We start from the raw sequence: 206055 nt of genomic DNA, 5'->3' as shown, positions 1-206055 counted from the left end.
AGTTTTGATGGACGGCCTTCTCTAGGCAGAGTCGCGGTTGTGCCATATTCTTTCCATTTTTTAATAATGGATTTAACGGTGCTCCAGGGGATGTTCAAAGTTTGGGATATTCTTTAATAACCCAACCCTGATTGGTGCTTCTCCAGAACTTTATCCCGGACTTGTTTTGATAGCTCCTTGGTCTTCATGATGGTGTTTGTTTAGATATGCTCTCTAACAAACTCTGGGGCCTTCCAGAAACAGGTGTTTAATCTGAGATCATGTGACACTTTAATTGCACACAGGTGGACTCCATTAAACTAATTATGTGACTTCTGAAGGCAATTGGTTGCACCAGAGCTTATTTAGGGGTGTCACAGCAAAGGGGGTGAATACTTATGCAATCAAGACTTTTCAGTTTTTTATTTGTAAATAATTTCGAAAAATATGTAGATTTTTTTTTTCCCCACTTCGACATTATGGACTATTTTGTGTAGATCAGTGACAAAAAATCCTAATTAAATCCATTTTAATTCCAGGTTGTAACACTACAAAATGTGGAAAAGTCCAAGGGGGGTGAATACTTGTGCAAGGCACTGTAGGACTATTTGTTAGCAGTTCTGATGAACTCCACACATGAACCTCAGATCTCATTGTTAACCCAGTGGAGGAACTGGAGTGTATTGCATCCAGCCCCCTGCTCCCCCCCCCCCCCCCCCAGGTGATACAGGTGAGAGAGAGAAGAGGATCCCTATCCATTCGTTTATCTTGCTTTTGCCCAGAGAAGTACTAAACAGCGTTCATTTGCAAATTTAAAAAACAATGAAACACAATTACGAAATGAAACCGAACAGCATTAAAAAAAAATAATATGGTGTTCCTTCTTTCTCTTGCACAAGGAAAAAAAGCTTAATGAGTGCTGTGCCTGCTAAAGGGTCAAGCGCTACTCATGGGCAGGAATCAACCAGGGGCACAAGAGAATGACCTCAAGCCCACACAGATCATGGCAAACAGAACAAAATGTGGGCAAAAAACAGCACTACTGCCCCTGCCTTCAATGGTAACAGCTCCAGACCCTCTGCCTTCTACACAAACAAGTCCTGTTGAGGGTATACCCTGCACCACCATCCCAGGCTCAGATGAAGACCCTGATCCCTCTGCAGGCATTACCCCTTCAGGGTTCCAACACCTGGGGCTCCTGATAAGCCTGGAAGCAACTTGGCTAAACAAAGACTAACGTCAGATCGATATCAGCTCTATGCTCCCTGGCAAGCCGCATCAAGCAAGAATCAAACAAATCTGGAAAAGCTTTCCAAACCCTACTTGCCCACGTTGCCTCTGTTATATCTCTGGTCCAAAACACTTACCTTCATATGAGACGCCTTCAATGATGCTTCTTGACAGGGTGAAAATACGAATGTAACCACAAGCAGCAGGAGGCAACATGGTGGGCTCAGTCACCCACGCTTTCACAGGGCATGCCATTGTAAGGAAATAACCACCACAAAACCCTCTACGCAGATGCCTCCCTGACATGCTGGGGGGGCACACACAAGACATCTCCAAATTACAAGGAAAATGGTTACTGCATCAAAGGGCACATCCCTTCAACTATCTGGAACTCCTGGCAGTCTCGCTGTGAAACACTTCAAAGTAACCTTCCACAGCCAGAACATCCTCATCATAACGGACACCACCACAGTAGTCAAGTACACAAACCACCAAGGAGGCACAAAATCTTAGCAGCTCTGCAAACTGGCAATGAAGACCTGGAAGTGGTGCACACAGCACAGAATCTCCCTGTGTGCAAGTTACTTACCGGGACCCTCAACCTCACGAATCTCCCTGTGTGCAAGTTACTTACCAGGACCCTCAACCACACGAATCTCCCTGTGTGCAAGTTACTTACCAGGACCCTCAACCACACGAATCTCCCTGTGTGCAAGTTACTTACCGGGACCCTCAACCACACGAATCTCCCTGTGTGCAAGTTACTTACCAGGACCCTCAACCTCACGAATCTCCCTGTGTGCAAGTTACTTACCGGGACCCTCAACCTCACGAATCTCCCTGTGTGCAAGTTACTTACCGGGACCCTCAACCTCACGAATCTCCCTGTGTGCAAGTTACTTACCGGGACCCTCAACCTCACGAATCTCCCTGTGTGCAAGTTACTTACCGGGACCCTCAACCTCACGAATCTCCCTGTGTGCAAGTTACTTACCGGGACCCTCAACCTCACGAATCTCCCTGTGTGCAAGTTACTTACCAGGACCCTCAACCTCACGAATCTCCCTGTGTGCAAGTTACTTACCGGGACCCTCAACCTCACGAATCTCCCTGTGTGCAAGTTACTTACCGGGACCCTCAACCTCACGAATCTCCCTGTGTGCAAGTTACTTACCGGGACCCTCAACCTCACGAATCTCCCTGTGTGCAAGTTACTTACCGGGACCCTCAACCACACGAATCTCCCTGTGTGCAAGTTACTTACCGGGACCCTCAACCTCACGAATCTCCCTGTGTGCAAGTTACTTACCGGGACCCTCAACCACACGAATCTCCCTGTGTGCAAGTTACTTACCGGGACCCTCAACCTCACGAATCTCCCTGTGTGCAAGTTACTTACCGGGACCCTCAACCTCACGAATCTCCCTGTGTGCAAGTTACTTACCGGGACCCTCAACCTCACGAATCTCCCTGTGTGCAAGTTACTTACCGGGACCCTCAACCTCACGAATCTCCCTGTGTGCAAGTTACTTACCGGGACCCTCAACCTCACGAATCTCCCTGTGTGCAAGTTACTTACCGGGACCCTCAACCTGTCAGATGTCTTCAAAAGACTGGGAACACCCAAAATAGACCTTTTCACCACAAAAGAAAACTCGCAGCTTCTTCAGTTCTGTTCAAGGAACCACCAGAAGGGGGTGTTAGCGATCAATGGGCTCTCAATCTCCTGGTCACACCTGCTGTACACATTTCACCCTTTTCCTTGATTACAGCTGTCCTGAAGAAAATAAAACAAGACCTAGTCTGTATGATCCTCTTGGCCCCCTACTGGCCAAACAGCTACTGGCTCCCCGAAATCATGAGTCTAGCCATCTCGGGACCAATCCACCTTCCTCCCCCAGAGACCTACCGTCCAAAAACAATGGCAAGCTACTCCACCACAACCAAGACTGCTTCCACTTAGCAGCCTGGACATTGAAGAACTTAGAGCACAGAGTTCTCTCAGACTCATAGAAGTACTAACTGCCTCAAAGAAAAGTCCACGCACTCATTCTACTCCAAGAAATGGGAAGAATTCAGCAGGTGGTGTCAAGACAATCACATGCACCCATTCTCAATATCCCTTCAAGATTACTTTCTATATCTTGGGACTCTATGATACGGGCCTAGCAACATCCCCTATAAAGGTTCACTCCTCAACCCTATCCAGCATCCTCCCTGGATTCGAGGGTCTCCCTGTGGGATCACTCCTCAGCCCTACCCAGCATCCTTCCTGGATTCGAGGGTCTCCCTGTGGGATCACTCCTCAGCCCTACCCAGCATCCTTCCTGGACGCGAGGGTCACCCTGCGGGATCACTCCTCAGCCCTATCCAGCATGCTCCCTGGATGCAAGGGTCTCCCTGCAGGATCACTCCTCCACCCTACCTAGCATCCTCCCTGGATTCGAGGGTCTCCCTGCGGGATCACAACCCATGGTAGCAGCAGTTCTGAAAGGCCTCCTGCACCAAGACCACCCTGTAGGCCACTGGTCCCGCATTGGAGAAGGCTAACAAAGCCTCTTTCGAACACCTAAGCTCCTGCTCCTTAAAACATCAATCCCTCAAACAGTATTTCTAGTGAGCATAGTTTTGATAAGGAGAGTAAGTGAACTTGAAGCACTAGTTATGAACTGTCCACACAATTCTCAAAGACAAGTTACTTACAGGCTAAGTTCCTGCTGAAAGTTGTCTCAGAATTCCACCTCTCTCCCCCTGCTTTCCAATAACAACACTACCAGTCCCCACTGTCATTTCTTTGGTATAGGGGTTCATCGGAACCGGTACGAATACCATCATTACCTGAGATGAACTCCACACCCATACATTACCTGAGATGAACTCCACACCCATACATTACCTGAGATGAACTCCACACCCATACATTACCTGAGATGAACTCCACACCCATACATTACCTGAGATGAACTCCACACCCATACATTACCTGAGATGAACTCCACACCCATACACTGTATTTCCCTCCCTCCTTCCCAGCTATCTTACTAACGTGAACGGGGACACTCTTCCCTGTCTCGCCTGTATCATCTGCAGGGAGGGAGGGACACGTGGACCCAGATAAGCAGAAGCTTTCATTTCCGGGAAGCTTGGGTTCTGTCTCCTGTGCTAGTAATGAGATTGGCGGTTCATGTCTGGAGTTCATGTTGAAGAAATCCAATTAAAATACAAAAAAAACACTAGTAAAATAAAATATATACAAAATATATATAGAATGAATGCCAGAAAACATCCACAGAAAAAGGATGGCTGTTTTTTAAAAATGTAGTACTAGAGGCGCAAAACAATTACATCCCAAAAGTAGACAAATCTAAATCTAAAACAAAATGGTTTAATAGATCAATAAAAAAAAATATTCAGTGAAAAAAGGCACTTTACAGTGCGTTTAAAAGGGACCAAAAACAAAGTACACAGAAAGAGTACTTGGAACTGCAAACGCAAGTCAAAAAGGAAGTTAGTAAGGCCAAGAGAGAGATAGAAATGAACATTGCTAAGAGTGCTAAAACCAATTCCAAAATATTTTTCCAATATTATAACAGCAAGAGAACATTCAAAGAGGAGGTTAAATGTCTAAGAGACACAAATGGCAAAATCATAGATGAAGAGAAAAAAAAGCAAATATATTAAATGATTACTTTTCACAGGTTTTTACAAAGGAGGACACGGACATGCCCCACATGTCGACCTGTTCCTATCCAATTTTAAATAACTTTAGCATAACCGAGGCAGAAGTGTTAAAGGGACTAGGAGCTCTTAAAATAAACAAATCCCCTGGGCCAGATGAGATCCTCCCAATAGTACTCAAAGAAAAGAAAGAAGTTATTTACAAACCGCTAACCAAGATCATGCAACAGTCTCTTGACACAGGGGTTGTACCGACAGACTGGAAAATAGCAAACATAATATCGATCCACAAAAAGGGAGACAAAACTGAACCAGGTAACTACAGACCAATAAGTCTGACTTATATTATATGGAAACTATAATAAGATCCAAAATGGAAAATTACCTATATGGTAACAGTATCCTGGGAGACAGTCAGCATGGTTTTAGGAAAGGGAGATCATGTCTAACTAACCTGCTTGATATTTTTGAGGATGCAACATTGACAAAGCATACAACATGGTTTATTTAGATTTCCAGAAAACTTTTCACAAAGTCCTGCATAAAAGATTAATTCTTAAACTGAACGCAGTGGGGATTCAAGGAAATGCATGCACATGGATTAGGGAGTGGTTAACGTAGAAAACAGAAAGTATTGATTAGAGGAGAAACCTCAAAATGGAACGAGGTAACCAGTGGTGTACCACAGGGATCAATATTTGGTCCTCTGCTATTCCTAATCTACATTAATGATTTAGATTCTGGTATAGTAAGCAAACTTGTTAACTTTGCAAACGACACAAAAATAGGAGGAGTGGCAAACACTGTTGCAGCAGCAAAGGTCATTCAAAATGAGCTAGACAGCATTCAGAACTGGGCAGACACATGGCAAATGACTTTTAATAGAGAAAAGTGTAAAGTATTGCATGCAGGAAATAAAAATGTGCATTATAAATATCATATGGGAGATACTGAAATTGAAGAAGGGAACTATGAAAAAGACCTAGGAGTTTATGTTGACTCAGAAATGTCTTCATCTAGACAATGTAGGGAAGCTATAAAAAAGGCCTACAAGATGCTCGGATATATTGTGAGAAGTGTTGAATTTAAATCAAGGGAAGTAATGTTAAAACTTTACAATGCATTAGTAAGACCTCACCTAGAATATTGTGTTCAGTTCTGGTCACCTCGTTACAAAAAGGATATTGCTGCTCTAGAAAGAGTGCAAAGAAGAGCAACCAGAATTATCCCGGGTTTAAAAGGCATGTCGTATGCAGACAGGCTAAAAGAATTGAATCTGTTCAGTCTTGAACAAAGAAGACTACGTGGTGATCTGATTCAAACATTCAAAATCCTAAAAGGTATAGACAATGTCGACACAGGGGACTTCTTTGACCTGAAAAAAGAAACAAGGACCAGGGGTCACAAATGGAGATTAGATAAAGGGGCATTCAGAACAGAAAATAGGAGGCACTTTTTTACACAGAGAATTGTGAGTGTCTGGAACCAACTCCCCAGTAATGTTGTTGAAGCTGACACCCTGGGATCCTTCAAGAAGTTGCTTGATGAGATTCTGGGATCAATAAGCTTCTAACAACCAAACGAGCAAAATGGTTACCTCGCTCCATTTTGAGGTTTCTCCTCTAATCAGTACTTTCTGTTTTCTACATGTTAACCACTCCCTAATCCATGTGCATGCATTTCCTTGAATCCTTACTGCGTTCAGTTTGAGGATTAATCTTTCATGCAGGACTTTGTCAAAAGGTTTCTGGAAATCTAATTAAACCATGTTGTATGCTTTGCAATTATCCATGGTCAATGTTGCATCCTCAAAAAAGTGAAGCAGGTTAGTTACACACAATCTCCCTTTCCTAAAACAATGCTGACTGTCTCCCAAGATACTGTTACCATATAGGTCATTTTCCATTTTGGATTTTATTATAGTTTCCATAAGTTTACATATAATAGAAGTCAGGCTTATTGGTCTGTAGTTACCTGGTTCGGTTTTGTCTCCCTTTTTGTGGATCGGTATTACGTTTGCAATTTTCCAGTCTGTCGGTACAACCCCTGTGTCAAGAGACTGTTGCATGAGCTTGGTTAGCAGTTTGTAAATAACTTCTTTTATTTCTTTGAGTACTACTGGGAGGCTCTCATCTGGCCCAGGGGATTTGTTTATTTTAAGAGCTCCTAGTCCCTTTAACACATCTGCCTCTGTTATGCTAAAATTATTTAAAACTGAATAGGAACAGGTCGACATGTGGGGCATGTTGTCCGTGTCCTCCTTTATAAAAACTTGTGAAAAGTAATCATTTAATATATTTGCTATTTTTTTTTATCTTCCTCTATAATTTTGCCATTTGTATCTCTTAGACATTTGACCTCCTCTTTGAATGTTCTTTTGCTGTTATAATATTGGAAAAACTTTTTGGAATTGGTTTTAGCCCCCTTAGCAATGCTCATTTCTATCTCTCTCGTGGCCTTTTTGACTTGCACTTGCAGTTTCAAGTATCTTTCGGTGTACTTTGTTCTTGGTCCCTTTTAAACGCTCTGTAAAGTGACTTTTTTCTCTGAATATTTTTTTTAATTGATATATTAAACCATTTTGGCAATTTTGTTTTAGATTTAGATTTGTCTACTTTTGGGATGTAATTGTTTTGCGCCTCTAGTACTACATTTTTAAAAAACAGCCATCCTTTTTTGTGGATGTTTTCTCTATTTTACTCCAATCTACTTCTCTTAGTCTCTGTTTCATACCTTCATAGTTTGCCTTTCTAAAATTGTAAACCTTAGCTTTAGTCATTATTTTTGGGGTTTTAAAAAATTGTGCGGGAATCAGGACATGTGTGTTCGTTGACTGCAGACATTTAAAATACGCGCCGGTCGGAGACGTGGCACGTAGGAAATCGGACACTGATTCGGTTCCTAATGCCTATTCAATGGCATGGTACAGAAAGGCGATTTTGATTTCCACACTGAAAAGAGATCGCTTAATCTGTGCGCATGCATGGAAATTATTCTTAAATTGATTCTCAAGTTAATTCTTAAGTCAGGGTTCTGCCTACTGAAAAATGGACCAGAACGCAGTGCCGGACAGCCGTTACCGGTCAAGTTCTGGTATATTTGATATTTTATTTAGGAAACATTTTTTATACTTACTTAACAAGTATGACAGTCTAAATATCTATTTAAAACAGTTTCATATGAGGAAAAGGCCACTTTATTATCATCATTATTATTACAAATCAAATTTATTTCTCTTTCATTTCAGCTGTTTCTCACGGTTCGGTCTACTTGTTTCTACCCGAGGTTGTTACAGGATCTCTTCACTAGAGGGCGCCAGATTACTAACGCATGTTCACGGAGTTCATTACTGTTAATAGAAGGCAAACTTTTAGAAGCTAAACATTCTGAAAGTCTTGATAACTGTATATTAAACATTTGTAGGGTAGTAAAATTCTTATAAGAGTTTACCGTTGTAAAACCACGGCAAAGTGTAATAAAGCATAGCGAAAGCATGTAAGGCATATGTAAGCATTGCAAAGCAAAGAGAGAAATGATGGTAAAGCACATATAAAAAACATGGCAAACCAGAGTAAACTATGGGAAAATCATGGGGGAAACTTTAAAATTACTGTGACAATTTACCATTATAACATTTTAGAACAATAATATTACTAATATTACATTAGTTCAAATTAGTTCAAACTTTTTACACTTACAACTTTAAAGTCTGTTTCAAAGCTCTTTTCAAAATGTCCGCTCTAGTGCACTGGGGTTTGAGAATCTGTCCTCTAAATCACTGCAGGGAGAGCGATTAATAAAAAAAACCATAACAAGTGCTCTGGCTTTTCTGTTTCGTACCACATCATTCATTTTTGTTTACGACTGCTAAGGGCGTCTGCTAAGAAAGAAAGAAAGAAATAATAATAATAATAATAATAAATAATAATAATAATTCTCACAGAGAAAGGGTGCCGGTTCCAATGGGATCCTGACTGCCAGGAGGCTTTCGACCAGCTGCGGGAGGTGCTGACCCGGTCTCCGGTCCGCGCTTTACCTGACCCAAAGAAGGTGAACGGGTGGTGGCCTACTTCAGCAAGACATTGGGCAAGGCGGAATGCAACTACAGCGTAACTCAACGAGAGCTGCTGGCGGTGGTGAAAGGCATCAAGCACTTCCGACCCTACCTATACAGGCAGCAGTTCCAACTACAGACCGACCACGCCCCGCTCCAGTGGCTCCTGTCCTTTAAAGAGCCAGAGGGACAGGTAGCCTGCTGGATAGAGGCCCTGCAATGGTTCGACTTCGGCATCCACCACCGGGCCGGCCACGCCAACGCTGATGCTCTCTCCCGTCACCCCTGCACAGAGACCCAGTGCCAGTACTGCTCCCGCCTGGAACAAAAGGAGCGACTACAAGAGTCCGAGGTGAGGGCAGCCAGCGACCTCAGCAGCAACCCAGCAGCATCCCTTGCCCCTTCAGCCCTCGGCCAGCAGCAGCACGATGACCTGGAGGTGGGCCCTGTCCTCCAGTGGAAGTTGGCAGCACAGCGACCCCGCAAGGAAGACCTGGCTCTCGCCCTCAGTCAAAGCACTCTATGGCCAATGGGACACACTGGAGACTAAGGAAGGAGTCCTCTACCGCCGCTGGCGAGATCTGGCCAAGGATCACCACCGCTGGCAGCTGGTGGTCCTGTGGAACCTCCACCCTAAAGTGCTGCAGGCCTTACATGGGCACTCCACCTTGCAACAATACCAGGTGGGGGCTCCCTTGGAATGGGTGGGGGTCGACATCCTGGTCCCTTTTCCCCAGACCAACTGGGGTAACCGCTTTGTCCTTGTGGCTATGGACTACTTCACGAAGTGGCCTAAGGCATACACGGTCCTCGACCAGAGCGCTACCGCCTGCTCCGACGCCCTGCCGGAGGGGAGGCGGCCCCCGACCAGAGCGCTACCGCCTGCTCCGACGCCCTGCCGGAGGGGACGCGGCCCCCGACCAGAGCGCTACCGCCTGCTCCGACGCCCTGCCGGAGGGGACGCGGCCCCCGACCAGAGCGCTACCGCCTGCTCCGACGCCCTGCCGGAGGGGACGCGGCCCCCGACCAGAGCGCTACCGCCTGCTCCGACGCCCTGCCGGAGGGGACGCGGCCCCCGACCAGAGCGCTACCGCCTGCTCCGACGCCCTGCCGGAGGGGACGCGGCCCCCGACCAGAGCGCTACCGCCTGCTCCGACGCCCTGCCGGAGGGGACGCGGTCCCCGACCAGAGCGCTACCGCCTGCTCCGACGCCCTGCCGGAGGGGACGCGGTCCCCGACCAGAGCGCTACCGCCTGCTCCGACGCCCTGCCGGAGGGGACGCGGCCCCCGACCAGAGCGCTACCGCCTGCTCCGACACCCTGCCGGAGGGGACGCGGCCCCCGACCAGAGCGCTACCGCCTGCTCCGACACCCTGCCGGAGGGGACGCGGTCCCCGACCAGAGCGCTACCGCCTGCTCCGACGCCCTGCCGGAGGGGAGGCGGCCCCCGACCAGAGCGCTACCGCCTGCTCCGACGCCCTGCCGGAGGGGATGTTCTGTCGGTTCAGGGCCCCCGAGGAACTGCACAGCGACCAAGGGAGGAACTTCAAGTCCCGGATCCTTTGCAAGGTCTTCAGTCAGAGAGAGGTCTCAACCCGAAGCTGTAGAGCACCTGGAAAGTGCCCTGCTGCGTCTTGGAGCGCCTGATGTAGGTGGTATACCGGGTGAGGTTCTGCACCCGGAACTGGACTGTGGTGCTCCACGGGGATCGCTTAGCCCGCTACTTGGGACATGACCGTGGGGATGCAAGCACCTCAACCAGCCCTACTTCTGACTCACCGGGCCCGGAGCTCAGCCACCTCGAAACCATCACTAACCCAACCACCGGCACTGAGCCTGCCACCAGGAGCCCACGTCCACAGTCAACACACCGGAGCCAACGCCATAAAAGACTGCTAACTCGCCTCAGCCTGTGGGTGGAGTACTACTCCCGGCCGGGATGGCTGAGAAGCGAGAGGGGGCAGTATAGCAAGCCGGAGGATCACACGTGCTACCGCTACCTGTCAGACTGTGTCCCCACAAACACAGCAACCTGCTGTGACAGAGCCGCCAGGACCCGGGCCAAACAGTCAAGGCTCAACTGGGATACTTTATGTAAAAAGATGTTTTAATATCTGCTTTTGACTTGTCCCGTACCACTGTACCTGTCCCGTGTGTCTGAGGTTAAATTGTCGCTGCCACTTAGGGCAAATGTATTCAACTCTTGTGCAGATGGATCCCTGATGTTTACCCTTTCACTGCTCTTTTGTAATTCCTACAGTGTGAAAGAAGTGTGTTGGGTGATCACTCCTATAGTGTGAGTGAAGTGTGTTGGGTGATCACTCCTATAGTGTGAATGAAGTGTGTTGAGGGATCACTCCTGTAGTGTGAGTGAAGTGTGTTGAGGGATCACTCCTGTAGTGTGAGTGAAGTGTGTTGAGGGATCACTCCTATAGTGTGAGTGAAGTGTGTTGAGGGATCACTCCTATGGTGTGAGTGAAGTGTGTTGAGGGATCACTTCTATAGTGTGAGTGAAGTGTGTTGGAGGCTCACTCCTATAGTGTGAGTGAAGTGTGTTGGGGGCTCACTCCTATAGGATGAGTGAAGTGTTCACTTCCCCTCGCTGTCCCCTTGCTGAATGCACACTCTCTTCCCCTCGCTGTCCCCTTGCTGAATGCACACTCTCTTCCCCTTGCTGAATGCACACTCACTTCCCCTCGCAGTCCCCTTGCTGAATGCACACTCACTTCCCCTCGCTGTCCCCTTGCTGAATGCACACTCACTTCCCCTCGCTGTCCCTTGCTGAATGCACACTCACTTCCCCTCGCTGTCCCCTTGCTGAATGCACACTCACTTCCCCTCGCAGTCCCCTTGCTGAATGCACACTCACTTCCCCTCGCTGTCCCCTTGCTGAATGCACACTCACTTCCCCTCGCTGTCCCTTGCTGAATGCACACTCACTTCCCCTCGCTGTCCCCTTGCTGAATGCACACTCACTTCCCCTCGCTGTCCCCTTGCTGAATGCACACTCACTTCCCCTCGCTGTCTCCTTGCTGAATGCACACTCACTTCCCCTCGCTGTCCCTTGCTGAATGCACACTCACTTCCCCTCGCTGTCCCTTGCTGAATGCACACTCACTTCCCCTCGCTGTCCCCTTGCTGAATGCACACTCACTTCCCCTCGCTGTCTCCTTGCTGAATGCACACTCACTTCCCCTCGCTGTCCCCTTGCTGAATGCACACTCACTTCCCCTCGCTGTCCCCTTGCTGAATGCACACTCACTTCCCCTCGCTGTCCCCTTGCTGAATGCACACTCTCTTCCCCTCGCTGTCCCCTTGCTGAATGCACACTCACTTCCCCTCGCTGTCCCTTGCTGAATGCACACTCACTTCCCCTCGCTGGGGATTATGAGCTGAAGTCACACTGATCCGTGTGGAAGCCGCGTTGCTCAGTGATAAGTATCCTGACCGACACATCTGTCAAACCAAGAGATATTATTGCGTTATTCATGTACCACAAGCCTGTTTCCTTTCCTGCATGAATATTCACTGAGAACAGCCTGGCATTGGATTAGCACACACAGGGAACAAAGTGAGTACTCATAGAAAAATTACAAATATACACATATATATTAGTAATACTGTATCACTACTAATAGGATACTATTGGTGGTAAGAGCTAGATGTTTCAAATGATGCCAGTACACACACACACAGTGCTGGTGTAGATTAGATAAGGCAGGAAGGGCAGATTGACGTCCCTGTCAGTATCAGTTAAATATTAAGCCACTCCCTGTGTTCAGTGTTAAGGTCATTCCCTGTGTTTAGTATTAAGCCCACAATCAGCAGTCCCAAACTTATCAAGCCTCTCTAAGAAGAACAACTGTTTTATTGTTTTGTTTTGTTTTTTCTTTAAACAAACCCTCTTAAAACTTGGATGCAACATGGTTAAATTAATTTGCATTTGGGTAAAAACTAAAACAGAAGAAATCATGATAATAAATTATAGAAAGCTTGATAAGAACCGTTAAATAATCAAAGTCCTATGACACTAAATTTCTTTAAATAAATTCTGTACCCGTATAGTGTGGTTTTAGTGTGTCAGCTGCCAGGGTCCCTGCACGGGTCAGTGTGTCAGCAGCCAGGATCCCTGTGCGGGTCAGTGTGTCAGCAGCCAGGGTCCCTGTGCGGGTCAGTGTGTCAGCAGCCAGGGTCCCTGTGTGGGTCAGTGTATCAGCAGCCAGGGTCCTGTGCGGGTCAGTGTGTCAGCAGCCAGGATCCCTGTGCGGGTCAGTGTGTCAGCAGCCAGGGTCCCTGTGTGGGTCAGTGTATCAGCAGCCAGGGTCCTGTGCGGGTCAGTGTGTCAGCAGCCAGGATCCCTGTGCGGGTCAGTGTGTCAGCAGCCAGGGTCCTGTGCGGGTCAGTGTGTCAGCAGCCAGGGTCCCTGTGTGGGTCAGTGTATCAGCAGCCAGGGTCCTGTGCGGGTCAGTGTGTCAGCAGCCAGGATCCCTGTGCGGGTCAGTGTGTCAGCAGCCAGGGTCCCTGTGTGGGTCAGTGTATCAGCAGCCAGGGTCCTGTGCGGGTCAGTGTGTCAGCAGCCAGGATCCCTGTGCGGGTCAGTGTGTCAGCAGCCAGGGTCCTGTGCGGGTCAGTGTGTCAGCAGCCAGGGTCCTGTGCGGGTCAGTGTGTCAGCAGCCAGGATCCCTGTGCGGGTCAGTGTGTCAGCAGCCAGGGTCCCTGTGCGGGTCAGTTTGACCCGTGCTGGATCCCTGCCCAGTGCATACACAGTAAACAGGAAGGAGATCACAATGGAGGGAAGAGTTGAAGTAGAGTTAGCAGGGACTCCCCGCCTTTGTCACATAAACAGTTCACTCATTCCTACAAGCAGAGCCTGCAAATCTAATTGCACGGATACAGGTGTTTGTGTGCTTAATGACACGATCGACTCATACCCCCTCTCAGCATTAATCAAAGAACAATATACAAATGGGTGTGGAAACACCTGCAATATGCAGCACACACTCGTGTGTTAATGTAATGGGCTGACCCTCACATGACTGATTATTCTTGTATTCCATCCTATAAAAGATGCATTGCCGTGTTTCAGTCAGTTTCAGTCACCACAGGTCGGCCGGTGGAGAGAGGGCTGGAAGTAGGAGCTCAGTTGGCAGGTGCTTCTGTGTTCAAGCCTGTGCAAGGTACCGATGTTTCACAAAAAACAGAACAAGCATTGCCTCTGCATTCCATTGTGGAGAATGCAACACCTTGTACACCTTGAAATCAGTTCTGGCCATGGTGGCCCTACACCCCATTGACACTGTTATGGCAGGTGTTTGCATTATTATTTTTAAATGGGATCACAAATTACATTTCTGCTGCTGTTTACAAATCAGATGACTTGCAAAAAAAAAATAACAAGTATGACGCGTGCTGCATCAAAACAGTCTTGCTATGAAGGGTTTGTGTTTAATTATTTTAGTTTAAACGCTACTAGCAAGTCAAAACTATTGCAACACCCTGAAGGCAATATGACTAGAACCTTGTTTCTTTTTTTTTTTTGTAGGAGATTAAACAAAGTTCCACAATACACGCAACACCAAAGTTACACCAGCGACCGGACTCTTCAAAAGCAAGCTTTATTTATTTATTTATTTATTCATTCATTTAAAAAATAGAGGGAGGCGTGTCGCCACAACCAGGCACCATGAGTGCGCATGTGCAGCTGCTGCCCACAAGGAAAGACTCTGAGCAGCCGAGACGCAGCGCTTCAAACGTTAGAGAGCTAAGCCAGCCGCAGCTGTATCAGAACTAAAAGGAACACGACATGCCCGTCACAGAGAAAGACCTGGCCAATGACGCGCCATGGAAGCGGATCCAGCAGAACACCTTCACCCGCTGGTTCAACGAGCACCTGAAGTGCGTGAACAAGCGGGTAGGTAACCTGCAGACTGACCTGGCCGACGGGCTCCGGCTCATCGCGCTCCTGGAGGTGCTGAGCCAGAAGAAGATGTACAGAAAGTACAACCAGAGACCCACCTTCCGGCAGATGCAGCTGGAGAACGTGTCGGTGGCGCTGGAGTTCCTGGACAAGGAGGGCATCAAGCTGGTGTCCATAGGTGAGTCACAGCGAACTGACCAGTGTGCCTGTCACGTGACCCGGCTCACAGGCTGATAGTACCAACGCCACAGCCGGGAAACTGGCTGCGTGGGGCTCATGCTATTCAATAACTTGTGTAAGATAGTATGCGTGGAATGGATTGTGTTATTAGGGTTGTAATGAAGGAACAGTAACACTGACGAGCACCTTTAAAGTGAGCAGGTGGTATGGCGGCCAGTGGTGGAGTGACGTCTTTCTTGTACACCTGTCTGTGTTTTGAAAGTGGCATTCGGCTGAACAGTACATAGTGCAATGAGCTACAGGTGGTTTACTTGGAAAACAATAGCGCAAGGAACATGAACTCGTTTTTCCTATTTATTTGTCCTCCGTTTACTGTCAAATTTTTGTATTCTTTGTCTGAACCATGATAATGTATCCCAGCACATTCCTGTGCTAATCGGTACTAAGCAGGGTAATCGTGTCCTGTTCTTGAGTAGACTTCACATTATTGGTGTTCGTGACCTTGACCGGGACACAGGGTGGGCGGTTCGGCTTTAGGTGAGATTAGGATCCTGAATGTGGTCGGCCCGCATTCCTGTGTGGTTATTCCGTTGTGTTCTGTAATCTTTGTAATGATTCACAGAGGCTTCCACCGTGTGGGAAAGTATGGGACTTACAGCAGAGTTGAGCCACCCGAGCCCTCCCTGAACCAGACTCGGCGTGTGTGCGTGTGTGTGCGCGCCGCCAGACCTGGGACTGCGAGGCACTGCGGCTCCATTCACAAACTCGCCGATACGTTAAACTCTGCGTTATATTACACAATCATGTGTTATTATTATTTTAATAATATGAAGCCCACTACATAAAGCATCAGTGTGTATGTTATGTAACTTTCTTCTAATGTAAATATTCTAGGCATTTGTGCAGCGGTGACATATATATATATATATTGTTTCGCGCTTACAGTGTTAATAACTTTCCAAACCAGACGCACTGACGTGTTCCTGGCATTCCGGCAGACTGAAAACCCGGAGTTGAAGTGTAGCGTGTTTCAGCCGCACTGTACGCGGTGCGCTGCAGTGTAATATTGCAGCTCTGTTCACAGCAATCAGTGTAGTGAATAGTCCGGTTGTGTTTTATTATTGTAATTATAATAATGTGTTATTATTTTTGCAATACCAATTTATTTGAACAGAACAGAAGACGGTTTTGTTTTTCAAAGCTATATGTATTTACACGAATGTTCCTTTCAGTGTGTTGTGGGAAACAGAATGCAGTTTAAATAAACAGTGTTTTATGTTCGAATGGCATTGCAGAGAGGATCTCCACATCAGACCGCACTCACTCGGTCGGTATCCGCACTAGTTTAAACAGATTGGCACATTGGGGAGCGAGTCCACAGTCTCGTTCTGCTGCTTCAGTACAGAATGCGTCATTCTTGTTGGTTTCGGGAGCTCGCGAGGTAAATCGAGCCCCCCCAACGAGTCGTCAAAACACAGTGAAACATTGCCATGGAAACACACTAACTATAATGCGGGAGGAACTGAAACTGGCAGCCAGGGTCTCGCTGCGTGAGATGTTTTTTTTTTTGTTTGTTTTAATGTCAGACACAGAAAGTCGCAACTTCTGACCCTCCAGTATCAATGAGAATGACCCCTGGGATACTTACACCTTGTGAAACTATTGATGGAATCACATTCCCTTTATTACATTTCTGTTAACTAAGATTTATATACAAGCTGTTGTTCATGACACAATTGATAACCTCCCACTGCTGCAGGTTTTGACAGAAGCATGCTTACTGGGCCCATGGTGTGGTGACTGAGTGGGCAGCATTTGTCCTTCAAGCTAGAATCTTTGGGGAATTATAATAAATTATATGTATGTATGTTTTAGCTAAAAGAACCAGCTGCCCAATGTTTCGATATGTTGTACATATCTTTCTCAAGGGACCATGTGTTTGAATCAAAACATTGGAGATAGATAGATAGATAGATAGATAGACGTATATATTAGCTAGATGGATAGATTATAGAATAACGTAGTGTGGTAAGGCTCCAGTGAGTTCATGCTGATATCATGTATGTAACATTGATTTCTGAGCGTGTTCTCTATGATTCTCTGCACTACTGTTGTTTCTGCTTGCATCATTATTTGCAATGCTTATGAACTCAAGGCTCTCAAACTCTCCCATTGAGGGTCCAGGACTCTCAACTAAAAATACTGAAGGTCCCAGAGGACGGTGGGGGAAGGGGCAGTGAAAATGTTGGGGGTCCCAATAAAGTACAAAGTCTTTTGTTGTGGTACACCTTTTATTTTTAAAGTTTTGACATGTTTTTAACAATAAAATAACAAACACTAAAAGCCACAAGCAGAACGTTTCTGTGTAAAAGAACAAAGAACAAAACGGCTTGGCAATAGAATCCACACAAGTACAGTTACAACCTGCTGTTCAGTGTTTCAATCTATGCATGCTCTACTCTCAGCTCCAGAAGACACCAAGCTCTAGAAAATGGGATGTGAAATCCTGCTGCTTTCTTAAAACTGCATAGGAGGCTGTGTGGTCCAGTGGTTAAAGAAAAGGGCTTGTAACCAGGAGGTCGCTGGTTCAAATCCCACCTCAGCCACTCATTGTGTGACCCTGAGCAAGTCACTTCACCTCCTTGTGCTCCGTCTTTCGGGGTGAGATGTAATTGTAAGTGACTCTGCAGCTGATGCATAGTTCACACACCCTTGTCTCTGTAAGTTTCCTTGGATAAAGGCGTCTGCTAAATAAACAAATAATAATAACAATATCAAACTGAAATGGAGGGGAGCTGTTAGGGATGTGCTTTTGGTAATTTTTCATGAATGTTTAAACCATATCTCCACACACACACATACACTCTTTATATTACATTCTGATACTGACAGCCCTGGTTAGTATTTTTTAAGCAAATAAACCCTAAATAAGCAAATAATGTTTTAACATCGCAAAGACTTAACTACAAAGTAAAAATAAGTAAATAAACAAACAGGTACACAAAGTATATATTGAAATGTTTCTATTTCTGGTTGTAATTGAAGTTGATAGTGGAGATATAATTTTATACATACATAGTATTGAACACATTTTTGGACAGTATAATGTTTTAAGAATAGTGTGTTTCTTAAAGGTTTTTTTTTTTATAAGTAACTTTGGCCAAAATTATATGGTTTAAAAAAATAAATAAATAAAAAAGAAAAGAGAGAAACATCACCCGTTAATGCAAAGTGGCTACAGGAAAGCGAAAGCGAGTTGTGCTTACAATTGAAAAAAATGTGGAACATTTTTGAATTGTAAAGAGCACTGTGACTGATATTAAAGTCTGCCTCAGAGATTTAAAAGTTTGTGGTCTTTGATAGCAGCGATGGGATTTTTGAGATCTATTGTTGGTCGAGACGAGTACTTGAGCATTACAATTTCCGAGTACTTGAATCAAATGTCTCCTCTAAATACTGTACTAGTGTACATAAACCTCCCAAACATTAACACAAGTCGTATTTTAAATGCCAAACTAACACACAATCATGTAATATATTAAGTGATTAATATAATGTTTGCCTTCTTGTGCAGTTAATTGGATATGGTCAAGTATTACTAAATAACGTAAAGTATTCAAATTCACGTATCCACACAACTTTACATTAAATTGTAAAAACAGATGCCTGGCCTACCTGTTTGAATTTTGTTTCAGGGGTCCTTTACTTTAGTGCAGTAGTTCCAACATACAAATAAAAACTGTACTAAACATAAACGGCTGTTCGGTCCAAAAGCTTACAGAACAATTTCAAGTTAAAAAAAGCCTTCCATCTATGGGAAGATTGGGGAATGGGATCCACGAGTCTGTGGTAATTGCAACTTTTTCTCCCTTTTGATAGTTCTGTATGAACAGCTGCAGCATGATTGTCTTTAAGTTTTTCAGACTCGCTGTTATTGTTTTATGGGTCGGCACAGTAGTGGGACAATCTTGCATCGATTTCAAAACTGCTGCATTCACGATTCACACGCACTGTCCTCATAGGGGATAACGTGATCATGACCTGTTTGGCCAAATCTATAGCAAATGTTACTATGGATGTTTGCTTTTTATTTGCCTTCAGTAGCTCCATCCACAATAATTCTGAATGTTTTCATTTCAAATTGTGAAGCATTAAACTTGTGTTTTTGTGGTAATGCAATTTTATTTGGCATAATTATTTACATACCACGGTTTTCTCATCCCTCAAAATACTTTCAAACGAGGCTTCCTTTGTTTAGAGATGCCATTTTAAATATAGAACAAACTCAGAAAAAACACTTGTCATTAACGTTATTACCCCGCCATGGAATTGATACCATACCACGCCTACTACAGGCATAAACACACACAGTGCACCAATGAAGCGCCAGATCGACCGAGAATAAAACCCGCCCCACTGTCAATCTTTCTGTTGCACCAATTAGAAAAGCTACTTGGAGGCAATTGCCAACCCCTTCCTTTTTATAATATCCGCCCTTACTGTGGCACTAGAGCAGTCGGATAGGTGACGGACTGCTGATGATAAATTACTAAAATTAATGCATACAAAAATATGGGTTTGGTGACATTTGTCACGTGACCGGTTATACGTTTAGCATATTATTAAACATTTAACCTCTTTTAGAGTTTATACGTTTAAACGTTTAAAATCCCCATCCCTAGGAGCTGTGTTTTTCATCATATTTAATACGATCAGCTGGTACTTGGGATATTTAAATGAGCATGTTTTCTTTCTGTTTCTCTCTATATAGCGCCACTCATTTGGAAAAAAACTATTGGTATCCAACATCAGAACAGCCATTAATTCTGCCAAGATGTAAAAAGCAAGCAGTAGACCCTTAAACTTCACAGTGTAACTACAATACAGTTAAATAGACAGTGGGAAATGAACCTACCCTGGCTACTACATGGCTACTTTAAAACACTACTTTAAAAGACGCATTGTGAAAGTGCCCCCCCAGATTTCTGCCAGGCAGTAGCTAAGCTACCGCGTTACAGGGGGAAAAAAAAGTGCTGAAAATATTTTTTTTGGTGGCCTCAATACGCTTCAATCAGTACAGCTTTCAATTAGTATACACATGAACCGCCTCTCACAACTGACCAATGACATACTTGCTGTCTGCCAAAGCTCACGTTTCAAATTTCTATTTATGATTGGGCTATTTACTGACATGAGAGGTTCAACCTTGAACTCTTCTGATTGGACAAAAATCCTGGCAATGCCACTGCTGCCAGGGTTCATTATTTACAAATAAAAATATATATTTGTATGTTTTTCGTAAGTGGGTAGAGATTAGGGAGTGGATTAGGGAGTGGTTACAATGTAGAAAACAGAAAGTACTGATTAGAGGAGAAACCTCAAAATGGAGCGAGGTGACCAGTGGAGTACCAAAGGGATCAGTATTAGGTCCTCTGCTATTCCTAATCTACATTAATGATTTAGATTCTGGTATAGTAAGCAAACTTGTTAAATTTGCAGACGACACAAAAATAGGAGCAGTGGCAAACACTGTTGCAGCAGCAAAGGTCATTCAAAATGATCTAGACAGCGTTCAGAACTGGGCAGACACATGGCAAATGACATTTAATAGAGAAAAAGTGTAAGGTACTGTACGCAGGCAATACAAATGTGCATTCTAAATATCATATGGGAGATACTGAAATTGAAGGAGGAATCTATGAAAAAGACCTAGGAGTTTATGTTGACTCAGAAATGTCTTCATCTAGACAATGGGAAGCTATAAAAAAGGCCAACAAGATGCTCGGATATATTGTGAAAAGTGTTGAATTTAAATCAAGGGAAGTAATGTTAAAACTTTACAATGCATTAGTAAGACCTCACCTAGAGTATTGTGTTCAGTTCTGGTCACCTTGTTACAAAAAGGATATTGCTGCTCTAGAAAGAGTACAAAGAAGAGCAACCAGAATTATCCCGGGTTTAAAAGGCATGTCAAATGCAGACAGGCTAAAAAATGTGAATGTATTCAGTCTTGAACAAAGAAGACTACGCGGTGATCTGATTCAAGCATTCACAATTCTAAAAGGTATTGACAATGTCGACCCAGGGGACTTTTTTCGACCTGAAAAAAGAAACAAGGACCAGGGGTCACAAATGGAGATTAGATAAAGGGGCATTCAGAACAGAAAATAGGAGGCACTTTTTTACACAGAGAATTGTGAGGGTCTTGAACCAACTCCCCAGTAATGTTGTTGAAGCCGACACCCTGGGATCCTTCAAGAAGCTGCTTGATGAGATTCTGGGATCAATAAGCTTCTAACAACCAAACGAGCAAGATGGGCTGAATGGCCTCCTCATGTTTGTAAACTTTTTTATGTTCTCAGTTCCTCCAGTTCTCTCTGCAGGCTCTTCAGGTGGCTGTGCTGGGTTGCAGGCTCTGGTTCAGTGTTGTGGGGAGGCTGCAGTCTGCAGGGTTGCAGGCTCTGGTTCAGTGTTGGGGGGAGGCTGCAGTCTGCAGGGTTGCAGGCTCTGGTTCAGTGTTGGGGGGAGGCTGCAGTCTGCAGGGTTGCAGGCTCTGGTTCAGTGTTGTGGGGAGGCTGCAGTCTGCAAGGTTGCAGGCTCTGGTTCAGTGTTGTGGGGAGGCTGCAGTCTGCAGGGTTGCAGGCTGTGGTTCAGTGTTGGGGGGCTGCAGTCTGCAGGGTTGCACGCTCTGGTTCAGTGCTGTGGGGAGGCTGCAGTCTGCAGGGTTGCAGGCTCTGGTTCAGTGTTTGGGGGAGGCTGCAGTCTGCAGGGTTGCAGGCTGTGGTTCAATGTTGAGGTGCAGCAGTCTGCAGGGTTGCAGGCTCTGGTTCAGTGTTGGGGGGAGGCTGCAGTCTGCAGGGTTGCAGGCTCTGGTTCAGTGTTGGGAGGGAGGCTGCAGTCTGCAGGGTTGCAGGCTGTGGTTCAGTGTTGGGGGGCTGCAGTCTGCAGGGTTGCACGCTCTGGTTCAGTGCTGTGGGGAGGCTGCAGTCTGCAGGGTTGCAGGCTCTGGTTCAGTGTTTGGGGGAGGCTGCAGTCTGCAGGGTTGCAGGCTGTGGTTCAATGTTGAGGTGCAGCAGTCTGCAGGGTTGCAGGCTCTGGTTCAGTGTTTGGGGGAGGCTGCAGTCTGCAGGGTTGCAGGCTGTGGTTCAATGTTGAGGTGCAGCAGTCTGCAGGGTTGCAGGCTCTGGTTCAGTGTTGGGGGGAGGCTGCAGTCTGCAGGGTTGCAGGCTCTGGTTCAGTGTTGGGAGGGAGGCTGCAGGGTTGCAGGCTCTGCTTCTTGTTTCTCCCTCTATGTCTGTTTCTCCCTCTATGTCTGTTCTTTCTGGAAGCTGAGTGCAAACCTGTCTAGGCTGTTCTCAGTGCCCTGCACCATGACTGTGCCGTTGTGGTACACAGTGTCAGTGAGCATGGTGCTGTCTGTGTCCTTGTCTTCAGACACTATGATCTGCCTGCCTTTGCTAATCCCCCTCTTCCTGATGCAGGGGTGGGTCTTGCACAGGGCAGTGGGGTGCTGCGTGTGGAACAGCAGGTTGCTCTTGACCCTGCTCTCCCCCAGCACAGTGCAGTCTGCAATCAGGGGCTCTGAGGATTCTCTCAGAAACATGTTTTTATATTGTCTCTTGGCCTGAGCAGCGCAAACTACTTCTGGGCATTTTATTTCACAGCCCTGCTCTGCACTGAGAGTGCTGCTGGTGGGAGGAGCTATGATTGATACATGTCTATTAGTGTGGCAGTTGCCGGATCTAGCCCAGCTGTCATTTCTTTTAAATTCTCCCTCTACATTTTCTGAAAATAAATTGCAGTAAATCTGAAGTTTGATGAGCCTTATTTATTTTAATTATAGTATTTTCTATCTTCTCTTCAGTTTAAATTTAGACAGGCTTACCTTGGCTGTCTCTGTCTTTCTTTATTTCCCAAACTTTCCTTTTCTTTCTCCTGTTCTCTCTTTCTTACCTTTTCTTTAAATCATTTTAATCCTAATGTTTTTCTTCTTGAAAAAATATCCTCCCTGTCTCCTCTAGCAGTTTAGACAACTTTATGCAAAATTTTAGATCACAAATCAAACATTTTTCTGTGTAAACATTTCAAATTACTATTTCTTTTTAGGAGCCCATCTCTCTGCTTGCTTCACAGAGTGCTCTCTCTGTCTCTCTCCCTCTCTGTCTCTCTTTCACTCACTTTTTTTTTAATAATGTCAGGGGTGTGCAGGTCAGGATTGAGATGCTGTCTCTCTCTCTCGGTCTCTCTGTCTCTGTCTCTCTCTCTCTCTCTCCATCTCTCTCTCTGTCTCTCTCTCTCTCTCACACTCTCTGCCCATGAGAAATGACAGCTGGGCTCTTCACACCACCTCTCCAGTTCACAGGGCTGTCCAGTATTTCTCATGCTGATAGGAACTCTCTCTCTGTCTCACAGTGAAGCTGCACTGCATGAGATTCACACCCCAGGTGCAGAGCACAGCCACACCAGCGCCTATTCACTCAGATCCTGCAGATCCATGTCTGTCTCTGAGTGAGTGTGTGTCTGTGGCTCTGTCTCTGTATGTCTCGAAGTGTCTGCCTGTGTCTCTGAGTGTGTTTGTGTGTGTGTGTGTGTGTGTTTGTGTGTGTGTCCGCCTGTGTCTCTGTCTCTGCGTCTCTGTCTGACTGTGTGTGCGCTCATGTACATTAAGTGCTGGTTCTCTGTGTGCTCATGTACAGTAAGTGCTGTTTCACTGTGTGTGTGTGTCATGTTGCTCTTTGGATAGCTGAGCTGTAATTATCTCAGGGAGTGGTTTCATTTACAACTTACTGCAGATTTCTTTCAGGAGTCGCATTTACTTTCAGCCTGCAATAAATTCAAGGAAATTCCAAATTATGAAGCAAACTTCAGCAAAGTTTTTCTGAACAACATTTACATTCAAATAAAACTAACAAAAAACTAGTTTGCTGTGTCGAGGAGCAGTTTAGCTGTCTTGAGCTGTTTCTTTCTTTCCTAATGTTAAAATTGTTCTGTTTGTTTGAACAAAGTGTTGTGTAAACTCTGCATACAGCTAATGGGGCCTGCTACCCCCCCCCCACAGTACCGACTGGAGAAAGGAGAGAAATACTCTCCTGTACAGCGAGAGGGCTTCTTTATTTATTTCACACCTCATTGATGCACTGCTTTCCTTTGCGAGGCAGTCATTTATAAATTCTGCTATATGAACGAATAGAAACATGGTCATTTTTGCCATTTAATAAGTTTCAAGCAGCATTTGTTTGAATACTTGGATATCTCTCTCGGCACAAATGCACGTCCACTTTATAAGGAGGGTCAGGTTGAGCTCCATCCCTGTGCCTGGATGCACTGGTAAGAGCAGAGCTGGAATGAAGGTGCGTTTACACAGTCCTGAGAGATTCCCTGCTCTACGAAGAGCAAACAGCAGCGATGGGGCCTGGGACTGTGCCGGCTCCCACACAGCACACGCTGCGCACAAAAGGGTTCACTCATTCCATTCACAGAATGTGAAGGAACACAACCGTCTACAGCCCAGGACAGTTTCATGGATGTTGAACTGAATTTTATTCATGAAAGAGAATTCTTCAGGTGCAGTGCTCCCAGACAGTTTTAAAAACATTTCTCACATACCACTATTTAGGGAGATTGTTACATTGCAAGCAACAAGTTTCAAAAGTTGATTTAGAGACAAAAATAAACGTTATTTGTTTACATTTTAGTTTTGATTCCCTTAAAACAGAGCTTGCATACAGGATGACATTTCTACCATGCAGGGTAGTGGCTGGTTTGTTCAGAGTGACCGCAATAAGCGGCAAGGTTGACAGGGAGAGCATGTGTGTCCTCAACTACCTCTGGTGATGTAAACAAACTGGCACGCCTACAACACGTGGTATCTGATGAGCTAGACTATAGGAATCCCAGGAGTGTGTGGCTGAAGTGGATTGCAGGGCCCCTCTCTGCTCGTTCACACAGGCAGGGACAGAGATGGTTGCCGGCACTGTGGGATCTTATCAGCTTTTTTACAAAACAAAAGTGAAACTCCTTGCAACAATACAACCATTGTGTTTCAAGTGAAACTTGATTTCCAATGGAGTCTGTCCTTGTAGAGATTACAAATTCTCCATCTGCCTCTCCCTCTGTCTCTCTCTCTCTCTCTCTCCCTCCCACACACCAATGAACAGCTACTGCAAGACCATAAATGTGTAATCTGGTGTGTCCAGCAGCTACCAACCTTGTAAATCATTCACTGGGGAGTGTGAGCCAAGCAGTACAGGGTGGAACAGGTCTCTCATCAGAGCAGTACAGCGTGGAACAGGTCTCTCATCAGAGCAGTACAGGGTGGAACAGGTCTCTCATCAGAGCAGTACAGAGTGGAACAGGTCTCTTATCAGAGCATTACAGAGTGGAACAGGTCTCTCATCACAGAGTGGAACAGGTCTCATCAGAGCAGTACAGGATGGAACAGTTCTCTCATCAGAGCAGTACAGGGTGGAACAGGTCTCTCATCAGAGCAGTACAGAGTGGAACAGGTCTCTCATCAGAGCAGTACAGGGTGGAACAGGTCTCTTATCAGAGCAGTACAGAGTGGAACAGGTCTCTCATCACAAAGTGGAACAGGTCTCTCATCAGAGCAGTACAGGGTGGAACAGGTCTCTTATCAGAGCAGTACAGAGTGGAACAGGTCTCATCAGAGCAGTACAGGGTGGAACAGGTCTCTTATCAGAGCAGTACAGGGTGGAACAGGTCTCTCATCAGAGCAGTACAGGGTGGAACAGGTCTCTCATCAGAGCAGTACTGGGTGGAACAGGTCCCATCACAGAGTGGAACAGGTCTCTCATCAGAGCAGTACAGAGTGGAACAGGTCTCTTATCAGAGCAGTACAGGGTGGAACAGGTCTCTCATCAGAGCAGTACAGGATGGAACAGGTCTCTCATCAGAGCAGTACAGGGTGGAACAGGTCTCTCATCAGAGCAGTACAGGGTGGAACAGGTCTCTTATCAGAGCAGTACAGGGTGGAATAGGTCTCTCATCAGAGCAGTACAGGGTGGAACAGGTCTCTCATCAGAGCAGTACAGGGTGGAACAGGTCTCTCATCAGAGCAGTACAGGGTGGAACAGGTCTCTCATCAGAGCAGTACAGGGTGGAACAGGTCTCATCACAGAGTGGAACAGGTCTCTCATCAGAGCAGTACAGGGTGGAACAGGTCTCTCATCAAAGAGTCGAACAGGTCTCTCATCAGAGCAGTACAGAATGGAACAGGTCTCTCATCAGAGCAGTACAGGGTGGAACAGGTCTCTCATCAGAGCAGTACAGAGTGGAACAGGTCTCTTATCAGAGCAGTACAGGGTGGAACAGGTCTCATCACAGAGTGGAACAGGTCTCTCATCAGAGCAGTACAGAGTGGAACAGGTCTCTCATCAGAGCAGTACAGGGTGGAACAGGTCTCTCATCAGAGCAGTACAGGGTGGAACAGGTCTCTCATCAGAGCAGTACAGGGTGGAACAGGTCTCATCACAGAGTGGAACAGGTCTCTCATCAGAGCAGTACAGGGTGGAACAGGTCTCTCATCACAGAGTGGAACAGGTCTCTCATCTGAGCAGTACAGAGTGGAACAGGTCTCTTATCAGAGCAGTACAGGGTGGAATAGGTCTCTCATCACAGAGTGGAACAGGTCTCTCATCAGAGCAGTACAGGGTGGACCAGGTCTCTCATCAGAGCAGTACTGGATGGAACAGTTCTCTCATCAGAGCAGTACACTGTGGAACAGGTCTCTCATCAGAGCAGTACAGGGTGGAACAGGTCTCTCATCAGAGCAGTACAGGGTGGAACAGGTCTCATCACAGAGTGGAACAGGTCTCTCATCAGAGCAGTACAGGGTGGAACAGGTCTCTCATCACAGAGTGGAACAGGTCTCTCATCTGAGCAGTACAGAGCGGAACAGGTCTCTTATCAGAGCAGTACAGGGTGGAATAGGTCTCTCATCACAGAGTGGAACAGGTCTCTCATCAGAGCAGTACAGGGTGGACCAGGTCTCTCATCAGAGCAGTACTGGATGGAACAGTTCTCTCATCAGAGCAGTACAGGGTGGAACAGGTCTCTCATCAGAGCAGTACAGGGTGGAACAGGTCTCATCACAGAGTGGAACAGGTCTCTCATCAGAGCAGTACAGGGTGGAACAGGTCTCTCATCAGAGCAGTACAGAGTGGAACAGGTCTCTCATCAGAGCAGTACAGGGTGGAACAGGTCTCTTATCAGAGCAGTACAGGGTGGAACAGGTCTCTCATCACAGAGTGGAACAGGTCTCATCAGAGCAGTACAGAGTGGAACAGTTCTCTCATCAGAGCAGTACAGGGTGGAACAGGTCTCTCATCACAGAGTGGAACAGGTCTCTCATCAGAGCAGTACAGAGTGGAACAGGTCTCTCATCAGAGCAGTACAGGGTGGAACAGGTCTCTCATCACAGAGTGGAACAGGTCTCTCATCAGAGCAGTACAGAGTGGAACAGGTCTCTCATCAGAGCAGTACAGAGTGGAACAGGTCTCTCATCAGAGCAGTACAGGGTGGAACAGGTCTCTCATCAGAGCAGTACAGGGTGGAACAGGTCTCTCACAGAGCAGTACAGAGTGGAACAGGTCTCTCATCAGAGCAGTACAGAATGGAACAGGTCTCTCATCAGAGCAGTACAGGGTGGAACAGTTCTTTCATCAGAGCAGTACAGAGTGGAACAGGTCTCTTATCAGAGCAGTACAGAGTGGAACAGGTCTCTCATCAGAGCAGTACAGAGTGGAACAGGTCTCTCATCAGAGCAGTACAGAGTGGAACAGGTCTCTCATCAGAGCAGTACACAGTGGAACAGGTCTCTCATCACAGAGTGGAACAGGTCTCTCATCAGAGCAGTACAGGGTGGAACAGGTCTCTCATCACAGAGTGGAACAGGTCTCTCATCACAGAGTGGAACAGGTCTCTCATCACAGAGTGGAACAGGTCTCTCATCAGAGCAGTACAGAGTGGAACAGGTCTCTCATCAGAGCAGTACAGAGTGGAACAGGTCTCTCATCAGAGCAGTACAGAGTGGAACAGGTCTCTCATCAGAGCAGTACAGGGTGGAACAGGTCTCTCATCAGAGCAGTACAGGGTGGAACAGGTCTCTCATCAGAGCAGTACAGGGTGGAACAGGTCTCTCATCACAGAGTGGAACAGGTCTCTCATCAGAGCAGTACAGAGTGGAACAGGTCTCTCATCACAGAGTGGAACAGGTCTCTCATCAGAGCAGTACAGGGTGGAACAGGTCTCTCATCACAGAGTGGAACAGGTCTCTCATCAGAGCAGTACAGAGTGGAACAGGTCTCTCATCAGAGCAGTACAGGGTGGAACAGGTCTCTCATCAGAGCAGTACAGCGTGGAACAGGTCTCTCATCGCAGAGTGGAACAGGTCTCTCATCAGAGCAGTGCAGGGTGGAACAGGTCTCTCATCGCAGAGTGGAACAGGTCTCTCATCAGAGCAGTGCAGGGTAGAACAGGTCTCTCATCACAGAGTGGAACAGGTCTCTCATCAGAGCAGTACAGAGTGGAACAGGTCTCTCATCAGAGCAGTACAGAGTGGAACAGGTCTCTTATCAGAGCAGTACAGGGTGGAACAGGTCTCTCATCACAGAGTGGAAAAGGTCTCTCATCAGAGCAGTACAGAGTGGAACAGGTCTCTCATCAGAGCAGTACAGAGTGGAACAGGTCTCTCATCAGAGCAGTACAGAGTGGAACAGGTCTCTCATCAGAGCAGTACAGGGTGGAACAGGTCTCTCATCACAGAGTGGAAAAGGTCTCTCATCAGAGCAGTACAGAGTGGAACAGGTCTCTCATCAGAGCAGTACAGAGTGGAACAGGTCTCTCACAGAGCAGTACAGAGTGGAACAGGTCTCTCATCAGAGCAGTACAGAGTGGAACAGGTCTCTCATCAGAGCAGTACAGGGTGGAACAGGTCTCTCATCAGAGCAGTACAGGGTGGAACAGGTCTCTCATCAGAGCATTACAGAGTGGAATAGGTCTCTCATCAGAGAGGAGTGCTTGTGGAAAGTGACAGTGTGTATTTCTGAAGGGAATGATTTCCCTGAGGTTTAATAGATCAGGTTATTAATGCAGCATGCTCTGTCCTGACACTGCTCCACACAGCTGTGCAGTATTGATTGCATCTCATACAGATATGAACACATTGCTACCGTACAATGTAACCCGCGTCGGCGCAAAGCTAATTCTCGGCCAGGTCCTGTGGGACACATTTTACAATGCACATGTCCAGGTGTACTAGAAATACACTGTGCAAGAATTTAGTGGCAATATTAAAACGTGTCTGATCGTCTCACATTTACTCAAAACTTTCAAGTGTTCTGCATCCTGGCCGTATACTAACTGCCAATTAGTTTAATGTCACTTCAGTTACTTTGGTAATAATGGCATTATCAACTGAAAACATTTACAGAATGGTTTTCTATACTGGTAAAAAGTCATGGATTTTAAACAATTTTATTCACAATAAATAAATCAATCCAGTCTTTCAGTTGAGAAGCCCCACACAATTAGACACACCAGGATTCAGGAAGATTGTTACATTAGTTGTAAAAGCACCAAATCCTAAACCTGTTTGTTTAGATTCGTTGAGCCAAAACGCAGCATATCCAGACTTGTTAACATTTCAAGCTTGTGGCTTTAATATTTGTAGAAGTAAAGGGTTGTGGAAGCAGTGCCACATTCAGGACGTGATTTAGGAGCCAGTCCTCCTCTCAGGTAGTGAAGTGTGCAGAACTCCTCGGCACTTCGCGTGTGGAGACTGGTGTCAGAATTGGTTCTAGCCTTCAATTGTGGGGCAAAAGTCTGAATTTCATCAAACTTTGCACAAGCATTTATTAGAAGATGTTCTTCCGTTTGCTGTGAGTCGAGGTTCTAGTGACTTTGTTTCCATGGGCTTTCCTGAGCTGTTAAAGGGTAGCCACTTGCTTGATTTTCCATGAAGTATCATTTTACTGTGTATACAAGTCCCACTGGCCTACCTGTTCATAGTGCAGTTGTATCCGCGTAGAGGAACACCTAAGAGAACACCCTTATGGTGAAACTGATTTTTCCTATTGGAAATGATCCAGCTAAAGGAACAGGAACTTCGCTTATAAGAACACCTTCTGGGGGTCCCCGAGTGGCTCATCCAGTTAAAGCGCTGCCGCTGGGAGTGCAGGATGAGTCACACAGCTTGGACGGCGCCGGTTCACGTCCAGGCTGTGCAAAGAGGCCGAACTTTGCTGGGGACTCCGAAGGGGGCGTCACATTGGCTCTGACACTCCCAGGGTGGGGGATGGGAAACCGGCAGGGATTGCTTCTCCTCATCGCGCAAAAGCAAACCCTACTGGCCAGACACCAAGCACATTCAGAGTGGATAAGAGGCAGGGCTGATCTCTGTTCTCCCGGATCGGTAGCCCACCCACCTCTGCTCCCGATTTCTCTGCGTAAAAGCGATTCTGGCTTTTGGCTTGTGAGATCCGAGCACGCTCAGACGCCCTAAGAACATCTGTGCTGTGTGGGGACCCGCTGTGGTGAGGAGAAAAGACATAACTGGACATTCCAAATTGGGGGAAAATAAGTAAAAAGAATAATTGGTCACTCTAAATTAAAAAAAAAAAAAAAAAGAACCCTTCTTGGCACTGCTAGTGATTTGTTCACAACGGATACATACTGTTTTGTAATCTGATCACTCGTCATCAAACTTAATAAATAAATAATTATAATAATTATAAATAATTATTATTATTTATTTCTTAGCAGACGCCCTTATCCAGGGCGACTTACAATTGTTACAAGATATCACATTATTTTTACATACAATTACATTATTTTCACATGTTATTTTTACATACCATTACCCATTTGTACAGTTGGGTTTTTACTGGAGCAATCTAGGTAAAGTACCTTGCGCAAGGGTACAGCAGCAGTGTCCTCCACCTGGGAATGAACCCACGACCCTCTGGTCCAGAGCCCTAAACACGACTCCACACTGCTGCCCAAACTTAAACTAAAATGGTTTATTCAGTCTTTTCAAATGTGACTTGTCATCGCGAGAGTGTCTTGAGGCACACCGATTGGTTTATTAAATCTTTCCAGAATCGCCGTCATATCATTGAATTGTTTTGTATTCTGATTTTCCACGAGTGCAGCTCATCGCTACAAAATGGCATGCAAACAAACGGCGAAACACGCTGCTGTTTCACTTGCTACACAAAGTTGGAAATTGTTCGAGCTGTCTGTCTGCCAGACCCCCCCCCCCCCATCCAGGGGTGCATATCCCTGCCCAGCCATATATTGGAGGTGCCTTTGTAGGTTTGTACGTAATATTGAGAACTGCTTCTACAATTGTGATGAAACTTGGTACCGACATTTTAGCTAATGACAGAATGTGTGCATGCAGTATGATCGTGATGGCTCTGCTCTTTTATACAGAGCTGTGAGGAGGGGGTGTGTACAGTACTGGTACACACTGAGGAGGGTGGATGGGGGCACAGCTCTTCTCTGCTCGCTGGGGAAGTTTCTACTTCCCTTTCTCTGACGGATACTCCCATATCCTTGAAGTAAACTGTGTAGTACATCACTACATCACTGTAATGACAGACTGTACCCCACCACAACCAAATGACCTTCCAAAACAAAGAAGTGCCTCTTCTGTGCAGGAGAATGTGCTTTCCTGATTTCAGCAGTCTGTAAATCGCTGCCATCTCAAATAACAAAGGAAAGATAACATGTCTTGTGGGTGTATAAAGGACTTTTGATACTGATGGAAGAGACGTAGTCATTTAAATGCATTTCAAGTCATGGTTTTAATTGGGACGTTTTCTATCAATCGATTAACCAGAGCATGTGAACGATGGATTCATCACAAAACAAGTCCCATATCCTATCAAATGATCATATTTGGTATGTAAATATACACAGTTTAATTGTACTTATCTAGAGAACCACTTATCCGGTTGTAAATTCTTTAACGTTATTGAAGTTTCAGAATAGGGAGGAAGCAGTTAGTCAGCCAGTCCCTCCATCTGTCCGTCTGCATGTCTTGCTTGGGTTGTGGATCTGGATCCAGAGCCTGCAGGTCATGCTGATCCACAGTCACACAATGACAGGAATGAGGTTAAGAAAGCTGACGAGGGGTTCGAAATGGTTTAAAAAGCATTAGTCAGCACTTTGAGCCTATACAGTATCTGCCCAGTCCAGGATGAGATGTCCAAACTGACAAGGTAAACCAGCTGAGTACGTACAACTCCCAACACTGCTGGGATAGCCGGCACATTCAGCACAGCCTCATGTTAAGAGAGTGCCAGCCTCCCTCACAATCAACTCCAGCACCCAGTGTATAGGGTTCCCAGCGTCCCTCACAATCAACTCCAGCACCCAGTGAATAAGGGTTCCCAGCCTCCCTCACAATCAACTCCAGCACCCAGTGTATAGGGTTCCCAGCGTCCCTCACAATCAACTCCAGCACCCAGTGAATAGGGTTCCCAGCCTCCCTCACAATCAACTCCAGCACCCAGTGTATAGGGTTCCCAGCCTCCCTCACAGCGGACTCCAGCACCCAGTGTATAGGGTTCCCAGCCTCCTTCACAATCAACTCCAGCACCCAGTGTATAGGATTCCCAGCCTCCCTCACAGTAAACCAGCACAATCGATTAACCAGAGCATGTGAACGATGGAATCATCACAAAACAAGTCCCATATCGTATCCAAAAGCAAATGTGGTTTGTGAACTGTTTGTAAAACATGTAAAGAATAAAAGTAAAGCTAACTTAATATTATTTTATTTGGATTTGAGTGCATGTTTATGTATTTGTGTAAGTTTCATTATAGGCTCCTAACATTTATTCATTTATTAGAGAAATAAACAAAAAATCTAGTTATCTGCAGTATGTGTTTATCCCGATCGTAACTTGTATACAGTGTGTGTTCGTAAAGTCAAAGCCTCCTTCTCCTGGCTTTAGAAGAGATGCACCATGCTTGTGTTACTGTGATATGCTTAAATAAAGTTGATGAAAGTAACTAGATTGCGTGCAGTTGTTTGATTTCAACTTATTATTCAAAGCGGAGACTAGTTGCTATAGTATTGTGGTTACTGTATTGTCGCTGACAGCAAACCTTATTCTCGATTATTTATGTATGTATTTATTTATGTATATTTATTTATGTATGTATTTATTTATGTATGTATTTATTTATGTATGTATTTATTTATGTATGTATTTATTTATGTATGTATTTATTTATTTTACTTTATTTGCTATACTAAATTGAAATAGATGGATAAAATAGATAGGAAGCATTTTTCATTTTTTTTTTAAATGAGTAGCGCTGTTGGAACGAGGGAGGATAAAAGGGAATTACTGGCACCAGTCGGTACAATGATACAAACATGAAGATTATAACATCTGCAAATCTATATGTGAAGGAAGTCATCACTGTTAAATATTTATTTCAAACTTGCGAACAGCTGCATCACTATTCCTCCACCACTGCTTACAAGTACCCCAGGGGTACCCTATTAAAACTCCCCTGATTTAAGCTATATAGAATGACCGTATAGTATATATGAAAATACATGTGTGTGAATAACTGATGTGTGAATGTGTATGTAACTATACTATTCAGATATTTACAGGCCTCCCACTTTAAAACACTGTAAAAGGTTTAGAAAGTAAGTGCTGGCTGCGAGTGAGGAGCGCGAGACCTCGAAGCTCAGCCACGTGTCTGATCAGACTCCTCTTCAGTGGGCATGCCAGAGGGTTCAGTCAGATTCTTTGTCAGATAGCAGGATTGAAGAAGGGAGTGCTGTAATTCCAGTAATACCCTCATTGCTGAGGGAGGTTTTGCCACTCTGATGTTATTGGGACAGCCCTCGCTGGTTTAAACTGACTGTATTTGGGTGCTTTGTAAAGTCTGTATTTGTGCTGAGTGTGTGTGTGTGTGGTGGATATGCTGAGGTTTAAGTAGCAAGGGTTTATCATGGCGTGTGTATGTGGAGGATGTAGTGGTTTGGGATCCTGTTTTACAGCAGTAAGTGTCAGTGGATTCCAGTTTAGTGCAGTGTAGTATAGTGTAGTGTCATCTCATTTATTATAGTAGTAAATGTGCCCTTCCCCTGGCCCTTGAGTCCCAGCAGTACCGCTTTCACTTTCCTGCAGTTTATATATCTGCAGTCTCACACTGGCAGGCAGGAAGCAGCAGTTTATATATCTGCAGTCTCACACTGGCAGGCAGGAAGCAGCAGTTTATATATCTGCAGTCTCACACTGGCAGGCAGGAAGCAGCAGTTTATATATCTGCAGTCTCACACTGGCAGGCAGGAAGCAGTAGTTTATATATCTGCAGTCTCACACTGGCAGGCAGGAAGCAGCAGTTTATATATCTGCAGTCTCACACTGGCAGGCAGGAAGCAGCAGTTTATATATCTGCAGTCTCACTCTGGCAGGCAGGAAGCAGCAGTTTCGAGAAACCTCGAAATGGAGTGATGTAACCAGTGGTGTACCACAGGGATCAGTATTAGGTCCTCTGCTATTCCTAATCTACATTAATGATTTAGACTCTGATATAGTAAGCAAACTCGTTAAATTTGCAGACGACGAGGAGTGGCAGACACTGTTGAAGCAGCAAAGGTCATTCAAAATGATCTAGACACAATTCAAAATTGGGCAGACACATGGCAAATGAAATTTAATAGAGAAAAGTGTAAAGTATTGCATGCGGGCAATAAAAATGTGCATTATAAATATCATATGGGAGATAGTGAAATTGAAGAAGGGAACTATGAAAAAGACCTAGGAGTTTATGTTGACTCAGAAATGTCTTCATCTAGACAATGTGGGGAAGCTATAAAAAAGGCTAACAAGATGCTTGGATATATTGTGAGAAGTGTTGAATTTAAATCAAGGGAAGTAATGTTAAAACTCTACAATGCATTAGTAAGACCTCACCTAGAATATTGTGTTCAGTTCTGGTCACCTCATTACAAAAAGGATATTGCTGCTCTAGAAAGAGTGCAAAGAAGAGCAACCAGAATTATCCCAGGTTTAAAAGGCATGTCGTATGCAGACAGGCTAAAAGAATTGAATCTATTCAGTCTTGAACAAAGAAGACTACGCGGCGATCTGATTCAAACATTCAAAATCCTAAAAGGTATAGACAATGTCAACCCGGGGGACTTCTTTGACTTGAAAAAAGAAAAAAGGACCAGGGGTCATAAATGGAGATTAGATAAAGGGGCATTCAGAACAGAAAATAGGAGGCATTTTTTTACACAGAGAATTGTGAGTGTCTGGAACCAACTCCCCAGTAATGTTGTTGAAGCTGACACCCTGGGATCCTTCAAGAAGCTGCTTGATGAGATTCTGGGATCAATAAGCTACTAACAACCAAACGAGCAAGATGGGCTGAATGGCCTCCTCTCGTTTGTAAACTTTCTTATGTTCTTATGTTCTTATATCTGCAGTCTCTCACACTGGTGCTCAGGTAGGAAGCAGTTGTGGAATGATTAGTGACGGATATTTGGCACCAATGCGGTTGTGTAACATGAAGAAAAAAAAAAAATTCCAAGGCCAGTCCAGGGAATGTGTTTCTTGTTGGCATAACAACCTTGGTAAATAAAACCTCAATCTCTGGAATCCCACGTAGGCCTTCAGTAACCTCTGGCCCACTGCCAAGGGACAGGCACTGTGCAGCGTCTGCACACTCGCTGGAGCAGGGCAAGGAGGACGCTGGAAAAAACCCTGCTTTAAAAAGAAAAGAACAGCACGCCCTCTTTCAGATCTGAATTACACTAAACAAAAATATATATACTGTGTGTGTGTGTGTGTGTGTGTGTGTGTGTGTGTGTGTGTGAATAGTTACACAGGAAATTATAACTCGCATATCACAAACCAACTGTTCACAGTGAAGTATTTGCTGAAATTGCAGTACCTCTTATCCAGTGTACAGATGTTATTGTGTGCATAGAACACCATGCTTGATTCCAATGTTTAAAAATCTAAACGGAACAAAAAACACACTGGTACCTTTTGTAAAATGAATCATCCTGTAGCCCTGCGTGCAGTGTGTGTGCCGGGTGTCTCTTACTGTTTTTAGAGCTGTCATTTTGCACAGTTTGAGCAGCCGCTTTGCTTCATGCTTCTTTCTCCCAAACTGCACCAGGTGATACTTATTATAGAAAAAGAGACACCCTACACATCACGGATTCACTCAGAATATACAGCAGGACTTCTACAAATTTCCTGTCAACTGTGAATGAACCAAATCTGTTAAATATCGAGGGGACGAGTCTGTGGAGCTAATTGCACACTTAACATTACTGTAGAGGTTCCAGTACAATATAAACCCCTGCCATGGCAGTAAGGGGATGGTTTCCTTCTTGGGGTCACCCCACCACCTTTGCTTTCTCAATATTTTGGCATGCCTGCAGTGGAGAGGTTCAGAGTGTGTGAGAGAGGATCCCAGGGTGTCAGCTTCAACTACATTACTGGGGAGTGCTCTCCATTCAACTTGCACAGCAGTGCCAGGCTGGAGCTCTGATTAGATAAGATAAAGCAACACATTGCAAACACTGCAGAGGCCCTGCTACAACACGAAGGAGATGCAGTAACTCACACAGGCCTGCTTATTGACTGATCCTCTGGGTCCCAGTCTCTTGATCAGACCTCAGTTTACCTGCCTCCCTTTGATAGCTCAGTTGGAGTACAGTTCATCTGCTAGTTGACAGCGGCTGGGCAGGGAGGATAGTGAATCCCGGAGTGTTTCCTCTCTCACACACTCTGAACCCCTCCTGGCAGACAGGCAGGCTGTCGTTCTGTCTGGAGTGTTTCCTCTCACACACTCTGAACATCTCCTGGCAGGCAGACAGGCAGGCTGTCATTCTGTCTGGAGTGTTTCCTCTCTCATACACTCTGAATCCCTCCTGGCAGGCAGGCAGACAGGCTGGCTGTCGTTCTGTCTGGAGTGTTTCCTCTCTCATACACTCTGAATCCCTCCTGGCAGGCAGGCAGACAGGCTGTCGTTCTGTCTGGTGTTTCCTCTCTCACACACTCTAATCCTCTCCTGGCAGGCTGGCAGGCTGTCGTTCTGTCTGGTGTTTGTTTCCTCTCTCACACACTCTAATCCTCTCCTGGCAGGCAGACAGGCTGTCGTTCTGTCTGGTGTTTGTTTCCTCTCTCACACACTCTAATCCTCTCCTGGCAGGCTGGCAGGCTGTCGTTCTGTCTGGTGTTTGTTTCCTCTCTCACACACTCTAATCCTCTCCTGGCAGGCTGGCAGGCTGTCGTTCTGTCTGGTGTTTGTTTCCTCTCTCACACACTCTGAACCTCTCCTGGCAGGCAGGCAGGCTGTCGTTCTGTCTGGTGTTTGTTTCCTCTCTCACACACTCTGAACCTCTCCTGGCAGGCAGGCAGGCTGTCGTTCTGTCTGGTGTTTGTTTCCTCTCTCACACACTCTGAACCTCTCCTGGCAGGCAGACAGGCTGTCGTTCTGTCTGGTGTTTGTTTCCTCTCTCACACACTCTGAACCTCTCCTGGCAGGCAGGCAGGCTGTCGTTCTGTCTGGTGTTTGTTTCCTCTCTCACACACTCTGAACCTCTCCTGGCAGGCAGGCAGGCTGTCGTTCTGTCTGGTGTTTCCTCTCTCACACACTCTGAACCTCTCCTGGCAGGCAGACAGGCTGTCGTTCTGTCTGGTGTTTGTTTCCTCTCTCACACACTCTGAACCTCTCCTGGCAGGCAGACAGGCTGTCGTTCTGTCTGGTGTTTGTTTCCTCTCTCACACACTCTGAACCTCTCCTGGCAGGCAGACAGGCTGTCGTTCTGTCTGGTGTTTGTTTCCTCTCTCACACACTCCGAACCTCTCCTGGCAGGCAGACAGGCTGTCGTTCTGTCTGGTGTTTCCTGTCTCACATACTCTGAACCTCTCCTGGCAGGCAGGCAGGCTGTTGTTCTTCAAGGACAGTTCTCACACTTTCATGTGGTTCAGATCCTGCCATCTGATTGATAAATAGTGACCAGCTTATTCAAAGACGCCACATCTTTCTGGCAAATATTCAGTATAACAGTTAAACTTACTCAGACCTTTATAAGCAACACTACAGGAGGCTGGCCTATTACGTCATGTCTCTTCCGTTGCCAAAAGAGATTTGCATTGGAATCGTGCTTGGTCATGTCGCTCTGTGGCAAAGTGGTTTGTAGTGCTCCGGTTTACAGGTGATTCAAGGTGCTCCAGACAAAGGAGAAACACAAAGTTCACAGGTCAGGTTCTTTAATTTCCTTGACGAGGTTAAATAATAAAGCTGGCTCTACCCAGCAATGGGTATTGCCAGCGACAAAACAAAGAGGTTGCAGTCCCGAAATAATAATTCCAACACAAAACACGTAATACAGTCACAAACAACACGTCTCCAGACTGTGTTGTCTGGTGCAGGTGTGGTGCTCTGAGTGCTGGTGCTCTTGTGCGTTCAGGTCTGGGCTGGCTTCTCGCTGCAGCTCCCGGCTTCGTATCAGCCGTCTGGCAAAACAAACACAACCGTTTTATCAATGGAACCACACTTCATTCAAGGTTCCGTCCTTGTCTCCTCCCATTAACCACAACAAAGGAAGCGATTACAGCGTCACGTCCCCCGAAAGTACCCTAAGCCCCGCCCCCTCCGATAGCTGGTTCAATCACGTCTCCTCCAATTCATGACTGAAACTTCGCTTACCGTACTAGGGCGATGACTCCAGGTACCGTAACGCCGCCTTCTTCCTGAATGGCCGGCTTCCGACTGTCCCCGGAATGAACTGCCCAACCATTCAGTATGAAGCCCGCAGTTCCTGTTGTACAGTACCCTCACCGGTCGAGAGGGAGATTTGTTGATTCGGATTCATTCGCTCTTCGTTACACGCTCATAATACATCATCCTGCTCCTGGGAAAGACAGTGGTTCAGTGGTTCGAGGTGGGTAATCGGAGGTGGGCTTGTTCAGACTTCCTCAAACTCATTTCAAAAGGATGATAAAGAGCAGCTCGGGTTACAGACACTCTCACTTTCAAAAGGCGGGCTCACAAGCCAGCAGGGCTACAGTCCAGTCGCTACTTACTAGTGTTTAAAGTGATTGAAGCTACAGAAAGGATTCTGTCAATCGGCCGGTCTGCTGTGCATGGCCAGTCTCAAACGTTTTGAAAGAAACGCATGTTTTAGTAAACGTGACTCTTTATTTTAAAACTTGACATCGGCTACTACACTAGGTTAAAGAAAACTGTTTGCAAGCCATGCTTTCAGATGTTGTTGCACTTATTTTAAAGAGTACATTTGACCCCGTGGTGACCTGGTATATGAAACAATAACAGACTACAGGAAACTAAACCAAGCTTTGCCGGAGTGCAGACCCAGATTGAACTTTTAAAAAGACCTGGGGCCGTATTCCTGAAGCTGTCTAAGACAAAAAATCTTCTTAACTTTTTTCTATTCTTGAAAAAAAATCTTGTATTTTCTTAAAGATGTTAACTTTAAGATAACTAAACACTTGTCTTAAAATTCGCTCTTGGCACATATGTAGGAGAAATACATATTAAATATTTTAATAGTTTAATGAAGAAATGTGTGTGTGTGTGTGTGTGTGTGTGTGTGGGTGATCATTGTAAATTAGAGCCAGGTGCAGGGTATTTAAAGAGAGCAGCCAGTCTGTTCTAGGCTGCTGAGTAGAAGGAGGCAGGAAGAGGTACTCTGCTTCCCAGCAGTCGTAAGGTAAAAGTGTGTTGTATTAAACCTGTGTGGTGTTGTTTATTGTGTAGTGGGGAAACAGCCTAGCTGTCCCACTGGTAGTCAGGGTGTTCCTGTGGTGTAGTTAGTGCTCGTACAGAGCTAGGTGTTTGTTTTGTATTTTGTTTACTTTGGTTTTTGTGACTATTAAAAAATTAGCGCAACAGCGCTGTTAAAAATCACGTTTTGTGTGTGGCTGGGTCATTTAAAGTGCTGGAAAAGAACCCGAAGGACTAAAACCCTTCACAATATATAATATATAATGTATTTTTTATAATAATGTGAATCTTATGAATTCCCCAATAGTATTTTTTCATATGGGTTTGTTGGTATTTTAAGATAACAAGTTAATATTGCTTCATAGACATTAGACGCCTGAATGTAAAAGTTTTCAGTCTTGAGTGACTGTTTTTTACCCTCAAGATGACTATAATCTGTTAGTCGTACAACAATCTAGTCACCGTTTTCGCAAGTCGTAGTCCTAAGGACAGATCAGTGAAGCAGGAGCACCCCCGAGCAGGAGCATCCCCAAGCAGAAGCACCCCCAAGCAGGAGCATGGTTTTTATTATTATTATTATTATTTATTTATTAGCAGAAGTCGTTATCCAGGGCGACTTAGTCGTAAACAAAAATACATTTCAAGAATCACAGTACAAGTAATAATACAATTAAGTGCAAGATAAATACAATGACTTTGGTTCTAGCAAGTACCATTAAGGGATTTGGGCCATTTTTTTAAACTGTGTTTCTGTTAAGTTGAGTCACAAGAACACGAACCACACAATCTCTTTCTAGTTAAAAGCCAGTCACAGACGATTATTGGTATGTTCATTTCATTGTTGCATTATTTCTGTTTAGACTTGGCCTAATGTATACAGGGTCAAAATAAATTGCTTGGTTAAAACGTTTCATTTGCATGTTGTATTTATTTGTTGTATTAATCTGATATGTAATACGTAGCTATCATGGTTTAAATAAATACACCAATATATACAATGTGGTGTATTTATTTATTGTATTAATCCGATGTGTAATACGTAGCTGTCCGGTCGGGACAGTCCTGATTTCCTAACAAATGTCCCGCGTCACGATGCATAGGAAGAAAGTCCCGATATTTATCCATAGAAAAGAATTCATTTATTCTGCACAGTAGAGTTAGTGAAACAGCTGACACATCTGCTGATCACTAACTTACCAGTAAACAAAGGCAAGAACGCTTCATTGTGTCTGTTTACTGTCATGCTGGTCGTGTGGTGTTGAGTTGAGGGGATACTCTATTATTATTATTATTATTATTATTATTATTATTATTATTATTATATGGTAGAGTATGACCCCTCCTATGTGTATGATGCCTATACTTCTTGGCTTCAGTTTGTCGAACAGCATGAATGGAGACCTGCTCCTGTCAAGCCTGATGCTTTCAGCAGCAGTTTAGAATGGGTCTGAATGGAAAAAGTGACTCTCAGGACACCTTATCGCCAAGTGTGTCCCAAAACGACAGTCACTCCTGATTTATATTCAAGACACTGGTGCTGGAGCCAAAAAACAACTCTGTGCATTGAGGCTTCAACCCTTGGCCTCTGTGGTGCAGGAGACTTGAGTGAGTGAAGGGGCTGGTCTGGTACCCCCCGGAGTGAGTAAACTGCGCTATTTAGAACTCCATGAGGTCACAGTGGTTCCCAGACTCCCAGTTCTGTCCGTGCTGGAACACAACAGAGAATATTAATGTGTCCTGGTTCTATACCAGGCATGTGACCTCCATTACTGAACAGCACAATGCGCATTTTCTTTTCTTCTTTTTTAATTGGCCTTTGTCGTGACCCACACAAATCTGTGACCTCCCAAGGGAAAACACCATTTCTGCTTTGGATGGAGTGAAGTAAACAGCTTGAAATAACCCTTCGTAAATAGTTTTCCGTGGAAGCCAAGGAATACAAAACAAAAGTTTGTTTCACTTGGATGAAGACAGAAGAAAAGCAAGCTTGCCAGAATTAGTTAGCAAAGCATGCTGAGACAAATCTACAGCGTATTCAGAGAGACACAGAGCTAGATTTTACAAGTGAAGCATTCACACTGTGCAGAGGTTGGCGTAGCTGGGATTGAAATGGTTCAGTCTTGCAACACCAGTGACATGCGATCAAGGCAAAGTGGCAGTGTGTGTAAAACGGCTGTATTTCTAGGGAATGAATTATCCAGGGATGAAACATTGAGAACCTACAAACCCTTTTTCCCAGGTCTTCACTGGCTGCAGTGCATTTTAAACAGAGTTAATTGGACTGGATGTAACAGCACATAAGAAAAGAAGCCCAGAATGTGAAGTGACAGAAGCTCCTGTCAGTAGCGGCTTTGCTTCACCTCACAATCCAGGGCATGGAGCCTTTAGTACTGGTACTGGATGAGCTGTTCAGAGACTATAACTTGATTAAGTGTAACATCGACACATGCAATTGCCTGAGCTATTGAAGACTATATTTTGGGGACGTCGCGTCCAAATTGGCTAAAACTCTGCATGACATATGATCTCATTGAATATGCTTGCCATAGTCATTTTACTGATTCCTACAATGTGCAGTTTATTTAATTTTGGAAATGCTAAAAGAAACATAATGATAAACATGTTGACTAGAATTCAATTGAAGACACTGAGAAAGATGTTTCTCATGACCTTTTAGGCTCTTTTAGTGTTTCTAAATGTAGCACTACTGCATGTGTGATAGTTACAGGTAATGGTTTATAACCTGGCCTGTACTGGTACGTGCATGGTCCCTTCTGAATCTGTTAAAGTGTGCTCACAAAAAGCAAAGAGTCTGGAGCTGCAAGCAAAGAGTCTGGAGCTGCTAGCCCCCCCGCCGCCCCCTCCCCTGCTCCTTGTGGTGATCACATCCCTGCCAGTCTTTCTCTTGGAGTGTCGAGAGCTGGGCTCTGTGCACCTAGCCGAGATCATTCTCTGGAGAACTGGGCTCTGTGCACCTAGCCGAGATCATTCTCTGGAGAGCTGGGCTCTGTGCACCTAGCTGAGATCATTCTCTGGAGAGCTGGGCTCTGTGCACCTAGCTGAGATCATTCTCTGGAGAGCTGGGCTCTGTGCACCTAGCTGAGATCATTCTCTGGAGAGCTGGGCTCTGTGCACCTAGCTGAGATCATTCTCTGGAGAGCTGGGCTCTGTGCACCTAGCTGAGATCATTCTCTGGAGAGCTGGGCTCTGTGCACCTAGCTGAGATCATTCTCTGGAGAGCTGGGCTCTGTGCACCTAGCTGAGATCATTCCTCGCAGTGAGGTCACCTTCCTGAGCTCAGCAGTGACAGGCTTCGGTAGAGAGGAGAGGCATGTGTGGGACCAGGCCACTGTCAACGTGACCCTCCAGCTCCTGGCTAGAGCAAGCTGTGAAACCAGGAGAGGGCTAGGGTTCAAAAAGGTGCTTTGCATAAATATCTAAAAATGGACAGTTTTCTGAGGAAGTGTTGGGAATAGGAGTAATGAAGGAGAATCGAGTGGCAGAAGTGCCGACAACAAGGACCGATCAGCAGGGAAAAACTAAAACCTGAAAAGCTTGCAGATGCTAAACGGCTTGCTCTGCTAGCTGACCGGCAGATATTTGTGATTGTTTAAATATTCTTAACACCAAGAGTTTACCCAAATGTAATATGAAAGGAGGCTAGGAATCTGATAAAAGATTGTGAAATTCAAGCCAGTTCTCGTGTTCGCCATGTAGATTCAGAGAGACAGACAGGGTCAGAGCCGGAGAGTCCACACTTTAGTAGAGTAGATCCCCTTTGTTTCCTTGAGCTGCAGCACAGTGTTCAGAGGATACTCATAACCTCCTGCTGCTGCAAGTAGTTATATGAGCATGCCTGCAGCTGACACCACCTACAAACAGGACAGCCAACAAGTCCTGGCATCTGATGATGTAGAATTCTAAACTATGCTTCGCATGTAGTAACTAGACACACAGGAGTCCTTTAGTAGTAGAACACTGAGCGTGTTTGTGGGACTCTGCAAAGACTCTGGTGTAGAAGCACGCAGAGCTCTGCGTGTCTCTTATTGATTAGAAGATACTGAAACTAAATACCCGAGGCCTCAGAGGCATTCTGTCTTTTTGCCATCTCATTACTACAGGAATTATTTGATGTCGTTAATGTGTGCCTCTTGCCTTGTGAAATGCAAGATAGACCTACAGAGCAGGCTGCTGATCTTGTGAAATGCAAGATAGACCTACAGAGCAGGCTGCTGATCTTGTGAAATGCACGATGGACCTACAGAGGAGGCTGCTGATCTTGTGAAATGCACGATGGACCTACAGAGGAGGCTGCTGATCTTGTGAAATGCACGATGGACCTACAGAGGAGGCTGCTGATCTTGTGAAATGCAAGATAGACCTACAGAGCAGGCTGCTGATCTTGTGAAATGCACGATGGACCTACAGAGGAGGCTGCTGATCTTGTGAAATGCACAATGGACCTACAGAGGAGGCTGCTGATCTTGTGAAATGCACGATGGACCTACAGAGGAGGCTGCTGATCTTGTGAAATGCACGATGGACCTGCAGAGGAGGCTGCTGAGCTTGTGAAATGCACGATGGACCTGCAGAGCAGGCTGCTGATCTTGTGAAATGCACGATGGACCTACAGAGGAGGCTGCTGGTCTTGTGAAATGCACAATGGACCTACAGAGGAGGCTGCTGATCTTGTGAAATGCACAATGGACCTACAGAGGAGGCTGCTGAGCTTGTGAAATGCACAATGGACCTACAGAGGAGGCTGCTGAGCTTGCTTTCTTCCGGGGTTCTGTAACTCAGACTCATGCTGGCAGACACCTTCCCACCTGCAGTTCAGTCTACATGATGCCTCATTACTGCAGCTGATTGAATATCGTTAGACAGAGCCGAGCGCGTCACTCCTGCAGGAAGGGGGAGAGGCGACACTGAGGTCTGTGTTGAACTGGTAGCTCTAATTGAGTATTACAGGTCTGCTGTGGGGGGATACAGTACTGTGTTACTGGCACACGTGGTGTTGTTTAAATCTCACTTAAATGTGTGTTCTACTAGCAATGCAATTATTCATTGATTTCAGTGAATCATTTTGTGATTTCCTGAATATTTTCATAATTTGAATTAGTTGTCTTACACTGACACAGTACACCTATAGGCAGACACTGCATTAGGAACAGGCTTGGACTAATATTTGAGTGCCCCCTTTTATAAAGCAGTGTGCACACAAGCTACTGAAGGTGTAGGGAGCAGCCTCCGGGAGATCTTAGTCACACTGGGAAGGGTGTAGGGAACAGCTTCCTGGAGATCTTAGTCACACTGGGAAGGGAATCATGCAAAGGGTGTAGGGTGTAGGGAACAGCCTCCTGGAGATCTTAGTCACAGTGGGAAGGGAATCATGCAAAGGGTTAGGGTGTAGGGAACAGCCTCCTGGAGATCTTAGTCACACTGGGAAGGGAATCATGCAAAGGGTGTAGGGTGTAGGGAACAGCTTCCTGGAGATCTTAGTCACACTGGGAAGGGAATCATGCAAAGGGTGTAGGGTGTAGGGAACAGCTTCCTGGAGATCTTAGTCACACTGGGAAGGGAATCATGCAAAGGCGGTTTCGTCCTGGCTCTTCTGTTTTCACTAGGGATGCACCAAATCCAGGATTCAGCCTGAATACCTTCTATTTGAACAGGGTTTGGATTCGGCCGAATACTTCGAATCCTATATCCGCCCAAACACACACCCAGTTTAATACATCCCTCCAGTGTGTGCAGTTCTTCTTTAAATAAAAGACATGAATCCGGAATTGAATGTAACTGTTGTATTTAATAACAAGAACACGTTTGATGAACTCTGTCGCAGCTCTCGACTCCCTAAATTACTGGTGCGCACGCACTAAACACGTCACGCAGCTGCTGAATGCAGACATACCCCCGTATGCAACAGCACAGTCACATCACACTTTTATTAAACCTGTAATATACAATAACGACAAACTGCTGTAGACTTTTGTGCTTTGTTGCTTTGTCTGTCAAATGTGTTCTAGAGATCATACTGAGATTAAAAAAAAATAATCGGTGCACACAAATACATATTTTTTGTAACTTTACAACTGTCAGATGTGCAAGACGTTGTTAAACAATATGCTTTAGTAAATTAAATGTTATTGCATTGTGCCAATACAAGTCAAACCATTTGGGAACTGCTGTGTTTTATGAAAATAATTTTTAAACTATTTCATAGCCTATTTGATATGTGTTACACACCCAGTGCATTTAAATCAACGTGAGTTTTATTTCTCGGGGAGATCATTCAGGTCACTCATCATGATAATTTTTTCCTCATAGCTCTCAGATAGGGTTGCCAACAGGCTCCAGAATCTCGGGACACTTTAAGGCACGTCAGGTTTCTTAACTCATCTCTTTAAACTGCAATGTATTCGACATGTAAGGTGAGTGTGAATTGCTTCAGCAGTTTAGTAAATGTATTTAAGTGTTTAATTGTGGTGACGATTCTATCCGGAGAGCCTCGTAACAACAATTAATCATATTGCTTGAATTTTTTTATACAGTAAACAATATCTATCAAAATAGCGCAACACCATTATTATAGATAACTTTGCACTCATCTGCACTCTTTTCATTTAACCTTGTGGCAGCAGGTAAAGTTTCGGTTTAATATTTCTTGCTTCACACAGTCCAGTATAGGTCTGATTGATGGAAACGATCCTTGCAGGCAGGTGTATGATTTTGGTAACAATTAAGTAAAACAATTCAATTAATTTAGCGACAGTTTGCACATTTCACACTCACTTTACTGAATGCATTGCAGTTTAGAGAGGTGAGTTACAAAACCAGACCTGCCTTAAAGTGTCCTGAGATTCTGGAGCCTGTTGGCAACCCTACTCTCAGATCAGGTGACACAGGTTGAAACGTCATTAAAGAAAATAGTGGGTTATGGCAAAGATGCAGCTCTCCTTTCTTGTAAAGGTAAAGTTAACGGTTCTGTATTTTGCTGTTGTGGGGGGAGGGGGGTAGTGGTAAATTGTGTAGTCAGTTTTTAATTCAATTCAGTGTTTCTTGACAGTTTTTGTAGATTTGGTATTCAGTTCGGTATTCGGCCAAATCTTTTGAGATGGATTCGGTATTCGGCTGAATCCCAAAAACTTGGATTCGGTTCATCCCTAGTTTTCACGCCACCTAATTCTTATTTCATTTGCTTGTCATAAACCCCATTACTGAAAAATAGCACTTGGAATTGAAGGTAAAACTGGAACTGTTTCCACAGATATATCAATTCCGGTTGTATGGGTGTCCTCATAGCTGGTTACAGCCATGCCCATAACTATAAAACACTCAGTAGAGCTGAATGTAGAAATCCTTCAAACTTACTAAATCCAATGACGCATGTTTCAACGAGAAGTCTTTCTCAATGGAAATTGCGACACTTCTTGACTAAGGGAACTAGTCCAAACTCATTGAGCTGTAAACAGTTATTTAACAGACTGGTTTTGACTGGGCACTGCAACCATTTGATCTGCACAAGAGTGAAAACACCACAACCACTCCTGTAAAAGTTTCCCACAGTAAAAGCACGGCAAAGTGTAATAAAGCACGCTAAAAGCATGGTAAAGCATAGGGAAGCATTGTAAAGCACAGAGAGGTCTGGTAAAGCATAGGGAAGCATTGTAAAGCACAGAGAGGTCTGGTAAAGCATAGGGAAGCATTGTAAAGCACAGAGAGGTCTGGTAAAGCATAGGGAAGCATTGTAAAGCACAGAGAGGTATGGTAAAGCATAGGGAAGCATTGTAAAGCACAGAGGTATGGTAAAGCATAGGCAAGCATTGTGAAGCACAGAGAGGTATGGTAAAGCACAGATAGGTCTGGTAAAGCATAAGGAAGCATTGTAAAGCACAGAGAGATATGGTAAAGCATAGGGAAGCATTGTAAAGCACAGAGAGGTCTGGTAAAGCACAGGGAAGCATTGTAAAGCACAGAGAGATATGGTAAAGCATAGGGAAGCATTGTAAAGCACAGAGAGGTCTGGTAAAGCACAGGGAAGCATTGTAAAGCACAGAGAGGTCTGGTAAAGCACAGGGAAGCATTGTAAAGCACAGAGAGGTCTGGTAAAGCAGGTTAATAAACTGGGTGAACTCTGGTACAGTAAATACATAGTATAACCATGGGGAAAAGCATGGGGGGAAAACTACAAAAAACACACTGTTTTTTGCTACAGATATAAGTAATGATCTAAGCAAAAATATAATTGGATAATTCTACAGAACTCACATAATAGTATATTAAGCAGACAAGAAATGAAATAGTGTATTCGTCTAAATAATGTCCAGCTTAGTGAATCGGCCGCATTGAGTCCTGTGTCCCTCTGCAAGAGCAGGGTGCAGACGCGTGTCCCTCTGCAAGAGCAGGGTGCAGACGCGTGTCCCTCTGCAAGAGCAGGGTGCAGACGCGTGTCCCTCTGCAAGAGCAGGGTGCAGACGCGTGTCCCTCTGCAAGAGCAGGGTGCAGACGCGTGTCCCTCTGCAAGAGCAGGGTGCAGACGCGTGTCCCTCTGCAAGAGCAGGGTGCAGTTGCTGCACTGGCGGGTTGCACAGTGAGCCCGGCCCACTGTCTCTCAAGCTGCACACACTCTGCTGGAAGGTTGCAGAAGCTCAAGGCTGTATTGCCTTGTGTCACACCTGGGAATCATCTGCCTTCACAGCTCTCTGCATTCCTCTTTTAATATGTTTGGATTAGGATGCCAGTGGACACTGGCCAGCTTCTGAGCAGGGTGCACTGGCACAGCATGAAGCAGGGCTAAGCCTGCCTGACGCTGCCTGTGTGTCCGCTGTCTGGCTGCTCCTTTCTCAAATGAGAGGTGACAGGGAGCCCTGGAGGCTGGGGGAGGAAAGCAGAATGGCTCCAGTGGTCAACGGGATGGTAATATCCCTCTTCCACACACACCAGCTTCAACATGTTGTGTTACAATAACACGGTTAGAGCAGAACCGTGCAGAGCTTGTACAGCAGCACTGACTTACAGGCACAGGGTGTCTGTGGCTTAAAGGAAAGACACTGAAGAAAAAGCTTTATGGTGAAAAAGAAAATTAGAAAAAGTCTCCCAAATTGCAGAGTGCTTGTTAGGGACCCTCTGTGCGGATCACATCTGTCTGTCTGCCACACTTTACATGGTGATCATGATAACGGCCTTGATTTTAAATCAAACTTTTATCATGCACTCCTAGCCTCTCCTGGACATTTCGGATTGCATTTGGCGCTAAACCCTCTTTATAATGAGGGCACTTTTTTCCGCAAAGCTGTTCCTATATTCTTATTATGCCCTTACCATGTTGTCAGCTGATCCTCTTTGTTGCTGTCTATGATTTGCTGAGTGGTTGTTGCAGTTTGTAGTCTAGCGCTGTGGTCAGCTGATTTTATATACATTTTACCACCATTTTCTCCATAATTTGAAATTCTAATGGACCACCTCACCACTGCAACCCACTTACCAACTGAATATCCAGGGGCAACCTCCATCCATGCTGTCCAGCCTGTCCAATCAGAACCGCTCGGCTGCTCCTCACTAAGCAGCAGCTGCAGCGTCTGTTCAACTTGAATTTGGAATGCTCCGTTACTCACCTGAATTCTCTGAACTCACACATCGACTGTGAGAGCAGTGTCTGACTTTAGCCTCGGATCCCAGTGAACCCAATGTATGAGAATGGCACAAAGGAGAAAGCACTAAACAATGGTGCGTGTGCCCTGTGTTTGTTAAGTACAAACCCTTCCATAAATCCCATCCGTGCAATGGAAGTGCTGCATCAACACTTCAGCACTTTCATTTCCATTATAACTTAGCTGCCACTTCCTTTAGCATTAGACATGGCCTGTCTTATTAAGTTATGGAAAGGGCTGTGTTCTGTATGCTGTGGGTTTGGATGCGTTTCTCGTGTTACTGGGCAGGAAAGTGCAGTCTCACACTTCAGTCTCTCAGAGCAGCTCTGTTCCCAGCACAGCTGCTGTTCACACGTTATCCTTCTTGTGCAAGTCTTGGGTATTTGTCAGACCTTAAAAGCAGTTCTTCTATTCATTCAATAGGAATTTCATCTGTAACTTCATCATAAATACTGGGGCTTGTGATTACAGCTATGTAACATCCAAGCAACAAAGCTGCCTTTTTCATCCAAGTGTAATAACTTCGATTTAGTTTGTGCTTTTTAAACAGTACTCACTGTGTTTTTCTTCTGGTAAAGTTGGAATCCTTTATCCTTTGTGTTCACAAACTCTAACCTGTTGCTGGTGAGACAGTTCAATAGTTTAATTGGTCTGGCCCTATTCACGGCTGCAAATTATTAGAGCAATGAAGCTGCATCTAATTGAATTCAGGTGCATTGTTAATTTATCATTAAGGGTAAGCAAACGGGCTGCCTGTCTTACACAGTTGGGCTAATCTCTTTAGACGTGTGTGTGTGTGTGTGTGATGCACCCTGGAGACTGTGCTGCTTCATTTGCAAGTCTTTAAACATTGATTGCACCTTGTGGCTGCCTGTGGTCGGAAACATTGCAGTAACTTTACTGAGGAAATGTTTGCCCAGTTTAAGTAATGGATTATGCGGCATCTTTATTGCATTGGTTTTAATTGTATTTATCATTTCAAACAAAGGGATGTTTTTATAACTGCAGAACAATTCATTTTATTGCATTACATCACAGGTCTTTGTCACTGTCTTAATAGCTTTCTCATTGGTGATCGCAAGTGGAAAATGGTATTATTCATGTGCACCAGGCAAAACATTCAATAAACTGGGCATCGCACTGCAGGGATGGAAATAAGACTTCTGTTGCATAGCAGTTTGATCCATTCCTGGTTTTACTATGAGTTTAATCACACACCTGAGCTTGTTATACAAACTGACATATCAAGCTTGTATTAAAACCTGGCATGGGTAGCACTGCTATGCAATAGGAGTCTTATTAACATCCCTGCACTGCATTTACAGTAAGAATGACTTCATCTTAAAGGGATTGCATCCATTTTCAAACCTTAAGTTTACAAACAAGAGGAGGCCATTCACATCCATTCACTATATTGGTCCTGAATGTAGTTTTTAAGATATTGAAAATATAAATTACAAATACATGTAGATCATGTTACTGTAGGGTGTGCTTCTTTTCAATTCGTTTTGAATGTGGGAACACCCCTATAGCGTCACGCCTTCAGGGTTTTCAATTCGTTTTGAATGTGGGAACCCCCCTATAGCGTCACGCCTTCAGGGTTTTCAATTCGTTTTGAATGTGGGAACCCCCCTATAGCGTCACGCCTTCAGGGTTTTCAATTCGTTTTCAATGTGGGAACACCCCTATAGCGTCACGCCTTCAGGGTTTTCAATTCGTTTTATGTGGCACTTACAAGGTAGTATGGGGCACCAGTGTCATCGAGACGCATTGGCACATTTCTGTATGGTTTAAGCATGTGTTGGACTAGTAATGGTCTGCTTGTAGTTTCTGACAAAGTACTCCATTAGTGTAATGATGGAGCTTTATTTCAGCACTGCTCACAGCAAGGCAAGATCAACAAGAACAACAATTGTACTTTAGGATCATCAGGGCCCTGCAATACAAGACTGGCTGGAAAAAGAACTGGTATTTTCTAAGAAAATCAATGACATGCTCTGATGCAAAATATTCTCTTTCACTCAACTTAAATATACCCCTGCTGCTTTAAATCACACATGTTATACAGAGCAGTGTGCAAAACTGTGGGACGACCCCAGAAAAAATGACCTTTGGAAGCTATAAACAAACTGGAATGTAAGCAAAGTCTGCATTCTAAAGAAGCTGAGTGCGCAGATAGCGGAACTACGGAAGAATGCAGCAACCATCCATCTATAATCACAATAGTTTAAATATTGTCTTTCAGTGATGATCCTTTTTATTTCATTTATTATCTTTTGATACTGATGCTATTTATAAATAAGTTAGTATTCCTCAGTTTAGTTGCATATTATTACTTTCTTTGCACACTGTAATGGGTAACTGGCCGACATATTACTACTGTATTATTATTATTATTATTATTTATTTATTTATTTATTTATTTATTTAGCTGCTGTCTTTATCCAAGGCAACCCATCTATTTATTTATTGATTTGGTATTTATTTATTTCGCTTCAGTCTCAAATAACTCAAGATATTTAAATACATAGACGATAATATCTGTAATGTTGGATTGCTACAACACACAGGGAATTAAGGCTCAGGCTATTTGAATGGAATGGAAAAAAACGAAACAAGATTTATACTGTATAGAGAGCAAGTACCTGAGGCTGCTTCTGAACACAATACATCTATACTGTAGGTGCAAAGGTATCTTGTCTTTCGTAATAATAAATCAAAAGCAGTATTTATAACAATTTGTGAATTTAAAGAAGACAATAGACTTCAAAAATACTATTCTCAATTTCTTCATTTTTTGGTGGACTCGGCCGACGGAACAATGTTGGACTCCAAAGTGGAGTATAAGGAGTTACAAGATTACAGCATTATAAAGACACAATCACAAAATGAGAGAGAGACGCAGAGTTACACAGAGTACAGCATTACAAAGACACAATCACAAAATGAGAGAGACACGCAGAGTTACACAGAGTACAGCATTACAAAGACACAATCACAAAATGAGAGAGAGAGACACGCAGAGTTACACAGAGTACAGCATTATAAAGACACAATCACAAAATGAGAGAGAGACGCAGAGTTACACAGAGTACAGCATTACAAAGACACAATCACAAAATGAGAGAGACACGCAGAGTTACACAGAGTACAGCATTACAAAGACACAATCACAAAATGAGAGAGACACGCAGAGTTACACAGAGTACAGCATTACAAAGACACAATCACAAAATGAGAGAGAGAGACACGCAGAGTTACACAGAGTACAGCATTACAAAGACAATCACAAAATGAGAGAGAGAGACACGCAGAGTTACACAGAGTACAGCATTACAAAGACAATCACAAAATGAGAGAGACACGCAGAGTTACACAGAGTACAGCATTACAAAGACACAATCACAAAATGAGAGAGACACGCAGAGTTACACAGAGTACAGCATTACAAAGACAATCACAAAATGAGAGAGACACGCAGAGTTACACAGAGTACAGTATTACAAAGACACAATCACAAAATAACAAATAAAACAAAAAAAGGTTTGGTGATTATCGTAAAATACTCGATTACGAAGTACAGACATTTTGAACACAAACGGAGTACAGACGTATCGTTTACTGATATGCAGGGAGTAGTTCATTAAAATGTTGTTATTTTGGATATAAATAATTTCTATTTAATGAGAGCTCAATAATACACATTTTATAAAATAATTTAAAGAACCACTGCAGAGTACATTACCATTTTTTTAATGCAATTATTGACACCATTTGACATGCGAAACCTGCATTGATGATCTGTATCTCCACCATGCAAGAAAGAAATAAACACACCAACCACGTATTTTAAAAGCCTATTTGGACGACAGTGGGAAATTGAGTGGAGACCCAGGGCAGAAGATAGGAGACTGTTTCACACAGAGGGTGGCGAAGGTACTGTATGGAATGGGTACGCAGTCATGATGTAGCTGCTGAGTCATTGGGATCCTTTAGGAGCCGACTAGACAAAGTTTTGAGATCAATCAGCTGCTGGAAGCGCACGAGCGTTAGTGGCCTGAAAGGACTCGAGCTTGTAACTTTTTTTCCTGTTTTAGATTGACAGTGAATTTCATATACGCTCCCGTGGTCAGCCCCTGTGGTGTCCTCTGTTAATTCAGGGTTCCAAAGATAGGTCACACATGTTCTGTAATATCTCTATACTGTGAATGGAAAGTTTGTTTTAATGATGGGGAGAAGGAAGCTTTCCTTCCCTGCTTCTCGTGTGAGTTGAGCTGAATGGATTAGCTGCTCCGACACTCTGCACTCAGACAGGGGGGAGGAGTGTGCCATGGACATCAGAGCAAGAGAGAGAGACTGACAGACACTCGGAGAGAGAGACTGTGAGACACTGCTTCACAGGAGTGTGCCATGGACATCAGAGCAAGAGAGAGACTGAGAGACACTGCTTCACAGGAGTGTGCCATGGACATCAGAGCAAGAGAGAGAGACTGACAGACACTCGGAGAGAGAGACTGAGAGACACTGCTTCACAGGAGTGTGCCATGGACATCAGAGCAAGAGAGAGACTGACAGACACTCGGAGAGAGAGACTGTGAGACACTGCTTCACAGGAGTGTGCCATGGACATCGGAGCAAGAGAGAGACTGAGAGACACTCGGAGAGAGAGAGACTGTGAGACACTGCTTCACAGGAGTGTGCCATGGACATCAGAGCAAGAGAGAGACTGAGAGACACTCGGAGAGAGAGAGACTGTGAGACACTGCTTCACAGGAGTGTGCCATGGACATCAGAGCAAGAGAGAGACTGAGAGACACTCGGAGAGAGAGACTGTGAGACACTCGGAGAGAGAGACTGAGAGACACTGCTTCACAGGAGTGTGCCATGGACATCAGAGCAAGAGAGAGACTGAGAGACACTCGGAGAGAGAGACTGAGAGACACTGCTTCACAGGAGTGTGCCATGGACATCAGAGCAAGAGAGAGAGACTGACAGACACTCGGAGAGAGAGACTGAGAGACACTGCTTCACAGGAGTGTGCCATGGACATCAGAGCAAGAGAGAGACTGACAGACACTCGGAGAGAGAGACTGTGAGACACTGCTTCACAGGAGTGTGCCATGGACATCAGAGCAAGAGAGAGAGACTGACAGACACTCGGAGAGAGAGACTGAGAGACACTGCTTCACAGGAGTGTGCCATGGACATCAGAGCAAGAGAGAGAGACTGAGAGACACTCGGAGAGAGAGACTGTGAGACACTGCTTCACAGGAGTGTGCCATGGACATCAGAGCAAGAGAGAGAGACTGACAGACACTCGGAGAGAGAGACTGAGAGACACTGCTTCACAGGAGTGTGCCATGGACATCAGAGCAAGAGAGAGAGACTGAGAGACACTCAGAGAGAGAGACTGAGAGACACTGCTTCACAGGAGTGTGCCATGGACATCAGAGCAAGAGAGAGACTGTGAGACACTCGGAGAGAGAGACTGTGAGACACTCGGAGAGAGAGACTGAGAGACACTGCTTCACAGGAGTGTGCCATGGACATCAGAGCAAGAGAGAGACTGACAGACACTCGGAGAGAGAGAGACTGTGAGACACTGCTTCACAGGAGTCTGCCATGGACATCAGAGCAAGAGAGAGACTGACAGACACTCGGAGAGAGAGACTGTGAGACCCTGCTTCACAGGAGTCTGCCATGGACATCAGAGCAAGAGAGAGAGACTGACAGACACTCGGAGAGAGAGACTGTGAGACACTGCTTCACAGGAGTGTGCCATGGACATCAGAGCAAGAGAGAGACTGACAGACACTCGGAGAGAGAGACTGAGAGACACTGCTTCACAGGAGTGTGCCATGGACATCAGAGCAAGAGAGAGAGACTGAGAGACACTCGGAGAGAGAGACTGAGAGACACTGCTTCACAGGAGTCTGCCATGGACATCAGAGCAAGAGAGAGACTGACAGACACTCGGAGAGAGAGACTGTGAGACCCTGCTTCACAGGAGTGTGCCATGGACATCAGAGCAAGAGAGAGACTGACAGACACTCGGAGAGAGAGACTGTGAGACACTGCTTCACAGGAGTGTGCCATGGACATCAGAGCAAGAGAGAGACTGACAGACACTCGGAGAGAGAGACTGTGAGACACTGCTTCACAGGAGTGTGCCATGGACATCAGAGCAAGAGAGAGACTGAGAGACACTCGGAGAGAGAGACTGAGAGACACTGCTTCACAGGAGTGTGCCATGGACATCAGAGCGAGAGAGAGACTGAGAGACACTCGGAGAGAGAAACTGAGAGACACTGCTTCACAGGAGTCTGCCATGGACATCATGTCATTACTGACAGTGCGCGAGAGTGAGGGAGACTGAGATTTAATGAATTGCAGTGCACAATGATGTGATCTTCCATGTTACACACACTCTTCTAGTTTCTCGCCTGCTCAATAGCCTATTGTGTGTGTTCTGTCTGACTCTTCATTGTCTGCTAAGATCATGATATACCATGCTTATTGTCCATTACTCTGTAAGAGAAGCATTGTGGGCTGACGTCCGTGCAACACCGATGTGCTTCCCCTCCTTGCATCTGAAGCTGTTTCTGCTGGAATAGTTAGTAAGCATGGGGCAACACATGGTCCAAGTTAAAAACAACCAAACACACACCAGCAGGTATTAAACAGGTAAGAAATTACCTATTAGCAAATGGATTTAGAAAGTACCCTTTAGCACCAAGTTCATCGGTTTCTGTTTTAGAAAGCCTTTAGTAAATGCATTTAGTATTTGCAAACTGTAATAATAAGGGTCATTTGACCCACGCTTCTTGAAGCGCTGGCTTGCGATGAACCTGTCGTAGCAGATGAGCCGGTCTGGCAAGCGTCTGGTGGAAAGTACCCTGAGGCTGATCCAGCCCGTCCTGATCACAGACTCCTCCTCGCTGTTCAGACAGCTGGGAATCCCGTTTATCAGCTCTTCTCACTTCTCAGTCATGCGTGAAATCCAGCCATGATGGTGTCTGTGCAGAACACTGACTTCAGTGCAGCGTTGAGCTGCTTGCATTTGGTTTGGTTTTGCTGTTCTGTGCTCAATCACTCCTGCTTCAGATTTCAGAAGTGCTGCTGATTTCAAACACACAATGCCATGGACTTGTTGTGATTTCCTAATTGTTATTGTCCCAGCATGCAAATCGAATGCTGCTGCTGCTGCTCCCGATGGCATGGGACCCAGAGCATGGCTTTGCATAATGACTCTAGAATTCAGGTCATGTTCTAGCATCATGAAACTGAGGAGCAGGACAGGTCTGAGAGAGCAGCCACAGAATTGAATTTAAACACAATCTTGGAACTGGAAGTCTAAAGGAATGAAGGGTTATGCTGTTTTATTTGGAAATGGGTAGTATACCAAGTATCTTAACTGTCTTCTGAATCTTGGTTGTTATTTGAAATACTAAAAGAAACAAATAATTTGATGACAAATGTTTCAACCAGTCTCTTTCAATGTGATTGAAGTTTCGTATTTCTTGGGCACCATTGAGTTATGAGAGCAATTCAACTTAAAACTCCATGAAGAGCAAGTAGGAAGTACAATAAATGGATAAGAACGATTTCAAATAAGAGCAATTACAAAAACCATGAATACAGATACCTTTAAGAGTAAAATCAATCACAAGATACAGAAAATATAATTATGATTGAGAGCAGTAGTGGATTACAGCAAAGTGTGGAGCAGTTCAGTGCAAGTACAAGCTGATGCAAGTACTGGTACAACTGGGTGCCATATAGTCCAGTATAGTCGAGAGGTGAGGTTTACAGATGCTGTCTGAACAGTTGTGTCTTGAGGAGGTGCCAGAAGGTGGTCAGGGACTGGCAGTCCTGATATCCATGGGTAGGTCGTTCCACCACTGAGGGGCAAGGGTGGTGAAGGAGCGGGCTCTGGAAGCGGGGGAGCGGAGGGGGGGGGGGGGGCAAGCGGCAATAGGGAGCAGAGTAGTGTGGATTAATTAGGAACATAAAAACATAAGAAAGTTTACAAACGAGAGGAGGCCATTCGGCCCATCTTGCTCGTTTGGTTGTTAGTAGCTTATTGATCCCAGAATCTCATCAAGCAGCTTCTTGAAGGATCCCAGGGTGTCAGCTTCAACAACATTATTGGGGAGTTGGTTCCAGACTCTTCTGTAAAAAAGTGCCTCCTATTTTCTGTTCTGAATACCCCTTCATATAATCTCCATTTGTGACCTTGTGGTCCTTGTTTCTAAAAAAAAGTTGAAAAAATCCCCTGGGTCAACATTGTCAATACCTTTTAGAATTTTGAATGCTTGAATCAGATCGCTGTGTAGTCTTCTTTGTTTAAGACTGAATAGATTCAATTATTTTAACCTGTCTGCATACGACATGCCTTTTAAACCCAGAATAATTCTGGTCGCTTTTCTTTGCTCTCTTTGTAGAGTTGCAATATCCTTTTTGGAGCGAGGTGACCAGAACTGAACACAATATTCTAGATGAGGTCTTACTAATGCATTGTAAAGTTTTAACATTAATTCCCTTGATTTAAATTCAACACTTTTCCTGTTCTGTGCTCAATTGAATGTCTTGGATTAGACAGCTCCTGGTCCAGGCCCTGGTACTCTCCCGCCTAGACTACTGCAACTCCCTCCTGGCTGGCCTCCCTGCGTCCGCCACCCATCCGCTCCAGCTCATCCAGAACTCTGCTGCCCGCCTGGTGTTCTCTCTGCCTCGCTTCGCCCACGCTACTCCACTACTCCGCTCACTCCACTGGCTCCCGATCACCGCTCGCATCCAGTTCAAGACTCTTGTACTAGCCTACAGATGCCTTGACCAGACTGCACCCAGCTACCTCCAGACCCTCATCTCACCCTACACCCCCGCTCGACCTCTCCGCTCCGCCTGCACTAGAAGACTGGCTCTACCTCCGCTACGCTCCCCTGCCTCCCGAGCCCGCTCCTTCTCCACCCTTGCTCCGCAGTGGTGGAACGACCTTCCTACAGATGTCAGGACTGCCCAGTCCCTGACCACATTCCGGCGCCTCCTTAAGACTCACCTCTTCAAACAGCACCTGTAGAACTCCTCTGTTGTATCCTGGGACACTATCACCCTTCATTTAATTATGCTTTATTTTGCTCTTATCTGCCCCCTATTTTACTACATTTAATCCTGTACTTCAGAATATTGTAGTCTGCCAAGTGTTTAACCTGTAGTATTTTGTACTTAATCATATCCTGATTTAACTATCACTATTTAATCATATCCTGATGTAACTTTCACTATTATCTGCTGTATTATTGAATTGTGGTTTGTCACACTTGAAAAAAATTATTGTATTTCTTGCTCTTATTGTATGACTTGTATTGTAACACTTGAATGTATTTGTATTTGCTTGCGATTGTAAGTCGCCCTGGATAAGGGCGTCTGCTAAGAAATAAATAATAATAATAATAATAATAAATAATAATAGAGGAACTGCTAATTTACTTATATTCTCCATTCTTGCTAATGGAATTTAAAAGTCAGCAATGTGTTTTCCTTGTGTTTCCAATGTTTCGTTTAGATTTAGAACTGTGATGTTGAATCTGCTGTATTATTCACATCCTGGCACCTACAGGCAGTGTTGTGTGATGCGCTGATGGGACGGATTCTTAGCCCTGCAGATGACATGAGGGCGATTTCTAGAACTGCAGATGACATGAGGGCGATTTCTAGAACTGCAGATGACATGAGGGTGATTTCTAGAACAGCAGATGACATGAGGGCGATTATAGAACTGCAGATGACATGAGGGCGATTATAGAAATGCAGATGACATGAGGGCGATTCTAGAACTGCAGATGACATGAGGGCGATTATAGAAATGCAGATGACATGAGGGCGATTCTAGAACTGCAGATGACATGAGGGCGATTATAGAAATGCAGATGAGATGAGGGCGATTCTAGAACTGCAGATGAGACGAGGGCGATTCTAGAACTGCAGATGAGATGAGGGCGATTATAAAACTGCTCGTGCAAACCAGACTCTTTTCAAAGTGTTTGTAGATGACTGTCTGTCAAAAACATGGTTTTCAACATGGCAATGATTTTTCAGTACAATAAATAGTACTGGTACGAACATGGCTTTTCAAATGTTCTTTGAAAGTGTAGATGAATATCTTATTTCATTTTTAAATAACTGAAAAACTAAATATATACTATACTGTAGAGGTTTGATTCCACGCAGCGCAGTGATTCCTCACTATGATACTGTAGAGGTTTGATTCCACACAGGGCAGTGATTCCTCACTATACTGTAGAGGTTTGATTCCACACAGGGCAGGGATTCCTCACTATACTGTAGAGGTTTGATACACACAGGGCAGTGATTCCTCACTATACTATACTGTAGAGGTTTGATTCCACACAGGGCAGGGATTCCTCACTATACTATACTGTAGAGATTTGATTCCACACAGGGCAGGGATTCCTCTCTATACTATACTGTAGAGGTTTGATACACACAGGGCAGTGATTCCTCACTATACTGTAGAGGTTTGATTCCACACAGGGCAGGGATTCCTCACTATACTCTACTGTCGAGGTTTGATTCCACACAGGGCAGGGATTCCTCACTATACTATACTATACTGTAGAGATTTGATTCCACACAGGGCAGGGATTCCTCACTATACTGTAGAGGTTTGATACACACAGGGCAGTGATTCCTCACTATACTATACTGTAGAGGTTTGATACACACAGGGCAGTGATTCCTCACTATACTGTAGAGGTTTGATACACACACAGGGCAGTGATTCCTCACTATACTGTAGAGGTTTGATTCCACACAGGGCAGGGATTCCTCACTATACTGTAGAGGTTTGATACACACAGGGCAGTGATTCCTCACTATACTGTAGAGGTTTGATACACACACAGGGCAGTGATTCCTCACTATACTGTAGAGGTTTGATTCCACACAGGGCAGGGATTCCTCACTATACTGTAGAGGTTTGATACACACAGGGCAGTGATTCCTCGCTAAACTGTAGAGGTTTGATACACACAGGGCAGTGATTCCTCGCTAAACTGTAGAGGTTTGATACACACAGGGCAGTGATTCCTCACTATACTATACTGTAGAGGTTTGATTCCACACAGGGCAGTGATTCCTCACTATACTGTAGAGGTTTGATTCCACACAGGGCAGGGATTCCTCACTATACTATACTGTAGAGGTTTGATACACACAGGGCAGTGATACCTCACTATACTGTAGAGGTTTGATTCCACACAGGGCAGTGATTCCTCACTATACTGTAGAGGTTTGATTCCACACAGGGCAGGGATTCCTCACTATACTATACTGTAGAGGTTTGATACACACAGGGCAGTGATACCTCACTGTACTGTAGAGGTTTGATTCCACACAGGGCAGGGATTCCTCACTATACTATACTATACTGTAGAGATTTGATTCCACACAGGGCAGGGATTCCTCACTATACTGTAGAGGTTTGATACACACAGGGCAGTGATTCCTCACTATACTATACTGTAGAGGTTTGATACACACAGGGCAGTGATTCCTCACTATACTGTAGAGGTTTGATACACACACAGGGCAGTGATTCCTCACTATACTGTAGAGGTTTGATTCCACACAGGGCAGGGATTCCTCACTATACTGTAGAGGTTTGATACACACAGGGCAGTGATTCCTCACTATACTGTAGAGGTTTGATTCCACACAGGGCAGTGATTCCTCACTATACTGTAGAGGTTTGATTCCACACAGGGCAGGGATTCCTAACTATACTGTAGAGGTTTGATACACACAGGGCAGTGATTCCTCACTATACTATACTGTAGAGGTTTGATTCCATACAGGGCAGGGATTCCTCACTATAATATACTGTAGAGGTTTGATTCCACACAGGGCAGTGATTCCTCACTATACTGTAGAGGTTTGATTCCACACAGGGCAGGGATTCCTCACTATACTATACTATACTGTAGAGATTTGATTCCACACAGGGCAGGGATTCCTCACTATACTGTAGAGGTTTGATACACACAGGGCAGTGATACCTCACTGTACTGTAGAGGTTTGATTCCACACAGGGCAGGGATTCCTCACTATACTATACTGTAGAGGTTTGATTCCACACAGGGCAGTGATACCTCACTGTACTGTAGAGGTTTGATTCCACACAGGGCAGGGATTCCTCACTATACTATACTATACTGTAGAGATTTGATTCCACACAGGGCAGGGATTCCTCACTATACTGTAGAGGTTTGATACACACAGGGCAGTGATTCCTCACTATACTATACTGTAGAGGTTTGATACACACAGGGCAGTGATTCCTCACTATACTGTAGAGGTTTGATTCCACACAGGGCAGTGATTCCTAACTATACTGTAGAGGTTTGATACACACAGGGCAGTGATTCCTCACTATACTATACTGTAGAGGTTTGATTCCACACAGGGCAGGGATTCCTCACTATACTGTAGAGGTTTGATACACACAGGGCAGTGATTCCTCACTATACTGTAGAGGTTTGATACACAGGGCAGTGATTCCTCACTATACTGTAGAGGTTTGATTCCACACAGGGCAGGGATTCCTCACTATACTGTAGAGGTTTGATACACACAGGGCAGTGATTCCTCACTATACTGTAGAGGTTTGATTCCACACAGGGCAGGGATTCCTCACTATACTGTGAGGTTTGATTCCACACAGGGCAGGGATTCCTCACTATACTGTAGAGGTTTGATACACACAGGGCAGTGATTCCTAACTATACTGTAGAGGTTTGATTCCACACAGGGCAGTGATTCCTCACTATACTGTAGAGGTTTGATTCCACACAGGGCAGGGATTCCTCACTATACTATACTGTAGAGATTTGATTCCACACAGGGCAGGGATTCCTCACTATACTATACTGTAGAGGTTTGATACACACAGGGCAGTGATTCCTCACTATACTATACTGTAGAGATTTGATTCCACACAGGGCAGTGATTCCTCACTATACTGTAGAGGTTTGATTCCACACAGGGCAGTGATTCCTCACTATACTGTAGAGGTTTGATTCCACACAGGGCAGTGATTCCTCACTATACTGTAGAGGTTTGATTCCACACAGGGCAGGGATTCCTCACTATACTGTAGAGGTTTGATTCCACACAGGGCAGGGATTCCTCACTATACTGTAGAGGTTTGATACACACAGGGCAGTGATTCCTCACTATACTATACTGTAGAGATTTGATTCCACACAGGGCAGTGATTCCTCACTATACTGTAGAGGTTTGATTCCACACAGGGCAGGGATTCCTCACTATACTGTAGAGGTTTGATACACACAGGGCAGTGATTCCTCACTATACTATACTGTAGAGGTTTGATTCCACACAGGGCAGTGATTCCTCACTATACTGTAGAGGTTTGATACACACAGGGCAGTGATTCCTCACTATACTGTAGAGGTTTGATTCCACACAGGGCAGTGATTCCTCACTATACTGTAGAGGTTTGATACACACAGGGCAGTGATTCCTCACTATACTATACTGTAGAGGTTTGATTCCACACAGGGCAGTGATTCCTCACTATACTGTAGAGGTTTGATTCCACACAGGGCAGGGATTCCTCACTATACTATACTGTAGAGGTTTGATACACACAGGGCAGTGATACCTCACTGTACTGTAGAGGTTTGATTCCACACAAGGCAGTGATTCCTCACTATACTGTAGAGGTTTGATACACACAGGGCAGTGATTCCTCACTATACTGTAGAGGTTTGATTCCACACAAGGCAGTGATTCCTCACTATACTGTAGAGGTTTGATACACACAGGGCAGTGATTCCTCACTATACTGTAGAGGTTTGATTCCACACAGGGCAGGGATTCCTCACTATACTGTAGAGGTTTGATTCCACACAGGGCAGGGATTCCTCACTATACTGTAGAGGTTTGATACAAACAGGGCAGTGATTCCTCACTATACTATACTGTAGAGATTTGATTCCACACAGGGCAGTGATTCCTCACTATACTGTAGAGGTTTGATTCCACACAGGGCAGTGATTCCTCACTATACTGTAGAGGTTTGATACACACAGGGCAGTGATTCCTCACTATACTATACTGTAGAGGTTTGATTCCACACAGGGCAGTGATTCCTCACTATACTGTAGAGGTTTGATTCCACACAGGGCAGGGATTCCTCACTATACTATACTGTAGAGGTTTGATACACACAGGGCAGTGATACCTCACTGTACTGTAGAGGTTTGATTCCACACAAGGCAGTGATTCCTCACTATACTGTAGAGGTTTGATACACACAGGGCAGTGATTCCTCACTATACTGTAGAGGTTTGATTCCACACAGGGCAGTGATTCCTCACTATACTATACTGTAGAGGTTTGATTCCACGCAGCGCAGTGATTCCTCACTATACTGTAGAGGTTTGATTCCACACAGGGCAGGGATTCCTCACTATACTATACTGTAGAGGTTTGATACACACAGGGCAGTGATACCTCACTGTACTGTAGAGGTCTGATTCCACACAAGGCAGTGATTCCTCACTATACTGTAGAGGTTTGATACACACAGGGCAGGGATTCCTCACTATACTGTAGAGGTTTGATTCCACACAGGGCAGGGATACCTCACTATACTATACTGTAGAGATTTGATTCCACACAGGGCAGGGATTCCTCACTATACTGTAGAGGTTTGATTCCACACAGGGCAGTGATTCCTCACTATACTGTAGAGGTTTGATTCCACCCAGGGCAGTGATACCTCACTGTACTGTAGAGGTTTGATTCCACACAGGGCAGGGATTCCTCACTATACTATACTGTAGAGGTTTGATTCCACACAGGGCAGTGATTCCTCACTATACTGTAGAGGTTTGATTCCACACAGGGCAGGGATTCCTCACTATACTATACTGTAGAGGTTTGATACACACAGGGCAGTGATACCTCACTGTTCTGTAGAGGTTTGATTCCACACAAGGCAGTGATTCCTCACTATACTGTAGAGGTTTGATTCCACACAGGGCAGTGATTCCTCACTATACTGTAGAGGTTTGATTCCACACAGGGCAGGGATTCCTCACTATACTATACTGTAGAGGTTTGATACACACACAGGGCAGTGATTCCTCACTATACTGTAGAGGTTTGATTCCACACAGGGCAGTGATTCCTCACTATACTATACTGTAGAGGTTTGATTCCACACAGGGCAGGGATTCCTCACTATACTGTAGAGGTTTGATTCCACACAGGGCAGTGATTCCTCACTATACTGTAGAGGTTTGATTCCACACAGGGCAGTGATTCCTCACTATACTATACTGTAGAGATTTGATTCCACACAGGGCAGGGATTCCTCACTATACTGTAGAGGTTTGATTCCACACAGGGCAGTGATTCCTCACTATACTGTAGAGGTTTGATTCCACCCAGGGCAGTGATACCTCACTGTACTGTAGAGGTTTGATTCCACACAGGGCAGGGATTCCTCACTATACTATACTGTAGAGGTTTGATTCCACACAGGGCAGTGATTCCTCACTATACTGTAGAGGTTTGATTCCACACAGGGCAGGGATTCCTCACTATACTGTAGAGGTTTGATTCCACACAGGGCAGGGATTCCTCACTATACTGTAGAGGTTTGATTCCACGCAGCGCAGTGATTCCTCACTATACTGTAGAGATTTGATTCCACACAGGGCAGGGATTCCTCACTATACTGTACACTGTGTTGCCTGTGCTAAGTGCCTCCCTGTCCTTCCCTATCCAGACTCCAAGGCCATCGTAGATGGGAACCTGAAGCTGATCCTGGGGTTGGTGTGGACGCTCATCCTGCACTACTCCATCTCCATGCCTGTGTGGGAGGATGATGGAGACGAGGATGCCAAGAAGCAGACGCCCAAGCAGCGCCTCCTAGGCTGGATCCAGAACAAGATCCCCTACCTGCCCATCACCAACTTCAGCAGAGACTGGCAAGACGGGCGCACGCTCGGGGCTCTGGTGGACAGCTGTGCACCAGGTGAGCGGCCACCAGGGGGCAGCAGCAGCAACACTGTTCACTGGGGTACAATACGATGCATGGCACAGTGTGCCAGGCTGATGCATGCGGGGGTCCAGATGAGCTGCGCTGAGAAATAAGATATGATTCTTTTATATGCTGGTATTGTTGAAAAGCAATGCTTGAATAAGGCAGCATAGGGGAGCATAGAAATCACACTGAGCATGTCTAGATATTCTGCCTTCTCGTGAAATAATGACTACAGGCTCTGGAAGAGTGTAGTAAACACACACTGAGCAATGTGATGTGGGTGGAAAGGGACATGCTTGTGTGACGCTAAGTCCTGCTTATATTGAAGCTGGAGAGAAAGTTCCTGTGATTAATAGGAGAGACTGGCTGACATGAACACTGTGCTTCGTAGGCTTTTGATACTTTGACACTGCACATTAAAGTGCAGTCCTGTGCCTTTACCCGTTAAGCTCCATGCTTACAAGGCTTCAGCTCTGTAAAATGTATTTGATCACCCACATTATTAATCATGAGTGACAAGTCAACAAGTCGCTGTTCAGGGCTTGTCACAATCCCTTATCCTGTGTGTAGATGTCAACACGTTTTTGTTTGCTAACAGTACAGCAGTTTATGAGTGCAATCATTGTTTTTGTGATTTATAATAGATTAAGTGTGTATATAATATGACAAAGCAGACAGAACCTCACCCAAACTGCATGACATCTCTTATAATAAGAGACCCCCTAACCACACATTACAGATCTTTTTTATGATCACATGCAAGAGTTCTGATATTAACCAAGTCAGTGTGTTATTTGATTGGAGTGTCTTTCCCTACCCTTCACCCAGTCAGTCTGGAACAGCATTGCTGGAAACACTCATCGCTGCCCCAGCTACTTCCAGGTCTGAGGCTGCTCCTTTCCAAGTTCCTATCCTCTTTGAAACTCACTCATCGTTGTATTAGGCTGCTAATCACCAGGGAATATCCAATGAGTGTGTGTCTCATTTCCAGGTCTGTGTCCTGACTGGGAGAATTGGGATGGAGCCAAACCAGTGGACAATGCGCGGGAGGCCATGCAGCAGGCAGACGACTGGCTGGGGATTCCACAGGTAAAGAGAGACAGTGGCACAGCCAGTGAGGGGCAGCAATGGGTCGTCTTTCTGTCTGTCTTTCTTTCTTTCTTATTATTTTGGTCCTTGTGCAGTGATGTCAAGAATTACAGTAATTCCATGACATCACCTGCTCATAGAAACAACACAATTACACTCCCTTCCTTATTGTAACACCCCCTGTAATGTGATCCAGACTGCTGTAGCTCATTCAGGCCTGCCTAGCGCCTCCGCATGGCAACCGTTTCGAATGGGCTGGCTGGGGCCAAGCATTTAGTGTTGAATCCTTGAATGAGTCTCGAGTGACCAGTCTTCATCAGCTCTTGATGAGTGGTGAGTTTGAAAAGAACACCCCTGTGTTCTTTTCACACTGTCTGCACTCTCACATTATTCACACTGTCTCCACTCTCACACTGTTCACACTGTACACAGGAAAGGCGGCCCTTAAGGGGCGGAGATAATATCACCCTCCAGGTCAAATGATCATGAAAGTGCAAGACAGCAAGGCCTGTATACAGGGATTTATTTTACCTCGTGCAGTTCATGATACCATGGTTTGAAATGAAGACGTGTTTCTTAAAACATAGATTTCTTTTGAGACCTATAAGGCATGGTGTGGAAAATGAATGGAAAGATTTTGTTAGCTGTAATTATTTTAAACTGCTAGTGTTGTGTTGGGCAGCACTCCGAGTCTGGGGAGAATGAACAGCTCACATGTCAAAGCACTGCTGCACTTGGAGAGGGAAGCTGCTGTCTGTTGCGTGTTGACAGGGCTCTGCAGTGCCACTAATTTGGTCGCATATGCAACTAAAAAATTGCTTGTGTGAACGTACATTTAAATTTAGACTACCAATCATTAAAGGTTGACTATAAAAAATAAATGTGTTTTTTTTTTTTTTTTCAGCTGAAAGTATTTAAACAAAACTCTCAGATGTAATCTTGCATAGCTCAGTCGTAATGTACTCTGGGAATGTAGTTTATTGGTGTCCACTGCCCACTGTTAAATCACACATTAACTACAAATCCCATACCCCACCAAATGCCTGTGATTTATCAATGCACTTGTTTGAAAACAAGATAAGGAAAATAACAAATTATTCATGTGATTGGAGAGGTTTTAAAAAAAAAAACAACGTGATGATGAACGGAATTCAGATATGTCTGCATCTCTACAAGAAATGAGCAACGCAGACCTGTCAGAAGAGGAGCGCGCAGGGATCTTAAAGGCTTGTAACATACAACCTGCTCACAGTCGACGGAGCACAAAAAGAACAGACAAGTTCAACCAACAGTGGTGAAAAGATTTGCCCTGGCTTAAGTTTGACAATGTTAAGAAATGCATGTTTTGTCAGGATGAAAGGGAGCTGATGGCAGGCAAGACTGCATTTTTAACAGGGAGCCAGAAGTTCAAACATAAAACTTTATTAAAAGGGTTGGATTAGCGGTTTGCTTTTCAATCAACCAAAAATTAAGTCCATTACTTTAAATAAAACTAGTGAAATAGATCTCTCTCTGTGTCTCTCTCTCTCTCTCTCTCTCTCTCTCTGTATAGTTGCACTGGCAGGTTTTTGTTTAGGTTTTTGCTTGCCTTGCTGTTTAGCAGGTTTTATATTTCAGTTTTCAGACTAAATGATCTAAATAGCCCCTGTTTCTGATGATCTGAATAAGCCCCTGTTTATAAAGCTCCTTCAAGGTCTGTCTGGGTATCTATTAAGATCTGAATTGTATTTTGAAACCCTTGTTGACAGTGAGTGCTTCACCTTATTCCTGTACACAACCTCCCCATTCACAGAGTCTGCAACATTATCAGCTTCTCTGATAGACCTTGGTGTGGCACACACTGTGCCCTTAGCAAACAGGTGGAGGTTGGGAATGGATTCCTTTTCACTTGCATCAGAGAGACACCGACACACACACACCTCAGGCATGATTAGCGAATGCAATATTTGCTCACGGGCTGGATTCCTATTTCAATGGCCTTCCTGCTTGGTGTGAGTAAACACTGCACTCTTCTGTTTCTGAGTTTGGACTCCATTTCCGTTACTCCACAGATAAACAGGCACTGCCGATTATGTCACAAGCTGCTTGATGACATACGGCTGTCTGCTTCATACAGGAGATGAATCGGATGCCATGGTTACTTCAGAATCATTTGTTGTGCAGTGATGCCTATGTTATAATCGAGTCATAACCAATCGGATGTTTTCTCAATCAGCATTCTCACGTCCGTTAAACAGACGTCATTACATAAGAATATAAGAAAGTTTACAAACGAGAGGAGGCCATTCGGCCCATCTTGCTTGTTTGGTTGTTAGTAGCTTATTGATCCCAGAATCTCCTCAAGCAGCTTCTTGAAGTATCCCAGGGTGTCAGCTTCAACAACATTACTGGGGAGTTGGTTCCAGACCCTCACAATTCTCTGTGTAAAAAAGTGCCTCCTATTTTCTGCTCTGAATGCCCCTTTATCTAATCTCCATTTGTGACCCCTGGTCCTTGTTTCTTTTCTCAGGTCAAGAAAGTCAGCTGGGTCGACATTGTCAAAACCTTTTAGAATTTTGAATGTTTGAATCAGATCACCGCGTAGTCTTCTTTGTTCAAGACTGAATAAATTCACATTTTTTAGCGTGTCTGCATACAACATGCCTTTTAAACCCAGAATAATTCTGGTCGCTCCATTTTGAGGTTTCTCTTGTAATCAGTACTTTCTGTTTTCTACATGTTAACCATGCCCTAATCCACATGCTTGCATTTCCTTGAATCCCTACTGCATTCAGTTTGAGAATTCATATTTTATGCAGTACTTTGTCAAAAACTTTCTGGAAATCTAAATAAAACCATGTCATATGCTTTGCAATTATCCATTGTCGATGTTGCATCCTCAAAAAAATCAAGCAGGTTAGTTAGACACAATCTCCCTTTCCTAAAACCACGCTGACTGTCTCCCAGGTTACTGTTACCATGTAGGTAATTTTCCATTTTGGATCTTATTATAGATCATATAATAGAAGTCAGGCTTATTGGTCTGTAATCAGTCTGCCGTGCTGCAGTGTAAACACTGAAAGCCTGCAGGTGGTTTAATAGACAGGTATGTTTGTAATATCACCTGGACTTGCTTTTCATGTCATGTATTTTCCAGAATGTGTGCAGAGTACCTGGATATTATGTAGCACACTGCTCTGAAGTCACATGAGAGGCAAGCACAGTTAATACACGTTTTAGAGAACTGTTATGGATGTTAGACTGCAGGTCTGCGTCTCGCTGGTGCGCGGTGAGCCGAGGACACCCTGGCCGACCTAACCCTCCCTCCCCCCGGGCGGCGCTCGGCCAATTGAGCGCCACCCCCTGGAAGCTCCCGTCCTCGGTCGGCAAAGGAATAGCCTGGACTCGAACTTGCGACGCCCAGACTATAGAGCGCATCCTGCACTCCACGTGGAGCGCCTTTGCTGGATGCGCCACTCGGGAGCCCCAGTTGTCTTTATTTCTACATCAGAAACAAAAATCAGTTTGGTTTTGGCAAGTGTATTTGCAGTGTGTTTCACTGTGCATCTGTTCTTTGCAGTGTGTTTCACTGTGCATCTGTTCTTTGCAGTGTGTTTCACTGTGCATCTGTTCTTTGCAGTGTGTTTCACTGTGCATCTGTTCTCTGCAGTGTGTTTCACTGTGCATCTGTTCTTTGCAGTGTGTTTCACTGTGCATCTGTTCTTTGCAGTGTGTTTCACTGTGCATCTGTTCTTTGCAGTGTGTTTCACTGTGCATCTGTTCTTTGCAGTGTGTTTCACTGTGCATCTCTTCTTTGCAGTGTGTTTCACTGTGCATCTCTTCTTCGCAGTGTGTTTCACTGTGCATCTCTTCGCAGTGTGTTTCACTGTGCATCTGTTCTTTGCAGTGTGTTTCACTGTGCATCTGTTCTTTGCAGTGTGTTTCACTGTGCATCTCTTCTTTGCAGTGTGTTTCACTGTGCATCTCTTCTTTGCAGTGTGTTTCCCTGTGCATCTCTTCTTTGCAGTGTGTTTCACTGTGCATCTGTTCTTTGCAGTGTGTTTCACTGTGCATCTGTTCTTTGCAGTGTGTTTCCCTGTGCATCTCTTCTTTGCAGTGTGTTTCCCTGTGCATCTCTTCTTTGCAGTGTGTTTCACTGTGCATCTCTTCTTTGCAGTGTGTTTCACTGTGCATCTCTTCTTTGCAGTGTGTTTCACTGTGCATCTGTTCTTTGCAGTGTTTCACTGTGCATCTGTTCTTCGCAGTGTGTTTCACTGTGCATCTGTTCTTCGCAGTGTGTTTCACTGTGCATTTCACTGTGCATCTGTTTTTTGCAGTGTGTTTCACTGTGCATCTGTTCTTCGCAGTGTGTTTCACTGTGCATCTGTTCTTCGCAGTGTGTTTCACTGTGCATCTGTTCTTCGCAGTGTGTTTCACTGTGCATCTGTTCTTCGCAGTGTGTTTCACTGTGCATCTGTTCTTTGCAGTGTGTTTCACTGTGCATCTGTTCTTCGCAGTGTGTTTCACTGTGCATCTGTTCTTTGCAGTGTGTTTCACTGTGCATCTGTTCTTCGCAGTGTGTTTCACTGTGTATCTATTCTGTATATCTATTCTAACTCTCTAAACTGCTGGATTGAGGTTAAATGTATTTGGGATTGGTTGTGGTAGCTCTGGTTATTAGTGGCTCACACTGCCACACTAGACCAAGATTATGGTTTGGATTTCATGAGATCATACACCACAAAGCCTATAATCGTCCTGAGCTGTTCTCAAATACTACACTCAATTAATGAAGGCTGCGCTGACAGTGTGTCTGTTAGGGGCTACACTCACAGTGTGTATCTGTGTGTGTCTGATAGAGGCTACACTCACAGTGTGTATCTGTGTGTGTCTGATAGAGGCTACACTCACAGTGTGTATCTGTGTGTGTCTGATAGAGGCTACACTCACAGTGTGTATCTGTGTGTGTGATAGAGGCTACACTCACAGTGTGTATGTATGTGTGTGATAGAGGCTACACTCACAGTGTATATCTGTGTGTGTGTGATAGAGGCTACACTCACAGTGTGTATCTGTGTGTGTGATAGAGGCTACACTCACAGTGTGTATCTGTGTGTGTGTGATAGAGGCTACACTCACAGTGTGTATCTGTGTGTGTCTGATAGAGGCTACACTCACAGTGTGTATCTGTGTGTGTGTGATAGAGGCTACACTCACAGTGTGTATCTGTGTGTGTGATAGAGGCTACACTCACAGTGTGTATCTGTGTGTGTCTGATAGAGGCTACACTCACAGTGTGTATCTGTGTGTGTCTGATAGACGCTACACTCACAGTTGTATGGGGATAGATAGCTAGATGCATATTCTAAGTATTAAGCAATTTAACAATTAGTATTCATGACAGTATATAGATCCTTTGTGATGTCATCCCTGATAATCCCATCAGATTTGCATGCTGTTGCAAACAGAAGGATATCAATTCCCCCTTGATGCAAGTTCTGGCCTGAGGCTGATACATAAGCAAGCTTAAAAATCACACTATTCACCTTGTTTAAACAGTAAAGAGTTATTTGTACAACATGACAAAACAAACAATAATACATTTGAGTAATTAGTCAAAGTCACTCTGTGAAAGGGTAGCGTGGTGGCCAAAGCTTGTTACCTGGCAACAAGGAGACAGTGAAACAGGAAGATACACGTTTATTATACACCAAACAAAAACAAAGAGACTCAGCACAGGCGCCAATATAGAGTGAAACAAAACAACACAGACACTTCAACATAATAACACTGGACACACTGTCAGTCTGCGCATTCCCCTTCACTGATCACTTCAACAGAATAACACTGGACACACTGCCAGTCTGCGCATTCCCCTTCACTGATCACTTCAACATAATAACACTGGACACACTGTCAGTCTGCGCATTCCCCTTCACTGATCACTTCAACAGAATAACACTGGACACACTGCCAGTCTGCGCATTCCCCTTCACTGATCACTTCAACATAATAACACTGGACACACTGTCAGTCTGCGCATTCCCCTTCACTGATCACTTCAACAGAATAACACTGGACACACTGCCAGTCTGTGCATTCCCCTTCACTGATCACTTCAACAGAATAACACTGGACACACTGTCAGTCTGCACATTCCCCTTCACTGATCACTTCAACAGAATAACACTGGACACACTGTCAGTCTATGCATTCCCCTTCACTGATCACTTCAACATAATAACACTGGACACACTGCCAGTCTGCGCATTCCCCTTCACTGATCACTTCAACATAATAACACTGGACACACTGTCAGTCTGCGCATTCCCCTTCACTGATCACTTCAACAGAATAACACTGGACACACTGTCAGTCTGCGCATTCCCCTTCACTGATCACTTCAACAGAATAACACTGGACACACTGTCAGTCTGCGCATTCCCCTTCACTGATCACTTCAACAGAATAACACTGGACACACTGTCAGTCTGCGCATTCCCCTTCACTGATCACTTCAACAGAATAACACTGGACACACTGTCAGTCTGCGCATTCCCCTTCACTGATCACTTCAACAGAATAACACTGGACACACTGTCAGTCTGCGCATTCCCCTTCACTGATCACTTCAACAGAATAACACTGGACACACTGTCAGTCTGCGCATTCCCCTTCACTGAACACTTCAACAGAATAACACTGGACACACTGTCAGTCTATGCATTCCCCTTCACTGATCACTTCAACATAATAACACTGGACACACTGTCAGTCTGCGCATTCCCCTTCACTGATCACTTCAACAGAATAACACTGGACACACTGTCAGTCTGCGCATTCCCCTTCACTGATCACTTCAACAGAATAACACTGGACACACTGTCAGTCTGCGCATTCCCCTTCACTGATCACTTCAACAGAATAACACTGGACACACTGTCAGTCTGCGCATTCCCCTTCACTGATCACTTCAACAGAATAACACTGGACACACTGTCAGTCTGCGCATTCCCCTTCACTGATCACTTCAACAGAATAACACTGGACACACTGTCAGTCTGCGCATTCCCCTTCACTGATCACTTCAACAGAATAACACTGGACACACTGTCAGTCTGCGCATTCCCCTTCACTGATCACTTCAACAGAATAACACTGGACACACTGTCAGTCTGCGCATTCCCCTTCACTGATCACTTCAACAGAATAACACACACACACTGTCAGTCTGCGCATTCCCCTTCACTGATCACTTCAACAGAATAACACTGGACACACTGCCAGTCTGCGCATTCCCCTTCACTGATCACTTCAACAGAATAACACTGGACACACTGTCAGTCTGCGCATTCCCCTTCACTGATCACTTCAACAGAATAATAATAATAATTTTTAAAGTGAGTTTTTGGAAAACACCACCTGGAAACTGCCATTAATTTGTGATGTAGACTCACTTTTCAGAAGATGTATTGTGCATGTGATTATATCCATATTTCCACCAAGAAAAGAAAGCAAAAAACACACAGTGGCAATAGCGATTGGCCACAGAGACGAGACTTAAAGAGTAAGTTGCGGGTTACGCGCTGTTTATTTATTTATATAACGCTTTTTATACAAAAGTATCGCAAAGCACTGTACAACAAACCACAATACATTTGTATAGCATGTCACACATACAACTGCCACAGTCAGACCATTTAAATAACAGATTTAAATGACAGTATACACATAATCATACAAAAGCAGCAATTTTAAAGTTACATTAAAACCCACTAAGATAAGAAAGCCATTTTATAAAAGTGAGTTTTTAGTCTTGACTTGAAAACTGTAACAGTCCCAGCTTCCCTGACAAACAAAGGCAGAGCATTCCATAATTTCGGAGCTCTACAAGAAGAAGCCCTACCTCCCGTGTTGCTTTTGTTGACCCCAGAATAACCAGCAGCCCTGCATCCTGTGATCTCAGAGTGCGGTTCGGAAGATACAGGCTTAGTAACTCCTAGGTGCTAATCCATTCAGGGCCTTGTAAGTTAACAGCACAATCTTAAAATCAATTCTGTACTGCACAGGGAGTCAATGTAAAGAGGCCAAAACAGGGGTAATATGTTCACTTTCCCTGGTTTTAGTCAGAATTCTAGCGGCAGTATTCTGAACAAGCTGCAAGTGGGATACCACATGTTTTAGGATACCAGAAAAAAGTGCATTACAATAATCAATTCTAGATAAAACAAAGGCATGCATTAGTCTCTCTGCATCAGATATTATTATTTGCTTATTTAGCAGACACCTTCAGCCAAGGCGACTTACACAGACTAGGGTGTGTGAACTGTGCATCAGCTGCAGAGTCACTTACAACAACGTCTCACCCGAAAGACGCAGCACAAGGAGGTTGACTTGCTCAGGGTCACACAGTGAGTCAGTGACTTGCTCAGGGTCACACAGTGAGTCAGTGAATGAGCTGGGATTTGAACCGGGGACCTCCTGGTTACAAGTCCTTTTCTTTAACCATCGGAGCACACAGCCTCCTATAATGGAAATAATTGGTCTAATAAAAGAAGTACCTTATTTCTAGAACAGCTTTTAAACTAACATTTATACAGTAAGGTATTTTTTATCTAATTACATGCAGGCATATATTTAAACTCTTATCTCTTTTTAGGTGCTCAAGAAGCATTAGCTTTCTGTAATGCTGCGTGAAGTTTCTGTTGGGTAGTAAGTATCCTCTCCGGTAAAGCAGTTAGACCGGGCTCCTCCGTGGAGCAGTTTGAAGATTGTGGTGCAACAATAACAGCTTGGAAGACATTTCTGAAAACACATTTTAGTGGCTAAAGCTCTTGTTATTATGTGTGGTACAAAGGAGGATAGAGGAAGTTTCTGATTGGCTAGTTCATATCAAAGTTGACACTTTCTGGACTAAAGATGTTAAGCACTGTCTTCTTTGTGTCTGTATGAATTTCAGAAAGATTTTTTATTTAATCTGTGCTTCTAACTTTGTAAGGAAATAAAACTGGCCCCTCACTCCTAGTTTATATCAGGTCTTACTTATATGTTCCTCTAAAATGTACCTTCTGGTATGAAGCGTGTCAGTGTTCGGTGCAGGCGGATCAGAGCTTCTGGTATGAAGCGTGTCAGTGTTCGGTGCAGGCGGATCAGAGCTTCTGGTATGAAGCGTGTCAGTGTTCGGTGCAGGCGGATCAGAGCTTCTGGTATGAAGCGTGTCAGTGTTCGGTGCAGGCGGATCAGAGCTTCTGGTATGAAGCGTGTCAGTGTTCGGTGCGGGCGGATCAGAGCTTCTGGTATGAAGCGTGTCAGTGTTCGGTGCGGGCGGATCAGAGCTTCTGGTATGAAGCGTGTCAGTGTTCGGTGCAGGCGGATCAGAGCTTCTGGTATGAAGCGTGTCAGTGTTCGGTGCAGGCGGATCAGAGCTTCTGGTATGAAGCGTGTCAGTGTTCGGTGCAGGCGGATCAGAGCTTCTGGTATGAAGCGTGTCAGTGTTCGGTGCAGGCGGATCAGAGCTTCTGGTATGAAGCGTGTCAGTGTTCGGTGCAGGCGGATCAGAGCTTTCATTTAGTTAGTTTTAGTTGTTCTTAAAGTTATCTTATTTATTACTGATTTGTTTGATTCACTGTATCTTTATTTTGTCTCAGTGTTTCCTTAATTTCTATGGACTCTTTATTACTTATTTTCTTTTAAAATACTTCAATTTTCCTAAATATATTTTCCCATTTACTGTGGTTCTATCCGCCCTTCTAGGACCTCTGAGGGAGTCTGGATCGTTATCAGCTTTACAAGAGGTCTTCTGTTGGTGGGAGACTAGTCAGGATGTCTTTGAATTTGTAGTCTTAAAGTCATGATCTAGATGACTTCTCTGTGTGTATTGTTAAAATAAGGTACTATGACCTCCACAGTGTGTCTCTGATGGATGCTGCCCTCACTCTGTGTCTCTGTGTGTCAGTGATGGATCCTGCCCTCACTCTGTGTCTCTGTGTGTCAGGTGATGTGTGTGTCAGTGATGGATGCTGCCCTCACTCTGTGTCTCTGTGTGTCAGGTGATGTGTGTGTCAGTGATGGATGCTGCCCTCACTCTGTGTCTCTGTGTGTCAGTGATGGATGCTGCCCTCACTCTGTGTCTCTGTGTGTCAGGTGATGTGTGTGTCAGTGATGGATGCTGCCCTCACTCTGTGTCTCTGTGTGTCAGGTGATGTGTGTGTCAGTGATGGATGCTGCCCTCACTCTGTGTCTCTGTGTGTCAGGTGATGGATGCTGCCCTCACTCTGTGTCTCTGTGTGTCAGGTGATGTGTGTGTCAGTGATGGATGCTGCCCTCACTCTGTGTCTCTGTGTGTCAGTGATGGATGCTGCCCTCACTCTGTGTCTCTGTGTGTCAGGTGATGTGTGTGTCAGTGATGGATGCTGCCCTCACTCTGTGTCTCTGTGTGTCAGTGATGGATGTTGCCCTCACTCTGTGTCTCTGTGTGTCAGTGATGGATGCTGCCCTCACTCTGTGTCTCTGTGTGTCAGGTGATGTGTGTGTCAGTGATGGATCCTGCCCTCACTCTGTGTCTCTGTGTGTCAGGTGATGTGTGTGTCAGTGATGGATGCTGCCCTCACTCTGTGTCTCTGTGTGTCAGTGATGGATGTTGCCCTCACTCTGTGTCTCTGTGTGTCAGTGATGGATGCTGCCCTCACTCTGTGTCTCTGTGTGTCAGTGATGGATGCTGCCCTCACTCTGTGTCTCTGTGTGTCAGGTGATGTGTGTGTCAGTGATGGATGCTGCCCTCACTCTGTGTCTCTGTGTTTCAGGTGATGTGTGTGTCAGTGATGGATGCTGCCCTCACTCTGTGTCTCTGTGTGTCAGGTGATGTGTGTGTCAGTGATGGATGCTGCCCTCACTCTGTGTCTCTGTGTGTCAGTGATGGATGCTGCCCTCACTCTGTGTCTCTGTGTGTCAGGTGATGTGTGTGTCAGTGATGGATCCTGCCCTCACTCTGTGTCTCTGTGTGTCAGGTGATGTGTGTGTCAGTGATGGATGCTGCCCTCACTCTGTGTCTCTGTGTGTCAGGTGATGTGTGTGTCAGTGATGGATCCTGCCCTCACTCTGTGTCTCTGTGTGTCAGTGATGGATGCTGCCCTCACTCTGTGTGTCAGGTGATGTGTGTGTCAGTGATGGATGCTGCCCTCACTCTGTGTCTCTGTGTGTCAGGTGATGTGTGTGTCAGTGATGGATGCTGTCCTCACTCTGTGTCTCTGTGTGTCAGGTGATGTGTGTGTCAGTGATTGATCCTGCCCTCACTCTGTGTCTCTGTGTTGCAGGTGATTACACCAGAGGAGATCATCGACCCCGATGTAGACGAGCACTCTGTCATGACTTACCTGTCACAGTTCCCCAAAGCCAAGCTGAAACCAGGAGCGCCCCTCAAACCCAAACTGAACCCCAAGAAAGCCAGAGCCTACGGGCCAGGTACGTCCATCTTTCTGGCATTGACATTAGCATTGGCATTGACACCTGATTACTTTCTATGTAGCAGCAATACATGTTTGATTCAATGTTTTAACACTGAGTATCACATATATATAAAAGCACCCCCAGCCATGTGGTGTAGAGACTGAAATGGGGCTTGTTTGCTGATGTCCATTGTCAGGGGCAAGGTTGTGCACCTAACTCACTGGGGGCTGAGAGTTCAGGAAGTGATGTGTGAGTGCTGTCTGCTCTCTCACTGTGAGGTGTGAGTACTGTGTCTGCTCTCTCACTGTGAGGTGTGTCTGCTCTGTCACTGAGGTGTGAGTGATGTGTCTGCTCTCTCACTGTGAGGTGTGTCTGCTCTCTCACTGTGAGGTGTGTCTGCTCTCTCACTGTGAGGTGTGAGTACTGTGTCTGCTCTCTCACTGTGAGGTGTGTCTGCTCTCTCACTGTGAGGCGTGAGTACTGTGTCTGCTCTCTCACTGTGAGGTGTGTCTGCTCTGTCACTGAGGTGTGAGTGATGTGTCTGCTCTCTCACTGTGAGGTGTGTCTGCTCTCTCACTGTGAGGTGTGTCTGCTCTGTCACTGTGAGGTGTGAGTGATGTGTCTGCTCTCTCACTGTGAGGTGTGTCTGCTCTCTCACTGTGAGGTGTGTCTGCTCTCTCACTGTGAGGTGTGTCTGCTCTCTCACTGTGAGGTGTGTCTGCTCTCTCACTGTGAGGTGTGAGTACTGTGTCTGCTCTCTCACTGTGAGGTGTGTCTGCTCTGTCACTGAGATGTGAGTGATGTGTCTGCTCTCTCACTGTGAGGTGTGTCTGCTCTCTCACTGTGAGGTGTGTCTGCTCTGTCACTGTGAGGCGTGAGTACTGTGTCTGCTCTCTCACTGTGAGGTGTGTCTGCTCTCTCACTGTGAGGTGTGAGTGATGTGTCTGCTCTCTCACTGTGAGGTGTTTCTGCTCTCTCACTGTGAGGTGTGTCTGCTCTGTCACTGTGAGGTGTGAGTACTGTGTCTGCTCTCTCACTGTGAGGTGTGTCTTCTCTGTCACTGTGAGGCGTGAGTACTGTGTCTGCTCTCTCACTGTGAGGTGTGTCTGCTCTCTCACTGTGAGGTGTGAGTGATGTGTCTGCTCTCTCACTGAGGTGTGTCTGCTCTCTCATGGTGAGGTGTGTCTGCTCTCTCACTGTGAGGTGTGTCTGCTCTCTCACTGTGAGGTGTGAGTGATGTGTCTGCTCTCTCACTGAGGTGTGTCTGCTCTCTCATGGTGAGGTGTGTCTGCTCTCTCACTGTGAGGTGTGTCTGCTCTCTCACTGTGAGGTGTGTCTGCTCTGTCACTGTGAGGCGTGAGTACTGTGTCTGCTCTCTCACTGTGAGGTGTGTCTGCTCTCTCACTGTGAGGTGTGAGTGATGTGTCTGCTCTCTCACTGTGAGGTGTTTCTGCTCTCTCACTGTGAGGTGTGTCTGCTCTGTCACTGTGAGGTGTGAGTACTGTGTCTGCTCTCTCACTGTGAGGTGTGTCTTCTCTGTCACTGTGAGGCGTGAGTACTGTGTCTGCTCTCTCACTGTGAGGTGTGTCTGCTCTCTCACTGTGAGGTGTGAGTGATGTGTCTGCTCTCTCACTGAGGTGTGTCTGCTCTCTCATGGTGAGGTGTGTCTGCTCTCTCACTGTGAGGTGTGTCTGCTCTCTCACTGTGAGGTGTGAGTGATGTGTCTGCTCTCTCACTGAGGTGTGTCTGCTCTCTCATGGTGAGGTGTGTCTGCTCTCTCACTGTGAGGTGTGTCTGCTCTCTCATGGTGAGGTGTGTCTGCTCTCTCACTGTGAGGTGTGTCTGCTCTCTCACTGTGAGATGTGTCTGCTCTCTCACTGTGAGGTGTGTCTGCTCTCTCACTGTGAGGTGTGAGTGATGTGTCTGCTCTCTCACTGTGAGTACTGTGTCTGCTCTCTCACTGTGAGATGTGTCTGCTCTCTCACTGTGAGGTGTGTCTGCTCTCTCACTGTGAGGTGTGAGTGATGTGTCTGCTCTCTCACTGTGAGGTGTGTCTGCTCTCTCACTGTGAGGTGTGTCTGCTCTGTCACTGTGAGGTGTGAGTACTGTGTCTGCTCTCTCACTGTGAGGTGTGTCTGCTCTGTCACTGTGAGGTGTGAGTACTGTGTCTGCTCTCTCACTGTGAGGTGTGTCTGCTCTCTCACTGTGAGGTGTGAGTGATGTGTCTGCTCTCTCACTGAGGTGTGTCTGCTCTCTCATGGTGAGGTGTGTCTGCTCTCTCACTGTGAGGTGTGTCTGCTCTCTCACTGTGAGGTGTGTCTGCTCTCTCACTGTGAGGTGTGTCTGCTCTCTCACTGTGAGGTGTGAGTACTGTGTCTGCTCTCTCACTGTGAGGTGTGTCTGCTCTCTCACTGTGAGGTGTGAGTACTGTGTCTGCTCTCTCACTGTGAGGTGTGTCTGCTCTCTCACTGTGAGGTGTGAGTACTGTGTCTGCTCTCTCACTGTGAGGTGTGTCTGCTCTCTCACTGTGAGGTGTGAGTACTGTGTCTGCTCTCTCACTGTGAGGTGTGTCTGCTCTCTCACTGTGAGGTGTGAGTGCTGTGTCTGCTCTCTCACTGTGAGGTGTGTCTGCTCTCCCACTGTGAGGTGTGTCTGCTCTCTCACTGTGAGGTGTGAGTACTGTGTCTGCTCTCCCACTGTGAGGTGTGTCTGCTCTCTCACTGTGAGGTGTGAGTACTGTGTCTGCTCTCTCACTGTGAGGTGTGTCTGCTCTGTCACTGTGAGGTGTGAGTGATGTGTCTGCTCTCTCACTGTGAGGTGTGTCTGCTCTGTCACTGTGAGGTGTGAGTGATGTGTCTGCTCTCTCACTGTGAGGTGTGTCTGCTCTGTCACTGTGAGGTGTGAGTGATGTGTCTGCTCTCTCACTGTGAGGTGTGTCTGCTCTCTCACTGTGAGGTGTGAGTGATGTGTCTGCTTTCTCACTGTGAGGTGTGTCTGCTCTCTCACTGTGAGGCGTGAGTGATGTGTCTGCTCTCTCACTGTGAGGTGTGTCTGCTCTCACACTGTGAGGTGTGTCTGCTCTCTCACTGTGAGATGTGTCTTCTCTCACACTGTGAGGTGTGTCTTCTCTCACTGTGAGGTTTGTCTGCTCTCTCACTGTGAGGTTTGTCTGCTCTCTCACTGTGAGGTGTGTCTGCTCTCTCACTGTGAGGTGTGAGTGATGTGTCTGCTCTCTCACTGTGAGGTGTGTCTGCTCTCTCACTGTGAGGTGTGTCTGCTCTGTCACTGTGAGGTGTGAGTACTGTGTCTGCTCTCTCACTGTGAGGTGTGTCTGCTCTCTCACTGTGAGGCGTGAGTACTGTGTCTGCTCTCTCACTGTGAGGTGTGTCTGCTCTGTCACTGAGGTGTGAGTGATGTGTCTGCTCTCTCACTGTGAGGTGTGTCTGCTCTCTCACTGTGAGGTGTGTCTGCTCTCTCACTGTGAGGTGTGAGTGATGTGTCTGCTCTCTCACTGTGAGGTGTGTCTGCTCTCTCACTGTGAGGTGTGTCTGCTCTCTCACTGTGAGGTGTGTCTGCTCTCTCACTGTGAGGTGTGAGTACTGTGTCTGCTCTCTCACTGTGAGGTGTGTCTGCTCTGTCACTGAGGTGTGAGTGATGTGTCTGCTCTCTCACTGTGAGGTGTGTCTGCTCTCTCACTGTGAGGTGTGTCTGCTCTGTCACTGTGAGGCGTGAGTACTGTGTCTGCTCTCTCACTGTGAGGTGTGTCTGCTCTCTCACTGTGAGGTGTGAGTGATGTGTCTGCTCTCTCACTGTGAGGTGTGTCTGCTCTCTCACTGTGAGGTGTGTCTGCTCTGTCACTGTGAGGTGTGAGTACTGTGTCTGCTCTCTCACTGTGAGGTGTGTCTGCTCTGTCACTGTGAGGCGTGAGTACTGTGTCTGCTCTCTCACTGTGAGGTGTGTCTGCTCTCTCACTGTGAGGTGTGAGTGATGTGTCTGCTCTCTCACTGAGGTGTGTCTGCTCTCTCATGGTGAGGTGTGTCTGCTCTCTCACTGTGAGGTGTGTCTGCTCTCTCACTGTGAGGTGTGAGTGATGTGTCTGCTCTCTCACTGAGGTGTGTCTGCTCTCTCATGGTGAGGTGTGTCTGCTCTCTCACTGTGAGTACTGTGTCTGCTCTCTCACTGTGAGGTGTGTCTGCTCTCTCACTGTGAGGTGTGAGTGATGTGTCTGCTCTCTCACTGTGAGGTGTGTCTGCTCTGTCACTGTGAGGTGTGAGTACTGTGTCTGCTCTCTCACTGTGAGGTGTGTCTGCTCTGTCACTGTGAGGTGTGAGTACTGTGTCTGCTCTCTCACTGTGAGGTGTGTCTGCTCTCTCACTGTGAGGTGTGAGTGATGTGTCTGCTCTCTCACTGAGGTGTGTCTGCTCTCTCATGGTGAGGTGTGTCTGCTCTCTCACTGTGAGGTGTGTCTGCTCTCTCACTGTGAGGTGTGTCTGCTCTCTCACTGTGAGGTGTGAGTGCTGTGTCTGCTCTCCCACTGTGAGGTGTGTCTGCTCTCTCACTGTGAGGTGTGAGTACTGTGTCTGCTCTCTCACTGTGAGGTGTGTCTGCTCTCTCACTGTGAGGTGTGAGTACTGTGTCTGCTCTCTCACTGTGAGGTGTGTCTGCTCTCTCACTGTGAGGTGTGAGTACTGTGTCTGCTCTCTCACTGTGAGGTGTGTCTGCTCTCTCACTGTGAGGTGTGAGTGCTGTGTCTGCTCTCTCACTGTGAGGTGTGTCTGCTCTCCCACTGTGAGGTGTGTCTGCTCTCTCACTGTGAGGTGTGAGTACTGTGTCTGCTCTCCCACTGTGAGGTGTGTCTGCTCTCTCACTGTGAGGTGTGAGTACTGTGTCTGCTCTCTCACTGTGAGGTGTGTCTGCTCTGTCACTGTGAGGTGTGAGTGATGTGTCTGCTCTCTCACTGTGAGGTGTGTCTGCTCTGTCACTGTGAGGTGTGAGTGATGTGTCTGCTCTCTCACTGTGAGGTGTGTCTGCTCTGTCACTGTGAGGTGTGAGTGATGTGTCTGCTCTCTCACTGTGAGGTGTGTCTGCTCTCTCACTGTGAGGTGTGAGTGATGTGTCTGCTTTCTCACTGTGAGGTGTGTCTGCTCTCTCACTGTGAGGCGTGAGTGATGTGTCTGCTCTCTCACTGTGAGGTGTGTCTGCTCTCACACTGTGAGGTGTGTCTGCTCTCACACTGTGAGGTGTGTCTTCTCTCACACTGTGAGGTGTGTCTTCTCTCACTGTGAGGTTTGTCTGCTCTCTCACTGTGAGGTTTGTCTGCTCTCTCACTGTGAGGTGTGTCTGCTCTCTCACTGTGAGGTGTGAGTGATGTGTCTGCTCTCTCACTGTGAGGTGTGTCTGCTCTCTCACTGAGGTGTGTCTGCTCTCTCACTGTGAGGTGTGTCTTCTCTCTCACTGTGAGGTGTGTCTGCTCTCTCACTGTGAGGTGTGAGTGATGTGTCTGCTCTCTCACTGAGGTGTGTCTGCTCTCTCACTGTGAGGTGTGAGTGATGTGTCTGCTCTCTCACTGTGAGGTGTGTCTGCTCTCTCACTGTGAGGTGTGTCTGCTCTCTCACTGTGAGGTGTGTCTGCTCTCTCACTGAGGTGTGTCTGCTCTCTCATGGTGAGGTGTGTCTGCTCTCTCACTGTGAGGTGTGTCTGCTCTCTCACGGTGAGGTGTGTCTGCTCTCTCACTGTGAGGTGTGTCTGCTCTCTCACTGTGAGGTGTGTCTGCTCTCTCACGGTGAGGTGTGTCTTCTCTCTCACTGTGAGGTGTGTCAGCTCTCTCACTGTGAGGTGTGTCAGCTCTCTCACTGTGAGGTGTGTCTGCTCTCTCATGGTGAGGTGTGTCTGCTCTCTCACGGTGAGGTGTGTCTGCTCTCTCACGGTGAGGTGTGTCTGCTCTCTCACGGTGAGGTGTGTCTGCTCTCTCACTGTGAGGTGTGTCTGCTCTCTCACTGTGAGGTGTGTCTGCTCTCTCACTGTGAGGTGTGTCTGCTCTCTCATGGTGAGGTGTGTCTTCTCTCTCACTGTGAGGTGTGTCTGCTCTCTCACGGTGAGGTGTGTCTGCTCTCTCACGGTGAGGTGTGTCTTCTCTCTCACTGTGAGGTGTGTCTGCTCTCTCACTGTGAGGTGTGAGTGATGTGTCTGCTCTCTCACTGAGGTGTGTCTGCTCTCTCATGGTGAGGTGTGTCTGCTCTCTCACTGAGGTGTGTCTGCTCTCTCATGGTGAGGTGTGTCTGCTCTCTCACGGTGAGGTGTGTCTGCTCTCTCACTGTGAGGTGTGTCTGCTCTCTCACTGTGAGGTGTGTCTGCTCTCTCACTGTGAGGTGTGTCTGCTCTGTCACTGTGAGGTGTGAGTGATGTGTCTGCTCTCTCACTGTGAGGTGTGTCTGCTCTCTCACTGTGAGGTGTGTCTGCTCTCTCACTGTGAGGTGTGTCTGCTCTCTCACTGTGAGGTGTGTCTGCTCTGTCACTGTGAGGTGTGAGTGATGTGTCTGCTCTCTCACTGTGAGGTGTGTCTGCTCTCTCACTGTGAGGTGTGTCTGCTCTCTCATGGTGAGGTGTGTCTGCTCTCTCACTGTGAGGTGTGTCTGCTCTCTCACTGTGAGGTGTGTCTGCTCTCTCACTGTGAGGTGTGTCTGCTCTGTCACTGTGAGGTGTGAGTGATGTGTCTGCTCTCTCACTGTGAGGTGTGTCTGCTCTCTCACTGTGAGGTGTGTCTGCTCTCTCACTGTGAGGTGTGTCTGCTCTCTCACGGTGAGGTGTGTCTGCTCTCTCACTGTGAGGTGTGTCTGCTCTCTCACGGTGAGGTGTGTCTGCTCTCTCACTGTGAGGTGTGTCTGCTCTCTCACGGTGAGGTGTGTCTTCTCTCTCACTGTGAGGTGTGTCTGCTCTCTCACTGTGAGGTGTATCTGCTCTCTCACTGTGAGGTGTGTCTGCTCTCTCACTGAGATGTGTCTGCTCTCTCACTGTGAGGTGTGTCTGCTCTCTCACGGTGAGGTGTGTCTGCTCTCTCACTGTGAGGTGTCTCTGCTCTCTCACTGTGAGGTGTGTCTGCTCTCTCACTGTGAGGTGTGTCTGCTCTCTCACGGTGAGGTGTGTCTGCTCTCTCACTGTGAGGTGTGTCTGCTCTCTCACGGTGAGGTGTGTCTTCTCTCTCACTGTGAGGTGTGTCTGCTCTCTCACTGTGAGGTGTATCTGCTCTCTCACTGTGAGGTGTGTCTGCTCTCTCACTGAGATGTGTCTGCTCTCTCACTGTGAGGTGTGTCTGCTCTCTCACTGTGAGGTGTGAGTGATGTGTCTGCTCTCTCACTGTGAGGTGTGTCTGCTCTCTCACGGTGAGGTGTGTCTGCTCTCTCACTGTGAGGCGTCTCTACTCTCTCACTGTGAGGTGTGTCTGCTCTCACTGTGAGGTGTGAGTGATGTGTCTGCTCTCTCACTGTGAGGTGTGTCTGCTCTGTCACTGTGAGGTGCGAGTGCTGTGTCTGCTCTCTCATTATGATGTGTGAGTGCTGTGTCTGCTCTCCAGGTATCGAGCCGAGTGGGAATACGGTGCTGCGCCCGGCAGTGTTCACCGTGGACACCGTCAGCGCCGGGCAGGGTGAGCTCACTGTGTACATCGAGGACCCGGCTGGCACCAGGGAGGAGGTGAGTGTCAGCGAGGGTCTGCACTAACCAGGGCTGCTTACTACACCTGCAAATTCTGTGCATGTTTAAATATTCATGTTCTTTTCATTCTCAGGGATGGAAATAAGACTCCTATTGCATAGCTATTTCACCCATTCCTAGTTTTAATACAAGCTTGATTTGCCACAGTGTATAGGTAACAAGCTCAGGTGCGTCTTATTAAAACCTTAATAAATGAGACACTGAACCCACTGGACAGCTCCGCGGAGGGTTCATTTCCATATAGGACACTGAACCCACAGGACAGCTCAGCGGAGGGTTCATTTCCATATAGGACACTGAACCCACAGGACAGCTCCGCTGAGGGTTAATTTCCATATAGGACACTGAACCTACAGGACAGCACTGTGGAGGGTTCATTTCCATATAGGACACTGAACCCACAGGACAGCTCCGCGGAGGGTTCATTTCCATATAGGACACTGAAACTACAGGACAGCTCTGCGGAGGGTTCATTTCCATATAGGACACTGAAACTACAGGACAGCTCTGTGGAGGGTTCATTTCCATATAGGACACTGAACCCACAGGACAGCTCCGCGGAGGGTTCATTTCCATATAGGACACTGAACCCACAGGACAGCTCCGCGGAGGGTTCATTTCCATATAGGACACTGAACCCACAGGACAGCTCCGCGGAGGGTTCATTTCCATATAGGACACTGAACCCACAGGACAGCTCTGCGGAGGGTTCATTTCCATATAGGACACTGAACCCACAGGACAGCTCCGCGGAGGGTTCATTTCCATATAGGACACTGAACCCACAGGACAGCTCCGCGGAGGGTTCATTTCCATATAGGACACTGAACCCACAGGACAGCTCTGCGGAGGGTTCATTTCCATATAGGACGCTGAAACTACAGGACAGCTCTGCGGAGGGTTCATTTCCATATAGGACGCTGAAACTTTTAGCTGTAGTAAGGTTGTCTGTTTGCAATGAAACAATCTGTTATGAATACAAATATTTAAGAAAAGTTAAGAAAAGCAATCCTATTTTGGTGTCAAGTTTTTCTTTCTTAGAAATGTTTCTTAGAAATGTTAAATATGAGAAAGAAAATTCCTTTTTTTACCCTTTCTTAAATATTTTTTTTTTTTTTTTTAATTTAGTCATTGCCAATGGTTTTTTACCCCGGTTTTCTCCCTAATTTGGAATGCCCAATTATTATTTGCATCCCAGTTCACCGCTGCCACCCCCTGGAGACTCGTGAAACGGAGGCTGAAACACGTAGTCTGCTTCTTTAACACCCTAGAACAGTCCCATGAATATCAAACTGCATTGTATTGATAAAGCCTACTGTGTAAATCACTCCTTTACACTGTACACACTCCTCTCTGACATGCTGTTCCTCTGCTCACCAGGTAAAACCTGTCCCAAACAACGACAAGAACAAGACCTATACTGTGACCTACATTCCACGAGTGAGCGGCATGCACAAGGTATGAGACCCCAGCAGCTCCTCTTCACTCCCTGTACATCCTGTGAGTGAACAGCATGCACAAGGTATGAGACCCCAGCAGCTCCTCTTCACTCCCTGTACATCCTGTGAGTGAACAGCATGCACAAGGTATGAGACCCCAGCAGCTCCTCTTCACTCCCTGTACATCCTGTGAGTGAGCGACATGCACAAGGTATGAGACCCCAGCAGCTCCTCTTCACTCCCTGTACATCCTGTGAGTGAACAGCATGCACAAGGTATGAGACCCCAGCAGCTCCTCTTCACTCCCTGTACATCCTGTGAGTGAACAGCATGCACAAGGTATGAGACCCCAGCAGCTCCTCTTCACTCCCTGTACATCCTGTGAGTGAGCAGCATGCACAAGGTATGAGACCCCAGCAGCTCCTCTTCACTCCCTGTACATCCTGTGAGTGAACAGCATGCACAAGGTATGAGACCCCAGCAGCTCCTCTTCACTCCCTGTACATCCTGTGAGTGAACAGCATGCACAAGGTATGAGACCCCAGCAGCTCCTCTTCACTCCCTGTACATCCTCTGAGTGAGCAGCATGCACAAGGTATGAGACCCCAGCAGCTCCTCTTCACTCCCTGTACATCCTCTGAGTGAGCAGCATGCACAAGGTATGAGACCCCAGCAGCTCCTCTTCACTCCCTGTACATCCTGTGAGTGAGCAGCATGCACAAGGTATGAGACCCCAGCAGCTCCTCTTCACTCCCTGTACATCCTGTGAGTGAGCAGCATGCACAAGGTATGAGACCCCAGCAGCTCCTCTTCACTCCCTGTACATCCTGTGAGTGAGCAGCATGCACAAGTTATGAGACCCCAGCAGCTCCTCTTCACTCCCTGTACATCCTGTGAGTGAGCAGCATGCACAAGGTATGAGACCCCAGCAGCTCCTCTTCACTCCCTGTACATCCTGTGAGTGAGCAGCATGCACAAGGTATGAGACCCCAGCAGCTCCTCTTCACTCCCTGTACATCCTGTGAGTGAGCAGCATGCACAAGGTATGAGACCCCAGCAGCTCCTCTTCACTCCCTGTACATCCTGTGAGTGAGCAGCATGCACAAGGTATGAGACCCCAGCAGCTCCTTTCTGTAATGAAGCCAGTATATAAAGGACTGTGCAGTGGTGATGGATCCCCCTGAAACAGTGAGTTTGTTACAGATTTCAATGGAAGAGTATTATTCTTCTACTGGCATGCAGCGTATTTTCCACCCCATCTAATATCACTTTGGTAAATGACAGCACAGCAATTGGAAAGTTTCCATGTAAATCGTACCAGTCTCAACATGTTCTAGCTAACACAATAGCACAGTGCAGTGTTTAGATGTGCAGTGTGCTGTACAGGGTAGGCACAGTGCAGTGTTTAGATGTGCAGTGTGCTGTACAGGGTAGGCACAGTGCAGTGTTTAGATGTGCAGTGTGTTATACAGGGTAGGCACAGTGCAGTGTTTAGATGTGCAGTTTGTTGTACAGGATAGGCACAGTGCAGTGTTTTAGATGTGCAGTGTGCTGTACAGGATAGGCACAGTGCAGTGTTTAGATGTGCAGTGTGCTGTACAGGGTAGGCACAGTGCAGTGTTTAGATGTGCAGTGTGTTATACAGGGTAGGCACAGTGCAGTGTTTAGATGTGCAGTGTGCTGTACAGGATAGGCACAGTGCAGTGTTTAGATGTGCAGTGTGCTGTACAGGATCAGCACAGCGCAGTGTTTAGATGTGCAGTGTGCTGTACAGGATAGGCACAGTGCAGTGTTTAGATGTGCAGTGTGCTGTACAGGGTAGGCACAGTGCAGTGTTTAGATGTGCAGTGTGTTATACAGGGTAGGCACAGTGCAGTGTTTAGATGTGCAGTGTGCTGTACAGGATCAGCACAGCGCAGTGTTTAGATGTGCAGTGTGCTATACAGGATAGTAAAGAAGCTGTATCTATGAACAGTATTGTAATGAATGTAATACCTAGCATATGGCACTGTACATGGTGCTGTAAAGAAGTCTCTCAAAAACCTAGTTGAAATGTCCGTAATTGAAGTCAATCCTTATTGTGTTAATGTGCCCCTGTGTTAATGTGCCCCTGTGTTAATGTGCCCCTGTGTTAATGTGCCCCTGTGTTAATATGCTCCTGTGTTAATGTGCCCCTGTGTTAATGTGCCCCTGTGTTAATGTGACCTGTGTGTGCAGGTGGTCGTGTTCTTTGCTGGGCAGCACATCTCTAAGAGTCCTTTTGAGGTGAATATTGAGAAGTCTCAGGGAGATGCCAGCAAGGTGACTGCAAAGGGACCCGGCCTGGAGTCGACTGGAAACATTGCAAACAAACCCACCTACTTCGACATCAGCACTGCAGGTCAGACAGCTCTCTGGTAGAGCCTCTCTCTCTCTCTGTCTCTCTCTCTCTATCTTTCTCTCTCTCTCTCTCTGTCTCTCATTTCCTGTGCTGTAGGTCACATGGTCTGATTGCAGTGAGATCATTGGCAGGAAACTGGCCAACACTGCTATCTTATTGTCCCCTGTACCCTGAGCCTAACCCTAACCCTGTCTTTCACCTTTTTTATGTGCACAGTTTCTACCAGCCTCCCCCCTCTCCCCTTCCAGACAGTGTACCCCCACCCACCTGATACTCATCTCTGGCTTGAACAAAGCCCTCTCCCGGCTCCGCCGCCGTTCTCTTCACAGCTCTCATTTTGTATTGTGTAGATGCAGCTAGATCATGAGATCCTCAGATTCTAGCAGGACAGGATCCCCCCAGGCTGAGTTGGGCCTGCAAGCTATACTCTCTCCAGTGCTGAGTGCAGTGTGTTTCTCTGGCAGGCGCTGGCGTGGGTGATGTTGCCGTGGTGATCGCAGACCCGCAGGGCAACAGGAACACGGTGGAGGTGATGATTGAAGACAAGGGGAGCAGTGTGTACCGCTGCACCTACAGGCCAGCCCAGCCCGGAGCACACACACTCGACATTGCCTTCGGAGGGGAGCCCATCCCCAAGAGCCCTTACAGGGTCAACATCGGGGAGGGTGAGACTTGTACATACATGCTTCAAGGTTTCAGCCATAACCATGCAGGTAAACTCTGACTGGCTTGAACTAAGCAAGCATTGGCAGTCACCATCGCAGAATCCATTTAATAACCAGGTTTTAGCTGCTCTAAACATTACTTCTGATTAATTATCTGAAGAAACGACCCTAAAAAATCCCTTTCACATGGTATGAGAACCTGGCAGGGGATAGTGGCTGTTTGTTTCAGTGACTCCAGTGTTTGGCTGGGCCTGGACACGCTTCCCAGTCTTATCTGTAATCCTCGCCTGTCTTCTGCATTGACACTCCAGTTGTGCAATTCTATGAGCATTGACAAGGCTTCACTGGCTCCCAGTATCATTTGAAATTGCTTTCAGAATTGCTTTCCATTCTGTGTGATCTCGACTGTAGCTCCTGTGTGCTGCCGCGGGTCTGTGGAAGCCCTGGTGTCTGGAGGGCTGGCTGGCCCTGTCTGTTTACAAGGCTCTGTTGAATGTTTAATAAAGCTGTGAAGCAGGATCCTTCCTGTTGGAGCTCTCGATACTAAACTAAGACTGTTTCTGCTTCTAATTTTCCTTTTCTTCTTGGCTCTTCCCCCTTCCCCTTCCCTCTTCCACCTCTCGCCCCCTTCCCTCTCCTGTCTCTCTTCTCCCTTCTCCGCCTCTCCCCTTTTCTTTTCTGCTTCCTAGGCCCCAGCCTGCCCCTCTCCTGCTCTGCTCTGCCACTGCTGCTTCTCCCAGCTGTGTGTCTGTGGACGGGGGCCCAGGCTGCGTATGGCTTGGTAGGAGGGAGGGCCGTTCAGAGGGTGCTGGGTACTCACCCCCCTGAACAGCGTCCTCAGCACTGCTGTGAACATGTAGGTGTGAGCCGAGGAGGCAATACGTGTGTGTGTGTGTGTGTGTGTGTGTGTGTGCGCGCGTGTGAGTGTAAGTGTGTGTGTGCGTCTGTCTCTCTGTCTGTGTGTTGAGTTTGTGTGTCTGTTTGTGTATGGGTTTTGGGGGGGGGGAGTTGGTTATAATTTTAGCAGCCAGCTAGTTAAAAAACATGACCAATGATAAAAATAGTAAGCAGATTCTCAGGGGAGGTAGAAGGGAACACTTCTGAAAATAAACTGTGTTGTTCTAAAGCCCTAGTTTTCCAGAGTTGTGTGTTTCAGAGGTTGCTGAAAGTTGTTACCGGGTGAGTCAAAGAGCAGAGTGGGGAAATGTGTAGTAATGGAAGGACTACAGTCCTTAAAAGCTGTTAATATGTTACATTACTAAAATGTAACCCTGTTTACACCAGCTTTCCTATACTGTAACAGAATGCACATATCGTTGACAGCCCAGCTTTGTACATTCCTCAGGAGCAGTATTTACTGTAGGGACATAACCCCCCCCTTAAACCTATTCCGTCAGTCAAATAGACACATAATTTCGACTACTTGCAACAGAGGAGGTTATAATCACCCCTGTTTTAACAATCTATGATATATAACTCATTCTTTTGTATGTGTCACCGTGGGTTTTGAACTTTTTAATCTTCATGTTATACTATTTGAAGTCTGAAAAGCTGGAAGCTGAGGGTGTGTATGTGTGTGTATGTGCGTGTGTGTGTGTGTATGTGCGTGTGCGTGTGCGAGCAGTGTGTTGTCAATCTGCAGCCTGGAACCCGCCGTCCTGACACGATTGACTGCCGAGCGTTCCGAGACTTGTAAAGATGGAATTCCTTCTCCGTGAGGCCGGTGTTTCCAGCACAGTCATTCTGCGCAGAAGCCAGCTGTGTTTACTGGGCTAGCATCTGTAAAAATGAGTTTTATTGGGGTTTATTTTACACGCTTCTAAAAGAACAGAGCGGCATTGTCTAATTAGAGTTCTATTGACAGTGAGGTCACCCCAGCCCCCAGTCCTGTGCGTGTGTTTCACTTCAGATGTAACTCAATTGTTTCGGCTCCTGTTGTAGAGCTCTTTAATGGTGATGAGGAAAGCAGATGTGAAAGGTTTTGCGACACAAGGGGGTTTTTAAGATTTGTTTTTGTATGATTCACCTCTGACCCATTCATTGTGATCAAATGGTATACCTTATTTTTCTCTTTTCACATCAATCAGTATTTATTTTTATATAGTGCCTTTGACGTCTTGTCGCCCAAAGTGCTTTTATATAGCTAAAAATATTGACAAATTAAAAGTAACAATAAACAATAAAAGTGAACAACAAAACAATGCGAGCAAGAAAGAGAATATATTTATCTATCTCCTCATGAAGATCTATCTGTCTCCTCATGAAGATCTATCTTCTCATGGAGATCTATCTATCTTCTCATGGAGATCTATCTATCTTCTCATGGAGATCTATCTATCTTCTCATGGAGATCTATCTATCTCCTCATGAAGATCTATCTGTCTTCTCATGGAGATCTATCTGTCTTCTCATGAAGATCTGTCTATCTCATCATGAAGATCTATCTATCTCTCTACCATTCAGATATACAGTGAACTCCCAAAGTATTTGGACAGTGACACATTTTTTGTTGTTTTGGCTCTGTATTCCAGCACTTTGGATTTGAAATGATATAATGACTATGGGGTTAAAGTGCAGACTGTCAGATTTAATTTGAGGGTATTTTCATCCGTATCGGATGAACCGTTTAGAAATTACAGCACGTTTTGTACATAGTCCCCCCATTTTGTGTGTGCAATAAAGTAGCCATGTTTAGTACTTGGTCGCATATCCTTTGCATGCAATGATTGCCTGAAGTCTGCAACCCATAGACATCACCAGACGCTGGCTGATGCTCTTCCCTGGTGATGCTCTGCCAGGCCTGTACTGCAGCCATCTGCAGTTCCTGCTGGTTTTGTGGGCCTTTTGCCTTCAGTCTTGTCTTCAGCATGTGAAATGCATGCTCAATTGGATTCAGATCGGCTGATTGACTTGGCCAGTCAAGAATGTTCCACTTTTTGGCCCTGAAAAACTCCTTGGTTGCTATGGCAGTGTGTTTGGGGTCATTGTCCTGCTGCATGATGAAGCGCCGTCCAATGAGTTTGGAGGCATTTGGTTGTATCTGAGCAGACAAGATGTTTCTGTACACTTCAAAATTCATCCTGCTGCTTCTGTCAGCAGTCACGTCATCAATGAAGACAAGTGAGCCAGTTCCAATTGCAACCATACATGCCCAAGCCATAACACTACCTCCACCATGTTTCACAGATGAGGTGGTATACTTTGGATCATGGGCAGTTCCTTTTTTTCTCCACACCTTTCCTCTTTCCATCACTCTGGTACAGGTTAATCTTCGTCTCATCTGTCCATAAGACTTTGTTCCAGAACTCTACAGGCTCTTTTAGGTACTTTTTAGCAAACTGTAACCTGGCCATTCTGTTCTTGAGGCTTACTAGTGGTTTGCATCTTGTGGTGTCCCCTCTGAAGTTCTGCTGGTGTACTCTTCTGCGTATGGTAGTCTTTGACACATCTATGCCTACCTCCTGGAGAGTGTTCCTGATCTGTTGGACTGTTGTTAGGGGGGTTTTCTTCACCATTGAAAGTACAAAACATGCTGTAATTTCAAAACGGTTCATCCGATATGATTGAAAATACCCTAAAATTAAAGCTGACAGTCTGCACTTTAACCCCATAGTCATTGCATTATTTCAAATCCAAAGTGCTGGAATACAGAGCCAAAACAACAAAAATGTGTCACTGTCCAAATACTTTTGGAGTTCACTGTATAAGCTAGACTATACAAATGTGTTTTTAATCTAGTTTTAAAAGCAGCAACAGTTGGTGCTTCCCTTACAGAGGTAGGCAGTTCATTCCACAGTTCAGGGCTTTATTGAAGCATTAAGGCACTCCAGGGGATGGGTTGACGTGATCTAACCGCACACTGAAGGTGTTACACAGTGTGAAGCGGAATTCCTTTAACCTGAAGTGTGCGCTTCTATCATGTCAACCCATCCCCTGGAGTGCCTTACTGTTGTAATAAAAACATTATACAATGATGAGATGTATTTACTTTTTAAATGAACACAGCAAATTAAAACAATCTTTCCAATAACAGCAAATATCAAAAAATAACAACAAATACAAGAAAATAGTGCCAGTGAAAAGTAAACCACATTGGTTTTAAAGTGTTTTATTTTACGAGTAACAAATCAGTGTTATTGATAAATATAATGATGTGTATTAAGTAAATAATTTCTGTATGTCAATTGCATTAACCCAATGTAGAGAGTGGTTAGGGCTCTGGACTCTTGACCGGAGGGTTGTGGGTTTAATCCCAGGTGGGGGACACTGCTGCTGTACCCTTGAGCAAGGTACTTTACCTAGATTGCTCCAGTAAAAACCCAACTGTATAAATGGGTAATTGTATGTAAAAAATAATGTAATTTTATGTAAAAATAATGTGATATCTTGTAACAATTGTAAGTCACCCTGGATAAGGGCATCTGCTAAGAAATAAATAATAATAATATATATTTACTATTTCATTAATGGACATACATGTTTAAACTTATTAAATGACATAAATACATGTGCAGTTTGAAAAGCCATGCTCTGAATGAAGTGTATTGATGGCTGTGCAGCAGAAGGGGGCGCTGCTGCAGGTGATGGCAGCGGTGTCAGTGTGAGGAGTTGCTCTTTGTGTCTTCACATTGTTCAGCTTCTCAGTGTTATTGTTTAGCTTCTCCAGCTCTGCTGTGTTACAGAGGGGACAGTGTGTTTTATTTTTTAATTGCTGCTACGAGTACTTGTTAGCGTTGTTAAGTGCTGCATCTTTCGCTAAGTTCACTCTTGTGCTGTACGGTGGTCATTCAAAAAGCAATTGATACAGCTTGCGTATTTATAAAGCTGAATATGCTGTACTGCTCTCATTTCTATTCCTTACCGAACCGGCATTCAGTTCCCTGAGGAGACTGTAAATGAAATGGAAGAGGTCTATCTTTTTCTTGAGCCAGTTTTGTTGAATATTGCAGCCCATTTAGAAGCTTTTTGTTTTTTCGTTTCGGTCAAGTTCCAGTTGATTTCAGATCTGGTTCCGTTATTCACTGTGCTGTTTTTCTTTTAAAGAAATGTTGAAGTACAGGCTCTCAATAGGATAGGTGCTCCTCCCTGTCGACAGGATCTCAGTAGGATAGGTGCTCCTCCCTGTCGACAGGCTCTCAATAGGATAGGTGCTCCTCTCTGTCGACAGGCTCTCAATAGGATAGGTGCTCCTCTGTCAACAGGCTCTCAGTAGGATAGGTACTCCTCCCTGTTGACAGGTTCTCAGTAGGATAGGTGCTCCTCTGTTGACAGGCTCTCAGTAGGATAGGTGCTCCTCCCTGTTGACAGGCTCTCAGTAGGATAGGTGCTCCTCTGTTGACAGGCTCTCAGTAGGATAGGTACTCCTCCCTGTTGACAGGCTCTCAGTAGGATAGGTACTCCTCCCTGTCGACAGGCTCTCAGTAGAATAGGTGCTCCTCTGTCGACAGGCTCTCAGTAGGATAGGTGCTCCTCTGTCGACAGGCTCTCAGTAGGATAGGTGCTCCTCTGTCGACAGGCTCTCAGTAGGATAGGTGCTCCTCTGTTGACAGGCTCTCAGTAGGATAGGTGCTCCTCCCTGTCGACAGGCTCTCAATAAGATAGGTGCTCCTCCCTGTTGACAGGCTCTCAGTAGGATAGGTGCTCCTCCCTGTCGACAGGCTCTCAGTAGGATAGGTGCTCCTCTGTTGACAGGCTCTCAGTAGGATAGGTGCTCCTCTGTCGACAGGCTCTCAGTAGGATAGGTGCTCCTCTGTTGACAGGCTCTCAGTAGGATAGGTGCTCCTCCCTGTCGACAGGCTCTCAGTAGGATAGGTGCTCCTCCCTGTCGACAGGCTCTCAGTAGGATAGGTGCTCCTCCCTGTCGACAGGCTCTCAGTAGGATAGGTGCTCCTCTGTCGACAGGCTCTCAGTAGGATAGGTGCTCCTCTGTCGACAGGCTCTCAATAGGATAGGTGCTCCTCCCTGTTGACAGGCTCTCAATAGGATAGGTGCTCCTCTGTCGACAGGCTCTCAGTAGGATAGGTACTCCTCCTTGTTGACAGGCTCTCAGTAGGATAGGTGCTCCTCTGTTGACAGGCTCTCAGTAGGATAGGTGCTCCTCCCTGTTGACAGGCTCTCAGTAGGATAGGTGCTCCTCTGTTGACAGGCTCTCAGTAGGATAGGTACTCCTCCCTGTTGACAGGCTCTCAGTAGGATAGGTGCTCCTCTGTTGACAGGCTCTCAGTAGGATAGGTGCTCCTCTGTCGACAGGCTCTCAGTAGGATAGGTGCTCCTCTGTTGACAGGCTCTCAGTAGGATAGGTGCTCCTCTGTTGACAGGCTCTCAGTAGGATAGGTGCTCCTCTGTTGACAGGCTCTCAATAGGATAGGTGCTCCTCCCTGTTGACAGGCTCTCAATAGGATAGGTGCTCCTCTGTCGACAGGCTCTCAGTAGGATAGGTACTCCTCCCTGTTGACAGGCTCTCAGTAGGATAGGTGCTCCTCTGTTGACAGGCTCTCAGTAGGATAGGTGCTCCTCCCTGTTGACAGGCTCTCAGTAGGATAGGTGCTCCTCTGTTGACAGGCTCTCAGTAGGATAGGTACTCCTCCCTGTTGACAGGCTCTCAGTAGGATAGGTGCTCCTCTGTTGACAGGCTCTCAGTAGGATAGGTGCTCCTCTGTCGACAGGCTCTCAGTAGGATAGGTGCTCCTCTGTTGACAGGCTCTCAGTAGGATAGGTGCTCCTCTGTTGACAGGCTCTCAGTAGGATAGGTGCTCCTCCCTGTCGACAGGCTCTCAGTAGGATAGGTGCTCCTCCCTGTCGACAGGCTCTCAATAGGATAGGTGCTCCTCTGTCGACAGGCTCTCAATAGGATAGGTGCTCCTCCCTGTCGACAGGCTCTCAGTAGGATAGGTGCTCCTCTGTCGACAGGCTCTCAGTAGGATAGGTGCTCCTCTGTCGACAGGCTCTCAATAGGATAGGTGCTCCTCTGTCGACAGGCTCTCAGTAGGATAGGTGCTCCTCTGTCGACAGGCTCTCAGTAGGATAGGTGCTCCTCCCTGTCGACAGGCTCTCAATAGGATAGATGCTCCTCCCTGTTGACAGGCTCTCAATAGGATAGGTGCTCAGTGATGGAGAGAGCACAGCTCAGTAATCCCTCCTTGTTTGTGTTCCAGCCTGCACCCCAAATGCATGCCGAGCCAGCGGACGCGGCCTGCAGCCCAAAGGAGTGAGGGTCCGCCAGGTTGCGGACTTCAGAGTGGACACCAAGAACGGCGGGAGTGGAGAGCTGAAGGTGGTGGTCAAGGGACCCAGTGAGTATTGAAGTGCTCCTCTTGTATCTGACTATTTATATTGTGGAGCTCTGGGGATATTCAGAGGCAATGCAGCCAGGGGCACTGCGATGGCAATGCAGCCAGAGGCACTGCAATGGCAATGCAGGGATCCAGCACTGACACCTACTTAGCTGTATTACCTGCCCTATAAATACGACAGGGAGAGCACAGTCATTTCCCTTATTGGACGCCTATGTTCTAACTGGTATACAAATTCTTTAGTCTGGTATTACACTTAATAAATTCATCATTATTAGTGTACTGTACTGTGTTTTGGTGCAGTTCCAAACATGTAAATGACATTGGAATGTATAATTACCCATACAATGTAGTATAGATATTCAGTGGCATGTTCAGTGCACCTCTGATATGAATAATGATTAGACAAATGCATCTTTTCATTGTGCTGCGTGGTTAATGTGCTTTTCAGATAGAGCAGGTAGTTTAGAATGGGGGTAGCTTTAACTAGGCTGCTTGTTGTATTGAAACAGGACACCAATCACAGTTCAACTGGAATATAGAAATGGGTGATAACTGATCGTATTTGAACTTACGGTCTTGAAATCCCCAAATGAGCCCCATGTCATATGCCATTATAAGGTTAATTATTTGACCCCTTTACCCCAGTAAAATTTCACTGCATGTATTTGCTTTGACTAGTTATATACAGCCCCTTTGCTTTGACTAGTTAGATACAGCCCCTCATTGATTGGAGTCCGTGTTTGCCCTGCTCTGACGCTGTGTGTGTCTCTTCTTTCCTGACAGAGGGGCTAGAGGAGCCGGTTAAGCAGAAGGACTTTGTGGATGGGGTCTACTCCTTCGAGTACTACCCCCACTCTCCGGGGAAGTACGTGGCAGCCATCACCTGGGGGGGGCAGCACATTCCCAAGAGGTGAGCCAGGTGGAGTGCACAGTGCAACATGCACTCTGTAAGGAGAGCTGAGCCAGGTGGAGTGCACAGTGCAACATGCACTCTGTCAGGAGAGCTGAACCAGGTGGAGTGCACAGTGCAACATGCACTCTGTCAGGAGAGCTGAACCAGGTGGAGTGCACAGTGCAACATGCACTCTGTCAGGAGAGCTGAACCAGGTGGAGTGCATGGTGCTGCTCCTGTGAGTTCTTCCCTCTTACTCTGCAGATGCACAGTAATGCTCTCTTCCCTTCTCAGCCCGTTTGAAGTTCAGGTGGACCGGGAGGCTGGTCCACAGAAGATCCGTGCCTGGGGTCCCGGGCTGGAGGGCGGCACTGTGGGCAGGCCGGCTGATTTTGTTGTGGAATCCGTGGGGACAGAAGTGGGAACATTAGGTAAGCGAGTCTGTGAGGAATCACCTCTGAGTAGAATTGTGTGTCTTGAAATCAGGAGAACCTCTGCACCTAAAGCCCCTTTCACACTGGCACTCCTACCCGGGTTCTGGCTACTCGGGTCACAATCCTGTGTAGTGTGAAACCACGTACCTGGGTCGACACGTTTGACCCGGGTCGAGCGAGACAAAATGCATGACGGTCGTTCGTAAGACGATGAAATAACGAACAACCACGCCTGCGTGAAGGTTCACTTCCACAAAGAACATTTCTGTTTATTCTGTTTAGCCAGATTTGTGTTGATTTGAGGCACACCATGAGCCAGGTTGCAGCAGGGATGAAGAAACATTTGCTCTAATCAACATTTGGCCAGACAGTTCAATCCAGAGAAGCTTGGATGGAAGCGTCTGTAACAAGCTGCTTCTGGGGCATTGATACATGTCTATCACCCAGCAGTGTGAAATCATGTAGCTCACCCACATGACAGCGGGTCCCAACCCGGGTAGAGCATGGCAGTGTGAAGGGGGATTAAGATTGGGTCAGCCTGGGTGCAGCTTTATAACAGTTTACCACAGTAATGGTCATTTAGCATTTTCCCCAGGCTTTTCCCAATGCTTTACCATGCTTTCACTATGCCTAATTACACTTTACCATGCTTTCACTATGCCTAATTACACTTTACCATGCTTTCACTATGTCTAATTACACTGTACCATGCTTTCACTATGCCCAATTACACTTTACCATGCTTTCACTATGCCCAATTACACTTTACCATGCTTTCACTATGCACAATTACACTTTACCATGCTTTCACTATGTCTAATTACACTTTACCATGCTTTCACTATGCCCAATTACACTTTACCATGCTTTCACTATGTCTAATTACACTTTACCATGCTTTCACTATGCCCAATTACACTTTACCATGCTTTCACTATGCCCAATTACACTTTACCATGCTTTCACTATGTCTAATTACACTTTACCATGCTTTCACTATCTAATTACACTTTACCATGCTTTCACTATGCCTAATTACACTTTACCATGCTTTCACTATGCCCAATTACACTTTACCATGCTTTCACTATGCCCAATTACACTTTACCATGCTTTCACTATGCCTAATTACACTTTACCATGCTTTCACTATGCCTAATTACACTTTACCATGCTTTCACTATCTAATTACACTTTACCATGCTTTCACTATGTCTAATTACACTTTACCATGCTTTCACTATGCCCAATTACACTTTACCATGCTTTCACTATGCCTAATTACACTTTACCATGCTTTCACTATGTCTAATTACACTTTACCATGCTTTCACTATGCCTAATTACACTTTACCATGCTTTCACTATGCCCAATTACACTTTACCATGCTTTCACTATGTCTAATTACACTTTACCATGCTTTCACTATGCCTAATTACACTTTACCATGCTTTCACTATGTCTAATTACACTTTACCATGCTTTCACTATGCCCAATTACACTTTACCATGCTTTCACTATGTCTAATTACACTTTACCATGCTTTCACTATGCCCAATTACACTTTACCATGCTTTCACTATGTCTAATTACACTTTACCATGCTTTCACTATGCCTAATTACACTTTACCATGCTTTCACTATGCCCAATTACACTTTACCATGCTTTCACTATGTCTAATTACACTTTACCATGCTTTCACTATCTAATTACACTTTACCATGCTTTCACTATGTCTAATTACACTTTACCATGCTTTCACTATCTAATTACACTTTACCATGCTTTCACTATGCCCAATTACACTTTACCATGCTTTCACTATGTCTAATTACACTTTACCATGCTTTCACTATGCCCAATTACACTTTACCATGCTTTCACTATGCCCAATTACACTTTACCATGCTTTCACTATGCCCAATTACACTTTACCATGCTTTCACTATGCACAATTACACTTTACCATGCTTTCACTATCTAATTACACTTTACCATGCTTTCACTATGTCTAATTACACTTTACCATGCTTTCACTATGTCTAATTACACTTTACCATGCTTTCACTATGCCTAATTACACTTTACCATGCTTTCACTATGCCCAATTACACTTTACCATGCTTTCACTATGCCCAATTACACTTTACCATGCTTTCACTATCTAATTACACTTTACCATGCTTTCACTATGTCTAATTACACTTTACCATGCTTTCACTATGTCTAATTACACTTTACCATGCTTTCACTATGCCTAATTACACTTTACCATGCTTTCACTATGTCTAATTACACTGTACCATGCTTTCACTATGCCCAATTACACTTTACCATGCTTTCACTATGCCCAATTACACTTTACCATGCTTTCACTATGCACAATTACACTTTACCATGCTTTCACTATGTCTAATTACACTTTACCATGCTTTCACTATGTCTAATTACACTTTACCATGCTTTCACTATGCCCAATTACACTTTACCATGCTTTCACTATGCCCAATTACACTTTACCATGCTTTCACTATGTCTAATTACACTTTACCATGCTTTCACTATCTAATTACACTTTACCATGCTTTCACTATGCCTAATTACACTTTACCATGCTTTCACTATGCCCAATTACACTTTACCATGCTTTCACTATGCCCAATTACACTTTACCATGCTTTCACTATGTCTAATTACACTTTACCATGCTTTCACTATGTCTAATTACACTTTACCATGCTTTCACTATCTAATTACACTTTACCATGCTTTCACTATGTCTAATTACACTTTACCATGCTTTCACTATGCCCAATTATACTTTACCATGCTTTCACTATGCCCAATTACACTTTACCATGCTTTCACTATGCCCAATTACACTTTACCATGCTTTCACTATGTCTAATTACACTTTACCATGCTTTCACTATGTCTAATTACACTTTACCATGCTTTCACTATGCCCAATTACACTTTACCATGCTTTCACTATGCCCAATTACACTTTACCATGCTTTCACTATGCCCAATTACACTTTACCATGCTTTCACTATGCCCAATTACACTTTACCATGCTTTTACTGTGGGATACTTTTATAAGGGCAGTGTTGTCATTTTATTTTATTATTTTATGAAGGTGTTTTGTTTGAGCTTTGAAGGATTATGGAGAAATCTAATTGGTTGATCTGTGTATGTTACTTTGAAAACAACCAATCATTAATGCTTTCTACATATAAAAAAACCCTGGAAAAGATCTTTAGTATGTGAGGAATAAGACCATTGCATAGCAGTTTGAGCCAACCCGGGTTTTAGTGGCAGCTAGTTTAGATGCACCTTTGCTCATGGTCTCTAAAGGTTTGAGATCATAGTGAAACCTGAATTGGCTCAAGCTGTTCTGCAGTGGGAGTCTCCTTTCCATACCTGCTGAGATTCTGAATTGCATGTTATTAAGGAATTGCTAAGATACAGCTCCCTGTGTCTCCGCGCCTCACACACTGTGCCCTGCTCTGATATACAGCTCCCTGTGTCTCCGCGCCTCACACACTGTGCCCTGCTCTGATATACAGCTCCCTGTGTCTCCGCGCCTCACACACTGTGCCCTGCTCTGATATACAGCTCCCTGTGTCTCAGTGCCTCACACACTGGGCTCTGCTCAGATATACAGCTCCCTGTGTCTCAGTGCCTCCCACACTGTGCCCTGCTCTGATATACAGCTCCCTGTGTCTCCGCGCCTCACACACTGTGCCCTGCTCTGAAATACAGCTCCCTGTGTCTCAGTGCCTCACACACTGGGCTCTGCTCAGATATACAGCTCCCTGTGTCTCAGTGCCTCCCACACTGTGCCCTGCTCTGATATACAGCTCCCTGTGTCTCAGTGCCTCCCACACTGTGCCCTGCTCTGATATACAGCTCCCTGTGTCTCAATGCCTCACACACTGTGCCCTGCTCTGATATACAGCTCCCTGTGTCTCAGTGCCTCACACACTGGGCTCTGCTCAGATATACAGCTCCCTGTGTCTCAGTGCCTCCCACACTGTGCCCTGCTCTGATATACAGCTCCCTGTGTCTCCGCGCCTCACACACTGTGCCCTGCTCTGATATACAGCTCCCTGTGTCTCAGTGCCTCACACACTGGGCTCTGCTCAGATATACAGCTCCCTGTGTCTCAGTGCCTCCCACACTGTGCCCTGCTCTGATATACAGCTCCCTGTGTCTCAGTGCCTCCCACACTGTGCCCTGCTCTGATATACAGCTCCCTGTGTCTCAGTGCCTCACACACTGTGCCCTGCTCTGATATACAGCTCCCTGTGTCTCAGTGCCTCCCACACTGTGCCCTGCTCTGATATACAGCTCCCTGTGTCTCAGTGCCTCCCACACTGTGCCCTGCTCTGATATACAGCTCCCTGTGTCTCAGTGCCTCACACACTGTGCCCTGCTCTGATATACAGCTCCCTGTGTCTCAATGCCTCACACACTGGGCTCTGCTCAGATATACAGCTCCCTGTGTCTCAGTGCCTCACACACTGGGCCCTGCTCAGATATACAGCTCCCTGTGTCTCAGTGCCTCAGTGCCTGCTGTCAGAACACCACAGTTAGTAAAGCAGTGCTCATCAATACATTATTACTGACTGGCTACCTTCAGCTGTAATTTGGTTCTATTCTCAATACACAGATCTGGTCAAAAGTTGCCTCACCCTGTAGAATGAACTCATTGTGCTTCATAGTCAAATGATTCCTGCTGAATAATGTTACGCTAACATACTGAATTACACACCGCTTGGTAGTTTCCAATATAATGTGTAACATTTCAAAATCTAACCTGAAATACTGTACTGCTATTATAGATTCCGGTAGACTTTTGCCATCTCATTTTGTAGTTTCTTTGATTACAGATGTTAAGTAAAAGATTTATGTCTCATCCTAAAATAATGGATTTTACTGTCAAAAAGCAAACAAGAGGTTTTGCAGGATGTATATAAATGTAAATTTAGCAGCATTATCCGTGTAGCAACACAATTGAAAACAAGCCTCATTCCAGCACTGAAATATTCAGGCTGTATGAACCATTACTAATGTGAAACTAAGCTGCAGTTTCTAGGTTAGGCACCAAACACGATACCAAAAGTTACCAATTTCCTAATTTCATTGAGAACACTAGACTAGCCGTGCATATTAATAACGACATTGCACATGCTTTCGTGAAAGTGCCCTGCTGAACCCCTAATGGAAATACAATTCTTGTTTTAGATCTGCATCTTATTTCAAACTCTGACTCCGTTACAAACAAATGACAGCTAATAAAATTACAACACAATGGCATCAGCAGAAATAGAACAATCCCAATTGCTCTCGAGATTCTGAATGTCATGGAGCGGCCCGCTGTGGTGTTTGTGACTTCGTGTGCTGTACCAGTTCCCTGTGGCCCCCCCGGTGTGTAACGTGTCCCTTGTGTGTGTGTGTGTGTGTGTGTGTGTGTGTGTGTGTGTGTGTGTGGCTCTTCAGGGTTCGCTATCGAGGGCCCGTCGCAGGCGAAGATCGAGTGTGATGATCAGAACGATGGCTCCTGCAATGTGAGCTACTGGCCCACGGAGGCGGGGGAGTATGCAGTGCACGTCACGTGTGACGACGAGGACATCGAGGACAGCCCCTTCATGGCACTCATCAAGCCTGCCAGCGCCACCTGCAGCCCAGACAAGGTAAGGGCAGCACCGGGTCCTGGGGTCTCAGTTTGGACTCCAGGGAATAGAGAAGGGAAGTAAACAAAATACATTCTTGCTAGATGGTAAATAAGAGAGAATGTGGGTACGGGGCTAGGCAAGGGTGGCCAAAGCTGGTCTTCAAACTTTGTTCTAAGTTGTTTTACTGAATCAGTTAACCCCATGTAGACCCTGAAGCAGTTCATTATCATCATAACCCCATTACCACCCCGCCTCTTGCCAATCCAGTTTTTGTTCTTGCTTGTTGCTTCAGTTAAACACACAGTAAGATCCAGCTGGGCTCCTCAGAGTCTTGGCTTCCCTGCTGACTCTCCGGCTCTTTGTCTTTGTGTCTCAGGTGAGCGCTTACGGTCCCGGCCTGGAGAAGAGTGGCTGCATTGTGAACCAGCCTGGGGAGTTCACTGTCGATGCCAAGGAGGCTGGAAAAGCAGCGCTGAAGATCTACGCACAGGTATGAGAAACATGCAGCTCTTAGTGAGCGTTCACTTTGAACATCATCAGCGGGGCCTGGATTCCAGTGTGACTGCTCGGCTCACAAGTGAAATACTGTGAATTCAACCAGCCCCCGCCACAATCTGGCATCCTGGTCAGTGTGTGCTTGTGAGAGGAATGGCAAGCAGGCAGAGCTCTTCAGAGCAGGACTGACGGGTTTGTTGTCATGTTGTCTCTCCAGGACTCGGAGGGGATCCCGGTTCCTGTCCAGGTGAAGAACAATGGAGACGGGACCTACGCCTGCTCGTACACGCCCACCAAAGCCATCAAACACACCCTGGCTGTGGCGTGGGGGGAGGGCAGCGTGCCTAACAGCCCCTTCAGGGTGAGCACACTGCTCTGCAATATCACTGGAGAACCATTAGCAGACGACAGCGACAGCCCCTGTCTGCATTGCCACTGAAGGCAGTAAGGGTAGCACACATACTGGTCTTGGGCTGTGTGGGAGGGTGGTGGGTGATTCACTGACACACAAGAGACAGAAGGTGTACTTGAAGCACCGCACAGGTGCCCAGTTTTATTGTGCCGGGTGTACTTTCTTTTTTCAGCCCGCAGAGGGCGCTGTTCACCGTGATCTGCTTGCCAACTATGGTAAAACAGAACCACGGACATACCGATGCGGTACAGACCAAGTGCGGGCGCACTTACAAGTGCTCAAACAATAATTCAAGAACCAAAGGCGAAAGTAAAAAGGAAAATAAAACACAGTAACAAAACTACAAAAGAAAAGGTGCTGCACTTCGGCAGCGTTACCCCAGCCATCGCTAGCCGCACGGCCCGGATCTCCGTCCTACTCTGGCCGTCTCCTCAGTCTACCCTCACACTACACAAGGGGTCTGCCCACGGATTCCCCACTACGGTTAAGTTTTCCTTTCTTTATCTTTTTTCTTTTCCTCGTTTTTCTTTTTGGTCCCGGTTCTCTCTCGGTCCCGGCTCCCGTACTTCCCAGTACGTCTTTTGTTTTTCTTTAAAAGGGCAGACCTGAGGAAACAGCAGAGTATTATTTTATAGGGCAAACAATCCCATTAAAGCCCGCCTACCAGCCACTCAGAGAGGGGGAAAGCGCACACACCCTCTTCCCCACCTCTCCGTGTCACCGCACTGACAGGCCGACCCCACGGGACTGCCGCCCCCTCCCTGCAGCATCAATTAAAAGGCACTGCATATCAACAGGACACTCAGTGCTGCATCTCCAACCCCGCCCCACCCCTTGTTCGCTGTATTTTTCACATACCTCTTCATAGTCGTGCATACTGATAAATCATCTCCTGATCACTCGTTTTATCACCAAACTCCTCAATAATGCTATCCAAGTCATTATTTTATTACTATAACATCTCAAAAAGCTCTGCAAATGTCCATTATATTCTTTGAGCGCTGGATGCAGAAGCAGCTATCTTTTTTGTTTATGGCCGTGTTATCTCTGTGGTGCCGGGGCTATGTGTGTTGCGCAAATATGTCCCTTTTTATTTTTTTCGGCTCCTATCGGTCTCACTCGGCCATTGAGTGGTTTTCTCGGCTTTTTCCGGAGAAAAAATGACTAGAGACCTGTGTTTTACGTCCAGAAAGGGAAAATTGTAATGTCGGACCTGGTCTGACATAGGACCGCAAAGGGTTAAACATGTTTGTTATGTGGTTATACATCAAGTAGCATTCCACCTAAAGTTGCTTTTGAAAAGCTAAGGATTCTTTGTTTTGAATATGAGTTTGTGTTTCAGTGAGCCAGACCTCTAGAAGCTGAAAGTAAAGGCCCTTGAGAATCCCTGTTTGTTCTCCATGCCCAGTGAGGCTGTGTTTGAGCAGGTCTGTGTGCTTTCAGGTGAGCGTTGGGAAGGGCAGCCACCCCCAGAGAGTGAAGGTGTTCGGGCCAGGAGTGGAGCGCTCGGGTCTGAAAGCCAACGAACCCACACACTTCACCGTGGACTGCACGGAGGCTGGGGAAGGTAAGAGGAGTGCTGTGTAATACAGCTTCCTGGAAACTGCGGGGGGGACCAGTCCCTGCTTGAAACACACTTCTTCTTCCTCAGGACTGTAACGCTGCTGCAGCACAGCCATCTGTGCTAACCCCATTGGTTGAACAGATTACAGCTGTGTGAGCAGCTATTGAACAAGAGATGAAACCAGTGAAGCTGCAGCCCTGCTATAATTGTAGCACATTTGTTTAGATGTCTTTGGAGGGGCTGTGGGCTCTGATAATCCTGTCCTTGAAAGTTGCCTGTTAGTTACACTGATAAGTTTATGATATTAGACTTAAGGCAAGCCTACTATTTGTAGGAGGCTTGGCGGTCCAGTGGTTAAAGAAAGGGACTTAATACAAGGATGTTCCCAGTTCAAATCTCGGCTCGGCTACTGGCTCACTGTGTGTGACCCTGAGCAAATTGCTTAACCTCCTTGTGCTCTGTCCTTCGGATGAGACGTAAAACTGAGCTCCTATTGGAAGTGACTCTGCAGCAGCAGTTGTTGATGCATAGTTCACCCCCACTTTTACTAATATCCTAATAACACACAGATGTTTGATCATTAGATAATCCAGGGCGTGAGTTGATGATCCAGCGTGTCAGTGTTAATGAGTTGATGATCCAGCGTGTCAGTGTTAATGAGTTGATGATCCAGCGTGTCAGTATTAATGAGTTGATGATCCAGCGTGTCAGTGTTAATGAGTTGATGATCCAGCGTGTCAGTATTAATGAGTTGATGATCCAGGGCGTGTCAGTATTAATGAGTTGATGATCCAGGGCGTGTCAGTATTAATGAGTTGATGATCCAGGGCGTGTCAGTATTAATGAGTTGATGATCCAGGGCGTGTCAGTATTAATGAGTTGATGATCCAGCATGTCAGTATTAATGAGTTGATGATCCAGCGTGTCAGTATTAATGAGTTGATGATCCAGGGCGTGTCAGTATTAATGAGTTGATGATCCAGGGCGTGTCAGTATTAATGAGTTGATGATCCAGCATGTCAGTATTAATGAGTTGATGATCCAGCGTGTCAGTATTAATGAGTTGATGATCCAGGGCGTGTCAGTATTAATGAGTTGATGATCCAGGGCGTGTCAGTATTAATGAGTTGATGATCCTCTGTAACATTTTCATGAAATAGCCCCTTGAGAAAAGCAAACAAACAAACTAAATAAACTGGCTCAGTAGAACTTTCCTTTCTTTTCTCACTTATTTCCGAAGCTGTTTTTGCTGGGATAGCGAGTCCGTCTGTTAAATAATGATCTGAGTTGAAACAGTAACAGCGATCATACAGAACATGAAATATTAAACATGTATCGATGAAACACTGTATTAGTAAATGCAGGTGACAGAACACCCCCTGTGGATTCTCTCCTGGGGTCCATAGCCAGGCTCCTGGGCTCTGCTGCTGTAAGTGTGTTTCTGTTGCCTCTGCTCCTCAGGAGATGTCAGCATTGGAATCAAGTGTGACGCTCATGTGATCAGTGAGAGCGAGGAGGACATTGACTTCGACATCATCCCCAACATGAACGACACCATCACTGTGAAGTACACCCCGCCCACGGCCGGGCGATACACCCTCAAAGTGCTCTTCACAGGCCAGGTCAGCCTCAGTGCCCTTGGGTTCTGCAGTGAGCCACTGGCATCCCTTTCAAAGAGTTTCCTGCAGCCTTTAATGAAGTCCTATTGTTTGAAGGAGAAAGAACAGTGTTTAGTGGAATCCAGATGGTTTAGAGATCTGCTTGTAAACATGCATGTTACTACGGATCCTACAAATCCACTGAAATGAGGGACTTCATCCCTGGCTCTCTGTCAGGATTCAAAACACCCACTTCCCTGCCACAGGTGCCAAGTATAGGGGCTTTCCCAGTCAAGCAGTGTATTGTTACTGTGCTCATAACCACACAGGAAGAGTCATGTTGGTAACAGTTTGGAGTAAAGCTAACACTTTATATTCTGTGCCATAGTTGCCGAGACTCGATCTCTTCTGTCTTTTTCTTCAGGAAATTCCCATCAGCCCGTTCCGAGTGAAGGTGGAGCCGTCCCACGATGCCAGCAAAGTGCGAGCCGAAGGTCCTGGGTTAAACAAGTCAGGTGAGACTGCCCTGTGTCTGCCCCCACTGCACCTGCTCTTACAGTAGGGTTTAAAGTGCGAGCCGAAGGTCCTGGCATAAAGAAGTCTGATGAGACTGCTCCCACTGCACCTGCTCCTTCAAGGTTATTGTTATCATGCTAAAAAGAATTTGCAGTAACTGATGCACCATGCAAAGGCTTGATCCGTTCTCTACACCCTTTGTAACTTCACATCACCTGCTTTCCGTGTCTCTGCATTTATCAATCTTTCCTCTTGAAGTGTGAATGTAGGGATCTAGACAAGTTTACCATAATGGGTGTGTTTCATATGGACAACGTGACCCCTGCAAAATGATGGCAATACATGCTGAATAAGATTCCCTGGTATTATTCTGTTAGGTTTGATTGAAGTCAGTTCTGAAATGGTTATACGGTTTCTGCACATGTTTCTTTATATTGTATTCTATGTCTTTGAAAACGCTGCACTGATGCCCATGTGTTAGAAATGAACCTACATTAAGATACATTTCAACAAGTGTCTTTTTCAATGAACAGTAAGATTTTCTGAGTCAGTGCACACTGAAAGAAATGTCCTGTTTCGTCGGAGCAGATTTGATTGAAGCTTTTGCTCTCAGCTTTTTCTTTGTGCTCTGTGGGTGAGCGGCAGGGAGCACAAGGCTCAGGTATGAATTTCTTAGCTGACAAGCGTTTCATCATGGAACTGGACACAAGCTGAAGCGTTTGTCTACCATCTTTATTTCCCGTGGGTTTTGATTGAGAGTTAAGTACAGCTGACTGCATGGACAGCTCTCTGTGTTTCCTGCAGGAGTGGAGAGTGAGAAGCCGACTCACTTCACTGTGTTCACCAAGGGGGCAGGGAAGGCTCCTCTGGATGTGCAGTTCAGCGCACCGCTGAAGGGAGAGGCGGTCCGGGACTTTGAGATCATCGACAACTACGACTACTCCCACACTGTCAAATATACCCCCGTGCAGCAGGTAAGCTCACACCAGAGCCTCTGTACCTGCACACTGACATCTTTAGATTCAGCACAACTACAGGGCTTCAATTGTGACGAGTAACTGTGGGCATTCATTAGCACAGGCTTGAAGAGCATAACAATCACTCATCATTCTAGATGGTCATTTTTGGTCTGCTAATGGACAGTCGTTACATGCTATTCAATATACTGTGAATGTATTTATTCTGTATGTCTGTCTAATAGTTGCTGTGCTGCTGTATATCTTCAGCACTTATTGAATACACTAATTGCTGAGATTCTAATTGGTGCTAAAAGGTATTGAGCGCACTATTTCTGTTCACAGGAGAAACCTTTTTAGGTTCACAACACTTTATAATGTGTGATTTTATATACTTGGGGGATTTCCATGTGATTTGCAGACATTTTCAGGATTATACATTCAAAACAATAAGTAAGTGCTGTGCCTGTGTGGAACAGCTTTGGCAGTACATGTAGTTAATTCAATAACACGTACAGCACAGGAGCGTGGTGGACAAGGATCTTGACAGCAGAATTTCACAGTGCTATCCTGACTTCAGCTCACCAGTGTGGTGAAAGCAGTGTGAGTGATGTGATGTGTTTCTCAGTGAAAGCAGTGTGAATGGTGTGATGTGTTTCTCAGTGAAAGCAGTGTGAATGGTGTGATGTGTTTCTCAGTGAAAGCAGTGTGAATGGTGTGATGTGTTTCTCAGTGAAAGCAGTGTGAGTGGTGTCATGTGTTTCTCAGTGAAAGCAGTGTGAGTGGTGTCATGTGTTTCTCAGTGAAAGCAGTGTGAGTGGTGTGATGTGTTTCTCAGTGAAAGCAGTGTGACTGTGTGATGTGTTTCTCAGTGAAAGCAGTGTTAGTGGTGTGATGTGTTTCTCATGCGCGAGGCTGCAGTGAACCCAGTTTCTCACGCCTGGTTCCTACTGCAGGGCAGTCTGGGAGTGGTGGTGATGTACGGGAGGGATCCCATTTCCAGGAGCCCGTTCAGTGTGGATGTGGCTGCACCGCTGGACCTGAGCAGAGTGGCAGTGAACAACCTGGAGAGTCGTGAGTACCTGCAGAGATTCACCTGGAGCTGAGAGAGTCCGCAGTCTTTTACATTTCTAAATGTAGCACTGTGGAGTGTTTACTAGACTTGGGGAATACTGCAACAGAACCCTCATTCTGCACTTGCTTCCACATGGGTCCTGTAATAACATTGGAGCGGCTGTCGAAGGCTGCTCTCATGGGAAGCTGTCTGCCTCTAACCTGGCCCTCTCTCGCTCACCCAGGTGTGGAGGTTGGCAAGGACCAGGAGTTTTCCGTGAGCACGAAGGGGGCAGGAGGGCAGGGCAGGCTGGAGGCTGTGATCACCAGCCCGGCGAACAAGGCCGTGCCCTGCGTGGTGGAGCCCCAGCATGGCAAAGACAGCAGCCTGATCAAGTACATCCCCAAGGAGGAGGGCTTCTACTCGCTGGACCTCAGCTACGACGGGAGCCCTATTCCTGGGAGCCCCTTCCTCGTGGAAGCCACTTTACCCCCAGACCCTTCCAAGGTAACCTGCTTCTTTACTAGGGGTGTAACGCTCTTGTAGTGTCATACTACGATACGTATCACGATGTGCATGTCAGGGTACGGTATCGTTTATCATGATGCATGCAATCGTCCTGATGGATACTTTTATGACAAATTAATATTTAATGATGGACACCTTGCTCCTGTACTGGCTTTGTATTGACCTGTAAATAAGCATTAGAGTAGAATCCCACCCTTACCCTCCAGTGAGCTTTCCAAATAATTATGCAAACTCTATTACTCCAAAAATTCACTTTTGAGACCCAAGCTTTTAAAAATAAGTTCCTCTATGTAGGATAACAGCTTCTCCCAGGTTGTTTTGTTGCTGTTCCCTTTGTTGTTCATCTCAAGCAGTGTGTCCCCGGTACAGGGGTGCTGTAATGCACTGTGCTGCAGTGTGTCCCCGGTACAGGGGTGCTGTAATGCACTGTGCTGCAGTGTGTCCCCGGTACAGGGGTGCTGTAATGCACTGTGCTGCAGTGTGTCCCCGGTACAGGGGTGCTGTAATGCATTGTGCTGCAGTGTGTCCCCGGTACAGGGGTGCTGTAATGCACTGTGCTGCAGTGTGTCCCCGGTACAGGGGTGCTGTAATCCATTGTGCTGCAGTGTGTCCCCGGTACAGGGGTGCTGTAATGCATTGTGCTGCAGTGTGTCCCCGGTACAGGGGTGCTGTAATGCACTGTGCTGCAGTGTGTCCCCGGTACAGGGGTGCTGTAATCCATTGTGCTGCAGTGTGTCCCCGGTACAGGGGTGCTGTAATGCATTGTGCTGCAGTGTGTCCCTGGTACAGGGGTGCTGTAATGCATTGTGCTGCAGTGTGTCCCCGGTACAGGGGTGCTGTAATGCACTGTGCTGCAGTGTGTCCCCGGTACAGGGGTGCTGTAATGCACTGCGCTGCAGTGTGTCCCTGGTACTGGGGTGCTGTAATGCACTGCGCTGTCTCCTCGCAGGCCCAGTAAAGCTGCTTCCTCTGCTTGCTTGTCCTCCAGGTTAAAGCCTACGGGCCCGGTCTGCAGGGGGGTTTGGTTGGGAGCCCGGCTGAGTTCATGATCGACACGAAGGGGGCTGGGACGGGGGGCCTGGGGCTGACCGTGGAGGGGCCCTGCGAGGCCAAGATCGAGTGCTCGGACAACGGGGACGGGACCTGCTCGGTGTCCTACCTGCCCACAGAGCAGGGGGAGTACCTCGTCAACATCCTGTTCCAGGAGGTGCACATCCCTGGCTCGCCCTTCAGTGCTGACGTGACTCTGCCCTTCGACCCGGCCAAGGTGGTGGCGTCGGGTCCGGGGCTGCAGCGGGGGAAGGTGGGAGAGGCGGGGCTGCTCAGTGTCGACTGTTCAAGGGCAGGGCCGGGGGAGCTGGCTCTTGAGGCAGTGTCGGACTCGGGGGCCAAGGCCGAGCCCCACATGGAGGACCACGGCGACGGGACGTACACAGCCACCTACACCCCGCTCCGCGCAGGCATGTACACGCTGCTGCTCCACTACGGGGGCCAGGCTGTGCCCACCTTCCCAGCCAGGGTGCAGGTGGATCCTGCTGTCGACACCAGCAAGGTCAAGGTGTACGGCCCCGGGGTGAAGGGAGAAGGTAGGACACGCTGCTTCGCTTTCTCAAGCATGTTTCAGGACTGTGCCAGGATCTTCCCCAGTATTATAAATCCATATGTGTGATTCATCCAGAACTATACAGTGTTAGAACATGTAGTATTAGCTACTAAAAGAACATGTGTACAATTATTTCCACTAGAAGAGTCTGTTTCAAGACATGAGTACAGTGCTTGCTCTTTATTTAGCTATCTTACACACCAGAAAGCAGAAAACAATGAATTGGTGAAGGACCCTATCCAGTGTATATGTTCACGTTACTGAAATTATGGTCTAACGGTGAATTCATCTCATTTGTGATTCATGAAATATCGAGTATTACTACATTGATGCTACTTCTGTTCATCTCCAGAATTGTACCTGCGTGTCACACTTACATTGTTATATAGCCTGGCATGGGGAGGTGTTTGTAGTGCATTGTTATATAGCCTGGCATGGGGAGGTGTTTGTAGTGCATTGTTATATAGCCTGGCATGGGGAGGTGTTTGTAGTGCATTGTTATATAGCCTGGCTTGGGGAGGTGTTTGTAGTGCATTGTTATATAGCCTGGCTTGTTATACCAGAGGGAAGATGTTCAACTTTAATGCAGCTTTTATATTGGGGTTATATTGGGGTTTATATTGCACATGCATGGCAGTGTTCTGTGTGCTGTGTGAAGCTGCAGGGTTTATATTGCACATGCATGGCAGTGTGATGTGTGAGGCTGCAGGGTTTATATTGCACATGCATGGCAGTGTGATGTGTGAGGCTGCAGGGTTTATATTGCACATGCATGGCAGTGTGATATGTGAGGCTGCAGGGTTTATATTGCACATGCATGGCGGTGTGCTGTGTGAGGCTGCAGGGTTTATATTGCACATGCATGGCGGTGTGATGTGTGAGGCTGCAGGGTTTATATTGCACATGCATGGCAGTGTGATGTGTGAGGCTGCAGGGTTTATATTGCACATGCATGGCAGTGTGATGTGTGAGACTGCAGGGTTTATATTGCACATGCATGGCGGTGTTCTGTGTGCTGTGTGAGGCTGCAGGGTTTATATTGCACATGCATGGTGGTGTGATGTGTGAGGCTGCAGGGTTTATATTGCACATGCATGGCAGTGTGATGTGTGAGGCTGCAGGGTTTATATTGCACATGCATGGCGGTGTTCTGTGTGCTGTGTGAGGCTGCAGGGTTTATATTCTGAACATTTCAATAGTGAACAGCAGCTTGCTTAGATAGAATTGAATCTTATGTTTTTATTTCCCAAAGTGATATTACGTGGGGTGGAGATCAGTTGTATAAGTGATAAGTGTGAGTGATATTAACTGGAGTGTGATCATTCGCACAGAGATCTAATCAGGAGCGTGTCCTCATTGACTCCCATTGTATTCCACCTTGGACACTTCAGTGTGGGGATAAGAAGCGGAGGGCGATTTTAACAAGAGTCATATTAAAGAGGTTTGACTGACAGTGATTCCTAAAAACAACATTATATTAAAGATGATACATAAAATAAATAATTTAATACAACATGCGTGGTTTGGAGAAACTAGCATTATTTGAATTAGAAAATACATTCTGTTGTTTTTTTACCAGACTAATATACTCTATACAATTGCAGAAATAAAGACTTGGTGCTGCATTTTTAGATATGTCGACAGCATTGTGTTGAAACTGGGTGTGATTGTTCATTAGCATAAGTTCTTGAGAGTAGCAGAACCCAGGTAATTGAGACTTACTTATTCATGCACTCTGGATGGCAAATGAAGGCTATATGTTAGCATCCACTTGCCCTAATTTGATAAAACCAATGAATATTTGTTACAGAAAGTCATTCAACATATTGTTGCTACGTCTGTCTGTCTGTCTGTCTGTAATACTTTTAACCTTTGTGTTCAGAAAATCCGTCATTAAAGTGTGATGACACCTGGTCCAAACTCTCTGTACCATTTACACATACTTGAGATCTATACGTGATTCTAAGCTGCTGTTAAAAGCTATTTCTTGGGAACAGTTTGTTAGAATTTCCTTGGACTTGGCACGGCCAAAGATAAAGAGTTCAGAGAGTAATTGTTCTCCTCTTGGAATCATTTTTCTCTCTTTCTTTGATTCAGGAGTTTTCCGGGAAGCCACCACGGATTTCACGGTGGATGCTCGCTCCCTGACGAAGGTGGGAGGGGATCACATTAAGACCCGCATCACAAACCCCTCGGGGGCGCAGACAGACTGCGTGATCAAAGACCAGACTGACGGGACCTACGCTGCGGAGTACACGCCATTCGAAAGCGGTGAGCAGCACAACCAATGGCCTCTTGTTCTGGATGTTCTGGATCCCTGCACACATGTGTTCTGACATGTTTCAGTCCTGCACCATTATTTACAAATGTTCAAATCAATCCAAGTCTTTCACAGGTTAGAGTCATAAGCTTTTATACAAACATCCATTAAAACCCCGGAATGTGCTGCAAGCTGTCACACACATAATAAGTTGGGGGGCAGCTCCCTGCTGCTTCAGGTGAGAGGCTCTTTCTAAGAAAGCTCTTGGATTGCATGTAACACAGCTGCAGCTTGTTGCAGTATTGTTTGTGGAGAGGGGGGCGCACCTGTCTGCAATGCAGAGTCTCTCGGGCTTCTCTGCCTTCCTTCTTTAACTCATCCCAGTTGTGTAATCACACTGCAGAGGAAGCTCCCGCTTCATTACCAACAGGGTCCGGTCAGGGAATCCATGCAGGACAGCCTGTGTTATTGATTGCTGTGTTAATGAAGCTCCTCTCTGTGATACAGTTCAGTGAATCCATGCAGGACAGCCTGTGTTATTGATCGCTGTGTTAATGAAGCTCCTCTCTGTGATACAGTTCAGTGAATCCATGCAGGACAGCCTGTGTTATTGATCGCTGTGTTAATGAAGCTCCTCTCTGTGATACAGTTCAGTGAAGCCATGCAGGACAGCCTGTGTTATTGATCGCTGTGGCTCCTCTCTGTGATACAGTTCAGTGAATCCATGCAGGACAGCATGTGTTATTGATCGCTGTGTTAACGAAGCTCCTCTCTGTGATACAGTTCCTTTTAACGTCTTCAGGACCGGAGAATTTGAAGTGACACAAAGGAGCATCTTTTTTTCCTGATGTTTTCAAAGGTTCCAGTTCCTATAAATCTGGTGTGTAAACTCTGCCGGTGCACTGTAATAGTAATTTTACAGACATGCTATTTATACTTCATTCATGCATTCTAGGCTGAAACGTTTGGGTTTGGCTGTAATCCAATATAAAGATTGTATAAATATGTGTGACCTCTCAGGTACTGTGCGCTTATTACACGAGTATGAGGACCCTCTCTATGTGCATGCACCGGTTCTATTTCAAATGTATAATCATAATAGTTTAGTAGCAAAATACAGCTACTATAAAACCATTGTATACCATACAACATTTTTTTAAACCACACGTTCCGGTTCAGGATCTGTGAATATGTGGAGGTTCGTATCTGTATGAAGTAGCATGTGAAGTGGTGTATAGAGAGATGTCCTTGTTGATGAACCCGATGGCACTCTCTTAGTGTTTCTCCCCTGGCGCGTGTTTTGCAGGTGTGCACGCTCTTGCCGTGATGTTTGATGACGTGCCAGTGCCAGGCAGCCCGTTCCAGGTTGGCGTGGCAGAGGGGTGTGACCCGCGGCGTGTGCAGGCTCACGGGCCAGGGCTGCAGGAGGCGCTGACCCACAAACCCAACAAATTCACCGTCGTCACAAGGTACCGCGTCACTGCCCAGCCTGCCCAGTCTGCTTTCCTTTTGAAATGCATCACATAGTATTTTGCCCCATTTCATTTTACAAGCATGTGAAATTCTACAAGACAAACATACCTGAAAGTAGATGATTTAGCATTTGGTACTGGAGTGGAGTTTTCAAACCCTGGACTTGTACAGCACCTTGCAGCCCATGCCAAGAGGCAGAGATCTCCTGGCAGACATTGAGTGGTCTGTTGGGACCGTGCAAAGACCTGCAAGTGATGTCTGAATAAGTTTACCAGTGTCAGTGTTTCTTTGCTGTTTCGGGGGTCGCAGAGCCTCCCCAGGGCAGACTGGAAGCCCACAGTGTTCCCAGTCCAGTCCCCGGCGCTCGGGGGCTGCATGCTTGTCTTGACAGGACCTTCACTCTCCACTCTCCGCAGGGGGGCTGGTATCGGGGGGCTGGGGATTACTGTGGAGGGCCCTTCTGAGTCTAAGATGTCCTGCAAAGACAACAAGGACGGCAGCTGCAGTGTGGAGTATACTCCCTACACCCCTGGCATGTACGATGTGAACATCACCTACGGAGGCCAGCATGTTCCAGGTAGGACCACACACATAGTGTTCCAGGAGATTCCCTTCCAGGAATCCAATAAACCAACAAGGCTCATTACAGCATTACCATGTTCCAGGTAGGACCACACACATAGTGTTCCAGGGGATTCCCATCCAGGAATCTAATAAACCAACAAGGCTCATAACAGCATTACCATGTTCCAGGTAGGACCACACACAGTGTAGTGTTCCAGGAGAATCACATTGTGAAATCTAACATCAAGGCTCTACAGCATTACTTATAGAAATGTCCTGTTCTATTTCTTGAGTGCTCTTTTGCTTTTCAGTCTTGGGTAGATCTAGAGCAGTGGTTCTCATGAATTTTAATGGGCCACATTTGCAGCCTTGAAACATGACCTGGGGTCGCAGTAGGTGCAAGTCAGTCTGTTTTGAGTGATGTGTAAACATCCTGGGCTCTCTTTTGCCTGTGCATGCCCGAGCGCCAGTACTTCCTCATGACAGACCATGCTGTACTCCACCCATCGAACCCAGACACATAGCTGAACGATCTCACAATTAGCAGTTGACTCAGCTAATGCAATGCTAAAGCCAGGCTTGATGTGATTGCAGCAATCAGACAGTTAGAAATGTCATCAGATATGTTGGTAATGCACCTAGCTACCGTGTCATTGCTCAATTTTTATCTAACAAAATGTCAGATGCTTCAATAAAAAACCTCTTTCAGGGCTCCCGAGTCGCGCATCCGGTAAAGGCACTCCGCGTGGAGTGCAGGATGCGCCCTATAGCCTGGACGTCGCCAGTTCGACATCTGACATTGCAAGCTTTTGCTCTGGGCGCACGAGAACCTCCACTCACTACTCTTCCCCCTCTCAAGGAGAGTTCCCAGCGCCTCAGAGTGGAGGCTTCACCCCGAGGTGGTGAGCCTCATTTGGGAGGTTCAGGAGAGCAGAGATGAACCTCTTTGCCTCCCAGGAATCAACCCACTGTCCCCTCTGGTTCTCCATAATAGGAGGTGGAGACCCGCTGACGATAGATGCCTTGGCACACCAGTGGCCGAGGCAACTATTATATACCTTCGCACCGCTCACCCTACTTCTGCTGTGTGGAGAAAATCAGGCAGGACCGGGCCAAGGTGCTCCGAGTAGCCCCTTATTGGCCCAGGAGACTCTGGTTTTCAACCCTTATGCAGCTCCTGAGCAGCCAGCCGTGGAGACTGCCCAAGCGCCGCGACCTGCTCAGCCAGGTGCGGGGGACCTTATGGCATCCCGACCCATCGAGCCTGCAGCTCTGGGTCTGGCCCCTGAACCGTTGCATTTCAGCTGTCTGGGACTTTCCAACAGGGTTACTGACAGCCTGCAGAATGCCAAAGCACCTTCCAGGCGTTCCCAGTACGACCCCACGACCTGTCCCATGGCAGCTGTACTGCAATTTTTGCAGGACCTGTTTGACGATGGGAAATCCCCCTCTACATTTAAAGATTTATCTGGCAGCTATTTTTCAGCTTGCCATGTCAAAAGTGCAATTTTTGAAAGGGGCTTGGTGGCTTCGGCCACCTATGAAGGACATTGTTCCTCGCTGGAGGCTAAACGTGGTGCTTAATGCACTCATGAAGCCTCCATTTGAGACCATGCTTTCATTTGAGCTTAAATATTTATTGCTCAAAGCGTCTTTTTGCTTGCTATCACCTCTGCAAAGCGGGTGAGTGAGATGCTGGCATTCTCCATTGCAAAAGCCTGCATCATTTTTACAGAGGTCACGGTCCATACCATAGAGGCCAGTGAATTCCCCTGAGCACGAGCATGCCCTTGTAATGTATTCTAATGCGTCTGAAACTGATATTCCTGAGGAAAGCACAGAGAGATGGAGCATGAGAAAGCGCTATGTAGCCAAGACATGGGGAATCTTAATGGCTAAATGTGTGGATCTGTTGTTTGGGGTTGAGTGCTGGCAAGCAGACAACATGAAACACTGACATGAAGTCTGGGATCAGCTGTTATCAAGTGGTGCTCAGATTACTTGACACACCGATTCACTGCTTTCAGTTGCTTATTACACTTCAAACTACTGTAATTGAACTGATTTTCATTTACAATGCCACTGCCCAATACTACTGGTAACAGAATATATTATTTCATCCATGAAGAAATACAAAGTATTGACGGCTACAACGCACACAGTGACGTATGTTAAGCTTATGTTTGTCTAATGCATAGAACTGGAATTCCAAATGCAATGAAGCTTACCTGGAAAACAAGGACAGGAGACCAAGCCCCTGTGGCTGTGTGTGTCTGTAAGTGTGTGGTTCCAGCTAACAGCCCCCCTCTCTCTGCTTCGCCCTGCAGGCAGCCCCTTCAAGGTCCCTGTGAAGGACGTGGTCGACCCCAGCAAAGTGAAGCTCAGCGGACCTGGCCTGGGCTCGGGGGTGAGAGCTCACATCCCTCAACACTTCACTGTGGACTGCAGCAAGGCAGGGTCTGCGCCCCTCAGTGTCTCTGTGCTCGCCCCTCGAGGTACGTGTGTGTGTGTGTGTGTGGAGGAAGAGCTGGGGTAGAGCTCCTTCAGTACTTCACCAAACCCCTCAGTGTCTCTGTGCTCGCCCCTCGAGGTACGTGTGTGTGTGTGTGTGTGTGGGGGGAGGGAGAGCTGGGGTAGAGCTCCTTCAGTACTTCACCAAACCCCTCAGTGTCTCTGTGCTCGCCCCTCGAGGTACGTGTGTGTGTGTGTGTGTGTGTGTGTGTGTGTGTGTGTGTGTGGGGAGGGAGAGCTGGGGTAGAGCTCCTTCAGTACTTCACCAAACCCCTCAGTGTCTCTGTGCTCTCCCTTGAGGTACGTGTGTGTGTGTGTGTGTGTGTGTGTATGGGGGGGGTGGGGGGGTAAGCTGGGATAGAGCTCCTTCCCCTCTACCACCCCTGCGCTGACTCGGGAGCGGCGAAGACGAGCATGCTTTTGTCCTCTGAAACGTGTGCTGTCAGCCGACCGCTTCTTTTCACTCTGCAGGCCCGCCATGTAGCCAACCAAGAGCTACAGCGTCGGAGGACAACGCAGCTCTGGGCAGCTCTGGTGGGCAGTGGAATAGCCTGGACTTGAACCGGCGACCTCCAGGCTATAGGACGCATCCTGCACTCCACGCGGAGCGCCTTTACCGGATGCGCCATTCAGGAGCTCCCTAAAATGTTAACAGATTTGAAGAATGGGATGATCTGTACAGTGTAACTAATCAGTCAGCAGCAGCAGCAGATGTGTTTATGTTCAGCATTAATGGCACAGCCAGCGTTATCATGGGGTGAGATTCAGGTAATCTGCTTGCTGTCTGTCACTTTCTCATTGCTGTCTGATTCATGCCCTGCCCTTAATCTGCTTCACAAATCCTGTGTTATGAATGAAGGCAATGTTTCTGTTTGTTTTTACACTTGAATCCTTCTTACAGTTTGATCACACCCCATAATACCAAACACACACCCACACACGCACACAGAGTACATGCTTCATAGACATCAGAATCTTCAAGGCATTCATTATGGAACAACTAACTGTAGGAGAAACTTGCATAGATACAGAGCAAAACCAAAATCCTGCCTTGTATGGTATTCAGTCCCATTACACCCACCCACCCCCATTATCCACCACATCTCATTGCCTGATGTCTTTAATGAGGTGCACTGCACTTCAGAAGTTTTATATTTTTTTCACATTTGACCAAAATTGACTTTGGGGTTCCAAATATTTCAGTGATGCCTGTGAGGCCTCCTAATCCCACACTAACACTGCCCCAGACCAGCCCCAGACCTGCCCCAGACCTGCCCCAGACCTGCCCCAGACCAGCCCCAGACCAGCCCTAGACCAGCCCCAGACCAGCCCCAGACCAGCCCCAGACCAGCCCCAGACCTGCCCCAGACCTGCCCCAGACCAGCCCCAGACCAGCCCCAGAGCAGGTGCTGCCGACACAGTAGCAGTGTTTTGTTTGGAGCAGCGCATGTTTCCTTCCTCTCGTGACAAGCCCTGTGAGATGGCAGTGTGATCGTGTCTGTGCCGCAGGGCTGATGATTGCTGTGTTTGTCTGCAGGAGTGGCAGAGCCGGTGGAGGTGGTTCACAATGGGGACGGGACACACACTGTGGCCTACACTCCCTCCCTGGAGGGCCCGTACACCGTGTCTGTCAAGTATGCTGATGAAGAGGTCGCCCGCAGGTAGGGATGGGTCGATACACACTCTGCTGGAAAACTAACCTGTGGAAGAAGTCAGACTGAACCACAGAATCCAGAACCATGTTGGACCGCAAGTTTTCTAACAAGGTCACAGTCAAAGAAATACTCCCTATTAGTGCACTGAACTTTTTTTTAGTTTTTCACTATATATTTTCCATCCACACAGTAGTCCTGCCTTATACAGACAGGCACATAACCCTGCACACTCACGCACACACTCTCACACTCCCAGAGCTGTGCGGAGCCTTCCTAACCTGCTTGTCCCTCTCTCGTCTCGCAGTCCTTTCAGAGTGAAGGTGCTCCCCACTCACGATGCTAGCAAGGTGAAGGCCAGTGGCCCTGGCCTGACCTCGGGACTCCCGGCCAGCCTGCCAGTGGAGTTCACCGTCGACGCCAGAGACGCTGGGGAGGGACAGCTGTCAGTGCAGATCACTGTGAGCCTGGGGCTGGGGCTAGGGCTGGGTGATGTCATCCACAACTAATGAACACGCAGTAGTGGTAAATGTAGAACTACAAAAAAAAACTTACAAATGCAATGATAGTTTAGAACTCTTTCTCAGAAAAAGATTTCTAGTTGAAATGTTTGTCACTGAATTTGTAAGGTTCTTTTTGCATTTTTCTATCCGTGTAATATCATGTCCTTTCGCATTCGGGTAGTGTAGAGGTTAACCATTAGCCTGCTGCATTGCTCCCAACAACCACATGCTCTGATCAGCAATTACAATGAAGTCTTGCACAAAAGAGAACTTTTATTTTCATTGTTTTGTTCCATTTCTCAGTAGCAGCAGTAATGTAATACACAGATCCTGGTCTCATATGAGTAGAAGTGCAGATATTTCTGTGCTGAGGTTAATCAGACACTTGGACACGCAGGACCAACTTTATTTAGATAAACAGCAGACCTGAAGTGCACATGCTGATCCACTGTGCGGGGAGATGCAGCTGCTGCAATGGAATCAACTGATTGACCCGGGATATGTGAATACAAATAGCAAAGCCATCGTGATTACTGCAGGAATACACACAGTACAACACAGTATCCAATACACACAGAACAACACGGGACCCAATACACACAGAACAACACGGGACCCAATACACACAGAACAACACAGGACCCAATACACACAGAACAACACAGGACCCAATACACACAGAACAACACGGGACCCAATACACACAGAACAACACGGGACCCAATACACACAGAACAACACGGGACCCAATAGACACAGTACAACACGGGACCCAATAGACACAGAACAACACGGGACCCAATAGACACAGAACAACACGGGACCCAATAGACACAGAACAACACGGGACCCAATAGACACAGAACAACACGGGACCCAATAGACACAGAACAACACGGGACCAAATAGACACAGAACAACACGGGACCCAATAGACACAGAACAACACGGGACCCAATAGACACAGTACAACACGGGACCCAATAGACACAGAACAACACGGGACCCAATAGACACAGAACAACACGGGACCCAATAGACACAGAACAACACGGGACCCAATAGACACAGAACAACACGGGACCCAATAGACACAGTACTACACGGGACCCAATAGACACAGAACAACACGGGACCCAATAGACACAGTACTACACGGCACCCAATAGACACAGAACAACACGGGACCCAATAGACACAGAACAACACAGGACCCCACCGTCGCTTTGGTAACCCTTTATGCTGTACAGTTTAAGGTCAGTGTTTGTATCTGTATGAAGATGCTCTAACAGACAATGCAATATCATCTTTCAAATAAACTTGCTTTTAAAATGTTGTGGTTTGCCAACGGTTACAGTTGTAATAGTATCAGTTTGTGTTTCCCCGGTAAAGATAGGAATTATAATGCACACCTGACCTAGAGTACAGTAGGCTTGCCAGTGGGGTTCACAGCAAGGCAGAAACAATGACCTTTCTTTCTTGCATTCAGAATCTGTCAGACAAATGATTCCTGTTGAGGTCTGTGTGTGTTTCGCTGTGGTCTAAGTTGAGATCTGTGTACGTGTTTCGCTGTGGTCTGAGTTGAGATCTGTGTACGTGTTTCGCTGTGGTCTGAGTTGAGGTCTGTGTGTGTTTCTCTGTGGTCTGAGTTGAGGTCTGTGTACGTGTTTCTCTGTGGTCTGAGTTGAGGTCTGTGTACGTGTTTCTCTGTGGTCTGAGTTGAGGTCTGTGTACGTGTTTCGCTGTGGTCTGAGTTGAGGTCTGTGTGTGTTTCTCTGTGATCTGAGTTGAGGTCTGTGTGCGTGTTTCGCTGTGGTCTGAGTTGAGGTCTGTGTGCGTGTTTTGCTGTGGTCTGAGTTGAGGTCTGTGTACGTGTTTCGCTGTGGTCTGAGTTGAGGTCTGTGTACGTGTTTCGCTGTGGTCTGAGTTGAGGTCTGTGTGTGTTTCTCTGTGGTCTGAGTTGAGGTCTGTGTGCGTGTTTCGCTGTGGTCTGAGTTGAGCTCTGTGCGTGTTTTTCTGTGGTCTGAGTTGAGCTCTGTGCGTGTTTCTCTGTGGTCTGTGTTGAGGTCTGTGTGTGTGTGTTTCGCTGTGGTCTGAGTTGAGGTTTGTGTGTGTCTCCTGGTCTAAAGGAAAGGTCTGTGTGTGTTTTTCAGGACCAGGAAGGCAAGCTGAAGAAGCCCAGTATCCATGACAACAATGACGGCATGTACAAGGTGTCCTACATCCCAGACAAGATCGGCCGCTACACCATCGTCATCAAGTACGGCGGAGATGAGATCCCTGCCTCCCCCTACCGCGTGCGCGCCACAGCCACCGGGGACGCCAGCAAGTGCACTGTGACAGGCAAGGAACCAGAGCGGAGCTACAGCCTCCATTCACTCTGTCTGCTGAGTGTGATCAACACTGTCCACAGCCTCCATTCACTCTGTCTGCTGAGTGTGATTAACACTGTCTACAGCCGCCATTCACTCTGTCTGCTGTGATTCACGCTGTCTTTGTGTCTCTTTGTGTTCACTGTCAGTCCTGCACTTGTTAAGAAAATGAATTCTCCAGCAGGGTGCAGACAGTTCACTGGTATCTGATAAAGATCTGTTTCATCTTCGCCCTCTCCAGGTGTTCATCAGGACACATCTGGGGTATTGGCTTCTATGAAGTGATATCTAAGTTCAAACTGTCGGAACATGCTTTTTTGTTTACATATACAGAAGGGTACAAACAGGTCATTGATTGATGACTCTTCAGATGAAGGTGTGCTGATCAGAACTAAATCAAAGGTGAGCCATCTTTGGCTTATTAGATGGCGGGTGTGTTCATCGTGTTTTTACCTGACTGAATATCCTGTCTGTTCCTCCGCAGTTCCGGGCGGGTGTGTTCATCATGTTTTTACCTGACTGAATATCCTGTCTGTTCCTCCGCAGTTCCGGGAGGGTGTGTTCATCATGTTTTTACCTGACTGAATATCCTGTCTGTTCCTCCGCAGGGCCGGGGCTCGGGCGGGTGTGTTCATCATGTTTTTACCTGACTGAATATCCTGTCTGTTCCTCCACAGGTCCGGGTGGGTGTGTTCATCGTGTTTTTCCCTGACTGAATATCCTGTCTGTTCCTCCGCAGGTCCGGGCGGGTGTGTTCGTCGTGTTTTTACCTGACTGAATATCCTGTCTGTTCCTCTGCAGGGCCGGGGCTCGGGCCAACCATCGGGATCGGAGAGGAAGTTGGCTTTGTCGTGAACACAAAGGGTGCTGGGAAGGGTAAGGTGTCCTGCACGGTGGTGACCCCTGATGGGTCGGAGGTCGAGGCTGACGTCATCGAGAACGAGGATGGGACCTTCGATATCTTCTACACCGCCCCCAAGCCCGGGGCCTACGTGCTGTACGTGCGCTATGGCGGGGAGAGCATTCCCAAGAGCCCCTTCAGAGTGACGGTAAGGGCTTCCTGTTTATTAATCCTATTGCCTGTGGCAGAGAGGAACCCAAAACCTGAACACAGTCCCGACTGCAGCGTTGTAAAGAAGGAGCACTACAATAACAATAAACCAAAAACAAAACTCACTGCACCAAATTATAATTCTATTGTACATTGTTAAAATGCAGCTGTAATGTCAAGGAGAGACTGAAATTAAAGTTTAACTATCACAGACCCCCCCCACACTGCATTTGATTAGAGCAGAGGCATTTCTGATTAATTGGAGCAGAGTCGTTACTGATTGATTAGAGCAGTCATTACTGACTGATTAGAGCAGAATAGTTACTCATTAATTAGAGCAGTCATTACTGATTGATTATAGAGTCATTACTGATTGATTAGAGTAGTAATTACTGATTGATTATAGATAGTCATTACTGATTGATTATAGATAGTCATTTCTGATTGATTAGAGCAGTCGTTACTGATTGATTAGAGCAGAGTCTGCACTGATTGCTTCACTCGTTCTCCTGGATTCCCCTGCAGTAGCAGCTGCTGTTGCCCGATGGCCTCTCCTTTCTTTGTGTGGTTTTGTAGTTTCAATCTAACAGCACATGAGTTTGGGTTTGTATCTGGCGTACAGCAGAGATGTACCACAGTGCACTCATACCTGCGTGATCATCCAGTGCAGTCATCTACAGGTCAGGAATGTGTATAAAAGCAAGTTTATCAGACTAGACCCAAGTGCAAGTTAAAAGTTCTGTAGGAGACTTGGGGGCTGTGATACAAGTTTGGAGGAGAGAAGGTGGAAATAATGACAGACATGAGCAGAGCCTGGGTGTCAATCTATGAATGAGGTTTAGGGGTGTTCTCACAGACAGGTGTGTGGTACAGTACACAGGGGGGTTCTCACAGACAGGTGTGTGGTACAGTACACGGGGGTTCTCACAGGTGTGTGGTACAGTACACAGGGGGGTTCTCAGACAGGTGTGTGGTACAGTACACAGGGGGGTTCTCACAGGTGTGTGGTACAGTACACAACAGCAGGCTGACCCACTGAACTTCTCAAGTGTGGAGAATGGAAGTGCACACATATTGTACATCATTAAACTACTTAGGGAATTTGGAGTCTGGTCATTTTGGGCTGAAAGACTACGTTTCAGTTTTCCTTTGTCACAATAACCCCTCTCTCGTTCCCCAGGCAAGCGATGAAGTTCCCCTGGTGGAGCAGCAGACAGTCCAGCAGCAGCAGGCAACCCCTCTAGCCAGCCCCCACGGCTTCCAGCCCTGGGTACACACTCCATATACTCTTCCCTCTCTCCCCTCCCTTTCTCCCAGCCCCCACGGCTTCCAGCCCTGGGTACACACTCCATATACTCTCCCCTCTCTCCCCTCCCTCTCTCCCAGCCCCCATGGCTTCCAGCCCTGGGTACACACTCCATATACTCTCCCCTCTCTTCCCTCCCTCTCTCCCAGCCCCCATGGCTTCTAGCCCTGGGTACACACTCCATATACTCTCCCCTCTCCCCCCTCCCACTCTCCTCTCCCTCTCTCCCAGCCCTGGGTACACACTCCGTATACTCTCCCCTCTCTCCCCTCCCTCTCTCCCAGCCCCCCTGTTTCCAGCTCTGGGTTCACACTCCGTATACTCTCCCCTTTTTCCTCTCCCTCTCTCTTTGTATTTCTGAGCCTGTCACAGTGATGCCAGCTCAGTCTAAAGCAGAGATTCCTGGATCCTCTTCACCTCCCTGTTTGTTTGTTTGTTTCTCTAAGTGCCTGAATGTTTTTTCGCTTCCTATTTCTTCCCTGTTTGTTTTCTAGTTCCAGGCTGACCTGAAAGCATGTTTGGGCAGTGGTGTGCTCCCCTGCCCCTGGGTCTTCACTCTTTAGTTTCAGGGCACTCTGATGCGCTCACTCTCCTGTCTTTTCCAGGTGGGCTGGCTAATCCTGTTTGTCTGCACTGTGATGTTCCTGTGCTGTTCTTGAGCTTCACTCCAGTCTTTCCCATTGCACTATTTGTTAAGCTGGCTGCTTGTTTTCCTATAAATCTGTACAGACCAGGTTAGTGTAAGGGTGGTTTGCATATGGAGTGACAAGGTGCTTCCAGGATCACTTTGTGAACTCCAATGCTCTTTCTGTATTTGAATTCACCTTTGATATGTTATGGCAGCTTTGCCAGTTAAATTATAAATGGCTTATTTTGGTGTCTCTTTATGTTATAAGGAATGTCATCTGGTGCAGTTTTTGGCGAGAGGACATTAAAGCAAAGCTGGGGCGCTCAAACTGTGCAAAATGATTAGTGTTCTTATAAGAGACACCCTGCACACAACGTATCAGCCTGAGGGAGGGAAGACTCCCATAGCAGTGGTGTACTAGGTTAGGATAGCATTGTAAAGCCCAGAGAGGCATGGTAAAGCATATTAAAAAAACAATGTAAATGTATTGTATAACCATAACTGTGCAAGTGCACTGTGGTAGACTGTTCTGTGTGCAAATGCACTGTAGTAAACTGTTGTAAGGGTTGAGTCAATTGAAAAGACCCCCCTCTCAGGTAATGAGGGAGGGAGGGCTCACTGTGCTCTGCAGTGGGGCTTGTTTCCTCGCTGGCCCCACTTCCTGTTCCTGTGTCAGTGTCATTTGAAATCCAATGACCTCCTGTGTTCCCAGGTGACGGATGGGTCGTACTCCTCGGTCAGTGGTATGAATGGGACGGGATTCCAGCCCTTCGACATGGTCATCCCCTTCGCCTTCAAGAAGGGAGAGGTCACAGGTGAGGACTAGGCATTGCTGTGGCTCCTTCCATCAGGCAGCACAGTGTGGCTCCTTCCATCAGGCAGCACAGTGTGGCTCCTTCCATCAGGCAGCACAGTGTGGCTCCTTCCATCAGGCAGCACAGTGTGGCTCCTTCCATCAGGCAGCACAGTGTGGCTCCTTCCATCACGCAGCACAGTGTGGATCCTTCCATCACGCAGCACAGTGTGGCTCCTTCCATCAGGCAGCACAGTGTGGCTCCTTCCATCAGGCAGCACAGTGTGGCTCCTTCCATCAGGCAGCACAGTGTGGCTCCTTCCATCAGGCAGCACAGTGTGGCTCCTTCCATCAGGCAGCACAGTGTGGCTCCTTCCATCAGGCAGCACAGTGTGGCTCCTTCATACAGGCAGCACAGTGTGGCTCCTTCCATCAGGCAGCACAGTGTGGCTCCTTCCGTCAGGCAGCACAGTGTGGCTCCTTCCATCAGGCAGCACAGTGTGGCTCCTTCCATCACACAGCACAGGGATGCCCAACAGCACGGACCTCCTTCCAATGCAGCATTGATCTCCTCTGAAATGTGCATATCAGTGCACTCATGAAAACCCTTCTCAGCTCCTCTAGCTTTCAGTTACACAAATAGTGTGCAAAGCAGACCATTTTTAATTTATGAAGAGAATTAAGATTATGAATTAAAAAAATAAATGTAAAAAAACGCTCATTCCGTTCAGTTTTCAGCCTTTATTGTTTTTGTTTTTGAATTGGGTTTTACAGTTCTGTAATTACTCTAGATATAACCATTCGTAAGTGAATTCGATCATTTTTCATTGAAACTATAGGACACATCTTTATATCTAAATGTCATATCTATTTGTGATTACACTTGGCTTTAGTTAGTTAGCACAAATTGATGAGTATCCCTCTCTTTTTCTCCCTCTCCCCTTCTCTCTCCCCTTCTCTCTCTCTCCCCTTCTCTCTCTCCCTCTCTCTCTCCCTCTCCCCCTCTCTCTCTCAGGTGAGGTTCACATGCCCTCTGGAAGGACCGCCAAGCCTGATATCAGTGACAACAAGGACGGCACGGTGACAGTGAAGTACTCCCCCACAGAGATGGGTCTGCACGAGATGCACATCAAATACAACGACAAGCACATCCCAGGTACAGCGCGTCTCCGAGCTCTGCTGCTCTGCCCTGTCCAGGGCACACGCTCTCTACATCATGCACAATGCATCTGGATAATGCTGCTGCTGCTGCTTGTTTATGTATGTGGTTTATAAAAACCCCACTACAGACTCCTGGTACCTGATCACTCCCTGTGCTGTAGCTGGCACACACAGTCTCTCTGCAGCTAGACCAGTGGAGAGACACCATTGGCCCACAACACCAGAAGTGACTAGGTACCAAGAAGCAGCGGTTCTGGAAAGGGTCAGAAGATACTCTGCACAAAGAGGGGGCAGAGATAAGGCTGCCAAATACCCCGTCCCTCTCACTGCCTGCAGGGGTCTTGTATCCATGCTTCAAGACAGCTGCATGTTTAGAACAGCAGAGCTGTGTGAAACAGAGGCGCGGTGCAGAGCTGTGTGAAACAGAGACGCGGTGCAGAGCTGTGTGAAACGGACGCGGTGCAGAGCTGTGTGAAACAGAGACGCGGTGCAGAGCTGTGTGAAACGGACGCGGTGCAGAGCTGTGTGAAACAGAGACGCGGTGCAGAGCTGTGTGAAACAGGGACGCGGTGTAGAGCTGTGTGAAACAGAGACGCGGTGCAGAGCTGTGTGAAACGGACGCGGTGCAGAGCTGTGTGAAACAGAGACGCGGTGCAGAGCTGTGTGAAACAGGGACGCGGTGCAGAGCTGTGTGAAACAGGGACGCGGTGCAGAGCTGTGTGAAACAGAGACGCGGTGCAGAGCTGTGTGAAACAGAGACGCGGTGCAGAGCTGTGTGAAACAGAGACGCGGTGCAGAGCTGTGTGAAACAGGGACGCGGTGCAGAGCTGTGTGAAACAGGGACGTGGTGCAGAGCTGTGTGAAACAGACGTGGTGCAGAGCTGTGTGAAACAGAGGCGCGGTGCAGAGCTGTGTGAAACAGAGACGTGGTGCAGAGCTGTGTGAAACGGACGTGGTGCAGAGCTGTGTGAAACAGAGACGCGGTGCAGAGCTGTGTGAAACAGAGGCGCGGTGCAGAGCTGTGTGAAACAGAGGCGCGGTGCAGAGCTGTGTGAAACAGAGGCGCGGTGCAGAGCTGTGTGAAACAGAGGCGCGGTGCAGAGCTGTGTGAAACAGAGGCGCGGTGCAGAGCTGTGTGAAACAGAGACGCGGTGCAGAGCTGTGTGAAACAGAGACGCGGTGCAGAGCTGTGTGAAACAGAGACGCGGTGCAGAGCTGTGTGAAACAGAGACGCGGTGCAGAGCTGTGTGAAACAGAGACGCGGTGCAGAGCTGTGTGAAACAGAGGCGCGGTGCAGAGCTGCTGCTGGTTTACACATTAACAGCAGGAAGGTTCTAAAGCTCAGTCTTGGCATAAGCACAAGACGGGCTCTGCTGCTGAGTATCTGTGTTGTGTGTTACACATTTCTCAAACGGAGTGCCTTGTTGATAACTCCAGCTTCGCTCCATTGTTAATAAATCCTTACTATGAGCGTTTTCTTGTGAGAGGGGAAGAGAACATTCCTGATCACGTAGGGATTCACAAAGACATCTCTTATTTATACGGCTTTCTATTTGTCACGTTCATGGGTTAGAGATTCCAGAATGACACACTTTAAGGTAATTCCGGTTGTCTGATCTGAAGGAGTGTCACGTGTACGGTCTTGGTCAAACCAGCTGGAGCGCTGGCTGCTTATTGCAGACTCATGACTGCTGCTGGGAATGCAAGCGCGACTCAGAGTCTCTTTAATGTTTTAAAGGGTATATAAGGACATTTTTATTTTATTGGGTTACATGTTCCCATGTATTGCCATAAATGTTTACGTAAGGTGTGTATTGTTTTTTTTTTAATTTATTTATTTTTACATTTTGACTACATTTTTAAACTTTTAAATTGCATTCAACTGCCTCCAAGATGGTTTCACACGGACCACTCAAACTACATTTCCCATCATCCTCCTGCTCACATGTGTAACTGAGATGGATTTACCAGTGAGCAGGAGGATGATGGGAAATGTAGTTTGAGTGGTCCATGCAGGTCCATGTGAAGCCATCTTGGAGGATGCAATTTAAAAAAAGTTTAAACAATATGTGTTGATACCAATTCCACCCGCTCCAGTGAAACTCTGTTCTATTTCTACTGTGGCAGCAGGATATAATAATGCTATTGGGTGTGCTCTCCCAGGGGGTTGCCTGTGCTAGTTAGATCCTATGTCGTTTCTGTTGTTTTCAGAGAGTCCGCTGCAGTTCTATGTGAACTATGCAAACAGCCCCAACGTCACAGCCTCCGGTCCGGGACTCATCTACGGGATCGTCAACAAACCAGCCACCTTCACCATCTTCACTGAGGACGCCGGGGAAGGTATGCGCCCTCGTGCCTGTGTCTCTGTGCTTTCATTTTATACAGTGGGAACATTTTCATAATTGAAACCTGTAATCCATAGCAGTATGGAAATCCTCCTTGCTGTAGCTGTCTGAATATAATCTAGGATATGAATATGAATGTTTGCTTCTTTACCAGGGGGTCTAGACCTGGCCATCGAGGGCCCCTCCAAATCAGAGATCAGCTGCACTGACAACAAGGATGGGACCTGCACTGTCACCTACCTGCCCACACTGCCGGGGCAGTACAGCATCCTGGTACGCTACAACGACGAGCACATCGTGGGTAGCCCCTTCAGCGCCAGGGTCACAGGTGAGACGCTGCCAGAGACCCGGGCTCACCAGCACCCGTTGTGCAGCAGGAGAGAGGTGTCTTGATGTTGTGGGAGAGCTACACACTGTAGCTGAAGTGATCATGGTAATTGAATGGCCATGTTGTGTTCAAGGGAGTCCACAATGTGAACAGTCTGGAGATACATCCAAGATGGTTCGGTTTGCATGCCCTGTCATTCCCCTGAAGGGTGCAGGAAGAGTAAGGGCCTGTTACTAATGTATAGAGTTTTACAGGTATCTGGAGAATCACTCATCCATGTGATTAGCCCTTAGCGGTCCATTTATTCAGCGTGTCAGGTCCAATTTATTTGCACACGCGCAGTTTATTTTAGATGCACTGTTTAAAAGTATTTTTTTTTCACAGTAAAACAGGTTTAAAAGGCACTGCATATCAACAGGACACTCAGTACTGCATCTCCAGCCCCGCCCCACCCCTTGTTCGCTGTATTTTTCACATACCTCTTAATAGTAGTGCATACCGATAAATCATCTCCTGATCACTCGTTTTATCACCAAACTCCTCAATAATGTGATCTAAGTCATTGTTTTATTACTATAACATCTAAAAAAAGCTCTGCAAATGTCTGTGATATTCTTTGAGCGCTGGATGCATAAGCAGCTAACTTGTTTGTTTAGGTCCGTGTGATATGCCTCTTTTTTTTTCGGCTTCTCTCGGCTCCTATCGATCTCACTCGGCCATTGAATGGTTTTCTCGGCTTTTTCGGGAGAAAAACGACTAGAGACCTGTTTTTTGCGTCTCTTTGATGTCAGACAGGGTCCGACATTGGGGTAAAAAAAAAAAGGAATATTCTTTAGCAAAACTTACTGAGAGTATCAGAATTGGGGAATAATTAGTGTCTGTCTGTTCATATATCACACTTAAAATTCCATGTGGATGTAGTCCATGGTGATGCTGACAGCTCTGTGACAGTGTGTGTTACTGACATGCTGCTCTCAGTGTGTCGTCTTTATGAAGCCACCTGGTGAGATTTATTATTATTATTATTATTATTATTATTATTATTATTATTATTATTATTTATTTCTTAGCAGACGCCCTTATCCAGGGCAATTTACATATCACATTATTTTTACATACAATTACATTATTTTTTACACATTATTTTTACATACAATTACCCATTTATACAGTTGAGTTTTTACTGGAGCAATCTAGGTAAAGTACCTTGCTCAAGGGTACAGCAGCAGTGTCCCCCACCAGGGATTGAACCCACGACCCTCTGTTCAAGAGTCCAGAGCCCTAACCACTTCTCCACACTGCTGCCCTATATGTCTCTCCATTCAGCCCCACTCTGTTTCTTTATAGAGGACAACAGCAACCGGCGGCGCTCACAGCTTAAACTGGGCAGTGCAGCAGACTTCTCTCTGGACATCAATGAGACTGACCTGAGTCTGCTGACCGCCAGCATCAAGGCCCCGTCGGGTCGGGATGAGCCCTGCCTGCTCAAGAGGCAGCCCAACAACCATATCGGTGAGCCGAATAGGCTGTTTAGCCCTTAATCTCCTGGCATTTGCAGTACATTGCAGTACTATATGTTCTATACAGTAATTCAAAGTAAAGGGCTTGTATTTATCTAGTTTAGGAGGTCTCTTGATTGGGGAAAGTCATTATTTCACAGTTGTAATTTGATTATCCAAATTAATTAATATCCTGCTCCCAATTGGATACTGGAGTTTTTACAGTATAATTAACTTCTTACCTGCTTATTATCCCATTCTGTGTTCTCTATCAATCTCTATTGCGGTTTCTCCTCAGATCATTATTGACCAGACTTTCTAACTATTCCAGCTGAATTCCATCATTCTTTAATGGTGAGACGGTCTGAAGCTGTGAAATTGCAGAGAGAGCTGCAGAGGGGACTGTCATTCTAGTAGCACACCCCTAGTGGTCGTATCTAAACCTCTTCACTTTAGACTCTCTCAGAAGTGGCTGACAGGGGGCCTTGCTGGAATACAGCAGTGTGTATGACCGGAGCAGAAACAGCAGTAGAGAATGAGATAGAAAACACAACAGGATATTAAACAGAGAGATGAAGTATTCCAAGCATGTGGATGGTCTAATGTTTAAGTACGTTCTTAATCACTTGCTCTCAATAAAACCCTACCCTTTTGATTCCTGTTGACATGTCTGCTAGTTGTTTTAATGAGCTCTCCTCCCCTGATTCCCGTTCTTCGCCTGGGTCAATTCTATTCTGTTCCTGGCTCATGCTACAGGAACTCCAGCAGAGTCATGGAAAAGCAAACAACCTACTTTATTTACTCATTTAAACACAAGAGATTTCTAGAGGAATACAGAGATGTGTATTTGAATTTAAAGAGAAGAGATTAGAATTCGCTCTGGAGAGGCTGGGGTGGGGGCTCTCAAACTGGGGGGCACAGAAAGGGTTCAGGGGGGTTGTGGAGAGAGGTGGTGTGAAATCTGATTCAGAATAATACATTTTCTATGCATTCCCCCTCCATGTAGATGTGTTTCTAGAATACATTGATTAGGGGGGTCCCAGTTAGTAATTCTGAGAAGCGCTGGTGCGGGTGTTGAGGGGTCCCGTCCTGTCTAAAGCGGTTGCTATTTGCTCGGCAGGGATTTCCTTCATCCCGAGGGAGGTAGGCGAGCACCTGGTCAGCATTAAGAAGAACGGCCGTCACATCCCCAGCAGCCCCCTCACCATCGTGGTGCTGCAGTCTGAGATCGCCGACGCCAGCAAGGTGAAGGTGTTTGGACCCGGGCTGCAGGAGGCACGCACCTTCGAGATGACAGACTTCATCGTGGACACTAGAGACGCAGGTACTTGAGCAGAGCTCCGGGACTGCACAGCCCAAACCAGGGATATGCTGCATGTACGGATCACCACACAACATAGTAAGCTCACACAACATAGCAAGTAACACTCAATAGCACTTCATTTACAAATACTAAAAGATAACAGAGTTCACTGAACTTACTGCATTTCTCTATTATCAAGTATTTTAAAATTTAACATCAACTAACAAGCTCTGTGCCTCTTATTTGCTTTTTATCCATCTATTCGGAGATATATTTCCCATGCTGGCATGGAACAATTATTGCTAAAAGTACCACATATACAACTATAGCTATGTGTGCAAGTGCTTGCAGCACACCTACAATTTTGATATGTCCTGATATGTACTGTATGGATTTTTCAATATTTAGTTGTTTCCCTGAAAGCGCTCCCCAGGTTGCAGGTTGTTCACAAAGCGCTCGCGACCTCTGGCTTTTAACCAAGTCATTGTGAATGCATTGGTGGTGCATGCTGTCTCAGGAATACACCCTTCTATTATTAGTGGGAGAAGTCTAGATGTTTCTATTGCTGTGCTGGTTGAGGTCTTTTCCAAGATCACCACAACAAGGTTGTCACATGTTGAAGCATAACAAAGTCACGAACAGGATGCTAACACCACCAAGGCTTTCAAACCTCTGTCACTGCTCCCCTGTGCTTGGTGAAGATCTTTCAGTACATGGTGAGGATTTCTGGAGTCGCGTGCCACTGCAACAGAGTGAATTGCCTCTGTCTGTGTGCCTAGGTGTTTCACTTCCTATAAACGTTGTGTCTGATCGCTGGTCCTTCTCTCTCCCTGCAGGCTTCGGGGGGCTGGCCCTGTCCATTGAGGGTCCCAGCAAGGTGGACATTCAGACAGAGGACGTGGAGGACGGGACATGCAAGGTGTCCTACTGTCCCACCGAGCCTGGAGTGTATCTGGTGTCCATCAGGTTTGCTGATGAGCACGTGCCAGGTGAGCACCCCCCCCCCCCCCCCCCCTCATTTACTGTGCTCTGTATTCAAGCACATGTTGTCTGTGGTTTGTTAGTGTTGCTCCTCCCTCTCCTGTAACGGTTGTCTTTCTCCTCGCAGGAAGTCCGTTCACGGTGAAAGTGACCGGGGAAGGCCGTTTGCGAGAGAGCATCAGTCGCCGGCAACGAGCCGCCTCCGTGGCAACCGTGGGGAGTGTCTGTGACCTCAACCTGAAGATCCCAGGTGAGGGTCCTGTGACTGACAGACTCACTGCATGATGTGTCTGTGATCCAAGTCTGCCTCCATTAGTAACCAGTTACCTGTCTACAGTGCATGGGTGCCTTTGTCACATTCTCCTTGTTTTCTATGAAATAGAGTCACATCTAGGAAGTCTCAACAGCCATGTTGGGTGTCAGTGCTCAGTTATTGGTTCCAAGTTAATTTTTGCTAATGTTGAGAAAGCAGTCTTAAGTGAGTTCTAACGCTCAAAGGTTGTTTCTGTGTAAGACGATTGAGCATGTGCTGGCCTTGTTACAGTAGAGCTGCTGATTGGGAAGAGTGCTCGTTAGTTTTAAGAGTGTATCTTTGATTAAACAGCATTATGGTAATGATAATTCATTTGTGAAATTTCCTATCAAAAGGCTTGTGGAATGTGCTCCTGTAGCAGTGGAAACACACTGTAGGGATTAGGATGAGTAGAATTGATTAGTTTGGGTCCTTGTTCCACTCATGCCCATTTATTTAGACATTCACTTGTCTGTGTCAGAGTTTGAATTCAAGGGGTTTGCCTTACCTTACCTGAGAACCTTACCTTACCTTACCTGAGAACCTTACCTTACCCAAGAGCCTTACCTGAGAACCTTACCTTACCTGAGAGCCTTACCTTACCCGAGAGCCTTACCTGAGAGCCTTACCTTACCTAAGAGCCTTACCTGAGAACCTTACCTTACCTTACCTGAGAACCTTACCTTACCCAAGAGCCTTACCTGAGAACCTTACCTTACCTGAGAGCCTTACCTTACCCGAGAGTCTTACCGGAGAGCCTTACCTGAGAAACTTACCTTACCTGAGTCTTACCTGAGAACCTTACCTTACCCTCGAGCCTTACCTTACCTGAGAGCCTTACCTGAGAACCTTACATAGCCTGAGAGCCTTACCTTACCTGAGTCTTACCTAAGAGCCTTATCTGAGAGCCTTGCCTTACCTGAGAGCCTTACCTGAGAACCTTACCTTACCTGAGAGCCTTACCTGAGAACCTTACCTGAGAGTCTTACCTTACTTTACCTGAGAGCCTTAACTACCTGAGAGCCTTACCTGAGACATGTTGTCTTTAGCTGCCCCTGTGATTAACTTTGATTCCCTGAAATGAGACAGCAATTGGATGAGAGAGAGCTTTTAGAATGTCCAGATGCTATATCTCTTATCACATGTGGATAATCAGACTTCTGGGGAATCAATGGGAATCGACAGGCATTACATGAGACTTGTACTGAAATAGATTTCACTTTGCCCATGAAGCGTGGTTCTTTAACAGAGACATCGATAAAGACTTCTTGTTCCTTTGTAGAGTTTGAGACATGCATAGCAAATAGCACTTCATTCAAGAGCAGATTTACTGCATTCATTAACTGGCTTACTTTGCTCAAAACCCTGCCTGCTGAAATTAGGCACGGTGACAGTTTCTCCCGATTTAAATGTGGATCAGCCTTATTCGATCAGTCTGTTATTCGTTGCGTGGGAAGCCTGCGGCTCCATTAGCCATTCCTCCCTGGTCTCCTAGTACATTAGACTGACTCGCTTCTTTGGAGTATATAGGAATTATTTTTCATAAATATTATCGTATAGTTATTACATGTAGATAAATATAAGAATATTTTGTGGACCATGTGGTTTCGTTTTGTTCCACCGGCACGTATATATGCTTTTTCTTACAGAGGTAAAATTCCGAGCAGTTGTAGGCGTTCCTGCTAGCAGCTCGATGCAGTTTTAGTCCTGCTTCTGCAGTGCTATTACAAAGGTTTTTTGAAGCAGGCTTTTTCTATTTTCATGCACAAATTTAGAATTAGCCAGTGGCTGACTCGCAGGTGGGCACCCCTGTTGATTCACCACATATAGTAACTGCGACTCGTCGCCCCCGATCCTTAGGGACTACTGTTACTGTGCAGGCTGCTGCTGGTCTTGTGTTCGCACTGACTATGCAGTTTAGCCAGTGGCTGACTTGCAAGTGGGCATCCCTGATAACTTGCCACTTGCAGTAACTGCGATTATCACCCCCAATCTCGCTTGTGAGTTCAAGGTTACTACTTCGGTACTGAGCGTCGGTACCGAGTGCATCGAGTCGGCGCCGAGAGTAGGTGCGGAGTGCCCTGTGTCGGTACCGAGTACGCATGTCGGTGTCGAGTGTCGGCACCGAGCACACCGTACAAGTGCCTAGTGTCAGTACCGAGCACCAGGTGCAGTGCGCAGGTATTAACATACAGCACAGTGTGTCAGTACCGAGCACCAGGTCCAATGTGCAGGTACCAACATACACTACAAATGCACATTATAATGTATTGCAGAGTATTGCATGGCATTGTTAACATGTCTGGATTCCATGCATGTAACACTTGTCAAGCCAAGCTGCCTGCAAAGGACGGTCACGTGGAGTGCATTTTATGCCTCGGCCCCGAGATTGCACAGAAGGCTTTGACAGACATCACTTTGTGTGATATCTGTGCCTTGTTCAAGAAATGTACTCTCAAGAACCGAGTAGCACGTCACTAGGGAACGATCCCTCATGCCTGCACAGCGCTCAGCATCGCTGCGCTCCACCAGTGAAGCTGGCCCCTCCTCTCATGCTCCTGTCCAGAGAGAAGGTAGGAGTCGAGCTCGGAAGAGCCCTATATCTCTCTCTACTCACCTTCCCCCCCTTTAAAGCAGAGGAGGAAGAAAGCCCACGATCACGTTCGGTAGGCAGGGAGCAGATCGACAAGATCTGGGAAGCGGTTTCAAGCCAGCAATTTCTGATGCGGACAACTGGGTCTTACCCATTTCCCGCCAGTAGAGGCCCCCATTGCTGCACTGGTTGCTGCCCGAACAAGCAATGCAGAGTGACTGAGGTCATTCTGAAGAAAGCCTACACAGCCAGTGCTTTCTCTGCTAGACTGGGTAGCTACAACAGCATCCTTGTAGCTTATCCAGCCCACCTTATCAGGGCCATTGCTGAGTCCCACAAGCCCTCGTCTCCCCAGTTAGACGAGTTGCACTTGATTTCAAGGAACCTGCTCAGGCTGTCCAAGCTTTGTGAACAAGCTATAGGCAGGAACCTGGCAGCGTTGGTGGCTGCACGCAGACAGCTTTGGCTCTCCCAGGCACAAGTGCTGGATGCTCCTGTCACCCCAGGTCACACATTTGGTCCGGCGGTAGGCGAAATGCTACAGCAGTCGCAGTGTGCAAGGGAGTCCACCAGTGAGTTGGTGCGCCTTCTGCTAAAGCGCCCACCTCCCCCGCGCAAGCCTGCAGCACACTGGCACCCGGGGCCACAGCTGCAGAAGAAACCAGTGCCACAGGCTGCTGCCTTTTCGGGTGGCCCCGTCCAGAGACAGTCTGCTACCGCTTTCCACGGGGGCAGGCGCGCTGCAGGCAGAGCACCAGCCCAAGGACATTGCTGCCACAAGCCCAGAGGTCCTTCTCCAGGAGACACCTGGACTGCTGGAGCCAGTTCACCACGGACCCCTGGGTCCTCAACACGGTACAAATTGGCTACTCTCCCCAATTCCAACACGGCCCCCCTGCATTACAGGGTGTGACAAGAACATCTGTCACAGACCCCCAAGCAGTCACTCAGGTGACAAAGGAGGTAGCAGTCTGCAGAAACAGGCCATTTGCATAGTAGACCCCTCCGACTGCAACAGGGGGTTCTATTCCATGTATTCTAGTGCCAAAACAGGATGGCGGCCTGTCACAAAGACGGCCGGAGTGGGTGGCGTCAGACCAGAAGCAGGAAATAAACAGACAGAGAGGTGTGGTTTGGTGAAGCTGAGCGAATGCTTTCGCTCAGCATTTAATAAACAGAACAGAAAATAAAAGGTTTGAACAGACAAAACACAGGGCACGGCACTTGAGGCCAAAATAAATAGACGAACAAAACGGACTAGACAGACAAACAAACACGGTGAGCAGATACTTTAACTATTCACTTGTATAATTCACAATTACCTCCGTCTCCAATCCCGTTCTCCACTCACCGAACACCCAACCCTGACTGAATGAAATGTGCATCTATATATATACTGTTGTGCTGGGATTCAATTACTAATTAATTATTCACTTGAATCCCAGCACGTGAATGAATTCTGTGCAACCCCGTGCTCACATATTACATTTAACCAGCACGTGAAGTGATTTGTGCCCTCCTCGTGCCTAAATACAAATCTACCTTTTTAAATCACACGTGAAACACAGACCCGTTTATATCCCGTGTACCAATCTATACACCAACATTAACACACGCACGCAACACATACAACACATAATATGCACACAGGGGCGGGGCACATTGCCACATATACCCCCCCCCCCTGTGCAAAGCACACATGGCCTCAACGGCCACCTCCCCCCTTAAAAATCCAGCAGTCCAGGACAAAGTGTCGGGCTGGGAAGGGAGGCTTCAGTGGGTCCATGGCTGACGTGCTGACAGCTCCCAGACTGACTCCTTCAGCCGGGGCAGTCCTGGCAGCGGAAAGGCTGCTTGGGGAATGGTCTCCTGACCTCCCCTCTTCTTCGTAGCCGGCAGCTCCCTCTTCCGGGGCTCCGGCCACAGTATCTTCTGCAGCACAAGTGCTGCCGTGGGAGCAGGTCTCCGGACCTCCCCCACGATCTCCGGCAGCGAAACTGCTGCAGTGGGAGCAGGTCTCCGGACCTCCCCCACGATCTCCGGCAGCGAAACTGCTGCAGTGGGAGCAGGTCTCCGGACCTCCCCCACGATCTCCGACAGCGAAACTGCTGCTGGGGTTGGTGGTCTCCAGACCTCCTCCCCCTTCTTCGTGGCCGACAGCTCCCCTTTCTGGGGCTCCGGCCACCGTACTCCCTGTGGTGGAGGTACGGGAAGCAGAGACAGCTCCTGCTGTTCTGCTTCTGGCAGTGGCGGAGGCAGAGGCAGCTCCTGCTCCTCTGCTCCTGGAAGTGGCAGAGGCAGCTCCTGCTCCTCTGCTCCTGGCGGTGGTGGTGGCGGAGGCAGAGGCAGCTCCTGCTCCTCTGCTCCTGGCGGTGGTGGAGGCAGAGGCCATGGGGCTGATGCTGGCCACTCAGAGGGAGGCTGTGGCGGTGCTGGCTCCCTCTGCTGTGGCGGCTGGGCTGGTGTGCGCCGTGCTCCCTTCAGCAGCATAAATAGAGGCTGCTGGGGGACACCAGCATCCTGCCCTTCTCCCCCCCAGAAAAATTCAGGGGGTTGAGCCTGTAATTCCTCCCCTTCTGGCTCTTGGGACGGCAGCGATGGCTCCTCCCCCTTTAGCTCTCGGGATGGCAGCAGCAGGTGAACCAACAGGCATGCTTCCTCTGCTGGTGTAGATGGGGACAACAGGCATTGTTCTTCTGCTGGTGGAGGTGGAACCAGCAGGTATTCTCCCTCTGCTGGCAGCTTCGGTCCTAGGGCTGTGGAAGCCCCGACTTCCCTCTCTTCGGGCTGTGGACGCACCGACTCCTCCATTTTGGGCTGTGGACGCACCGACTCCTCCCTTTTGGGCTGTGGACGCACCGACTCCTCCCTTTTGGGCTGTGGACGCACCGACTCCCCCCTCTTGGGCTGTGGACGTTCGGGCTCCCCCCACTCAGGCGTAGGACGTTCGGGCTCCTCCCACTCAGGCGTAGGACGTTCGGGCTCCTCCCACTCAGGCGTAGGACGTTCGGGCTCCTCCCACTCAGGCGTAGGACGTTTGGGCTCCTCCTGCTTGGGCTGTGAACGCTCAGGCTCCTCCCGCTTGGGCTGTAGATGCTCTGGCTCCTCCCATTCTTCCTCTGCTGGTGGAGACGGGGACAGCAGGCATTCTTCCTCTGCTGGTGGACCTGCTACCTGGGCTGCTGTTCCATTTATAACTGCCTCCAGGTAGCTGAGGACCAACTCCACACCTTCCTCCCAGGTGCTTAGAGTGTGTTCCCTTGCATACGCCTCCCATCGCTCGCTGTCCATCAACCGCAGGAACCGGACGGCTACTGGTATAGACTGGGCCTCCAGCCCAGCATTTTCCCGGATCCAGTCCCGCACTTTGATGGCGTCTTCTGCCATTTTTTTTTTCCTCTTTTTTTTTTAATCCAAAAATGCGGTTCCTGCTCTGGCCTGAGTCCTGGCGGCGCTGTAAATCCCACGCAGGACACCACGTGTCACAAAGACGGCCGGAGTGGGTGGCGTCAGACCAGAAGCAGGAAATAAACAGACAGAGAGGTGTGGTTTGGTGAAGCTGAGCGAATGCTTTCGCTCAGCATTTAATAAACAGAACAGAAAATAAAAGGTTTGAACAGACAAAACACAGGGCACGGCACTTGAGGCCAAAATAAATAGACGAACAAAACGGACTAGACAGACAAACAAACACGGTGAGCAGATACTTTAACTATTCACTTGTATAATTCACAATTACCTCCGTCTCCAATCCCGTTCTCCACTCACCGAACACCCAACCCTGACTGAATGAAATGTGCATCTATATATATACTGTTGTGCTGGGATTCAATTACTAATTAATTATTCACTTGAATCCCAGCACGTGAATGAATTCTGTGCAACCCCGTGCTCACATATTACATTTAACCAGCACGTGAAGTGATTTGTGCCCTCCTCGTGCCTAAATACAAATCTACCTTTTTAAATCACACGTGAAACACAGACCCGTTTATATCCCGTGTACCAATCTATACACCAACATTAACACACGCACGCAACACATACAACACATAATATGCACACAGGGGCGGGGCACATTGCCACACGGCCTCAGACCGATTCTCAATCTCAGACAGGTGAACCTGTACCTGAGTCGGAGACGGTTCAAGATGCTGACTACGCAGCGGCTGTTGCAGTCCATCAGGCCAGGCGATTGGTTCACCTTGGAGTACCTTAAGGATGCCTATTTCTACATCCCCATAAAACCAGCGCACAGAAAATACCTGAGGTTTGCTTTCCATGGCATAGCGTATCAGTTCTGTGTTCTACCGTTTGGCATCTCTCTGGCTCCACGCGTTTTCACAAAATCCATGGAAGCCATTCTGGCCCTTTTTGATACTCGGAGGCATCAGTCCTCAACTATCTGGACATCTGACTGATCTGCACAGGGTCTCCAGCACAAGCGCACAAGCACACATAACTCCTCACCAGCCACCTACATCAGTTTGGCTTGAAAGTGAACGATGCAAAGAGTCGACTAGTGCCTGCCTGGATAGTCTGGGGGTGCGCTTGGTCTCGGAGCTCATATTGGCCATCCTGTCGGAGGACAGAGTGGAGAGAGTTGTTTCAATTCGGCAGAGCACTTCCAGTAGTGGTTTTCCAGAGGTTTCTGAGTTTGATGGCAGCAGCTTCTGCTGTGGGCACAAGTGAACCTTCTATCACTCCATGCAGTCCACCTGCCGGGATTTACCAACTGTGCTGCGGACCTCCTCTCGAGGGTGGTCCTTAGTGGTGCAGAGTGGAGACTCCATCCTGAGGTAGTCAGCCTCCTGTGGGAGAGATTCAAGAGGGCATAGGTGGACCTGTTGCCTCTCGGGAGTTGACACACTGTCCTCTGTCGTTCTCCATAAATGGAGAAGGGGGACCTCTGGGGATAGACGCACTGGCACACCCATGGCCAGCACGTCTACTCTATGCGTTTCCACTGCTGGCGCTGCTGCCGCTGTGCTTGGAGAAGATCAGAGAAGACCGGGCCAGGGTGCCCCGAATAGCCCCGTTCTGACCCAGGAGAGTCTGGTTCTCCTCTCTGATGCAGCTCCTGAGCGGCCAATGCGTCACGCGCTATGGCACCCCAACCCATCGAGTCTGCATCTCTGGACTTGGCCCCTGAACAGCTGCATTTGAGCCACCTGGGGTTATCAAACAGGGTGATTGACACCTTACAAAACGCAGGGCAGCCTCTACCCGTTCCCAATATGGGTACAAGTGGGGCGTGTTCCAGACGTGGTGCTTGTCTTGTGGGTTCGAACCCACGACATGCCCCATGGCAGTTACTGCAATTTTTACAGGACCTTTTTGATGAGGGGAAATCCCCCTCTACTTTAAGGGTCTATTTGGCAGCCATCTCGGTGTGCCATGTAAAAATCGATTCAGTCTCCCCAGGGGCTCATTCCCCAGGGCAATTTTTGAAAGGCAGTCGGCGGCTTAGGCCACCGGTGAAGGATTTAGTTCCTCGCTGGAGGTTAAATGTAGTGCTTAATGCATTGACAAGACCTTCATTTGAGCCCATGCATTCAGCTGAGCTTAAATTTTTGCCCTTCAAGACAGCTTTCTTGCTTGCCATCACCTCTGCTAAGCAGGTGAGTGAAATGCAAGCATTTTCAATTTCAAAAGCTTGTCTAATTCGCCCAGCTTTCCTGCCGAAGACCATCTCGCCTTTCCACATTAATCAGTCAGTGGAATTGGAGGCTTTCCATCCCCCTCCTTTCCAGTCTGACAAGGAGCGCCAGCTCCATACGCTTTGCCCAGTGCGGCATTAGCATACTATGTGGAGAGGACTCAAAGCTGGAGGCAGTCAGAACAACTGTTTGTTTGTTACAGGGCTAAGTCCCAGGGACAGACTCTTTCTAAACAGTGTCTATCCAAATGGATAAGTGGCGCAATACAGACTGTGTATGAACTGGCCAATCTGCCCCTGCCCGAGAAGCTCACCGGCCTTTCCATCAGGGGTCAGGTGACTTCATGGGCATTGTTCCACAGTGCATCTATCCAGGGCATGTGCAGTGCAGCGCTGTGGTATTCCTCCCATACGTTTGCCAGGTTCTATCGGCTGAATGTCGTGAACCCGCAGAATCCTGGATTAGGCACGAGAGTACTGAGGGCAGCTTCCCAGTCACCCTCACGACAGAACAATGGTGAAGACAATGGTGATGATTGTAGGGGTCGCGGTGTTCATGGTCGTAATGTTGAAGACAATGGTGATGATTGTAGGGGTCACGGTGTTCATGGTCGTAATGTTGAAGACAATGGTGATGATTGTAGGGGTCGCGGTGTTCATAGTCGTAATGTTGAAGACAATGGTGATGATTGTAGGGGTCACGGTGTTCAGGGTCGTAATGTTGAAGACAATGGTGATGATTGTAGGGGTCACGGTGTTCATGGTCGTAATGTTGAAGACAATGGTGATGATTGTAGGGGTCGCGGTGTTCATGGTCGTAATGTTGAAGACAATGGTGATGATTGTAGGGGTCGCGGTGTTCATGGTCGTAATGTTGAAGACAATGGTGATGATTGTAGGGGTCACGGTGTTCATGGTCGTAATGGTGAAGACAATGGTGATGATTGTAGGGGTCACGGTGTTCATGGTCGTAATGGTGAAGACAATGGTGATGATTGTAGGGGTCGCGGTGTTCATGGTCGTAATGTTGAAGACAATGGTGATGATTGTAGGGGTCGCGGTGTTCATGGTCGTAATGTTGAAGACAATGGTGATGATTGTAGGGGTCACGGTGTTCATGGTCGTAATGTTGAAGACAATGGTGATGATTGTAGGGGTCGCTTCTGCTTATGGTTGCAGGGCAGAGCCTCAGCAGTGCCACCCTGCTCTAATGAGAGTCTTTTGGTATAGAGTTTTCAGTTCAGGTGTCTTAAAGGGAAACACCCATTTGTAATGGTTAATATTCCTATTTCAGGGAACCATGGTTATGATAATAACCTCACGTTCTCTTTCCTCAGCCCATTCTGTCTACTTTGCTGTACTATACTATCATATATCATTGCTCTAAGTTTCTTCCCATACCTCTACTCACAGTGGTTTACTGGCCGTTGTCATTGTGTCAAGCTGACTCCCAGGAGCAATGATGAAACTGAAATGTGAGAAATAAAATGTTTCTGCACTGCAGTCCATTAAATATGAGAGCTGTTAAAAATATTCCAGGTGTACAATTCAAGAGAAACACATGACCTGTGAGTAAGGATGGCTTTTATCTTTTCTCTCTTCTCTCTTTCCCCTCTCCCCCTCTCCTCTCTCACCCCTCCTCTCTCTCTCCTCTCCTCTCCCCTCTGCCCTTTCTCTCTTCTCTCCCCTCTCCTCTCTTCTCTCTCCTCTCTCCTCTCTCTCCTCTCCTCTCCCCTCTGCCCTCTCTCTCCTCTCCCCTCTCTCTCCTCTCTCTCTCCACTCTCTCTCCCCTCTCCTCTCTGTGTTCAGTGACCTGGTTCCAGCTGGCTGTGGCTCAGGAGAGGCTCACTCCCTCCTGCTCTCTCTGGTGGCTTCCCCAGCCTCTCCTCCCTGCCCCTGTGTGTGACCAGGCTGCTCTGGAGGACCCAGTCCTGCCCAGCGGCCGGCTTGCAGGGCTGGAGGGTGTGTGTTAGCCCTGGCATGCGGATGCTGAGGTTGGCAGAATGTGCTTCTTCTCCAATTACCCAGCATGCACTGTACTGTGTGTGAGCTGTCTGTTTGTGCTTTGGTTTTCTGGAGTTATGTTTTTGACTTTCCGCGGGAGTAAAGCAGTTACAGCTCTGTGTTCTCTTTGTGCTGGACAGGGATCTCACTTCTGGTAGAGGTCTCAGCCAGTTCCCTTTCAGAAAGGACAGTAAATGTCTAGTATAACTGCGTAGTATAACTGTGTATGACAGAGTGGTTGCCGTGCGCAGGTGTGGTGACATCACGGACCAGGAACACAAAACCAAAACAAGGAATGGCGGTGCAAAACTGGAGCACAACGGTGCTCAGTGTTTTATTAAATAATAAAACAAACAGTTTAAACAAAACAAAATACTACAAAACAAAAAGGCGCGTTGGCCAAACAAACAGAAATAAACAAATAAGTATCGTGCTGGTGTAAAAACTAGCATGCTTAACAGTTGTTTATATTTTACCTCCTAACTCCTCACTCGTTCTCCACTCTCGAACACCCTCACCTTGAGCGCAGCCAGCTGCAGGCTTTTATATTCTGGTCGAAGGGTTAACTAGCTGTTAATTAATTATCCTGTTACCCCTCGGCCACAGTCTGCATGAGTTTAATAAGGCTGCGTGACTGTCAGCTAGTTAAATAATCAGCAGCTGATCAGTCAAGCATCCTCACAAGGTTTTAATAAATCAAAAATACAAAATAACAAATAATAGCGGAGGCTTTGCATCTGCGCCACAAACAATAAGATGATAAATAATAATAAAATAGCGCACATATATATAGGGGCGGGACACTCCGCCACACTGTGGTAAACGTTTGTGTTCGGGGTTGTGTGCCAGTGTGCAGTTCATCTGGAGAGAGCAGGAGCCCCACAGGAAGGATTATGAGGATCATATGAAACCCGGGGCACGGAGACTCGCTTCACAGGGTTGAGTGTCAGTGTGCAGTTCACCTGGAGAGAGCAGGAGCCCCACAGGAAGGATTATGAGGATCTGTGGCAATGTGCCCCGCCCCTGTGTGCATATTATGTGTTGTATGTTGCGTGCGTGTGTTAATGTTGGTGTATAGATTGGTACACGGGATATAAACGGGTCTGTGTTTCACGTGTGATTTAAAAAGTGTAGATTTGTATTTAGGCACGAGGAGGGCACAAATCACTTCACGTGCTGGTTAAATGTAATATGTGAGCACGGGGTTGCACAGAATTAATTCACGTGCTGGGATTCAAGTGAATAATTAATTAGTAATTGAATCCCAGCACAACAGTATATATAGATGCACGTTTCTTTCACTCGGGGTTGGGTGTTCGAGAGTGGAGAACGGGTGAGAAAGAGAAGGAGAAACGTTAAAGTAAAGTGAAATCTATAAGTGTCTGTACTCACCGTGTTTGTTTGTCTCTCCGTGCACCGTTTGTTTAAGTGTAGTACGTTTTGTTTGTCTATTTATTTTTGGCGCAAGTGCTGTGTCCTGTTTTGTGTTTCAAACCTTTTATTTTCTGTTCTGTTTATTAAATGCTGAGCGAAAGCATTCGCTCAGCTTCACCAAACCACAAGTCTCTGTCTGTTTATTTCCTGCTTCTGGTCTGACGCCACCCACTCCGACCGTCTTTGTGACAGGATCATATGAAACCCAGGGCACGGAGACTCGCTTCACAGGGTTGAGTGTCAGTGTGCAGTTCACCTGGAGAGAGCAGGAGCCCCACAGGAAGGATTATGAGGATCATATGAAACCCGGGGCACGGAGACTCGCTTCACAGGGTTGAGTGTCAGTGTGCAGTTCACCTGGAGAGAGCAGGAGCCCCACAGGAAGGATTATGAGGATCATATGAAACCCGGGGCACAGAGACTCGCTTCACAGGGTTGAGTGCCAGTGTGCAGTTCACCTGGAGAGAGCAGGAGCCCCACAGGAATGCCCAATTATTATCTGTATCCTCGGCTCACCGCTCGCAACCCCCCCGCCGACTTGGGAAACGGAGGCTGGAACACGCGTCCTCCGAAACGTGCTCCTGCCAAGCCGTCATTTTTCATACTGCAGATCCACAGCAATGCCACCAGACCTATAGTGCTGGAGAACAACACAGATCTGGCGGCTCCACTGCAGAACCACAGGTGCCCTATCGGCCACAGGGGTCGCTGATGCGCGGTGAGCCGTGGATTCCCCTGCCGACCTAAGCCCTCCCTACCCGGGCAGCGCTCAGCCAATTGTGCGCCGCCCCCTAGGAACTCCCGGTCACGGTCAGCTGTGACATAGCGTGGATTCGAACCTGCGATCTCCAGGCTATAGGGCACATCCTGCACTCCGCGCGGAGCGCCTTTACTGGATGCGCCACTCGGGAGCCCCCGTATCCTCCTTTGTAAAAACTTGTGAAAAGTAATCATTTAATATATTTGCTATTTTTTACTCTTCATCCATGATCTTGCCATTTGTATCTCTTAGACATTTTACCTCCTCGTTGAATGTTCTCTTGCTGTTATAATAGTGGAAAAACTTTTTGGAATTGGTTTTAGTCCACTTAGCAGTGCTCATTTCTATCTCTCTCTTTGCCTTTCTAACTTCCTTTTTGACTTGTGTTTGCAGTTTCAAGTACTCTTTCTGTGTACTTTGTTCTTGGTCCCTTTTAAGTGCTCTGTAAAGTGCCTTTTTTCTCTGAATATTTTTTTAATTGATCTATTAAACCATTTTGGCAATTTTATTTTAGATTTGTCTACTATTTAACTCCAATCTACTTCTTAGTCTCTGTTTCATTCCTTCATTGTTTGCCTTCCTAAAATTGTAAACCTTAGCTTTAGTTATTACTTTTGGGGTTTTAAAAATCACTTCAAATGAGACCATGTTGTGGTCTGAGTTTGCCAATGGCTCTCTGACATCTCTTTTAGTTATTTTGTCTTTGTTATTTAAAAAGACTACATCAAGGCATGCCTCCCCTCTAGTCGGTGCCTTGACAGATTGCGATAGGAAGCAGTCATTTGTCATTTCCACCATTTCAATTTTGTCTGTCGTGCTCCCCACCCATAAATATGGCTTCTCCTTTGCTGCATGCATTTCTAATGTCATTGTATAACAGATTATTTTGCTCGGCATCTGAATTTGACGGTCTATAGCATGCCCCTATTATTATGCCCTTTGAATTTTTGTCCATTTTTCTGACCCATATTGATTCTGCATTGTTTTTTTCTTCCAGATTTAACACCTGGGCTTCAAGACTATTTTTGATGTATAGCACTACCCCTCCGCCTCTTTCCTATACAGTGTGTACCCACTAATATTATATTTGTCTCCATCACTCTCAGACAACCAAGTTTCTGTAACACCTATCACATTGTAGTTACTTGTTAGTGCAGTAGCTTCAAGTTCTAGCATTTTGTTTCTGAGACTTCTAGCATTTAGATAAATACATTTAATGGCTATCTTACCTGAGGAGTTGCCCTTGTTTTGATGTGGTCTCCCTTCCGTTTTTTTGTTGATTTCTCCCCCCTCGCTTTCTAGTTTAAATGCTTTTGGACCTCCTGAAGGATCCTTTCTCCGAGTAGATTGGTTCCCTTTTTGTTTAAGTGCAGTCCATCCCGCCTATATAGATATTCCTTGTTGTGGAATGTGCTCCAATCTTCATGGAAGGTGAAGCCTTCCTGTGTGCACCACGATTTCAGCCATGCATTTTGATTTTGTATTTCCAGCTGTCCATATGGTCCTTTGCAAGGTGCCGGCAGTATCTCAGAAAATACCACAGTTTTGGTTTTCTTTTAATTTCCTTCCTAGCTCTCTGAATTTGTTTTGCAGGGATCTTGGTCTGTCTCTTCAAATATTGTTTGTACCGATGTGGACGACTAGTACCGGGTCGTCGCCAGTTTGTTCTAGGAGCCTGTCCACGTTCTCAGTGATGTGCGTGACAGAGGCTCCTGGAAGGCAGCACACTGTTGTAGTAAGGGGGTCCAAACTGCGAACTGAACTTGCTGAGTTTCTCAACATGGAGTCCCCAACAATCATGACCTCCCTTCTTTTTGCTGCCTGGCCAGCACTGTTTATAGGGTCCTGTATGTTGCTCCTTTCGTTCTCTTGATGTTAGTTTCGATCATCTAAATTTTGAAGTGGCTCAAATTTGTTGGATGTCTGGATTTCTGGTGGTTGTGTTTGACGAAGTTTCTTTTTTTCCCTGCTTCTGCCTATCTGAACCCAGCTGTTTCGACTTTCTTCCATCTCCGTGGTGGCTTTCAGTCTACTAGGGGTGCAGACTTCCAAGAATTGTGGGTGTGTCAGCTCCTCAAGCTCCGGTTGCTGTCTCATTTCCTGCAGCTCCATTTCTAGCATACTTGCTAGTTTAAGCAAGTCCTGGATCGTGCGGCACTTTACACACACTTGGTTTTCTCGGATTTCCCACATCATGCAGGTGTCACAGATTACTGGCTTGAAGGCCATGTTATTATTATTATTTTTTTTATTGTAAGTTTAAGTTTAGTTTCTGCAGCTGTCAATCTGCTTTCAAAATGCTTCTAACTGCTCTGCACTTTTAAAACCATTCACTTCACACAATGTCTCTCCCACGCTGTCGCTGGAAGAACTGCCTCGCTTGTCTCTGCATGTGTTTCCCTGCTCAGAGAGCGACAGTCAGGATATGTCAGCTCAGGTCAGCACTTGTCTCTGCTCCTCACACTCTGCATGTGTTTCCCTGCTCAGAGATGGACAGTCAGGATATGTCAGCTCAGGTCAGCACTTGTCTCTGCTCCTCACACTCTGCATGTGTTTCCCTGCTCAGAGATGGACAGTCAGGATATGTCAGCTCAGCACTTGTCTCTGCTCCTCACACTCTGCATGTGTTTCCCTGCTCAGAGATGGACAGTCAGGATATGTCAGCTCAGGTCAGCACTTGTCTCTGCTCCTCACACTCTGCATGTGTTTCCCTGCTCAGAGAGCGACAGTCAGGATATGTCAGCTCAGGTCAGCACTTGTCTCTGCTCCTCACACTCTGCATGTGTTTCCCTGCTCAGAGATCGACAGTCAGGATATGTCAGCTCAGGTCAGCACTTGTCTCTGCTCCTCACACTCTGCATGTGTTTCCCTGCTCAGAGATGGACAGTCAGGATATGTCAGCTCAGGTCAGCACTTGTCTCTGCTCCTCACACTCTGCATGTGTTTCCCTGCTCAGAGATCGACAGTCAGGATATGTCAGCTCAGGTCATCAGCCCCTCTGGACTCGAGGAGGATGCAGAGATCATCGCGGCTGGCAACAACACGTACTGCGTGCGCTTCGTGCCCCAGGAGATGGGCGTGCACACAGTGAGTGTACGCTACCACGGCCAGCATGTCCCAGGCAGCCCCTTCCAGTTCACCGTGGGGCCCCTGGGCGATGGAGGGGCCCACAAGGTGCGGGCTGGGGGCCCCGGCCTGGAAAAAGCAGAGACAGGGATACCAGGTAGGAGAATCTACCAGAGGTTTATTTGTCTAAACTGAAAATTAGACTGGACTCTCTTCCATTCAGACACAAGGCAGCCTTATCTTGGAATGACCTTCCATTGTTGGAAGTAATGTAATATGTAATAGTGTAGAAATTAGCCTTGCTACCTCTTGATCACTGCTGGACACCTTTATAAGTGAGATGATTCAGTCTCAGTCTGCTTGTGTCTCTGTGTGCTTGTGTGTCTCTGCAGTTCAGTCTCTGTGCTTCTGTGTCTCTTCAGTTCAGTCTCTATGTGCTTGTGTCTCTGCAGTTCAGTTCAGTCTCTGTGTGCTTGTGTCTCTCTGTAGCGGAGTTCAGTATCTGGACGCGGGAAGCGGGGGCTGGGGGTCTCTCGATTGCTGTGGAGGGTCCGAGTCGAGCGGAGATCTCATTTGAGGATCGGAAGGACGGGTCCTGTGGTGTGTCGTACATCGCTCAGGAGCCGGGTAAGCCTCCCACATGCTGAGATACACACGTACACTGAAACACATGCTGAGATACACACGCACACTGAGACACACATTAAGACACACGACATTCACACACGCTCTGTTTAAAAGGGAGAATGTAGGAAATGGGTTCATGTTCCTCTTCATTGCTTTGCTGCCTCATTAGAAGTTGTCCTGGTTTGCTTGTGTTCTCATTGTGCACTTCCATCCACCCTGTAGGGAGCTCACCAAGTGGCTTTTCATTGCTTTCTATTAAACACAATGTAAATAAATCAATATATAGCAAAAGCTGGTCATTATGTATTGTCAACTTGACCTGAGAGGACATAGTATAAAATTATTATGGTATAGGTTCTATAGGGGTAGAGTGTGAATTATTACAAGCAGGAATACTGTGTCACCCTTCAGAGTCCTATAGATGGAGAGAGGATTGCTATAGTGATGGAGAACATCATTTAGCACAAATTATTGAAAGGATCAGAAAAGTATAGGTTGATAGGCAGGTACTGTAGGTAGGTAAAACTACTAAAGAAACAAAGTAAGTTATAGACATTGAGAAAGACCTAGTTGAAATGTTTATGACTGAACTCATTGAGTTTCCTTCAGTATTTCCAAATTCAGCTCTGAGTGTTTAACAGATGGCTCAGTGTAGGGATGCTTGTCAGATGGCTCAGTGTAGGGATGCTTGTCAGATGGCTCAGTGTAGGGATGCTTGTTTAACAGAAGGCACAGTGTAGGGATGCTGCCTGTCCGACTGTATTGAGCTCAGGTTCTAGCTGTGTGTGGAGGAGCTGATCGGTCTCTATGTCGCCCCCAGGTGGTTATGAAGTGTCCATCAAGTTCAACGAGGAGCACATTCAGGGCAGCCCGTTCCTGGTGCCAGTGTCTGCCCCCACGGACGATGCCAGCAGACTCACGGTTACCAGTCTTCAGGTGAGGCATGAAGAAACATCCGCAGAGCCACCACAGCACTGGCAGCAGAGCCGGCCTCAGCTACCAGTCAAAGGCATTGCCTCAGAGCAGAGCAGAGTTCCACAGCGCTGGCAGCAGAGCCGGCCTCAGCTACCAGTCAAAGGCATTGCCTCAGAGCAGAGCAGAGTTCCACAGCGCTGGCAGCAGAGCCGGCCTCAGCTACCAGTCAAAGGCATTGCCTCAGAGCAGAGCAGAGTTCCACAGCGCTGGCAGCAGAGCCGGCCTCAGCTACCAGTCAAAGGCATTGCCTCAGAGCAGAGCAGAGTTCCACAGCGCTGGCAGCAGAGCCGGCCTCAGCTACCAGTCAAAGGCATTGCCTCAGAGCAGAGCAGAGTTCCACAGCGCTGGCAGCAGAGCCGGCCTCAGCTACCAGTCAAAGGCATTGCCTCAGAGCAGAGCAGAGTTCCACAGCGCTGGCAGCAGAGCCGGCCTCAGCTACCAGTCAAAGGCTTTGCCTCAGAGCAGAGCAGAGTTCCACAACCGGCAAAATACCAAACAGTCATTAGAGCTGAACTCCGTAGAACAGGCTGCAGGGCATCAATGAACCAGGATAACAAAATGACAACAATCACGATTGTGTTAAAGGGAAATGTATGAGAATATTTAGTGCATCAAGTCCAGGGGTGTGTGCTAATGCCTTGGCTCCTGTGGGGTGTTTGTGTCCCTCCTCCTGCCCTGTAGTCTCCTGCTTTATTATTATTATTATTATTATTATTATTTATTTCTTAGCAGACGCCCTTATCCAGGGCGACTTACAATCGCAAGCAAATACAAGGCTCTAGCTGGCAGGTGATGTCAGGTAAGGAGAGCATGTGCTCAAAATGCTCTGGATTACACACCTTTATTATTATAACTAATGCAAACAAGGGTTAGGGAAAAAAAAAATAACAGGACTCCCTACCGTACACAACGTGCAGCTAAGAACATGCATCGCAAGTATTATTTACCTGTAGTTACAGCTGCTTTATTCTTTTCAGGAAATGTGCCTTTTGCCTTGCTAATAGGGCCCGTCATCATTAAAATATATAAATATAAAAATGAATAATAATAATAATAATAATAATAATAATAATAATAATTTACCATTCAGAGTTTGTGATTGTGTATTGCTGGAAATGCCTGTGCTGCTGTGGCTGGGTATAAATATTCAAGCAATTCCAGGCTTGGTATTTTGAGATAAATTGAAGAACACAGTATCCTCCCTCCCTGCCCCCCCTCTCGCCTTCCCCCTTTCCCCCTCCCCCATCCCCCTCCCCCCGTGATTCTGCATTTAGAGCCAAATGATAATATTTCGGGTGCACTTATGGGACGTTGTGTTTATTGTTCTGCTGATTGCTAAAGAGGGATGCTTATCTGCTCAGGGATTCCAAGGTATTTATTAAGCAGGCAGTCTGAGGGGGTGAAGCAGGCACTTCATTAAGAGATTGCGCTCCAGTTTTAAACAGTTATAACTACGCTTGTCTGTTTGGCGTTCTACATGAAGATGGGGACGAGTGTGCTAAACTGTGGCTGTTCACTCCTCAGGAATCAGGGCTGAAAGTGAACCACCCAGCATCCTTTGCGGTCAGGCTGAACGGTGCGAAGGGCCTGATTGACGCCAAGGTGCACAGCCCCTCGGGAGCCCTGGAGGAGTGCGCAGTGTCTGAGCTGGAGACGGGTAAGGGAGAGAGAAGTGATGGCACTGGAAGGGTTGCAGCGACTGCAGTGTATGGGGTAGCTGCACTAGCACTGCACTGCCAATCGAGATCAATTCAGTGCATGTGTTTATTATATCAATAAGGAAACAGCAATGCTTGATACAAAGTTATTTGCTTGTCCCAAATATTAAAGTCAGTCTATTTTATATATTGTCCCTGTAAAACCTTGTTTCAAATCCATAAACTATTTGCAAGAATTGGTTTTAGGGTTTTTATCTTGAGATAGATATACAGTATTGTGGCGGAGTGTCCCGCCCCTATTTATTATTATTTGTATTTTTGTTTGCGGCGCGGGTAATTTTTTTTTTTTTTATTATATTTAAAAACCCCGTGAGGATGCATGGCTGATCAGCTACTGATTATTTAACTAGCTGACAGTCATGCATCCTTACCAAACGCGTGCAGACTCTGGCCGAGGGATAAGATAATTACCAACTAGTTAATCCCTCGGCCAGAGTATATAAACCTGCAGCTCTCTGCACTCGAGGTTGTGGGGTGTACAGAGGAGAGTACGGGGAGCGGAGAGAGCGAGCAACATTCGAAAAACAATTGCTAAAACGTGCTGGATTGTCCAGCACAACACTTACTTGTTTGTTTGGTTGTTCGTTTGGCCCTCGTGCCCTTTTGTTTTGTGTTTTGTTGTTTTGTTTAAATCTTTTGTTTTGTTTGTTATTAAATGCGCTGAGTGCAATAGCATTCAGCTTCACCCGCCCATCCCTTGTTTTGGTTTCTACTTCCTGGTCCGTGACGTCACCACTGCTAGCCAGACTGTCACATATGGTGTCCTGCGTGGGACAAACAACGCCTCCAACAGCCGGACCAGGAACAGCAAAGGAATATTTTTTTGTGTTCGTTTTTTCAAATAGTGTTTTTTTGTGTTTGAAAAAAAAAAAAAAAAAAAAAAAAATAGATAAAGTGGACGCCTACATGGAGAGGTGGCATGCGCATCAGAGGGAGTTAAAGGAAGGAGGGGCTACATGGTGCCTCGCCTGCCTGGAGTATGGGCACCTCCCTGAGGTGTGCCCATATGAAGACCCCCTCTTTGTGCAGGCCTTTGGTGAGGTGGAGACTGCAGAGGAGTGGATCCACCTGAAGGCCATACCATCGCCACAGGTGGATCAGGAAACCTGCCTCACCTGCCTCAAAGGGGAGGAACCAGCCCAAATGAGGAAGGTGAGGAGAAGGAGGCAGAGAGGGGGAAAAGTGAGGAGGAAGCAGAGGGAGCCAAGGTGGTGCACCATGTGCATTGCCTATGGGCATGAGGACGAGGACTGCCCAGAGCAGGAGCCAGGGGATGAGGAGCCCGCACATCCTGCGCCTGAGTGGGAGGAGCCCGAACGTCCTGCGCCTGAGTGGGAGGAGCCCGAACGTCCTGCGCCTGAGTGGGAGGAGCCCGAACGTCCTGCGCCTGAGTGGGAGGAGCCCGAACGTCCTGCGCCTGAGTGGGAGGAGCCCGAACGTCCTGCGCCTGAGTGGGAGGAGCCCGAACGTCCTGCGCCTGAGTGGGAGGAGCCCGAACGTCCTACGCCTGAGTGGGAGGAGCCCGAACGTCCTGTGCCTGAGTGGGAGGAGCCCGAACGTCCTACGACTGAGTGGGAGGAGCCCGAACGTCCTAAGCCCAAGAGGGGGGAGTCGGTGCGTCCACAGCCCAAAAGGGAGGAGTCGGTGCGTCCACAGCCCAAAAGGGAGGAGTCGGTGCGTCCACGGCCCGAAGAGAGGGAAGTCGGGGCTTCCACAGCCCTAGGACCCAAGCTGCAGTCCCAAGAGCCAGAAGGGGAGGAGTTACAGGCTCAACCCCCTGAATTTTTCTGGGGGGGAGAAGGGCAGGATGCTAGTGTTCCCCAGCAGCCTCTATTTATGCTGCTGAAGGGAGCACGGCATACACCAGCCCAGCCGCCACAGCAGAGGGAGCCAGCACCGCCACAGCCTCCCTCTGAGTGGCCAGCATCCGCCCCATCGCCACTGCCTCCACCACAGTCCCCTGCAAGAGAGGCAGAGCCGCACCAGTCCCCTGCAACGTCAGGAGACTACACGCTGCTTACTGAACAGGTATTTCCCTGACTAACTTGCAGGACGGCTAAGCCGTTTACCTGACACACAGAACAAACACTAACACACTTAACCAAGCACTTACTCTCAGGACTGCTCGGAAGCAGAGCACCTTCCTTCTGCCTCCTTCTACTCAGCAGCCATTAGCAGTCTAACTGCTCCTGTTAAATACCCTGCACCTGGTCCCAATTCTCAATTACTACCCAGGTGCAGGGGATAATTAAATAATAAAACAGTTAAACTAAACAATAAGACAATAAACAAAACTGATTAACTGAAAAAGCAGAAACAATCAAACAAAAAGGTGCATTCCGCACATGTTTCTCTCGCAGGGAGGTTTTAACCCCCTCCCTGCTGTCTCTCACAACCCGCTATCTCACAATATATATATATATAGAGAGAGAGAGAGAGAGAGAGAGAGGTAGATGCAAGGGGAACATTGGTAACATGCAGTAAGGATCATTTGTAACATATAGGGGACTTTTGCACCAATGTTTTTAATGTTATTTGCAAGGATTTTTCTATTTTTTTTAAATTTTTTTTATTAATCTGTTAATCTGTTCCCTCAATGTGTGTAACCAAAATTATGTAACCAAAATTATGCATATACTCCAGTCATGATTAGTTTTTGTTTAATCACCAGAATTAGGTCTAATGGTGGGTTCTTGGTTTGTAACATGATCTAAGATGCACCTTCACTTCTCAATGTTTGGTTTTGAATGAACATGATATCTTGAAAATAGTGCTTAATCTTCAAATCACTTTGGCAACATTTGCTCAGTCAACACAATGTATAAATATCTTCATCCAGAGTTGGTAGCAGGGTCCATGTGGCCTGATATACAGTGCCTTGCATAAGTATTCACCCCCCTTGGACTTTTCCACATTTTGTAGTGTTACAACCTGGAATTAAAATGGATTTAATAAGGATTTTTTGTCACTGATCTACACAAAATAGTCCATAATGTCGAAGTGGGGAAAAAAATCTACATATTTTTCAAAATTATTTACAAATAAAAAACGGAAAAGTCTTGATTGCATAAGTATTCACCCCCTTTGCTGTGACACCCCTAAATAAGCTCTGGTGCAACCAATTGCCTTCAGAAGTCACATAATTAGTTGAATGGAGTTCACCTGTGTGCAATTAAAGTGTCACATGATCTCAGATTAAATACACCTGTTTCTGGAAGGCCCCAGAGTTTGTTAGAGAGCATATCTAAACAAACACCATCATGAAAACCAAGGAGCTATCAAAACAAGTCCGGGATAAAGTTCTGGAGAAGCACCAATCAGGGTTGGGTTATAAAAGAATATCCCAAACTTTGAACATCCCCTGGAGCACCGTTAAATCCATTATTAAAAAATGGAAAGAATATGGCACAACCGCGACTCTGCCTAGAGAAGGCCGTCCACCAAAACTCAGTGACCAGGTAAGGAGAGCATTAGTCAGAGAAGCAACAAAGAGGCCAATGGTAACTCTGAAGGAGCTGGAGAGATCCACAGCTGAGATGGGAGAAACTGTCCATGGGACAACTATAACCCGGACGCTCCACAAAGCTGGGCTTTATGGAAGAGTGGCGAGAAGAAAGCTATTGCTGAAAAAAGCCCATATCAAATCCCGTTTGGATTTTGCCAAAAGGCATGTGGGAGACACAGCAAACATGTGGAAAAAGTTCTCTGGTCTGATGAGACCAAAATTGAACTTTTTGGCCTTAGCGCAAAACGCTATGTGTGGCGCAAAGCCAACACTGCTCATCACCCTGATAACACCATCCCTATGGTGAAGCATGGTGGTGGCAGCATCATGTTATGGGGATGCTTTTCATCGGCAGGGACTGGGAAACTGGTCAGGATTGAGGGCAAGATGGATGGAGCCAAATACAGGGAAATTCTAGAGGAAAACCTGTTTCAGTCTGCAAGAGACCTGGGACTGGGGCGGAGGTTCACCTTCCAGCAGTACAATGACCCTAAACACACAGCCAAAGCTACACTGGAGTGGTTTAAAAACAAGAACCTGAATGTCTTAGAATGGCCCAGTCAAAGCCCAGACCTCAATCCGATTGAGAATCTGTGTCAAGAAAATTGCTGTTCACCAACGGTCCCCATCCAACTTGACAGAGCTTGAGCAATTTTGCCAAGAAGAATGGGCAAAAATTGCAGGATCCAGATGTGCAAAGCTGGTAGAGACTTACCCAAAAAGACTCACAGCTGTAATTGCTGCCAAAGGTGCTTCTACCAAGTATTGACTCAGGGGGGTGAATACTTATGCAACCAACAAATGTCTTTTTTTTGTTTAATTAACTTTTGTGTCACAATAAAAAATATTTTGCACCTTCAAAGTATTAAGTATGTTGTGTAAATCAAAAGGTAAAAATCCCAATTAAATCCATTTTAATTCCAGGTTGTAACACTACAAAATGTGGAAAAGTCCAAGGGGGGTGAATACTTATGCAAGGCTCTGTACATACTTACTGTCTTCGGTTGTGTTTCATCTACAAAAAAAACATGATCCACATAATAGCAGCCTGAACACATCTAGAAAAGGGACTACAGGCATGAGACAAGGAGAACGTTGTTCCTGGAAAACAAATGACCGAACAAAGCCCTTTAAACATTTACCCATATTTATTAAACACAACACAGCAACATGATTTACAGTGAAGATTCCACAGAATTAGTTTAATGGCATTTATTATAGAGGCTGCTCTTTGGTTTTTGTAAACTAACATTTTTAAATGCAAGGTAATATTAAACACAAACTCAGTGCAAAGAAAAAATATTTATCTCTCAATTCAAAATAACTGAAAAAAATACATAGATGGTATTATATCAATGACAAAAAATGCTTTTAAGAAATTATTTCTTAAGATGTAGTTTGACGTTCATACTTCAGTCTTGTTAAAATGTGGTTGATGTTGAATCATTTCAAAGTTTCCATACCATCAGGACTGCAGTCTAGAGCTTTCTTGGTGCAATCTTGTGAAATGGGTCCAGAAGAAATGGTGTTCTTGCATGTCTCACTTATGAAAGAAGATTGACTAGCTGAAGAGCCCTTTAACAGTACTGCTTCTGCTGGATGGTGGAACTGTATCTGAAACCGCTCTCTTCATCTTAAAAACCTGCTGACACGTCATTGAGTGTCCCTTATTCTCTGGCAACTGGACAGCACCCTCCTCTCTCCACCTTCCTGTCTGTCTTTAGAAGAGTACCGCCATTCTCCTCTTGATTTGTCATATACCTTTTTGGCATCAGTGTTTACTAGTAGGTCACTAGTCTTGATCTTTCTTCTTACCACATCAAGAATGATCGTCTGGGACTTTATCTCTTCTTCAAACACAGAGTGGACAGTTTGTAGCAGCTGATCAGTCCAAATAAACTTCCCAGGTGACTGAGCTGACGTCGCCTCCTGTTTGTCCTGGGGTGTGGATGGCTGGCCTAAATCCGGGATGTCAGATGACTTGGCTGGCTTGGCTTTCTCACCTCTCATGACTTCTGACAACTGCTTTGCACTGATGGGTGCTCCCTCTCCACCACCCTGTAACACTTACTAGCAGTTTCAACTCTGGCACATTAAATCTTCCAAGTTCGCTTTCATGTTGGGGTGTTTTTGGTGTATGGCTGAAACTGCAGTTTTTCTGACAAGTGTACATGTGATGTCTTCCCCCCAGTCCAGCTTTCTTCCAAACTGACTGAAACGCCCTTGAGATATGTCCACTCAGCATCTTTTCACCATCCCATTATAAAAAAACACAGGGCTGGCTTGTTTGATCATCTTTTTCCTTGGTAACCTGTGACTTCTTCTTTGACAAAGATTGATAACCAGCTGAAGAGAGTGTGATTAGGAATACCCTTGGCAAGGCCCTGGGTTATAAGCAGTCTTGTGTTGAGTTACTGAGATGATGATGATGGTCATCAACTCAGCAAGCATTCACAAACTGTCCCTTTGTCATATTTGCAAATACCCCAGACCTGTTTGCATTGCCAATGATAATCTGTGTTAAAAGGAAGTCCCACATTAAGATGTAATATATAGTGAAAAGTGTTTAAATCAAGGGAAGTAATGTTAAAACTTTACAATGCATTAGTAAGACCTTACCTAGAATACTGTGTTCCATTCTGGTCACAGCGCCATCCTATGTTCATATTTATGGATGCCGTACATGACGCCATATTTTACAATATTTTTACATGACAGGTAATGCATGGCTGCCTGTATCCTATACATTCAGTAACCTATACATAATATAGTGTATACATGTATATAATCTTCCGTTCATGTTCAAATACATACATACATACATACATACATACATACATACATACATACATACATACATACATACCTACCTACCTTTCAAACTGACCTGGAAAAGGGGAATTACAACATTTAGACTCCAGAATAAACCAATACATTAATTCATATTCACAACCCTGACCCTAATGCTACAAATGTTCCCCAAAAATATATTTTGCAGGATAAACAGAAAACGCTGGGGAATATAACAGTTTTAAAAAGTTTAAATAACTTTGCACATATTAAAAATCATGAGATATAACTTGGTAGACTTCAAGAAAATAGTATTTTGAATAGTCTCACCAACAAGCAAGTCAAAAGCCCATTTGATTGTTAAGAAAAACGAACATTCTATAAACCACAAAAAACGTATTGGTTTTTAGCACCCGGTGTAGGAGTTCCGGTGTAGTGTCAGAATGTGCTACGTGTACCAAAACCTGACCCGTGGAATGTCAGAAAGCAATATGTTGTCACATTGAAAGTGGTAAGCTGTCAGATTTTGGTACAGGTGCAATCAATTGCAATCTGATGGGTGTTTTCCTATTGTCAAACAGAGGTACATTTACCATTAATTATACAGAATTTTTTTGCAAACTCAAAGTTATTATTAAAGTAATTCAAGGCGTTCACATCAGGTCTAATGGCAGTGTTGCTGTTTTGTGTTCCAGATAAGTATGCGATCCGCTTCATCCCACGTGAGAACGGTGTGCACTCCATCGACGTGCGCTTCAACGGGGGCCACATCCCCGGCAGCCCCTTCCAGGTGCGAGTGGGGGAGCCCGGCCAGGCGGGAGACGTGGGGCTCGTCACTGCGTACGGGGCCGGCCTGGAGCAGGGGGTCACAGGTGAGGGTCTGCACACACACACACTCCCTAATAACTGTACGAGTTCCAAACGGATTCACCAGGGACTCAAGATCACTGCAGTAATATACCTAAATAAAGGAAGAAACACAGGACTGCATGTTTTCAGCCCTCCAGACTGTAATGAAGCATCCTCACCTGACACTGCCAGTGTAAAGAGTGGAGGCTGGGGCTACCCAGGGACATGCTGTCCCTGACACTGCCAGTGTAAAGAGTGGAGGCTGGGGCTACCCGGGGACATGCTGTCCCTGACACTGCCAGTGTAAAGGGTGGAGGCTGGGGCTACCCGGGGACATGCTGTCCCTGACACTGCCAGTGTAAAGGGTGGAGGCTGGGGCTACCCGGGGACATGTTGTCCCTGAGCAAGTCTATACCAGTGCACTGAAGCACCAGGCTGCTTTACACAAGCAGTTATATAGCTTTTAACATCTGCGATCAAATGCGACACACAACACTGCCCGTTACACTTCTTGGAAGAGTAACAACTATTTTTAAACCATACACCTTTAGGTAGTGCACAAGTGCAGCGCAGACTATAAATTGCTATTGTGAACACTGCAGTCCAGTGTAACCCTCTCCCTCACTCCCTTCCCTCTGTCCTGCAGGCACCCAATCGGAGTTCATCATTAACAACACTAAAGCTGGCCCAGGCGCCGTGTGTGTCACGATCGAAGGCACATCCAAGGTGAAGATGGACTGCCAGCAGAGTCCTGAAGGCTACAAGGTCCTGTACACCCCCATGGCACCGGGCAACTACCTGATCGGCATCAAGTATGGGGGACCCAACCACATCGTGGGCAGCCCCTTCAAGGTCAAGGTTACAGGTGAGACTAGCAGACAGGTTGCAGGTGAATCGGAAGCAGACCTCAGCCATGCTGCAGAGCCACCCCTCTGTACAGATGGCTTTATCTAGAGAAGCTCTTGTGTTGACACTGTGTAAGAAACACACGCTCACCTTTCAGTTTCAGTCCTGCCGGGATCCCCTTTATCTAGAGAAGCTCTTGTGTTGACACTGTGTAAGAAACTCACCCTTCAGCTTCAGTCCTGCCAGGATCCCATTTATCTAGAGAAGCTCTTGTGTTGACACTGTCTAAGAAACACACGCTCACCCTTCAGCTGCAGTCCTGTCAGGATCCTCTTGTAAACGAGTAATTGTCTATAACAAGCCCTTTATTTATGTCTCTTCCCTGCAGGTACTCGTCTGGTCAGTATCGGCAATGCCAATGAAACCTCTTCCATCACAGTGGACTCTGTGAGCAAGTCCAGCAGCCCCAGTGTGTACGGCGCCCTGCCCAAGCTCTTCTCTGACGCCAGCGTGGTGCAGTGCACAGGGGCCGGGCTCAGCAAGGCCTACATGGGGCAGAGGAGCAACTTCTCTGTGGACTGCAGCAAAGCAGGTGAGAGCTCCACAGTGCAGGGAATTCTCGCAGTGCAGTAGCGTGATTTTCAGAATAGAACACACTTCACGAGCAGCCTGGGGGTGCATTCCTCGTGTAACACGGGTGTCATTTAAACATTGAGTGTGTCGGAACTTTTCATCCTTAACCCTTCTGCTCTAGTGAACATTCAACCTGTTTGAGGTCCGACTGACATAACGTGACTTTCAGCTTGTGTATCAGGACAAACATCCACCGAAATTATACAGTGTTATACCTTTCTAAACAGCTGAGCATCTGACGAGTATCAAGAGAATAACGTTTTCACTGTATGATTGAAATATAATCTATGATTACACCGTGTAACAATTTTTTATTTTTTTTTGGTTCCTGGGTAGTAAGTGTTATTTCCTAATTGCTTATGCCTCAAAAGTATAGAAAATGGCTATTATTCCCCACAAACTTTGCTTTTGTGACCAGGACAGTGATATTTTGAAATTTACCTATTTCAATGAGAAAACGGGCGAATTTGTGTCTTTTCGTTCACATAAAGTCAGAAAAAAACAACATATGAATCCAAATTAACATGTATTTGTACTAAAGTAATACAAAAATGACTACAAAAGATTTAGAAGTGAGTAGTTTTTCAAGATTTACGATTATACTGTAAATCACTTTCACAAATCAGCCCCCAAATGTAGTCTCCCATCATGTTCTCGTTATATGTCCTTGGTAGCGGCGTTCAAAGTCCAGTATATCCTGGTGGAAGCGCTCGCCTTGCTCCTCCGAGTACGCTCCCATGTTCTCCTTGAATTTATCAAGATGAGCATCAAGGATATGGACTTTGAGGGACATCCTACAGCCCATTGTGCCGTAGTTCTTCACCAGAGTCTCAACCAGCTCCACATAGTTTTCGGCCTTGTGATTGCCCAGGAAGCCCCGAACCACTGCGACAAAGCTGTTCCAAGCCGCTTTCTCCTTACTAGTGAGCTTATTGGGGAATTCATTGCACTCCAGGATCTTCTTTATCTGTGGTCCGACGAAGACACCGGCTTTGACCTTTGCCTCAGACAGCTTAGGGAAGAAGTCTTGAAGGTACTTGAAGGCTGCCGACTCCTTATCTAGAGCTCTGACAAATTGTTTCATAAGTCCCAATTTGATGTGCAGTGGTGGCATCAGCACCTTCCGGGGGTCCCAGCCGTACTCATCATACTTCAAGGCGTCCAGCAAGGTCTTGATGCTGTTGTAATCCTCTTTGAGGTGCACCGAGTGAGCCAGGGGAAGAGAGGGGTACTTGTTACCATTATGGAGCAGCACGGCTTTGAGGCTCCTGGATGAGCTGTCAATGAAGGACAGTATAATGAGAACATGATGGGAGACAACATTTGGGGGCTGATTCGTGAAAGTGATTTACAGTATAATCGTAAATCTCGAAAAACTACTCACTTCTAAATCTTTTGTAGTCATTTTTGTATTACTTTAGTATAAATACATGTTAATTTGGATTCATATGTTGTTTTTTTTCTGACTTTATGTGAACGAAAAGACACAAATTCGCCCGTTTTCTCATTGGAAATAGGTAAATTTCAAAATATCACTCCTGGTCACAAAAGCAAAGTTTGTGGGGAATAATAGCCATTTTCTATACTTTTGAGGCATAAGCAATTAGGAAATAACACTTACTACCCAGGAACAAAAATTGTGTTACATAGTGTTACCGTTCAAATGTAAAAAATACCTTTTAAAATGTACTCGACATTTTTCTTTAGTGTCATTTAGTGATCTCCTACCTAAAACGCTAAAAGTATCAGTGGCAGCCGCAACTCTCAGGAAGTAGGATCAGAAAGAATTGTGTAAATACCGTATCTGGGTAAGAATTCTTGGTTATGTAAAGCAATTTAGTCTGCTCTCCGGTAATGCTGTGCTTTAACATCATGGTATACACAGTAATCATGACACAAACCAAGATACTGAAATGCTGCACCTCATTATAAAATGTATCATTATTGTCCTGTGGCTTTAGTGAAATGCATTTTGTTTGGAGAGTCATCCCAAGTTTATCCTGTGAATATTTCACTACAGTTAATATTTTGTTAATTTTATTTTTGGGTTTATAAACATTTTGTTTGATTTAGTATGATTTCTGGTAAGCTTGTACTTGTGATCGCCGAATCTCCAGACAGAAAAAAAATAAAATAAAACTCACATGTTTAGCTTTCTGTCTGTATAACTTTACTTTCGTTTTGAAAATATATAAAACCATCTCTGATTGGCTGTAGGAGCCTTTGGCGATGTCAGTCATTTGGTAAGCAACCAATGGTTGTTTAAAAAGGCTTAAAATGGGCGTCTAACGTCACCATTACATCATCGTTCTTATATGAACAATTTCTAGCACCGCCGCAGTGGAAGAGTTAATGATGCAGCGCTCCTCAGCGGTGTTAAGGGAACATGTTATTTTGCCTCGTGGAATGGCATTATGGAGCAAGTGGGAGCCATGACCATGACACTGCCACAGTAACCTGGATTTGAAACCTGCACTGGCACGTTTTTATCATACAGATAAACAGCACGTGATCCCGGGTCAGAGTCTTATCCTAATCAGCACAGCCTGATTCCTGGTTCTTTGAGTACTCCAGAGGTAACAAGACACTGCAACATAAAAAGAAGGTCTATGGTTCCTTCTGTCGGTGCAGTTTGAAAGGACAGATGTTGTGAGCTCAGGGGCAGCTGCTCCAGCAGGTCCAGCACAGTGCAGAGAACTTTATAAACCAGAAGCGCTGTGTTTAAACTGAGCCCTGGCACACTGCGTCTAATTCAGCTGTAAACCAGCGCTGTAATAACACATTGATCAGCATAGCTGCATGGATTATATTCACATGGTTTGGTCGGTTTTCTGCTGGTGCTGCATAACACATACATGACTGTCTCAGCTCCTAGTGGCTGAATTGCCGCAGAGCCTTGTATAAAATGTAACGGCTGTATTTCCTGAATGCTTTCAGGTAAGAACATGCTGTTGGTGGGGGTTCACGGCCCCACGACCCCCTGTGAGGAGGTGTATGTCAAGCACATGGGGAACCGGCAGTACTCGGTCAGCTACATGGTCAAGGAGAAGGGCGACTACATCCTGGCAGTGAAGTGGGGTGAGGAGCACATCCCTGGCTCCCCCTTCAACGTCACTGTCCCCTGACTCTCTCTGCAGCTTCCTCACACACAGCGCTGAAACTTCATTCTAATCACAAAAAAAGAATTGCACTCCATGATGGAAATGAAAAAAAAAATGACGAGATTAATATTAATTTTAATTGAGCTACGATAAGATTTGTTATTAAATATGTTATCAGGAAAATGTGTTGCATTTGGCTGTTCTGTAATGCTTCTGAAAAAAAAAGAAAAAAAAGAACCCAAGCTGTAATACAATTTAATTTTAGATGCCGATTCCTGCTAAAGAAATGAACTAAACTGGAATTTCTTTCTATTCTTTACTACTGATAAATGTCCTTTTGACTGTGTGTGTGTTTTATTTTGTGATTTTCATAGTATCTCTAAACTCATCTTCACTATATTACTATGTATTCATATTTTGACTGGTATAAAAACTGCACTGGGATGTTGACATGCTTTTGTTATGAGAGTGTATCCTGCCCTTCTCACGACACTTCTTGTTTCAAGCCCAGGATATTTGAGGATACAGCAAGGGTAGTGTACTGGACATGAGATCACGCTCCAATCACGACACACACACAAGGGTAGTGTACTGGACATGAGGTCAGACTCCAATCACGATACACACACAAGGGTAGTGTACTGGACATGAGGTCAGACTCCAATCACGATACACACACAAGGGTAGTGTACTGGACATGAGGTCAGACTCCAATCACGATACACACACAAGGGTAGTGTACTGGACATGAGATCAGACTCCAATCACGACACACACACAAGGGTAGTGTACTGATGAAGTTATTACTGGAGTGGAACCTGTGCTCTGTAATAATCCCCTGCCCTGGTATTGTTGACAGTGCACACGACACACATGATGCACAAGGAGTAGCTCTTTCTGCTAATCATTTAACCCTCAATAATGTTTGGAATAATACCCTTCCTACCTGTATGTTTAAACATCCCACTGTTGGGTTTTACCCACACATTGCTCCCGGCATGTTTGTTCTGTGACACTTGAATGTTGCACTGCTGATGAGTTCCGCTCCCTGGGTGTGGTGCATTTCGGAATCTTATTTGTATTAAATGGTTTTCATTTTTACATGAGCTTGTTTGCCTGATGTGAAGAAAGTCTTAATAATGATGTATAATAAACAATAAAGTGGAATAAGTCCCTGGTTTGAAGTGTGTCTCGTGAAGGCAATGAACATTTAAAAGAGACAATACTAATGTTACAAATGCTGGCTTTCTTTTCATTTCTTTAATAGAATAGCCTGCAAAACCCAAACATCAAACACATGTTAAAAACATGTTGAAATTATTTAAAGATATCTTCAAATATAGAGATATTTCAAAATCATTTTAAGAGATCTTAAGTACATTTTAAGATCTCTTAATATAACATTAAAATATATTTTTTAAATAGAATTGATACATCTTAAAATGAACAGGAAGTAATTTAGAACATCTCCAAATGACATTTGAAAAACATTTCAAGATCTCTCAATTCATTTTAGATATCTTCAAAAGGACCCTAATTAGATATTTGCAAATGCTTTAAAGAAATCTGTAACTGTTTTGAAATATTTCAGGATGTCTTAACATGTCATTTGAGATCTCTCTAAATGATCATCTGGCTTGCCATGCAACAGTGAACAGTGATGGATACTCACCTGATGCTAGCTCTGAATGGGACTGCTGTGTGCATTTGGAAACCGCGCTGCAGGAGTACATGGGAGGATGAAGGGTGTGAAACTCTGAAATATGAGAGGTTGTTTGAGCTGCTCTGACAGCGCAAACAATAAGGAGAATAACAAGCATTTCAAACAGCATTCTCTCCAGCTGTGACTGCATAGAGAAGAATAACAAGCATTTCAAACAGCATTCTCTCCAGCTCTGACTGCATAGAGAAGAATAACAAGCATTTCAAACAGCATTCTCTCCAGCTCTGACTGCATAGAGAAGAATAACAAGCATTTCAAACAGCATTCTCTCCAGCTCTGACTGCATAGAGAAGAATAACAAGCATTTCAAAGAGCATTCTCTCCAGCTGTGACTGCATAGAGAAGAATAACAAGCATTTCAAAGAGCATTCTCTCCAGCTCTGACTGCATAGAGAAGAATAACAAGCATTTCAAAGAGCATTCTCTCCAGCTGTGACTGCATAGAGAAGAATAACAAGCATTTCAAAGAGCATTCTCTCCAGCTGTGACTGCATAGAGAAGAATAACAAGCATTTCAAAGAGCATTCTCTCCAGCTCTGACTGCATAGAGAAGAATAACAAGCATTTCAAACAGCATTCTCTCCAGCTCTGACTGCATAGAGAAGAATAACAAGCATTTCAAAGAGCATTCTCTCCAGTAAAGACACTATTTATTTTAGTTATTGTATTTATATCGTGCTTTTTATACAAAAGTATCTCAAAACAGTACATAGCAAAAAAAAGAACAAACCACAATGCATTTGTATAGCATGTCACATATCCCACAAATACATGAAGGGTTGCAGCGCCAGATACCACCGAGTTATCCGGGCGTTGCTATCCTTCATTGTGCTTAACCATATGAGTGGGGCGTGGTCAGTGACGAGATTGAATGAATGTCCCAATAGGTAGCAGCGTAAGGTCTGAGAGGCCCATTTAATGGACGGAGTAGTTACGCTCACGAGGGAGCGTTTTTTTTACTGATATAGAGGATGGGGTGTTCTACTCCGTCAACCTGCTGGGACAAGACTGCCCCCAGACCAACATCCGAAGCATTGGTGTGGAGGAGGAATTCCTTATCAAAATCTGGTGTGATAAGGGTAGTGGCTTGGCAGAGTTTTTGCTTAATGATATCAAATGCCCCCTGACATTCTCCTGGCCATCAAATTGAATTTGGTGCAATTGAATTTGTTAGAGAGGTTCACTAGAGGGTTGACCACTGTGGCGTACTCAGGGATAAATTGTCGGTAATAACCGGCCAACCCCAAGAGAGACCTCACCTGGGACTTGGTTTACGGGATTGCCACGTCCATAAAAGCTTTGGTGGCGATGGGTTTCACCTGCCCATGCCCAATAACAAATCCCAAATATTGCGTCTCTACTTTGGCAAACGCACATTTACCCAAGTTGGCTGTCAGCCGGGCTATCCTTAGAGACAAAAGGACGGCCGTGAGCCTAGCCATATGCTCTCGCCAGGTGGAGCTGTAAATAACCACATCATCAATATACGCTGCTGCATACTCACGATGTGGACGTAAGACCTGGTCCATTAGTCTCTGAAAGGTAGTGGGCGCACCATGTAGTCCAAATGGCATGGTTGTGAAATGAAACAGACCGTCAGGGGTAGAAAATGCAGTTCTCACGTGATCTGCTGGTTAAGGGGATCTGCCAGTATCCCTTCGTCAGGTACAAAGTCGAGATGAACCTGGCTGTTCCGCAGTCTGTCGAGAAGCTCGTCGACCCGAGGCATGGGGTAGGCATTGAACTTGGCAATAACGTTTACCTTACGTAAATCAACGCAGAAGCAGTTGGTGCCGTCCTTTTTGGGGACTATCACAATTGGACTGCACCACTCGCTCCTGGAATGCTCAATCACCCCAAGTTCGAGCATTGCCCGCACCGCTTTGCTAACGCCACTTCAGTGATAATGTCATATTCAACAAGATTAGTTCTGCCAGGCAAAACATTCTTGAACTCCCCAATTAACCTACACAGATCTCTCTGTGATCTGGGAGTAACTGTTCCCCCATCGGAATGCTCTGTGTGCTAGGGGCTTCTATACAGGGTCCAGAATCATCCTCTACCTCGCCTGGGGCTGTAAATAAGGGCTCCCTTGCCTGCCAGGGCTTCAGTAAGTTGACATGGTAAATTTCCCTTTCATTGTGGCGATCAGGCTGCCGAATTTCATAATTCACTTTCCATATACCCTGCCATTTAGCACACAGTTTTGATTCTGATGTGGAAAGAAGCAGCATTACCTTGTCTCCTGGTCGAAAGGTCAGAATCCATGCATTTTGGTTCTAATGCTACTGTTGCCGGTGCTGAGCCAATTTTAGATTGTCCTGGGCCAAATGGCCGACCAAAGCCAGGCAATCACAGAGTAGGAGCACACCCCTCTCTCAACAGACTAAGGATGCCGCAAGGCTGTCGGCCGTACAAGAGCTCAAAGGGGGTGAACCCTGTCGAACTCTGCGGCACCTCTCTCACTGCAAAAAGGAGGTAGAGGAGGAAATGCATTGCCCAGTGTTTCTGCTCTTGGATCACAAACCGTCTCAGCATCTGCTTTACTGTTTGATTAAAACATTCCACCAAACCATCCATCTGTGGCTGTCCAGATGGGATGTATTTTTAATATTTTGTTAAAACAAACTGCTCCAATACGATGGCCTCGACCATTTGCAACCCCATTTTCTGGGCTGGGCTGAGCCAGTGCACCATGTGGGGCACACTGACGTCGTACTGGCTGGGCTGAGCCAGTGCACCATGTGGGGCACACTGACGTCGTACTGGCTGGGCTGAGCCAGTGCACCATGTGGGGCACACTGACGTCGTACTGGCTGGGCTGAGCCAGTGCACCATGTGGGGCACACTGACGTCGTACTGGCTGGGCTGAGCCAGTGCACCATGTGGGGCACACTGACGTCGTACTGGCTGGGCTGAGCCAGTGCACCATGTGGGGCACACTGACGTCGTACTGGCTGGCCTCCTCATTAGTCATGGGCAGGTATGTGGCTTGGGCCTCCCTGCTGAGACGGGCCCAGTTGACTCGCCCGATACTCCTTCGGCCATAACACGGTGGTGGCTAACCGCTCAAAGGCAACCAAGTACACCTCCGGGTCGTCTCCGCCGTCATCTTACATTACGGGTCCTGCTGGTACTGGGGGTGTGTGTACCTCTCCTCCCTCTTTCTCTCCCCGTCTCCCTTCTCTGTTCCAGCGCGTGCAATAGCGCAGTATGCGTTGCGATGTCCATCTCCCAATCTGACATCACGTGTGAACGTGTGGTTTGCTTTGCTCAGGTGTACAGGTGATGCAGGTGCGCCAACAACGACCGACACAAAGAGTTCAAAACAGTTCTTTATTTTACTTTCATTCTCTGTTAGACCGGTAAATAATAATGCTGGATCTACACAACAATGAGTATTACCAGCGTTTAAACCATGGGGTTCAGTCCCGAAATAATATTACAAGAAACAACACACAACACACACACAGTCACTTCTCCTGACAGTGAGTGCTCTGAGTGCAGGTGCGGTGAAAGGTAATCACAGTGACAATTTGTGCAGTGTAGTCCAGGCTTGATGCTGGCCTGTAGCGACACCTCCCAGATCGTGCTAGCTGTCTAGTAATAACAAACACAGACAGTTTGTTTCTACAAACAAACAAAACACTTAACACTCACAATACGCTTTACACAGCCTGTTTCCTTTGTCATTCTCATAACCACATCAAAGGAACAGATCACATTGTCACATCCCCAATTATACCCTTAGTCACACCACCTTCGATAGCTAGTTCAGTCACATCTCCTCCAATCCATGACTGACACATCGCGTACCACTTTAGGGCAATGACTTTGTGGATTGTGACTCCACCCCTTCCTGGCTGCCAGACCAACCAGCACGAGGCACTCTGTTCCTGTTATACAGCGCCCTCACAGATCGGGAGGGAGATTGTTGATTAGGATTCATTCACACTCTGCCACATGCACACATTACATCATCGTCTCAATACTGTACACATAACATCATCGACTCAATACTGCACACATTACATCATCTTCTCAATACTGCACACATTACATCATCGTGTCAATACTGCACACATTACATCATCTTCTCAATACTGCACACATTACATCATCGTCTCAATACTGCACACATTACATCATCGTCTCAATACTGCACACATTACATCACTCACATCATCGTCTCAATACTGTATATAGTACATCACTCACATCAGCGTCTCAATACTGTATATAGTACATCACTCACATCATTGTCTCAATACTGCACACATCCCATCACTCACATCATCGTCTCAATACTGTATATAGTGCATCACTCACATCATCGTCTCAGTACTGTATATAGTGCATCACTCACATCATCGTCTCAATACTGTATATAGTGCATCACTCACATCATTGTCTCAATACTGTATATAGTACATCACTCACATCATCGTCTCAATACTGTATATAGTACATCACTCACATCATCGTCTCAATACTGTATATAGTACATCACTCACATCATCGTCTCAATACTGCACACATCCCATCACTCACATCATCGTCTCAATACTGTATATAGTACATCACTCACATCATCGTCTCAATACTGTATATAGTACATCACTCATATCATCGTCTCAATACTGCACACATCCCATCACTCACATCATCGTCTCAATACTGTATATGGTGCATCACTCACATCGTCGTCTCAATACTGTATATAGTGCATCACTCACATCATCGTCTCAATACTGTATATAGTACATCACTCACATCATCGTCTCACTACTGTATATAGTACATCACTCACATCATCGTCTCAATACTGCACACATCCCATCACTCACATCATCGTCTCAATACTCAATACTGTATATAGTACATCACTCACATCATCGTCTCAATACTGTATATAGTGCATCACTCACATCATCGTCTCAATACTGTATATAGTACATCACTCACATCATTGCCTCAATACTGTATATAGTACATCACTCACATCATCGTCTCAATACTGCACACATCCCATCACTCACATCATCGTCTCAATACTGTATATAGTACATCACTCACATCATCGTCTCAATACTGTATATAGTACATCACTCACATCATCGTCTCAATACTGCACACATCCCATCACTCACATCATCGTCTCAATACTGTATATAGTGCATCACTCACATCATCGTCTCAATACTGTATATAGTACATCACTCACATCATCGTCTCAATACTGTATATAGTACATCACTCACATCATCGTCTCAATACTGTATATAGTACATCACTCACATCATCGTCTCAATACTGTATATAGTACATCACTCACATCATCGTCTCAATACTGCACACATCCCATCACTCACATCATCGTCTCAATACTGTATATAGTGCATCACTCACATCATCGTCTCAATACTGTATATAGTGCATCACTCACATCATCGTCTCAATACTGTATATAGTACATCACTCACATCATCGTCTCAATACTGTATATAGTACATCACTCACATCATCGTCTCAATACTGTATATAGTACAGCACTCACATCATCGTCTCAATACTGTATATAGTACATCATTCTTCAAACTGTAAATTGTCCAGAATTGAACTGCTGCTAATTCCAAAGTACAAAGCCTTTCTTTTCGCAGATTTGAGAGATACTTTTGGAATTTTACACTCTGGTAAATTGTGCTTGGTTTGTATGCTGGTCCTCCTGCAGTGCGGTTCAGGTCTCTATGCCAGTAATATCTCATTGACACATTTATTGCAGATCACTGTCAAGAGGTTACTAACAGAAACAATCTGATAAAGTTCCTGCTGATGTCATTGTTTAGTGCAGTCCAATGGGAACCGGAACAGCTGTTGTGTGCTACACTACAAGCAGCCTGGTCAGAGCAGTGTGCCAGCACCGTCAACCACAACACAAGAGAGGAGCATTCAGAGCAGTGTGCCAGCACCGTCAACCACAACACAAGAGAGGAGCATTCAGAGCAGTGTGCCAGCACCGTCAACCACAACACAAGAGAGGAGCATTCAGAGCAGTGTGCCAGCACCGTCAACCACAACACAAGAGAGGAGCATTCAGAGCAGTGTGCCAGCACCGTCAACCACAACACAAGAGCACAGCATTCAGAGCAGTGTGCCAGCACCATCAACCACAACACTAGAGAAGCATTCAGAGCAATGTGCCAGCCCCATCAACCACAACACAAGAGCAGAGCATTCAGAGCAGTGTGCCAGCACCATCAACCACAACACAGGAGCGGAGCATTCAGAGCAGTGTGCCAGGACCGTCAACCACAACACAAGAGCGCAGCATTTAGACCAGTGTGCCAGCACCGTCAACCACAACACAAGAGCAGAGCATTCAGAGCAGTGTGCCAGAACCGTCAACCACAACACAAGTGCACAGCATTCAGAGCAGTGTGCCAGCACTATCAACCACAACACTAGAGCGGAGCATTCAGAGCAGTGTGCCAGGACCGTCAACCACAACACAAGAGCGCAGCACTTAGACCAGTGTGCCAGCACCGTCAACCACAACACAAGAGCACAGCATTCAGAGCAGTGTGCCAGCACCGTCAACCACAACACAAGAGCAGAGCATTCAGAGCAGTGTGCCAGCACCGTCAACCACAACACAAGAGCACAGCATTCAGAGCAGTGTGCCAGCACTATCAACCACAATACTAGAGCGAAGCATTCAGAGCAGTGTGCCAGCACCGTCAACCACAACACAAGAGCACAGCATTCAAAGCAGTGTGCCAGCACTGTCAACCACAACACAAGAGCAGAGCATTCAGAGCAGTGTGCCAGCACCGTCAACCACAACACAAGAGCACAGCATTCAAAGCAGTGTGCCAGCACCGTCAACCACAACACAAGAGCAGAGCATTCAGAGCAGTGTGCCAGCACCGTCAACCACAACACAAGAGCGGAGCATTCAGAGCAGTGTGCCAGTACTATCAACCAAACACAGGAGCGGAGCATTCAGAGCAGTGTGCCAGGACCGTCAACCACAACACAAGAGCGCAGCATTTAGACCAGTGTGCCAGCACTGTCAACCACAACACAAGAGCACAGCATTCAGAGCAGTGTGCCAGCCCCATCAACCACAACACAAGAGCGGAGCATTCAGAGCAGTGTGCCAGCACCATCAACCACAACACAAGAGCGCAGCATTCAGAGCAGTGTGCCAGCCCCATCAACCACAACACAAGAGAGGAGCATTCAGAGCAGTGTGCCAGCACGGTCAACCACAACACAAGAGAGGAGCATTCAGAGCAGTGTGCCAGCACCGTCAACCACAACACAAGAGCACAGCATTCAGAGCAGTGTGCCAGCTCCGTCAACCACAACACAAGAAAGGAGCATTCAGAGCAGTGTGCCAGCACCGTCAACCACAACACAAGAGAGGAGCATTCAAAGCAGTGTGCCAGCACCGTCAACCACAACACAAGAGCACAGCATTCAGAGCAGTGTGCCAGCACCGTCAACCACAACACAAGAGCGGAGCATTCAGAGCAGTGTGCCAGTACTATCAACCACAACACAGGAGCGGAGCATTCAGAGCAGTGTGCCAGCACCATCAACCACAACACTAGAGAAGCATTCAGAGCAATGTGCCAGCCCCATCAACCACAACACAAGAGCAGAGCATTCAGAGCAGTGTGCCAGCACTATCAACCACAACACAGGAGCGGAGCATTCAGAGCAGTGTGCCAGGACCGTCAACCACAACACAAGAGCGCAGCATTTAGACCAGTGTCCAGCACCGTCAACCACAACACAAGAGCACAGCATTCAGAGCAGTGTACCAGCACCGTCAACCACAACACAAGAGCAGAGCATTCAGAGCAGTGTGCCAGCACCGTCAACCACAACACAAGAGCACAGCATTCAGAGCAGTGTGCCAGCACTATCAACCACAACACTAGAGCGAAGCATTCAGAGCAGTGTGCCAGCACCGTCAACCACAACACAAGAGCACAGCATTCAAAGCAGTGTGCCAGCACCGTCAACCACAACACAAGAGCAGAGCATTCAGAGCAGTGTGCCAGCACCGTCAACCACAACACAAGAGCACAGCATTCAAAGCAGTGTGCCAGCACCGTCAACCACAACACAAGAGCAGAGCATTCAGAGCAGTGTGCCAGCACCGTCAACCACAACACAAGAGCGGAGCATTCAGAGCAGTGTGCCAGCACCGTCAACCACAACACAAGAGCACAGCATTCAGAGCAGTGTGCCAGCACTGTCAACCACAACACAAGAGCGGAGCATTCAGAGCAGCCAGCACTGTCAACCACAACACAAGAGCGGAGCATTCAGAGCAGTGTGCCAGCACCGTCAACCACAACACAAGGGCACAGCATTCAGAGCAGTGTGCCAGCACCGTCAACCACAACACAAGAGCACAGCATTCGGAGCAGTGTGCCAGCACCGTCAACCACAACACAAGAGCACAGCATTCAAAGCAGTGTGCCAGCACCGTCAACCACAACACAAGAGTGGAGCATTCAGAGCAGCCAGCACTGTCAACCACAACACAGGAGCGGAGCATTCAGAGCAGTGTGCCAGCACCGTCAACCACAACACAAGAGAGGAGCATTCAGAGCAGTGTGCCAGCACCGTCAACCACAACACAAGAGCGCAGCATTCAGAGCAGTGAGCCAGCACCGTCAACCACAACACAAGAGCACAGCATTCAGAGCAGTGTGCCAGCACCGTCAACCACAATACTAGAGCGAAGCATTCAGAGCAGTGTGCCAGCACCGTCAACCACAACACAAGAGCACAGCATTCAAAGCAGTGTGCCAGCACTGTCAACCACAACACAAGAGCAGAGCATTCAGAGCAGTGTGCCAGCACCGTCAACCACAACACAAGAGCACAGCATTCAGAGCAGTGAGCCAGCACCGTCAACCACAACACAAGAGCACAGCATTCAGAGCAGTGTGCCAGCACTGTCAACCACAACACAAGAGCGGAGCATTCAGAGCAGCCAGCACTGTCAACCACAACACAAGAGCGGAGCATTCAGAGCAGTGTGCCAGCACCGTCAACCACAACACAAGAGAGGAGCATTCAGAGCAGTGTGCCAGCACCGTCAACCACAACACAAGAGCGCAGCATTCACAGCAGTGTCCCAGCACCGTCAACCACAACACAAGAGAGGAGCATTCAGAGCAGTGTGCCAGCACCGTCAACCACAACACAAGAGCACAGCATTCAAAGCAGTGTGCCAGCACCGTCAACCACAACACAAGAGCGCAGCATTCAGAGCAGTGTGCCAGCACCGTCAACCACAACACAAGAGCACAGCATTCAGAGCAGTGTGCCAGCACTGTCAACCACAACACAAGAGTGGAGCATTCAGAGCAGTGTGCCAGCACCGTCAACCACAACACAAGAGAGGAGCATTCAGAGCAGTGTGCCAGCACGGTCAACCACAACACAAGAGCAGAGCATTCAAAGCAGTGTGCCAGCACCGTCAACCACAACACAAGAGCACAGCATTCAGAGCAGTGTGCCAGCACCGTCAACCACAACACAAGAGCGGAGCATTCAGAGCAGTGTGCGAGTACTATCAACCACAACACAGGAGCGGAGCATTCAGAGCAGTGTGCCAGGACCGTCAACCACAACACAAGAGCGCAGCATTTAGACCAGTGTGCCAGCACCGTCAACCACAACACAAGAGCACAGCATTCAAAGCAGTGTGCCAGCACCGTCAACCACAACACAAGAGCGGAGCATTCAGAGCAGTGTGCCAGCACCATCAACCACAACACAAGAGCAGAGCATTCAGAGCAGTGTGCCAGCACTGTCAACCACAACACAAGAGTGGAGCATTCAGAGCAGTGTGCCAGCACCGTCAACCACAACACAAGAGCACAGCATTCAGAGCAGTGTGCCAGCAAAGTAAACCACAACACAAGAGCACAGCATTCAAAGCAGTGTGCCAGCACCGTCAACCACAACACAAGAGCACAGCATTCAGAGCAGTGTGCCAGCACCGTCAACCACAACACAAGAGCGGAGCATTCAGAGCAGTGTGCCAGTACTATCAACCACAACACAGGAGCGGAGCATTCAGAGCAGTGTGCCAGCACCGTCAACCACAACACAAGAGCGCAGCATTTAGACCAGTGTGCCAGCACCGTCAACCATAACACAAGAGCACAGCATTCAGAGCAGTGTGCCAGCACCGTCAACCACAACACAAGAGCGGAGCATTCAGAGCAGTGTGCCAGCACCATCAACCACAACACAAGAGCAGAGCATTCAGAGCAGTGTGCCAGCACCGTCAACCACAGCACAAGAGTGCAGCATTCACAGCAGTGTGCCAGCACCGTCAACCACAACACAAGAGAGGAGCATTCAGAGCAGTGTGCCAGCACCGTCAACCACAACACAAGAGCACAGCATTCAAAGCAGTGTGCCAGGACCGTCAACCACAACACAAGAGCACAGCATTCAGAGCAGTTAGCCAACCCCATCAACCACAACACAAGAGAGGAGCATTCAGAGCAGTGTGCCAGCACCGTCAACCACAACATAAGAGAGGAGCATTCAGAGCAGTGTGCCAGCACCGTCAACCACAACACAAGAGCACAGCATTCAGAGCAGTGTGCCAGCACCATCAACCACAACACAAGAGCAGAGCATTCAGAGCAGTGTGCCAGCACCGTCAACCACAGCACAAGAGTGCAGCATTCACAGCAGTGTGCCAGCACCGTCAACCACAACACAAGAGCACAGCATTTGGAGCAGTGTGCCAGCACCGTCAACCACAACACAAGAGCACAGCATTCAAAGCAGTGTGCCAGCACCGTCAACCACAACACAAGAGCGCAGCATTCAGAGCAGTGTGCCAGCACCGTCAACCACAACCCAAGAGCAGAGCATTCAGAGCAGTGTGCCAGTACTATCAACCACAACACAGGAGCGGAGCATTCAGAGCAGTGTGCCAGGACCGTCAACCACAACACAAGAGCGCAGCATTTAGACCAGTGTGCCAGCACCGTCAACCACAACACAAGAGCACAGCATTCAGAGCAGTGTGCCAGCACCGTCAACCACAACACAAGAGCATAGCATTCAGAGCAGTGTGCCAGCACCGTCAACCACAGCACAAGAGTGCAGCATTCACAGCAGTGTGCCAGCACCGTCAACCACAACACAAGAGCGCAGCATTCAGAGCAGTGTGCCAGCACCGTCAACCACAACACAAGAGCACAGCATTCAAAGCAGTGTGCCAGCACCGTCAACCACAACACAAGAGCAGAGCATTCAGAGCAGTGTGCCAGCACCGTCAACCACAACACAAGAGCACAGCATTCAAAGCAGTGTGCCAGCACCGTCAACCACAACACAAGAGCAGAGCATTCAGAGCAGTGTGCCAGCACCGTCAACCACAACACAAGAGCGGAGCATTCAGAGCAGTGTGCCAGCACCGTCAACCACAACACAAGAGCACAGCATTCAGAGCAGTGTGCCAGCACTGTCAACCACAACACAAGAGCGGAGCATTCAGAGCAGCCAGCACTGTCAACCACAACACAAGAGCGGAGCATTCAGAGCAGTGTGCCAGCACCGTCATCCACAACACAAGGGCACAGCATTCAGAGCAGTGTGCCAGCACCGTCAACCACAACACAAGAGCACAGCATTCAGAGCAGTGTGCCAGCACCGTCAACCACAACACAAGAGCACAGCATTCAAAGCAGTGTGCCAGCACCGTCAACCACAACACAAGAGTGGAGCATTCAGAGCAGCCAGCACTGTCAACCACAACACAGGAGCGGAGCATTCAGAGCAGTGTGCCAGCACCGTCAACCACAACACAAGAGAGGAGCATTCAGAGCAGTGTGCCAGCACCGTCAACCACAACACAAGAGCACAGCATTCAGAGCAGTGAGCCAGCACCGTCAACCACAACACAAGAGCACAGCATTCAGAGCAGTGTGCCAGCACTGTCAACCACAATACTAGAGCGAAGCATTCAGAGCAGTGTGCCAGCACCGTCAACCACAACACAAGAGCACAGCATTCAAAGCAGTGTGCCAGCACTGTCAACCACAACACAAGAGCAGAGCATTCAGAGCAGTGTGCCAGCACCGTCAACCACAACACAAGAGCACAGCATTCAGAGCAGTGAGCCAGCACCGTCAACCACAACACAAGAGCACAGCATTCAGAGCAGTGTGCCAGCACTGTCAACCACAACACAAGAGCGGAGCATTCAGAGCAGCCAGCACTGTCAACCACAATACTAGAGCGAAGCATTCAGAGCAGTGTGCCAGCACCGTCAACCACAACACAAGAGCACAGCATTCAGAGCAGTGTGCCAGCACCGTCAACCACAACACAAGAGCGCAGCATTCACAGCAGTGTCCCAGCACCGTCAACCACAACACAAGAGAGGAGCATTCAGAGCAGTGTGCCAGCACCGTCAACCACAACACAAGAGCACAGCATTCAAAGCAGTGTGCCAGCACCGTCAACCACAACACAAGAGCGCAGCATTCAGAGCAGTGTGCCAGCACCGTCAACCACAACACAAGAGCACAGCATTCAGAGCAGTGTGCCAGCACTGTCAACCACAACACAAGAGTGGAGCATTCAGAGCAGTGTGCCAGCACCGTCAACCACAACACAAGAGAGGAGCATTCAGAGCAGTGTGCCAGCACGGTCAACCACAACACAAGAGCAGAGCATTCAAAGCAGTGTGCCAGCACCGTCTACCACAACACAAGAGCACAGCATTCAGAGCAGTGTGCCAGCACCGTCAACCACAACACAAGAGCGGAGCATTCAGAGCAGTGTGCGAGTACTATCAACCACAACACAGGAGCGGAGCATTCAGAGCAGTGTGCCAGGACCGTCAACCACAACACAAGAGCGCAGCATTTAGACCAGTGTGCCAGCACCGTCAACCACAACACAAGAGCACAGCATTCAAAGCAGTGTGCCAGCACCGTCAACCACAACACAAGAGCGGAGCATTCAGAGCAGTGTGCCAGCACCATCAACCACAACACAAGAGCAGAGCATTCAGAGCAGTGTGCCAGCACTGTCAACCACAACACAAGAGCAGAGCATTCAGAGCAGTGTGCCAGCACTGTAAACCACAACACAAGAGTGGAGCATTCAGAGCAGTGTGCCAGCACCGTCAACCACAACACAAGAGCACAGCATTCAGAGCAGTGTGCCAGCACCATCAACCACAACACAAGAGCAGAGCATTCAGAGCAGTGTGCCAGCACCGTCAACCACAGCACAAGAGTGCAGCATTCACAGCAGTGTGCCAGCACCGTCAACCACAACACAAGAGAGGAGCATTCAGAGCAGTGTGCCAGCACCGTCAACCACAACACAAGAGCACAGCATTCAAAGCAGTGTGCCAGGACCGTCAACCACAACACAAGAGCGCAGCATTTAGACCAGTGTGCCAGCACCGTCAACCACAACACAAGAGCACAGCATTCAGAGCAGTGAGCCAACCCCATCAACCACAACACAAGAGAGGAGCATTCAGAGCAGTGTGCCAGCACCGTCAACCACAACACAAGAGAGGAGCATTCAGAGCAGTGTGCCAGCACCGTCAACCACAACACAAGAGCACAGCATTCAGAGCAGTGTGCCAGCACCATCAACCACAACACAAGAGCAGAGCATTCAGAGCAGTGTGCCAGCACCGTCAACCACAGCACAAGAGTGCAGCATTCACAGCAGTGTGCCAGCACCGTCAACCACAACACAAGAGCACAGCATTTGGAGCAGTGTGCCAGCACCGTCAACCACAACACAAGAGCACAGCATTCAAAGCAGTGTGCCAGCACCGTCAACCACAACACAAGAGCGCAGCATTCAGAGCAGTGTGCCAGCACCGTCAACCACAACCCAAGAGCAGAGCATTCAGAGCAGTATGCCAGTACTATCAACCACAACACAGGAGCGGAGCATTCAGAGCAGTGTGCCAGGACCGTCAACCACAACACAAGAGCGCAGCATTTAGACCAGTGTGCCAGCACCGTCAACCACAACACAAGAGCACAGCATTCAGAGCAGTGTGCCAGCACCGTCAACCACAACACAAGAGCATAGCATTCAGAGCAGTGTGCCAGCACCGTCAACCACAGCACAAGAGTGCAGCATTCACAGCAGTGTGCCAGCACCGTCAACCACAACACAAGAGCGCAGCATTCAGAGCAGTGTGCCAGCACCGTCAACCACAACCCAAGAGCAGAGCATTCAGAGCAGTGTGCCAGTACTATCAACCACAACACAGGAGCGGAGCATTCAGAGCAGTGTGCCAGGACCGTCAACCACAACACAAGAGCGCAGCATTTAGACCAGTGTGCCAGCACCGTCAACCACAACACAAGAGCACAGCATTCAGAGCAGTGTGCCAGCACCGTCAACCACAACACAAGAGCATAGAATTCAGAGCAGTGTGCCAGCACCGTCAACCACAGCACAAGAGTGCAGCATTCACAGCAGTGTGCCAGCACCGTCAACCACAACACAAGAGAGGAGCATTCAGAGCAGTGTGCCAGCACCGTCAACCACAACACAAGAGCACAGCATTCAAAGCAGTGTGCCAGGACCGTCAACCACAACACAAGAGCGCAGCATTTAGACCAGTGTGCCAGCACCGTCAACCAAAACACAAGAGCACAGCATTCAGAGCAGTGAGACAGCCCCATCAACCACAACACAAGAGAGGAGCATTCAGAGCAGTGTGCCAGCACCGTCAACCACAACAGAAGAGAGGAGCATTCAGAGCAGTGTGCCAGCACCGTCAACCACAACACAAGAGCACAGCATTCAGAGCAGTGTGCCAGCACCATCAACCACAACACAAGAGCAGAGCATTCAGAGCAGTGTGCCAGCACCGTCAACCACAGCACAAGAGTGCAGCATTCACAGCAGTGTGCCAGCACCGTCAACCACAACACAAGAGAGGAGCATTCAGAGCAGTGTGCCAGCACCGTCAACCACAACACAAGAGCACAGCATTCAAAGCAGTGTGCCAGCACTATCAACCACAACACAGGAGCGGAGCATTCAGAGCATGTGTGCCAGGACCGTCAACCACAACACAAGAGCGCAGCATTTAGACCAGTGTGCCAGCACTGTCAACCACAACACAAGAGCGCAGCATTTAGACCAGTGTGCCAGCACCGTCAACCACAACACAAGAGCACAGCATTCAGAGCAGTGTGCCAGCACCGTCAACCACAACACAAGAGCACAGCATTCAAAGCAGTGTGCCAGCACCGTCAACCACAACACAAGAGCGCAGCATTCAGAGCAGTGTGCCAGCACCGTCAACCACAACCCAAGAGCAGAGCATTCAGAGCAGTGTGCCAGTACTATCAACCACAACACAGGAGCGGAGCATTCAGAGCAGTGTGCCAGGACCGTCAACCACAACACAAGAGCGCAGCATTTAGACCAGTGTGCCAGCACCGTCAACCACAACACAAGAGCATAGCATTCAGAGCAGTGTGCCAGCACCGTCAACCACAACACAAGAGAGGAGCATTCAGAGCAGTGTGCCAGCACCGTCAACCACAACACAAGAGCACAGCATTCAGAGCAGTGTGCCAGCACCATCAACCACAACACAAGAGCAGAGCATTCAGAGCAGTGTGCCAGCACCGTCAACCACAGCACAAGAGTGCAGCATTCACAGCAGTGTGCCAGCACCGTCAACCACAACACAAGAGCAGAGCATTCAGAGCAGTGTGCCAGCACCGTCAACCACAACACAAGAGCACAGCATTCAAAGCAGTGTGCCAGCACCGTCAACCACAACACAAGAGCGCAGCATTCAGAGCAGTGTGCCAGCACCGTCAACCACAACCCAAGAGCAGAGCATTCAGAGCAGTGTGCCAGTACTATCAACCACAACACAGGAGCGGAGCATTCAGAGCAGTGTGCCAGGACCGTCAACCACAACACAAGAGCGCAGCATTTAGACCAGTGTGCCAGCACCGTCAACCACAACACAAGAGCACAGCATTCAGAGCAGTGTGCCAGCACCGTCAACCACAACACAAGAGCATAGCATTCAGAGCAGTGTGCCAGCACCGTCAACCACAGCACAAGAGTGCAGCATTCACAGCAGTGTGCCAGCACCGTCAACCACAACCCAAGAGCAGAGCATTCAGAGCAGTGTGCCAGTACTATCAACCACAACACAGGAGCGGAGCATTCAGAGCAGTGTGCCAGGACCGTCAACCACAACACAAGAGCGCAGCATTTAGACCAGTGTGCCAGCACCGTCAACCACAACACAAGAGCACAGCATTCAGAGCAGTGTGCCAGCACCGTCAACCACAACACAAGAGCATAGCATTCAGAGCAGTGTGCCAGCACCGTCAACCACAGCACAAGAGTGCAGCATTCACAGCAGTGTGCCAGCACCGTCAACCACAACACAAGAGAGGAGCATTCAGAGCAGTGTGCCAGCACCGTCAACCACAACACAAGAGCACAGCATTCAAAGCAGTGTGCCAGGACCGTCAACCACAACACAAGAGCGCAGCATTTAGACCAGTGTGCCAGCACCGTCAACTAAAACAGAAGAGCACAGCATTCAGAGCAGTGAGACAGCCCCATCAACCACAACACAAGAGAGGAGCATTCAGAGCAGTGTGCCAGCACCGTCAACCACAACACAAGAGAGGAGCATTCAGAGCAGTGTGCCAGCACCGTCAACCACAACACAAGAGCACAGCATTCAGAGCAGTGTGCCAGCACCATCAACCACAACACAAGAGCAGAGCATTCAGAGCAGTGTGCCAGCACCGTCAACCACAGCACAAGAGTGCAGCATTCACAGCAGTGTGCCAGCACCGTCAACCACAACACAAGAGAGGAGCATTCAGAGCAGTGTGCCAGCACCGTCAACCACAACACAAGAGCACAGCATTCAAAGCAGTGTGCCAGCACTATCAACCACAACACAGGAGCGGAGCATTCAGAGCAGAGTGCCAGGACCGTCAACCACAACACAAGAGCGCAGCATTTAGAGCAGTGTGCCAGCACTGTCAACCACAACACAAGAGCGCAGCATTTAGACCAGTGTGCCAGCACCGTCAACCACAACACAAGAGCACAGCATTCAGAGCAGTGTGCCAGCACCGTCAACCACAACACAAGAGCACAGCATTCAAAGCAGTGTGCCAGCACCATCAACCACAACACAAGAGCGCAGCATTCAGAGCAGTGTGCCAGCACCGTCAACCACAACCCAAGAGCAGAGCATTCAGAGCAGTGTGCCAGTACTATCAACCACAACACAGGAGCGGAGCATTCAGAGCAGTGTGCCAGGACCGTCAACCACAACACAAGAGCGCAGCATTTAGACCAGTGTGCCAGCACCGTCAACCACAACACAAGAGCACAGCATTCAGAGCAGTGTGCCAGCACCGTCAACCACAACACAAGAGCATAGCATTCAGAGCAGTGTGCCAGCACCGTCAACCACAGCACAAGAGTGCAGCATTCACAGCAGTGTGCCAGCACCGTCAACCACAACACAAGAGAGGAGCATTCAGAGCAGTGTGCCAGCACCGTCAACCACAACACAAGAGCACAGCATTCAAAGCAGTGTGCCAGCACTATCAACCACAACACAGGAGCGGAGCATTCAGAGCAGTGTGCCAGGACCGTCAACCACAACACAAGAGCGCAGCATTTAGACCAGTGTGCCAGCACTGTCAACCACAACACAAGAGCACAGCATTCAGAGCAGTGTGCCAGCACCGTCAACCACAACACAAGAGCAGAGCATTCAGAGCAGTGTGCCAGCACCGTCAACCACAACACAAGAGCACAGCATTCAGAGCAGTGTGCCAGCACCGTCAACCACAACACAAGAGCGGAGCATTCAGAGCAGTGTGCCAGCACCGTCAACCACAACACAAGAGCACAGCATTCAGAGCAGTGTGCCAGCACTGTCAACCACAACACAAGAGCGCAGCATTCAGAGCAGCCAGCACTGTCAACCACAACACAAGAGCGGAGCATTCAGAGCAGTGTGCCAGCACCGTCAACCACAACACAAGAGAGGAGCATTCAGAGCAGTGTGCCAGCACCGTCAACCACAACACAAGAGCACAGCATTCAGAGCAGTGTGCCAGCACCGTCAACCACAACACAAGAGCACAGCATTCAGAGCAGTGTGCCAGCACTGTCAACCACAACAGAAGAGCGGAGCATTCAGAGCAGCCACCACTGTCAACCACAACACAAGAGCGGAGCATTCAGAGCAGTGTGCCAGCACCGTCAACCACAACACAAGAGCACAGCATTCAGAGCAGTGTGCCAGCACCGTCAACCACAACACAAGAGCACAGCATTCAGAGCAGTGTGCCAGCACCGTCAACCACAACACAAGAGAGCAGCATTCACAGCAGTGTGCCAGCACCGTCAACCACAACACAAGAGAGGAGCATTCAGAGCAGTGTGCCAGCACCGTCAACCACAACACAAGAGCACAGCATTCAGAGCAGTGTGCCAGCACTGTCAACCACAACACAAGACCGGAGCATTCAGAGCAGCCAGCACTGTCAACCACAAGACAAGAGTGGAGCATTTAGAGCAGTGTGCCAGCACCGTCAACCACAACACAAGAGAGGAGCATTCAGAGCAGTGTGCCAGCACCGTCAACCACAACACAAGAGCACAGCATTCAGAGCAGTGTGCCAGCACCGTCAACCACAACACAAGAGAGGAGCATTCAGAGCAGTGTGCCAGCACCGTCAACCACAACACAAGAGAGGAGCATTCAAAGCAGTGTGCTAGCACCGTCAACCACAACACAAGAGCACAGCATTCAGAGCAGTGTGCCAGCACCGTCAACCACAACACAAGAGCGGAGCATTCAGAGCAGTGTGCCAGTACTATCAACCACAACACAAGAGCGCAGCATTAAGACCAGTGTGCCAGCACCGTCAACCACAACACAAGAGAGGAGCATTCAAAGCAGTGTGCTAGCACCGTCAACCACAACACAAGAGCACTGCATTCAGAGCAGTGTGCCAGCACCATCAACCACAACACTAGAGAAGCATTCAGAGCAATGTGCCAGCCCCATCAACCACAACACAAGAGCAGAGCATTCAGAGCAGTGTGCCAGCACCGTCAACCACAACACAAGAGCGGAGCATTCAGAGCAGTGTGCCAGCACTATCAACCACAACACAGGAGCGGAGCATTCAGAGCAGTGTGCCAGGACCGTCAACCACAACACAAGAGCGCAGCATTAAGACCAGTGTGCCAGCACCGTCAACCACAACACAAGAGCACAGCATTCAGAGCAGTGTGCCAGCCCCATCAACCACAACACAAGAGAGGAGCATTCAGAGCAGTGTGCCAGCACCGTCAACCACAACACAAGAGAGGAGCATTCAGAGCAGTGTGCCAGCACCGTCAACCACAACACAAGAGCACAGCATTCAGAGCAGTGTGCCAGCACCGTCAACCACAACACAAGAGCACAGCATTCAAAGCAGTGTGCCAGCACCGTCAACCACAACACAAGAGAGGAGCATTCAGAGCAGTGTGCCAGCACCGTCAACCACAACACAATAGAGGAGCATTCAGAGCAGTGTGCCAGCACTGTCAACCACAACACAAGAGCACAGCATTCAAAGCAGTGTGCCAGCACTATCAACCACAACACAGGAGCGGAGCATTCAGAGCAGTGTGCCAGGACCGTCAACCACAACACAAGAGCGCAGCATTTAGACCAGTGTGCCAGCACTGTCAACCACAACACAAGAGCACAGCATTCAAAGCAGTGTGCCAGCACTATCAACCACAACACAGGAGCGCAGCATTCAGAGCAGTGTGCCAGGACCGTCAACCACAACACAAGAGCGCAGCATTTAGACCAGTGTGCCAGCACTGTCAACCACAACACAAGAGCGCAGCATTTAGACCAGTGTGCCAGCACCGTCAACCACAACACAAGAGCACAGCATTCAGAGCAGTGTGCCAGCACCGTCAACCACAACACAAGAGCACAGCATTCAAAGCAGTGTGCCAGCACCGTCAACCACAACACAAGAGCGCAGCATTCAGAGCAGTGTGCCAGCACCGTCAACCACAACCCAAGAGCAGAGCATTCAGAGCAGTGTGCCAGTACTATCAACCACAACACAGGAGCGGAGCATTCAGAGCAGTGTGCCAGGACCGTCAACCACAACACAAGAGCGCAGCATTTAGACCAGTGTGCCAGCACCGTCAACCACAACACAAGAGCACAGCATTCAGAGCAGTGTGCCAGCACCGTCAACCACAACACAAGAGCATAGCATTCAGAGCAGTGTGCCAGCACCGTCAACCACAGCACAAGAGTGCAGCATTCACAGCAGTGTGCCAGCACCGTCAACCACAACACAAGAGAGGAGCATTCAGAGCAGTGTGCCAGCACCGTCAACCACAACACAAGAGCACAGCATTCAAAGCAGTGTGCCAGGACCGTCAACCACAACACAAGAGCGCAGCATTTAGACCAGTGTGCCAGCACCGTCAACTAAAACACAAGAGCACAGCATTCAAAGCAGTGAGACAGCCCCATCAACCACAACACAAGAGAGGAGCATTCAAAGCAGTGTGCCAGCACCGTCAACCACAACACAAGAGAGGAGCATTCAGAGCAGTGTGCCAGCACCGTCAACCACAACACAAGAGCACAGCATTCAGAGCAGTGTGCCAGCACCATCAACCACAACACAAGAGCAGAGCATTCAGAGCAGTGTGCCAGCACCGTCAACCACAGCACAAGAGTGCAGCATTCACAGCAGTGTGCCAGCACCGTCAACCACAACACAAGATAGGAGCATTCAGAGCAGTGTGCCAGCACCGTCAACCACAACACAAGAGCACAGCATTCAAAGCAGTGTGCCAGCACTATCAACCACAACACAGGAGCGGAGGATTCAGAGCAGTGTGCCAGGACCGTCAACCACAACACAAGAGCGCAGCATTTAGACCAGTGTGCCAGCACTGTCAACCACAACACAAGAGCACAGCATTCAGAGCAGTGTGCCAGCACCGTCAACCGCAACACAAGAGCAGAGCATTCAGAGCAGTGTGCCAGCACCGTCAACCACAACACAAGAGCACAGCATTCAGAGCAGTGTGCCAGCACCGTCAACCACAACACAAGAGCGGAGCATTCAGAGCAGTGTGCCAGCACCGTCAACCACAACACAAGAGCACAGCATTCAGAGCAGTGTGCCAGCACTGTCAACCACAACACAAGAGCGCAGCATTCAGAGCAGCCAGCACTGTCAACCACAACACAAGAGCGGAGCATTCAGAGCAGTGTGCCAGCACCGTCAACCACAACACAAGAGAGGAGCATTCAGAGCAGTGTGCCAGCACCGTCAACCACAACACAAGAGCACAGCATTCAGAGCAGTGTGCCAGCACCGTCAACCACAACACAAGAGCACAGCATTCAGAGCAGTGTGCCAGCACTGTCAACCACAACACAAGAGCGGAGCATTCAGAGCAGCCACCACTGTCAACCACAACACAAGAGCGGAGCATTCAGAGCAGTGTGCCAGCACCGTCAACCACAACACAAGAGCACAGCATTCAGAGCAGTGTGCCAGCACCGTCAACCACAACACAAGAGCACAGTATTCAGAGCAGTGTGCCAGCACCGTCAACCACAACACAAGAGAGCAGCATTCACAGCAGTGTGCCAGCACCGTCAACCACAACACAAGAGAGGAGCATTCAGAGCAGTGTGCCAGCACCGTCAACCACAACACAAGAGCACAGCATTCAGAGCAGTGTGCCAGCACTGTCAACCACAACACAAGACTGGAGCATTCAGAGCAGCCAGCACTGTCAACCACAAGACAAGAGTGGAGCATTCAGAGCAGTGTGCCAGCACCGTCAACCACAACACAAGAGAGGAGCATTCAGAGCAGTGTGCCAGCACCGTCAACCACAACACAAGAGCACAGCATTCAGAGCAGTGTGCCAGCACCGTCAACCACAACACAAGAGAGGAGCATTCAGAGCAGTGTGCCAGCACCGTCAACCACAACACAAGAGAGGAGCATTCAAAGCAGTGTGCTAGCACCGTCAACCACAACACAAGAGCACAGCATTCAGAGCAGTGTGCCAGCACCGTCAACCACAACACAAGAGCGGAGCATTCAGAGCAGTGTGCCAGTACTATCAACCACAACACAGGAGCGGAGCATTCAGAGCAGTGTGCCAGGACCGTCAACCACAACACAAGAGCGCAGCATTAAGACCAGTGTGCCAGCACCGTCAACCACAACACAAGAGAGGAGCATTCAAAGCAGTGTGTTAGCACCGTCAACCACAACACAAGAGCACAGCATTCAGAGCAGTGTGCCAGCACCATCAACCACAACACTAGAGAAGCATTCAGAGCAATGTGCCAGCCCCATCAACCACAACACAAGAGCAGAGCATTCAGAGCAGTGTGCCAGCACCATCAACCACAACACTAGAGAAGCATTCAGAGCAATGTGCCAGCCCCATCAACCACAACACAAGAGCAGAGCATTCAGAGCAGTGTGCCGGCACCGTCAACCACAACACAAGAGCACAGCATTCAGAGCAGTGTGCCAGCACCGTCAACCACAACACAAGAGCACAGCATTCAAAGCAGTGTGCCAGCACCGTCAACCACAACACAAGAGCAGAGCATTCAGAGCAGTGTGCCAGCACCGTCAACCACAACACAAGAGCACAGCATTCAAAGCAGTGTGCCAGCACCGTCAACCACAACACAAGAGCAGAGCATTCAGAGCAGTGTGCCAGCACCGTCAACCACAACACAAGAGCGGAGCATTCAGAGCAGTGTGCCAGCACCGTCAACCACAACACAAGAGCACAGCATTCAGAGCAGTGTGCCAGCACCGTCAACCACAAGACAAGAGCACAGCATTCAGAGCAGTGTGCCAGCACCGTCAACCACAAGACAAGGGCGGAGCATTCAGAGCAGTGTGCCAGCACCGTCAACCACAACACAAGAGCACAGCATTCAGAGCAGTGTGCCAGCACTGTCAACCACAACACAAGAGCGGAGCATTCAGAGCAGCCAGCACTGTCCACCACAACACAAGAGCGGAGCATTCAGAGCAGTGTGCCAGCACCGTCAACCACAACACAAGGGCACAGCATTCAGAGCAGTGTGACAGCACCGTCAACCACAACACAAGAGCACATCATTCAGAGCAGTGTGCCAGCACTGTCAACCACAACACAAGAGTGGAGCATTCAGAGCAGCCAGCACTGTCAACCACAACACAAGAGCACAGCATTCAGAGCAGTGAGCCAACCCCATCAACCACAACACAAGAGCAGAGCATTCAGAGCAGTGTGCCAGCACCGTCAACCACAACACAAGAGCGGAGCATTCAGAGCAGTGTGCCAGTACTATCAACCACAACACAGGAGCGGAGCATTCAGAGCAGTGTGCCAGGACCGTCAACCACAACACAAGAGCGCAGCATTAAGACCAGTGTGCCAGCACCGTCAACCACAACACAAGAGAGGAGCATTCAAAGCAGTGTGTTAGCACCGTCAACCACAACACAAGAGCACAGCATTCAGAGCAGTGTGCCAGCACCATCAACCACAACACTAGAGAAGCATTCAGAGCAATGTGCCAGCCCCATCAACCACAACACAAGAGCAGAGCATTCAGAGCAGTGTGCCAGCACCATCAACCACAACACTAGAGAAGCATTCAGAGCAATGTGCCAGCCCCATCAACCACAACACAAGAGCAGAGCATTCAGAGCAGTGTGCCGGCACCGTCAACCACAACACAAGAGCACAGCATTCAGAGCAGTGTGCCAGCACCGTCAACCACAACACAAGAGCACAGCATTCAAAGCAGTGTGCCAGCACCGTCAACCACAACACAAGAGCAGAGCATTCAGAGCAGTGTGCCAGCACCGTCAACCACAACACAAGAGCACAGCATTCAAAGCAGTGTGCCAGCACCGTCAACCACAACACAAGAGCAGAGCATTCAGAGCAGTGTGCCAGCACCGTCAACCACAACACAAGAGCGGAGCATTCAGAGCAGTGTGCCAGCACCGTCAACCACAACACAAGAGCACAGCATTCAGAGCAGTGTGCCAGCACCGTCAACCACAAGACAAGAGCACAGCATTCAGAGCAGTGTGCCAGCACCGTCAACCACAAGACAAGGGCGGAGCATTCAGAGCAGTGTGCCAGCACCGTCAACCACAACACAAGAGCACAGCATTCAGAGCAGTGTGCCAGCACTGTCAACCACAACACAAGAGCGGAGCATTCAGAGCAGCCAGCACTGTCCACCACAACACAAGAGCGGAGCATTCAGAGCAGTGTGCCAGCACCGTCAACCACAACACAAGGGCACAGCATTCAGAGCAGTGTGACAGCACCGTCAACCACAACACAAGAGCACATCATTCAGAGCAGTGTGCCAGCACTGTCAACCACAACACAAGAGTGGAGCATTCAGAGCAGCCAGCACTGTCAACCACAACACAAGAGCACAGCATTCAGAGCAGTGAGCCAACCCCATCAACCACAACACAAGAGCAGAGCATTCAGAGCAGTGTGCCAGCACCGTCAACCACAACACAAGAGCGGAGCATTCAGAGCAGTGTGCCAGCACCATCAACCACAACACTAGAGAAGCATTCAGAGCAATGTGCCAGCCCCATCAACCACAACACAAGAGCAGAGCATTCAGAGCAGTGTGCCAGGACCGTCAACAACAACACAAGAGCGCAGCATTTAGACCAGTGTGCCAGCACCGTCAACCACAACACAAGAGCACAGCATTCAGAGCAGTGTGCCAGCACCGTCAACCACAACACAAGAGCAGAGCATTCAGAGCAGTGTGCCAGCACCGTCAACCACAACACAAGAGCACAGCATTCAGAGCAGTGTGCCAGCACCGTCAACCACAACACAAGAGCACAGCATTCAGAGCAGTGTGCCAGCACCGTCAACCACAACACAAGAGCGGAGCATTCAGAGCAGTGTGCCAGCACCGTCAACCACAACACAAGAGCACAGCATTCAGAGCAGTGTGCCAGCACTGTCAACCACAACACAAGAGCGCAGCATTCAGAGCAGCCAGCACTGTCAACCACAACACAAGAGCGGAGCATTCAGAGCAGTGTGCCAGCACCGTCAACCACAACACAAGAGCGGAGCATTCAGAGCAGTGTGCCAGCACCGTCAACCACAACACAAGAGCACAGCATTCAGAGCAGTGTGCCAGCACCGTCAACCACAACACAAGAGCAGAGCATTCAGAGCAGTGTGCCAGCACCGTCAACCACAACACAAGAGCACAGCATTCAGAGCAGTGTGCCAGCACCGTCAACCACAACACAAGAGCACAGCATTCAGAGCAGTGTGCCAGCACCGTCAACCACAACACAAGAGCGGAGCATTCAGAGCAGTGTGCCAGCACCGTCAACCACAACACAAGAGCACAGCATTCAGAGCAGTGTGCCAGCACTGTCAACCACAACACAAGAGCGCAGCATTCAGAGCAGCCAGCACTGTCAACCACAACACAAGAGCGGAGCATTCAGAGCAGTGTGCCAGCACCGTCAACCACAACACAAGAGCGGAGCATTCAGAGCAGTGTGCCAGCACCGTCAACCACAACACAAGAGCACAGCATTCAGAGCAGTGTGCCAGCACCGTCAACCACAACACAAGAGCACAGCATTCAGAGCAGTGTGCCAGCACTGTCAACCACAACACAAGAGCGGAGCATTCAGAGCAGCCAGTACTGTCAACCACAACACAAGAGCGGAGCATTCAGAGCAGTGTGCCAGCACCGTCAACCACAACACAAGAGCGCAGCATTCAGAGCAGTGTGCCAGCACCATCAACCACAACACAAGAGCAGAGCATTCAGAGCAGTGTGCCAGCACCGTCAACCACAACACAAGAGCGCAGCATTCACAGCAGTGTGCCAGCACCGTCAACCAGAACACAAGAGAGGAGCATTCAGAGCAGTGTGCCAGCACCGTCAACCACAACACAAGAGCACAGCATTCAAAGCAGTGTGCCAGGACCGTCAACCACAACAGAAGAGCGCAGCATTTAGACCAGTGTGCCAGCACCGTCAACCACAACACAAGAGCACAGCATTCAGAGCAGTGTGCCAGCACCGTCAACCACAACAGAAGAGCACAGCATTCAAAGCAGTGTGCCAGCACCGTCAACCACAACACAAGAGCAGAGCATTCAGAGCAGTGTGCCAGCACCGTCAACCACAACACAAGAGCACAGCATTCAAAGCAGTGTGCCAGAACCGTCAACCACAACACAAGAGCAGAGCATTCAGAGCAGTGTGCCAGCACCGTCAACCACAACACAAGAGCGGAGCATTCAGAGCAGTGTGCCAGCACCGTCAACCACAACACAAGAGAGGAGCATTCAGAGCAGTGTACCAGCACCGTCAACCACAACACAAGAGCACAGCATTTAGAGCAGTGTGCCAGCACCGTCAACCACAACACAAGAGCACAGCATTCAGAGCAGTGTGCCAGCACTGTCAACCACAACACAAGAGCGGAGCATTCAGAGCAGCCACCACTGTCAACCACAACACAAGAGCGGAGCATTCAGAGCAGTGTGCCAGCACCGTCAACCACAACACAAGAGCACAGCATTCAGAGCAGTGTGCCAGCACCGTCAACCACAACACAAGAGCACAGCATTCAGAGCAGTGTGCCAGCACCGTCAACCACAACACAAGAGAGCAGCATTCACAGCAGTGTGCCAGCACCGTCAACCACAACACAAGAGAGGAGCATTCAGAGCAGTGTGCCAGCACCGTCAACCACAACACAAGAGCACAGCATTCAGAGCAGTGTGCCAGCACTGTCAACCACAACACAAGACCGGAGCATTCAGAGCAGCCAGCACTGTCAACCACAAGACAAGAGTGGAGCATTCAGAGCAGTGTGCCAGCACCGTCAACCACAACACAAGAGAGGAGCATTCAGAGCAGTGTGCCAGCACCGTCAACCACAACACAAGAGCACAACATTCAGAGCAGTATGCCAGCACCGTCAACCACAACACAAGAGCACAGCATTCAGAGCAGTGTGCCAGCACCGTCAACCACAACACAAGAGCGGAGCATTCAGAGCAGTGTGCCAGTACTATCAACCACAACACAGGAGCGGAGCATTCAGAGCAGTGTGCCAGGACCGTCAACCACAACACAAGAGCGCAGCATTAAGACCAGTGTGCCAGCACCGTCAACCACAACACAAGAGAGGAGCATTCAAAGCAGTGTGCTAGCACCGTCAACCACAACACAAGAGCACAGCATTCAGAGCAGTGTGCCAGCACCATCAACCACAACACTAGAGAAGCATTCAGAGCAATGTGCCAGCCCCATCAACCACAACACAAGAGCAGAGCATTCAGAGCAGTGTGCCAGCACCGTCAACCACAACACAAGAGCGGAGCATTCAGAGCAGTGTGCCAGCACTATCAACCACAACACAGGAGCGGAGCATTCAGAGCAGTGTGCCAGGACCGTCAACCACAACGCAAGAGCGCAGCATTAAGACCAGTGTGCCAGCACCGTCAACCACAACACAAGAGCACAGCATTCAGAGCAGTGTGCCAGCCCCATCAACCACAACACAAGAGAGGAGCATTCAGAGCAGTGTGCCAGCACCGTCAACCACAACACAAGAGAGGAGCATTCAGAGCAGTGTGCCAGCACCGTCAACCACAACACAAGAGCACAGCATTCAGAGCAGTGTGCCAGCACCGTCAACCACAACACAAGAGCACAGCATTCAAAGCAGTGTGCCAGCACCGTCAACCACAACACAAGAGCAGAGCATTCAGAGCAGTGTGCCAGCACCGTCAACCACAACACAAGAGCACAGCATTCAAAGCAGTGTGCCAGCACCGTCAACCACAACACAAGAGCAGAGCATTCAGAGCAGTGTGCCAGCACCGTCAACCACAACACAAGAGCGGAGCATTCAGAGCAGTGTGCCAGCACCGTCAACCACAACACAAGAGCACAGCATTCAGAGCAGTGTGCCAGCACCGTCAACCACAAGACAAGAGCACAGCATTCAGAGCAGTGTGCCAGCACCGTCAACCACAAGACAAGAGCGGAGCATTCAGAGCAGTGTGCCAGCACCGTCAACCACAACAGAAGAGCACAGCATTCAGAGCAGTGTGCCAGCACTGTCAACCACAACACAAGAGCGGAGCATGCAGAGCAGCCAGCACTGTCCACCACAACACAAGAGCGGAGCATTCAGAGCAGTGTGCCAGCACCGTCAACCACAACACAAGGGCACAGCATTCAGAGCAGTGTGACAGCACCGTCAACCACAACACAAGAGCACATCATTCAGAGCAGTGTGCCAGCACTGTCAACCACAACACAAGAGTGGAGCATTCAGAGCAGCCAGCACTGTCAACCACAACACAAGAGCACAGCATTCAGAGCAGTGAGCCAACCCCATCAACCACAACACAAGAGCAGAGCATTCAGAGCAGTGTGCCAGCACCGTCAACCACATCACAAGAGCGGAGCATTCAGAGCAGTGTGCCAGTACTATCAACCACAACACAGGAGCGGAGCATTCAGAGCAGTGTGCCAGCACCATCAACCACAACACTAGAGAAGCATTCAGAGCAATGTGCCAGCCCCATCAACCACAACACAAGAGCAGAGCATTCAGAGCAGTGTGCCAGGACCGTCAACAACAACACAAGAGCGCAGCATTTAGACCAGTGTGCCAGCACCGTCAACCACAACACAAGAGCAGAGCATTCAGAGCAGTGTGCCAGCACCGTCAACCACAACACAAGAGCACAGCATTCAGAGCAGTGTGCCAGCACCGTCAACCACAACACAAGAGCAGAGCATTCAGAGCAGTGTGCCAGCACCGTCAACCACAACACAAGAGCACAGCATTCAGAGCAGTGTGCCAGCACCGTCAACCACAACACAAGAGCACAGCATTCAGAGCAGTGTGCCAGCACCGTCAACCACAACACAAGAGCGGAGCATTCAGAGCAGTGTGCCAGCACCGTCAACCACAACACAAGAGCACAGCATTCAGAGCAGTGTGCCAGCACTGTCAACCACAACACAAGAGCGCAGCATTCAGAGCAGCCAGCACTGTCAACCACAACACAAGAGCGGAGCATTCAGAGCAGTGTGCCAGCACCGTCAACCACAACACAAGAGCGGAGCATTCAGAGCAGTGTGCCAGCACCGTCAACCACAACACAAGAGCACAGCATTCAGAGCAGTGTGCCAGCACCGTCAACCACAACACAGGAGCACAGCATTCAGAGCAGTGTGCCAGCACTGTCAACCACAACACAAGAGCGGAGCATTCAGAGCAGCCAGTTCTGTCAACCACAACACAAGAGCGGAGCATTCAGAGCAGTGTGCCAGCACCGTCAACCACAACACAAGAGCGCAGCATTCAGAGCAGTGTGCCAGCACCATCAACCACAACACAAGAGCAGAGCATTCAGAGCAGTGTGCCAGCACCGTCAACCACAACACAAGAGCGCAGCATTCACAGCAGTGTGCCAGCACCGTCAACCAGAACACAAGAGAGGAGCATTCAGAGCAGTGTGCCAGCACCGTCAACCACAACACAAGAGCACAGCATTCAAAGCAGTGTGCCAGGACCGTCAACCACAACAGAAGAGCGCAGCATTTAGACCAGTGTGCCAGCACCGTCAACCACAACACAAGAGCACAGCATTCAGAGCAGTGTGCCAGCACCGTCAACCACAACAGAAGAGCACAGCATTCAAAGCAGTGTGCCAGCACCGTCAACCACAACACAAGAGCAGAGCATTCAGAGCAGTGTGCCAGCACCGTCAACCACAACACAAGAGCACAGCATTCAAAGCAGTGTGCCAGAACCGTCAACCACAACACAAGAGCAGAGCATTCAGAGCAGTGTGCCAGCACCGTCAACCACAACACAAGAGCACAGCATTCAGAGCAGTGTGCCAGTACTATCAACCACAACACAGGAGCAGAGCATTCAGAGCAGTGTGCCAGGACCGTCAACCACAACACAAGAGCGCAGCATTTAGACCAGTGTGCCAGCACCGTCAACCACAACACAAGAGCACAGCATTCAGAGCAGTGTGCGATCCCCATCAACCACAACACAAGAGCACAGCATTCAGAGCAGTGTGCCAGCACCGTCAACCACAAGACAAGAGCGGAGCATTCAGAGCAGTGTGCCAGCACCATCAACCACAACAGAAGAGCACAGCATTCAGAGCAGTGTGCCAGCACTGTCAACCACAACACAAGAGCGGAGCATTCAGAGCAGCCAGCACTGTCCACCACAACACAAGAGCGGAGCATTCAGAGCAGTGTGCCAGCACCGTCAACCACAACACAAGGGCACAGCATTCAGAGCAGTGTGACAGCACCGTCAACCACAACACAAGAGCACAGCATTCAGAGCAGTGTGCCAGCACTGTCAACCACAACACAAGAGTGGAGCATTCAGAGCAGCCAGCACTGTCAACCACAACACAAGAGCGGAGCATTCAGAGCAGTGTGCCAGCACCGTCAACCACAACACAAGAGCACAGCATTCAGAGCAGTGTGCCAGCACCGTCAACCACAACTCAAGAGCACAGCATTCAGAGCAGTGTGCCAGCACTGTCAACCACAACACAAGAGCGGAGCATTCAGAGCAGCCAGCACTGTCAACTACAAGACAAGAGTGGAGCATTCAGAGCAGTGTGCCAGCACCGTCAACCACAACACAAGAGAGGAGCATTCAGAGCAGTGTGCCAGCACCGTCAACCACAACACAAGAGCGCAGCATTCAGAGCAGTGTGCCAGCACCGTCAACCACAACACAAAAGAGGAGCATTCAGAGCAGTGTGCCAGCACCGTCAACCACAACACAAGAGCACAGCATTCAAAGCAGTGTGCCAGCACCGTCAACCACAACACAAGAGCACAGCATTTAGACCAGTGTGCCAGCACCGTCAACCACAACACTAGAGCACAGCATTCAGAGCAGTGTGCCAGCCCCATCAACCACAACACAAGAGAGGAGCATTCAGAGCAGTGTGCCAGCACCGTCAACCACAACACTAGAGAGGAGCATTCAGAGCAGTGTGCCAGCTCCGTCAACCACAACACAAGAGCACAGCATTCAGAGCAGTGTGCCAGCACCGTCAACCACAACACAAGAGCACAGCATTCAGAGCAGTGTGCGATCCCCATCAACCACAACACAAGAGCGGAGCATTCAGAGCAGTGTGCCAGCACCGTCAACCACAACACAAGAGCAGAGCATTCAGAGCAGTGTGCCAGCACCGTCAACCACAACACAAGAGCGCAGCATTCGCAGCAGTGTGCCAGCACCGTCAACCACAACACAAGAGAGGAGCATTCAGAGCAGTGTGCCAGCACCATCAACCACAACACAAGAGCAGAGCATTCAGAGCAGTGTGCCAGCACCATCAACCACAACACTAGAGAAGCATTCAGAGCAATGTGCCAGCCCCATCAACCACAACACAAGAGCAGAGCATTCAGAGCAGTGTGCCAGGACCGTCAACAACAACACAAGAGCGCAGCATTTAGACCAGTGTGCCAGCACCGTCAACCACAACACAAGAGCAGAGCATTCAGAGCAGTGTGCCAGCACCGTCAACCACAACACAAGAGCACAGCATTCAGAGCAGTGTGCCAGCACTGTCAACCACAACACAAGAGCAGAGCATTCAGAGCAGTGTGCCAGCACCGTCAACCACAACACAAGAGCACAGCATTCAGAGCAGTGTGCCAGCACCGTCAACCACAACACAAGAGCGGAGCATTCAGAGCAGTGTGCCAGCACCGTCAACCACAACACAAGAGCACAGCATTCAGAGCAGTGTGCCAGCACCGTCAACCACAACACAAGAGCACAGCATTCAGAGCAGTGTGCCAGCACTGTCAACCACAACACAAGAGCGGAGCATTCAGAGCAGCCAGTACTGTCAACCACAACACAAGAGCGGAGCATTCAGAGCAGTGTGCCAGCACCATCAACCACAACACAAGAGCAGAGCATTCAGAGCAGTGTGCCAGCACCGTCAACCACAACACAAGAGCACAGCATTCAAAGCAGTGTGCCAGAACCGTCAACCACAACACAAGAGCAGAGCATTCAGAGCAGTGTGCCAGCACCGTCAACCACAACACAAGAGCACAGCATTCAGAGCAGTGTGCCAGTACTATCAACCACAACACAGGAGCGGAGCATTCAGAGCAGTGTGCCAGCACTGTCAACCACAACACAAGAGTGGAGCATTCAGAGCAGCCAGCACTGTCAACCACAACACAAGAGCGGAGCATTCAGAGCAGAGTGCCAGCACCGTCAACCACAACACAAGAGAGGAGCATTCAGAGCAGTGTGCCAGCACCGTCAACCACAACACAAGAGCACAGCATTCAGAGCAGTGTGCCAGCACCGTCAACCACAACTCAAGAGCACAGCATTCAGAGCAGTGTGCCAGCACTGTCAACCACAACACAAGAGCGGAGCATTCAGAGCAGCCAGCACTGTCAACTACAAGACAAGAGTGGAGCATTCAGAGCAGTGTGCCAGCACCGTCAACCACAACACAAGAGAGGAGCATTCAGAGCAGTGTGCCAGCACCGTCAACCACAACACAAGAGCGCAGCATTCAGAGCAGTGTGCCAGCACCGTCAACCACAACACAAAAGAGGAGCATTCAGAGCAGTGTGCCAGCACCGTCAACCACAACACAAGAGCACAGCATTCAAAGCAGTGTGCCAGCACCGTCAACCACAACACAAGAGCACAGCATTTAGACCAGTGTGCCAGCACCGTCAACCACAACACTAGAGCACAGCATTCAGAGCAGTGTGCCAGCCCCATCAACCACAACACAAGAGAGGAGCATTCAGAGCAGTGTGCCAGCACCGTCAACCACAACACTAGAGAGGAGCATTCAGAGCAGTGTGCCAGCTCCGTCAACCACAACACAAGAGCACAGCATTCAGAGCAGTGTGCCAGCACCGTCAACCACAACACAAGAGCACAGCATTCAGAGCAGTGTGCGATCCCCATCAACCACAACACAAGAGCAGAGCATTCAGAGCAGTGTGCCAGCACCGTCAACCACAACACAAGAGCGCAGCATTCGCAGCAGTGTGCCAGCACCGTCAACCACAACACAAGAGAGGAGCATTCAGAGCAGTGTGCCAGCACCATCAACCACAACACAAGAGCAGAGCATTCAGAGCAGTGTGCCAGCACCATCATCCACAACACTAGAGAAGCATTCAGAGCAATGTGCCAGCCCCATCAACCACAACACAAGAGCAGAGCATTCAGAGCAGTGTGCCAGGACCGTCAACAACAACACAAGAGCGCAGCATTTAGACCAGTGTGCCAGCACCGTCAACCACAACACAAGAGCAGAGCATTCAGAGCAGTGTGCCAGCACCGTCAACCACAACACAAGAGCACAGCATTCAGAGCAGTGTGCCAGCACTGTCAACCACAACACAAGAGCAGAGCATTCAGAGCAGTGTGCCAGCACCGTCAACCACAACACAAGAGCACAGCATTCAGAGCAGTGTGCCAGCACCGTCAACCACAACACAAGAGCACAGCATTCAGAGCAGTGTGCCAGCACCGTCAACCACAACACAAGAGCGGAGCATTCAGAGCAGTGTGCCAGCACCGTCAACCACAACACAAGAGCACAGCATTCAGAGCAGTGTGCCAGCACTGTCAACCACAACACAAGAGCGCAGCATTCAGAGCAGCCAGCACTGTCAACCACAACACAAGAGCGGAGCATTCAGAGCAGTGTGCCAGCACCGTCAACCACAACACAAGAGCGGAGCATTCAGAGCAGTGTGCCAGCACCGTCAACCACAACACAAGAGCACAGCATTCAGAGCAGTGTGCCAGCACCGTCAACCACAACACAAGAGCACAGCATTCAGAGCAGTGTGCCAGCACTGTCAACCACAACACAAGAGCGGAGCATTCAGAGCAGCCAGTACTGTCAACCACAACACAAGAGCGGAGCATTCAGAGCAGTGTGCCAGCACCGTCAACCACAACACAAGAGCGCAGCATTCAGAGCAGTGTGCCAGCACCATCAACCACAACACAAGAGCAGAGCATTCAGAGCAGTGTGCCAGCACTGTCAACCACAACACAAGAGCGGAGCATTCAGAGCAGCCAGCACTGTCAACCACAACACAAAAGCGCAGCATTCAGAGCAGTGTGCCAGCACCGTCAACCACAACACAAGAGCACAGCATTCAAAGCATGTGCCAGCACCGTCAACAACAACACAAGAGCGCAGCATTCAGAGCAGCCAGCACTGTCAACCACAACACAAGAGCACAGCATTCAGAGCAGTGTGCCAGTACTATCAACCACAACACAGGAGCGGAGCATTCAGAGCAGTGTGCCAGGACCGTAAACCACAACACAAGAGCGCAGCATTTAGACCAGTGTGCCAGCACCGTCAACCACAACACAAGAGCACAGCATTCAGAGCAGTGTGCGATCCCCATCAACCACAACACAAGAGCACAGCATTCAGAGCAGTGTGCCAGCACCGTCAACCACAAGACAAGAGCGGAGCATTCAGAGCAGTGTGCCAGCACCATCAACCACAACAGAAGAGCACAGCATTCAGAGCAGTGTGCCAGCACTGTCAACCACAACACAAGAGCGGAGCATTCAGAGTAGCCAGCACTGTCCACCACAACACAAGAGCGGAGCATTCAGAGCAGTGTGCCAGCACCGTCAACCACAACACAAGGGCACAGCATTCAGAGCAGTGTGACAGCACCGTCAACCACAACACAAGAGCACAGCATTCAGAGCAGTGTGCCAGCACTGTCAACCACAACACAAGAGTGGAGCATTCAGAGCAGCCAGCACTGTCAACCACAACACAAGAGCGGAGCATTCAGAGCAGAGTGCCAGCACCGTCAACAACAACACAAGAGAGGAGCATTCAGAGCAGTGTGCCAGCACCGTCAACCACAACACAAGAGCACAGCATTCAGAGCAGTGTGCCAGCACCGTCAACCACAACTCAAGAGCACAGCATTCAGAGCAGTGTGCCAGCACTGTCAACCACAACACAAGAGCGGAGCATTCAGAGCAGCCAGCACTGTCAACCACAAGACAAGAGTGGAGCATTCAGAGCAGTGTGCCAGCACCGTCAACCACAACACAAGAGAGGAGCATTCAGAGCAGTGTGCCAGCACCGTCAACCACAACACAAGAGCGCAGCATTCAGAGCAGTGTGCCAGCACCGTCAACCACAACACAAAAGAGGAGCATTCAGAGCAGTGTGCCAGCACCGTCAACCACAACACAAGAGCACAGCATTCAAAGCAGTGTGCCAGCACCGTCAACCACAACACAAGAGCACAGCATTTAGACCAGTGTGCCAGCACCGTCAACCACAACACTAGAGCACAGCATTCAGAGCAGTGTGCCAGCCCCATCAACCACAACACAAGAGAGGAGCATTCAGAGCAGTGTGCCAGCACCGTCAACCACAACACTAGAGAGGAGCATTCAGAGCAGTGTGCCAGCTCCGTCAACCACAACACAAGAGCACAGCATTCAGAGCAGTGTGCCAGCACCGTCAACCACAACACAAGAGAGGAGCATTCAGAGCAGTGTGCCAGCACCGTCAACCACAACACAAGAGAGGAGCATTCAAAGCAGTGTGTTAGCACCGTCAACCACAACACAGGAGCACAGCATTCAGAGCAGTGTGCCAGCACCGTCAACCACAACACAAGAGCGGAGCATTCAGAGCAGTGTGCCAGTACTATGAACCGCAACACAGGAGCGGAGCATTCAGAGCAGTGTGCCAGCACCATCAATCACAACACTAGAGAAGCATTCAGAGCAATGTGCCAGCCCCATCAACCACAACACAAGAGCAGAGCATTCAGAGCAGTGTGCCAGCACTATCAACCACAACACAGGAGCGGAGCATTCAGAGCAGTGTGCCAGGACCGTCAACCACAACACAAGAGCGCAGCATTTAGACCAGTGTGCCAGCACCGTCAACCACAACACAAGAGCACAGCATTCAGAGCAGTGTGCCAGCACCGTCAACCACAACACAAGAGCAGAGCATTCAGAGCAGTGTGCCAGCACCGTCAACCACAACATTAGAGCGAAGCATTCAGAGCAGTGTGCCAGCACCGTCAACCACAACAGAAGAGCACAGCATTCAAAGCAGTGTGCCAGCACCGTCAACCACAACACAAGAGCAGAGCATTCAGAGCAGTGTGCCAGCACCGTCAACCACAACACAAGAGCACAGCATTCAAAGCAGTGTGCCAGAACCGTCAACCACAACACAAGATCAGAGCATTCAGAGCAGTGTGCCAGCACCGTCAACCACAACACAAGAGCACAGCATTCAGAGCAGTGTGCCAGTACTATCAACCACAACACAGGAGCGGAGCATTCAGAGCAGTGTGCCAGGACCGTCAACCACAACACAAGAGCGCAGCATTTAGACCAGTGTGCCAGCACCGTCAACCACAACACAAGAGCACAGCATTCAGAGCAGTGTGCGATCCCCATCAACCACAACACAAGAGCGGAGCATTCAGAGCAGTGTGCCAGCACCGTCAACCACAACACAAGAGCAGAGCATTCAGAGCAGTGTGCCAGCACCGTCAACCACAACACAAGAGCGCAGCATTCACAGCAGTGTGCCAGCACCGTCAACCACAACACAAGAGAGGAGCATTCAGAGCAGTGTGCCAGCACCATCAACCACAACACAAGAGCAGAGCATTCAGAGCAGTGTGCCAGCACCGTCAACCACAACACAAGAGCGCAGCATTCACAGCAGTGTGCCAGCACCGTCAACCACAACACAAGAGAGGAGCATTCAGAGCAGTGTGCCAGCACCGTCAACCACAACACAAGAGCAGAGCATTCAGAGCAGTGTGCCAGCACCGTCAACCACAACACAAGAGCGCAGCATTCACAGCAGTGTGCCAGCACCGTCAACCACAACACAAGAGAGGAGCATTCAGAGCAGTGTGCCAGCACCATCAACCACAACACAAGAGCGCAGCATTCAGAGCAGTGTGCCAGCACCGTCAACCACAACACAAGAGCGGAGCATTCAGAGCAGTGTGCCAGTACTATCAACCACAACACAGGAGCGGAGCATTCAGAGCAGTGTGCCAGCACCATCAACCACAACACTAGAGAAGCATTCAGAGCAATGTGCCAGCCCCATCAACCACAACACAAGAGCAGAGCATTCAGAGCAGTGTGCCAGGACCGTCAACAACAACACAAGAGCGCAGCATTTAGACCAGTGTGCC

At 47.4% G+C, this 206055-nt stretch overlaps 1 protein-coding gene across 4 annotated transcripts; it reads left to right on the top strand.

The window, feature by feature from the left end:
• Positions 1 to 14599: 14599 nt before the first annotated feature.
• LOC117964055 (filamin-B-like) lies at positions 14600 to 168054 on the top strand. 4 transcript variants are annotated; one of them, XM_058999335.1, is made up of 47 exons: positions 14601 to 15035; positions 65291 to 65539; positions 66540 to 66637; positions 77929 to 78076; positions 85632 to 85750; positions 87152 to 87229; positions 89428 to 89590; positions 90055 to 90255; positions 97410 to 97547; positions 98334 to 98460; positions 98737 to 98873; positions 104387 to 104580; positions 104939 to 105052; positions 105275 to 105418; positions 106913 to 107036; positions 108495 to 108655; positions 109056 to 109146; positions 109952 to 110121; positions 111060 to 111177; positions 111402 to 111664; positions 112674 to 113271; positions 115386 to 115559; positions 116855 to 117017; positions 117438 to 117598; positions 119913 to 120080; positions 121634 to 121757; positions 122056 to 122209; positions 124405 to 124594; positions 125425 to 125672; positions 126855 to 126944; positions 128321 to 128423; positions 129417 to 129557; positions 131774 to 131902; positions 132062 to 132235; positions 133583 to 133747; positions 134855 to 135058; positions 135874 to 136026; positions 136146 to 136268; positions 151559 to 151666; positions 151717 to 151983; positions 152316 to 152453; positions 153274 to 153389; positions 154953 to 155085; positions 162137 to 162313; positions 162937 to 163155; positions 163525 to 163728; positions 166707 to 168054. In XM_058999335.1, exons 1-47 carry the CDS (start codon positions 14744 to 14746, stop codon positions 166892 to 166894), a joined length of 7941 nt encoding a protein of 2646 aa, XP_058855318.1. In that variant the 5' UTR covers positions 14601 to 14743; the 3' UTR covers positions 166895 to 168054. The 4 variants fall into 4 exon arrangements, with proteins under 4 accessions (XP_058855322.1, XP_058855318.1, XP_058855319.1 ...); XM_058999336.1 differs by lacking the exon at positions 151559 to 151666; XM_058999338.1 differs by lacking the exons at positions 126855 to 126944; positions 151559 to 151666.
• The last annotated feature ends 38001 nt before the right edge of the window (positions 168055 to 206055 follow it).

The sequence above is a fragment of the Acipenser ruthenus genome, chromosome 25 (assembly GCF_902713425.1).
Source record: "Acipenser ruthenus chromosome 25, fAciRut3.2 maternal haplotype, whole genome shotgun sequence".
Taxonomy (NCBI): domain Eukaryota; kingdom Metazoa; phylum Chordata; class Actinopteri; order Acipenseriformes; family Acipenseridae; genus Acipenser; species Acipenser ruthenus.
This window is presented reverse-complemented; position numbering and strand designations above follow the sequence as displayed.

Excerpts from the sequence above, each read along its gene's own strand:
- LOC117964055 (XM_058999335.1), top strand. The coding sequence starts at position 14,744 with ATGCCCGTCACAGAGAAAGACCTGGCCAATGACGCGCCATGGAAGCGG. Across the intron at positions 125,673-126,854 it reads AGAGCCCCTTCAGAGTGACG|GCAAGCGATGAAGTTCCCCT; the intron begins GTAAGGGCTTCC and ends CTCGTTCCCCAG. Across the intron at positions 135,059-135,873 it reads CGTGGACACTAGAGACGCAG|GCTTCGGGGGGCTGGCCCTG; the intron begins GTACTTGAGCAG and ends CTCTCCCTGCAG.